This window comes from Lepisosteus oculatus, chromosome 1, assembly GCF_040954835.1.
Source record: "Lepisosteus oculatus isolate fLepOcu1 chromosome 1, fLepOcu1.hap2, whole genome shotgun sequence".
NCBI lineage: Eukaryota > Metazoa > Chordata > Actinopteri > Semionotiformes > Lepisosteidae > Lepisosteus > Lepisosteus oculatus.
In genome coordinates, this window is record NC_090696.1 from 45,324,242 (window position 1) to 45,526,245 (window position 202,004).

Below are 202,004 nucleotides of genomic sequence, written 5' to 3' on the forward strand. Positions count from 1 at the left end.
TGCTTGGATGTTGAGAATGAAACTTTCATATGGAGTTTTAACAAAAGCCTTCGGAAAAAATAAATCTCTTCACATGTTCTGTTTGTATTAATTACGGCTGATACTTATGCAGTCAAACTTAAGTAGATTTCTCTTCTATGAGATCAGAGGAAATCAATGCATATGGCAAAAACCCATATACGATCAGAAAGAACAAGCAGACACCATACACACAGGTCCCCCAAGTTGGAAAGGAATCAGTTTGAGGGAGTAGTGCTAACCACCAAGCTCACAGTGGTGTCCAAAGCACCATATCCATACCAAGTTTGGAAATACTTTACCAAATATTTTTTACCCAGCAGTTTGCAATACTAGAAGTGTATGAACAAGAGAACTATATGGTGGCCATTCTGATTTATGTAGGAAGCCTGTTTCTCTATATTTATTAATTGTATAGAATCTACAATGATAGCTTTCATGTTTGAAGTTAATTGTCCTATTTTTCACAGGATCGACTTGCATTATGAAATGTGATTCACCAAACAAGAGATGACATGTTGTACCGTAAGTATATAGGGTATTACTACAACCTTTGAGGGGCAATTCTGAAGTGCAGTATGCATATCATGGAAACTGCCAAGTGTCGAGAGAATTGGTGGGGCAGTGCCTAAGACAGTGACAGACTGCATTTTTTAATAAAATGGCATTCGTTTTGTCATTTAACTTTCTGCAAGAACCGCACATTGCCATATGTTAACTATTGTCATTAGAGTTGTCCTTACCATGTTTAGAACAACATGGTCAAGCAATTTTTGCCCAGGATTGACATTGAGTAAGAGGCCACATGGCAAGTAGCAGTTGATGGCCCAATGGGGGTGGGATAATTATGTCAATACTTGTGAGGTGAAAATCACAAGAAGCTTTAGCTATTTGTGACATATTTAAATCATGGTAGATGAAGTAATAAGTGTGGCAGATGTTAATGGTATGATCATTATTTGATGAAGAGAAAATGTTTGTGAACCCCGAAGTTGTCCATTATTCTCTTATATTTTTAAGATTAAATGTAATTAGATCCTGAAAGTTCTTTGTGACAACCACTGGCACACACATCACTCTCCCCAAGAAGGATGTCACCTTTGTGTTTTGCACTTTAACGTAAAATCATTTAATCTTTCAACTTTTGGACTGCCTCCGTGATCCTAGCTTTTACTTGATGTTTTGCTGTCGCACAGTCTTCCTCCTCCTTCCAGGTTTCTCTTCACTTGGTTCTACTCAACATCTATAGATCTTCCTATTTGGAACTCTCTTCATCCTTTGTCTTCATTTGACACCAAGCACTATGCATGACTAAAATAGTCATTTGATCTTCTCATTGATTATCCAATCTCCATCTTCACTAATCACCAGGCACATGACTAAATCTGTTTTCCCAATTCTTAATCTTCACTAATTCACTAACAATCAGCCACTAGAATATTCAATTAGACTGTATCCATGAGGCTCAATCTCAGTCTTAACTAAAATCACTTCAACAACCAGGCACTAGATTATCCAGATTAAATGTTGACTGAATACAATGTTGACTAAATTCACTTTCACTCAATTCTTTGTGCAACACTTTCACCCCAACCCTTCACTCAATCTTCACCAAGTACCTGATCTTCACTTATAACCAATTACTCTTCTCATCACTACCTATAAAGCTGTCCCTGGCCAGACAAACCTCCATGTAGCCCACACTTGCAGCCTTGACACAGCAGCAGTCTGCTTAAGACTCTCTCTCTCTTCTCATAGACCACCAGTCTGTCAATTTATGAAAACCCAGGGAGTCCTCGGTACTCAACCTGTGCTAGCTAGACTACTCTCTCTCAGGAATAGGGAGATGGCATATTTCTACCTTGCCAAGCAATGCCCTACTCCAGGTGCCAAAGACTCCAGTCAGTTTTAATTAAGCAGGCTAGCTCTGTTCCCTAGCAACCAACTTCAATCCCATTGTGCCTGACAAACAAGCTATTATGCCTTAATATTCCAGTACCTTTGGTGCCAATTGAGCAAGAAACATACTGTAACGCAACGGGGGCTCAGGCGGGTGCCCTTGCCACATTAGGTCGGCCCCCCACCGTCGGGGGCTCGAACCCGTGACTCCCGCGTCACTCAGCAGGGAGCCAAAGAGAGATCTCTCCACAGCCCAGTAGCTGTAGTCCTGCTACCACAGGGAAGGGTGGTGACATCACCTGCTCTGGTACGCCGGCTCTTACACAGTGCCTGTCGGCCATAAGCATTACACCCTCCCCCGCTTAAATCACTGCCCCCAGTGAAGGGCTATCCCACACCACTCTGACACCAATGTAACGCAACAGGGGCTCAGACGGGCACCCTTGCTACATTAGGTCAGCCCCACACCGTCAGGGGCTCGAACCTAGGACTCCCATGTCACTCAACAGGGACCCAGCCCGGTGAGCCTAATAGAGATCTCTCCACAGTCCAGTAGCTGTAGTCCTGCTCACAGGGAAGGGCGGTGACGTCACCTGCTCTGGTACGCCGGCTCTTACACAGTGCCTGTCGGCCGTAAGCGTTACAATACCTTCCTCATCTTCAGGCTTTTTGGGATAGCATTACACTGCCACCTTCACATTCATTAATCTTTTGTGTAGTCAATCCTCTTCCTAATTACTATGCAGCACCCATCTGTCCTACACCTACAACAGTCCAACCTATATTTTCTCAAGCATCCCTTGTTCACTGAGAACTGCAGGTCTGTAAGCCAGCTCAATTCATTACTTATGAGACCCCATAATTTCTCACTTCTCACTTGATTGAAACCTAGACACAGACTGAAATCCTTTTCCTCCTAGCTGCTCTTACAATTCTACACTGTGCCCATCCTATCAGTTGCTTCACCTCCTATGAAATCCCAGGTGTGCCTTGTTTTTAAAGTTTTGTTTACATCAACAGGTGACTTCCCCTCAAAGCCACCTCTCACTACCTTAGAATTATTATATAAAAGATTAAAATAACCTAATTGCATGTATAATACAAAAATATAACATATATTTGGATTGTTTGACAAAATACATCCCTTTTCTAAATGCTTCATCCAATTCAGGTTTATGGGAGTGCCAGATGAGAAAAAGTGTACATAAAGAACATATTTCAATGGGTTAAAAATAATAAAATAGCTTGATCAGTCACTTAATTTGGATAAATTCAAAAAAGGAAAGTGGATCGATCATCTTCTTCTCTTTTGAATGTTATATTTTAAAATAAGGAGATGTTATGGGTGGCACAGTGGCATAGTGACGCAGTGTTGGATTCCTGGGTTTAATTCCAAACCCGCGAGTGTCACCGAGGATGTTTCGGTTAAACCCCCTTCCTCCACAAAAAAAACTCCACCCTGAATTGAAAGATCGGATAGAACTGGGGTGAATGGAGAAATAGTCCTAAAACACGTAACAAAAATAAAAAAGAAAGGTTGCTGTGAGATACGTTTAAATCTTGTTTTGGACTCCTTTTGAAATCTAATCGATTTAATGAATATAGACCCTTCCGAGCCACCATAGTTAATGACCGTTCAAGCCCGCCCTCTGCCCTGATTGACAAGCAAGTTGCTGAATGAGGTGAGTGCAGAGGAGCACTGGGGTTGTTTTTACATCAAGGTATCAAGTTTGGTTGGAAAGTAGTTTCCGTCGTTACTAAGCAGCAAAACTGAACTAGTGTTACAGCCTGCGGCAGTTGATAAGGTGTTTACAGCGAAAGAAAATATACTGGTATATGTCTGAATATCGAACAATGAAAGATATGCCAGATGTGACTTTGCATTGCTTTTATTTGAAATGTTACACTCACTGTTTCACAAACGGTATCATGCTTGTTTTATGAGATGTGCATAGATAAATTGCATTTAAACAATGCAAGGCACAGTATATTAGTTTACTTTTTTTATTTGTATAAATAACTTTGCTTATACTGTATTCTGTTCAATGTGTAATTGTGTACGTACTGTATCTGCGGCTAAAGTAAATTATTTGTTGTCTGTTTATAGCACTTCTATATAAGTAGTACACCTACCAATTAGATAGTAATTATGATGCAACAGGTTTGCCCGAGGTTGTATTTTTCTTTTGCATAGCTCTAGGGCATAAGAAACAAATCCTACCTTTTATTACAGGACAAAGATTTTGAGTAACCATTAATTAGTTGCTTAAATGACTTCAGTGTTTTTTTTTTTACAGAAATCTGAGACGGGACCCAACAATAGAAAGGAGAATTCTGAAGTGTCGAGTTTTAATTGGCATCCTTTCTTGTGATGTCAAACTGCTGTGCATAAGGACATGGCTTCTTCAAGGTAGGTGGAATTATTGGTTGATGAGGCAGTCAACATTTTTTAAATAACTGGGCCATATAATTATAAGAACATAAAAAAGCTTGAAAGAGAATGGAAGCCATTTAGTCCATAGACCTGACTTTGTTTCTAGTATCTAATTGAGCTGAATGTGTCATCCAGCTGATTCTTGAAAGAAGAAAGAGTATTAGCGTATTCCAGACATCCACAATCCTTTGTGTAAAAAGTACCTCCATTCTAAGTTTTAAAATCATTTCCCTTTAGTTTCTTTTAATGTCATCTAGTTCCACTGGCCGTATTGATAGATTTGTCTCTGCGTTTCAGGATTTTAAATGAATAAGTTAACCCTGTGGACTTCTTCAAATTCAGTGTAACTCGTGAAAATCCCCTCAATTATTAGGAGAACATGCAAACTCATTAACGTTAAGGACAAATATATCCAAAAGCATCAAACAGTTATATATTAAAGGGGGTTTACTTTTACAGCAGAGCACATCCTTAAGGTGTTAAAATCAGTTATAAGATACGAAAGCTAGTAAAGACTACCTACAGTGTTAGGGTACAATATTAAATAGGTGGATGCTACACATCGGTGGTGGAGGGGAGTCCCCATTACCTTCAAAGTGTTTTGAGTGGTGTGTCCTGATTATATAAAAGCGCAATATAAGTGTAAGGAATCTTTATTGTTTGCAGCTAGTGTTTTATTTTGATATCACTGAATTGGTATCCCAATTCTCTTTCAGTGATCTACGTGAGAAAATTAGAAAGAAGCGGAAGGCACTTCAAGAATCTTTGACAAGAGTTAAAGATGACATTGATAAACAGGTAAAATGATGATTGACTGAAGTACTGTAACTGATAATTATATGAAAATATACAGAGGGGGTAGCCGTTCAATTTGAAAAAAGGCAGAATGATAACTGGACTTACATGGCTCATACTAGGCATGTTTACTGACTGATGCACTGATTTCAAACTTCCCCAAGAGGTCTCTGTATTTATTCCTGGAGTCAGATGCTTTCTGACATTAAACAGTTTTGCTTTTAATTTCCCATAGCTTATGAATCACATAAAGGAACAATAATGTTCATTATGGCACTTCTGAATTTTTTTCTCTTAGCAGTTACTGTGAAAGATAATATTTTCCCTGTTACTGCTGTGGGCATTGAATAAGCCCCTCAACTCCACCCATCATTTCCAAAAATTAGCATTTGTTCTACAAATGCAAGATGTATCTTCTTATAAATTTAGAAAAGAAATCTAACTGTAAATGTATATTAATCCAGTCTTTTTGGTGAAAAGTAAAACGAAAATGTGTTCAGGACTGGCTCAGTAGACTGATAGCAGGTCAGATAACTTTTATCAAGGCAGCTCTGTGCAAGACTCAACAGGCCCTGGAAATGAGGTTTGTAGCCAAAGGAGGGAGGAACCTACTCCTCAGAGCTCCTTTTCACCATTAAATGCTGTGTTGTTTTGCTTGCCAGGCTTTGGTCACCACAGAAATGGAAATCAGTAAGGAAACTGAACAGGCTACTGTAGAGGTTGGTGTCTGTTCAGCCTTTCAGTTTGGTATGCTGTCTCTATAGATTTCATAAGGCACATGGATTGTACCTGTCCTTTAAACTATCTTATACTTTTTTTGCTTGTCTCTTCCGGATAAAATAACAACGCTAAACAGCACTACGGTATCTTAGTATTAACTGAATTCATTTGACTTTAGTCTAATAGGTAATTTCAAAGTAAAAAAAAAAGCATTAATATGAATGATCCCCTTGTTTCTTCAATGCAAGTGTGAGCTTGTTCTCTATGGTTTTACCTGAGCAAGTACAGGGTTACCTATTGTTCATGGCAATTAATCATCTGTTTTGATTTTAGGGAAAACTGTAAAATAGTGTAAAGAAATCCACAAGTCTGTCAAAACTTCTGATGGACATCTGAAAGCTATTCGTATGAACTGTCTTAAAAAAATATAACACATTGATTGATGATTTCCCCAGGATTTAATGTGTGCACTGCATGATACCAACCTTAAATAATTTGTCTTTTTGACAAAATTCTCTGTGGTTTGGGCTTTATTTTCAGGAAGATTGAAACTTATCAACATTCTTTTTAAAGATTCTTTTTATATTCTAACTCAGGAAATCGTTGACAATGAGGAAACACAAGTGGAAAATTTAAAAAGAACTTTGAAGGCGCAGAGACAGAGGAGAAAAAAGCCTGTAAGTGTTTTTAATTAAATAGATCACACAGTGTATAGAATTTCAAATGTGTGATACAGATGTGTTCAGTAAAGAAATACTTTTATTCTAGTTTCCATGTAAGTTATTGTAGATATTCAAGTATTTACTGACTTTCCTTTCTTTAAGAAATTTGTATTACATTTTTTTAAAATGGCACAAATATATTCACACTTTTTTGCAATTTGAAGCTCTCTTTTTTTTCTAAACGGGATTTTTCATTTCCTGGTGTCACTCTGAATTCAGCATTTGCACCTCTAATTTCTTAAACAGCTTCGAGTGTACTTGAGCATTCCGTTTAATGTTTACAATCATTATAATACAAAGGGATTTTGAAACACTATTTTTGAATGCTTTTTTCATACTCCCTTGAAGATAATATTCAATCCACACCCTATTTAGTGATAGTAAATCTAAAAATTAAGTCTTCTGACTTTTATCTTAGTTACAGGAGGATACGGCTGACATAATCTCTGAGGAGCCAGTGAGAGACCCAAGTGTTGTGGTTCATGGTCAGAGAAGTAAGTGTTTACTTAAGGTTTTCACATCAGATTTGGGGGGGGGGGGGTTGTTTTGTATAGTGTTTTCATCATATTTATTTCAGCTTCCCATCAAACAGAATAACATTGTCTTCAGTGCAGCACTTTGGTTTCTCCATCCTTCCATCTTTCCTTTCATTTTCTAACTGCTTCTTCCAATACAGGGTTGCAGGGGAGTGGGAGCCTATCACAGCAAGCAACAGACGCAAGACATGGTAGTATTTTTCTATACTTCTATACAGAAGACTATGAATGGAGTATAAATGGCGTTAACATTGAGAAGTCTTAATTCTCTTGCAGAATTTTTAATAGATGACAGACCTGGGAAAGTGTATAACATTTTATAAATAAAATGAACTCTTAATTTGAAACATTTTAATCTTATAACTCCTTGTAAGGTACAGCAAAACACTTACTAATAACCAATAAGTTTCTTATGAGACAAAATGTAATATACACAGTATCATTTTTAAAAGATGTAGTACCTCAAACATTTTTTGAAAGTTATAAAATATAACATTGAGCCATTACAAGTCTGAATTCTTACAAGGTTTTTTATTTACATTTTTCTAAGATCTGTCTCCCCATCCTGTGTCTACACCAAGTACCAGTTACGCAGAATTCTCAATGAGAGAACGCATGAGAGAGAAACTGAAAGCTGCCAGGGTAATAAAACCATTACTGATTACTCACCCTCTAAAGGAAACATTTTGAGAAGAAAAAATAATGTGAAGTGTAAAAAATATATTTTTAACTGTCTTTGCTTAATGTGTCAGAAGTCACTGAAAAGACACTAGTTTACAGACACTGAATTTATGATATTGTGATTATCTGTGTAGAATATTTATACAGAAGAAACTTACATCAGCTACAATGTAAAACAGTTTTTCTTTCCATAATAAATTGCTGTGCGCAAAAACAGAAAGGAAGAAAAAATATTAATCTTTATTTTTAGAAAAATAAAATCCTGTATTTCATATGTTTATAACATATGAAATACGTTATAAATTATATGTTTCATATAACATAGGTTATGTTTTTCATTAGTCCAAAGCAGAAAGCATTCTGCAGCAGGAAGACACTTCTGAGCCTACAGGTCGCCTGAGGAGCCTGAGAGACAGAGAGACAGTCACTAGATTTGACAAACAGGTGAATTATTGTGATACAAGTTATGAGTAATGAGCAAATCTGGTCTAACCTTAACCATATGGAATCCTATTCAATTTTCTCTCCAAATGAAAATGAAATGAAATGCAGAATACATGATCCTTCTATACAGTATATGATCTTCCTCAGTAAAATAAGTACAGTAGATATGTTTTTGTGCTAAGTTGAAAGTTGATAGGTTCTACACTTCTGTTTTTTTCTTATTCAAATAAGCTATTACAGTCCTGTTTCTTTCCCAAGGAATATAAAAATACATTTGGGGCCTGATGAATTCTACTGTTACACAGGCATGCTTTATATAAATTAATGCAGAGGCATTTCATTATGCAGTAAACATCTTTGTTTGTGCTCTTGTTTTTTTTTTATTTGAAATCTGGAAATTGCTAATATACAGTTAGATGACCACGAATTCAAGATAAACGGAGCTGATGCATCTCCTGCTGGTTCAAAAGTAAAGTTTCGAGATGTTGTGAAAAGAGTCAAGCAGAGGTCTCAGGTAACAGTATTCTTTCTTTTAGTTTTGTTTTAACATCTCTTTACAATTCAGCTGTTCCTTTCGATGCAATTCCCGAAATGAGTATGTATATACTGTATGTGTTATTCATGTTCTTATATTATTTGCCAGATATAGTATGTTACTGTAATGGTTTTGAAACGACATACCCAATATAAAGATTTCAAAGCGAAAAACCTGCCAGTGACAGTTTAAGGTTTAATAATAGTATAGGTATTTTAAGAGGATGTTTTTTCATTCTTTGCAGAGTAGAAAATCCTCCTATAAGAACTACATGAAAACCCAGTTCATTTGGTTTTGCTAATAGTCTTAAATTTCTGTTAGTGAATCCAAAGCATTTCTTAATTTATATATATCTATTATTCTTATTAATGTCAACTACAGAATGCATCTAAAAATGGAACCCAACATGTTTTTTCTCAAACTTTTTTATTAAGTACCTTAGCTTGATTGTAGAAAGTTGCTTTTTTAATTTTAGTGCTGTCAGGTGATAAGTAATTATAACATTGCAAAATAAAATAATTTAAGAGGAGGAGAGGATAATCCAAAAATGTCAAATAAAGTCACTTGAAATTACCAAATTCTACAATACACTGGATTTACAGTGCATCTACTATCTGGTATCACAACAAATACTGTAACTTTTATGTGCACAGTAACATACTGTAGATGAAAAAAGTGGCCTTATGAGGTTTTTTTTAATATGGTTTTATGTTATGCAAGAAAATCCATTTCCTTCCATCCTGAACCACAGTTACACATGACAAAAAGCTCCATTCATTTTGTGTCCCCCCGGGTTCACTATGCTTATGTATGCTTCACATGCTTATGTTTGCAAACTTCCGCAAACTGCACTTTTATATCGGGTGGTTACTGTAGTCAGCCAATTTTAACAGACTACATCGGAATTAAATTCAAGTCAGCAGAACTAACCAAAAATAATGCCCAAGCATGAACAGCATTCTCTTTCCATCATGTCATCTTCATTTTCCTGTCTCTCCTGCACAGGTGGAGACTGGTTTCCCTACAGCAGAGGAAGCCTACAACTTTTTCACCGTCACCTTTGATCCTGAACCCCAGGAAGCCCAAGAGAAGGGTGAAAAGAGGAGACAAGCCGTGGGTGAAAGAGGTGGGGAAGAACAGGTGGTGGAGGAGGAGGAGGAAGACGAGACTGGGCTAAGCAGGGACCTGCAGGGGGAAGAGGAGGCTGAGGAGAAGGTGATGAAGATGCATTGTGTAGCTGCTTGAGCTGACTTTCTCCGTTTTATAAAACTGAAAAGCATTACAAAGAGCATATAAACAAGTCAAGTTTTCCACACTATATACTATAATATAGTTTTCAGAGGATTCATTAGATTTTATCAAAGGTGTGTATATACAAACTATTCATTCCTGCAGACTTTGACGATAAAAATTATAAATCAGCTGCTTAAAAGTTGGTTTTGTTGATGTTAAAATGAATTGTATTGCATTTATGTGTTTTCATAAGTGGTTTAGGGCTCTTGCCACACAGGGCCTAAGGATACAGACACTGGTGGGAAGTAAAGAGTGGGTAATGAGCTAGTGATGTGTGAAAATGGGAAAAAACATTTGAGACCCCCTCGATCTGTACCAGTTCTAACAACAGACCTCACTGAAAAATAATAAAACAGAAATATTACTTGCTGCTTAATCTGATATTCCAAGCCAGAATACTTTATAGTGTTTACCTGAATTTTAATTTCCAGGCAATGTTGTCAATTTTTCTATGAGGTGTTCCAAAGTATATTCAGTGGAAGACTAGAAATATCAATTTATCAGTATTCAGGATATCTGTACAATAATACAGTTTACAGTTATAAACTAATTTGATTGTGACACAAGTGTCCTTTCATTCCTGCCTAATTAGTTATGCATGAACTGCTAAGTAGTGATTTATTGGTAATAAGCTACTTGGAACACAGAAGTGACAGAGTGAAGGAGTGTGGGCTGCAGGTGTTTAATGAAAATGCCTTCAGATGAAGGTGCCGTAAGCCAACAGACTTTTCATTGTAAAACCTTACTTAAAAAAACGTTCTCATTGATTACTAACAAATTTAATAACAAAAGATGAAGGAGCAATACATTGAAATTAAAGTGAGCAATATCCTTATAGATGCAATAGAAAGTTTAACAAGTTTTAAGAGGGGCTTCTTTGGGGTACGTCACCAGTATGTGTAACAGCTGAGTGAAACAGACTCATGAAACAGGTACAAACCTTGGCCTGACACAGAAATTTGTCTTTAACTTTCATGGGTGTGTAATTAGATCATGGTGAGCTGCCAGTCACAAAGCAGATGATTTAACCATGGTAGTAGTAGTCCTTTATTATTAACTGCTTACACCAACACTCTTTTCTGCAGGAAGAAGATGCACCCCTTGTAAGAGAACAGGAAGAAGACCTATTCATAATTGATCAAACAGCATTAGATTTCCTGGAAGTGAAGGCTGCACAGTATGAGAGCTATAACAGCCGCCTTCAGAAGGAGAGTAAGCTGCTTTTCACACCAAGCCTTCTTTCAGGTATTTCAGACACTATTTTGTAGATCTTCATTGGCTGTTGGAATCTACTGTTGTAACAGAACGAATAAGGTTCTTGATCCCGAGATGAAGTAAAACAAATGAGTTTATTGCATGCAAGGAACAATAAAGCCGAAGTCTTGTTTCCCGCAAGAAACAACAAAACCGAAGTATTGTTCCCCGTACTGGTACAAACTTTTGGGTTATATAGTGTTTTCTTCTCAGTTTCTGACGTCACTCGGTCTGATGGTAAAGAGGGGGGTTCATGGTATTTGGCCAGTTTACGATGTTCTGGACAAATGGTCAGTTTAAGATTACACCCAGGGGGGTTCCTAGCTTGCATCTGCAGTCCTTATCAGTTAACCCCCTTTCCTGCCATAAACCCCTGCTTGTGACTTGGAAGTCTAAACCCCCTACAGAAAAGATTAAATTCAAACCCCCGTCTTCACATCTTTCTTCATTCCCCCCTTATAAAATATGGCATACGTCAGTGTAGCCTATTTTTATACATACAATGTCAGGGCAGATCTTTCCTTTCTTGGCGAACAGGTATGTATTGCCATGACATTGTACGTTCCACGGTTATGGGAAGATGTGATACATGTTTTTGTGCACGTGATGATTACAATTATACATATAAACAATACTATTCCTACAAATAAACACTGTAAAAAGGTTCCATCCCAGGCCCCAAACAAAGACTTTACCCAAGACCCAATTCCCCAATTTTCAGTATAATAGTCCTGATATTTCTGTCCCTCATTGTAAATGTGTTGGACCAGATCTGAGATGTGCTCAGAATTATCAGGAATATATGTGCAGCATTCAGTGCCAATTACTGCACAAGTTCCTCCTTGGGCCGCCAGTACATAATCTAAAGCTAGTCGGTTCTGCATGGCCACTGTTCTGAGGGCTACCATCTCATCATTAACATGAGGCTGTTAAATTCTACCTCATCTAGTCTGAAGGCTGTCATCTAGTCTGAAGGCCCAGGTTCTCCAGCCCAGGTGGGACGGACCCTACCAGATCCTGTTGACAACCAAGTCTACGGTTCGAGTGGAAGGAAAAGATCGCTGGATCCACGCGTCACACTGCCGACGAGCCTCATCCCCAGTTACAGACTCAGAATGAAATAATTTCTGTTAACATTACCCATTAACAGCCTTCAGACTAGATGAGGTAGAATTTGCTAATTCCTCTAAAGTCGAGGCCATTTGAATTAACTCTCGACTCAGAAAGTTCATGCCGGCTTGTGGAAATATACCTAAATAATATTCCTAATCAGCCAGTTTTTCTTTGTGGTCTGTGGTTAGGTCCGAAGGGGCTGTGGGTTTGAACACGGATATGAGGAACCACATATCCTAAATAACATGAGCCAGACCACTGGGCTGGCAACCATGGGTATGCTCGTTTTCCACAAATTAAGTATGTTCCGTTTGGCGCTCCCCATGCCTCTGAAAATAAGAAGCTTATACCGAATTGTGGGGTGTGTCGATCCCATCCTGGAATTTGGAAGGTAGAGGTGGATATATTTGCAGCGATGGTAAGGTTGCAATGACTCCATCCAACCAAGTGCAGACCATTAGTGTGCTGAAGACATATGTTTCCCTCACGTACCTTATTTAGAGTCAGGTATGGTGGTGTATGGCTTCTGTTATATTTAGGAGCATAAGAGCCTGTGAAACTCGTGGGCTCTAAGCCTCGCTCCTGTAGATATTGTAATGTTGTGCAAGTTAAAGTCGTGTTATGGCAACCCCCATAGTTTGTCATATTAAAATCTCCTAAATTATCCCTCCAAATGATCATGCCTATGACTTCCTTGAGACGCCAAGGAATGGCCCCCATAGGAAGTCCTCCCTGTACATATTTGGGTAATGCGGCACGCACCCAGCAGGCACTTTGGTTGGTTTTCTTAGCTGTCAGATAGGAGAGGCCTAAAAAGGAATTAATTCCATGTTCTCCTTTGTGGGAGAGATGATCATTAATCCCTGCGGAACATAGTCCTACAGCAACAATTATCGTTATTAACAGAAATGATTTCATTCTGAGTCTGTAACTGGGGATGAGGCTCGTCGGCAGTGTGACGCGTGGATCCAGCGATCTTTTCCTTCCACTCGAACCGCAGACTCGGTTGTCAACAGGATCTGGTAGGGTCCGTCCCACCTGGGCTGGAGAACCTGGGCTGGAGAAATTTCCTGATCCACACCCACTCTCCTGGGATGAGGTTGTGCCCTCCTTCAGGTGGTGGTCCCTACGCCTCCAGGACCTGCTCGCGGGCTCCTTGGGTGGCCTCTGTCAGCAACTTGCAATAATACAAAGGAATGGTTGATCCATCTGAGCAAACCCCAGTCTCAGCACCTGTAAGAGAGCTTGTTTCAAATTATTACAGGCGGCTTTTGCTGCGGGAACCAAGGCAATCTTGTCCTTGTACTGCACTCCCCCCTTAAGCAGATCTGTTAAGAGTTGTGCTCACCCCGTAAAAACATCGCACCCAGGCCCTGTTAAAATTTCACAATGCTAGACACAAAAGGGCCTTATCATAACTGCTTCTATTAGACACTCTAAAGCTGAAGCAACTCAGACTTGTGGGTTCCTCGTCAGGGGAAGCACTCAGAATACCATCAACATACTGAGTGATCACAGTCAGTTGAAGCCACGTGATACCCTGTTCTGGATAGTCATTCTTTGTAATGCATAATATTCCACCCCAGTAGATCTGGAATAAAACCACCCATTAAAATCTGGTACTCAACTTGCTGTCCCAATACTCCTGTGGCCTCCTGCCGTCTTCCCATATACATTAATCTATAGCACACTGTTGAACAGAGGAGTGAAACAAGCATGACAGTAGTGCTCCAGTATCCCCTAACAGAGAAACAAACACTCCATTAACAGTACATTTTTAACCACTGGACTGGGACAGACTTAGGGAGGCTACAAGGGATTTACAGGATCTAATCGTTAGGTAAGCAGATCTTCTCACAAGACGTTATTCTTCCCAGTCTCGATTCTAAACCTACAGCGTTTCAGCACGTCTGGTTTCGAGACATTCGAATAAAACCAAATTGTTTCCACTATTGCAACTAATTGTATAAAAATACAAAAACTGTTTAACTACTTTTACGTCCACCTGTACTGTACTTTTGAAACTGTACGTTTCAGACGCTCTTATATTTTCCAATCTCCTTAAGTTGATTTTCGTCAAGTCTCTTTAGTTACGTCTCTAGCCAGTCCCGCTGGCTAAACACACTCACACCGTCATTTAGTATACCAAAACTCACAGTTACATACATACATGCCGGCACACAAATTCATAAAACACACATACACATCGAGAATATATTTTTCTCTTCATACTACAATGTGCTGTATTCTTGTTTTACTTCTACATTAATCCTTTTATTTCCTGAAGCGCGCTCCAGGTTCACTGCATTTCTAATTTCGGGTGTGGTGCTTTAACCCACCGGTCAATATCTTCCGTTTTTGCATTTGATCTTATGGGGGAATCAGGGAAGGTAGGTGCGAGTGTGGACCCCCTCGACGGGGTGCTAGACACTTAGAGTGACGCTGTCATCAACAGCGCCAGCCCCCGCTACATCAGGCCCTCTCCCACTTAGGGTGAGAGTACAGGTCTGCGGGCACCCTCTGTTTAAGGGAGTTCCTGTTCCGTCTCTATCACACTCGTACCAGGTGTCATCCCACTCAGACCCCCCGTCTCCATATGGTCACTGGGAATTGATCCCAATTATTTTCATTTCCTGCCTGTCTGTTCCCCTATGGGAGAGCAGGATATAACACATTAACTAGTGCAGTGCAACCAGGAACTAATTCTTCTTTTAGTTTCTGATTCTCCTGCACTGCCTCTTTTCGCTTTTGTTTGTACTCTTTCGTAGCGAGTAAAGTATCTTTTCTTCCGGGTTTTTGTTTTCCCCGTAAACACACTTTTAAGTCACATCCCAATTTCTTTTTTTTTCTCATGTATCTGCCACCACTGGTGCCGGCCATAAACCAGGGTGGGAGCTACATGCTTGTGCTTTTGCCAATCAATACTCATATGTTTTCTTTACAGGCGTCTTCGCCCCAAATTCCCTCTGACAAACTCAGCTTTTCCCATATTTTTCTCCTTCTTTTCCATCAACTTACACTTTTCCGATATATAAACGGACCCTTCCACCACTTTCTCAAACCATCAGTTAGCACACATGTTCGGTCTCTTTTACTTTTGTCATGTGTGAGGTAACAGCTCATACAGTAAGGGGATGCTTTCACTTGAAAAACCTGTGCATTCCTGCACTCATTCAGCCAAGGGCGTCGTTACCTCCAGATCTAAATGCCTCTCCGAGACTTTAGAGAGGACTTACACCGCACTGTTCACAGGTAAGGAATGAGACCTCGAAAACCCCCTTTCTTGATCAGTAATTCACCATCCCCAGAATGCCAGAAACGCTGCTTTTGCCCCGGGGTGGACTTATGCACTGAGCTCAATCAGGGCGATTCTCGGGTCTCAACGTCCTTTAAATCCTGCTTCTTAATGCTTTGCTCTTTTATTATGAGGTGTGTTTATGTTAGTGTCGTGCGTGTTTATATGTATTTCACGAACAAGGAAAACACCAAAAACATACATACATATACATCTCTTCTACTCCTGTTTCCTTTAAAACAAAAAAACCACGCCACGCCAATCCGTGCATGATCAAGGCGTAGCTAATCTCAGGACCCCGGGCGCAATTAAGGCCCACACCAATCCTGGATTATACGTGCATTTAATGTACCACTCAGCTCCAAAACCCCAGGCGCAATTAAGGCCCACACCGATCCCGAGCCACAGAACTCCGGGCGCAATTAAGGCCCAAACCAGTTCTGACCTTCAGAACTCCGGGCGCAATTAAGGCCACACCAGTCCTGAACTACGTGCATTTAATGCACCACTTGCTCTAGAACCCCGGGCGCAATTAAGGCCCACACCGATCCTGAGCCTCAGAACTCCGGGCGCAATTAAGGCCCAAACCAGTTCTGACCTTCAGAACTCCGGGCGCAATTAAGGCCCACACCAGTCCTGAACTTCGCGGTAAGGGTCCAAAACCCGTTCAAAAACTCCACGCGCAATTAAGGCATACACCAGCTTCGAACGCCTGTACACAATACCGCGGACCCCCTGCCAGACCAAATTCTGGGCTTACAGCAAACAACCCATTACATACACCGGTGTCTTCCCCGGGCCAGAGGAATTCGGGACTCCTGTTTCAGGAGAGTGCACTATGTTACTGTAAACATCTACCATACAGCAGACAAAGTGTATCATCTTTGCCTAGATTTATTATTATTGATTACAGGTACTCTCCAACCTATGTGTAAGGGTTAAGTTCTACACAACTTTGTTTGCTATCCAAAGGTAGATACTTTATTGATCCCGTGAGGGAAATTGCAGTGCAACACCAGCTTAACACAGTCAACACAGCACAGTGTAATGAAATGCTACAATAATACAATACATACAAAACAATGCATACAATACAATCAGTACAGTCTGTGAGAAGTGCACTAAGAAGAGTTACTCACAGTCCAGAATATACAAAGAACAAACCAGAACAGTACACAAAAACTTGTATTGCACAATATAAACATAAATGCAGCAAAGAGTTTACTGTTTAGTCCAAAAACAGCTCAATGTTAATGTTGCCCCTGCCCAGACACAAAGTGGATGCGTTGTGCAGTCTTATGGCAGAAGGCAAGAATGACCTCCTGTAGCGCTCCCTGTAACACTGTGGTTGGATCAGCCTATTGCTGAACATGCTCTTCATTTTCACAAGCATGTCATAGAGGGGATGGGAGATGTTGTCCATGATGGCCTCTAGTTTGGACACCATTCTCCTCCCAGCCACTACCTCCAGGGGATCCAGGTCAGACCCAATGACAGATGAGCTTGTTCAGCCTGTTAGCATCCCCTACTCTAATCCCAGGGCCCCAGCATACCACCGCGTAAAAAATCGTGCTCGCCACAACTAACTGATAGAACATATGTACTGTAGCATCCTACTACATGCATTAAAGGACCTGAGCCTCCTCAAGAAGTAAAGTTGGCTCTGTCCCTTCTTGTAGATGGCCTCGTTGATGTGCACTCCCAGGTACTTGTATGAGTCCTCACCACTCCCATGGATGTAGACATGAGTAGGTTGGACCCTTTTCCTCCTGAAATCTATCACCAGCTCCTTCGTCTTTGCCACATTCAATTGCAGGTAGTTCTCCCCACAACACTCCACAAAACTGCTGACCAGTCCTCTATACTCTTCCTCCTGCCCACCCTTGATACATCCCACAATTCCAGAGTCATCTGAGAACTTCTGCAGGTGGCACGACTTTGAATTGAATTTGAAGTCCAAAGTAATAATTGCTCACACTTATATAGCGCTTTTCTGGACACTCCACTCAGTGCTTTACAGGTAATGGGGACTCCCCTCCACCACCACCAATGTCAGCATCCACCTGGATGATGCGACAGCAGCCATAGTGCACAAGTACGCTCACCACACATCAGCTATCAGTGGGGAGGAGAGCAGAGTAATGAATCCAATTCATAAATGGGGATTATTAGGAGGCCATAATTGGTAAAGGCCAATGGGAAATTTGGCCAGGACACCAGAGTTACACCCCTACTCTTTTCGAGAAACGCCCTGGGATTTTTAATGACCATAGAGAGTCAGGACCTCGGTTTTACGTCTCATCTGAAGGACGGCACTATACTGGGGCATTAGGACCCACATGGACTGCAGGGTGAGCACTAACCTGCTGGCCCCACTAACACCTCTTCTAGCAGCGACCTTAGATTTTCCCAGGAGGTCTCCCATCCAGGTACTGACCAGGCTCATATCTGCTTAGTTGCAGTGGGTTGCCAGTTGTGAGCTGCAGAGTGATATGGCTGGTGGCTACAGAGGGTGAAGGGAAACGGAGAAAGAACTGTCTCCTGAGGAGCCCCTGTGTTACCCACTACCTGTTCAGACACACAGTTCTGAAGTCTCACAGATAGTCTGTCTGTCAGATAGTGATCCATGAGATCATGGAGGCACCGGCTTGCATCTCCTCCAGCTTCCTCCCTAGCAGTAAGGGCTGGATAGTATTGAAGGCACTGGAGAAATAGAAAAAATGTAATCCTCACAGTGTTGCCAGTGTGAGTAGGCCCTTTGCAGCATGTAGATGATTGCATCTTCCGCAACAACACTGTGCTGGTAGGCGAACTGTAGGGTGTCCAGTGATGAACTGGCCAGGGATCTCAGGTGGGACAAGACCAGCCTCTCCAGTGTCTTCATGACGTGAGAAGTCAGCGGAACTGGTCTATAGTCATTGAGGACGGAGGGGCACCCTTTCTTTGGAACCGGGACCAGGCATGATGTCTTCCAGAGCACAGGGACTCTCTCCAAGTGCAGGCTCAGGTTGAACAGTTGCTGGAGCACTCTGCTCAGCTGATCAGCACAAGCCCACAAAACTCTGGGACAGACATTATTTGGTCCTGTGGCCTTACTTATGCAAGTTGGAACACACTTTTATATGGAACATTCAATAATGATAATGATTAAGTAGTATTCCTGTACTGTAAAAACACCAAATTACGTTGCACAAGTATTATAACACACTATACAGTACTTTAAAGATAAAACTGTAATGTATGCAAAGAGCATTGCAAGAATTATGTAACGCAGAACTACAGATGCAGCAGAAATTATTTCAGGCTATACATAGAAGATACACAATGAGGAAGCACACAGCTTTTATGTGAAGTCAAAGTTATGCTTGTTGTCTGGCTTAGCTGTTAAAGTTGTGGAATTTAAATAAAGAATTCTATGTGTATTTAGATATTTATATAATATATACAGTGCCTTGCGAAAGTATTCGGCCCCCTTGAACTTTTCAACCTTTTGCCACATTTCAGGCTTCAAACATAAAGATATAAATTTTTTATTTTATGTGAAGAATCACCAACAAGTGGGACACAATTGTGAAGTGGAACAAAATCTATTGGATTTTTGAAACTTTTTTAACTAATAAAAAAATGAAAAGTGGGGCGTGCAAAATTATTCGGCCCCTTTACTTTCAGTGCAGCAAACTCACTCCAGAAGTTCAGCGAGGATCTCTGAATGATCCAATGTTGTCCTAAATGACTGATGGTGATAAATAGAATCCACCTGTGTGTAATCAAGTCTCTGTATAAATGCACCTGCTTTGTGATAGTCTCAAGGTTCTGTTGAAAGCGCAGAGAGCATCATGAAGACCAAGGAACACACCAGGCAGGTCCGTAATACTGTTGTGGAGAAGTTTAAAGCCGGATTTGGATACAAAAAGATTTCCCAAGCTTCAAACATCCCAAGGAGCACTGTGCAAGCGATCATCTTGAAATGGAAGGAGTATCAGACCACTGCAAATATACCAAGACCTGGCCGTCCCTCTAAACTTTCAGCTCAGACAAGGAGAAGACTGATCAGAGATGCAGCCAAGAGGCCCATGATCACTCTGGATGAACTGCAGAGAACTACAGCTGAGGTGGGAGAGTCTGTCCATAGGACAACAATCAGTCTTACACTGCACAAATCTGGCCTTTATGGAAGAGTGGCAAGAAGAAAGCCATTTCTCAAAGATATCCATAAAAAGTCTCATCTAAAGTTTGCCACAAGCCACCTGGGAGACACCCCAAACATGTGGAAGAAGGTGCTCTGGTCAGATGAAACCAAAATCGAACTTTTTGGCCACAATGCAAAACGATATGTTTGGCGTAAAAGCAACACAGCTCATCACCCTCAACACACCATCCCCACTGTCAAACATGGTGGTGGCAGCATCATGGTTTGGGCCTGCTTTTCTTCAGCAGGGACAGGGAAGATGGTTAAAATTGAGGGGAAGATGGGTGCAGCCAAATACAGGACCATTCTGGATGAAAACCTGTTGGAGTCTGCAAAAGACCTGAAACTGGGACGGAGATTTATCTTCCAACAAGACAATGATCCCAAACATACAGCAAAATCTACAAAGGAATGGTTCACAAATAAACGTATCCAGGTGTTTGAATGGCCAAGTCAAAGTCCAGACCAGAATCCAATCGAGAATCTGTGGAAAGAGCTGAAAACTGCTGTTCACAAACGCTCTCCATCCAACCTCACTGAGCTCGAGCTGTTTTTCAAGGAAGAATGGGCAAGAATTTCAGTCTCTCGATGTGCAAAACTGATAGAGGCATACCCCAAGCGACTTGCAGCTGTAATCGCAGCAAAAGGTGGCTCTACAAAGTATTAACGCAAGGGGGCCGAATAATTTTGCACGCCCCACTTTTCATTTTTTTATTAGTTAAAAAAGTTTCAAAAATCCAATAGATTTCGTTCCACTTCACAATTGTGTCCCACTTGTTGGTGATTCTTCACATAAAATAAAAAATGTATATCTTTATGTTTGAAGCCTGAAATGTTGCAAAAGGTTGAAAAGTTCAAGGGGGCCGAATACTTTCGCAAGGCACTGTAAATATATATTAAGTTAGGTCGGAGTACAATAACATTGTTAATTTTTATCTAATTGAGTGTGTAATTCTATCTTTTATTTAAAAATTCAAAACATTTCAATTTAGTGCAGGGTTAAATTTGTGTAAACATATTCTAAGTCATCATTAATAAATTTGTTTGATGTTTCTGGAATTTGAATTTGACCATTTGTCGAAAAACAGTAATAAGGTGGCCAAGAGTGGGGATTCAATTATCTGACAACTGGTAATTGATCATTTGAATATCTTCATCAGTGCCAGCCTCTACCAAGATGTCTGAGAACATGAAGCCTCGCTATCTGGAGGACGAAGGGCTGTATGTGGGAGAGAGACCTCAGGTTTCCGTGACCAACGAGAACATCCTGGAGAACAGAATATTGCAGCAGGAGGAGGTATCTTTGTTTTTTTTTTTCCATTTGCCACTTACTGCCTAGGGTTAAAGGAATATTACAACACTAAGATTCACATTCACATAAGACAACATTTTGACATATGTATTGTGATATACAGTATTAATACTATAATTAAATTAGAAATGGAGACGAGAATTGCACATAACTGACTGTGCAGAGCTAACTCGATCAATTATTTTCTTATACATTTCTTTACCTTTGCTTCTCTGAGCTGTGCCACATACTGTTTCATCATGCTTAATTACTAATGTTATTGGGCAGTGCGGTGGTTCTGGGGCTAAGGATCTGCTCCTGTGGCTGGAAGGTTGCCGGTTCGTATCCTGCAGCTGGCAGAGGAATTCTACTCCATTGGGCCCCTGAGCAAGGCCCTTAACCCCAGCTGCTCCAGGGGCGCCATATAAATGTCTGACCCTGTGCTCTGACCCCAAGCTTCTTTCCCTGTCTGTGTGTCTCATGGAGAGCAAGTTGGGGTATGCGAAAAGACAAATTGTATTTGGCCAATAAAGTGAACTTATCTATCTTATCCTTTGCTAAAAAAATCTGGCATTTTCTTCTTGCTACTGTCTGAAATTAATCTTTGTTTCTGAAACATGTTTTCAGTGTTTATTTTTTATCATATGGCATCTCAAAAATGTGACTTTACCATGCTCACAGAATGCTACTAATGAAGACATTTAAACTGTTTAACTTGTGTAATGACTAAGGGTGTAACTGTTTGGATGATATTTCCTCAAGTCACTGAATCATAAGAATTTTTTTTTGTTTCCTTCTTAATACCTGAGCTCACCAATCTTAATGGATAGAAAGTGCTTTTTAGTGTTAGTATTTTTATAACACTAATAGGCAGAACTCGAATAAATTTGTTTTCTTAAATTTTATTAGGTCTCGTTTTGAATCTCCCTCGATTATATTTTGATTCTGTGTTAATCACATAAACATAAAGTGTTAAAAACAGTACTGAGCTTTAGGACTGAGAATAAACCAATAGTGCACAAAGAAATCCAAAATCCGGGCTTTGTTGGGTATGAAACGGTGAACGTGTTGAGAGAGTTCTGTCATAAGACTTACAAAGTTTTTTTATCCAGTGATTTATTTTTAGATTCAAGGTTTTATCCTTTCAGGGTAAAAAGTGGTTTGGAGATGATGGGAGAATAATAGCTTTGCCAAACCCCATCAAGGAATCCTCCACAAGGCCTCCAGTATTTTCTCTAGAAGAAGATCTAGATCCAGCTCTTGAAACACTGTACAGGAAGGTATGGCTTTTTAATATATTTGCTATGGGGATCCTCCAGTTGCAACAACCTTTACTGTCTGCGATTTCACTGTGGCCTTTTCTGATTTTGAAGTAGCAGAGGAGGTTGACTTGGAGAACTTTTTATTGTTTACTAGCATGGCTACTTAAGGGAATGTTATGGTTGCGGTAGATCATTTGACCAATCAATAGCCTTTAATCATTGAAATCATTAAAAAGTGATTGAGTATTTAAAAAAAATACTATGCAAAAAAAATGGTTTGCAAAAAATGGAACTGCAGTTCATTTATAGTGTACGGTATGTAGACCTAAAATGAGAAATGCATTAAACCTGGCCTTATTATTAAATATCTTCATAAGAGAAAAAACATTCACAAAATGTATTCCATTACGTTACCATGACATAAAACCAAATGTATTTTGATGGTAAGTAGAGGGCTAGATTAAAAACATTAACTGGCTGCATTTTTGTTTTTTGCTTTAGAGCTAAATTGGTTCTTTATGTTCTGACAGTGAATCTGGAAGAACTAAATTCTACGAAGAAACAATTAGAGTTTGGTTAATATTGGGCTTGCTGCTATATCTAGTTATAACAGGTTATATTTCTGTGTGAAGTTATAACAGTTATAATATTTTAGGTAATCGGACCTACTCTGTGAATTTTACTTAAACTGAATTCTAGTTTACAGCCGTGTGTGAATTTGTTCCTTCTGTGTTTGAAATGGGTACATCAATTATAACTTGCGTACTCTTTTTATTGGTGAAATGTATTTTCATAGTAGAGTCTTTTAATCTTCAGTATATTTCTTTTTTTTAAGACATTCTTTTTGTAACCAACAGAGCTTGATTTTGCTGCATACACATGTGCAGAAATAAAACAAGGGACTGATGTTAATTTAAATTTATTTTGTTTACTTTCAAGATTGAAAGGTTTCATTTTAAACAAAGTTTGATGAGCATCTTGGAGAAACATAGCCAAACGTTTCTGCCATTTTTTTTAAAGTTAGACAATGCTGTTGCTTTAATTTTGATTAAATTCTGAAATGTCAAAATAAAGAGACTTAAGAAGGCTAAACCTAATTATATATTTTTTAATTTTCCCAGCAAAGAATGATTGTTTTGCATTTAAATGGCATAATTTGTCTGTTAAAATCTGTTTTTCAGTCCTCAGACATTTATTTTGCTGTAATCCATTTTTATATTTGGATGAAATCTTGTTATTAAGAGTAAAAAAAAAACTATAAGTATTTTATGTGTTTTCTAACATACTATTTGATCAAATACAGTTTACTCACAATCATTACCTAGAAATTGGAATTCTGCTTTTTAAATGTCTCCTTTTTCTCCTGCAGAATAAGTGCGAAGTAGAGTGAAAGATTTCCTTCAACTGAAAGATTGATTGTCGTTGTAGTAATTCCAGACTTTGGTGTGTTTACCTTAAAGCCAGCAAAGTCCAAGTACACGAGCCGGTACATCCCAGGGGCAGGAGATCCTCAAGGGGACTTTCAGCTGGATATTGACGTCTCTGGCTTAATTTTCACTCACCATCCCCTCTTCAGCCGAGAGCATGTGCTGGCTGCCAGATTGGCCCAAATGTATGACCAGCACTTGACATGGCAGCAGAAGAATCTGACTGGCCTTCTCACTGACAAGGTCTGTGTTCTTCTTACATAGACATGTTAAACCTTTATCTCTCAGCAAGTTGGTCTTGCTTCTCGGGGTCTTTTCTGTTTGTTTTAATAATGGTTAGAATAGTTCACGCAGATTCATTTCGCTATAGAGCTTTAAGCTGTGTGTTTTAATAATACAATGGTATTTAATCAAGATTGTTAATCATGCCCATTATGATGAAAGAGCAGTGATTGTGAAGATTATGATGCATGCAGTCTTCTCACAGATGGTCAACATGTGGAGATCATTCCTTTGAAATTCTAATGAGTTGCAGAATATTTTGATTATCTTTTTGTATAACATTTGGTATTTAATATTTCTGTTATGGAATTATTTCAGTAGATTAATTTGTTATTTATGGCGTTTCAGAAAGCCGAAATATCTATTAATCACTTTATGAAATTAGCTGTTCAAGTAGAACTCTTTTGAAATGTGTACAGTGGAGCAAGGAGATTTGTAAAGGTAAGTGGAACAGTGGAGAACATGTTCCTGTTGACAGCCACAGTACACATCATGGGGCAAGTCGTGAGCTCTGTATGATGACTACTGATGTCTATGTGGGCTTGCTTGCTTGGAAGGGCGTGGAATGCAGTGTCATCAAAGTATAGTTTTTGCCTATGGGAATGTGTTTCCCCCGATCCCCAGTTCTGTGCATACCAAAATCCTTCATTCTATGATGTTGTTTTCACAAACCATTATAAGTAATGTTATGACATGTTGAATTCATGTAATTTATTTTTATTCTTTAGCTACGAGCTTTGAGGAATGCTGTACGCAATATCGCAGAACAACACAGGGGACAAGACCTTGATCCTGTTACACAGCACAGGATACTAGAGTATAAAAGCGAGATCAGGTGAATCTTTTAGACCTTGGCATTGATTAATTATTTTTAGCTGTATTTTAAGTATAAAGTGATATTTTCAAGTCCTTGAAAACCATTAGTTTTTAGTGTTGTTTGACTATATACAAACTGTCGACATTATGTCATATCTCTTAAAGCTTCCATTCTTGAAGGTTTTGAATGAAAATAGTTCTTACATTTTTTCATTAATTTATCATCAGTTATTAATATATGATGTAATGAAAGTATTCATTTTTAAGAAAAGGGCCAAATAAGGTATTTTTCCTCATATATCATTTTATTTAGATTTATTTTTGTTTTACAGGCACACTCGCAAATTGCGTGACATGGAGCAAGAAAAGGACCGATCCTTATTGAAAAACATTGTGAAGGTCTGGAAGGAAATAAAATCCCTGAGAGAGTTTCAGAAATTCACTAATACACCACTCAAGCTCTACCTCAGAAGGTATGTTATAAAAGTATCAATATCAATACTGTGTTTCTATTCACACCACAGATCTCTGTCCAATATGGATTTGGGTCCTTCTGACATCACCAGGTTCCAATTGAAAGTGACTCTGTAGTGTTCAAGTATTGCATATGCTTCTTTTTTGGTGTTTACATTGTAGCTTAGCATTCTCAAATTTGTTGATGGAAAATGTGTAATTATCAGCAATACAATGTTTAATGGGTGATATTTCAAACTCTTGCACATTAGAGCTATATAATTTTCAAAATAGTGTGCTGACTTATAATGTGACTTTAAATGCTTGAATGAATGGCTACTTTATATCATGACTCTTTTAAAACATTCATAGTATTTTGTCTGTCTGTGGTGGTGATGGTGGTCGTGGTATCTCAGACCTTTCTAAAATGTAAGAGGACTAAAAACTGTGCTATTGATATTGGTTTGACTGCAAAGCCTTTAAATGCACTTAAACGATTTGTATTTGAGGGAGGAAGTGGACCGGGTGGCAGATGAGCAATCTTATGAATCTGAAATTCAGGCAGAGATCTGTGAGCTCAAGGATGAGTTTGAGGAGGAATATCTGAAGAAGCTCTCTGAATATAAAACAAAATATGAGGAGTGGAAAGCCTGGAAAAAGAAGCAAGTAGGTTATCATTATAAAGAGAAAATGCTTTTAATTTTTTTTGAATGACTTTAATTTTCTAAATTAACACATTTGGTATTATATTGTCTTAATTTGGGAATTAATAGCCTCATATTGTGGACATTATTTGTTATTGTAGCACATTCTGGGTGGAGGGTGCATGTTCTTCCTGTTTTTCCTGGAAGAATCCTGTTTTTGGATACTGTAGTTTCCTCTCCTCTTCCAAAGATGCACTGGCATCTCTGAATTGTGCTTTCTTCTTTGTGTCCTGCAATGGACTAGTGACCACTCCTTCTTGTTGCTCTGCCTTGTACTCTGTGCTTTTAGGATAGGCGCCAGATAATGACTCTTAATAAGCAACTTTATGGTAAAGCATGTTTATTTTAGACATTTGTATAGATATTATGAGTTATATAAATGCGCTGTTGTCTCCAATTTGATTTCATGATAATTGCTTTTGAAGGTCTCAATGTGATTACATAAAAATGCCATTGCTTTTTAAAAATGTGTGAGTTCATTGATTATCATTAATCATTTTGTTGTCAAGAAAATGCTAACATTAGCTTGTCTTCAACTACAGTCTAAAGCTGAATGCATGTCAAACAGATTGAGGACCAAAAATGCACAATATGGGACTGAGAGAACCACATTTATCTTCATGCTTTATTCTGCTTGTCCAAAAGGCGAGAAAGAAAAAGAAGAAAAAACAGCAGCTACAAGATGAAGGGGAAGATGAGGGTCCTGGGCAGAGTGACATAGAGATGGGGGAAGAGCCACTAAAACCAACGCTTCCTGAGCCACTTGATGAAGAGGCACTGGAGCAGCAGGTCCGGGAGAAAGCAGCCAACATCCGCAGGAAACCAGGGGAGTCTGTCCTCCTCCCTGAGCTGAGCAATACTGGCAGTGTCACACCCAATGAGCAGTGCCCAAGGTGACCACTCGTATTTCAGACTACTGCTCAGCAGAGAGACAGTCAAAAGCTTTTGTATTCTTGTGGGTTAATAAACATGGAAGCCTGAAAATTGTTTCACTTTATTAATTTCACAAGTACCAGTTGTGGTTAATGAAGTCAAGAGGTTATCTGGGAACTGTACTAAACAGCTGACAATGAATTGGCAGAACATGGATAGTGGTGGTGCATTACATCTGGATGAGGTTATGTTTTAGCTTGATCTGAATTTTGTGTATAACTGGTGTTCTTTGTCAAAGCTTTTTATGAACCTCTTGTTTGTCAGTTGCATGTTTTCTTTGGATATTGCAGGCTAGTACTTCATCTATAACGTCTGTGTATTTTGAAACTGGTTGTGTTCACATGGAAACCTTTTTTTACTTTCTAGGGGAGAAGTATCAAGAAGGGAAGATGTCCTTAAACGTTCTGTATTTGCAAAAGTTCTTTACAACAATAAGGAAGTTTCTAGGACTGCAAGCCGTGCATTAAACTCTGATTTCAGAGTTCACTTTGGGCAGATCTTTAATTTGAAAATAGTCAATTGGCCAGAAAGTGTCAAGCTGCAGGTAGGTAACAGCTTTGATATTATTAAAGTTCCAAACTTCACAGGCATGGAATAACGAAAAAAGTAAACAACTGAATCAGACTATGGAGGGAATAGTATTAGTTTAAGAGCTTTGATTGAAACTTGTTTATTTGAACTCAAAATTAATGTTTTAATTTTGTGTTATTAAAGTAATAAACACATAAAAACTAATTCTTATTTGAAACTAAAGCATGGTGTAATTAACATATAAATATCAAAAAGCACATCAAAATTCACTTAGGTTAATTTTAGGCACCAGTTACACTGAAGCATACAATCTGATTAAGTTCGGTGTTCTTTAATTTCAACTATTACACATAGCATTGATTAGTGACCTAACATATACATAACATTAAGAAGTAAGAAGGGTTACAAATGAAAGGAGGCCTAAATAAGGATATTATTTTCAACAACGTGTCTATGTAGCTTGTTCCATTCTCCCACACGTCTCTAAATAAGTACCTCCTATTCTCGAATTTAAATGCATGTCCTTGTTTTATTTGAATGGGGCTACATATAATGTTATGGATATATTTTTAACTTGCAAAGGAACAGATAAAGGTGTATCCCGTGCTGAAAGGAGAAGAAAAGAGACACAATGTTTTAGCTGTGGAGCCTCCACACTTGAAGAAGGCTCCACAGCCAAAATGTTGTCTCTTTTCTTTTCTTTTCAGCATGGAATAAGCCTTTACCTGTTCCTTTCAGCCTATGCATTCTGACGCAGCTACCTACTGGAACTATTTTTAACTTGTTTCATCCAAAAAACTAAATGAAAACTTTATTTGTAGTTGTTGATCTTTGCCTGTCTAATTGTTTTATTTACTTTTAATACACATTAGAACAAATTTACCTGCAGTGAATTAAAGGGTCTATCTAATGTCTTGGATAAAAAAAGTACTCATGGATAAAACTGTTAAAATGCAAAGAGATTTTCTTTAAAGCTTTTCTTAATCCATTTTTATATGTATACAGTACATAAAAACATAGAAATGACTAGCATGTCATTTGAAAAGCCATTTTCACGGTGGCATAAATAAAATGTCCTTTTTTGCTTGTTTGCTTGTTGACAGCCAATACAACAATCTTTTTGAGATTCACATATGGGTATAATGTATGGTTACATTCAGTTTTTCTTTCCTGTATTATTTATTGTGTGCCTTTTGTTTAAACTCTGTAGAGGAGATTTCGAAAAGCCCAAATATTATATATTTTCTCTTGATTTGTTTTAAACACAGGTTATTTTGTAATTCCAGAAACATTGAAGAGAAACATATACAGATATAAAGAGAGTTTATAAACTCAAACAAAGATGCAGAAAGAGCAGTCTAAAACGAGATCTCAGAGTCTGCGCCCCAGCATTGAGGAAGAATAGCAGTGTTTCCTAAGACAGTGTGGAGAGACAGAAAGATGGTTCAGATACTTCTGAGAAAGCATGGAGAGACAGAATAGACACTAGAACAAAGACAGATGAATATGGCAGCAACAGACAGCAAAGGATGGACACTGCAATTTGATCGATGTGCAGTGGTTCTAAAATTCAATACTTAAGGTTGGCTATAACAAATGTAAATCACTATATTAATCAATTCGTACAGGTATTGCTTGCATTGTTTGAAAACATACAGTAATAATATCTATATGTGTTTAGTCAAAGGGATTTTTGGTAAAACTTTCTATTTTAAATAGAATGAACTGTTTTAACCTTTTTCAGATTTTTGAGACAGTGGGATCCTCCCATACCTTGCTAGCAGAAGTGTTTGTTCCTGTCCCAGAGACAACAGTTCTCACAGGGAGTGCCCCCTCTGAAGAACTGGAGTTCAGCAGTAACCAGCGTGTTATGTTTGACCATGAGGGGGTAGGCAGTGGTAAGTTTTAATCATTCTCTCAGATTAAACCACAGAAAACTGGAATTCTTATTATCATAAGGAAGCAAATTTATCTGAATAAATAAAAAAAAATGTACATTGTCATGACAAAATAAAACGCTTTGTATTACCAAATGTTTTTACAAAGACATATTTGTGAATAAATATTGACTAAAGGAGTTATAATACCACAAAAGTGTAATTACATAGCTATATATGCTTGGTCTGGATTGAAATTATCATAGTTCTGGATTATGCTTTTAATATGTCACAGTATAATATTGCATAAATAAATTCAATGGTACTACATTATACACCATATGTTTATCAAGAACAAAAAATAGGTATGTTTCTCCTAATTTTAAGAATATCCATAATTCTCTTGTATTCCAGATGTGCCCTTTTCATTTGAGGCTGATGGCAGTAACAAGCTGATCTTGTTGACCTCTGGTAGATTGTCCTGCAGTGTTTCTTGGGCTGTGGGAGAGAACAGTGTTCCTCTGGTCCCCCCTGTAGCCCAGCAGACTGGGGGAGTACACAGGTATCTATGTGCTAGCTGACAAAGTATGATATATATGAGAATCAGTCAATAAATAGAGGGAATGTTGTTGTTTCTAACAGTGCATGTGTACAGTAACCAGTAACAAGTAGTTCTTGTCAACTGCTTCCATATGACCCTTTAAACAGTAACAGATACAGCATGCTACGCACTGTGGAGAACAATATTGAAGTTAGGTCTATTACAGTGTTGAGAGGTTCTCACAGCCATTGTTATTCTGCATCATGACCAGAGCTAGGGTTAGTGTGCAGTGCATTGTGGAGTGTGGTTCGCCCACTGACCTTACAGTCTGGAATTTGCACTGTGCCAATTTCACTTTTGGTCCAAAGAAGGTTAGAACCTTAATGATGACAAAAAGGGTCTTAGGGATTAGTCAATTGAATTTTATTAGGGGGCCATCATTATCGTTGTACAGCTCATTGCAAACTTATGAATGTGCCAGAGGACTATATTGAAAACTGAAAGTCTTCTGAACCCCTGAAGTGAATTTGTGAATAATTCACCAGTGCACTTCACTAACCGCCGTATATTTTTTTCAGTCAATTACTGTTATTTACATTAGAAGACTAGAAAGCACATATTTGTGTAGCCTTAATATAGACAATAATGGTAAGTGTAATTGAAGTGATGGTGGGACCAGACAGTGTAAAACATTACAGAACTACGTGTACATACCAAATATGAAGTACTATTTGAAAATTGTTTGACAGATGTTGTACTTAATTAAGCTGTTTTAGCAGATTAAATGAAATTCAGTAATCTTCATAAACTGATTCTTTATTCTTGCCCCGAAATTGAACTGCACTGAGAGAAAAAAGACATTTGTAGAATAAAGTGTACTTTATCCTTTAAAGTATCCTTTTCCTTTAACATGAATGCATTACAAAAGACAATGTTTATGACAAAATGCATTGGGTTCAAATGGTGTTTTTTCTCTTTGAAGTGCACTGAAGCAGCTTGATGCTATTGCATGTATTGGAGCCTCTGGATTAAGTGACATGAAGAAGCTGGCAAAATGGGCAGCTGAGTCCCGTCTGGATCCAAATGACCCCAGTAATGCTGCACTTATGCAGCTTCTAACTGTAAGAGATTAAGATTTATCCTGTTATCTACCCATGTACCTGCAGTGTCAGTGAAATGAAGTTAAAGGCATGCTATCTGTCTGCTGCCAGACCTTCATAAACTCTCAGGGTCAAGTATTACATGGGAAAAAAAGTATAAATTTTTGTAGAGATTTAAAAAATATATAAATAATCTGTTAGAAAAAGTGTATTTGATTTGTTGTAATGTAGAAGTGGTTTTGGAAGATATTTTATTAAGAAAAATAGTGTTGGTCACGCGTAAATATAATTCCTGCAAATTATTTTGTTTCAGCTTTCTGGAAATGTTGAGCAAGTGAAATTTACAAACAAAAAATATTGTTCTAAAACTCACAGACAACAGAACATTTTAAGAGATTTTGCAAGGTAGTTCTAAACACTAATTTTAAATGTAATTATTCTAACTCTTCAATTTCTTTAGTTACGTTTCTGTAGGTATTTTCATTAAGCAGCTCCTTGACATGACTTATCAAACCATACAGATTAATCAGTAAGAATGTTATTCTTTCTTTCAGTATCATAGTTGTATTGTAATCTCACTACTGTTGTTGCATCCCTACTATTGTCACAGTGGTAAAATTGTGTGATTGTGTGGGATTAGATTGCCAGCAGTGGGGAGGTCCACGTGCCAGACTTCTTCCGACTGGAGCAGCTGCAGGAGGATTTTAACTTCATCTCTGAAGAGGAGTTTCAGAGATCCAAGAGGTTCAGGCTTTTGATGCTGAGGAACCAGGAAGTGACAGAGTTTCGTAACTATAAGAAAGTACCTGCATTGGACAGGGAGATCACGGATAAGGTGTTCCAGGTTAGATTTGTTTCAGCTATTTTTGTTTTTATTTTCTATATAGCACCTAAATAATAATAATAATAATTGCTTACACTTATATAGCGCTTTTCTGGACACTCCACTCAAAGCGCTTTACAGGTAATGGGGACTCCCCTCCACCACCACCAATGTGCAGCATCCACCTGGATGATGCGACGGCAGCCATAGTGCGCCAGAACGCTCAACACACATTAGCTATCAGTGGGGAGGAGAGCAGAGTAATGAATCCAATTCATAGATGGGGATTATTAGGAGGCCATGATTGGTAAGGGCCAATGGGAAATTTGGCCAGGAAGCCGGGGTTACACCCCTACTCTTTTCGAGAAACACCCTGGGATTTTTAATGACAACAGAGTCAGGACCTCGGTTTTACGTCTCATCCGAAGGATGGCGCCTGTTTTACAGTATAGTGTCCCCGTCACTATACTGGGGCATTAGGACCCACATGGACCGCAGGGTGAGCGCCCCCTGCTGGCCCCACTAACACCTCTTCCAGCAGCAACCTTAGATTTTCCCAGGAGGTCTCCCATCCAGGTACTGACCAGGCTCCCACCTGCTTAGCTTCAGTAGGTTGCCAGTTGTGAGTTGCAGGGTGATATGGCTGCTAGCTTCAACCTCTTATATATTATATTGTGAGAATATATTAATATTGTGAGATATTATTTGTTAAAATGCCAAAAGCTTCAGTTCAATAATGTATTGTTAGTCCCGTTGGACATGTCGATAAGTCCCCGAATATAATAATAGTGGGCACTTCTTTTTTTAAATATAGCTCTAACATTTTAACTACATGCTTCAACCTAAGAGTAAAGTGTTAAAAATTAAAATTGCAGTTGAAAATATTTTCTTATGAAGAGGCTGAAAAGTCTTTAAGCGAAAAAAATAGAAACGTCAGTATCCTAAGTGAAGATTCTTAGTACCATTTGTGTAGAATTTCTATGATAGAAAACTTTTTGCTTTCCATTCAGGAATATGAAAAAAGACTGCGTGAGGGAGAGGTCATTGATATGAAGGATCATTTGGATGCTCACAGAGCACTGGTTGCCAAATATCTGCAAAAGGTGAGAGAAGTGCATCCTATTAAGTTTTTAAGACGGTGATTTGTACTGTTATTTCTGGGTTACAAAACACTTGTTTCTGTTACACAATTCATGTAAAATATCTAACTTATTAATATGTCTGCACTTATCATCTGTATTTTAAATCTGTGTACCACTATAATAATCCTATTATTTGCCATTTGATAAAAGAACTGTGAGGGGAAAAATGCACACAGTTTGCTTTTTAACTTATTTTGTATGTTTAATCATTCAATAATGACAGTAGTTTTCCCCTGGTTGACAAACGAATTTGCAGGTGCCAGTTTTCTGTAAGTGTCAGTGGTAATTCATATTGTTTTCCTTCCTAGGTCAGAGAGGCTGTGATGAATAGGTTTCTGATAGCAAAGCATCATTTTATCTTGTCCGACCTGGTTGTAGAAGAGGAGGTCCCAAGTATTGGGTAAAAAGAAGGATTCAAATACTTCTACTTGTATACTTGTTTGCCATTTTGCACCCAGGCCATCCCGATTGGTTCTGCATTTTCGTGGTGTATCATTTTAGTGCCCGTTATGTTTGGTATAGCAGAATATGAAAGTATTGTGAATTGAAATACATTTTTTATTTCTGATTGAATCTTAATCTTTTCAACTTCATTAGAAATTTAGTTTCAGCTAATACACCTGACATCTTTTGAAAGTTGTTGACTGTGTTTGCAATGTCTTATTTTACCACAGGAATTAGGTAGAGTATTTTATTTTAAGTTTTTAACATAATAGGATCCCTTTTGCACAGTGCATTTGCTTTTTCCAAGATGTCATGGAAGTCCCTTTCCAGTATAAGTGAAATGTATACAGGTATGCATAATTTTCTTGACCCAGATCTTTCGTGGACAATTGGAATCTAAGAGTAAAACATATACAAAAAGACATACAGTAACATTTAAGTTGAGTCTAAGTCCACACAAGTCAAATACTGAATCTACATATATATAGTTATACATATAAATATATAGTTTTGGAAATAATTATGGAAAAGTCTATATATAATTTTAACTGTACTATAAAATGATTTTGTGTAAAAATAAAATTACAGTACCAAAATATTACAGTGTCATTGGTTATCAGGTAACAGGTAAAATGTCAAACATATATATAGTGCCTTGCAAAAGCATTCAGCCTCTACCAACAATATCACAGTTTGAATAATTACAAGTCATGGATAGGATCCTTTTCAAAGTTCTGACAAGTTTGTTGCGGATAGGTGAAGAACTGCAGTCATCATGCCTCACCATAAATTTTCCATTGAATTCAAGTAAGGACTTGACTGGGCCAGTCAAGGACATTCACTCTCTTCTTGACAGACAGCCTTAGTGTGGCTTTAGCCTTATAAATCTGGTCATTGCCATGCTGAAATTACCCCGGTTTAGAATACTGGGTATCTCTTGTATGTTTTCCTATGAATTCATCTGCGCTTTGCACTCTCCATTTTCCCTCCATCCTAACAATCTTCACAGTCCCTGCTTATAAGAAACATTCCTGTGTACATGATGATGCCAACACTATGCTAGACAGGTGAGATGGACTGACTGGATAATGTGCTGTGTTGGGCTTGTGTCAGACATAATGCCTTTGCATTTACACCAAAATGTTAATTTTTGTTTTGCAACATATCTGCTGTACATCTCAAAAGAGATTGAAGACGAGTCCTGTTCAGTAAAGGCATCTTTCATGTCAGTTATCATCAGAAGCCACCTTTGTATAGGGACCAGGGACCAGGATATTATCAAAATACAGTGTCAACCCTAATCTAAGCTTGCCTGGGATCATATTCAATTTAAGGCTTCTTTAACCTTGTTTCAAAAGGTCTTTTTTGTCTTCATGGTTGATTTGTCATTTCATTATGTGCGTTTCTTGAAATTCAAAATCTGTCTTATGATGGAAACTTAATGAGATAGGTTTATTTACTGTGAATTCAAGTTTAACCAATTTGATTATACACAGACAGAGATTATTATACTTTTTCCTGTGAACAATCAAACTATTCTTTTGTATATGAACTGATTGGCCATAGCCAATAGAATGATCTAATTTTCTTTAAAAGTCCAATTTATATACTATTAGCTTGTTTTATCTTTATCAGTCCTGTTTGTTATGATTACAAGCTCAGAATGTGATAAAATGTGGAAACTTTGCAAGGGGTGAAATACTTTTGCATGGCACTGTAGGTATGCTCAACGGCAATGTTATCATCGCATTTTTTAAAACTCAGCAATACTGTCATATTTATACTTTTTCAGGTTTTGAGGCAGGGTTGCACATCCTGAAGGGTTACCTGATAACTAGTGACCTTATCTACACGTCTTCCTTTGTGTCCATGACTAGATTACAGTTTTGTGAAGTGTATGTTGGCATTTCAAGTAGAAAGCCAAAAAGTATCGAACAAACACAACTACTCAAACCATATATACTGTATACAGTTAACATAATATGTTTATATTCCTAAATTAATATCGTTTATGACCTTCAGACACGTTATGCTCCTCTTCTTTTTATGTTCAGCTACTAAAATTTCCCTTTAGTTGTAAAATTCCATATTAATGTTTAGTATTAAGCAGATTTAAACATGCACAGTAAAGAGATTTTAAATGAAGAAATAATTTCACTAACAACCAATGCACCATGGGTGCCGCCTGTCAGTTATTTTGGCCAGCTAATCACATACCGCGGTATACCGCGCTAAACTGCAGATAATTCCGTGCAGTACAGGGTTTTACCGTGCATTTAAATGGCTGCATCTGCATGGTGAGAGACTATGCACAAGTACACATATTGAAGCGAATGCCACAGACGCTGAATGTAATATAGGAAACAACGCAACTTATTTAAAGCTTTGATTACAGACTGAAAATTCATTTTATATTACTTTAATTGATGTCTCTTCAAATACATAGTGAATCAGGATGTAGAATTTTATTTTCGCCATTTAAATTTTCTCTTTATTTGCAAATGCTACAAAACCATTTATAAATGGTATTTCCATATGAAAGAAAAGATGGATGTTGCTGTCTTTTGTTGAATAGAAGTCAAATACATGCTGTTTCTCTTTTCAGTCAGCATGTGCATATATACAAAAACATTTTTTTACAAAGAATCCAGGTTTCATTTAAAATGTTTTATTCTACAGAGTGCTTTGTATTTGATGTGCTGTCTCATTTATGTCCATTCTCTTTTATTTTCCATTTTCTTGGTTTGCTTTGCCTTATGTTTTAGTGCTGAGGGATCTGGGTATGTTATGATTGTTTTTTTTCCCCGCAGTACATTTATATTTATTTCAGTGTGTTTGTCTTGTGTGTAGTTAGTGCTTCACTAATTTAGCTTTAATGGTTTGAATGTATTCTTGTGTTTGTCTTTATATAAGCTTCTTGGGAACATTAGATTGTTTTGTTTTTTTAATATTATCTTATTTGAAAATTATGTTTTGCATAAGTACAGTATAAGCAGAATAAGGTCTTTTTCCACACTCATAGAAAGGACATGCATCTTTAACAGGAAACAAATATGTAAATTCTGAGTTTGTCTGAAGTATGAGTATTTGATAGTAGTACACTATGTAAAATAGGGTTTGGTTTAGTTTTTAATTTATGTTTGGTTTCTTGTTAGGGTTTTGGGCATCAATCTTTTCAAATTAACAGAACCCAAGCGTCCTCTTAAGCCCAGGAGAAAGGAGAGAAAGAAGGTGACAGCGCAGAACTTGTCAGATGGTGATATCAAACTTCTTGTGAATGTTGTTAGAGCCTATGATATTCCAATACGGAAACCCCAGACAAGGTAGGTGCCAAAAGAAGAAAAAAAACATTATTTAATTATGTTCAGTACAGCCATCAAGTTATTTTATTCAAATTTGAAAAAGTAAGTAATACTGAGAAGAATCTTTTTTCTTAATCTCATGAGTCAGTTAAGAAAATAAAATATTTGCAATGACATTTACAGACAACAAGCTATTGTTGCCCACAGATAAACAAAACAGTGGAAGAAAGAAAAGTAGTCTCAATAAAATGTTAAAATGAAATAAATTGCACCACCATTTTAACATGCTCATTATTGAATGGAATTGGAATTCAGTTTTAATGTACATCATCATACCTCTCTACAGTTATTTCTCTTGCTTTTGCCTTCATTATAAACTGTGCTGACACCTTCATAATGTTTGCTTTGTTTTTTTAGTAAATCCGTAGCATCAAAATCTGCTCGGTCTTTAACAGAATCGTTTACTGGGAATCCATCACAGAGTCCTGTACAGAATAATGACTGGCCACTAAACCAGGTAAACTGTACAGTAAGCTGTAAAGTGTTCTTATGAGAGAGTTAGCATCAGCTGGAGGAAAAATACACCTCTTTCCTGATTCTTAAAGCTCATAGACATGTGACTAGGATTACAGTTTGAGGATGCTCAGCCAATTGTATACCATAACTTCCCACCACAGTTAGTTCATGACAGCCCCGGCTCTCCCATGAACTACAGGGCGCCGCTCTAGTTTTGCTTGTTGGATCACAAGAAATCCCCTAGTACTCTTAATTTCTGTAGATGAGTTTTATTGGAGTTCCTTGATTTACAGCTTTAGGTTTCAGACTTAGATCCAGATAAATAAGATAATAATTTTTAAACATGATTTGGAAAGGACCATAATTATAGGTTGTTGTTATTATTTCATTACATACAGTTGTATGCCAACGTTTGGGCACCCCTGGCCAAATGACATGTTTTGTTGATTTTCTAAGTGAAAAGAAGTTGACACAACCTCTGCAGCGAGCACAATTAAACTTGACATATTTCTGTAAATGTTGATGCACAGCTATCATTTATTTGCTAAATTTAACAGATTGAAAAAAATAAAACAGTAAGTGTGGCATGTGCAAAAGTTTGGGCACTCTATCAGTCAGTACTTGGTGACACCCGCTTTGGCAGAAATCACAGCTTCCAAATGTTTCTTGTATCCAGCTAACAGTCTTTCTGTTCTTGCTTTAGGAATTTTTTCCCACTCTTCCTTGCAGAACGGTTCTAGTTCAGAAATATTCCTACGTCATCTTGCATGCAGTGCGTGTTTGAGATCTACCCACAGATTTTCAATAATATTCATTTTGGGTCTGTGAAGGCCATTCCAAAACCTTCATCTTTCATTTCTTAAAGTACTTCATGGTTGATTTTGAGGTATTTTTTGAAACATTGTCTTGTTGTTATATCCAACCTCTTTTCAGCTTCAGTTTCTTCACTGACTGTGGGACATTAGCTTCCAGGATGACACTTAGTAGAATCCATTCTTCCCTCTACCCACACAATATTTCCTGTGCCACTGGCTGCCACACAACCCCAAAGCATAATAGATCCACCACCATTTTTAACAGTTGGCAAGGTGTTCTTTTCTTCAAATGCTTCTCCTTTTTTCTCCAAACGTACCCTTGGTGATTATAGCCAAATAATTCAATTTTTACTTCATCAGACCACAGCACTTGGTTCCAAAATGCCTCTGGCTTATGTAAGTGTTGTGTTGCATACTTCAGATGTTACCTTTTGTGATGAGATCGCAGGTAAGGTTTCTTTCGGATGACTCTTCCATGTAGATCATGTTTGTGCAAGCAAAACTGCACTGACCAGTGCAACACTATGCCTGTGCCAGCTAAACCTTCCTGCAGGTCCTTTGCAGTGATATGGGGGTTTTGTTTTGCATTCCTGACCAGTCTACAAGCAGTTCTACAGTTAGAGATTTTTCTTGGTTTTCCAGATCTTGTCTTGACTTCAACAGTTCCCCTTAATTTCCATTTCTTAATGACATTTCGGACAGTGGAAATTGCAAGCAGGAAGCGTTTAGATATCTTTTTATAGCCTTCCCCTGTTTTGTAAGAGTCAGTTATCTTTATTTTCTGATCCTTAGTCATCTGCTTAGAGGAGACCATGGTTCTTGAGTGTAAGCACAACACCCTGAGAGGTTCGAAGAGTCAGAGAACTTATGAAGCTCTGGAATTGTCATCACCTAACTTAGATTAAGGCCTAACGAGTCAATTTAGTTCTGAGACCTTACAAAAAATTACGTTAGTGGATCAACTGGAAGGGTGCCCAAACTTTTGCACATGCCACATTTACTGTTTTATTTTTTTCAATCTGTTAAATTTATCAAGTAAATAGTAACTGAGCATTAATATTTGCAGAAACATGTCAAGTTTAATTTTGTTCGCTGCAGAGGTTGTGTTAACTTCTTTTCACTTAGAAAATCAACAAAACATGTAATTTGGTCAGGGGTACTCAAACTTTTGCACAAAACTGTACATACATCAGACTTGATTTTTTCCCGTTTCTTTATCATAATGATTAACGATGATTTTCTTTGAGTGATGGTTTTGGAACACAGCAAAAATCAATAACAATAACCTTTTTTAAAAAAAATATTATTTTCTACCAGGTTTTGATTCGTCCGTTTGTAGAAGTTACATTTCAGCGCACTGTGCGACAAACGACAGCAGCAGATGGGCCTAACCCAAACTGGAATGAGGAACTAGAACTACCCTTCAGGTAACTACGGCAGCAGACTAAGATCACAGCCATCCTCGGCATTAGCAACCCGTGCCTTTTTTTTGGCTATTCTGATGTTAAAACGTCCGAAACCTAACTTTCATTTTTCACTCTCTCAGTTACATTTGTTGTTCATTAAAAAGAAACCTTTATGTGGACCAGGTGATTTTTATTGTAGTTTTGACTGATGTTCCAGAACAAGACTGTTTCCAAACTGCAAGTAGTGTAAAACTGGCTAGCTTTTGCTATACTTCTATACTTCTATAAATGCTTCTACACCTGAAGAAGTCTCTACGGCCGAAATGTGTTTTCTTTCTTCTATTTTCAGCATGGAATAAACCTATTACTTGTTCCTACATCCTTCTGTACTTCTGTTTGTCTCTTTCAGAGCCCCCAATGGGGATTACAGTACAACTAGCTTGCAGTCAATAAAGGATGATATCTTCATCAACGTCTTCGACGAAATCCTATATGATGTGGTACAGGTGGGTGGTAAAACTATGCTTGACAAATGTTGACAATATTTTCTGTTTTATTTGACTGAATATGTCAGTGCAGGTGCCGTTGACCATCAGCATCTTGATGTAATTTTTACAGGATGACCGAGAAAGAGGAAGTGAAATTCATACTCGGATTGAGAGGCACTGGCTGGGATCTGTCAGGATTCCTTTCACCACCATTTATTTACAGTCGCGGGTAAACATTGAACATAATACACCTAATTTAAGATGTATATTCTAAATACATATACTGTGCAATGAAACAATTGGTAATCTATTAAACTCTAAGTCCCTTGATATAATGATAACAAAAGCAAATTGGAATTTGCAGCTGTAATTTGTTCATAAACTGCAGATGTGATGCAACATTGCACCTCTATTGCACTTTCATGTTGGTTGTAGGTATTTTAACTTTGCAGTCTACTGAACAAGGAAGTAATAATTGACGATTAAGTAGCATTCTTTAAAGACATTGCACAGCAGGCATTGATTACACAGATGATTATATTGTAAGTTCTTGTTCATAGAGTAACAACATTCAACATCAGTGCACCCACCATTTTTTTTTAATTGATGAATGTTTCAATCATTACAATTGGTCTGGAAAATTTAATGTGTGTTGGGCTCAAAATGTAATTTTGTCTAAATCATTCATCTGAATTGCAACATTTTTTCATTCTTTTAGGAACAAAAAATTTAAAAGTGCTGTAGAAAACAGAGCATGAACTGTTGACGATCAGCATCTAGGTTCTAAATTGGCACTTTAAGTGTAAATTCAGTTTGAACTTTTGTATTTTGTGTATTTTGTATTTTTTCTGTAGATCGATGGTACTTTTAAGATTAATACACCACCAGTGCTGCTGGGTTACAGCAAGGAGCACAGTCTGGCTAGTGAGGGAGGTTATGATGCAGTGAGGTGTCTGAGTGAGGGCTCTTACATTACGCTCTTCATAACCATTGAGCCCCAGCTGGTGCCTGGAGAAACACAGAGAGAAAAGGTACATTCTGGTTGTCTGTTTGACTTCCCTACTACACTGTGTGGTCACAAGGCAATTCCTGTCCCTAGATGGGATAGGTTCTTCCATTTATTGTTGTGAAATGGCTCTCAATTTCTAAGCTGAACTTACTGTTTGCTTATTTGATTGTCTTTCATGACTTTTGCAATTACTAATTATTACATTTCTGAAACCTGGAGGATTCCAGCTACTGAAAACTAGTGTCCTAGGCTTTTTACCCTTTGTGATGCCTTTGTGTTTACCAGTCTTTGAATGCTTGCTACAGAAGTTGCATTCTACATACATTTTTCTTGAAAGTTTCTTGGTGCATTTTGGACATAGTCTGGTTTTTATTCTGTTTTATTACTAACCTGCATTTACAGTATACAATAAAGTATTTTTTCTTTTTACATATGCCAGTCTTAATTTCAAATTTTAAAGTGTCCAGCTCTTAACATTTTGCTGATTTCATAGATGCATTTTTCTTTCATTTTTAGAGTTTTTGTTCAGTTTGCTTTGTTTTTCTTTAATTTTTGCTGCTATTCTTTAGATGAAGGAGATGAAGGTAAAGTTTCAAGATATTTATGTCGTTTTTAGGAAACAGTTCCTCTTTTTGTACAAACATGTTCTTCTGTGTTGTGCAGTACACACCTGTGTAGTTTAACACATCTTCTAGCTAGTGTTATATAATGTTTAATTTGTGTTCATTTAATTTTGATGCAGTGCAATTTGAAGCCTTAATTAAACATTCAGTTGAAAGTGTGATTTTAGAGGTTTTAAATGTTTCTATTGTTTTAAACATGAAGTTGTCCTGGTGTTTGTTTTATCCCTGACTGTTGAAATTCAATCAGTTTGATACCCAGGAAGAAGAGAAGCTTCTGCAGGCAGCAAACACCTTCGAGAAAGAAGCTGCTGCCAAGTTCCCCAGCCGTCAGTGCCTCACTACTGTTATTGATATCAACGGAAAGACAGTCTTTATTACGAGATACATCAAGCCACTCAACCCTCCTCAGGAGCTGCTAGACGCCTTTCCCAATAGCCTGCAGGAGACATCTGTAAGTGTTTGGATATTCTTGTTTGGGCTTTAGGAGTCAGATTTCTATTTGTTTGTGGAGATAACACTTTTTAGTGTAATTAAAATACCATTATGAGATCATAAAGCTTACATTTCATAAGCAAATGTATTGCAGAGGTCAGAAATGTAAAGTAACTCCACCATCCTCCTCCTGTGAGAAACACACAAGGAGACTTGGACATTTGGACAGTTTCCAGTATTTTTTCTCTGAAGGGCTCTGTGCTACTGTAACAGCTATTGCTTGATGGCTTTTGTTACTTTCATATTACAATTAGGGTTTTTTAGGTTCTATTGATATTAATGTATAACAAAATCAGACTAATGTGTATAAATGGTAATCTCAGTTGGTCACATCTGTTGTATGCAGTATCACCAAAATCCGATTATACTGTTTTGGGCTCGATTATTTGATATTATGATTTTAAATGGTCTGTCCACAGTTTTTTTTCTAGAAATACAACCTGCCAATGTTGTATTTAATTAATATGGTACATGGCCAAATAATCTAAGAATCTCTTTCGATTTTTTTTTAAGAGATTGCTTTATTATCTCTCTTGTACATCTTCCTGTAGGAATTGGTGGCTCACTATGTGTCCCTCATCCCCTTCTTGCCTGACAGCGTTTCCTTTGCTGGCATCTGTGACCTGTGGAGCACCTGCGATGTGAGTAGCTGAACTAAGTGTTCTAATACTTACATGTATAAGAGAAACATAATCATCTTTCAGCATGAATTCAGCTGCAGGAGAGGTTTTTTTACCTTCCATGATCTGTGAACACACCCATCTTTGTGTGGGCATTTTCATTTTTAATGCACATTTTAATTGCAGGAAGTGTTCTATTGTTTTTACTTCTTTATCAAAACAATGACAGAACCAATAAACAAGTTCACTGACATGGATTCCAACTCTTTTTGAACACCACCATTTTAACATTCCTTTGAATTCTTTTTGTTTCAAAACGTTTTTGGTTTTAATAATAATAATAATAATTATTGCTTACACTTATATAGCGCTTTTCTGGACACTCCACTCAAAGCGCTTTACAGGTAATGGGAACTCCTCTCCACCAACACCAATGTGCAGTATCCACCTGGCAGCCATAGTGCGCCAGTACGCTCACCACACATCAGCTATCAGTGGGGAGGAGAGCAGAGTAATGTAGCCAATTCATAGAGGGGGATTATTAGGAGGCCATGATTGGTAAGGGCCAATGGGAAATTTGGCCAGGACTCCGGGGTTACACCCCTACTCTTTTCGAGAAACACCCTGGGATTTTTAATGACCACAGAGAGTCAGGACCTCGGTTTTACGTCTCAACCGAATGACTGCACCTGTTTTACAGTAAAGTGTCCCCGTCACTATACTGGGGCATTAGGACCCACATGGACCACAGGGTAAGCGCCCCCTGCTGGCCCCACTAACACCTCTTCCAGCAGCAACCTTAGTTTTGTGGGTTCTCAAAGTGCAGTTTTCATTATTAACATGGATTTTACCATTTCAAAATCTATCCACCACTTCATAATTTAGTAATTTCTCCCAGAAGAAATGTGTCAGATGTGTGAATGAAAATAGCGATATCATGTGGATTCTTGAGCTGATGGATGAATACATGTACAGTGTGCATAATTTTAATTTTTTTTGTTGTTGTAGCAATTCCTAGACCTTTTGGCAGGAGATGAAGAAGAGCATGCAGTCTTGCTGTGCAATTATTTTCTGGCAATGGGCAAGAAATCTTGGCTTATCATTGGAACTGCTATTCCTGAGGTAAAACAGCTGTTAGATTACTATAGGTTTTCAACATTTACAAGAAGTGCCACTTTTTGCTGGGTGGAATTTGAGTTTTTAGTTTTACTAAAATTCTAAAATATACTATCTGAGCATTGATATTAAATGCTGATATTAAATTAATTTTAGACAACATTACTCAAGTGCACACTTACGTTTATATTTTACAAAAGATTTATTTTACAAAAGTTTCTTTTTTATGAAGGTAGTAGACTATATCTTAATTACTGAATGTCTGACACCAAATTAATGGGTCATCTTACAGTCCTTTTTTGTATTTTTTAAGATCTTTGTACATTATGACCAATGACCCTTGTTTTCATAAAGCTTTGAGTATACAGTATACAGCAGGTGCTAAAAAATTCTGTAACTATCATATTGTACATATTGTTTTGAGAAAGTACGTGCACTGTTTGTGTCATCTTTTGTTTTGTGTGCTTGTCTTATTTCTATATAGGGGACGACTGCTTATGTACTGACTTATGAACAAAGTCGATATGTTATTTGGAACCCTAGCAAAGGCCAATATTATGGTCAATTTGATACCTTCTGCCCACTGCAAAGTGTGGGGTGCCTTGTGAATGCTGACAATGTGAGTGTATATACAGGATTCTTCAGACTTGATTATTTATGAACAGTGATTCAGTTTTTAACTACATTTTTACTTTATAGGTTTAATTTGAATAATTGGAAGTCTTTTACCACTTGATTAGTTTTTTACACATTTTTAAAAGTTTTTTTAAACTTGAAAAAATTCAAAGAGTTTCTAATTTAGGAAACCTCGAATTTAAGTGAGTTTTATTTATGTCTAAAATTTCTTTTAATTTAAATGTACTGGGGCCAACACATTGAGCCTCAACCTCAGTTGAGCTCTATGATCTAGTTGTCACAGGTTTTAGCCTGACTCATGGTAAGAGCTGACAGATAAGATTTCGCAAGAGTCAGCACTCCTGTGGCCGAGCACTACTAAGGATAAAGTGGGATTAGCCGAGCAGGGCGATTTTGGCTCTGGACAACATAGCAACACCTGCAGCGTTTAATAAGTGACCCATTTCACGAAAACTTTAAAGCAGGCGGTTATAGAATGTAATTCACAAACAGAAAAAGTAAAACATTGCTAATTATTCAATTTGGAATCTGTCAAAATACTTTGTTTTTAAGGTGTGGTTTAATATTCAACAATATGATGCTCCCATGAGAATAAGTTTTGACATCACTAAATCCAAATTGTGGAGGCCATTCTTTTCAAGAAGCTTTTCACATCCAGGCCTGTCCAGCATTCAGGTGAGGCATGCTGCCTGTTATATACTGTATATATATAAATAACTATATCCTTACCCTAGAATAAAATCAATGCACTTTTCAGTTAAGATAATCAAATTATGCAATTTATACCTGAACAAGGGTAGAATTCTAATTTTATTAACTTGCTTTAGGGATTTTCAATACTTTGATGTGAAGAAAACTATTCTGTATACAGTAGAGGGTGACATAGCATCATGAGTAAGTAATTGGACTCCCACAAGTGACAGGTTGTGTGTTGTAGTCCCTGCTGTACATACTGTCATTGTACATTTGATGGAGGTTCTTTATACCAGTTGTTCCAGTTGTATAAGTGAGGACCAGCATTGCTGGGAGGTAATCCCTATGATGGACTGGTATGTCTTCCAGAGGGGAGTCATGTGCTCTCTAGTCAACTTCACACTACAGAAATTAGGATGAACTCTGAGCTGCTGCTTGTCTAGTATGGAGTTTTCCTTTTTACTCTGTATTCAGAATTCAACATGTATACATCATTTTACAATTATTTTCTTCACACTGAGCACTGAAATTGGGCAAATGTTTTATATGTTTTTAGATGAGGGTCTAACTGACAAATGGCAGCTTAGAATCCCTGGGAAGTCCATCCATTTTCAATTATTCCTTCATTCATAAAGGGGTCAGTATGCGCTGGCAGCAATAGGATTAGTAAAAAATGACCAACCAGTCAGATTTTCAGTTAAACTAAACATAGTACAGTGGCTATATTTTACATAAAAATGCAAACCTATACAGTATATTCCTTAAAACAACTCTTTAAATTTGTGCTTTTAGATTTACTAGACAGATAGTAGGCACACTATCTACAGTATGTTTTTTAACTTTACTGCTTTCTTTGAATAGCCTGAGGAACTTGTATATCACAAGGCAGACAAAGCTGCTGCAGCAGAACTGCAAGACAGGTAAGCCCTGCATAACAAAAATCTTTTTTTTTTATCAAGCATTTTTGACAAAAAAACTCACTTAAGCTGCCCTTTACAGGATTGAGAAGATTCTGAGAGAAAAGATAATGGAGTGGCGTCCACGACAGCCGACTCGTTGGAACAGGTATTGCACCTCCACACTGAGGCACTTCCTGCCCAAACTGGAGCTGAGTGGAGGTAAAGATGTGGGTGACGAGCACAGGATGGAACTGCAGAGCCTGTTGGGAGACTATAGGGTGAGTCAAGCCCCATCTTTAGAAAGTTGTATGGTTTTCAATAAAAAATACAGAGCGCTACAGCACTTCCCTTCATCTTAGTCTGAACTACATTAGCTGACTGACCAGAAATTTCCAAGTAGTGGTGCTCATCTGGTTAAGTTCTCTGTATTTGGTGCAATAGAGAGCTGTTGAAATTCTGGGGCAGAAGGCTGTGGAGAGATGTGCTGCTCCCCCATTCAGCCCAAACTCTTCCAGCCTGTCTAATGAAGTATAGCCTTGATGGACTCTCATTATTCCAACAATTACAGTACAATAATTCAAATAACTGCAATTCAGCATGCAGCATTTTGTTCTAATAAAACCTGTCCTTGCCTAAATGTCAGGATTTAAAAATAACTTCACATACATACAAATTGAATTATTTTCACATAAAGCTAAAACTTTTCTTGTTTTGTTTTAGATATCTGGATTTCCAGTGCACATGCCCTTCTCTGAAATAAGACCCATAATTGAAGCTGTATATAGTACTGGAGTTCATAACATTGAAGTATCAAATGTGGAATTTGCTTTGGCTGTTTATGTCCATCCGTATCCAAACAACGTCCTCTCGGTGTGGGTGTATGTTGCTTCTCTTATCCGGACCAGATAGTTTTCTAAAGATTCCACTCTGTACTAATTCATGGGATTTAATGAGAAATTAATGCACTTTTTATCCAAAGACTGTTGTATGCATTTTTTGAATGATGTGAAAAACATGTTTAAAGTCAAATTTTAGATTTAAGATTTAAAATGATGGGAGGAATTATATCCGATTAATATTCTGAAATTACAGCATTCTTTTAAAGCTGTCCTAAAGCATATACTGTACAGTACATACATTCCTATGAAATAATAATCAGTATTAATTCCACAAAATAAACCTTTTCTTTTGATGTGCTGAATACAATGGTGGACCAAAGTAAGACCATACCTTTTTTTTTTTTACATCAATGTGAATGAAGGTGTACTGTAGCTGAGGGCAATGATACTGTAAATGGTCAGCAGCAACTCGGCCCACACCTGATAAGCCAGGATCATTTTGAAAGTGCTGACAATTGCATCTTGAAAGATGACAGCCTAGCCTGTCATTCAGTTCAGTGTTTTCTTTCACATTAGGAGAAGGTATTTTCTTTTATTTTGCCCGATTGTCCATTCGATAAAGTATTGTCAAGAAAAGATTAATGTATTTGGTGACATTCCTAATTGTTGATGTGTACTTGAGCCTTGATAGTGGCTTAGACACAGTATAACTGACAGTTCCTGGCTACAGCTGAATTTCTATCCTCACGTTTAAAAATGATAGGAGTATTTTGCTCCAACACTAATTTCTAATTTTTGAAACTGCTTTTTCTAAAAACATCATATTAAGGAAATTAAAATGTTGTATTGATTTTCTTCAGATTTTATTTTCAAGTATTTTAAGATCAGTAGAAAAATCCATCACTACTTTTTTTTACAATATAGAAAAGTGTGAATATAAGCTGCACATTTACAAAGCTTTCATTCATTTTAAGATATTAAGATGAATTCATTTTTATTAACATTTTCTGTTTATTTTATATTATGGAGTACTTTAAAAAGTATTAATATTGTGATCATGTGATTCATGTGTTACAGTATGTTTTATTTTTGTGTAATTTCAAACAGTTAAATTGAGTTAGAAAAACATTTTTTGATCAACTCAGTAATTTTGTAATCATGTTATCTGGACACGTTCAATTTAAGTAAATTTATCTGCATTAAATATGTGGTTCACTGTGCTCAGACGTTCTGTATAGTATGCTTAAGGTCTGATAGAACATATTTGAGTGCATTAATGTCCGATTTCAGTTCAGTAGCAACACTTGCTTAAAAGTGCTATTGTATTTAAAAGCCACTAGGCCTATACATGCAAAATTCTTAAGCCGTCATCAAAAATTATTCAATGCAGCACCTTTGAGGGCACAATGCACTGGAAGTACATGAAAACATTTCAGTCCACCTCCAAAAAAAGTTATGGATTATCACTTTCAATAATTTAAAGACTTGCCTCAAAACATAGTCCAAGAATAAAATCCTTGGGTGAAATTTTCAGTACGATGATAGCCAAGAAGTCTGTTACACTAGTTTCTGTATACGTAACTACTTGAAAATGGTTACTATTCTTTTCACTTTCATATAACCTACATAAAATAGCTTTTAGCATGACAGTATACTGCTTGAATGTAAACATCAAAATAACTCTGAAATAATTTTTAGAAAATATCTTTTATAAATGATTTTGTATAAATGAAACATCAACCTGTAATACTATTGTCACTTTCATGTTTAAAGTCCTTGGATATATTGGTCTTAAATTTCAATGGGTTGTAGAAAAATCTAAACTATCATCTTATGTAAGAAGTTCAAGTAGGTAGCTGTATCAAACAGGTTTCTTCAGTGCTGAAAAGAAAAAGAGGCACAAAGTTTTGTCTGTGGAGCCTTCTTCAGGTGTCAGGTGTTCCTGGACTTCCTCACATCTGGAAACGAGTCATCTTTCAAAAGTCAACACAGAAGACAGTACACAGAGATCCTTAACCAAGCCTCAGTTTTACTCATTTCTGGATTAAATTACACTCAACAGAAATCATCATGCAAAATATTTCAAAGGATTCCAACAAATGTGTGCTAATTATTTTGAATTGTGAAATACTGGGCTCCTACCACACAAATGAAATTCAAATTAGAGTTTCAGTACTTTTTTTAAAGCATACAGTCCTCAAGTTAGATAAGAAACTAATTTACCCATCACTTTATATGTCAATTCTGCAATACCAGTTCTGGGCTTTGGGAATCAGCCACTAAAGCTTTGAATAATTACATGGATTACTTTAAAGCTTTATTTAAAATTTTACTTTAGTGGACAAACTGTTCAGGCTTTATAATTCTTCTGAGCTCAATTTGTAGAATTTAGACTTTCATTCAAACATGACTTTTTCACCAATATAAATCGGCTTTTCTGAAAGATTAAAAAAAAACAAAATCCATGTGCTGCAACTGAAAAAACCTCCCTATAAAATTGTAAGCAACAACAAAGAAGCAACAGTGAAATCTACATTTTTCCAAATGAACTTCAACTGCTGTAGTTTCTGGAAATTAAAAATGTTTAATTATAACAATTGAACAGAATAATTCTTATTTAAAAAAAACTGTTTTGGAAAAGAAATACTACCCAGATTCATCAACAATCCAACTCAAATTTCTCTTGGTAAAGTGATTTTTCTTTATTGAATAAATATTCAGATAAATCAAATTTTGTCTGATGAACCTTTATTACCAGGCAATGTACATGTGCAAAAATGTATTCCCTCCTTATAGCAGGTCTTGCATTAGGATACTATCTGAGAATAATGGAGAAGTTCTCATTTTTCCTAAATAAATGCTACTGTAAGGAATGTGAAAATGTAAAATATAAGAATAATATTTCTAATACACAAGATGTGACTAGGTAGAGAATGTATAAACGTTTATTTCTAGTTGCCAGATATGATTTAAATAAATTTATGTGCCCTTTACTTTGGTAATGAACGGATAAGACATCTAGTTATTAGTCATCTACTGTACTTTAATAGATGTCAATAACCAACTGCTATACTTTTCAAACCAAGACAGTAAATGTAAGTATCCTAAACGGTTTCAGATTTAACAGTTCATTTAAGCAGAAACACATACCATTATTATAAAATGTATTTCCTCAAAGTCACAAAGCTTTGACTTTCCCAACCAATTGGGAATCACCTGTTTTTTGGGGTTTTTTTGAAAGAGAACTTTAAAACTTTTAGTGGCTATGAATCACATACTGCATGAGAACTGTAAATAGTACCCCATGCAGTAAGGGATACCTCCATCACTTGACATCACTGCAAGCATGAGGGTGCCCAGCCAGTCACAGGTGTCACTTTTATCAAAGTGACTATGAGTGTCCTGGCTGACTTAAATTGACCATATGCTGTCAGCATCATGGTTTGAGGAGCTGTGGTAACAGCTAATGATATGCCTTAGGCACAAAACATCAACATCCTATGGCCCCTGGCAGCAAAGGTTCATTTCTAACCCAAAGGGATAAATGAGGATATACCTTGTGAGAACAAAGACATCTATCATGCCCTTTACATGTGAGCTGAAATAAACATAAGACCTCAAGTAACTAATCATTTTTCTAAATATATTTTTCAAAACAGAGCTGGAAAGGCTCTACTTTGAAGTGATTTGAGGATAACCCTTTTCATGTATCAATATAAAACAATTACGGTAAAAGAAGGTACAATGATTTGTATTCCTAATGTAAAGTGCAGGTAGGGAAGCAGGCTCAGCTACACAAAGCATACAGTTAGGAAGGGCAAGAGTGAGTTCACTCTCCAGAACGACAGCATGCCCTGAAACCACACTGCAGATTCTGACATCCACTTGCAGTATCAGCGTGGGGACCTGGGAAAGACACAAAAGGTAGATCATGATTTTAATACAATCATGCAGTTCCCTTCTCTACAAATCCTGAAGTAATGTTTGTTTTAAAAAAATCCCCATCTGGCTTGCATAATCACCAGTCACTTTCTTCAGGTATAAGATAATTATATATATATATCTAATTTACCCAACATCAATGGATATATTAACCACTTTTAGCATTTTAACTTCAATATTATATTGCTTGAACATCTATAATGTTCCATACAAGAACATTATGAAAAACACTGAATATCGGTTTTGATAAATCAAACATTAGGAACAGTATAATAAGGGCAATGGAATTTTTCCCCATGCAATTAAGAGCCTTATTAGAGATACCATCATGATTCAGACTACAAAATAGTATGAACACACTATAGTTTATGAACAGAGTACTAAAGTTATTTGGTACTTATGTGTAATACAAAATAAACTTGATGTAATCTTAAAATATTTCATAACAATACTGTCTATGCAAGGATAGAAAATAATATGCAGCCCTTCCCCAATGCCTATAAAATTCAAGTACTCAGTACAGACTAATTTGTTTATTCAACTTTAAAGCATTGTTGCTTTTGCCATCTTACAATATTATGAAACAAATTATTCTGTCACAATTTTGAGGGCATTTTAAGAAAGTGTAAATACAAACTATTGAATTACCATGATATCCAAGCACACCAAGTCTAGTAAATAACCTGCAAACAGTTCCAACAGTTTCATTTTCCAAAAATAACACGTAACTCAGAACAAATATATCGTGATAATAAATAACCCTGACCCATAGTGTTAACCTTAGTTGTGAGAAAAAAAAAATTGTGAACCCTTTGGAATTCAGCTAAGTCATAAAAAATAATGAGTCTTATCTAACAAACAACACTTTACATTTTCATATCTTTATTGAACAAATAAATAAACAAATCAGGTAACTGATGGAAAAAGTATGTGAACCTCTTGGACAATGACATCTAGAAAAGAGGGTAATTGGAGTTCGGTATTCCAATCATTGAGTCAGGTGTTCACAAACGTTTTCTCACAACTGTGTCTGTATATGGGATTATCATCTCACTCTTGCCTATTACTACTTACCTTAAATCTTCAGGGTTACAGGTCTTCAAATGGGTTCTTAAATAAGGCACTTAGGTTTATATTGTAGAAATAAACTTGTACAAAGGAATGAGTGAGGTTAGCAGAAGGACAAATTAAACATTTAAAGCTTTCTTTTTATCTAGTATTAAAATAGCATAAATCATTACACCGTTATGAAATTAAAGATTATTAACAATATTTCAGTTTTCATTAATGCAAGTAATTCACATTCACATCTGTAGTTAGAAAAAAGGAATGCTAAAGTAATGAGTTTTGACTTGCACAATCTATTTAGTTTACTAAATTATATTACAGTCCACAGATGAAGTATACAACACCAATATCATCCAACTGCTTTAGCAAAGTACTACATATTTCTCTGTGCTTAGCACTGGTATATGAATGATACTATGAGGGGCTTCACATGAAACCTTGAAAAATATTTTTGTTAAATATGTTAATGTTAATATTGTATCCCCAAAATTAAGTGCTTCCATGTTGTTACAAGGCTGTAAAACAAGTGCTCTTTCAAAAGATTTAAAAACTATTTAGATGTTACTTAATGAAAATAATCCCAAACATTAATGCGAACCTACATTAATGTGAACATTAATGCGAAAAATGAGCTGAAACAAAATGCTTGCTCCAAATCAACAATCATACACTATCTAGCGGCTGTTCTAGAAACTAGAAGTATCAAAGTGATGGTCGCTTGACTCCATCATGTGGTTTAGCATTAGAACAGTTTAGAGTGCTACATGTCAATCGACGCAATTCAATGGGCGTTTACCCCCCTTTTTTTGCACATTTTGGAGTGAACGTGCCCAAGGCCTACGAACACCAAACTCTGGCCCTGAATGCAACCATATTAAAACAAAAGCCTCTGAACCTGCTTTGCAAAGTAAAGATAAAAATTGCTCTAACTGGCTGCTTACCGTTAATGTTGTCACAATAGTAAAAATGCTCATCATTCAGAGAGGGGCAGGCTGACACGAGATCTTGTAGTCCCACCTCAGTGATGAAGAGGCAACCAGAGAGGTTAAGATGCTCAAGCCGAGGGAGGCCTCCACGCAGAGAGAGCACTCTGAAAAAGCCAGAGACCACTGTGTTTATACAGCTAATCGTTAACCTTCATTTGATGAATCTCTATAATATTTGACATTTGTCCTGAAGATGTAAAATGCAATGATGCTCCATTTACAGATAGAGAGGAGCTGTAGAAAACAGCTTTTGAATTGCTTTCAAAAGCTACATGACTCCCACGTGGGAGACTCTTAATGCACCACACTCCCGAGTGTTTCTAGTGGCTGATCAGAACAGCTGGCCTTACACTGGCAATGCTCTGTACTGTCAGCTCTACTCAGCTTTCTTGAAAGACATTTTCAGAGCTGCTGAGGTTTTGTCTTTCCTTAAACTGTGAGATTTACAGGCCCAAAGTCTAAGCCAAAGATTTGCCACCCTCTCATTCCTCAGGGAGAGGAAGAGGACCCCACATGTTCTTGGCAGCTGCAATAGCCCCTAATAAATAACACTGCTGGGAATGTTCAAATTACAAAAAATTGAAATATGACTGAACTGTGTTTCAAATTATAAAGATAACTGCTTTACAGAATCCCCGACCTGTGACTAACTTGAGCAAATTCTAATAAATATAACTGAAAAATGAAGACAATAAAACTGGAGCTCACTGTTTTTATTTCATGTGGTTATAATGTCTTAACCCTACATTATAAGATAAGATCACTTTTTTGGCCATATACAGTTTCTTGCATTATGAAATATTCCTTAAAATAAGTGCATAACTAATCCCTGATTTTATACTCTGGATTAACTCCTACTCCTGATCAGCAAAGAGATTATAACTTCATAGAATGTAAATAAAAACAGAGCACAGAAAATTAAACAGAATGAGAAAACTGAAAATGAGAAAGAAAGGCAGAAAATTCCACCAATAATTTTAAAAGGATCCTTTTCACAGAATAATTTGTTGACTAACTTTTAGTAAACATCAGGGAAAGGCCCCCCAACAGCTTTAAACATCACATGATAACATTCATTTTATTCCGAACACTACAAATAATAGAAAAAGTGGATAGTTTTTTTTTTTGTTGCCAACAGAATTGCCTTTTAACATTTTCAATAACCATTTATCCAATTTGCTGTTGCCCAGAGCCTGTCCCAGGGAGTACTGGGCACAAGGCCCAACACCAGAATCCAATGATTTATCCATAATTCAGTGATTCAAACATAAATTAAAATTTGTCCTTAAAGTGCAAAACTGTAGTAGCGAAGGATCTACTAAATTTGCAATGTGTCGCACAAACATTTTGCTGGCAATGTTAAGTACCATATTACCCTCAATGTCAAAAGATTAGCAAAATGCTTATTTTAGTTTCTGCCTTTATATAATCGGATGATAACATTCTAAAAGGCATTTCGACTTTAAACTGAGCTAGAAATATGGACCATAACTATAAATTATACCGTAACTATAAACTCCATAAACTATAGTGAAATCTTTGACAGCCTTCCAACTGAAAAAATGGGTAAGAAATGAGAAAAAGGGTAACATTTTGCACCGGGATCTTGACAAAGAGTTCCCAGCAGCACCGTTACATGCTGTATTCTGTTGTTCTTGTACTGGTGAAATCCAGAAAAAAAAATCATAAACTCACTGCAGGGGCACATCACTTAGGAATCCCAAAGGATTAAACAAATAGCAGCTGTAAGGTCTCATGTCTCTGACAGCCAAAAAAACAAGCAACAGTGACACTGCTTAAAGGCAGTGCAGAAAGTAAGTGAAACATTTGAATTAGTAGGGGCTGTTAATGCTGCCAACATACCATTAAAGAATATAGACTATGTAAAACCATGTTAATAATTAGAGAAAAACATGGCAGATGGTGGTATTTTTACATTGTGCAAAGAAAAGATGCACAAAATACACAGAGATAATTGCAATAGGTCTTCAGTCTATTAAATTGACACTGGAGGAATCTGATGCAGTTATAGACAAGATAATGGATACCCATAAAAATATGTTCACCATATATTATTCATACGTGGTTTCTGGAAAAATATAGATGTTAGATTTTCTCTATGTAGCTCAACTCTAATCTGTATGGTAGAACTATGAATTATAGTTTTGACTTCAGCCACACTACATAGAATGCAGTTTACCTTTCTTGCAAATCCCCATCTTTAGCTAGAGATGTCTGATGCAAACATTTCTTCAAAGTTTATAATCTGGTGTCAGCGCACAAATAGTGTCTGGCACTGTCCTGTACAAAAACTATGATACCAGGAGCTGACAATGATTCAGTGGCAATGGTGTAGCGTCACAGCATTCTGAATCAGCGATTACTAGGTTGTATAAGTGGTTTCATGCAGTTACCTACTTTACCAAAATGGGACACTACAAGTGCACTAGGCACAGTCTTTGCTTAAGATAAATTATCTTTAAGAACAGATTAAGAGGAACAACTGGTATCTGTGACTGAGGATACAGCTTCTCACATGGTGTGAATGGCAGAAATAAAACTTCTTCCAAAGTATATTCTAAGATCGACAATCTCATAAATTCATTAAAGGGCATAACATTACAAGGACTTTCAGATGCAAAGTACAAAATGCAAGCTATACTACTGTTCAGCTGAAGACAAAGTGTTTTAAAGAGCCAGTTGTCTGCTTTATTAAATCCATTTGCATCTTGTGATCAAGACAACCACAACCCTTTCATTTTTATTCAGCACTACTAAAAGTTACTTAGATCTGAAATGGACTATTTCTCAATATAGGTCCCTATTATAAGAAACTTTACTGGCATAGGCACTTTACCTAAAATAAGCAAAATGAAAGTTACTTGAAGGTAAAGAATTTCCCTTTTCATAAATGTCACATTTCAAAAGATAGAGTTTGTAGTAGAAGCACTGTTAAAATACTCATCACTTACTTTTATTCCCAACATTTTAAAGATTGAAAGTATAGGTTAATGAGTGTGGCTCATCTAGCTCATTTAGGTTTAAGATCTCTAGTTTTCATGTACATCTAGGAAAACAAATTTGCATGTAATTTAAAAAGATTGAGATGAAATATTTAAATCCTCACACAACCATTTGCTTTTTCATATTCTACCGTTTCCTTGCTTGTTCACCTGTTTCAACAGAGTTCACACTTTACCTTAAGCCAAGGTCTGTGACCTGATAGCATCCTGACAGACTGAGAAATCTCAGTCTTCGACAAGCCTCAAGCTGATCAGTCCTTTTTTCACTCCCAGAGCAAATCAAGTCCTTATCCTCCGTCTGTCTAGTCCTTAACAGTGCAGAGGGTTCTGGGAATGTCCCAGTAGTCCTTAGAGCTATTTCATTGCAGCAGAAGGAGTGACCGCAATGAGCCTCAGAAGAAGAGGAAGTATACTGCTGCCAATAGGCACTAGTCCTTAAGCCATACTTGCTTCTTCTGCAGCAACAAGAGATGTTTGATGGCTGACTCTCCACAAAACCAAGTCCATCACTGCTTTTTTGCTTCCATTCTGCTGCATCTTCAATATCAACCAAATCCACAGGATCTAACACCCAGACATGGGACGGAGTGCTTGCTTGTTCTCCAGTTTTTCTCTTGAAAATTAGAGCTTGACGACCACAGGACTGGAGACTACAGTCATCGCTGCCCCGCACACTAACCAACTGTTGTTCCTGTAAAGTCTTTATACACTTGTTTTGACAATTTTTGTGAAGTCTTTCTTTCTCCTTTAGTGAAGTAAGGTCTCCAAGAGCCAGAGAGAGCTTCTTCAAAGTCATGTCAGTAATCTTCTCACAGCCAGAAAGGTCAAGATGTTCAAGTGTCTGGCAGCTCCCAAGAAATGACCAGCTACAGACACAAAAGGGTAAAGGAAGAAAGATGTTGGATAAAGCCCTAATGTGTTGAAAATATCAATAATAGCAATGGATTAAAATTTCACTTTTCATTAGTTATGAAATATAAGTTTAAGAATAAGTAAAAGGTTTATTACATGCTGAAAAGAGTAGGAAAAACATGTTTCAGCTGTGAAGCCTTCTTTGGTTGTCAACGGGTGTATAAACCTTTATTTGTTCCTTTGCAGCCTACGCATACTGACACAGCTACCTACTTGAACTAATTAAAATTCTCAATCAAATATAAAGACATTTATGCTCAAACCTTTCTGAAACAGATCTCAAAAACAAAACAAAATTATTGGTCTCCAAATCAAATTTTATTACCTTTTCTAATTTTGTAAAAAAAAAACTATCAAAAAGCAAAAGATGCAACTGTTGTGCAAACCAGGAGTAAAAAAAGATGATACACAATAATTAGGATCTGTGGGATAATCCCCAGGGTTTTGTGATTACCTTTCAAAAAACAAACAGGATTACCTGTCAAAAGCTGAGTCAGTGATGTCCGTCTGGGTGAGATCCAAGTGTGTTAAGTTGGGACACAGACTGAGCATTTGTCTTACCTGTGAAAGTATGATGGAGAAAAAATAGATTTCAATATTTAATTGCGATGGAAATGACATCCATCAAAATAATTTCTTATTTCATACCATTTTGCTGGAGACAGTCGAACTGTAAGCCAAAACGAGAGACTTCACAGATGGTCCGACAACTGGAAGCAGATGCTGAACCATTCCATACAGTAAGCTCTTCTCTTTCTGCATTACATTAACAGCTGGGGAGTTTTCCCAACCTTCCTCTACAAAAGAATCAGATCACAATTTAGCAGGAGAAAAAGTTAAACATTCTGAACCAACATCCCCTAATTATTTCAGGAATACACCACAACATACAATAAGAAATTACTACCAACCAGATTCATCGATATCTGCATCTTCATCCCATTCCTGGTATGCTTTATTTTCATCTTCCCTGCTCTTTCTCCACTCATCATCTGGCTCCTGATCCAGGTCTCCTGGAGGTCCTCTGTTAAAATTACCTGAGCAGGGGAAAAGGTTTTAGGATAGGTCAGAACAAACACATTACACACTCTTATAAGACTCAACTATATTAAGCCCTGTATTTGGAAAGAATCATTAGAATGTCAGAATTCCAGAAGCATTGGCACCATTTGAAACAATGATGTTCACCAATTGATAATATTAATGAATATACAATAACTGCAGACATAGGTATGGGTCTCCATTCCCAAATGAGCAATTATAATTGTATGAACTCTGATAAAACAGAGATCAGAACAATTTAAAAAGGCTTTAGGCTTTTTGAGTGGAGTTTAGTTCAATATAAACAATATTAATGTTACAGATGTATGGCATTAATACCTTGCATATAGCAATACAGAATAGTATTTTCATAAGCCCACAGACAACAGTTTCATTTACGAAAAGTAATATACACTGATGCTCCATTAATCCCATAAAAACATTACATAACATCTGGTACAACATTAAGAACTCCTGTTTGCTGCTTTAAATTTTTACATCTACATAATTACACTGAGATCACTGGAACTTTCTATACAAAGTTCTAAAAAAGGCAACAAAGGTACTAAAGGCATGACATCAAAACTTCATTTTCACACCCTTCAGTTGTCTGCAACATCAAACTATTCTGACTAATCTAAATGCAAATGCTCAACTTTATGGGTAAAATTGTTAATTAAACCCGAGCTTGCGTGTTAAAGCATGATTAGCAAAATGTAATCCGAGAACTAGCTATTCCTCACCTCTAGCCCAGTCCACTGGATACAGGTGTTTCCAGAGTGATCCAGTTTTAACCACCTGTGACCAAGATGAGCAGACTCGACTGCAGCGGCACAGATCCTCCGGACTGAGATGCCTGAAGACCTTCAAAAGGACCTCAGGTGGAAGGTGGGAAATACTGATTGAACTTGTATTCTTTTCAAAACCTGTAAGTAAAATATAAAGAAAAAAAGACACTACTTTATATTGCCTATTTTCCCAGTAAATGAAATCACACAAAGAAACATGCATGGATGTTTACAAACACTTTTAGTAAGTCATGGTTGCTTCCAAAGTTATTTACCCAATACCCATTTATAAGAGATATACAAGGTGTGACAGCCTAAATATCTGATATTTTACAAATCTGTTGCATCATAATGCCACAGCACAAATTACTTGTGAATGTAATGGATTACATTTTAAAACCAAGCAAGTACACTATGCGATTTATTTTAATACTTATGACTGTATACTCTTATCTTAACATTGACTATTTCAACACTTACTTCTAGTCTATAAACTAGTTTTCTCAGTTCATGTTCCTTTAGATTAGTGGAAAAATCACTTATGTATTATGTATATTTAATTTGACAAAAAACTGCTTTTAAAATGTATTAGCAGCCAGAAATCGTGCATCTTTGCATATCTTCTTTTTCTATTCTTCATTGCCACGTTCCAAATTTCATTTTTATTCATTTTCAAATTTAAATTAGGTTACATGACTCATTCCTAATGCCATGGATGTTACAATTAATAGTGAAAGTGAAATTTAATTGAAGTGTGTTCAGAAATTCATGATGCAAATTCTTATCATTCCAGATCTTAATGTGATGAGATAAAAATACACAGAAAAAGACTGCAATGGTATTTATATGTTGATCTGGAACCTTATTAAGTGAAGACTTCATACTATCCCCATCAGTCATACTGACATCTGAGAAAATTATGTTCTCATTGCTCTTTTACCAAGGTTCACATCTCTAGCAAACTAAAGTACAACATCATTTTTATAATATCCTTTAATCCCGGACCTTGTAAGTAACTGATGTAAAACTTCTTCACTCTGTAGATAAATACGATAAACCCTGTCTGGACAGGAACTCCCAAGAGCACGGACTGGCAATCCACTAGGTCAAATTTGTCTGTGAATGACTGGCATACTGTATAGTAACATTCAATATAAAGTAGTACTATTGCACTACTGATGTATTGTGAAACACCAGAATATACCTGTGTGATTTATGTTTTTGTGGTAAAAACAGCAGTAAGAGGAAGTGAGATTAAAAAAAAAAAGTCATAATTTGCAAACAGAGCCTCCGATGTCAAAAAAATAAAGTGTATTAAGTGCATGGGTAGAACATATTTTGCAACATACAGTTAACTGTCATTAGAACTTCCAACTTCCCTTCAAATTTTAGGAATGCTATTAAAAACTTAACAGAATGAGAAATGATGCACATACCAGTCCTGATTGCTGAGAAGTTTAAAAATATAGATCATTTGAACACAATGTTACTAAATACCAGTTTAGTCACAGTGGTCCAAAACTGCTCTAAATTACTCACCCTCATCCACCTTTTCATGCACAGAGTATTTGAAGGCTTTATGCAGTTCTGCCTGGTTCCATAGGCTCAGCCCCTTCAAAACCTCCATTGTATCCCAGCACCTTTGTGAGTAATGCTGTGCTATCACCTTTTTCCTAATGTCCTTCAGTTCCTCATAGGTGAAGTACTCCATTAGCATCGGCTGGAACACCTTGAATGTGCATTTTAAAGCATTATATCACAAGTTGCCACGAAGCTTTACATCTTTATTACAGGATTATTAATAGTTCTATAAACCTTCTGGGTTATTTATTAATGTTGTACTGTTATCCTGTAGGTTATATACTCTTCAGCAGAATTAAATTTTGAGGTCTTAAAAAAGTAATTTTAATGACTAAAAGTAATGAGATTGTAAGCCAAGTACACAAAACGTTATTATTTTCCTTCTTCTGTAATGGCAATCAAACCATAGCACTGAAAATGGCAGCTTTGACAGTGGAACATATCTGCAGAGACATAATAATTTAAGGGAAAAAAAGCACTGTATATTGGCACCTACCTCCTCCTCTTCTTTCATATGAGGAAGGAAATCCTGTGTAAAAGCCTCCAGTCTTTCTTTCAGCTGTTGTGCATAGTTCAGCTGTTCATATTCATTCTAAACCCAAAATAAGATGCACACTGTAAGCTTTCAATCTAAAAAATATGTATTCTAAATGTTCACAGTATTAACAGAAGTGTAGTAAAATAAATGTTAAATGCCACTATCAGCAAACTTGCTACACCAAGTCCTTGGACAAATAATTTCTTATTATTAACATTTACACTTGTCCAACACAACATTCAAGAGCCTAGTACATCTAATAAAAGGTTATCCAATTTAAAATTGTAATTGTCACCTAAACTCTGTCATGGTACTTATATATTACATAATGATAGACAAACACTTCAGTACCACCTGGAGCAAGGAGTAAAGTATTTTTAATGGACCACTTATAAAATGTTCCTCTTGTGCCCGACTGTAAACCTTCTGGATACCGTCCATACACACAAAGCAATGCAGATTTCCTCATTCTTTCTCGGCAGAAGTCTTACCAACTTTCCTGTTGGCAAATTCTAGAGGAACACAACAGATGGTGCAACAGTAGACTTCTCTACTTCTCTAGACTTTCAGTATTAGGTGTGGTATGAAATGCAGACTCATGCTGAGGAACCAGAACTCATCGCCTAGATGGTCATTAAATCACATCACTTTAGACCACCTATACTTTTCCTTAATCCCACTGTGTTAAGAACAGGATTCAGAAACTGCAGTGTGAGATGCTGCTACTTAAGGTATTTTCTAAATATTCCAATATATCATATGTAGAATGTAACAGTATGACGTTACTACAGATTTCCTAAGCAGTGGTAAACAGAATTCATAAATTTGCTTCCATTACATTTTCTTCTTAATCATGATCCAACACATATCTTTCCCTTGACATATGGTGAGTTTTCTCGTAACCTAATATTGTACTGTAAATATTTTCACTTTTCCCAGAATGGGAACCAAACAAAGGACTCCACTTCCATTTAGAAGAAATCAACAAAAACTGAATTAAAAAAAAAAACTTACAAAAGCTAAAAAGAACATTTTATTAAAATTTCCCAGGTATATTTCACCCTGTACTATGCCTTATACATGTTTTTGCTAATGGGTTTATGATGACATTTTTGGTGGACTGATGAAATATTTTACAGTAAAACCTTTCATCTTACAGTTTTTTGGAATGGAGACAAGACCTAGGAAATTTAAGAAGTGGCTGTTCTTTTACTTTACTCTAACAAATACAGCTCTTGTTATTAACCATTTTTTTCTATCTTGGACCTTTAAAACAGCACATCTAAGATATGACTGAACAATACCACGTAATCTTAACCACTGTCAAACATTTACACAGTCCCATTACCAGTAAGAAATTAAACTTAACTCCATATAAAACCATTTCATAGCCGAAATTGTTAAAACAGCTATATCAAACAGGTCAGGTGATAAAGTAGCAGAGGGCAGATTATAAGTGTTGAAACCCAGCCCAGGGCACACACTCCTACAGTAAAACATCCACTTAATAAAACTACACATTAGCTGGGAACTCATGCAACCATGTATGGCCAGCAGCCATATCACCCTGCAACTCACAACTGGTAGTCCACTGAAGCTAAGCAGGTGTGAGCCTGGTCAGTACCTAGATGGGAGACGACCTGGAAAAAACTAAGGTTGCTGCTGGAAGCTGTGTTAGTGGGGCCAGCAGGGGGCGCTCACCCTGCGGTCTGTGTGGGTCCTAATGCCCCAGTATAGTGATGGGGACACTATACTGTAAACAGGTGCCGTCCTTCGGATGAGATATAAAAACCAAGGTCCTGACTCTCTATGGTCATTAAAAATCCCAGGGTGTTTCTCGAAAAGAGTAGGAAAATCCTGGCCAAATTTCCCATTGGCCCTTACCAATCATGGCCTCCTTATAATCCCCATCTATGAATTGGCTTCATTAGTCTGCTCTCCTCCCCACTAATATCTGATGTGTGGTGAGCGTTCTGGTGCACTATGGCTGCCGTCGCATCATCCAGGTGGGGCTGCACATTGGTGGTAGTGGAGGGGAGTCTCCATTACCTGTAAAGTGCTTTGAGTGGAGTGTCCAGAAAAACGCTATATAAGTGTAATCAATTATTATTATTAATGTTTCTCGAGATTCATAAGTATGGAATGGACACGATCTTAAGAGAGGAACCAGGGGAAATTGATACCAGGGACAACAAGGTATCATTTTCATATATTTTTTTAGATTAGAGCAACACTAAAACTTCTTGTAGGATTAATTTAAAATATAAGAAAGGAATTCAAATCACACTACATAGACACCAAAAATCGAATTTAGAAAGTGCTAGGTTCCATAGGCAGTTATTGAAAAGTATATTGAAACATATACAGTAAATACATGTGTTGCCCAGTGCAAACTATCCTCACTTCTAAAAGAGGCACAGTAAACTGGAGAGATCACATTCCACTATAAATACAAAGAATACTTTGTCTTAATGGAGTGATTAAATGCACTGAAACATCTCTTTGCATTCACTTTATAAATTATTTCTCCGATAATTTTCCTGTTTTTTTAGTAAATTTAGGGCCTATCAACATAATCTCACTTTTTTAGATTTTTATGTAATCCTAACTGAACTGCTTTACCAATATATTTTTCTAATCTTACAGTAGAGACTATTTGAAGATTATTATTTTGCTAATAGAATGATAGTGTTACTTAAAGACGTTGTTTATGGCATTGTTTAGGCAAGTTGAATTCTTTCATATATACACTATGGTTCTCTAATATCTGATTCCATTAAACGTGTATGGTGTATTTTGTTACATAACCTTTTATAACAAAGTCAAATCGCATTTGTATATATTCTACATATTATAATAATGACAGTTTTTTAATAAATATTAAAAAGATCTTACATTTCTTGTAATGACCTGATTGTTGTTATTAACATTTACTACAATAATGTAAATGGTGGTTTTTATTAACAATGACCATATTTAATGAAATCATGTATGTAAAAGCATTATTTTATACATTTATATAGCAAAGAAATCATGCCTTTTGTATAGATATACATGTATAAAATTGTCTCTTCCTGTTTATAAACCAAAAAATAAAAAAGCACCACTGAGAAAAGCACTCTGAGATAATGTTCTTGTTACTGCGAAGAGTAACGTATACTATTCCACAGTTCTAGACTAATGTTTAAGTACTCATGTTCCTTGTTCACGGAGAAGGAGTGGAAAAACACACAAACGCACTATCACTTTGCCTCATCTACTGCCTAAGCCAACATGGGGTTTAGTACAACTCTTTGTAAATATTGATCTCAAATTACAGAAACAATTATTTACCTTAACATTTCTGAGCCCCTTCTCAAAGAGACAGAGCATCTCTGATAGCTTGTTGTCTGAATGCACATTATAGACAGTTTGGCTCCGCTGCTGGAGTAATCCAATGATGTATTCATTCTCAATTTGCTCATGCATTTTAAATTCCTTGAAGGTAGCACATAGTGACTGGAGAAAAGAGCGGAAGTCGTTGTTGTTGGAGAAGTTGGTCTTCGACAGCTGAAAAAGAACAGTGAAAGGGATTATTAGCCCTAATATGTATAAATAATGAAATGCACACCCAATCCTAATTGCTAAATACCCGCCAAGAGGAAAGCTGTATTGCATGTCACAAGATAATCTAAGGGTTTAACATTCTGGGCTGCTAAAATGTTAGTTCTTAAAGAGCTTATTTACATATAAAGCAAAATGTTTAATACTTTTACAGTATAAACCATGGTTTAGTACTGCAGCCACAGCACCGATCCCCTCTGCCCTCATTTATGGCCAAGACCCCAGGGTATTTAAACTTCTCCACTTGGGGCAGCTGTTAGCCCCCTCACCTGGAGAGAGCAAGTCAAGCCCTCCCAGGAGAAAACCCATGACCTCAAATTTGTGGAGTTGCTGTCCCACTTTCCAGCGTGTACTGGAGATCACAGTCAGATGAGGCAAAGAGGACAACATCAGCAAACAGCAGAAAAGGTTTATCATTCAAGATCTGCTGATATTCCAAGAACCAACAAAAAAAACAAAACAAGAGGACACAATGTACATTACATTTGTTTCCTAGAGTAGCCCAGATCGCAGGAAAGATGTGTAGTTTCCATAACAATCTGACCTTGTAGTCTCAAATTCAAGTGTGAAAAGGGGTGGAAGGTGTGGTTTGCTAAACAGTAGTGGAAACAGACAACTTGTCTTAGGCTTTCTGTACTGTGGTATAATGCCCACGTCACAGAAGTCAGACCACAAACAGCTTTACCCAGGATATCGCATTTTAATGAATCACCGATTTCATTATTAGGGTCAAATGCGAACGGTATTTTAATGAAACAATCTCGGTGAAGTACTTTGCTCAAGGATACAACAGTAGCGTCTCACTGTGAGTTTTAACACACTACACACACCCCTCCCCCGAGTCCAAAGACCTAACGACTTAATGGTAGCACTTAATGCATTAAATACATTAAGTAGAAAAATAATAGAAACACTTTCAAATGACTACAAATAATGTTAAAAACAGCTTATGAAAGTGTGAGGTGCGTACTCCACTAAAAACTAGCACAAAATGTTTTCACAATAATACTTCCCTCCGTTTGGACAGCTTTTAACAATAATGTTACAAAGTATACAGTTGTATATGAATAACCTTACTCGGTGCTTGCGGTCTTTCTGCACCCAAGTTTTAACAACGAGGCAAATTGAAAAATGTTAAATTTGAGGAGTTAACACACAGCTGTTAAGACATATTACACCTCAGGTCCTCTGATCAAGAGGCCAGTTACACAGTATAAAAAAAAACTTTTGTTCATAAACATTAAGAAACAAAAACAGTGTTTAATTTTGTTGCAATGGTATAGGTTCAAAACAAACCCCAGAATTTCCTAATGCGTAGCAGAGAAGTGAACAAACACTCCCTTGTCTGAGGTAGCTTCGCCTGTCACGTATGTCTTTTTTAAAACCACCAGCAGAGCTACAGAAAGAAAAGGCGATCTCACCTTGTCGCAATACAAACCCACCAGCTGCTTCATCCGCCAGTGTGGGCCTGTAAAGACATCTACCTCTTCTGGGAAAGGAGACATTTTCACTCCATGGAAACAGCGGAACCAGAGAACTGCGCTTTGAGTCCAGCGGACCTTAGACAGGTGAGGCAGCGCGGGAAGGAACCATGCTGGTTCCCCTCTCACGTGATGAGGGTGAGACTGAGCCTACGTGACCTGCTGTGCGTACTGGAGAAAGAGCGACTGCCAGCGTGCTAATTTATGGTCAACACTAACGGTGACTCATTCGGCGAGTACGTAAAACAGTACTCAAGCAGAATGCTGACATTCCACTGCTATAAGCCTAGATGCTAATCAGCGCCAACCAGTGCTGGTAATGATTTGTTCATAGTCATAAATTACAAGTGATTAGAACTTACGCTTTGTAACAAAATCAAACAGAAACCTGACTGCTGCCAATTGTAAATATATATTAATTTTGTTATGTGTTTTTATGTAATTAATTTGTTTGAAAGCTATTTTGGGAAATAGGATTACTATTTAGGATAGAGATAGGATAACTAAGCAAATAAGCATTATTGCAGGGATTATATACGTTTGCACAAAAATCTAACATTTGTATATAAAGTTGCAGTACAGTACTTTTGTTTCCATACCTCACATCCTATTTCAGTTCGAAATGTGTTCCTGGACTCCTGAGAACAGAAGGCACCACTTTTCAAAAAGTGGGATGTGGGAGTCTGGATCAAGGAACTTTGATGTGGTTTAATTTTTAGCTTTTTATCTAACTGAAGGCATTTTGTTCCAATATTGAGGGCAATGTTCCTTTTTTACAAATTTGCTCCCATTTGGCATTCCACAAAGCTCTGGTCTTGGTCCACTTCTTTTTAATGTGTAACCAGTGGATTGAACTTTTCATAGGTGTGGCATCAGCAAATTATTAGTGCATTTATAACATCAAAGCTGGATTTCTGCAGCTCTTTACTCTTTGCTCAACTCTTTGTTGGTTCCCCCAACACTCTTCTCAAAAAGTTGCAGTGGGTCCAAAACTCTGCAGCTAGACTACGAACTCACACCAGACCCTGGCATCATATCACTCCTACACTTAAATCTCTACATTGGTTGCCTTTTAAGTCATGTATGCAATACAAGATCTTGTTACTTTTAAGGTTTTTTAAAATCTTGCTCCATCGTTCCACACCATCATGAGCTCTTTTATGTCATCATTCTATCTGTATGAACCTGGATGTTCTCGTTTGTGTTCTGGTGTTTTTTTATTTTACATTTTGTTGTACTTTTTTGTCTTTTTCTTTATCACTATGTACCATATCCTTGGCTTTGGAAAGGTGCTTTATAAATAAAATGATTATTATTAAGGATGGTAACCAACTTTATGCTCACAGGACACCTCATATTAATCCCACACTATCTGTCTCGTCACACTGCTTATAAAAACATTTTACATCTGAACTCTGACAAGACCAAACATTAACTGCTTGTCTCTCCTTATTAACTCAATACATTTGACTACTCATCATCCTAGATGGAGTCCAACTCATTGATTCAACTACTTCAGATGAGACATAAAACCGAGGTCCTGACTCTCTATGGTCATTAAAAATCCCAGGGTGTTTCTCAAAAAGAGTAGGGGTGCAACCTGGATTCGGCATCCTGGCCAAATTTCCCATTGGCCCTGACCAATTATGGCCTCCTAATAATCCCCATTTATGAATTGGATTCATTACTCTGCTCTCCTCCCCACTGATAGCTGATGTGTGGTGAGCGTACTTGTGCACTATGGCTGCTGTCGCATCATCCAGGTGGATGCTGCACATTGGTGGTGGTGGAGGGGAGTCCCCATTACCTGTAAAACACTTTGAGTGCAGTGTCCAGAAAAGCGCTATATAAGTGTAAGCAATTATTATTATTACTCGGGTGGCTAATCTTCTGTTCATTTTTGACACAAGTCTTACAATTCAAAGTGAAAGTTATAATAATGTTTTTTTATTTTATTTTCATGACTTAACCGGCTTGAGTATTGTATTACAGTGCTTGGTTGTCTATCCAAACATGGCCTTCACTATGTTCAGACCTCAGATGGGTAGATTTCATCCAAAACTAAAACGCATCAACATACTGTAGTGTATATCACCCATTTTAGCTTATTTGCACTTGAACTGCTGTAAATTAAAAATACTTTAAAAAATAGCTCACCTTTAAGGGCTTGAATTGTTTGTCTCCTGACTACATCGGTGAGCTGTCAATTCCCTAGATACCTAAATCGTTTTTGCACAATTTGCACTCTGGTCTTCATTCAGTTTCCAAAACAAGGCTCTGAACACTGGGTGACCAGTGTTTGTTTTGTTTTTCTTTCTTGCATCACTTTCATCCTCTTCCTTCAATGACTGAGCTACCTAAAAGCAAATTATGGATGAATGGACTGAATGGACTGAAAATACCTCCCCTCATTCTCCTGAACTGCAAAGAATAACGATAATTTGCATTCCGTATTTTTATTTATTTGTGCGTAAAGAGGGCAGCTTGCATATCTCTACATTAAATGATGGTCAGCTTACCCACAGGAAATCAGGCTACTTACAGTATGTCAACAAATCAATGAAAAAAATGTTTGAGTGTGAATGGAGATACTTGCGATTTATATTTTGGCAAACAATGAGGAAGGTTAGGCAAATTCATGTGCTTCTCTTGCCTTCAACCTATTAATGTTTTAGCAAGACACTGATACACAGTTGGAGGTGCAGCATCAGTTGGAGGAAAGGCGCATTACTCATGGTAAATGCATGTAGTCTTGGAGGTCACAGGGGCATTCTGTTCCTAACATAGCCTTGACCAAATGAGTCCTAGTCATCTGAGCCCATCCAATCAGTAGGCCAAAGAAAAATCGATGTGTTTATTTATGGATATCTGTTTCTAATGCCAGTCAGTGTCCACAGCGCCATTACTGACTACTGTTCTTAAAAATCATGCAACACTCAAATCCAGAGGACAAAAAAAATTGTTGATCCAATGTAATTTAACAAGAACAATTTAAGGTATCAAGAGATCTAGCAAAATGTGGCTGGAGTCCTTGAAGATGAAGGCTGGGATCTTTGAGATGAGTGTTACACTTCAAAATGTTACAGACAGGGTCTGCAGTCTGTGTCAGATCTTGTAGTAGACCCTATGCAATGCAGTAAGAGCTGGAGGAAAAAGGCGGCGTGGTATGGGAAAACACACAGGGGTTTAATGGTGCACAAAATAACAGTGACAGTCCATGAGACAGTGAGCAGGGGAGACAAAGGGTGGCGTCCAAATCTGAGCAGGTCTGAAGGAGGGTCAGGGCACATTCCAAGAGTCCATTGACCATAGATCCATCCTGAGACCTGATGAGGTTAAAATCCCAAGGAATGAGGAAAACACGAACACAGGAAACAGGAACACAGGAAAACACGATGACCATCATGGACATCCTGGGATAACGGGGCAAGGTCCTCCAGACCCCAGGCTCAGAACACAGGAGGTGTTGGGGATGAGGTCTTTGCCCTCAGGAGACGGACGTGCTAGGTAGGCTAGGTAGGCCTCGTGACATCCGTACCCTAAAGTTGAGCCCTGAGCTGTGAAGGAGCTCAGAATAAATAGGGGGAGACACAACAAGGCACACCTGGAACATGTATAAATGATCACAGAGATCTTTTGACAGGAGTAAAATGGAGCACCATCTAGGGGAGGGATGTCAACCGTAACAGAACAATTCACACTAATATACAGATGGAAATGCAAAGGAACACGTAATAGGTTTATTCCATGCTGAAAAAAAGAAGAAAGAGAACACAATGTTTCGGCCATGGAGCCTTCTTCAGGTGTGTGAGAGACAGGGCAGTAGGCAAAGGTAATGTAGCAGGAGAACAAAGGTTGGGAGGGAGGAGGAGTGAGAGGCGGGAGCAGGGGACAGAAAGAGAGGCCAATCAAGAGGTGTGAAGTCAGAATGGGTGCAGAGAGGTGTGAGATGAAACTTCCAATGAATGGAGAAAATTTAAAAGAACAGTAGTTTGTTGTTAAGGGAAGTGAGAATGTGTGATCCTAGCTGCAGAATAATTTTAGTTTCGGTAGTCTTTCTCATGTATGAGTTCGGAAAACCATCTTTGAGAACACAGATGGAGAGATTAGAGTGGTAGTGGCCGTCAGAGGTGAAATGAGAAACAATTTGCTTGGAGAGATCTTTAATCTTCACAGCCCTGACGTGTTCTCTGAAGCGGTCTCCGAGTCTCCTTCCTGTTCCTCCAATGTAGATGGCTGGGCATTTACTGCAAGAGATACAGTAAATAAGGTTGCATGTGTAAGAATTTCATCACATCATCCACTAGAGGTCATCTGAAAGCAATGTATTAGTGATCTTAATACTATCATTACATGTTGAGTTGTTGTTACAGGTTGAGTCTAATCTATGTGAATTGTTTTAGGACACTAAAAGAATTAATGGATTGAGGTGAAAATAGCACCTATGGTCCTAATTATGATCCTCATTTCTTTTTGATGAAAATTGGATGTAAATGAACTGGAGTAAAAGAAGAATTTAAAATCTCATTTGAATTGTTAAATTGAATCCTAAATAGACCAGAGTCTCATGGAATGCAGATGTACTGTATGCTATGGCTTAAAGATATTAGTCCTATGAGGAGGGCACTGAGCTAAATTCCCCAGAAAGATACGTTTGTTTACAGCCAAATGTGGCAGTTTTTGTGTCTGTTTTCAGGAGACTTCTGAAAAAAATCCACCTATTGAAAAGACATGGCACATATGATGAGGGAGGTGGCAATAGTTTGTGGTCTTGGAACAACACACTCTTGTGGCCTTTTAGTAAAAAGTGTGAGTATTTTTTGGGGATAAAAAAATGGACTAAGAATTCCAGAACTCCATTCTGGTTAAAGACAGGAGACAAGAAACACCTTCCTAAAGTAAAAAAATATTGAACTTTTTGATGACAGATGTGTTTTTTTAGAAGGAAGCCTTAGAATAATGTCCCCATACCTAAGGAGAGCCTTTGAAACTAGACAGAGAAAGTCTATAAGATAAGAGTCTGGAATAAGAAATGGCTTCAGATGGCACCTTTGTGTTTTCACTGTGAATATTATGCATCTGACTGCTTTCATGAAGGAGAAAGATGAGGTCCAAGATGAGGGAACCAGTCTAGAGCTTTTACAAGGAAGTCTGAGGAAGAGAAAAGAAACTACAACAAGCAATTAATTGGAAGAAAGTCCATCAGGAGTACACCATATGGGCTAATTAGCTGGAGGAGAAGAGTGAAGCCTTGCAAGCTGAGAAGCAGCAGAGAAACAAGATGGCTATCTGTATGACTGTAAGAAACAACCACTATTACAGTGTACTGTACATGTCACAATTGTAGTCCCTCCCCCTTAAGGGCGTTCTGGCTTTTTCACATTTGAGTTGATTTTGCGCACCTGCTCCCGGTTCCCGCCTCCCTACTTAAGCTAGACGCTCACTCTGTTCCAGTACCAGCCGAGTCCAGGACCTGGAGCGCCTGGTCCCATGCCCCCTTTTTCCCCGCGACTCTCTGCTGGATCCCGCTCCGGTTTTTAACTCCGTTTGTCTTCTTCTTCGTCTGGACATTTGCCTTGTCAAGGATTTCCCTATGGACACTTTTTGGACTGTGTTGCCTTGGACTCACCCCCCAGAACACCAGTGCACCATGGACACGCCCCCTGTTTTCCTTCCAGCCCCCTTTGCATGCTTTTTCCCCCGTGTTTTCCTCACTGTTCCCCGGATTGTGTTGTTCGCATAGGGTCCTGAAAGAAAGCTTTCGTTACAGTACACACATTACAAAACAAATCTGGATGAAACATGTTAAGATTTTGCTACAAACTGAGAAAGAAGTGCTTTTAAAGACTCCTAAGTGGCCAGAATACGTAACACCAATGGAGCTGCAGAGTGAGGGGGCTGTTGATGTTGACTAATGCTAGAAGAAAGGGTGGCTGCAAGACCGGGAAATACAATGGGCCCATGACCCACCCTCCCTATTTTTGCTATCATTCTGTGGAAGAAGTGGCTGTTTCTAAAGTCGGGCGAGGGTCTCCCACCTGAAATGGCTTCTCTGAAATGAACCACATTCTGCAAAAAACTTTCTAAAAGGTCACTTGACTACCCAAGGCTTTATCTTGAAGGATTCTGCCCCGAACCAATTATTAATGTCCTACATGGTGTTTTGCCATATCCATTCAGCACCCATAATAATTGCTTAGGTTTGCCCATACATGTTGTGCAAGGAAGCTTTAACTTTAATGTTATTCAGTTGTTTTCTAAAATTTAAAAAGCCCATCAGGATTTTATTTTTTGGTATCATACAAAGGTTCCTTATACATGATGTGTAGTTGTGTAGTTGTGTTTTAATCTCTATATGCTCTAAATATAAGCTGTATTTCCAGTCTTGTCTAATGTGCAATCCCCAAGTTGGTATATTAATGTTATATTGAAGTTTTCAAATAGATGGCTGCTAAGGAACAGATAAAGGTTCATTCCATGCTGAAAGGCAAAGAAAAGAAAGGAGTTTCACAATTGTGAAATAGCTGTGGAGCCTTCTTGGGATGTGAGGGAGGAAGGGATAGTAGTAAAATAAATAAGGCATAGGAGAACAAAAGAGTGTGTAAGAAGGGGGTGGGGAGCAATGAGGAAATTGGCAGGTGATATTGAACATCTTAACTCAGGGAGAACAGAAGGAGAGGTGTAGAAAGCTGAAATCTGCAAATGAATAGAGAGGATTAAGGAGGACGTGAGGAGCTGTCATTGAGCAAAGGAGGAAAGTGTAATCCTGGTTTGATTCCTGATATTTTTCTGCAATAGGAGTTCCGAGACCCGACCGTGAGGATGCAGACAGAGAGATCAGAGAGATCATGGCCATTAGAGGTGGAATGGGGAACTGTTGATTTAAGGACATCTTTGATTTTCACAGCTCTGGAATGTTCCCTGTCTGTCAGTCTTCCTCCTGTCTCACCATTGTAAATGGCTGGGAAGTTTCTGCATGAGATGCAGAAAATGAGGATGCTGGAAATACATGGTGTCATCTGTCTGACATGAACTGTCCAGAGAGATGTTGAAGGTGTCAGGAAAAAGAGTGCTCTGAAGAATTGCAAAAAAAAGGAGAGAGTTTGTAGTACATGTGGGGTACAGGAGCTACTGTATGTGAATCAGTAATAGACTGATATAGACAAAAGGTCATAGACAAAAGGTGAGAATTCTGGATTGTTAAAGGAAAGATTTATCTCCCAAAACAGAAGAGTAGTGGAAGATATGTTAACCGTAAATATAAGGGGTGGGTTAAAGTTGTTAGATTGTGTACTGACCACTGTTCAAGCATAATATCTTTCTTGAAAATTCATTATATCTCCACTTCTGGTTATACATTTAAACTTCATTATATCACATCTTCTCTGTTTATTCAAAGTTCCTGTTATTACACCCTGTCCCCAGGTATGTCACAATATACTGCATAGTTCAAGATCCAATAAATTACTTCAGCATAACAGAGAAAAACTAAGCCTAGATCAAAGTCATCTTCACACTTAAGTGAACTTACAGAAAAGAATGATGCCAGAATTGTAGAAGTGTTTTTGGTACAGCAGGTTTCAAATTTAGTCATGGTTATTTTTATTTCCCTTTGTCCTTCCCAACATGTTTCTTCCTCATGGAAACTTTTCACTTCAGGTTTTCAGTTTCTAGTGAGAGCAGTTATGAATACTACAGTTCTGAATATTTTCTCACGTACATGGTTGCATGGGAGCCAGAGCCTATCCCAGCAAGTCACAGGAGCACAGCTGGATACTGTACATCCTGAATGAGGTGATAGTCCAACGCAGACACATTCACGCCATGACCAATTTTCCCAGCAGTCAGTTAACCTGCAAGGTTGGACTGTGGGAGGAAACCCAGGCAAACACAAGGAGAATATATAAACGCCATGCAGACAGGACTCAAGGTAGGGAATTGAACCTGGGGCCTCAGTACTGTGAGGCAGCAATGCTAAACACTGTGTCACCATTCTGACCCAGTTATGAATATTCTTTATATTAAATGGGGTGGTTTTATCCTATACTTTAACTGGAGGGGCATAAGTTCCCTCAAGCCTTGTCAAACAACTCTGTGTGTTTACGAAAGTTATTATTCAGTCAGCTGTCAAAGGGAATGCTTATCACCTAAAGTCATGCACTCTTTTACAGAGCATATTGAGTATATTACTGCTTTTTATCACTGGGAATTGTTTTATTTTAATGAAAATATCAAAATGGTCACAGAGGAGGGGGATATAATATTGCAGCTTCATGATGTGCAGGCAATTTCTGCATTATGCAAAAACTATGGCTATGCATAAATGTAGCTGACTCAAAAAAAAGAAAGACAGAATAACAGGATGTTTTTTAAACTTCAAACGTGTATATTTTCAATCCGGCTTTTGAGTTCCCGAGTAGTCGCATGATTCCAAATTATGCTTATACCGATTCCCTAAAATCATATTCCTGCGATTCAGCAAAAACATTACAATTTCAGCCAAAACCATACCTTAACTCTTAAGTTGATGTAAACCTACTGCTCTAATTTTAAACCCTAAACTTAGTTTTACAATACTAGGAGAATGCCAGTTACCATGGCCACAGAATGTTTTACAGCACAATAGAATCAATAAATTGGCACGGCTAGCTCTGTTGGGAGAGCATGAGACTCCTAATCTCAGGGTAGTGGGTTTGTGTCCCATGTCAGGGTGCTAGGTCCTCCATGTTGGAGGCTGGGCACAAGGCTAACAACCCCTAAAAAAATAGTGTTACGGAAACAGCAACATCAATATTAAATAAATTGTACCATATGACTAGTACATTGGCATTTGTATATTTAACTGATTCCATAGCTTAATTGATCTAATTAGGTTAATTAGGGGTTCAGTTTTGTGGCAAAAAATAACCCTTTGTAAGCCTTCCTTCTTATAAAAAAGCCTTTTAGCCAACAGAAATTTCTTCTATCTATGTCATTTTTTAAATTCCTTTCATCCAAGGTATATTTCCTTCCTCTCTCAACACACTGGTTACTGCTTAATCATCTTCTCAATCGTGCTGGAATAGATTGGACAAGAGGTCTATATTTATTCCCAGGATTGGCAGAATATAGTCTTTCTCCCAAACATTTCTAGAAGGTTCTAGAAACAGCAGTTTATCTTTGACTAACATTTCTAGAAAATTGAAAAATTGAAATTTTTGAAAATAAATATATATGTGACCTGCTGAATCAGCCATCCTTGTCCAGTTTGCTCCAGAAAATTCAAGCACAAGAGCGTTATTTGATTTTGTTTTTGAGTGTTTTCTTGTATGGCTGTCTACAGTATGTGCCATATATGTGTTAATGCATCAATTTCTATCACAGGACTCATCATATGTAATGGTTGCTGTTTATTTATTATGCGATGGCTTTTGGTCACTGTGGATTGGGTGCTCAGAGGAGTTGTTGCCATAGAGTATAGAGGGTGTGAGTGTCTTTAATCAGTCTGCTGTTAACATTATTATCCATGGTTCCCAAGGACATAGTAAATCCATTGTATTAACTGTCCGTCTTTTAGGCATTGTGGGTCTGCATTCTTGTTTGTGCTATAAAAATCAGGCCTTTCAATATGTGCTTGAGATAGTAGTCTGAATGAAGAGTTAGGCAGAAAATGCTTGATGGATGTTATGCCAACTGTCTCTACCTTATCAGCATTAAGAAAATTCCACCTCACCACAGTTGAATATAGGCTATGAATATAGGACTGAAAACACTAACAGTTCAGTGTTGCATTCAATGAGATCTTCAACACTGAAATGTTACGTCTGGGCAAGTCAGAGCTTGCAGCCGTGGCTCTCAGCCGTAACCAGATCCATTCTCAAGCAGAGTCAAACACCTCCCGGTGGCATGAGAACACGATTGCAGAGGCTATCTGTGCCAAATACTTCCACTTAACAGGTCAGCGCCAGATACTTAAGCCCTGTCCTGTTAGTCAGACGCCCTGTCATTGAGCTTCTTCCGCATGTGTAGAAACTCATTGCATGTACCAGACTGCCAGTTACTGATCTTGCAATTCGTCTGAACCCATCTTAAACCTCTATTCTGATTCTGAGCCAAACCTAATGATTGGTTGGATCCCTGTCTCCCTGCTGTTACACGGCCACAGATGGCATCGTTAGTAACCTAACTGTATTGCCTGATTGTGCTCTGCAGCTTTCTTGTTCTGTTTTCCTTCTGTCTATGTCTGCCTAGCTCTGCCTGTCTGCCAGGGGCATTCTCCTCCTCACCTGTCTGCTTACCTCCACCAGGACCTAGCGAGTGGATTCCTTAGCCTGTCTGTAGACAGGTATTCTCCAAGTCAGGATCACGTTGTAACACCGAACAATGTCATTAACAAAGAACATTCTTGCTTAGTACAGTACATTAATTAAATATCCACTCCTTTATGATTTTTAAAAACATTTCTATTATCTTCACTTCATTAGTTTTGTAAAGATTGAATATTAGTATTAATTTATTTTAATTGTTTAAATGAAAAAGAAAACAAAATCGACTGTAGCGATAGGGAAGAAAGGTATTTTCTGCGCTTTGCAGCCAAGTGAAGATTTGTGTTCACTGGAGACAACATTTACTGTACACTTTTTAGGGAAATGCTTTTTCTTATTTTATCCTGTTTTTAAAATGATCTGCTTATGTCACAGAGAAAAAAATGCATGCACCTTACAGAAGTGAAAACATTTTTCTATTTTTTTTAACATTTTCCTTAATACGGATAACATGTAAATGATCCATGATTATTGTAATGAAGCGTTCTTTCAGGACCCTACGCGGATAACACATCCTCCGGGGAGGATAGAGGATAGAGGAAAACGGGGAAAAGGGCATGCAGGGGACTGGAAAGAAAATAGGGGGGCGTGTCCATGATGGACTGGTGTTCTGGGGAGGTGTGGCCGAGGCAAACAGTTCAAAGGAGTGCGAGGCAAATCCATGAGTGGCAATAGTCCAAGACCGGGTGAACCATCCTGACAAAGATGAACAAAGTTAAAAGCCGGAGCAGGATCCGGCAGAGGGATGGGGAAATAAAAGGGGGGTCACGGGACCAGATGCTGCTTAATCCCGTACTCAGAAGGTCAGGACGCTGTGATTAAGCCTGTGCCGTCGAGTCACTCCTGGACTCGCGGATAGACGCGCTTCAGGGGGTCCATCTTCCAAAGCTGAGCCCAGATTGACAGGAACACCTGGCTTTTGTAGGACGGGGGCAGGAACCAGAGGCAGGTGCAGGGAATCAAAATAAAACTAGGAAGGGCTGGAGCGTCCTTAAGAGGATGGGTTTAAGAGCGTGACAATTCTAGGGAAATATAAGTTTTGACCTTAAGTATCAGATATCCCTTTAGCTGCTTTTCATGCATTTTGTCTTATACCGTTCAGTCAGTTTTGTGAAATATGTTCATGAAAAGACTAGTCATTGTGCACTCCATTGCCAGATGTAGTTCTCAAGCAAATTTATTCATGGATTGTCCCAAAATTACTGGAACTGAGGTACAGCCAAAAAACACAAAGGAAGAAACACGAGAAGGACAACACTCATTCTAAAGGTAAAACTATTTTTACTAACATTAAAAATATGACAAAATATCCGAAGCTTTACTATGGCATCTGCGCTTTGTCAGAGTCTCCCCCCCCTTATTTATTTAATAAAATAAGGTTTGGGTTTTAGTAGGATAAAGACTGATGGTGATGTGGTTATGGATAGGGCCAAAATAGGGATGTGGTTAGGAATACGTTTCGTAGAATCATATAAAATGACAGAATTCGGATGTTGGTGAAAGATGAGCCATTTATTTTGCATGCATACGGGAGAGCAGCTTGCAGAAGCTAGTCTCTCCGAAAGACGTTGCTCAGCGCTTTCTATACACAGTGACAAACAAGCTTCCCACCTTTGACACAGATTACCAAATTCCTAAAATGAATCCTCTGTTCTCATGCAAGCTCGGGTAGAGAAAAACAGCTCCTTATCAGGATTTTTGTTATTGCTTACATTCGCAGAACAGGACATTCGACTGCCCTTTTACTGCCTTTAAGAGCTGCATTTTCCACTGACCTATAGATGCCCCCCTGATATGCTTCCACATACCAGGGTTATAAACAGTTAGGAAGATAAAAGATAAGCAGTTTGTTAGCTTGTATAAAATTCATAACATTTGAATGTTGAATGTGGTGAAAGTTGACCCCCTACCCACTATATGCAATCAAGGGGTAGCACATCAGCAGATTACATGTGGGTGTTTGGGTGGTTTGTCACTGTCTGTGATGTGGAACCCCTCTGGGCTCCTATGATGCACCGGTGGACCCCTTTCAGAGAAGCCAGTTAAGTCCCAAAAAACAGTTAAATCACTCAATGGTATTTTTTGCCCTGTAATTTCTTTTCATATCCTGCAGAATAGCTCTTTGATCTTCAATGAACTCATCAGGAGGCCATGAAATGGTTAACTCCTCTTAGTTCTCTTCTTTACAAAAATATAAGCTTGGTTTTGAGTCACTGGAACCCCAACCCCACACAACTGGGCTCTTCCATTCACAGCCAGTCTTCCCTTCACTGGAAGATACACATTCTCTGTCTTTACCACTGGCAAATAGTTCCCAACTGCTTTACACTGTGTAAACAGCACTAATCTTCAACTGTAGAGAAGGTCTGGAGAATTGAAGTTACATGTAGTCCAGGAGTTCATATTAAAAAATGCTAAACTCACCCTGTATCCATTTTTCTTTACTAAATCTGATCCATGATAAAAACCTTTTTTAAACTCCTCAAACCAGTGTTAGGACTTCCAGCTGGTTGTTGATGTTAAAGCACAAACTTCTCAGATGCTTACTACTGTAAACACCCTCACTGAATTGAAGGAGCTTAGATACAAATCAAAGCTTATCCACCTGATTGCAGATAAACTGACTGCTGCTCCTGAAGATTCTTCAATAATCCAGAGTGCCAGTCGAGTGAGCCCCTTTCCTGCCTGTGAAATTCCATGATCAGTCAGTCAAGGTAGGTGAGCCCAACTTACTCTCCAGCAGGAGGAAGCCGAAACCAAGCCTCACCTTGCACCATCACATTAGAGTTAAAGTTAAACCTAGGATTAGGATTAAATATTGGTCTAAAACTGTGGTAATTTGTAATGTTAAAGTTATATTATGGGTATTACTTATTATTGGAAGTAGAAGTAGGTATGGTTGGGTTAAATTGAGGTTTTAATGAATGTACAAATTAGTTATATATACACGTATACTGTACCCACATGGATAATACAGGGACTGCCTGTACTGATCCTAGTCTTAACAGTAATGCCCTGTACCATTAACATCTGTGGTGATGAAATGCCTGGAGAAGCTGGTGTTGTCACACATCAACTCCTCCATCACAGAGTCCCTGGACCCCTTGCAGTTCGCCTACCAGAACAACAGATCAGTGAATGATGCTGTCTCCCTGGCTCTGCATACAGCCTTGGAACACCTGGACACTAAGAACTCGTATATGAAAATGCTGTTTGTGGACTACAGTTCAGCATTCAATTCCATCATACCTAGTCAACTGGTGACAAAGCTCAGGGGATTAGGTCTGTGCAACTCTGTCTGCAACTGGCTGCTGGACTTTCTTATCGAGAGACCACAGGTGGTGCGGATAGGCAATGAAACATCAACACCACTCACCCTGAGCACTGGAACCCCACAAGGCTGCTGTCTGAGTCCAAGGTTGTACTCCTTGTTCACTCACGACTGCACAGCAAGACACAGCAACAACCGCATCATTAAGTTTGCAGATGACACCACTATAATATGACTGATCAGTGATGATGACGAGTCCACTTACAGGGATGAAGTCGTACAGCTGCTTAGGTGGTGTCATAGCAATAACCTGTACTTGAACGTAAAGAAAACGAAAGAGCTAATAGTGGACTTTCGGAGACACAGGCCACACACTCACAGCCCACTCAGTATTGATGGATCGGATGTGGAAACAGTCACCAGCTTTAGGTTTTTGGGAATTCACATCTCTAAAGATCTAACCTGGACTGTGAACACTGACTCTATCTTGAAGAATGGTCAGCAGCGCCTTTATTTCTTGAGGTGCCTCAAGAGATGAGGGATGCCAATACATGTGTTGGTGAACTTCTACCACTGCACCATCGAGAGCATCCTCACCAACGGGATCACCGTGCGGTATGGCAACACCTCTTCGCGAGAAAGAAAGGAACTGCAGAGTATGGTCAATATGGCCCAGGAGATCATCGGCTGCGGTCTCACCGAGATTAAACAGCTCTATGAGGACCGCTGCCGTGGTAGAATTCTGACCATCACAGAGGACAGTCACCACCCCCGGCATGAGCTCTTCACACCACTGCCCTCAGGCAAGAGATATAAGAGCATACCATTTGCCAGATTAAACCTTTAATCGTATTCAGGAAACACAACACCCCACCACTGAATCAACAACACATCCATCCAGTTGGTTCTGTTGTTCCACACTCAGCCCTTCCCCCTGCAAAAAATAAAGGAACATTTCCTTTTGTACACATTTCTCACTCTGCATGCCCATGTACCTCAACCTTAATCGCTTGTACCTTAAGCACTTTGAGAAGCCACCTTTAAAGGCGCTATATAAAATAAAATTTATAATAATAATAATAATAATAATAATAATAATAATAATTATTATTATTATTATTATTATTATTATTATTATTATTATCAACCACCCCTGGTTGCATCTCAGACAAATATCAAGTTCCAAACATCTACAATATCTGTTACAACTACAGAATCAGAATACAAAACTTCTTTACTTGAACCGGTACTTTTTTGCATAGCTATCCAGAGTGTACACCCTACTTCACACCTAACATCTCAAGAAACAGGCTCTACCAACAAACAACATAACCGCCGTACTGCACCTGACATAACATATAATATGTACACGTGCTCAGTTAACTCTTCCACCCTTTGAAATTATTGACATCAATGTTGCCATTAATCACATACCACTTAAACACCTTTTCATTGGATCCTGTACCTGCACTCTGTGACATACAGTACATAGATACTACAGAGCCTTTTTCCTATTCACCATATGAGCTTTCAGTTTCCCCAGGTGCTGCAAACCTTCTTGTCTTTGGTGGAAAACATAGCTCTAACACGAGATTATTACATTTGTCCCATGCAACCACTTATCGATTTCTAGGGTCAATATGAGGGTTACTGTAAAATATATCCTTTATAATAATCCTCACTGGCTCGCTCCCCTCTGAACGCTGTCTCAGACTTCTTTTGTTTAATTCTGAGTAAGCTGATTCGGAACCTCCTGTGACATTCGTATAAGATAACAGTAATAAGAATTATTTCTTCCCACAAATGGAATTAATTTTTCATGGCACATGTGGCCAATGACAACCAGACTTCCTTGCCTCCAACCATCAACCTAGTTTCCAATTTCCTCTTCTAATACAGCTTTAAAAGCTTCAAAAGCAGGGTCTTTTCTCTCTCGTCACTGTAACTCCTGCAGGAGTGAGGAGATTGGAGTCAGGAGTATCGTAAAACACTAAAAATGACATTTGAGAAACTAAGACATGACATTTGAAAGCTCTGGAATTTAAAATAATGTACATGCATATGTATATGTATACAGTATGTCTATGTATATGTACACGTATATGTATATGGACATCTGAGCAAGTATGTGTACTATATAGGTCAACCTTCGAAGCAAGGTTTGTAATACAGTATGCTCCTTGTCTGTAACTTGATCAGGTCCCAAGACAGAAGTACTGTTGCCATAGAAAAAAGAGTTCAGTCTCTGCCAAGTGACAGATCACAAACCATACAATTGTTTTGCAGCTCAGAACATGTCACAAAAAACAAGGCCTAAACCTTTTGAAGGAACTTCTATTGAAATCTTATAGCAAACATGAAGAGGGGTGGGGAATACGTTTTCTGCTGAATTTCAATGGGCCTTAGAAGAAGAAAGTACAGTAGGTGTGAAATGCAGCAACACCATTCCCCATCTTGTAAAAAACATTGCTGTAAACTGGAAGTCTGCATAATCCTATAAGGCATCCCATTCAGTGGAAAACTGTAGTCCCCTGTTACCTAATTAACTTTAATTTTATTTTTGCTCCCGACCTTAGAGAAAGACTGTAACCTCCCAGGGAACATTTAGCAACAAATTAAGCTTTCATAGTATACCTCTTGTACTAGGGAATGCTGTCACATCAAGATCATTAGCCTGCTACATACAAGTAGTCTAAAAAAGCTTTTGCTTCACTTGAATTCAGGACAGTTCTGCATGTACTTAAACTCTACTGTTCAGCAGGTGAAGGCAATATCTGAAGACTTTTGTTTTGAAAAACATGTCAAACATTTCACTTTTTGTTGAATGGTTTTGCTTTTTTCAAGTCTCAGTACAGCATTTTGTGACATGGTAAGTCGAGTGGTTAGCACATCAGTTTATCTGTCTGAGTTTATTAATCTGTTCTGCTGTAAAAGATCAAAACAGCTTTTTTTGTCTAAATTGGTGCTCATTTAATAATAGTTATTATTGTATCACAAGGTAACAAATGTTTTTATATTTCAGACTTTCGACTCTGTAGTTTAATTTAAGTCTGTCACTCGAATGCAGCTAAATGAAAAGTTTATTCAGATGCATAGTTTATTTTAACAAACTTTCATTGTTTACCATGAAAAACTCATCAGGATTTAGCCAGTGGCTAACAATTTCTCAGGAACATAGCCTTTTTTTCAAGGTTATCTTATCATGTTTGTTAAGATAGGGTTTGGAATTGAATTCATGATAAAATATATAACTGAACCATGTTCTACCCTTTTTTACAAGTCAGTATTTAAGCTCACTGTATGTAAAATGATCTGTTTTCTGTTATTATGAGTTAGAAAGGATTTCTGTACATTTCAGTAAGCATAGGGAAAATCATAATTGAAACTTAGTTAAGAATATATTGGCAAAACTGAAACATTTTATATATAAATGGTACATACTGTAGATGTGTGGTCATTTGAAAAGCAGGGATTCCCTGCTGGAGTGAATGTGTAGATGTTTATTTAAAATGTTTTATCCAAAGCCAGATACAGTACATATGTAAATATAATTTTGAGTTCTGACTTTAAATGCACACCATTTTCAGTAATGGGAATATTTAGCCTGTTCGGCCAATTTCATGAGTTCTAACATGACATGTTGTAATGGAGCAGCTGTCTCTGGGAAGTCAGCTGGAAATCCCCAATCTAGCAAGTCTTGTAGGTCGCAATTTCACAGCAAAAACATGGAACATGGTGTCTTTTAAAAATAAATATTTCAGAGATTATGTACGACTAAAATCTAAGTACTCTTCAGCAATCAAAGACTAGTTTTCTCATTGAACAGATTAATGACAGGTGTAAACAGTGAACCTATAAGACTAACTGTACTGGGGCTAAATTGGAGACCCCTGCTCTAGGAAGGAAATAAGTACAAACATTCACATGTGGTTGCAATAGAAGTATACTGTATAATGCAGTTAGTTTCCATTAGATTTAACTATAAACAGGTAGAGGATCCAGGAAAAGATCGCGATGAGATCAGACTAGCTGTATTATATACAGTAGTCTAGTCTCATGGTGAGACCTAACCTTTTGGTTAGGTTTTTTCAAATGTTGGCACCAAGGTGAGCCAGTGAGGAAGTTCAGCACTTACGCATTGACTCTGGGTTAGTAAGATGAAGTATACCATATGGTAATGTACATGGCACTTCCCACCATTAGGGAAACAGTGGGCTCTCATTTTGCACATTTCTTTTTCTTTTAGCCTGCCAGTGTAGAATATGACCATTTCAATATGCCTTGAATTGAAATTCCAGGTCAGTCTACATTGGATTTCCATAGTTAAAATAAATTTCTTGAAATGTAGTTACCAAAGTTGTATATATTATTTTAAATGAGATCTTACAACTACGTAGAAATTTAAAAATTTTAACATTAGATTGGTTGAGTTTAAAAAGAAAGCAGGGGATTCCCAGTTCTGGTCCTTGAAAACCCTTGTTCCATCCAAGCCCTGGTTAATGGAATCAAATCCACTATAGATCTAATAAATAATATGCTTAATTTACAGTATGTTCTTTGATTGTTTTGAGCTTGTAAACCTTTTCCTTTTCCTTTTCAACAATTAAATATTTGTAAGTACTTTAATATTTAAGTCTCCAGTTATACTTATATAAGTTATATAAGGAGAGTTATACTTTCAATTAAAGATTCAAGTAAATAATTTATAGCTGGGCAGGAATAAAACCAGGACCTGTGAGGGTCCTGAGAACAGGGAATTTGGAATTCTTGCTTGGACTTGAATGGTGAAATCTGTGTTTAGAGGCCTAAAACATCACCAAATACAGAACATAAACAGCAAATACAAAATACAGTTGTAAAACTGTTTTTCCATGGTGCACAAAATGCTTGTGCTTCTAAGTTTGTACTTTCTTCACTTTCAATTGTTTTCTCTAAGAATGATGCATTTTATTCTTGTAAATATCTTAACCGTATTGTTTATATTGTTTTTTCCTGACATGTGTTACTGTGGGGTAAGTGCTGCTAAAAAGCAACTCCTTGGTCCCTTCTTCCTCATCCCATTTCCCTTTTTCCTCCCCATCATATGTTTCCTTTTCTGTTGAGCTCCTCTTTCCATAATTGTCTCAATCTGTCCTTGTCATTTCTTCTCCCCTGTTAACTTAGAAATCTGCTTCACACCCTCTCACTCTGCACAGCTTTAATTTGTTTCAAAGTCAGATATTAAAACTATGGAATGTCTATGAATATCTATATTTGCCATTGTTTTTTATTGAGACTGGCTGACACTGAAGAATTGCAGAGCAGTTGTTTAATCTCACTTCCTTTTTGACTTATGTGTCAGATAGGAGCTAGATGCCCTGAACAATTTCAGGTACAGCTGATCTAATCTTCTTATTGCCTTTGGGAAGGTCGGATGGTGGCAGCAGGACTCAAGGAAATCAGCTCTGAATGTTGCTAAATAAGCTGCTGGGGAAAATATCTACAGTACATTTCAATACTAGACTATACATGCGGTTTTCTGATAGTTGCCATAACATTAAAAAATGTCAAAACCTTTCATTGGTAAGTTTGAACTTTTTTATCTTTAAAATAATTTATAACAAAATGTTTTTTTTCATTGTGCATTCATAATGGTACATTTGTTAACTACTTTATATGCATCATTTGCTAGTTATACAGTATGTTCGAATAATTCATAGTTAAAGCTGTAATATTTTGGCTTAAGGCTATCTCTGTTACAGTACCATTTTATTGTTTGGGTTTACATTCTGAATTTGTTTTGTTTTTTTCTAGGTGTTGTGATTCTGCTGTTTCTCTTTTCTGGGAAGTCTAGAACTGACAAGGGGACAACCCAGAACATAAAAGAAATAATTATTGGAAGATGTTACAGTTATGTGAAAATTGTTCATCCAAGTTCTAGGTAAAGCGATTCAGTAGTAAGAAACACAAATAAATTCAAGTAATTCAAGTAGGACACTGTTGTTAATATAATCAGATTAGCTTCAGTATAAATAAAAACAAGAAAACTAAACAGAATAAGAGCCTGAGACCATACTGTATCTTTTCTTAGAATTAGTGGTTCACATGTGCAAGGCATTTACCACAGAAATGATTTTCCACGCCTTTGCAAGACAGACACCAAGAAGTTGCCGTTACAAAAATAAGAAACACCTCATTCATAACTCCTGATCCTGGTTGATGATTTAATTTTGGAATTGAGTTGTTAGTTCAAACTAAAAAAATAAATAATGAGAAAGCTCAAAACTGTATTTTTAAACTGTGTTTTTTAAAAAAATACTGTAAACACTGATAGTTTAGTTCATATAAAAATAAAGCTAAAGAGGTCTCCTTTCATGAAGAAATGGCACTGAAAATGTACTGAAAATATTAGACTACTTTCTTACTCCACATACAGTAGATCCAGTCAGTAATATAAAAAAAAAAAACAATTCTATGCTTAATTAAAAGAGCAACTTATAATAATGGCCAATACTTTCTAAATAAAACAGAGGAATATTTCCATTTGCAAAGCAAAAATGTGTGGTTGATCCATTTCTGAAAGCAACGAGTAAGTAAGAACCTAATGAAGGTCATAAAAGAGAGAAGGTCACTCATCCCATTTGACTTCTTTTGGTAGTTATTAACTAATTGATCCAAGGTTCTCATGAAGCCGTGTCTTGAAAGGAGCCAAGTTATTAGCTTCTGCGACAGTGGGGAGTGGGAGGCGCTGCGGCGTGCACCAGTAAAAAGTCAAAGCCCTGGATGAGGGGACAGAAGCACCGGTGTGAGGTTAGCAGGGACCAAACATAACACAAAAAGGGGTGTACTACTGTGCCTCGCGACCTCCAAGCTGAGCTAATCCTATTTAACGGGGTCCAGCCTGGGAAAAAAAAGAACCACTAGTACAGCGGTGACCAGACTGGACTTATCCTATTTAGTGGGATCCAGTCTGGTAGAGCAGGGCACGTATGGCAAAAACAAAACAAAAACTCAGTGCATGAAAAATGTGTGCCTGCCCCAGTGAAAACATGTGATAGGACAGGGGAAAAAGAACGCCTTACATGGGTGCAATCCCCTCTGGGACTGTCAGAGTAAAAACTCCCCCTGCCAGGGGTGTCCAGTGTGCCTTTATAGGACCTGCCCAGCTGTGGCTCATCATCCAGAAGCCGAGACAGCTGGGACTACAAAGGCGAGGCTCCGCCCTTCTACCAGGGCTCCGCCTCCACACTGGGTATGCCCCCACATAATGCCACACTTCAAAAAAATTGTTCCATTTCCAATGTCTCCTGTTTTTAGTTTTAAATTCAGTTCACTTGTGTCCTCTGGTTCATGTTTCACTGTTCATTCTGAAGAAATGCCCTGGACTGCCCTCGTTTTTGTCCGTTTCTTTGAGGTTTTATATTTATCTCATATCCTCTCGTAGTTGTCTTTATTTAAGACTGAAAAGGTTCAGTTCCTCCAGCCTGTCAGTATAGGACATTCCTTTAAGCCCTAGAGTATGTCTGGATACTCTTTTCAGAACTGAATCAAGGGCAGCAATATCTGTTCTGTAATGTGATGACCAAACTTGAATACAATATTCCAAACAAGGCCTTACTGTGGCTAGGGCGGAGCAGTGGTTCTGTGGCTAAGGCTCTGTGGCTGTGGCTAGAAGGTTGCTGGTTCGTAACCCATGGCTGGCAGGGGAATCCTACTTCATTGGGCCCCTGAGCCTGAACCACTACAGGGGTGTTGTATAAATGCACTCTCACCCCAAGCTTCTCTCCCTGTGTGTGTCAAATGGAGAGCAAGTTGGGGTATGTGAAAAAGACAAAATCCAAATACAAGCAATTGTATATGGCCAATAAAGTGATCTTGTTTCATTATGCATCCCTACATTTTCTTTGCCTTTAAAATGTTTCCACAATTAATCTCCTGATTACATACTGTAGAAGGTAAGGCCCCCCATGACTCACACCAAAGGTATGTATTGTGCTAGGCATTCATGCGTGAGTCCTGTGAAACTGGCTTATAATGCTTAAGCACATACCATATACAGCATATTGAGAGAGATAAACCTTTATTCTAATTGTACAGTATGAAACTCTAGATGCTATTTTGTGTGTTATTTACAAATAGGTACAACTGTGAAGAAATATGGAGAGATTTTCAGGATGCTGTTCTAAATAAAGGTCCTTGCAATGTCCACGTAGAGGACTATGACAAATTGTTCCAAACAGCAAAGCAGACTTTGCCCTGCAATAAGGTATGTGTAACAACCTCATTGTGTAATCTAAAAGTGATTGTCTAGAAAAAAGAGTAGGCATTTTTTCTGAGTTGTTACTAAAAAAGAAGATTAAAAGTTCTCCACAGTATGAATGTGCACACATTTTTTTCTCTGAAATTGATTAAGAAATTAAATCATATAATACATTTTGAAGGTAAGTTCTAATATAATGGGTTGTTAGAGTACATACTGGGATAGAACTAGGACATAATAATGTTAAAAAAAAACTTGTATAAACTCTGAGCTATTTTGTGCAATGAAATATGTCCGATTTAATAATTTCTGATTTAAGGGACTGAGAACTGTGAATTAAATTAATTATATTATGAAAGAAAAGAAGCAATAAACATTGTCTCTAATTTTTGTAAACTAAGCGCAAAACGGTGCTCTTTTTTTTCTTACACTAAATTCATACAAAAAAGTTTGTAGTTGTAAGAATGTAAAGAGGAGGCTTGTTTGGTAGTTAGTTGCTAATTATTTCATTTTTTCCCATCAGTTTTAAATGCACTTTCACATAGCCTGGATCTTTCTACAGACACACTAAGCTATAAGGTTTTGTCTCCCATGTGCAAAGCAAAGCAGTAACCAAAGTATCTTTTTGTTTCAGCTTTTTCAAATTCAGAATAAAAAAATCATTAACACAGTTCTTACTCTTAAATAATTTGCAGCGCACAATTTGGCAAAGACAACATAGTTTGTTACACTTGTGTTAAATGTTTAGTCTGTAGTACTGAGCATAAAATCTGAGCGTTAAATCTCCACATATCATCTGACAGCAAAAGTTAGAGGCTAATAAAAATGAGGAGTTTGGCTACACAGCAGAGCATTGTTACTGTGAATGATCCTATGGGACTTCTTTTCAGTCAGGAAGTTTGAAACTAGTTTGGTACACATTACTTGTTTTGAAATAAAGTGTCCTTTGTCCTTCTACGTTTCTGTTTTCTTTTCCTTATGTCATTGCATGAACATTGCATCACTAGATCATAATTAACACTTTCAGCGATGTTAAAAATATTCTTCCAAGTGACTTTTTAAATATCATTTCTAATGTCAGCATCACTTCTATTTTCTTAGTAATTGAATTACTAATAAAATAAATGTCCTTAATCTTTTAAGTTAAGAAAGAGCCATGTTAGATATGTCTTTTGACAGTTATTGTCATCTTGTCTTTTTTAATGGAGCTGCTGTTCTGGAGCCAGACTCATGAGTTTGTTCACAGCCTCTCTGCTGTTACTCACCTTTTTATAACTTTGGAAGACACCCTCATTGGTTACATGTTTAATGACTTGACTTGGTGTGGACAAACAAACCACACAGGTATGTTTCAGTTATCCAAGATAATGATATTTTTAAAAGCTCAAAGATAACAGTATTAGCAGATACAACTTTCATGTATTTATAATCAACGCTTTATAATAAGGTCTTATCTAACGTGTTAGTTAGTTTACACATAACATACAATATATGAATAAAAAATAACACAACATGTTTTAGATGTAATGGATTATAAAAAAGAGTGAACATAGCAGGTTTCATAGCTCTACAGAATAAGCATATAGTTAAGAACCTGGTACACTGTATTATGTTTAGATACTGTCTGAATTGTTGTCATAGTGTAATTTCTTAAATGGATAACACTATCTATTTAAACGATTGATCAAATCTATTTTCAGGGTTTGACTTTAACTCCTGTCCAGAGTGGTCAACCTGTGAACACCACCCCGTGTCTTCATTATGGAAAAAAGCCTCCGAATATGTAAGTTTGTATAGAATTAGATTAATGCATAATATATATTAGATACACATCTAAATCTAGATAAACAGAATCTATTTAGCATAAATTTGCCACAATACTGCTGTTCACAAGTACTAAAACAGATAAATAATTCAACAGTCACATGTTTCTCAGCTTTGCTGACTTTCAGCAGGTGTTTATACTGCATGTGTTTCAAAAACAAGAAAGCTTTGCCAATTCATTGTAAGTTGACAAGCCAAAACCAACTGACTATTGATTAATTATTGCTAGTTTGTACATGATTGTTTTCCTCAAATATTAGATGGAATTGAATATCTTTCAAAGGCTTCTTTCTTACCTTCTTATAAGAAAGAGTAAATCTGTTTAAAATACAGCATTTGACCATTTGCTAGGCCAACTGCCCACTGAAACATGAGTAGCAAAAGTGTTTTTTTTTTGTTCCAACAGCATGAATAGCATGTAAAATGACTATGGCAAACTACGGTATTAGTATTTCACAAGGAAAAGAATAGTTGTGCGTGAAATAATGTTGTGTAATGAAAATTCAACTGGCCCCGTAAGCAGAAAGAAAAGTTCTGCAGACTGTGTTCTTGGCAATTATGTAAAGAGACATTGTTCTCATGCAGCACTTCACTTCTTTCCTTAGAAACAGCTACTTTTTTCCTTGGCTCCAATGCTGTATTTATTTGTTCTTGAATCAATCTTTTAAGCTCCCAAATGTCTCACAGCAAAAGCGTGAGATCACTTTTAACTCCCACTGTACGAAGGAAAATTGTTGACTTACATACCATTCATAAACAGAAAGACAGTCAGAACATACTTTTATTCATAAGTCAACCTTATGAATATTTAAGCTCCTGTTCAAAACTGTGATCTTTGAATATACGCTAATTTCTTTGCAAAAGAACCTCTGGCACAAACCCATACTTCAAGGAAATAAGGTGTAAGTGCTTTAATTCCTTAAAAATCTGCAAACCATTGTTATTTTTATGCTATCAAAGTTACAAACTGGGATTTGTTAATAAATCCTTCAAACATTTTATAAAAAAACACTATATGAAAGTAGTAGTAATATTAAACAATAACAACTTTGTCCTATTTCAATGGAGCAGCTAATAAAGACTAAATATATGAAGATTTATTGAATTTAAGTTTGAAAAACCCTTTTATTAGAAACTAAAGCTCATGTTTAATCCTTGTTAATTAGTTTGCTTATTCATCATGTGGCAACATCACTGTGATGCTGAATGGATCCATAGAAAAGGCCTTCAATAAAGAAAGGTAAAAAAGAAATGACCTTATACATTGTCCAGTGAAAGAATCTTCTCATTGTACAAACCGAGAGATTAGATCCTGAAGTATCTGTTCTTCAAGCCAAGTTTATTGTATAGGTGGGGAGTAGGGCGATAATAGTTCAGACAGGTACTGGGGTGCCAAGCCATGCAGAGCCTTATAAGTGAGCATGAGGATTTTAAAGTCTACATGGAATTTGACCAGAAGCCAGTGCAAGGACTCCAGGACAGGAGTAATGTGAACACTTGCACTAGACCTGGTCAGGATTCTGGCTGCTGAATTTTGGACATACTGCAGTTTGTTCAAAGTAGATATAGATACCCCAGTGAGTAGAGCATTACAGTAGTCAATTCGAGAGAACACAAATGTGTTGATCAGCTTTTCAGCCACAGTTAGTGATAGTCTAGCGATATTTCTGAGGCGAAAAAAAGATGTTTTGAAAGCATGCCAGAATCGAGTATATCCCCAAGGTTTTTCAATTTTGATTGAAGCTCAAGTACAGAACCATCTACAGATGGGGTTACAGGACTGGCTTTACAAAGTTGATGGGGGGTGCCAATAAGCATGACTTCAGTCTTGTCGCAGTTAAGATGAAGGAAATTTTGAGTCATCCAAATTTTTATGTCAGCGATGCAATTAGAATAGAGACAGCCACATCAGTGTCAGGTTTGGTATGGGTGTATATTTGCGTATCGTCAGTGTAAAAATGAAAGTTGAGGCCATGTGATCTTAAAAGCTGACCAAGTGGAAACATGTAAATGCTGAAGAGTAAGGTGCCCAGTATTGAACTCTGAGGAACACCAGACTTAACAAGACCAATTTCAGACCTGTACCTATTAAGAGAGACAAAGTGACAGCAATCAGTGAGGTAAGATTTGAACCATTTGAGAGCAGTGTCAAAAAGTCCAAACACAGTCTCAAGATGAGAAAGTAAGATGTTATGGTCAACAGTGTCAAACGCAGCACTGAGAAGGATCAAGAAGGATGAGTATAGAAAGACAGAAGCCGGTTTGGAGGGGTTCGAAAAGGTTGTTTGATACGACAGCATGTTCTGTTCTAGCAAGAAAGGGTAAATTGGAGATGGGGCGAAAATTGTTAAGATTGTCGAGAGCCATGTTAGGCTTTTTTGGCATGGGGGTAATGGCAGCAGTTTTGAGGACTGCTGGTACAATGCCAGTGCTCATGGATTCATGTATAATATTGAGGACAATGGGACAGAGAGAAGAGAAACAGGACTGAAATAAAGTGGTGGGAATGGGATCTAAAATAGATGTGGTGGGTTTCATGCGTGTAACTAGTTTATTGAGGGATGCTGAGTCAAGAAGAGAGAAGCTGGAGAGAAGGGAACCAGAGAAGTTGGATGAGGAGGGAGGAGGTATGGAAATGATATGCGTAGTGGAGAGAATGTGATGCCGGATGTTGTCAATCTTAGAATTAAAGAAATCTAAGAATGTGTTGCAAAGTTTAGAAGAGGCAGGTAATGTGGTGGGGCAGTTTGGCTTGAGCAATCTGTTGATGGTGGAGAAAAGATGTCTGGGGTTGTTTTGGTGATTTTCAATGATGTGAGAGAAGTAGGTGGATCTAGCAGACTTAGACACTTAAAACATTCCTTCCTTATCAGGAGTTTAGTACAAAAGATGGGAGTTGAGTACAGGGAGGGAGAAGCATCTGTGCTTAAGCAAGCATGAAGGTTAGAGTTTAACATGTGAATTTAGCAGGAGTTCACAGCTCCTACCACTATATGGGTACAGAGTAACATGCAGATCTTGCTAGCAGACTCCATCATCATATTGTACATATATTTTGACTTTGGGTTTTTCAATATTAGTCCATACAGTAATATTGTACATACCATAATACTGTAATCTTGCTAGACCTACTGTACTTTATCCTCAAGAAATTAATTAGTGCCACCCTTGTTGTTTGAACAGCTCTTGTTTAAATAAGGCCAGGTTTTAACTGTGGGTATCCAGCCCTTGCAAGTAAGAGGAAGCTAGTAGTTGCTCCAAGGATCTCATCCAGCTTTTTCTGAAAGAAGTTAAAGAAGCCAGTGTAACAGTTTGAAAACATGCCCCCAGATGCCTTTTCTAGACACCCACAACACTTTGTGAAAATGTGCCTCTTGTTCTCAATTTTATTTGTGCTTTCTGATAGTTTCCACAGTTTATTGCTGAGTTTTTTTCGTAGGTAGCTTCTACAAGCGCATTCTGTCCCACCTTATACTAGCAGTTTAAGACCTTGCTGTCTGTATGTGACACTTTGTAATTGTCTACTTAAAATTATTTTGTCAAAAATAACAAAACCTAAACAAAATTTAAGTGTTTTGAAATTTATCTTAATATTTTATCATCTTTTTGCAGCTTTCATGGTGTTTTCTAATTTGCCTATATAAGTATCATACATAAAGGGGTATGAGTACTCCTTTAATGACCATTTAAACATTCACTCCTTTATAACCATTAATAATTTATATAAATCTATTAAAATACTGCACATGCATTAACTGCAATACCTACTGCTTTGAATTTAATTCTCTTTTCCTCTTGACTCTCTCAGTATCTATATTCTTGACACAATATATTCTCCTTCTCTACAAATAACCAATAAGAGAAGCACCTTCCACTTCTACTTTAATCACACGTCTTCTATAGTATTCTTTTGCTATTGTAATTTCCTCTTTGTTGTCTTTCCTGCCAACGCTATCTGCCTGTTTCAACTCATGCAGATTTCTGCAGCTCATCTTTTTTCATGTTACAGTACACATTTATTCCAATCCCTCAGCTGGCTCCCTGTTGTATTTCAAATTTGTAACTCTAAGCGATTATTTTATTACTATAGACCAGTAAAATTAGAGAACCAAAGGAAATATCAGTATTAGATAGATAGATATATACTTTTTTGATCCCGTGAGGGAAATTGCAGTGCAACAGCAGCTTAACACAGACAACACAGCCACAGTGTAACAAATTATACAATAATAATAATAATAATAAAAATAATAATACAATACATACAATACAATCAGTACAGTGAGGGGTACTAAAAGAGGTACTCACAGTCCGGACACACAAAGAACAAACTAGAACAGAACAGAACACAGAAAAATCGTATCACAGATATTAATATAAATATAGATGTAAATATAGATATAGATATAAATATAGATATAAATGTATTGCACAGGTCCCTGGCATATATTGCACAAAAGGTAACCTAATTGCTTCATGTTAACATTACTTTTAAAAGAATGAGAAGAGGTTCCACCAACAAGGTGGAAACCAAAGAAATGTGATGTTCAGAAGGGGGATATAATATAACATTTCAGTATGGAGTTATTTACATGTAATTATTCCATTTTTGTACATTATTACTTTTAACAATACCTGTTGAGCCCCTGCTGAATTCATTTAATCTGACTGATGGTTTAGGTACTTTTATTTCCTTTAAAATAATTACATATACACAATGAGTACTTCATATTGTTACAACTTTAGGTGACTGAGAAGTGTCTCTGTGACACTGGGAAGAGTTAAACACTTCTATCTTCAAAGCAGAGAGGATGTTTGCTGAGTTCTGGGGGTCTCCTGAGTGAGCAGAAACAATAGTAAAGTTTATCTTGGTATGCCTAGGCCAGTTGTGGATTAATGGTTTCAGAGGAGCAGGGCAGAAAGACACAGTATACAGTAAGTTTACCTTAAGGAGAAAGAGAGAAAAAGGAGGAGAGACAGGAGGAAGAAGCAAGGAGAAGCGAGGAGAAGAGAGAGGAGTCCGGAGGAGTTGGGGCTTGAAGCGTGCTCTAGGCGAGAGCTCTTACTTCATGATCATCCAAACAATACCTGACTGGAACTAAGTATTTAAACCTTGTTAGAGAGAGCCTGCTACTCTGTGGTTTTAGGGAACTTGGGTTTCCTGGTACCTTAGAAATTAGACATGTCTTTCCTGATTAGGGTGAATTTTACGGACAGGGATATAGGCTCCCATTTATTTTGTGGCATCCAGGGTGCAGAGAGAGAGAGATTTAACTGCAGGTTACTTTTTATTTAGTTAGAAGGCAGCTCTTCTCTTGCGTGGCCTCTCTAGGCAAATTAAGAGTTTAGTGCTGGGGTTTTCTGGGTGACCAGAATTTCAGGCTTCTGAAACGCCTAGTCTATAAATATTGTTTATAATGTAACAATATAACAATGTTTTGTTGTTTGTTGTGTCATTGTTTTAAAATATCTGTCCAGCCCTATTTGTAACAATATAATGTAACTTGGTGTGTTATATGTTTTGTGTCTTAATGTAGTTTATTGTAATATTTGTTTTAGCCAGGATTATTACTCCTCTCAACAAAGCTGTGGCAGAGAAAAAATAATTCATGTGGCTGTAATTGTACCAGCTGCTCAGGTATAAAAATCACTTACAAGTCGGGGGCTATAGTATGAATAATTATTTCACTGATTGACTAAACCGCTCGGTCAATTCCTGATTTTCACCAGTTTCGTAACCCCCCATTTGTAACAATATTTTATTACGTTTCTTGTTGTTGATTATATTTCTTGTTGTTTAAAGTATGTTTGGAAGTGTTGAGATCAACAGCCTGGATCCAAGGAAAATCAACCATGTCAACATTAAGGTGATTGACGACTTGGAGGGACCATTCAGGTATGTATAATGGGTAAAGTACTAGCATGCAACACTTTCAGCAGAGCTTTTTATACATTCCCATGATATCTAAAAGGAAACTGTGCTACCATTAAAACCTTTAATGGTATAAAACTTTTTAATGTATAACCAAAAACCAGTAATGCAATGGTGGATTGAAGCTTATGGTTAAATATAATCAATCTGTTCAAAGTATACTAAAATGTATGTATATTTTCAGAATCATAAAATATAGCAGTTTCTGGTTTCTAATGTGATTTTAGATATCATCAGGAAACTATTTGATTTATGTTACTTTTGTATAGGTCATTGTTAAACTGGCTCCAGTAGGTGTTTGCATGGCTGCTGTACAAATACACATTGGAACTACTGCATATTCATTTTAAAAAAATGTCTTACAGAAGTATTCACCCCTTTCCAATGATGTCCTGCCTACCTGGATTACAAATAATGAAAAAAAAAACATTTTTAAAGTGACTGTAAACATGAATGCTCGTACTGAACACTTTTGTGATGTAAAGAAGTTCAATGTATTTGATCCATCCATTCTCCCCTCAGTCTCAACCAGCTCCCCAGTCCTAATGAGAAGCAGCCACAACATAATGCTGCCATGGCCATGCTTGACAGTAGGAATGGTCATGAGGGGCTGATGTTCTGTGTTGGCTTTGTACCAGAGGCTTGTATAGAGATACCAGGATATGGTTGACCAGTCCTGGTATCTGGTATCCTGTTACTTTAATGTACAGTTTCCCCTATCTAAGTCACTGATTACAGCATCTCAAATAAAGTTCTCCTTGCCCAGTTACTCAGTTTGTAGGGACAGCTTGATCTATGCAGTGTCCGTGTGGTGTGCTGTATTGCACTTTGTGATGATTGGGTTCACCATGTCCAAAGGAATATTCATTGTCTTGACTTTTTCTACCCTTCTCATGACCTCTGCCTTTCTACACCTTCATCCTGCAGCTGTTTTGAAAGTCCCTTAGTCTTCATGGTTGAAACCATGGAAGATAACAGAGACACATCACAGGTGTATTTATTCTGAAATCAGGCAAACCACTGATATTGTACATAGTCAGTTAATTGTATGACTTGTCAAAGTAATTTTGTGTCCCTGAACTAATTTAGGTAGCAAAAGAAGTGGAAAAATATGCAATCAACCTATTTTATGGTTTGGATTGTTCTTTGCAGTTTTTCCTGACTTTTATTTTGTTTCACTGCCCATAAAATAAAGTTCAAGCAATCAAGTTTTTAACACCCGTCCATTTATTTTCTAACTGCTTTTTCCAATTCAAGTTCAAGCCCAAGCCTATCTGCACATGGCAGGGTACACCACTCAATCAAATGCAGACAGACACAAACACCAAAGCCAATTTTTCCAGAAGCCAATTAATCTACCAGTATGTCTTTAGACCATGAAGGGAAACCAGAACACCCTACGGAAATCCACTCAAACATGGGGAGAACATATAAACTCTCCACAGATAGCACCCCAGGTCTGGATTTGAACCCAGGACCCCCCTGCTGTGAGTTGGGAACACTAACCACTGCACCATTGTGGATTAACATATTCACTTTAAAAAATGTATGCATCATTAGTAAATAAACAATAGAGAAGCAAAATGATTGGAAAGGAGTGAATATGTTTGAAAGGCACTATATATGACATTGATAGGCAGCATGCTATACAGTATGTAGACATATGTATTTTTTTCTTTTCAAGAGAGCCCTGTACTAGTGGTTCTATTCTGGATTTAATAAAGATCTTACAGAACAGAGGGTTTCAATGGACTTGTACTGAAAATGAAATGTAAGTTATTATTTTTAAATCAGTTTCATTTAATGTAAGATGAAACCTGACTATATGCCAGTGCACTGGCTGAGCAGAGGTGACAAAAGTAAAATTGTGGCTGATAAACACAAAAAATGATTTATATAAGAATATAATAAAGGTTATCACCAAGAGGAAGCTATTTGACTCATCTAGATCATTTGCCTGCCTGTCACCAAAGATCTATAATAGGAGTTTGTAGAAAGAAGACAATAACATGGCTGAGTAGCTTCTTCTGGACTCCCAACCCTTAGTGTTAGACAGTTGCCCTTTCCTGTAGTTTCCACTTGTGCACTTGTGCTCTCTGGTTCTTACTTTGCTCTTAACTTTATAGACACCTATTGGGTTAACTTTGTCAGTCCTTTTGAAGATACTGAATACATTAATCAGGTCCTCTCAGAGTCTTCTCCCTCACAATTCTCTTTTCTCGCACACATTTTAAATAAACACCTTATCCTTGTTCATAGCTAACTGCTATGAGCTCAGTTTCAGATATTGTTCTGACACTTGCACTTGTGCAAATTAGAAGTAATTTGCCAAATGTATTTTGTTTCTAAATCTTCTAGATTTTCTTTTGCTGCTTTTATAGTGTTTGCTAATCCTCCAATTTTCATATCATCTCCAAACTTGATTGTCTTACTACATACTGCACACCAATATAAAGGTCACTGATCAAGATCAAGTTCTAATAGAGGTTCTTCCAGTGTACTCCACTAATTCTATCACCACCATTTCAGCATTTAACCCTTTACAATTTGAGAATGTATGAAGAACATCAGCTGAAAATTCTTATTAAAATCTAAATAAGCAATATAATGTAAATGTTTTGTATGTTCAAAGAACTCCCAACACTATATTGACTACCTAATCCCACTGTAACATAGATGATCCTTTTAATTAGTTATAATTGTGGTTTCAATAACCTTACATGTAATAGAAATGATTTTTGGTCCACTGGTCTGTGATTGTATAGTATATATATAGTGATATACATATACAGTATCTTAATGTTGAGTTTAACAGTGTGTACCATCATAACACAGGCTTTTACTTTTAAGTTGATTATAAAATGAGATATTTCAAAATATTTAATTTGCATAAAAAAGCCTTTGACTTTGTTTTTGTTTCAACAGGTCATTTATGCACATACAGTGTGTTAAAAATCCAAGCATACCATTATGCAGGATCTGCAAACCCACCCAGCTTTAAAAGGATACATAGAAATAATATTTGTTTATCAAAATAATGTATTAATTCTAACATAGATATACTGTATTTGTTTTGGTTATGATGATGTTAGTTTCCATCTAACTGTTATGTTATGATACATTATGATATCTATGATTATTATTTAACCAGGTAAATGATGATTGTTATGTGCTGTAACTTACAGTTATTTTAAGTTTTCAAATCAACCATCTCTTCACTAATATTGTTTCAAATATATGGGGAATTTTCAGACAAAGACAGTAAATAATTACAGTGTATCATGATGAATCGGAAAATAAATAACTTTGTATTATTTATGAGTCTACAAGTAAAAGTAACTCATTCTGTTTCATTTTGAGACATCAGATTTGTTTTGTTTTGCCCTTTCTCTCAGGACTGTTTGAACTATCATGAAGACTGCCCTTGGCTCACTGTGTCCCTACCAAGGGCTAAAATTGCTAAAAGAGTGGGATAAAATTGTGAAGTCCAGGTGTGCAAAGTTGACAGAGACTTATTCACGAAGACTTACTTCTGTAATTAATGCAAAAGGTGCTTCCACAAATATTAGTTGGGGGGGGTGCACACTTATGCAACAAGGGTGTTGTAGGTTTTTTCATTTCATTATTTTTCCTAATTATTATCTGTTTGTATTTCTCTTGAATTTTGTTGGTTGCAAGGTCACATTAAAGAAGGAAAACTGTCTGACACGATTTATCTTGATTTCTGGTTTTACATCACAAAACCCTGCAATTTCAATAATGGTGTGTAGACTTTTTATATCCACTGTAGGTTTAAAAAAATGTAAAAAGTTTAGAATAATAATGTTCAGAAGAATAAAGCAATAGAATTGTTCAATTGTGTACCTGCAGTCTGAAGCTGTTGAGATGAGTGTAGAGGTCTCTTTCTAAACCTCAGCCTTGATCAAAATGGATCTTAAATGGAGCTGCAAAACATGCATACAGTATATATTAACTCATACATGGTGACAAATGTAGTATTGGCCCAGTCATCTGCATGGATGTCCATTTACCAGTATCTGTACTGGATATCAAGAGCAGAAAATCCTGTGACTTCTCCCAAGGTGTCCAGGCATTCCTTAATCTTGAGGAGTGGGTATACAGTATGTCATCCGACGTCAGTTTGTTCAACTGGTGGTAATCTAATGATCATCTGACCTCTTTATTTTTCAAAGCACAATAAATTCAAGTAAGTAGCTGCATCAGCATGTGTAGGCTGCAAAGGAACAGGTAAAAAACAGGCTGAAAGGAAGAGAAAAGAGACAACATTTTGGCTGCGGAGCCTTCTTCAGGTGTGTTGACCCACACGACATGCCCACTTGATGTCTCTGGCTAGTGAATGTAGTTTCTGTGCTTTCAAAGCATGGTGCATCTTTTTTGGTGTGGCATGAATTGAGTATCTACAGTGTCAATAATGTTTCCAGTGGTGGAGAAATGTCTGGCAGAGACATTCCAATGAGTAGCTTGCTCCAGACAGCTTTTATAAACTCAAATGTGCTCAAATCATAGAGTTTTGGGTGTTTTTCTTTGTTTTTCATACAGTATATAGTATATATAGAACAGTAAAAAAAATTGCCCTTTTGTGCTAGCATTTTGGGCCAGACAATGTCTACTTCCTAGTTGATTCTGTAAATTATTTTAAGAGTAAATGGGGAGGTATAGTCAAGCAATAAACAAGAAAGCAAGAAGATTTAAAGATTACAAATAAGTTTTACAGTATGCCATACAAGGGATGTTCTTCTCTATTTCAGATTTATTTAAATATGCCTGTAAAAGAGGATTCTGAAATATGCTAAATATTTTTGATTGCCTTTCACCACGAACTACTGACTGTTATTTCTGCTCGTCAAAAGAGATATTTTCCTTTTCTCATGCCTTCACTAGCTTACTAGTTTAGTATGGGCCTGTGTTTGGAGCTGTGTACTAACCATTGGATCATCACTAGTTACACTGTTTTCATCACTCATCACTTTTTTAGTTCATCCATCCATTTTTGATAAGATCACTTAATTGGCCGTATACAATTCCTTGTATTTTGGAATTTGTCATTTTCTACCTGCCTCTTCCAGTTCATGATTGTGGGGAGCAGGATCCCATCCTGGCAAGCAATAGACGCAAGGTAGGGTACACCATGGGTGGGACACCAGTCCATCACAGGGCACACACAGACACAGACTACAACACACTCACTGGATGTATATGCTTGACTGGGGAACAAGTGGTGCAAAGTTACCATCTGTGGGACTACAGTATGACTGAATGTCAGAGTCAGAATCCCCCCTAAAAGGAATTTTCCCAGAAGTCAATTAATTTACCAGTATGCTGTTAGACTGTATGAGGAAACCAAAGCAACCAGATAAAACCCACATAAAAACAGGAAGAACATACAAACTCCACACAGACAGTAATCCAGGGCCCCAGCACTGCAAAGCACCCATGCTAACCACTGCCCCATCATGCCCCCCTGTGCTGCTTTCAGTTTGAAGCAATTCACCCCACAATTTTAGAGGAAAACAAATCAAAAGTGTAAGTTGGAAATAGTGTATTGTATATGTATAATGTACATGGAAATAAAATTTAACGCAGATGATAAAATATCAACATAACACAACCACTAGGAACAGACATTAAGTCTGTTAGATAAACCGAGTTTTAATTGTTTTAACCGCTGCCTGACTTTATTCTCAATGTAACTTCTACTTTGACCTAATTTTAAAATGTTTTTGTGTAGCATAACATTCAGCTTTCTTTTTTACATTTTTGCTTTAGTATCCCGCATTGTAGTGGGTTCTGATTAATTAATAAATAATAAAATAACTAATACAAAAATAAGAACGTATTGTACGAAGAATGAGAGGTAATGTTAAATTTAATGTCAAATTTAAGATCCTTCTAACAAGATGAGATTTAAAGCATATTCAGAACCACTCAGGCAGTTTCAAGTATTTCTGTAATGCCGAAAACATGTTCTGAATTACAAAAGTATTTTTTTTTTCATTTTGGAATTATGGCAATGAACTGCGAAAAGCTGTACTAATTTGATAGTAAATTCCAATGTGTAAAATATTGCAGTAAGCAACCCCATGCACTGTAAAGAATTCCTCTCGCAACGAAGACTGTCAGCAGATTGTGGCGCTACTTTCTCTTTCATCTTTGACATTCAACTTTTTTATAGGCGTATCAGGTTCCCCTTGTTTTAAACGGTAGATAAGCCAGATTTTTACTTTGCTTACTTCATTGCCCCCATAGAGGTCTGTGATTGCAACGCTGTGAATGGGAACAGCTGAAAGGGGTATGGCGATGGAACGACAGGGTTGCTGTGCTATCCTAAACACAAAACGCGTTACAGTAATAATCTGTGTATTAATTCTTTTAACACTGGCCATTGCTGGTTTCGCCGTGTTAATTAGGACTACAGAAACTGGAGGAAGCCTTAAATATGTCTTTATTACAAGATGTAAAGAATATTTGGAAACGCATGACGAAGTTAGAGTGTAAGTAGTTTCACTTTATGAAAAATATATTTATTTATACAGTATATTCTGTGTTGTATGCAAAGTTCATAAGAATGCTTAACATTTCGAAGCGCGTTGAATTTAAATATATGACTAATAGATCATTTTTTTTAAATTAGTTCCAGCTTCATTCTGATTTTAATGTCTTATTAGCTTTGTTCTTAATATTTGTGTTTGTGGCGTCTTGGTTTAGTTAGGGGGCATATTTATTTGACTCTTTTACTGCTCTGTTTAGGATACTCCACACGTGCATTGTTCTGTCTATCCATTATCCATATAAAACAACTGGGCTCGGAAATCCCTCTTCGTTTCCAAGACAGTTTTGTAGTGTAATACTTAAGTACTGGATAAAGATTCAAATTCAAATTATACTTTGCTGAACAGATACAGTCTAGCCCTTTAAGATTTTGGAAACAGCTTAAACTTCAATAGTGATCCTACAAAATGTTATTATTAGTTTGATTTCATGCTTCTTCCGTTTAATGTCTTATGACGAATCAGTATAATTTTTTTTAAAACAAACACATCCCTATTTTACGATATGATGGTGAAAAAAAACGTAACAATTTATTTACCTAGATTTACAAATACCTTTCTGTGTGGTAATGAATGAAGAGTATTATTTATGTTTTAAAACTCATTTTATGAAAAATAAATTTATTGTTTGAGTACTATGGTTCATTAATTTGAATCACAACAATACGTTTAACACATTACAGTGCTTGTAGTAAGTAAAAAAAGTACTAATATACAGTTTGTATAAATGTGTTCTCTAAAACCTATGTTACATGTGTTTTTTGTAAAGAAAATCATTTTTAACTTATTTTATTGAAACACTTATGTTGCATATCTCCTATTCTCTTTAAGGGGTATTGACTGCAATGAAGTTTGGGATGCATTCCAGAGTTCATTTGTAGCCAAAGACCCATGTAAGATCTCAGTAGAGGCTTATGATGGTCTCATGAACACAGCAAAACAAAAGGTACCCTGCAATGAGGTAAGAATGCATTTAGTTGATTTTGTTAAAAAATGTCATCATTTAATACGCTTCTCAGTATTTGAAAAAATAAACCTCTTTAGTCTTAACAAGTACGGTAGAAACATTTTCAGCAGTTCACTTAATGTAGAACTTGAAGTGGTTTCTAAGGTACAGTATTTACCTTTCAGTCTTCTGTTGTCAAGTATTTAGGTGCTCAATTAACATACAAGTATTACATACATACAATTAACATGATATGGCCAGCAGCCATATCACCCTGCATCTCACAACTGGCAGCCCTCTGAAGCTAATCAGGTATGAGCCTGGTCAGTACCTGGATGGGAGACCTCCTGGGAAAATCTAAGGTTGCTGTTGGAAGTGGTGTTAGTGGGGCCAGCAGGGGGCCCTCACCCTGCAGTCCATGTGGGTCCTAATACCCCAGTATAGTGACGGGGACACTATAATTTATAATAATAATTGCTTACACTTATATAGCGCTTTTCTGGACACTCCACTCAAAGCACTTTACAGTTAATGGGGACTCCCCTCCACCACCACCAATGTGCAGCATCCACCTGGATGATGCGACGGCAGCCATAGTGCGCCAGAACGCTCACCACACACCACACTATACTGTAAACAGGTGCTGTCCTTCGGATGAGATGTAAAAACCAAGGTACTGACTCTCTGTGGTCATTAAAATTCCCAGGGTGTTTCTCAAAAAGAATAGGGGTGTAACCCTGGTGTCCTGGCCACGTTTCCCATTGGCCCTTACCAATTATGGCCTCCTAATAATCCCCAACTATGAATTGGCGTCATCACTCTGCTCTCCTCCCCACTAATAGCTGATGTGTGGTGAGCGTTCTGGCGCACTATGGCTGCCGTCGCATCATCCAGGTGGATACTGCACATTGGTGGTGGGAGGGGAGTCCCCATTACCTGTAAAAGCGTTTTGAGTGGAGTGTCCACAAAAGTGCTCTATAAGTGTAAGCAATTATTATTAATTATTATACACACCTAATCATTCACCCATGAATCGCAGTTGTGGAACTTGATGATTGCTGGGCCCATTACAATTTTTTTTTGTGGTTACTCTCCCCCACCTCCCCTGACATAACAACTTAGCAACACCATAATAAAATAAAGTAGCTTTCTCATTCATTTGAAATTCCCCCTCTAAGACAAAGTTGTTTTACACTCCGGATAGTCCTAGAGTCCTGTGATGTGGTATTTCTCTTTACCTTTCCAATTGTTAACCTTTCAGTAAGATTTCTTCTGTTGGGCCCATACTGTAAATGTAACCTGACTCCAGGTAAGTGCCAGAGATCACTGGTGTGGTGAATTGCTCATCATTTCATCATTGCTTTCCCAATCTCCACGCGAGAATTGCGCAAATGTTGGTAGCAAACATTGAGCTTGAGTTTACATTGGCTTTGTGAATGTCCTCTTTGTCAGTTGTGTCCCTGAAAAAGATCTCTATTTTAGTCATTCTGGTTGTCATCTCAGATGTATCTCTCTTTCATACTTCTTTGGCACAGTTAATGTAGTATGACTTTAGGTATTGTGGTGATGACCTGGGCTCGTTCTTAAAATTATCACTCACTTTGTTTTTGTTCTTCCTGTATTTTTCCCATAAAATTGTGTTTTCTACTTAGCATATTTAAATACCACAATCAATACATTTTCCTACATTTGCAACATTTTGCATGGTTGCACAATGCTAGTCTTGTGAGTTAAATAAGTTTGATAAGGAAGTTTTAAATACATTTTTACATTAACACAACAATCCCAGATATAAGCCTGACCTTAGCCAGATTGTATTAAAAAAACAATGCTTCAAGCAAATGACAAGACCATGACTAGAAGGTGCCAGTTAGGGAAGGAGACATTCAGTGTTAGTGGTATAAATACAAGTGAGCTAAATTCAGAGCACTAGGATGAGGGTGGTGCAGTGGTTAGCAGTGGTAACTTGCAGTGCTGGGGCCTTGGGTTCAATTCCAGACCTAGGGTTCTGTCTGTTTGGAGTTTGTATGTTCTTCCCATGTTCATGTGTGTTTCCTTCAGGTGCTCTAGTTTCTTACCAAGGTTCAAAAACATGCTGCTAGGTTAATTGACCACACCAAGATTTGCCCTGGCGTGAATAAGTGCTTGTTTCTATCTTTCCTGTGACGGACTGTCATCCTATACAGAGTGTAACCTGCCATGCACCTGTTGCTCGCCTAAATGGAATGAATTCTAGCTGCACTGCATACCTGACTTGGATGAAGGTTACAAAATAGGTGGATGGATGAAGTGATAATAGAATAATTCTTCTTAAACGTACAGTAATTAATTCAATATGTCATAGTATAAGTTAAAAGTGGGCCCATGTTTAGATGAGGGGTGGCGCACTTGTGGGCCTTAGTGCAGTTACCCAGTCAATACCACCGAAAGCTGTGCTAATCCATTCAAGTTTAGTGAGACTGGGAAGTAGCCACAGCTTAGCAGTTGCTTTTTTGGCCATAAGGAGAAACAATGTTTTTTTTATCAATTGCAACAGATCCTTTAATTTCTCAGATGGGTTATAAAATCTTGGTTACAAAATGATTGGTGATATTGCAAAACTACGAATTCTGAATTAAATACAAAACTTGCAATGTATGAACAAATAAGTACTGGTTGTACAGCAGACATTTAATTGTAGAAATGCTCCAGTGTGATCTGCATGCAGAGTTAACAAGTTTGTTGGCAAAACTGTCAAAGTCAAAGACGAGAACAATATTTCTGTTGGATTAAATGTGATGTATTCATTCACAAGCCAGCTCACTCTGCAACTCACAACTGGCAACCCACTAAAGCTAACCAGGTGTGAGCCTGGTCAGTACCTGCATGGGAGACCTCCTGGGAAAAACTAAGGTTGCTGCTGGAAGAGGTGTTAGTGGGGCCTGCAGGGGGCGCTCACCCTGCGGTCCATGTGGGTCCTGATGCCCCAATATAGTGATGGGGACACTAACGCTCACCACACACCACACTATACTGTCAACAGGTGCCGTCCTTCGGATGAGACATAAAACTGAGGTCCTGACTCTCTGTGGTCATTAAAAGTCCCAGGGCGTTTCTTGAAAAGAATAGGGGTGTAACCCCAGTGTCCTGGCCAAAAGTCCCATTGCCCCTTACCAATCATGGCCTCCTAAGAATCCCCATGTATGAATTGGAGTTCTGGCGCACTATGGCTGCCGTCGCATCATCCAGGTGGATGCTGCACATTGGTGGTGGTGGAAGGGAGTCCCCATTACCTGCATAGCGCTTTTAGTAGAGTGTCCAGAAAAGCGCTATATAAGTGTAAGCAATTATAATAATTATTATTATTACTCTGTTCTCCTCCCCACTGATAGCTGATGTGTGGTGAGCCAGTCTGTCTCTAATAAAAATAGATAAAGAGAACCCAATAAAAGAAATAACACACAAAAGGATATACTTTTTCATTTATTTATTGATCAAAATGAACAAACATTAAATGTCTTTGTCGGAAAAAGTATGTGAACCTATGCTTTCAGTAACGGTGTGACCCCCTTGAGCAGCAATGACTTCAACCAAACGTTTATGGTAACTGTTGATCAGTCCTGCACATTGTTTTGGAGGAATTTTGGCCTTACAGAACTGTCACGGATGTCGGAAGGGACCCATATGCATAGTGGCGGAACGGGGGGTTAGCCCAGGCTCATCAGTTCAGGAGTCGTATAGAACCAATGCCCTCAGGCAGTGGATGTGGGGGGACCTGGATGCTAGGCGGGTCTCAGGACATCCGAACGTCAATGCTGAGCGCATGAGAGTAAGTGACCCGGAAATATATAGCCCCAGAGAGAGAGACACCGGAGAGCAAAGCACAGGAAACAAGGGACAGGACAGAGTAGGAACGCCCTCTGGCTGCAGAGGGCGTGACAGCACCCCCCCTTCATGGGCGGCTCCTGACGCCCATACAAATTAGTGAGCTGCACAGCACTGGGGGGAGGAAAAACAGCCCCAAACCATGATACTGCCACCACCGTGTTTCACGGTTGGTATGAGGTTTTTATGTTGGAATGCAGTGTTTGGTTTTTCTCATTTAAGACAAAAAGTTATATTTTCGATTCATTCGTCCACAGAACATTCTTCCAGTAGTCTTCTGGCTCATCCAGGTGGTCTTTAGCAAACTTTAAATGAGCAGCAATGTTCTTCTTGGAGAGTAGTGGCTTCTTCCTTGCTATCCTCCCATGCACACTATTCTTGTTCAGTGTTTGCCTGATGCTGGACTCATGAACACTGACATTGCAAGAGAGTCCTGCAGTTCCTTAGATGTTACCCTGGGGTTCTTTTTGATCTCCCAGAATATTTTACACCTTGCTCTTGGAGTGATCTCCTGGAGAGAGTAACAATGGTGTTGAATTTTCTCCATTTGTACACTATATGCCTGACAGTGGATTGGTGAAGACCCAAAGTCTTTAGAAATCGTTTTGTAACCTTTTCCAGTCTGACGAGCATCGACAGCTCTTTTATGAGGTCCTAAGAAATCTCCTTTGACCGAGACATGGCATACGTTCACAAACCTGTGTAGTGAAGACTCAGGTTTATGTTTTTTAAATAGGGTAGGGCCACCCAAACACACACCTGATTGTCATCCCATTGATTGACACTCCTGATTAAAATGATCCCCTTAACTGAACTGATAATCCTAGAGGTTCATATACTTTTTCTGACAAAGACATTTAATTTTGGATAATTGTGATCAATAAATGAATGAAAAAGTACATCCTTTTGTGTGTTATTCTTTTTATTGTGTTCCTTCATTTATTTTTATGACTTAGATGATGATCTGATCACATTTAAGGTCAAATTTACGCAGAAATTCAGAAAATTCTAAAGGGTTTACAAACTTTCTAGCACCGTAAATGATTTGCTCATGTGAGAAAGCTCTAATATTTGGCCACAAGTTATTACATTAATTTACCTTTTAAAGATCACATATACTATATGCTTAAATAACCTTTCTACAAAAAGAAATGTTATTACTCTATAGTACACAAAAACAGATTTCTGAATGGACCTGTTCATTCACGGTGGCAGTTTAGGCAGAAAGTCTGAATTGTTGCTTCTTAAAAATCTCATTAGGAAGAAGACTAATGCTGTGTTTACTAAGCTCATAAAACATCAAAGACTTACTTTTGTCTTTTAATTTTCAGGGACTTTGCAGGGATATTGAAGTTATTGTATTAAAACGTGGTGAGAATTTGAAGGGAAACAATTTGTTTTTATTTGTTATTTAATCTAAATGTATACAATAGATGCTTGCAGTGTTCAAGACCATCTTGAACATGGAAAATGTGTGGGTTTCTGTGACCACAGGCCATTGGGACATTCTTGGAATTTCTGTATTTGTTTTCCAGATGGTGTTCTGGAGCAAAACCAAGCAGATGGCTCACAAGTTCACACAAGCTAAAAAATGCTTTATGACTCTTGAAGACACCTTACTTGGGTTTATTATGGATGGACTGACTTGGTGTGGCAGTCAAGATGGCAATGGTATAACTTGAAAGCGAAGTTATAATTTAAATCAAAATATTGTCTGCAATCAGTTTTACAGTATTGTATGATGTTATGGACAAAATTAAGAAATGGGTAGTAGGAAAATTACAAAGTGAAGAGCCTTATGATCAGTAGGAATACTAATTAAAAATTTCCCCCCAGACCTTTAGGAGTTAGTTAATTGTTAACGTCTACACAGTGTTCACTGTAAAAGAAATGTCTAAAGATTATTCATCACTGAACAAAGTAGAACATCCCTGGAGGGGTGTGAAGTTGTGAGTGGTACTGTATAGAAGGGGTTAGAACAGGGAGCAGCGTCAGTGTGATTAAAGAAACACGGTTTCTTTAATAATTACCTCATACTTACCTCACCTTGTGTTTGCCACATCCTGTCCTCTTTCTGTCATATCTACTTTTTCCTGTCTCCCGTCACACCTTTAAAAAATCTCCTGAGAAAATCTGAAGTTGTCTTAACTATGTTTTTCGGCATAGTTTTAAATTCCACTAGATCTTATGTTTACAGTACATGTACACTCCAAAAGCATCTGGAATATCAATTTTGTATGGAGATTATGGTCTGTTACTCCCTGTACATCTTGGGTATTCAACAAAATGTGTTGCAATTCTAATACATTGGTGATTAGCTCAGCTGGGAAGTAACCAGCTAATGTTACAATACATCTATCCTTTTATAGAACTTGATTGTACCTGTGAACTTGATTCATTTTGTATATCATTCTTATATATATATTTTATTTTCTGAAAAAAGCAGAATGAAGCAAAAGAACAGTACAACACAATTTATTTTAGGATACACTGCTTGAAAAATACAAAATGCTTGTATTCGGAAAAAATAGATTTAAATTGTCTCTGTTCACGAACATTTTTAGCTAATTAAAACCAAACTTGGTAATTATCAGGCAGGGGTAAATACAATTAAAATATGCTAAAGTGATATGTCTCTTTAACCAAAGAGTGATGTTTGACTACTACATTATTTTAAAAAAATTGTTTTAAATGGATTAGATTGTAAGTTTGTATGTTTGCAGGTATACTGTGCACAGTACAATTCTTTGTTGAATTGATTTAAGCACAACTTGTGGAGAACCCTGCTGCTTCTGAAAACGTAGTAATGAATTACCGTACATTATTAGCTCTAATTACAACAATTATTATTAATAATGTGTGATATAATTTACTGTAAGAACAGTTATATATTGAGTCTTTGCTTCTCTCTGATAGTTATTTTAAATTGAAACATAGCAGCCTTTTATAATAAAAAAGGCATTTCTTCCCTGTTACACGTTTTTGAAACAGGTATCCATTTATATAGTGTATACCTGTATATGTAACCAATATCTTACACGTACAGCAGAATTTTTTGATTGGACCAGTGATAGTGTGGGGAGCTGTGTGTGTTGGCAGAATGTAAAGGTTAATTTCATGCTGAAAATTAGAAAGGAGAAACAAAATTTTGGCTGTTGAACCTTCTTCAGGTGTGCACTATTTTAAAGGTACATGTAGTGTAGTTAATGTTGTTACACATTAGTTCAATACTGCATTTTTTCTAAGGCTGTTATTAGTGTCCTTGGCTCGAGGCAAACTACTTATTTTTATTAGTAGATTCTTCTTTCAAGTCTTTTCAACTTGAAGGGTAAACAACACTTGATTTGACCTACAAATGACAATCAGACATCAGCGATTGCTATGAAAACAAAAATTCATATACATTCATCTTTACAGCTTCCATTCATTTTATAGAAGCAAAAAAGCAATCAGGGATTAATTCCATGTTGAAACATAAAAAAAGAAACAAAATTTCAGCAGTAGATTCTTCTTCATCCTTTTTAGAGTGTTATTACATTGTTTTTGCTCTATCACAGCTTGCACATTAATACAGGTTTCCACTCAACTCTTTAAACTGTTGATACCTAACGGGATTTGCTACTAATATCATGATTGTATTTCATAATATTTCATATGAAATTAGTGAAGATAGAAATAATTCTTATGCATTATCTTATTTCAACAACTATCCTCCACCATCCATAATATTATGACCACATTGTTTTCCTGTAGCGTTTCCTAATAGTCAGCCTGTTTTGAAGATGCTTACAGTTACTTTTTAAAATTCGAATGTGTTGTAGATACATACACTTCTGGTTGTCCAAACTGGAATACATGTGAACAAAATCCTGTCAGATCATTTTGGAGCAGAGCTTCAGCACACGTAAGTACAAATAGATATTCCACAAACAACAAATGTGTAGAAAACACATTGTCTTGCATTTTATGGTTTATATTCTGTAAGTGAAGTATTTACATGAGTTATGAGTTAAAAAAATCAATATAAAGAAAAAGAAATGAAAAAGATATTAGTGGCTTGTAATGTGTGTTAGTGCAGAGTTTAAAGGGATTTCTTTATATTTACTTTTTAAATGTACTTTGGAATGTTGGGAAATTTGGCAGGAATGTTTTAAATATGGTGGGTCTTTGACTGTGTGCAGTGTTTAAAGACCAAACTGTAAGGAGTTCAGTAGCCAAGATCTGTGTCAGCACAGATCTGTTTTGATTAGGACCCCTGTGGTCCTAATTATTGTGCTGCTGCTCTGTTGCTGTATACAATTCCTATACTGTATATAATAGAAATCAATGGTAAAATAAGTATTGTAACAGTTTTTTATGTATACACGTACTGTAGCCATACTGCCACAATTACAAAAATACAATTCTGCACTCAGAAACACCCATGGGTGTTTTATGTTTATATGCAGGTTATTACTGGTGTATGAAATATTCCAGTCCCTTGCAATTTATGTCATTTTCTATTTTTAAATTGTAGTGTCTGAAAAAACACCCAAAGCTGAGCTTAATAAAACTGCTTTAAATTAATTTGGTTACCGACTTTTTATAAGATGTGTTGATGCAATTGAAGTTCCCAAGCACAAAGTTTCATTACCCCAAAATTTGCCACAATAAGAAGCACTCTGTCAATGACAAAAATGTTCACTTTCTGTTTAATGATGCTGGTAAATACTGTATATGCATGTATGTGTAGTAAATACCACCATGAAAACAAATCATTCACACCATTTTGTAATCAATCCCCCTGTGCAAATTAGCTACTGTATGCTGCTGATTTATAGGTGCATATACTCCTGAGTGTGGAAATTCAAGAATCGAAGAAACGCAGAGGTTTTAACATTTTATAATATCGCAATACAGTTAACCATGGTTTAAGGGGAAGTTGAAAAGTCTAGAAACAGGCACTATGATGTTGTGATGCAATGGTAGGAAGTTTCCATACTTCACCACTGCACACCAGGGAAGTATCTAACACAATTTTAATACGACTCTGTGAATCTCTGTTTTAGTTGTTCAATTAAGTGTATTAATTGAAGTTGTCAACTAAGGATTTCGTAAGTGTCATATTTTAGATGTATAACATTCTGGTATTTAAGCCGATACACTTGCTTCTTTCAAAAAAGGGCATGGATTCTTGATTATTAGCTTCAGAATGGTCTGGAAGGGAGGAACAGCATCCATATTTTTATGCTACTTTGCAAAGTAGTGAAATAGTGAAGTAGTAAAATGTGTATATTCTTCTATTTTGCAGTTTGCAGAGTCGGCATGTGGCAATGTCACAGCAATGCTGAACGGCTCTATCGATAAACCTTTTAGTGCAAAAAGGTACGTAGACACTTGATAATTATTTTTTATTCAATTCAACTTTATTGTCATTAAACTTACACAGGTGCATAGTATAATGAAAAGTGTTTCTCATTAGTCACTCAGGTGCAGTATATAAATAGGACAGAAGATAAGACAATAGACACACATTATATTAAATATAATATTATATTAATAACACATTAGCAATAACCGTATAATAACAACATAAATAGCATGTAATCAAGTAATCAAAACTGTGCAAAATTCCACAAACAGAGAAAATATAACAGCACAAAAACAGTGCAAGGTAATTCTTGGAACAGTGCAAAAATAGTATGGTTAAAAATTGTATGGTTAATTAATAAATATTAAATATTATTACAACCGGTACAGTTTTACTGGGCTATCGAGGGGACGGTACAATTTCAGCTTACATGTGTGTGTAGTGGTGTAGGAGTACAGTCATTGTGGGTACAGGAAGATGTTAGGAGAGATCATAATATGATGGGAGAGAGTGGGGGCGTCACGAACTTGACAGCTCTGGGGAAGAAGCTATTTTGGAGTCTAGTTGTGTGCGACTGGAGTGACCGGAACCTTCTGCCAGATGGTAGGGGAACAAACAAGTTATGACTGGGTGAGTGTGGTCAGACATACTTTTGGTGGCTTTTTTCAGACTCCTGGTGTTGTATATTTCCTGGATGGATGGTAAGGCACTGCCGATGATGTGTTGGGCAGTTTTGACCACCCGCTGTAGTGCCTTATGGTCAGATGCGGTGCAGTTGCTGTACCAGACTGTGATGCAGCTGGTCAGTATGCTCTCCACCATATATCTGTAGAATTTGGAAAGGATCTGTGGATGTAGGTGTATTTTCTTCAGCCTTCTCAGGAAGTACAACCGCTGTTGTGCCTTCTTGATGAGACTGGAGGTGTTCAGTGTCCATGTAAGGTCCTGAGAGATGTGAACACCTAGGAATTTGAAGTTATGCCCTGGTACCACCAGTCAAACTTTGGGCCCCAACATGGAATCCCACATTTGAAACTTTTAACTTTCATATAGAGAGTTAAACGCTGCATGTTTTAGAGAAATAGTTATTTATTTTTTATCCTTACTATGATTCATTTGTACTGATACCACTAATATTGAAAGTTTGTCCCACACATGGAACTTTTTAATTATTTTCTTGTCATTTAGTCGATGATTAAACAATCTGATTAATGTCAGAGCTAGATCTGGGGTTGGGCGCTTATATATAAAATGTTATTTAAACTTAATCAACCAATGTATGATTGACATGACTTCAAAGGTCTGTCTGAAGTATATTGCTGGTGATATTTAAATATACTAATTACAAAATAAAGCTTTATGGGGAAAAAGGAAGAACAAAAAAGGAAAGAGGTGGCAGATTTAAAAAAATTAACCATGTGTCATGATCACATTACGTTACCTATGCAACAGAAGTGTAAAAGTGGTATTCTCGAACGAAAAACCAAAGAGAGCCATTTGAGACAGCAATCAAACTGACTAAAATATACTTTTTTGGACTGCAACTGACAGTGTCAGAGCATGACCCCTATGTTAACTCTGGCTGAGCGCTTGCTCAGACACTCCGTGCAGACTTCCTGTAGAGGAAGGTTCCTGCGGAGGATACGGTGAGACACAGACTCATGAGGAGGAATTCACCTCACCTCGGTGGTCATCTCCAGCCACTAAATACAGTAGCAGTGAAATGGAGTCGGGTGATGTTTATTTAACTGATAAGACATTTTACTAAAAAATATTATTGATGGACATGTAAAGTCATGTGTAATATCAGAAGGCACTTGTAGGCCTTCCACCAGAGACATTAGCCAAGACAATTGTTTTTCTGTCCAGAGGATGAATTTCAAATGTGTTAGAAGGTAGCTTTATATTATTATGGCGTGCTATTGTGTTGCTAGGAGAAGGGACCTTTAATTTATTTTTTGCAATGTGGCCCATGATGGACTATCACTGCAACTGTTAGCTATTATTAATGTGGTGTGAAGTTACAGTAGGTACTGTATCTTCCAGCCACTACATACAGTAGCAGCAAAATGGAGTCAGGTGATGTTTATTTAACTGATAAGACATTTTACTAAAAAATATTATTACAGTAGAAGTTACAGTAGGTACTGTGATGCCAGGGGAAAAGTAGAAACCCACACAAACCATTGAAGCTGGCAGGGTGGCTGTGTGTGGTTAGAGTGGCCTCTGCTGGTAAGAAGCAGAAAAATAGGAGTTAAGTAAAAGTACTGCCTGCTTGTGAACTGGATCTGATAAGATTGTGAGCTTACTTCTACGGTAGCACTGTGACAATCTCAGTGTCACAGGTTTGTACACCAGAAAATTTACAGAAGGCAGCCTCTACAGCACTTCAAAGAGCATTCAAACGACAGAGACAAACAACCTATAGATGAACTAATTTTAACTTATTTCACCTGAACTTCATTTAGTCAGTGGCTGTTTTTTTTTAATCAAAAAGACAACTCTAGTTGCTTCTGTAGTTCACTGAGAGAGTGTTTTTCCAACACTGTGATGCCTGTGTTGGAAATAAGGAATCTGTAGCAATTTAAATTGTTTGACAAATATAGGAACTTGGTTTTTGCTTGTTTTTGACACCTTCTTGCCCCTGATCTTTACATATCCCTTTGATACATTATCTCCTTCTTTGTGAAACTAGGTGTTTCCCCATTACTAACGTGAAAGACTGTTCTTTTTATTTGTAATACAAGGTTTTCTCTTTTGTTAGAGCTTTACACTGCTTCTCAACATTAAATATTGATTTATGTATGGACTCTTTGGTATTTAAAAAGTACACATTTCTGTTTGTGCTGGAATGTTTTTTATGGAATTGAAACTTTGGTACAAAATGATCTGCCTAGAAAAACAATAAACAGGTTTAGGATCAAGTTGAATAAGTTTTTTTGAGCATATACATAATTTCATATACATATACATAAGGGACAAGAACATTCAAGAATTAGATACTTTGTGAAAGTTTGGAAAACTGAGAGATGTTTTGTTTGATATATATAATTTCTGTAATGATGGTGATTAGGAACAGCTGTGTGAGATTGACTTGTCATCATTATCCCTCCAAAACTTCTATTGAAATCTACAGTAAGAGGAGCAAGACTCTGTCCCTTTTATTTCATAGTGTATTATATTTTTATATAACTGAGCATGTATTTTAATATTTTATAATGGTAATGATTTATAATACTTGTTGCAAATACCTTTATGTTAAACAATTACATGCAGGAATAAATAAAGGAATTAGAACTATACCATTTCTAGTATGTATTTTGCCTAAAAATATTCTTCTTGGTAATTAGATCACGGGGCAACTGTACAAAATATTAAACCTTTTGTATTTTAAATTTCAATTTTCTCAATAGTGGTTCCATTGATTGTATTCATAGTATTATTCGGTTTATCAGTCCTTTATGTCTGTTTTTTTGTATGTGTTTTTTTCCAACAGTATATTTGGCAGCGTCGAAATCAAGAAGTTTAACCCAATGAAAATTAATTACGTGAATGTTGTACTGATTGGCAGGGAAAATTACCCGTAAGTAGTATAAACCTCTGTGTTTTGAATAGGTTCTTCATGAAAGAGTCAAGGTAAAATGGAAAATATTTGGAGTAAAATCTAGAGTATTATTTAAAGTAGGCATTCAGAATATTACTGCTAAATGGATTACTGTAGAGAATAATAATTGTTGAGAAAGTATGTATACTATTATACTTAGTATAATCAAATAATTACATTTCTTTTTAGTAATGTTGATTTCTGAAGAAAACAGCATGGTTCTACAGTATTGCAAAGTAATACTGCACATTACAGTATGTCTTACATGAAACAATGTGTTATACAAAGATTTAGAGGACAGGTTACTTAATTGAACTTCATCTTGAAATATAGGTTTTCTTATTTGTTTTTTTTCTGAAGGATGTCCTGTAAGAATGATTCTTTACAAGAATTAGAAAAGACTTTGATCCCTAAATTCAAATATACCTGTACAACAGTTCTGTTGTAAGTACTCGTTACTTTGTTATATCATTTAATTTGAACATCTTACAATACAAATGGCCCATTTGATTCTTTCAAGAAATTCTAACAATTTTTCTCATCTATCAGGTCAACAATCCTGAAGTGTTTGGAAGATCCCCAGAAACCATGTGGTCCTTGCTGGGATTAAAACATTTGCAGTCAAAAATGTGAATATTCAGAGACTCATCTGGTAAAGTCTTTTAAGTGGCCTTACAACCCACAGATGGGTGGTTCAAATCTAGACTGCGCCAGAAGTGCCAGTTTCATTTCAGCTAGTTGGAAACCTGCGAATGTGAATGTTGCGAATAAAAAGCAACTTATTTTCATCTGCTGTGCTTACACACAACCCATTTCAAGCAGTTCTTCTCACAAGACAATTTTATACACGATTTCTGTACATGATAAGTGGGCTCTTGGATGGAATTTTGTCAGCATAAAACAAAGTCAGAAATACTGACCTTGTAGGACTAGGGCTTCTCTTTCTCTTACTTTACGATTTACATTTGCTTATATTGTTTATTCCCCTGTACAATTCTGACTTTACATTACATTTTAAGTTACATTTAAGCCAATTCAATTATAAAAAGTATTAAATCATTTATCATAAAGTATGACGTATATACTGTATATAACATCAGTATTGATTTCTTAATACTGTACATATCAAGGGTTATAATTAATGATTTTATCACAACTGTTTTCTTAGAGGGTTTTTTAGACTGGTATAGATTTTTTTTAATATATATTTGACATAAAAATGGACAAATGGTAGAATTATTTTTCCACTCTTTTTATACTGTTCTTTGCCCTTTGTGCACTAAAAGAACATTTAGTATACGTTAGGGCATCTCTGGAGAATAACCAGAAGTATTAGTGATCCCATTTTATAAATTTTGAATGACTGTTGCACACAAACAGTGGAATTTGATTGCAATATCCACAGGTTTCCTTGCAGTTATGAATTCAAGAAATAACTTCCTTCTTCATGATTTACAGATAACTGATTTCAAACAACATGACATTTTTTGCCTGTTTGATTTTGGGGTAAATGGTCTTTGCTCATTTATATTTTTTGAAGTAGAAGTGGAGGACAAAGCTGGTATTTTTGACAAATAAATGATCAAAAGACAAATGATCTGTCATGTATACATACTGTACATACATGGGGTGGTGTGGTGGTCTGTGGCTAAGGATCTGCACCTGTGGCTGGAAGATTGCTGGTTCATATCCTGCGGCTGGCAAAGGAATCTGACTCCGTTGGACCCCTGAGCAAGGCACTTAACCCCAACTTCTCCAGGGGCGCCATATAAATGGCTAACTCTCGCTATGACCCCAAGCTTCTTTCCCTGTTTATGTGTCACGAATTCCTAATACAAAATGTGTGTGTGGCCAATAAAGCGATCTTATCTTATCTTATACAGGTGGGTTTCCTATTAGTAATCTTTAGATTTGAAAGAACATCTCTTTGTTATCATAGTGATCACATTTGTTGGTCTTGAAAAATGGTAATGCTGTTTGCCAAGAATAAAATGCAGGACTGCTGATCTCATTTGCACAACATGTAAGTGAAGGACTGCTGTATGTAAAACAAAGAGCAGCATCATACAAGTACCATCCCTGTCATACTGTACATCATTCCAGGGAATGTTGAATTTATCTAAACCTGTTCTTAGTTACTGCTCTGATCATTGTAATCTTTACTTCAGTTTTAGTTGTGAGAAATGTTTTTTTTCCCCAGCTTTGTTTCTTATACTGTGCATAATAAATGCAAAATGTGGGGAGGGATTTTTTAAAATGGGCTGCAACAAATGTAGTTTTTTCACTTGTGAAACTGTACATCTTAAGCAAGCAAGGGACTTACTGTAAACCAGTTTATGGTTATTAGTATTTCTTTTAAAACAACATATAATAATAATAATGGCCTATAATTATTAATATTTTTACAGTACACTAGGATAAATAGAAAAAATAAAAAGGAAGTGTTCCAAATATTCATCGCTGTCATGGGAATGTCTAACATCAGGATTGAATGGTGAACAAAGTAGAGAATTTTTCTCAAGGGTTTAAGTCAGGGGTGTCCAAGCCTGGTCATGTGCCCATTACTTTTCTAGCTTTAAAACACTTGAGGAAGACGGGAGAAGTTGTTGAAGTGGTCCTGTTAAGCCCATAACCAGCTTGTTAAGAGCTGATTTGGAATGAAAACCCACAGAAACACCAGTGTACAACCATTATTATACTGTACACTCCTGCTTTTAATGGGAATCTATTAGTAAACCTTATTTTTTCATCTATAAAATATGACAAGGCTATGTTTCCATGTGGTTAAAAGCTTGTGTTGCTTTGCTAATGCCACCAACCCTGTACTTAAAGTGCATTCACTCTTAAACAAAACTGTCATTGCTTCTCCAGGTTAGCATGTGGCTCCTGGTTGCTTTTGTCACTATGGAAAAGCAGCGTGACACTAGGTGTCCTGAAAGAGTACTTTTTCTGAGTACTGTGTGCAATTTACCAGAGAAAGGAAATGGAAAGCATATCCAAAAATAAGAGAATGATGATTTTTTCAGACTCGGGATATGGCAACACAGGTTTAGCTTCACCCTAGTTCAACTAATCTTGGTTTTTAGAATATTTGTTCACATTTAAATGTTAAGTAACTATTATTGCTAAATACTTATATAATTGTTTGTTGCATAAAGCTAAATATAATTTGACAATTCATCAGTTTTGTTCTGCTTTTAATTTAATAATGAGCGGTAAAATAATTATAAATAATAAACACAATTTGACCATTTTCTTTTAGTTTTTATGTTTTCCAGCCTATGTAGTCTCATCACTATCAGCTTTTCGGAACTCAAGCTAGTAATGACAGGACTCAGTAGAGTGTTCACTCAAAGTTTCATTCCATAAATTCAGATTAGTGTTCTTGCTTGACCTTACAGTAATTTGCCACTTGGTGGCTCTAAGGCACCCCTAGGGATATGGAATTAAAGGTGAGCTGAACAAGATTACAACAGCTGCCCACAGACAGCTGGAACCTTGGAAATCACTGCTGCATAGAACATATTTTACATTTTTTCACAAAGGACTCTTTGTGACCAACTTCATGGTGATAGTATTTTAAGTAGGAGACATAAATTAGTATCTAAATTGTCCTTAAACACTGGAATACAATTTTTATGTTAGATGGGGTTCAGTAAGACTTCCTGGTCACCCCATAATATTGATTATCTTTGCACATATAAATTGTTAACTTCTATGTATGATTGTATCAGTTGCATGCATGCATTATGAAAGTGAAATATGACAAAATTGTATAGATAAAATCGCAAGACTGAGTTGATGGTGTGAAGATTGTAAAGGTCTGGGGCCTGTGGATGCACACTCATCATCTGTGTGTACTCTGAAATGTTTTGTCTTTGCGGTGGATGGTCAATGGCATTAGTGACCCCAAAAGCTAGGAATTAACATTTTGAGACCCGTGTGCCTTCCTATATCCAGTGTGTCAGTGGGATCAAGAAGGCCAGTGGTCTGAGTTTCAAGCCCATTCTCAATGAAGGTCTGGATCCAGATTTGCCCTTTCCAGCAGTCCGCTTGTTTGACTTTCTGAATCTACATCTTTTTCTGTTCACTGTACAATAAAGCACTTTAAAGAGGTGGAAACACAGAACAGGACTACTGAATGGTAGCTTTAAGGTTAGTTTAAGTTTGGGACTTTTTCTGGTTTTGGGAGACTCATCACTTTAGATTTGCGCCACAGGTTTGGTACACCTTTCTTTGCAGATGACCCTGGCAAAGAATTGAGCCTGCCAGTGCATGGTCAAAAGTTTTTAAATAACTTTAGGAAGAAAAATAAGAAAGAAGGAAAAATTCAGTGCCTGGCTTGATCTTCTTTGTCTTTGAGACAAATTTAACTTAACTAACACATGACTGAAATATCCAGAAAGCCCTTCTCTCAGTCCTTAAATGTTTCTTTACACCATTCTCCATTTCTCTGAAAAGAGAGAAGTTCAGATTTCTAGTGGTCTATTCCCATTTTGAGTTGACTACAGAAGTATATAAATATAATTGGGATCAAGGGATGTGCCATTACTGTGTCACCAGTGTCTTCATAATGTTGGAGAAGACACACACACTCTGCTTCAAGGCATCAAGTGTATGGGAGAGGAACGGAACACTGGCCACTGTCCTCTCTTGATGGGTTTGGTGGCTACTCCGAAGCTTCTTTGCAGAAATAATCAAATATTTGGGGTGTGACAAATTGGTGTTGCTGCAACCCTTTGTTTCAGATAGAGAGATACTTTATTGATCCCGTGAGGGAAACTGTGGAATTTCAATGAATTTCAATTGCTCTTTCTTCTCATGTTTGCATTCCAAAGATTCCACTCCTTCCAGTTTGATATGGTGATGATGGTGATGATTGGCCAGTGTTAATAAAGGTTCATCTGTGTGGACTGTGTGGGAAATAAGACAATACTTGATATGCTGTTGGAAGTCTGTTACAGTATGTTCAACTGACCTTCTAAAGGCGAGGTGTATAGTCACACCTCAAAATTGTAGAGTGGAAGGTTCCAGCTTATTTGGACTGTTGAATGAGAGTGAGGTTATTCTGTGAGGCCTAATTTGTACAGTTGAGAGCTATCAGCACAGTAGGCTCATTGTAACCCCTTACTCTGTTACTGACTATGAAGCTGGTTATTGGCAATCTAGTAAAGACTGCTTGGTGTGATAGGACTGGGAAAGGTTGGGGATAAATAGATTAAAGTTTTGTGGCTTGTAAATGTCTTCAGCATATTTGTTGGTAAAGAGGTGGTCTACTGTACATCTGCCATGGACATACAGTTCTCTGTTTAGCTTGGCCATGATTTGAGTAAGCAGCTTGATATACTACAATGAAATCGACAATCTTACAACCCCCAGCTACGCTGGATGGGATGTGTGTAGGGGCCCTGTAGTTAAAGGTTTTTCCGCCAGCTGTTTTTTTATTTATATGTTGAATTAGAAAAAGACATGTGTTCTGTGATCTAAGTGGGCGACTTCGATTGTATACATTAATCAGCTCCATTAAATAGACAGGTGCCTGACCTCTGAGAGCTGTATAAGTAAGTAAAAGAATTTTGAAGTCTGCTCTGTACCTAACAGGAAGCCAATGGAGAGAGCTACAGTAAGTATAGGTGTTATGTGGTCGTACCTTCTACTCCTGGTAACAATTCTAGCTGCCGTGTTTTGAATTTGCTGTGAGGTGTTGAAGGTGCGATAGGTGCTCCCTGATAGTAGAGCATTACAGTAACCTAATCTGCTGTATACAAAAGCATGTATTAGATTCTCCGTGTCTTGAGTGGAAAGAAAATACCTAAGTTTTACAATGTTTCTTACCTGTAGAAAGCACGCCTTCGATACTGCATTAACAAAAGAGTTAAATAAGTTATGTGCCGAATCTCTGAGACAAAATTTTAAAGCCCTCAGAGTCCTATCCGCACTGTTGCCTCCAAACAACACAATCTCAGTTTTATCAGAGTTGAGTGACAAAAGGTTTTCACAGATCCAAGACTTTACTTCATTAATGCAATTAACTAAAGTGACAATTGACAAGTTGTCGTTAGGTGTAAATGAAATATATATTTGAGTGCCATCAGCATAGGAATGAAAGTCAATATTATGCTTTTGTATTATCCTTCCTAGTGGCAACATGTACAGCGAGAACAGTACTGGTCCGAGCACTGATCCCTGAGGTACCCCAAATTTGACTGGTGATAGTGACGAAGCAGTACAAATATTAGATGTTTGAACATAGTGAAAACGGTTAGTTATATAGGAGGTTATTAAGGGCAGTTCCACATAGGCCAACCTCAGACTCAAGCCTGTGTAACAAAATACAACGGTCAACTGTGTCAAAAGCAGCACTAAGATCTAGGACCACAAGCACTGTTGCATTCCCTGCATCAGTTGCTAACAGAATATCATTTGCAACACTTGGTAATGCAGTTTCTGTTGAATTTATGCAACATGAAAAGTGGAGGGGAGGTACAGTGGCGCACCCCTACAGTGGAGGGGAGGTACAGTGGAGGGGTGGGTTAGTATTGCTGCCTAACAGCACTGGGCTCCTGGGTTCAATCCCATAGCTGGTATGCTGTCTGCATGGGGTGTGTATCTTCTTGCTGCGTTTGTGTGGGTTTTATCTACAGTCCAAAAACATTCTGGTAGGTTAATTGGCATCTGTTAAAAATTGGCTCTAAGTGCGTTTGTGTCTGCACATCTGCCCTGCGATGGACTGGTATACTGTACCACTGCCTATATAATAAAATAGGGCAACAAGGGGTGGACAACTGTGTTTGATGATAGTATTTTTAAAAAAGGGCCTTTTGGTACTGTATATATGTTGTAATGAAAGTAACTGGGAGATTTTCTAATTTAGCTGTAAAACATCATATCAGTACGATAAGTGATTTTGTATTTGAATTGTATTTGTATCAGCTGTTTTGCTGTAGCATCGTATTAGGATTTTTCTGTTTATCTGGATTACAGGTAGGAGTGTTATGTAATGTCCAGCTGCTAAAGATATTTTGTAAAGTATTATCTCCAATTCCGTCAGTAATAACCATTTTTAATATTATTTGCTAGCTTTAAGTAAATCTTGTGTTCCTCTATGTGTAATAACTTCAGGTTGGTATTTCGTAAGAGATTTTAATGATCTTTTTATGTCTGAGTCATTCAGTTTTGAAGTACTGTGTCTAATTCATATACTTTGGGAAGAAACATTAACATTTCAGTTTATTAGTAATATTTTTGCAGGTGGTTATAGGTTTGTGAATTTAATAATCTCATGAATATGTAACTAAAGGCTTAGCATTTTAGCCTTGCTATAAAACAGTGTGAGTTTACATATTGTAGTGTGTGGGAGTTTCATCTTTTATCAGTGCTAGATATGAAAAACCTAATTTAATTGTCTACCTTTTTTCTTTGGTAATGGGCTCCAAAAGTCTGAACGTAAACTGAAGTTAGGATAAACAGAAACTAGACTCAGTTTTCACATGCTATGCTTTCACATGCTTTCACATTAATATGTTTTTTAAAATGTTAATGAATCCTTCATACAGAAAAAAACGGAAGTAACCTTTATACAGTACATGCCTTTTGAGGTTAAACAAAGAAAATGAAAATCATTGCTCACCATTCTAATATAAAAATATAAAACTATGTCAGATATTCTATACTCATATGCTAATACTGTATATGAGTATATACTGTATATACAGTACTCTGTCAAAATATGTACTGTATTTTGTGGCTCTGTACGTATTCTGTGATTTTGAATAAAATTCTTCTGAACAAACTAGCCATTCAAAGTAGTTTGGATAAGTTAGCATTTCACCGAAACCCTGGGTTTCAATACTGTCTTATGTGGATAAGCAGCAACCATAAAAAATGACTAAGTGACATTATTGTTTAAAGGGTGAACTAAATGCCAGATATTTTCATTTCTGAGTATAACTGAGGATTCAACTAATGAAAATAAATGCAGTTTCTATCCTGTAGTAGAAAGGTGGGGGATTTCTAAATTATAAACTCATGACTCATTTAATTTTAACTTAAGCACTGTAATATGATAGGCATGTGATAATGATACCATTAAAACAATACATGTATTAAAATGTGTGGTAAAAGATCAATAATACAGTATTTTTAAAAATTGTAAATGAGTGACAAAAGACATTTGTATGTGGTTGGTATTTTATTGGACTTTAAAAAATAATTTGGAGAGTTGATACACATAGTGGGTGTGATGAAGACGCTGACAACCTGACTGAGTGGGTGAAAGGCCTGCTTACATAACAACAAAAACTGATTTTGCAAACACTGGTTTATCAAAACTGAACTACGATCTTTGCATACAAAGTAGTTTATTGTGGAGGAAATTAAATAATTTTGCTAATACATTTCAATACAAGGATTTAATCCTTAAAGACATGTTAAAGTTTTAGACAGGTGGCATTAAATCTTTTCCTATTGTACTTTTGTTTTAACCAGTTTTCTAGTGCAACATTTTGAAATGTGCCTTTGATTATAATCTACTAGACAAGATTGGAAGATAAGAATTTAAATTGATTTAAATTGAAAACAAGACAATGTTCTATAAAACCTGCATTTATATTGAACATCCTGTATACATTCAAAGATTTAGTTACAATTGATTTACAAAAGCTGTACATTACAAAATAAAAGTAAACAGATTGTAGGTTGTGTTTGTTGTCAAGGTGTGGAGGGAGATGATAGAAAGGAAAGGATTTTCCTGAACAGGGATTCTTTTTCATTTAGTCATGACGCTGTCATGTAAGAGAGATTTTTTTTTCTCCTTGAAGTGGGAGCGGTTGTGAGGATTTCCCAGGAGGTAGTATAAAACGCCTTGCTAACATGAATCTGAGCCATAATATCCGTCAAGCATTCATACTGACAGCATTGGACACATGTACAGTATCTGGGCATTATCTAGGAGTCATGGTGAGTTTACAATGAAAACGTTCTACTTTCAGGCTCTAGTGATCTAATGGTTAAATCTGCAGTGTATAAAGTAACCTTAATGTGTTTAAAATGTATTGAAGACTAAAATACTTATTTTGCTTAACATTTTCATATACATTACTATTTGTACTATAATGCAGCAGGTACAGAAAGATAAAAATACATTTGTTTTTTTTTTTCTTTTCAGTTCACAAATGTAGTTTTTGATTTTCAGAACAGTAAAGCCAATAAAATCTCAAGACTATGCACATGCCATGGCAAGTAATCAAGTGTTTTTTGTCGTGTTATAATTACTGTCATTACATTGTAGGGGCAATTTCTGTTAATTTTTAATTGAAATGTGTATTGCACACATGAAAGGAAGTAAAAGAAATTCTGAAAGATTTGATTGACAATAAATAATATTTAAAGGTATCAACTTCATGACTGGCAAAACTAAAGATATATTTTACATCCTTCATTTGCATGAGGAACAAACTCATAATTCTCTATATAACTTATTCTATACCCTCTTATAAAAAGAGTGCTAATACTGCATATACTGTATATACCTTGAAGTATTTATAATATTCTACATACAGTATAAATTAACAGATGAAAGAAGGACAGTTACATTTCTTTGGTGTAGATTCTCAAACTATTTTGCTCTAGAGCAGAACCTGCTCCTAATTTGACGAAAATCAATACAGTATTTCTAAATGAAGAAATCAAACTAGAGACTACAAAAAAGTAAGCACAATTTTACGTTTTTTGGTGGTCATGATTTCAAGAGCGAGAAATTAAAAACTTAGAATTAGAATGATTATTGCACAAGAAGCAAAACTGTTGGGTGACTAATCAGCAGCAGACTAATCAGCAGCAGTAGTGAATAATGTGTTCCTGAAAAGGACAGATTCAGCTGAAGTACAGACAATTTCAGGATTGTAAAAGTGGTGGCCAGAAAAGTTTTGGATGAGAATACAAAATAGTTTTAAGTAAAGGCACATTGTTTTATCCGTTGGATTTTTTTTTCCAGCCTCTCGGCAAAGACAATGCAGTTAGACCCTGTATTATGTGTACATTTCAAAGTCTCATACACTTCACCCACCCACTCCAGCCCACAGCATTAATCTACAGGTTGCTGCACTCTGTGGGTGGTTATCATTCAGGAAAGCTGCTTACTAATAATATTCTGAGGGGAGCATTGCTACAAAATCCCCTCTATGTTTACTGACATTAGGGGAATGTGTTTTTGAGTCAAAAACTGCAACACAAAGGATATACAGAAGAACATGTGATGCTTTTCATGATTTTACTGTGCAGTATGGATAGGTGCAGACATTCAGTTTTTGAAGGATGCCCTGCTGTAAGTTAAAAATTATGAACCGTTGTGATAAACAGATATAGCCTTTATTTAATTAATTCTGAGGTTTATATGTCCAATAAACATATGCTACTATATAAGAATACCAACCATAAATATTCAACATTGTAGATGTTTAAGATATCTAAAGTATTCTTATATAATGGTGTATCTATTCTACTACAGATACACTGTATATTCTGTACGTTTATAATAGTGGCCAAACCGGGGCTGCTCAGAAGCAAAGCAATAACTGACAAGAAAAAATGGTCAATCACAGGATAGTTCTAAAATATATATTTTTTTTAAATAAATTAATCATATTGCACAGGTGGTGCTGTGGTTAGTGTTGCTGCCTCCTAGTACTGGGGCCATTCATTTCTAGAGGTGCTATCTGTGTGGAGTTTGTATGTTTTGTCTGTGTTCATATGTGTTTCCTTTGAGTGTTCCAGTTTCCTCCTACTGTCCAAAATATTATGGGTAGATTAATTGGCTTCTGAGCAAACTGGCCATAAGTGTGAGTATGTGCCTGTCTGCCCTGCAATGGACTGGCATCCTGTCCAGGGTGTACCCTGCCTTGTGCCCATTGCTTACCAGGACAGGATCCAGCCCTCAATAATTGAAATGCAGTTAGAAAATGGATGGATCGTTAACAGGTAATGTGTCAGATTTAGTTCGAAAGAGAGTCCCAGTTTTCAAGAAATAAGAATACATCCATAACTGACATATTTGCACATCACAAAACCAGCAACATACTGTATTTCTTAGGGCAACAATCACATTATACTTCAAAATAACATTTTACTCCTTCTCATCTGACTGCACTCAATCACATCATCTTGCAGATGATAAAGTAGTTTAAATAAGTGGCTTATCAATGAAACCACTGAGCAATGTACTGCTTATAAGAAAAAAACATTAAGTTACCTAACAACATCTCAATGGATTTACTGGATGTTTTCCCTTTTTCCTGTGTAGTAATTCCTGTATAATGTCTACAATACTGCAACAAAGTTCAATAAAATGATCCATTTGTTCTCAAAAACAAACCTAACGAGCTGTAAATAAAAATGGTGACCCCCAAGTCTGCAGTATATGCAGTATGCAGACTACATACTGTACATTATCTTTGGCATACTAGATTAAAAATTAATCTGTTGTACAGCAAGGAAATGTCATGCAGACCATGGAAGCAATACATATTACGCTTGAACAGGGCATTTACAGTAAGCCTTTCAAATTACTGGCACTAAGTCTTAATACTGATTAAACCTTTCCAAATTTGACAGTTGTGGGTCCGTCTCACTGTGTAGGTGAGCTCGTATGTGCTTTACTTTGCTCCATGACAACCTATGATTAAGAGGGAATCCTAGAAGACAACGTGGGCGGGCTTTCTTAATACTGATACTGTCAAAGATTTTGAGAGGAAGTGCATTTCTTATGAAAGGGGTTTCCCTTTTAAGTGGGCTCACTTTTATTTAAATAAGCCATGACGTTAAGAAAAACCATTTTTTTCTCCTGAGCTGCCTGCCAATACTAGAATCTGGCAGTCACAATTTTGCAAGATATTGAATAATGGAGACTTCTGTTTATAAAATGGTGAGTTGTTATACTTAGTTTGATGTTTTAATATTTGCATATTGTTAAAAAATATTGGTCAGGCAGTTGCAGTATTTGAAAAATATTTGAATAAATTAAGCAAGGGATATTTTCTGTATTAGCTGACGTTTCAATATTTAGTAGAAACTGTTTGGTTTAAATCATGGAGCTTAAAAAATAAAATGGTGAAATTGCTTTTTGTTTTAAAAATGTGAAATGCTTTTAGATGGTCACAGACCTTTATATGTTGTTCAACATGCAAAATCATCAATACCAAAACAAAACAACATTAATCAATTATTATTTTATATTTTATTTTTAATATTTTAATATTACAATATTAATATTTAATATGTAATAACTAATAACTTGCATTGTCAGGGCAGTAATGCTTTTGATTAAAAGGCCTCATTCACAAGAGGATACCATCCCTAAAAACGTGTTTGCTAACCCTCGGTAAGGTACTGTCGCAATCACGAAGCACAGCAACTCGCCTTGCTAAGTCCAAAATCGTTATCTGATGGTAAAGTGGGTCTAAGTGAACTTTAGGAGTTTGGGGTTGAGAATTTGTTGTGTCAAAACTGTTGTGCGGAATTTGGTTCTGCAAACAATAAATGTGGCTTGTCAAGAAAAGATCAAACTGATCAATTCAGGTTGCTTGAGTCTTGTATTACCACTTTTAAGTGTTAAGACAGGTTTTAACAATGTTGCAACAACTAAATGAATTGGTTGCATTATGTACAATTCTAATGAGCGCAGATACACTGGAGAAAGACAGGAATATTTAGTGCAGCAATCGCAATTACAGCTGCAGCAGTTGCTATGTCTGTTTTTGTCCTCTCACCTTCTCTTTCAATGTCTTGAGCTAAGCTCTGCTGCTTAGGGCAATTTAAACAAGGGCAAAGATATAAATATATAAAATGTACAAATATCAAAGCACATTTATTATGGGAAACCATGAAAACCGTTAAATGTGTTCCTCGATACAAATAAAACCCAAAAAACAATTCTAGTTGGGATTAAAGCACATTAAAATTCTTACATTTACTAAAACATAAGTAGAAGTATCTGTTTAAAAGCTCTACACACACAGAAATTGACACGTCAAGTTTCTTTATTTAATAATTGTACATTTGTCATGATTTCTTGATATGTTGCTAATGAAATATGTTGCATTGATTTTACACATTGGACTTATGTTCAATTTATGGTCATTCTGTGACCACAAAAGCAAACATTACTGCGTGTTCCTTATTAATAAACCCATTCATATCATCCACATATGGTACAGTATATATAACAGAGCATTTAATTTTCACTAACCTGATTAAGGTTTAATGTTACAAATATTGCTCAAACTTTATCACAGAAGAAAAGGGTGTAAGGGGAATTCACCTGTATATCCGAAACCGTGGTGTTTTAAAAAGAACACCACAATTCTGACTCCCAGTATGGGACCATTTATATTAATGGTGGGTGTTTCTGACAAAGAAACATATCCTGTAGTCTGCCGTTAACTCAGGTAAGCCGTGAAATAAAGTGGGTGATTTGACCTATAAGTATCTCCCACCAAACCGAAGACCTCTTTCATTTAGCGTATGATTTGTTTATTACAATGGCTTGCTCATCATTTTCTACGCCCTCCATATCTGGCATTTCATGAAACCCGTGTAGCCGTAGACAGTGGTCTACATTTTGAGTGGATTTTCTCTGCTGCTTACTGTATATTTCTGCTGATAGCTGACATTCACTTCAGTGAAATCACAGGATACACCTTGTCATGAAAGCTGTATCAAGATGTAGGAGAATGAAAATAATGTAGCAAATTATAGAAATGAATGTGGTTTTAGGCTCTAGTAAAAGTCATATCAAAAGTGTTTCCTCATCATCTCTCTGACCTCTTTGACGCAGACGTACAAAGAAAGAATCTTACTATGGTTAGTTTTTTTTCTGAGGACCTAATTTTCATCTCAACACACATTTCACATGTGTTACTTTCCAGCCAAAGTGACGGTAATGTCTGTTTTACAGCTGGAAACTGCGCAGAGTGTGAGACCTCAGCAGCTGATGACAAAAGAGAATACTCAAATGGAATATTACGAAGATTTTCAAAGGTAATATATAATTTCAGTTTCTCTCTTTTTTCTTGTTGTTATGAATATTACAGCATTTTTGTTTGTTTCAAAGGTAATTGTACTGTAGCTTATTGTAAGTAAAGTAATTGTAGTTTGTATTGCAGGAAAGTGTAATGAATTAGAAACCTTATGGATTCTAGAATTATAAAAAAGTAAGTAAACACAGCACATAAAGCAGAAAACTACAGAACTGCCTTCAACATCACTAATACCTGTGAGTCTGTGTTACTAAAAGCTGATATAGTAAAGAAAAATGAGGTGCACCATTTACATAAAATATATTGGATAAAATTCATGACTATTTATATTAGGTATATAAATACCATATCTGCCACATCCATGAAAAATCCAGCAATCACAATTTTGTAGATCATGCTGAAATTGTACTAGTGGAGACTGTGATGTGCTCTCTAGAAATCATACTGTAGTTGTACTAGTGGGGAATGTGATCTGCTCTCTACAAAGCATACTGTAGTTGTACAAGTGGAGAATGTGATTTGCTCTCTACACATCATACTGTTGTTGTACAAGTGGGGAATGTGATTTGCTCTCTACACATCATACTGCAGTTGTACAAATGGAGAATGTGATCTGCTCTCTACAGATCATTCTACAATAGTACTATTGGAGACTGTGATCTGTGCTCTGCAGATAATTATGCAATTGTCTTAGTGGAGACTGTGATGACCAGTTCAAAACATTACTTTTCTATTTTATTAACTATTTATTTACTGACTTCAGTGTATGCTTTGGATTGTTGCTCTGCCAGTAATATGTGACCAAGCTTCAGGTTCTTGACATACTGTAATATACCAGGTTTTTGGTAAATATCTTGAAAAGATTTGAAAAGCAGCTCTCAGTTAACAAATAACAAAAGACCCGACAATGTATCTCAATGGTCTTCAAATGTTTTCCCTACATCTGAGTTAGCTTCCCATGCTTTTTTACATCCTGCTCATGATATGAAAGTTACCATGTCAGTAGCCTTGGGTAGTTTGACACATCAAGAAATATATCTTATGGATTTTTTGTAGCTGTCAGTTGTGGAAGTTGTGTGAGATTTTGGGAAAAGTCAGAGAATTCTTCAAAGAAATGTGCTGCAGTTTCTGATACTAAATGCCATGAAGGTTCAAGAAGCATCTATAAATTTTCAAATGACCACAGATTACTGTACATTTACAGTATTGTCAACATATTTACATGTATCAACAAATTTTAATGTTGCACATTATATGGTACATCTGAAACATACTGTATGTCAGGGAACCGATAGGTAGAATAGGAGGATTCTTATGCATTACCGTGAATCCTGCAGAATGTGGAGTAGCACAGGGACAATCCATAACACGTAATCCAGGGGCTTGGTCGATTGGAGAATCAATGAGTCCGGTAAACAGGGAAATCAGAGAAAACACAATCCAAAGAGCGTGGTTGAAAAGGGCAGGAGAAGATTAGAAACAGGAAGATCAGTCAAAAAGGTTGAAATGCACAGAAGAGAATACTACGGGAGGCTTCTCAATAGTGAGCATGGGTTGGTGTGTGAGGGAACTTTAAATACTGAAGGGAAAGGGATGTGGTTGGATAACTGGTCCAGGAGTAAGAATTTGTGGAATCTGGTGCATGTGGGAATGTGATGGGTTCCGTTTAGGAATGAGATTGTGAAACAGTGGGCTTGGGAATGTAACGGGGTTTGTGAGGGAGAGTGCGGGGCGTGACACTGTAGCAGTAAATACACAACCCAGGTGAGTACATGGAAACTAATGTTGCTCGAATAGTCATTCTGTACCAATATAGTGACAAAACACACAGTGTGTAAGCATCTAGGCCACAAAACAGTTTCCAAGGAACTGTTGTATTCCACATGAGGACAAATCATTCAACCGTGGAAAGCCAGAATACACAACACAATTGGTATTTCTGTATTCCTGTATCAGCAGAAGACAATTTTCAGGCATCCAAAGTCCAAAAGAAAACAACCCACATAAACAGAGCTCTAATTGACAATTAAGGTTCAAGTGTAATTCAAAGCAATGAAAACAATGGCAGAGTTTCAAAGAGGAATCTTATTGACATAAGAGAACATTGCATAAGGGAAGCAGTAGCGGACACAAGAAAGTTATTTAAAAAGACTTTTATTTTGGGAAACTTCTAAATTCTCAAATCACAGTCAGTTGTAATTCTTTTGACTTTCAAAACAGAAGTTTTTTTGTCCTTAATTACTTGCATATTGCAATGAAACATGGTGGTATTGCTATTGATATGTGGAGTAGTGATTGGATTGCTTGATGTTCAGATGTTTGCAAAGGAAAAATGAATTTAGCTGAACAGATGTCACCACAAAACAGAAGTTTTTTTTATGGAAAATGGAGGCTCAGCAACATACTGCCTATACAACACAGAGGTGGACTGATGACCAAGACATCACCTGTCTTTCATGCTGTAGCTGGTTGTATGAATTAATTGCTTGAATACATATTGGGATAAGCTCAAAAGTTACAGCTTTGAATGATTTTCAGCTGAGTATTATATTATGCTTCAGTGATACTAATTTTGGAATACATGCATTTTTTCATCACACTATAAATGGCCTATGTCTATTTACTGTAGTTCTGACTGGGCTTATTTTGACCAGAATTGTTATGTCTATCATTATCATATTCATACATCTTTTCTAACTTTATCAGTATTGAATGTGCACATTTTCTTTGCTGTATCAAACTTCTAATTAAATTATATGAAGTGTATGAATAAAGTTGGAAGCAACTGTAGATACAGTATGACGTTGCCGATAATTCATAACCCTTGCAACAGTGCCATTGTTGAAATAAACATGTCATTAACTTAATCAGCGTTTCAGCCTGATCTTGGCAGATGAAATTCCAGATGTTATCGAACATCTGCTCCATCTCTGCTGAAGTTTGGTGCTGCTTTGAAACCTGTCCTGTCCTAGAGATGCTAAGTTTTAAATCTTAATTTAATCAGTCCATCATATCAGGTTCCAGTGCTTGTGTTGGTGTGCTCATTGACTTCCAGCTTGGATGCATTTCGGAGAAAGATACAGTCATTGAATAGGCTCACAATTCTGGAATCCTATTTTACATAGAACAGTATTATCACTAATACTGTGACTTTCAAGAAGTATTTATGCTGCTCAGTACTTTGGAAGGGGATTAGAAAGAATTTGAGATAAAATAGTCCTGGAACACATGGCCATCTCTTAAGTGGCAAATCATGTAATGTGTGGCTTCAGGTTTTACCGGTGTAAGAACAATGTCCAGTCAGTATGCACACTGAACGATCTTGCAACAAAAAATTAAACAAAAATGAGACCCTGTTTTTAGGTGTCCTAGGATCTACTGTATTTCCTCATAGCCCTGATGTAGGCTTAGCAATGCAGTGAGAAAGCATTTTAATAAGAGTTGTTTGCTGCTTTTGCAGTTTATACATTACAAAATACAATTATTAAATTGTATGTCCAATTAACACAAGCAGTATCCTTAAAGTTTAGAAGCACCACGTACAGAAGCTAAAGAGAGGAAATTGCTCTACAGTCTTTTTCACTCTTATCCACAGACTCACTAATGTCTATTCTTTTATTTAAATATATTTGGTTCTTTGAGCAATTACTTCTTCCTTCTATTATTTTTGCAAATGTATTGCAATTTTGCTTGAAACAACATATCTAGTGTAGCTGAAAACAATAGTGATGGCTGTTCTGCCAATTTTAACTCTCGTCTTCAGAAATGTGCAAAATGCAAATAATGAAGAATCTGTCTCAAAGTGATGAAAACCAGTTTTCCTATTTAAACCAGAAACGTTACACAACTGAGAGAAATGTTTAATTTCAAAATATCTGCCTGATAAATTATGTTTAAGTGCATACATTCTTTATAATTATAATAATTAGAAGTTCTGAATTGTTTGTTTAGGGAAACAAATACACTTAAAATGCAAATATTTTAAACTGATATGAAAAACAAACACACAAGGTGTACAGCTTTCCTCATAAAAGTCTCACTTTGTATCAATCAGTTGTATTATAAAAGAGTAGACAATTATGTACTCAGAGACGCAGAGGTACAGTATAAGTGAATCTAAGTCTTTAGGTAAGGAAAAATTAACAATACTTTTCACTGCTCCAGCAACTGTACTTGGCGTTCCCAAATAGTACTAAAGTATATGTATACATCTTAAACATATTCTTGGAGAGGTTTTGAGAAATTCAAGCCAGGTTCATGAGTCACACACTGCTTGCTGACTCACTACAAAGGTGCATCACGGAGCTTACATAACTAGGTGTGTCCGTTGTGTAAGTTTGTATTTGCCAGGTATATGAATAAACGTGTGTCCAAACCCATTGGTTTATGTTTTAGATTTCAAACATTAGTTAAATTATTCAAATAAAAAAGTGTCTTTAAAGTGGACAGATCACAGTAAACATCTGATTAACAACCAGATTATTCTCATGAATATGAAAATAATAAAATAATTCTGTTTTAAGTTCAGTTAACTGTAAATGCAAAGAAGTAAAACATTGTCTTCTCTACAAACAAGAAAACAGAATGCATGAAAAGGATTTAGCAGATTATTTCAGAAAACTTCAGATATTGTGATAGAACTTTGGTATGCTACATTTTTAAATAAACTCAGAATTAAATTGGCTCTCTTCTTTGATATTGTTTGTCTGAAGATCTGACTTACAAAAGAAAACCTAGTAAGAAGTAAAACAGATACCTAGCACTATAAATAATAAAATAAAAAAATTATTGGAGTACGGAGCTCATATTAAACCCACTCCCATTGTTTGCTTGAAAGTATGATCAGAGAATCAATTATTAATTTATGATTAATCAAAATATATTTTGTAGTAATTCAATCAAGTGCCTTTTTCATTGAAGCGAGAGCTGTTACATAAGCCAAGGATGATATCAAGGTAAAATATAACCCTATTTAATATAATATTTATATTTGTGTATTTTATTGTTGTAGATGTGATAGTGTGGAACTCAACAGTGACATAAGGTTACTCGTTGCTGAAAATAAAGGGTATCACAATAGAATGGAAACTACTTTGCAGAACATCCCTTTCAGAGCAGATGAACTTCACCCTGAACTGAAGGTAGGCATGAAGTGGTGCAAGTTTTTTTCAGTTCAGAAGTCATGCTCTCGTAAGTTTGAAAAAGAGGTGCACTTCCTTGATTCCTGCAGTACTGGAATTTACAGCTTGGAAATGAGAAAATCACATCTGTTCAATAAAAACTACAAAGTCATTGCTTCTTTTTAATCAGCTAATAATAACAACACATTCATAATTTCAGTGTTGATTGTAAAGTTTTTTTTTTCAGGAAGAAATTAAATGAGAAGTTTTTAGGACTTAATATTGTTTATAATAAGCCTCCAGGAGATAATCTTGTTTATACGTAAAGTGTAAATGGCTATTTTCTCTCACAACAGCTCCATTCATTTTGTGCAATTTAATTTTTATCTTCTTTTTGTCCATTTTGTTCCTTTTAATGATACTCCTTTCAATGGTAATAGCCATTTTTAATCCTGATGCTAACAGCTAAAAACTAACAAAATTTATTTTGGTATCCTCTATCATGATTGTGATTAGAATTAATAAGGGAGACTGTACAGGTCACTGCTACTTTCAGTTATGAAAATACATTCTTACAGCTTTTTACTATAAAAACTGTATGTGTTTTATATACATTACACATGTTTTGTGACATATATTTTAATGTCATTCTTATCTCTAGGCAAGTATCCTATTTACACAATAGCACTGGATTTCCATGTTCCTGTATACTGTACATAGTTTGATTAATCATCCACTGGTGTACAGAATGTGTAAACTTTCTATTCAGATTTTTGTTCCGTTTCAGCTAACTTCCTTATTGAGTTTTCCAGTAATAAAAGCCAGCAGTGGTTTCCAGTGTGCGTCTCACACAGCAGTAATAATTTGAAGCTGTGCAGTTGTGACATTTTGGGCTGCCCCTTGTTATGAAAAGGAGCAATATAAGAATAAGCAAGACCAATGAGCATGATTCTCCAGAGTGGACTGTCAAACAGTGCTGTGAAGTGTTCTTTATTTTCCCCAAGGATCCTGCTGCTCTTTTAAAGGATTGTGAAGAGACAAGATCCTCCTGCAGAATGACAGAAACATCGCTATGTGACGCAGCTAAGGTAAGATTTTGTTAATATTATTAAATCATTTATAACAATGAGCATCCCAAAATCAGTCATTCAAATATAGGCACTAGGTTTCAAACATGTGGGGCACCACTTCTAATCAGAGGGACTTGGGTAGAGTTTGGTTGATTTTGTTCACAGCGAACCTTGTGTAGGCCTAAAGATGTAACCATACATTCTTGAAAAATACACAACATACAGTATATTGAAGGGTGAGTTGTTCTGTAAATTATTGTCCCCTTTCTAGAAAATCTGTACAGTTGTGGAGGGTGTTTGACATCTGATACATCAATCTTAGGAACCAGAATTTAAGCAACAGCTCACATGTAATCATTAATGCTGTTGTTGCTGTATACAGACAATCAGAACATACAGGCTGTGCATCAAAAGTCGGTCAAAGACAAAAGTAAGTTAAGCTAGGAAAAATAAAAGATCTCTAAGTCTAATATGGGAATTTCTAAATTGATAAAGTGATTAGCTACAGTTACATGTTGATGTCTCTTTGTGACTATGAAGTAAGATCTGATTGGATGAAATTGTAATAATCGAAACTATGCACTTTTCTAGTACCTTGAAGATTGGATTGGGCTCCATCTAGCGGCAAATTTAGTACATTAACCTCATCTTGTGTTGGTGTGTATTCAAACAGTACAGTATGTGGCTCATACTGTCATTGTCAGGGAAAAGGCCTACATGAAAACGTACAATACACACATAAAATTAGCTGGATCTAGATGTTTCAGTGCACACCACTTAAAAAACAGCAGTCCATTAGTGGCAACATTGTTTAGTAATAGGTTTAAATCAAATGAAGATGATTTTCCCCAAAATAGCTTAAACCACCAAATTGGTGGTAACATTTGTTAACAAAAAATGGATAATTGGAACCTTTGTAAATTGTTTTGAATAAAAACAAAGCCAAGTAGCATGGATTGAATGCTGCTTTTCTAATTTCTTAGGGATTGTTCTTGTTTCAGGTCACGAAATTAAAGGAATGTCTGATAGGAAATTCACCAGAAGAGTTAAAGCAACAATTGAGGATTCTGCAGAAACAAAGACAAGAGGTTAATTAATACTATTCATATTTCCTTTACACAAGCAGTGTTTTGTGGATATTCTTTTATGGGATGGGAAACAGCTTTGTTTTATTAATCTAAAGGAAGTTACAATGATAACTTCTTGAGATTCCTAGGATAGCAAAATGCAGACACTAACATTTTATTACATAGCGCCAGCCATGTAATTTCAGTAGGCTGTTAATTCAGGCTGAGCCTGGTCAATACTGGGATGGAAGACCTCAAAGGCAACGGGTCTTAGTCCTTTTCCCAGGGCACTGCTTTGTCTTTTTGTGCTCCAGCAGCTACATTCTTAATTGCAATAATTTAATTCAAAAAGTTATTTCAGCTCTTAAAACATTTTCTGGAGTTTGTACTTAATATCAACCCTGTGCCAGTTCATGAGCTTCAGAACTCCCCTCACATTGTGGGAGGCACCGTCCTTTGGATGAGATGTTTAACCAGATTTCTGACCATTTTTATTGCTAAAGGTCCCATGGCACTGTCTGTAAGAGTAGGGATGGTCACCCTAGTGACCTGACTGAATTCCTCTCTGGGTTTGTATAATGTGGCCTACTTTAAATTCCTGCTTTCTGCACCCTTCAGGTGGTTGCTGCACTTAATGGTGAAATGGTCCTATATTTTAATCACTTGGGATTCCTTAAGGATTTATTTGTTGCTATAAAACTAGAAAGAATTGTTCATGGATGACATAGAAATACTACTCTCAGACATATGAACTTTTGTGCCTTTTCCATTTCTTAGCTCCTCGATGTGAACAAGAAATGGGATGAGCAATACAAACTCATGAAACAACACTACAGCCTGAAGGTAACACAGTTCTGATTTCACACATATTTTAAATAATATCAATCATATTTAATGTTAATTTAATTAAATCTTGAGAAGGAAAATATGAAAGTACAGTAGGATTTTGTTTTAGTTTTTGTATATTCCTACTTTGGACGTTTTGTACACCTTTTTAAAATAAAACTAAATTACACCATGAAAAACAATCTATAATAATCAAATTCTGTTGTAAATATTGAATATGCAGATAATGGAAATGAAAGAGAGATTGACTGTTTGTGATAAATTTATCACTGAAGTCAACGCAGAACAGGATAAAAAGCAGAAAGACTTTGATAAGAAGCTGGTCCTGGCCAAAGAAAAAATTGAAAAAGAACAGGTGTGTTTTATTTTCTTACTAAGCTGAAGTAACTAAACAGGGCATGGAAAAATTTAAAACGTATTTCACATTTAATATACATTGAATATGGTCAGAGTATATATATATAAATATTTAATATTTGTAAGTTACATATTTCAAGTACAATATTCAATTACTTTACAGTATGTTTACATTAAAAAGGTACAGATCTAGCGGTTTAGTGATTTTCAAAAAATGGGTTGTGAACATGAAAAAGTAATCTTTTTAGTAATTTAATTGTTAATGTTAATCAAATGTCTTGTGCTTTTAAAGATATATAAAGTATTATCCCTGATTTGATGGAAGGGAAAATGGGCATTGTGATTAAGATCTAAAGTCATGAGTCACTAGTACAGTACATGATTTTTTACTTTCTGAAAGTTGAACTAAAAAGTTTCTTTTTCGGTAATTGCAGGAAAAAAACACTAAACTCAGTGCTGAACTATGTGAAATTAAACAGCAAAGCCTAAATTTAAAGGAACAGAATGCCACTCTGACTAAACGAAAGGATCACCAGGAATGTGAGATTCAGAGACTTAACAAGGTATGGGAGCTGAGTTTACAGAACTGAATATGGTACAGTATTACTCACACAACTGCTGATCGAATATTAAGTTCCTCAATTTCACAAAGAATTCTCTGTGTGCATTTACCAGCATATGGTGTATTGAGAACGTATGTGGTTGAATAATGTAAAACATCAAAAAACAAACAAAACATCTTCATGGCAACTGGTTGTCAAGCTCGTTTTTGACAAATTGTTCTTCCTGTCATTAGTTTCAGTTAATTTACTTGAATTCTAAAAATGCATCACATGAGGCTCATGAACAGACAAGGCTTCCCATACTTAAGATCTACTGTGTATTTAATTAATTTAGTTTTGAAAACGTATAGCTAAGAAAAAGTGCTATATGAGACATGGAAAGTGTTTAGTCTGTTATCACAAGAATGCTCGTAATGAGGTCTTACAACTGTTAAACTTGTACTAAACATTCTTTTTTTAAAATGTATTGCTCCTTTAACATATCCCCTGTAATTTTAAAGCAAACAAAAGCCAATGGAGTGCAAAGCAAGGTATGTTTAGGAAGAACACAACATTTCCTTAGTATCGCTATTCTTATGCTTTTCATTGAGACATGTTCTGCAAACCTCTTTGTCTTACAAGTAGATTAGACATAAGCTGTCTTGTACAAATCTAGTCAGTTTTGCATGTGCTTTGAATTTGGCGGCCTGTAAGCACTGGTCATCTCTTTATTTAAACTGTGTTAACTTGCTAAATGCATTTGTATATTAACCAGTGCCTACAGTATTTCTATCATATCAATTAATCAAATCCCATGAGCTTCAAACCATTGCCTGAGCTCAAATACCGTACATCGTAATCTTTCAGGATGATGATAATACTGTATGTTTCAGGCTTAGTCCTTAAAGTACATTTGTTATTTATGTTAATTATGCTGACATTTTACCATAATACCCTGAAGAAATTAAAGAAAACTGATCTTTGAGTTCTGTGTGAAATGTATTTAGCTCTAGTTACGTTATCTGGGAAAAAGTAATCTGTTCAGTTGTTAGTTTTTTTTAAAACCTATAAAATCTCAAAATGTGGGGTTTTATACTCTAAAAAACAAACGGCTATGCACTGTATAACCAAGTAGATATTTAATTATGCCCATATTCGTTGACCCTGAAGTATAACCTGGGAGATTTTTGGGAAACACATGAGGACTTTAGCAGGATGCCGTTGTTAAAAAGATTTGCTATTGCCTAACTAGCCGTGAGTCAGATATAGCATTAAATGTTTTAACATTATACTCACATTTTAAGGTCATTGTAATCTTACCTGATACTTTTCTATTTATGGTAGAGTGGCATAGATCCGTCCGGGGGTGGGGGGGGGTGTTGTATGTATTATTTTATCCTGGCATGACAGAGGGCAATTCAACATATTTAGTCTTTTTTTGGAGGGTTCTCTCACACCCACTAATACTCTTGAGTTACATGTAGTTGTGAAAGAGATGAAGGGGAAGGCCCAGTGAATGAGTGAATTTTGTCTGAATGTAGTGGGAGATCCCAGCAAAAGAGCGACTAGGCTGGAGCACCTGACAAAATACTGTTACTGGAGGCCTGTCACAAAGAGAGTGGAGGGAATAAAAAATAAAGCTGCTCTTGAAACATCAGGTGTACATCTGTTTGCACTCCCATCACCAGCCTACTCGCCATAATACTGATTTTTTTATTGTTTTTCTAAGGTTTTGCCTGATTCACTGATTACATAATTAAACAGATGTGATCTTTGAGGTACAAGTGTTCCCAATTTTCAGCCTATTTTTGGTTCAGAGATTACTTCTGAGCCTGCATGGCAGATTTGTGTTATTTTGATGTAGTGACTCACAGCAACAGGACAGGGCGTTAGACTATAACTAAATTTAATCAGTGGGGTCTCCCAAATCCTAAACATAAGCTTCACCCATAAGAGCATCACCTTTGTGAATTAAAGGTCACAGTGTACTATGCAAAGTAAATACAGCCTGTTAGTATTTGATAAGAGGATAATACACCTTTTAGAAAAGCTTATTTATTATTTGTCCATTAGGCATCATTTTATTGTTTTTCCACCCGACCTTTACATAGTTTGAAAGACGACTTCATTAATCTGCAGCTGGTTTTTAGTCTTCCACTTTCATTACTCCACTAATAAGAGCTTTAGTCCCTTATGTATTTATGCCAGACTACTATGGTTGACTTACCCGGGAAAGGTTGTTTTTTGGGCAAGGGAGAGGGCTGTAAAATAAAACAAGAGATAAGACATCCCTAAACATTTTTATTTGTCTGAAGTACAGCACAAATATAAACACCCCCTAAGAAATTTATAACAAATCAGTTAACCACAAATGTTTCCTGAAGAAGTGCACGGTTATTGTAGTTGGTTAAAATAGCATTAAAAAACAGCGCAGATAACCTCTAGTATAGAAGCACACACATCAACTTCAAGATGTGAAATTTTCCAGACAGCTGATTACACACTACCTTTCTATAATGTTAAATATTTTCTTTTAGCATTTCAAAACACTTTTCAAAGAAGTGTGTAGGTTTATCTGCTGAACAGTAGAGGAAGTGGTTTGACAGAGGTATACATTTCTAGACGTAAACAGGAAGTGCTTTTAAATTCTTGAACTATTTGTTTTTGTGAAAAGCATTTTGGTCTTATCTAATACTTTTTATAGCTGTAGTTGAAATGAGTGCAGCTGTGGCTGTTACAAACATTAGGTGTCATGCATTTGAATGGAGCCAAGATGGTCTCAGTTAAAGATACTGTATACTGTTACATCCAAAAGAAAGAAAGGTTTGACCGTGTCAGTTTTTAAGGCGTTGGAGGAGACTGACTCTGATCTTATCCCTGTAACTTTATCACTATTTTAAAAATCTTGGCCTGGGTGGTTTTTGGCTCACATACTGACATGAGTCTGGAGAAGATAAAGATTAATGCTAGGCCATTTGCAGGATTAAACTGTGTGAAAGTTGATCTTAAATACTTAATTACATTAATTGTTACAAGCCTTCTTGGTGTTCATATGAATCTCTTTCACTACAATTGTTTATAACTTCATCGTCTTCTTTAGAACTGTGAGAACAAAAAATAATGTTTTCACAAACCTAAAGAAAGAATAAGTTAGCCATAACTGGAAATACAAAGTCAAACAATGTGTATAAAGCTGAAGCAAATGAATTACTGAAAGAAAACTAAAAAAAGCAATTGTTTTCTATGTGGTTCTCTTATCTCCTGCTCTCAGTAGAGAAATTCAGATTTAAAATACATTGGATAGGTTCTCCAAAAGAGTGTCCAAAACAGACACTCATATTCAAACATTTCAATTTCAAAGTTTCTTCCAGGAAATGTCAAGAGTTAATCGCTGCAGAATTACAAGAGGAAGATACTATTTACTATGCATGCCAGATATGTACCTCCTGTATTAATCAGAGAGTAACCTGAAGAATCAGATGGAAAGCCTTAAGTAGACTAGGAAAAAAAATGGTATTTTTTTGTCATCGTTTCATTTTGATGAAAATAGTGAAGAATGCAGTCGATGTCTAGTCTTTGGCTAGGATTGTTTGATTTTATGTGTTGGTTTTAACAGTTAGCCAGTGCAGTGTATTACCGTGTCAATGTGGCAATAGCCTTTGAAATAACCCTGTATCTAATGCAGGATTGGGTATTTTGGGCCATGGAGTACTGTTGTCTGCAGGTTTTCTGAGTCTCCTTAAACCACCGGCACCTGAAGAGCTGGGAGAAGTTTTTAAATTGTTCTCATTAAGCCAATAATAAGTGAAGTGGATTTAGAATGTTAAGAGAGGAGTTAGAATGAAAACCTCTAAAACACAACCAGCCCTCCAGGACTGGGATTACCCATTGCTGGTCTTTAGTGAATGCCTTCAGAAGGGTCCTATTGTGTGGAACTATATTGTGGTTTTATGTTTAGGATTAGTATCCACAAAAATAATTCAGAGCTAAAATGAGACCCCTAAACAGACTTTTAGATTTAGATCTTAGATTTAAGGCCTCTATTACAGATTTATTTATTTGATGATTGTTTGCAGGAATAATTGAATACAGAACAAAATGTAAGAATTCCAGCATTATTATTGTGGTTATATGCTTGTTTTAGCAAGATTGTAATGATATTATGAACCCTGTGAGAATGTTGTTGAATGTGTGCATATTGTGTTGTATTTTCCTTTACAAAATTCACAAATCCTAAAAAAAAATTTTTTCCATGTTTAAACATTTCTCTAAGCTTTCATTTTGCACTATAATTCCTAAATTGTGTATGTGCAAATAGTAGACAGTACCTTCCAGCCATTTACATTTTTTGAATAAATTCCAATAATGGGATTCACTGAAGCAAGTAACAGGAACACTAATAACATATATATATCAATGCAGATCCTCTTGGAAGGTCTTGGAAATCCAGCAAGAAACATCTTTGGAGAGGAAACTGCAACACAAATTGAAGTCCTAAGGCATCAGGTAAACATGAAAAACTGAAAGGTACATTAACAAAAACTAAAAAGATATATTAATGGTAATGAGAAATTTTGATAAAATTAACCCACCACAAAACATATTTTTGGAATAAATAGTACACAAAGAATTCATCTTTGCTGAATGGGGAATAACAATAACATATTCTTATTGAATTTTAAGTAGCTTTTGGGGTGTGAAGGGTACATAAAGGACAAGCTTATAAATGTTGTATGTGTAGTATAGTGGAGTTTGAGACAGATTGGTGGTTAGACTTTAAATACACCAAATATTTTCTTTAAACAAAATCTGGTTGTTTAGACAAGTAAAGAGGTGAAATGCAGTGTGTTGCAGAGAAGTATAATTTACTTTATAATTCTGTAAACAATATCGGCTGATTCTGTTGAAAGTCCTTTTTTTCTAACGAATGCATATATGAGCCATTGCTATAAAAACAAGAGATCAACAATGTACCCCTCTTAATGTTTAAAAAGGCTCAGATTTATGAGAATGACTTCAAGGAGGAAAGACGTGACAGAGAAAGGCTAAAAGAGAGAAATGAAGAACTGGAGAAGAGGTGTAAGAAACTGCAGTCTGAACTACAGATACTTAAATCACAGGTGCCTTTTTCACTTTTACTTCAGTCCTTAAAAAAATGTCTTTAGTGGTTATTTTTTAGTTCCTAATCCTGAATTTCTTGCACTATATACAAACTGTGAACTTTGTCTTTTTTCTTTGACATTCAGTTTTATGTGAGGTCACCACCTGGAATGAAATCATTGAACAGCTATGCTGTATATCGTCCAAATAGTGTGATATGAAGTCATTATGCCAAAGACCCAAATATCCCTTAACTTTATTTTTATTGTACTTTCTTACGTCCCTGGTTCTTCATTTTGCTTCTATCTGTGTGTTTCAGCTTAAGATTCGACTCCTTTTTCAAAAAGGACGTTTTGTTTACATCATGCAAACAATCTTTACATGTACACATTTGGATAAAAACACAAAGGATTTTTATTTATCTCTGAAGTGTTTTTGTCACCTTTTTTGACACCAGGTTTTCAAGTGAATTGTTTTTCTTCATTTTTAGTACAGCCAAACTTAAAATAGTCAATGGAGGTTGATATGATGTGTTCTTAGTCAATACATTGTTTCACAAGGCTGAAGATGGCCTTTATGATAAAATCCAGTGTTTTCATTCTATAGAATCTTTTTGAGCCATTGAAGTTTAAGTATGAATACAATTAAATTAATTACATAACTTATTAATACATTTATTAGTACATTCATCTATTAAGTAAATAAAACTAAATTCATATAATTTTCCATAGCGGGGCATATTTCAGTTTACTTTCAGGCATACAAGTGTCTGTATAACAAATATATTACATACAGTATATACAGTATGTGGTATAAAAGAACCACATTGTATGTAATAGATTGCCAACATTCGAATCGGCACTGACTGATAATAGAATATCACAACAAAAAACTAAACAGAAAGATCTAAAGCTCCCCATTTTTTGAAACATGGGAAAACGGGGAAGAATAATAGATACATCTTAGAGTCAAATTTGGACTTTAAAGTATCTCATAAACTACGTGCCTGGCTAGGCAAGACAGTGCTGTTTTTCCCTCCTGAAGTTGTATGGTGTTTTCATATGGTTTTGCTATGTCTGAAAACAACAAATATGACAGGCTCTTTTGGATTTGTGTGAGGAACTGGGTATTGTTAGGTCTACTTTCGCAGTCTTTAAGTGAAAGAAGCTGTCCACTGAATTTTGTTGAATACTTGTCATGCTGAGCAGAATAAGAACAAATTACATTTATAAAAATAAAATTTATATTCAGTTGGATACATTTTAATTTTTATTATGTATGTGTTTGTGAAAAGCATTCATATACTTACAGTATGCAGATATACTGTAAGTCCATTTTGTGTTTTTCTACTGAAAGTCAAAGTTAGCATTCTACAACACAGCTGAAAGCCAGTTGTAAACATTTGTCTTTAATCTTTAATTAGTGGAGTACAGAAAGTGTCTGCAATAGCTTGATTTTCTTTTCTATCCAAACTTTCTCTGTTTAGATTTCCCTGCCAGAACATGGCCTGTTTTTTTTTCCTTAACCACATCTGAATCATATTTACTGAATATCTTCTGACTGCATTTGAAGGGAAAAGATGTTTGGTCTTTGGTCATTATGTGATACAGCCACCATGACTGAAAGTGAACAAAAACTGTTTGTCTCTAAATTCATATATGACATGGATCTTAGAACCTGGCAGTGGGATTTCAAATTCAAGATGTAGTGTGAAGTAAAAACACAATGCTGTTTCCGTAGTCACATCTTGTGTGGGATTTTATCACAGGTCATGAGTCTTTTTGTTCATCAGAGTTTCAGAATTATCATAAGAAAGTGTTTTTAACAAAATGTTACTGTGAATAGATACTGAAGTTCAGGATTCTCAGGAAAGAAAGCTTGCATATTGCTAATGGATAAGATAAATATATAATTATTTGTAAAGCATGTTAAAACAGAACAAAAGTAATAAACAATCATTTTTTGACAGAGGATGCTCGGCCAAACAGAGAAGAAGTCAACAGGGAAAAACACAGCCCAACAGGTATTGCAACAAATGTTGTTTTTTAAGAGAACTTTAGGAGGAGATTAAATTCCTCATCCGGCCTACAGTACGTCTGCTTCTCTATGGATACCACAGCTTCCTGGAGTCCCCATGATGTCTGTTCTTCTCTTCCAGCTTTTAGAGATGTTGTCACCTCTCCCACAAAACATCAGAACGTATCTCTTGCTCCCCCCTTTCTTCCTCTTCCCCCCCATTCTGCTCCCAAGACACTGTTACACTGTTATTCCTATGAGCCTCTTATTTTTATTTCAACCCTTTGCTTTCATTAATCAGTCCATTCCCTGACAGTGTATGGTTTGTACTGCTGGTTTGTACACTACTTCTGTACCAGGCTACCAAGCCAGCCTCAGTGTTGATATTCCATCTGGGTTGGTGAACCGTCTTCTACCACCCCTGCAATCATAACGTCAAACCCTATCAATCCCTGGGTCAATGCCCTGTATATATCCTAAATTGTACACCACAAGCTCTATCACTGAATAATTCTGCATCAGTGTTATTATGGTGTTTCCTTAATCTCTTTTTTAGGGTATTGTCTGCTTCTTCCTCTCAGGCTGGCTGTAGTTCCCTCCCAGGCAAATTACACCAAATAAACTTTTAGTACATTAAAGACTTTCAATACCTCTTGTCTCTATGTCACATTAAGTAGCATTTGGCTGAACCGCTGAAATGTCATTTTAATCTCCTTTAGCATTACTGTATATACATGTTTACAATTCCATTTTTTCATAGTGGTATCATATATTTAAAGCATTATTTAGAAAAGATAAATGAAGAGCATCAAGAATGCTTTCTGATCTCAAGGTATTATCTGTATATTATCATACAGTTTAAAGGAACTTAATTATTTTAGTCTACAATGAAGAAGTTTGATAGGAGATGTGATATAAGTAAATAAATCCCTAAGGGGTATATACTGTATAGGGTCAATGCAAAGACTTCTATTTCATACTCATTAGTGAAACAAGGATATAGGGTCACAATTGATAACTATAAGAGATTCCATTTAGAACAGAAAAGGAATACTTCTTTACACAAAGAGGTATTAGGCTTTGGACCAGGCTTACCAAACATGTGGTTGAGGCCCAAAATCTGGTCTCATTAAGGACAAGGCTGCATGAAATTTAGATTCATTTTGCTGCAGAGCTACAAAATTAGAAAGATGGGTCAAATGGTCTCCTTTTATGTACAACCTTTCATATGTTCTTACTATTCCCCTTACAATGAATGATTTTAAAACCAGCAAAGCAAGCTGTGTTATCATTAGTGATCACCTAGAGGAATAGATGTAGTTTATATTTAGGAAACAGTTCATTAGGAACAAAATAAACACTTTCTTTCAGGCTTTTAACCAGCACTTCCATTAACATTTGAAAAAATACGGTTTTAATCTTTTAAAAATGAGGCTGAGACTTCACTATTCATGACAAGATTGAAAGTTTCTCATACTTTTAATCAACAAGAAGATGTATATATACTGTATGGCTTTTCAGTTTTTTACTCATCAATTTCCTCTCTCAAAAACATTCATCCTAAATCTGGTTTGAAATACTATAATAATATCTGATAATGTTAGTAGAAATGCTTTATAAGGAAATCTGCAAAACTATCTCTTATCTTCAAAACTAATATTTACATCACCAGATTTAAATACATGCAATAAGTACAACACAAAGGTCTACAGTAACTTGTGTCATTTCAGTGGTTTATGAATCTATTAAGAAGAGATTGTTCAGTTTTAGTACAAAGCTTAAATGTGCAATTACGTAGTTACAGTATGATACCAAATTTGCAGTATATCCAAGTACTGCAGATTCTGAATTTTTTATCCTTAAATAGGGTAATTTGCCTGATGTCAGCTGTTTTTGTAAATGGCGTTTATATTAAAATCTTAGGAAAATGCAAATGGAGTAAGTGTGCTTCTTTAAACATAAACGACTTCTTTTTTTTTCTCTTCAAAGGTGAAACAGTTTCCACTATCAACAGCCAAACAATGGTATCCTCCACCCTACTGCTGTTCCCATTGGGCTGCTTTTCCCCCACATGGAACTGTCTGTGCATTGCCTCACTGTTCAAATCCCAGCAACCTATGTCATCTCCAAGATAGGCATGGGGACCGTCAGCAACACCCAGTGAGTAGAGCTGTTTTAAAAACGCCTTCTAATTGTTTCAGTATGGTTTCAGACATGATAAATCAAAAAGCAGAGCTGCAGTACATGGATCTTTATAGCAGCTAATTATAACTGTCTTTCTCTCGCTCTGTAATCTTTGTTACATATCTACATAACTTTGATGTGAATTTGTGTGTTTTGCACAGAGAGAAATTACAATTAATTATTCTTAAAATAGCATTTAAAAGCATGGTGTGTATTCACTTTATTACTGTGCATTTGCTGCAATGTTTTAAGCTGCAGTGTTAATCAAGGATGGTGTTGGAATGTAATTTCTTCTCCATCAGAACATTATTTGCTCCTGTGGAAATGTTATGTTCTGTCAGAATCCTTCTGGAGGAGAAGGTACTTTGCTTTGTGTTTGAAAATAGCTTTTATCTCTGCACAAGATCAAGTGTGTAAACTGCAGTAACCACTAATTGGTTCTCAGGCTTTTCTTTTCAGCAAAACAGCTGAATAAATCTTATATGTTGCTTCAGTACAATACCCCATGCCATGTAGAAAAGAGCTCAATACAGTCCACAATCAGCAGGATTCAACATATCAACGAAAGCATCACAACAGATGTTGAAAGGAAGACAAAACAAGCAATCAGAAAGTAATCAGAGTGAGCTTACAAGATAATGAACAACATTTCCTTTAAAACGTTTTGAGTAATTCACTCCGATATTGCCATTTTAGCAGTATTGGTGGTGAATTTTGTTTTAATGCAAATCAGATGCTTGTTTTCACACACTTGCCAACCTGCTTCGCAGCTGACATTTCTCATTTCTCAGGCATTTCCCTAGTATTATTTTTATTTTCTGGGCTTCTGTTTAGTATGATAGTTCTTTAATTGATTATTTAAAACATTTAATGTACTGTGCATTCATATGGGTACCATTGTTGATTTCTCCTTTAAGATTCTATAAAAGGAGAAAAAAACTTAACATTTTCACATTTGTGGCCAAATACATGTAACGCTTTTGTCTGAAGTTCTTTTTCTCTTCATTGAGCATTACATACTGTATTGTGAACTCAGTGTGACATTGTGTTTTCATGTTGCTGTAATATATGAACTGTCTTGTCTGTTGCAGCCAAACTATCAGTGGTATGTTTCCGCTTCTGACCAGCTTCCTCCAGATGTTCCCCAGCCACGCAACCTACCCAACAAGGAGGCCAATGGTAAGACAAAAACCCACTACCTTCTTCATTTACATTCTTGTTGCAAGATGTACCACAAGTTTTGTTTGGCTAAAAAGCTTTGTAGAACCATTTATAATTCAAATCTAAACTGTGTTTAATTTATGTTTATTTCTGGCATAATTTGGAGTCATCCAGAATTGATTATGCTTAGTTGTTTAAGACTGAGTTCATGGTTACTGTATAATGCAATTCAACTAAAACACAAACATGACAGGATTTCGTGATTTAAGTCGTTTTCATCTACACTGAGGTTTTGGTAAAGATATTGAAGTGTGCATGCATGTTGATCATTGGATCATACCTTGTATGTTTTTTACCTGTCAATCCAAAACGTTTAGAACTGCTTATATGAATGTGCTTAATGCTGCTGTTGCATCACTCAAACCAGCTCTTAAGAACATTAGAAATACTTTCTTGTGTCACACACAAAAACAGCCATATGTAGATTCATGTTTATTGATTTTGCCATAATAAAGCAAATGTTACGTTTATGTTTTGACAGGTACAGAAAGGAAGTGAAAAATAGCAACAAGCATCTATTTAATAATTTTGGGGGGCTGAATGTAATATTTTTGTTGTTGAATTTAAATGAATTACACACAACTATATTTTTATAGTAATAAAATATTTTGTATATTATTTTGTCTTTTATTTTGTCTGCAATTTCTGTATTCTAAAATACTGTAATGCACAAGCTAAATGCTTGAACCCAGTAATACTATTGGAAAAAGTATGTTGTGGAAGACAGGCAACTTAATATTCTAAAGAGACTAGTAACATTTCAAATACAGTGAAATTAGTAAAAAGAGGTTCTTGAAAAAGGTGAAGAGGTTCTTCAAATTAAGCTATACTATATTTCTTTGGCTCTATTTTTATTTTAACCTAATATACTGTAAGGGTTTACCTTATTTGTTCTCCATATTTTTTAGTATAGTTTGTTTGGGGAGGGGGGTGAATATTTTTCTCTTTGCTATTGATAGTGCAGACTGCATGGCTATGAATAGCTATAGGTTTCTTTTGTTTAGAGCACATTTCTTTTGCCTGTGCATAAGCTGTACTTCCAACTCACACTCCCAAGTCTCCCTCCTGCAATAGAACTAAAGTGAACCAAACAAATCATTTAGTTTCAGCTTTTGAAATGATTTTTTTAGTTTTGAACTTTGAAAATTTGAAATTTCATTTCACTTTCAAACAGTGAATCAAGTCCAGAACTAGACTAAAAGCCATAATATTGTCCCATTTATTATTGTCAAAGGCATTCAATGACCGTGAATGCTGGTTTAAATTCTGAAATGCCACGGGCCTAATGGGGGAGTTCCCATTAGATGCAATTCCAAAGAGAAGTGTATTTATGCTGTCTCTTAGATGCTCTACTTAAAAGTGTTTACTCTGAACCCTTCTGAATGCAATGGGATTGGGTACAAATGACATAGATAAATACACTGATGGAGCTCATAGGGTTAGATGGAAATAGCGATAACTTAAGTGGTACTAAAGGGATGACTTTGAAGTTTCCTGTGGATTGACTCCTGCCATCACCTTTAACCTCTAGGTAATCTTTCGAAAAAGGAATCAGCCCACAGATACTCAACAGCTCTCTTTGATTTATAAACGTTCAGTGTTTTTCATCTGGTTTATCTTGCCCACACTCACCCCCTGCTGATCAATCCCATAGATAAGTCTGTCCTAAACCCATCCTCAAAAGCACTGATACCAACAACCTGTATCCTCCAAAATGTTTATTTCATACCAATAGCTGCATGGCAGTTTTCTTGTCAAGAGTGGAGTGAAAACCATTCGCATTACCATGATGAGCATATTCCTTACAAAACACTCTTAAAGCCTACATTGGAGGTTGGTTGTCAAATGATTCACATCCTTTCCTTGGGAGACATACTGAACTACTAAAGTTTCTCACAGAACGTTAAGAAGATAAATGATAGAAGTGTAAGTGCAGCATTCAATGGGATAAGAATATTGTGGAGCCCTTGTGTGACATGGTTAGGTTTTTCATAAGTGTATCATTGGTAAACACTTTTTACATAGATTAAAAAATACTGTACAAAACTGAAGTACATGTCCTGAAATCTTAAGAGAGAATTAAGAGAAGCCTGCTTACTGTATATGGAGATATCTGGATGAACACAAGCCATTTTTACTGACTCTGTACTATGCTATTATTTTCTATCTGAAAATGAAAATATGGATCATATTTATTACACAATCTAGAAATCTTTGCTATTGTTTGGTCCACAGTAAAATCTGCAAACACTTCACAGTAGTGAAATGGGTTTAAATTCTGCAAGTGTGGGTACAAGAGCCAGGGTGACAGCAAAATAGACAAGTTTAAAGTTCCATGGGCCTGCAGGAGTCCACAAACAAGATGATAGCAAAAGAAGCAAACCTGGGCATATTCTTACTTCTGATCCTACTCCTGGAAAGGCTCTTCCCTTCTTCTCAAACCTTCTCTACTCTTGTTGACTGCACCCCTTGCAGCCAACTTCATCTTCTTACCTAGATAATCTTTTTCTGCCCTCTCTAATTTGACCATCTTAACATTGTCTCCAGTGCCCAGACCAAGACATCATTTCAGGTACTCTGTGGGACTGCGAGCTGGAGTGGACTTCATATTCACATTTGCCTTCCATCTTACTCTGGACTTCATTCTCTTGATTTTTCCAGAACTGCAACTGCCTACATCTCTTCATCCTACTCTCCTCGACCTGGATAGGGTGGTATCATTGGACTTCTGCAATCTGTGCCTTGGCAATTCTCTTAATGTGCCTCTCACTCCTTTATCAGATACCTCTTTTAGTTGATGTAACTTCCCTTACTCAGCTGATTATCATTGTTGTCTAATGTCTACCTGGCTGTCTCAATAATTTTCTCCTTTTCCCCTTCTGTCTACTCTACTATCCCTGGTGATTTCAGCATTGATTCTTCTCACCACTTGAATGAACGTATTTCTCTCTGTACTCCTTCAGCTACTGCATTACATCTCCTATTGCTTATTAAAATGGGCACCAGCTTTATCTGGTCTACCCTTTCTATCACCCTTGTTGACTGTTTCAGTGACTACTTTTGCTTTTGCTCTTTCACTCCCATTTCTTTCTCTTCCACTAACTTCCACTACAGCCTTTCTTTGGAATCTCTCCATCCCCTCCTAGCATTGTGCCCTCCAAAATCACCTTCAATCTATTGACTTTCTCTAAACTTATGGGCTCTATCATCTCTGCTTTCTTTTCAGTACTTGCGGCATCTCAGGATTCTCTGCATCCATTTGTCCTATTACTTGAACCCCACCAGTATGGCTGTTGCCTAAGCTCTGTGCTGTCTATGAAACTTTGATCTGGGAACCTCTGGCACCACCTGGTTGTCCTCCTACCTTGACAATTGCACTTATCAGATCGTCTGGCTCGATCAGTGTTATACTGTTCTCTCTTTATACCTGGTCCATAGGTTCTCTTCATGCAACTTTCAATAAAAATATTGGCAGATAATGCTCAAGATCTGATGATGTGCTTCTCTCTTCCTTCTTGTAATACACTTTTCTCCACAGTATTAATGCCCATCTCTTCCTGGAGGCACTCCCATTCTATCAAACTAAACCTCTCTCAGGTCTGACCTTCTTTCCTCTCGATCCTTCTCGTCTCATCACCCTCTACCCCTTCTCCTCTTTCTAGAGCCTTATTGTTATTCTTCAACCCTTTCTCTCCTACTCCTATCACATTTCTGCTCTAGCCACTCCTGTTGCTTCTTCCTAAGCGATATCTACCGGATCCTACCCTTGTTTTACTCAACCTGTAGTTCAGACACTGGCGTTCACCTGTCTGGACAAATGCAACTAATTGTTTTGCTTTTCTTTTAATTTCCATTTTTATATTATTGTATGTGTATATTATTCTATATCTTATATGTGTATTGTTTTAAATAATATTGTAAGTTTCCATGGATAAGGACATTAAGCAAAATAATAAGTTGAAACTACTTGTTATCCCTTTTTTGTTAAGCTGGGATACCAACCCAAGTTATTGTACAGGGTACAAATCATTAGTGATATTCCATTTGTGTGGTGTTGATTGGGCACAGGAGATGAAGTGCTTCAGATTTGTTGAATGTCACACATGGTGAAAAAAGAAAAAAAAGAAGGGACCCAAGATGCCCAGCCTGTCAATATAATGCTTTCATTCCAAGCCAAGTTCTCTTTAGTGATGAATCAAGGTTTTGTGTTGACCATGTTGATGGTCATCTGTGAGTGTGGTTTAGATGGGAAGGAATATAATAATAATAATAATAATAATAATAATAATAATAATAATAATAATAATAATCATAATCATAATAAACTTTATTTTATATAGCACCTTTAAAGGTGGGTTCTCAAAGTGCTTTACAGAATGACAACAACAACAAATAAAAAGAATACACAAACTAAAACACAATTACAATATATAGATGAGACCGTGGATAGTGGTACTAGAAAAGCAGAGGTGTGAAGAATGGGACCAGTTAAGTAAAGGCTTTTCTAAAGAAGAGGGTTTTGAGTCTGGATTTGAAGGAGTTAAGAGAACGTGACTCTCTGATATCCTTGGGGAGAGAGTTCCAGAGCTTGGGGGCATAACAGGAGAAGGCGATGTCACCCATACAATGTATATGGGCTTGGGGGACAGTAAGGATAGCAGAATTAGAAGAGTGAAGGTTGCGAGGTGGGGAGTAGGGTGATAATAGTTCAGACAGGTACTGAGGTGCCAAGACATCAGAGCCTTATAGGTGAGCATAAGGATTTTAAAGTCTACATGGAATTTGACCAGAAGCCAGTGCAAGGACTCCAGGATAGGAGTAATGTGATCATTTGCACTAGACCTGGTCAGGATTCTGGCTGCTGAATTTTGGACATACTGCAGTTTGTTCAAAGTAGATTTAGATACCCCAGTAAGTAGAGCATTACAGTAGTCAATTCGAGAGAACACAAATGTGTTGATCAGCTTTTCAGCCACAGTTAGTGATAGCATAGGGCATAGTCTAGCGAAATTTCTGAGGTGAAAAAAATAAGTTTTGACAGTATGCTGCACAAGTGGGTCAAATGTTAAGCCAGAATTGAATATAACCCCAAGGTTTTTCCATTTAGACTGAAGCTCAAGTACAGAACCATCTACAGATGGGGTTACAGGACTGGCTTTACGAAGTTGATGGGGGGTGCCAATAAGCATGACTTCAGTCTTGTCGCAGTTAAGATGAAGGAAGTTTTGAGTCATCCAAATTTTTTATGTCAGAGATGCAATTAGATAGAATAGAGACAGCCACATCAATGTCCGGTTTGGTATTGATGTACAGTATATTTGAGTATCGTCAGCGTAGAAATGAAAGCTGAGGCCATGTGATCTTAAAAGCTGACCAAGCGGAAACATGTAAATGTTGAAGAGCAAGGGGCCCAGTATTGAGCCCTGAGGATATGCGCTATTTGTTGTATATAACATGCCAATAATTAGGGAGATCCAAGTGATATGGTCTGGGCAGGAGTCTAACTGTCGTAAAATGCCACTTGTAGTGATTGATGGCAACCTGACTACAGAGCACTAAATTGATCAAGCACTGGGACCTCCCTTGCTACCCTTTCTGTAGACTCTGCTTACAGCATTTCAGCAGATTAATGTACTTTCTCATGCTGCTCATATACAGTAAGAACAGCTTTCATAGGAGATGAAATTGTGACAGGTTTGCAGCAGATGCTCTACTCACCAGTGCATCCAATAAGCAGGGAAGACATCTAAGAATCAGAAACTATTAAACAGGCATATGAGTGTCTAGGCTCTAAGAGAGGAATTGGAGCCAAATCCCACACGTCAGCATCTGAAACCTGTTAAGCAGAAGTACAGTTTCCAGCAGGTGATCATACATACCCTACTAAACCCTCACCTTAACACACTTCACTTTGGATTTCAAAGACAAAATCTGATAAAGGGGTGTCTTGTCTGCGAAAGGGACACTACCGGACAACCTAATACAAGGCCACCCATTAAATGTCCATTAAAGGATATATATTAAAGGATTATACAAAATTTTAAACCAAAAACTATCACCGTACTAATCCAGCACTTGGACCAAAGCATAATTCTAGCCAATAAATGACTGTATCAAAAGTATTTGTAGAAGAAGGTGTTGCTAGTGGCTGAAGATGAAACTAACCAATTAAGCTACACAAGAGGACAGCAAACAACCTGCAGATTTACAATGTGAAATCTGCTATGTCTAATTTGGTGACTACATGGAAGGCTGTTAGTATTCTGATACTGGCAAATGGATGGAAAAAATGCTTTTCGACCACGATCCTGATTTAGAGTTCAAAGTGTTTGAAGTCACTGATTATCACAAAACTACAAAGAAGGCAGGCGAGGATTACGCAACCAAAGATGGCATGGCTAGATTCAGTAAGCATATACTGTATATAGTCTATATAATCTTTTGCATTTACAGTACAAGTGTGTTTTCTGGACTTGAAGTACCTCATTCATAATTTAACAGACAGCTGACAGTAAGAGATACACCTTCCCCACTATTAGTCCAGTAAGCCAAGGGCATAATCACTATATGATAATAACTTTGTGAATTTGTTACAGTTAAACATGATATATTTCAGCACATATAGAAATCCTGCTGCGAGATAATTCTTTTTTCCAGCCATGAGAGACTTTCTGTTGTGTGCTGATGTGATGGCAGGTTGAACGTGTTTTTTAGGAAGAGCTACGATTTAATTGATTGAATCTGTATTATTTACACAAGATCTTGTACTACGTGGTTTCCGCTTAATACAGCTAACTTCCCTTCCTCTTAAATGGCTACAAACCATACCTTCAGTCGACTACAATTTTAAGGATCAATTGTTTTGGTGCACATATTCATAAACTCCTACAGTATGTGTTCTGTGACTTTTTAAACCACAGGGCGTTGCCTTTAGGTATTTGCCTAAAAGAATGTTAAAAGGAACATTTAACTTCCCTTAATACAAAATTAGAATTTAGCAGATGTTTCATGCACACAGAGTACAAAGAAAACTAAACTATGATGCAAAGCCCACTCTAGAACTAGGTTGTTAACTTTAAGTTAATTAATTTTAGTTTTGCCATTGTTTACCAATTGGCATAGCATTGTATGTATTGATTCCTAAGATTTACTGTTCAGCTCCAAATTTGAAAAGCAGTTATTCAAAGACAGAACTAGTCCATTTGATGTAACCTTTCAATGATTTGTGTTTGTTGTTTCACACTGAATTATCTGTTGGCATGACAAGAACCTTGACCACAAAAATGTAATTTCATTCATTCATAAGCTAGCCGAGAAGGCTGACAGCAATGTCTCACACAAGTCAACTGAACAAATCGGGCACTGGCACATGATTAATGACAGCTGAATGCTTAGACCTGTATTGCTTCAGACCAGATGCATAGGAATCCTTAAATCAAACTTTGCACATTTTAGTTCCGTGATCAAGACTATTTACAGCATGTGTTCAGGAATACAGAATGCCTAAAAGCTTCATTTGAAACTGTAGTCTTCAATGAATATTAAGTGAATTAATGAATACAGTTGTCATTGACAGTATTGTTACAAATTCATTATATTTTTCTTCAGCTTCCTGGTTGGATTTACATGGTTGCCGACAATCACATTGCCCATCGTTCTTCTGCCAGCACTAACTTTGTACGTTTATTACAGGTAAAAGAGCCACTGGTGCAATCTACAGTACTTGTTCACTAAGAGCGTGTGATTATAGTCAGATCCACCTTGACTTGTTTAAAAATATCATTTCACACTAAAACTAAACCTGGCTTTAATTTTTGAGACATTTACAGGTAGTTTTCAAAACCCTGGTAGGAGAAACATCTGAATACTGAAAGTTGTTTTGCATGAATTCATGAATATAATTTTCCAAATATAAATACCAAGAATCATGTTATTTGGTTATAATATTAATCATTAAAAAACATTAAGCTACGTTAAAGAAGGAATCCCTGACATACAGTAAGTCACCTCATAAAAAATAAATTAAAAAATCACTAAATAATATATATCAATTTCAGTACTATGGTATAAGGATGATATTATTTAGTAACACAATTTTATAACTCAGTAGATTTTCTTGTAATCTGAAAATTAACGTTGATGTCTGGGGAAATACAGGCATGTTGCTATATACCTGTAGATCCATCTGATTGCAGATTTTTTTTTTCCTGAGGCCAAGGAAATGTATCAAAAAACAAAATATACAGGAATGTCTCAATCAAGTCCAGGTAGGTCTTCCTTACTCCATAATCAAGGGCATCCATTCACCAATCCAATTTCTAACCACTTCATACAAGGATGAGGAAAACCGAAGCCTGTCTTGGCAAGCAATGGGCACAAGACAGGATACACCCTTAACAGGCTGCCAGCTCATCACACGGCAGACACAAACACACACACACACTCACACCAGGACCATTTTTTTCAGAAATCAATTTACTTGCCAGCAGTCCTATGGACTCTGGGAGGACACTGAAGCACCCAGAGGAAAAATGAGCTGGAACATTAGATCCAGCTGAGGTGCCATTTAGTATTCATTTATGAGTAATACTAAATGTCCCTCGGTTACATTCTACTTGCAGATAATAAACCTTGTTGGCCAAAACCAAATGAGGAACAAAGCCTTTAGTTAAACCTTTGCTGTTTTGTCAAGACTATGATATGCCGTGTTACAGGAGGACATTTGTAAGATAAGGGGTTCTCTGGTACCAAAATGTGCCACCTGGTTTATTATTGTCCTTGAGTGTATGAGATAAGTATCAGTTATTCTGTTTTCTCATCATGCCTTTGGAATATAACTACTATAAAACCAGTCCCTAACTAGAGTATAATATAATAATATTTGTGCTCCATTAGGGACTGAATGTCATATCTATAAAACAACATTGTATATGGGTGCAAATAAAAAATCAAATACTGATTTAAGGTGTTTGATATACTAGTTCTGGTGTAGAACTGGATGCATTTTATGAGGACAAAAAATCACCAAGCAATTTTCTTGTCAGTGTTTTCTCTTCTTAGCTGCTATAAAATGTTCCATGTGTGTATACTGTACATTTTCATAAGTTGGGCATATAAAATATTGATTTTAGCACTTAAAACATAGCAATGAGGCCATTCTACAAAAGTAACATCCAATAAATAAAAAATGTACTGAATTTTGGAGTGATGGTGCGTTAGTGTTCCACATATTTGCCTATATGACAAAGTGGTCTTCTATATAGTATGTTCAATTCATCATTAGTTTAATCAACTTCTCATGCCTGCATAGATCATAAAAATAGAAAGAAGCTAATTAGTTTTATTTAGCCATTTAACATTAGTTGTGCCATATTAATCTGACACCAGCATTAAGACTTTAGAATACTGTTGGTATTTTATGACAATATTTCTGTTGTTTCTGGTTTTAAAATTACTTTGCAATAATTGCTGTGTGAAATAAAACAGCATGTTAATTTTCACCTCAAAAACAAGAATACATTACCCTTTTCACTGAGGTAGAAGAACACAGACACAAACAGTTTAGATCCAGATTGCAATAAAACATTCCTCATATTTCGTCACATAAATGAAAACAGGTCATAAAACGTAATTTGCCTAATGATGTTCATTCACCCACTCACACACTGTTGTGGATGCAGGATTAATAGTCAAATCAAAAATATCTTAATGCAGTATTTATCTGAGAACATTATTATTATTTCCATCCTGCTCCAGCAGTATAAATGTGTCAATGGCCTATTCTAATACAGTTTGCATCCCAATAAGAATTAAAAAGGCACTCCTCTCAGGGGCATACCAAAGAAGCACCCATATATCACCCTGTCTGAAACAGGCTTCAGGTGACCTTTCTTCTTTCATGATGAGCTGAAAATCTGTTGCAGGTGTTCAAGCTCTACAGACACTTTCATTAATGAACATTGTCTGCTGGTTAGATGATAAGAGGGTTACATGAGTGTGGATGTGTTTTCTGTTTCATGGTGCAAGAATAACTCTCCTTGCTATTTAGCAGTAGCAGTGTTTTACTACTGCTGCTACTACTCTAAGAATAAGAATAAACACCCGTGAGAGACAGAAAAATAAATGTCACAATCGTGACTTCAAGAATAAGAATAAGAATAAGCATTCTTGACGATAAAAAAGAGATAATCTCTTTGTTTCACTTATTGATTGTATAGAACATTTTTTCATTGCATACGTTTATTCTTACTCATCACTCTTGACTGGATATCGAAACAAAACAGTGGCCTCTAAAGTATTAAGATAATTCCATGAATACCATACAGTATAATAGAAACTAAGGATTTGTGTATCTTGTTTGGAGGTGAGGCAAATCATGATGAAAGATTCTATAACACAGTCAGGGTGCAGATCTAAGCCTCCAGAATTTCAGTTCACACACCGCCTCTATGCTTGAAGACATGGCCTAGTTAGCAGAGGAATAGACACAGGCTTTATACAGCTTTCATCATATTCTTCCCCCAGTTAAATAAAATTCAGACTTGGGATGCACATCACTGGCTCAATGACCCTGCCAGAATTTCTTCAGTCTCAGGATAGGAAGGACATAAATTGCAGTGAGTTTGTACCGTAACTCAACTCGACAAAGACAGGGGTTCAATCTGTGCTGGTGCCAGTTGTAGTTCAGTTGCTTTTACATATGTCAAGGACTCAATGTGTGTTCCTCTGGACACCAGCAAATAAGCAGAACCAGACTAGTAAGTGAGGCTATGGATAAGTGCTTTTCACATTCATCTCTGTACACCAAATTAATACATACTCTTTGACAGATATAACAAGATCACAAAAAAAACTGTTAAGATTTAATGAGGTTTAATGTTTTACTGAAGATTACACAATAACGATTTCTAAAATCCTCAACTGCCATAAATAATTTGCTATGAAATTATTAATTTAATGTGTGCCATATGTATTAGTTACATATGCTATGATCATGATAATATATTAATCATCATGGTATATCATGATATGATGATTCACGAGCAGCACAGTGGCACATTGGTTAGCATTACTGCTTCTTAGCTTTGGAGATAAGGGTTCAATTATGGATCTGGAGTGGTATCTGTGTGGAGTTTGTATGTTCTCCTCGTGTTCACATAGATTTCATACAGGTTGCTACTGGGAAAACGTGCTTCTGGGAAAATTTGCCCTGAGTGTGTGTGTGTGTGCATGTCTTGGTCTACAAGTGTCTGGGGATAGACAGGTGTACCCCTCTTTGTACCCACTGTTTACAGGATAAGCTCTGGCTCCCCTCCAACACCAATATCTACAATCCTATGTAACAAATTCCTAAATTGAATACAGTTAATTCATGAAGTTATTATCAGGACAATGAAACAAAATCATTTTTCATAGCCGGTGTAATGACATTTTATTACATTGAAATGTAATGACATAGGTACAATTATTCATTATGTTAACTAACATTTTTCAACATTTGTCAGAAGATTTAGCTCCAAGGCAAGTAACATTGTTCGGACATATTCAACATCCGGTATATTGACGACATGAGGGCATTGTTCCCTTGATAAATTCCTAATACATACACAGTATATTAGGAATACAATCACTAGATCAATGATTTAGATTCTTGTACAGTTAGTAAACTTATTAGGTTTGCAGATGATACCAAAATAGGAGGTCTAGTAAACCCCAGACATGCAAAGTAAAAAAAACTAGTGAAAGACATGCAGGTAGCAAAAGCAGATAATATACTCTTGACATAACATTAAAAACACCGAGCTCTAAGCAGCAATCTACAGGAAAAAAGTCTAGTCTTTTACTAAGCAATGCATGGAAGAAGTATTTGAAGACAGATTGTTCGAATATATATAAACTTAGCATTACTACAATGAGCTCACAAATTCATTTTCAGGAATTATTATACAGGCATGACATAGGTAATTCAGTTAGCTGATTACAATTTTAATGAACAGTGTAGATTAACAGGTGGACTAATGTGAAAGTCAAAGGCTAGTAGTGTGTCTGGTCACTGACAATGGAAGTTGTGTATCTACAACACATGGTTTGCACCAGGTTACAGAAGCTGTCTTCTAGTATTCTGTCCCATTCCACCCACCATTCCTGGGTGGGCAAGCATACTGTAGCGTTTGCAGGTTCGCCCCACGGAGTGACCGAGGCACCACCAGCTGCCACCGTACCTCGCCACTGGAGGGGAACCCGCCACCCCCGGCGCAGCACCCCGTCCTTTACCTCCAAGGCCTCCCACAGGGCACAGAGGGCCTTGACGGACTTTGGGTGCGGGGCGAGCTCTCCAGCGGAGCACCGGCCCCACGTCAGGATCAGCTGCCTGACGCTGCGCCAGGTCTGGCAGGCCCACCCCCAGCGGCCCCTCCCGGGCCGTGGCCGCGGTGCTCAGCTCCGCCACGGTGCGGACAGCCTCCTCACGCTGCTCCCGCCGGGCGCAGTGGTGGCAGTCCGCGGCCTCGCAGGGGCGCCACGAGAGAGCGTCGGCATTGAGATGGCGAGACCCCACACGGTGCACGACAGTGAAGTCGTACTCCTGCAGGATCTCTACCCATCGCGCCATCTGCCCCTACGGCTCCTTAAAGTGGAGCAGCCAGGTGAGGGACGCATGGTCGGTCCTCAGCCGGAACCTGGTCCCGAACAGGTACGGCCTGAAGTGGTGGACCGCCGCCATCACCGCCAGCAGCTCGCAACGGGTCACGCAGTAGTTCCGTTCAGCCCTAGTCAAAGCCCGACTATAGTAGGCCACTACGCGCTCCCCATCCGGCCCCTCCTGCGCCAACACCGCACCCACCCCCGAGTTACTCACGTCGGTATCGAGAACATACGGCAACCGCGGGTCGGGGTAGGCCAGCACGGGGGCCCCCACCAGAGCTTCACGCAACCGGCCGAAGGCAGTCTCACAGCCCGAGTCCCAGTCGAAAAGGCGGCCCTTGTCGGTGGGGCAGTGCACCGGGGCAGCGATGCTGGCAAAGTCCCGGACGAACCTCCGGTAGTACGAGGCCAACCCCAGAAAGCTGCGGAGCTCCGCGACGGTGCGTGGAGTCAGCCAGCCCCTCACTGCGGCGACCTTACCTGGGTCCGTAGCCACCCCTCGCGGTCCAACAACATGTACCTGGTCCTGATCGAGGCCCTCGCAGCTCCGCTTGTCTGGCCCCCTGGCTGATTCGGGGGCAGGATCCAGCACGCTCGCTCCCCAGCTCACAGGCCTGGTCTGCCCCGGCGACTGCCGCCGCCACCGTCGCCACCACTGCCTCTTTTTCTCCCGGCTCCGGCAAGCCCGTGTCCCTCAGCCTTCGCCGGGCCTGCCCTCTACCAGGTGAAGTCGCTCCCCCTGCCACACCAACTCCTGCCGGCTCAAGTCCAAACTGGCCCCCACTCGCTACAGTACGTCCAGCCCCAGAATGAGTCCTCCTGGATGGATGCGAGGTAGCAGGGGTGGCGCACCGTCGCTGCACCTAGACGGAAGGCAAGCAGCTGTTTCTCCCGGACTGCAGCGAGCTGTCCTGTCATGGTCCTTAGCCGCAGGCTGGAGGCCTCCCATCCTGGGGGGTTGGTGCCCTCGGTGTTGGGGAGGACGCCCGGCCGGAGTAGGGTTACCGATGAACCGGTGTCGAGTAGGGCCAGGCAGGGTTGGTCCTCGATTTTGCAGTGGAGGTACAGGCCCCGGCTACAGCCGACTCGCCCCACGGTGGCGTGAGGGGCGCTGGTCTTAACAGCGCTCTCCAGAGCGGGGGTTGAGGTGTTCGAGGGGCGGCCTTCCCCACACTGAGTCGCCCCGTTCCTGTTTCCCGACACCGATCGAGGAGTGCGTGGTTCGGGTGCCAGGCAGAACCGGGCTCTGTGTCCCCTCTTCCCGCAGCGGTTGCAAATCAGCGTGCGGGGCTGTTCCGCGGGGGTCGCTGCATGGGCTGGCTCCTCTTCCCCCTCGCTGGATTCCTCCGTCGCCGCCTCGGTCAGCCGGCAGGGCGCACTGCGTCTGCTGGCGCTTCCAGCCACCCCGAACATGGCCTCAGCCAGTGTAGCAAGGGCCAAGGCTCCAGCGATGTTGGTGCGGCCAGCTGCACGTGGCGCCGCAGCTCCTCAGGTGATTGGGCCTTGAGAAAGGCCTGGAGAGCCATCTCCCGCTGCGCCTCCCGGGGGAAAGTTGGGTATCCTCGGCGGGCGAGGAACGTGACATCCGCGGCAACCGGGCCCAGTCGCTCTCCTGGTCGGCGCCGCCGCAGGGCCAGCCTCTCCCGCATCAAGTCCGGCGCCTCCTCCACACCGAAGCGCAGCTGGAGAGCTGCTGCCAGCGCCGTGTATTCGCCTCTGTCTTCCTCCGGAACATCCAGGAGCACCTGGCAGGCCGCTCCTTCTAGCGCCGCCGCCAGGTGGCCGGCCATCTCCGCCTGGCTCCAGCCATTCGTCCGGGCCGCGAGCTGGAACTGCGCCTCGTAGATTTCCCAAGGCGCTTCCCCATTGTAGCGACCTGGTCGCACCCGCGCCGATGGGTGTGGGAATCGCTGATCGGCTCCGACAGGGAGAGTATCCTCTATTTGGGGTGCCCGCTGACCAGGAGTAGTGGCCAGTCGCCCCAATTCTACTGGCGGGACCACTATTGAATAGCCCTGGTAAGGGCTGTGGCCACCTGTCGCACCCAGGAGTTGCTCAGGCTCCTTATGTGCGCTGCCGATGGGTTCTGTTTCTTTCAGCGTCAGCCGGCGCTTAATAGAATCTGGTAGTGTCTGCCACGAGTTGTCCATTCTGCCCGCTTCTGACACCAATGTAGCATTTGCAGGTTCTTTTCAGAACGAAGAATGAGTGGAGATGTGATTAACAAACAAGCATTAACTTTATTCGTTAACAACCACACAAAACCAAACACAGGATATACACGCATATGAGGAGACTGACGGAACACGTACACATCGTTAGGGTGGTAATTAACTAACAACACACTATATTTTTACAAGACTACACAGGGCACTCGAACTACTAGGACATTATTTGTCCTAGTAATAAGGGGCGGAGCGGTGGCTCTGTGGCTAAGGCTCTGCGCCTGTGACTGGAAGGTTGCCAGTTCAAATCCTGCAGCCGGCAGAGGAATCCTAATCCATTGGGCCCCTGAGCAAGGCCCTTAACCCTGACTGCTCCAGGGGTGCTGTGCAATGGCTGACCCTGTGCTCTGACCCCAAGCTTCTCTCCCTGTCTGTGTCTCCATGGAGAAAAGCTGGTGTATGCAAAAAGATGAATTCCTAATGCAAGAAATTGTATAGGGCTAATAAAGAAACATTATTATTATTTCCACAGGTAGGGTCAGCCGCTGGTCATCGTGCTGACCCTCAGACTCTCCCCGGCTACCACTCCCAGCATGCCCAGCGGTACTACAAGCGCCTAAGGGCGCTTCCTCCTCACCACCAGGCGAGGGCGTTATAATACACTGTACCTGTTCACTGGTCTCTGAGCTCTATATGCCATAAGTCATGGCAGCTCACCCCAGAAATTCAATGTATTACCTGGTTTAATCCTAGGAATGTTCTACCTTGACAAGCTAAAAGAACTGAAACGTTTTAGTCTTCATCAGAGCTACTAAGGCGTCTGATTCAAGTATCCAAAATATTCAAAAGCATTGACAACATCAGCTACCCAGTGGATTTCACCAACAGTAAAACATGGACCAGAGGACACAACAGACACTGCAGGAAAGTGGATTTTAGAACCATGACAAGAAAGCAGTTTTTTTTTTAGGTATAGAGTTGTGGAAGTCTGGAAAAACATAACTAGTGATGTTGTTGAAACTGATACCATGGCTTCTACCAAGAACTGATCCTTAAATCACATAGGAACAAGCAACCAGACAGACTGTATAGGATGTAGAGCCTCTTCTCATTTTTATTATACCATTTTTCAGTTTTTATAAATGCTTAATGAGCTCAAAATCAGTCACCTTAATTAAAAAATAAATAAAACAAAATATACTAGGCTGGTTAATTATTAATTAACCCATAATTTCAGATTATTTCTTCAATGTGTTTCATATATGGTATTTTGTCACGAAAAGCAATATAATCAGATTCATTTAATGTGGCAACCGTGGAAAACAAATTCACACAACTAAAGCAAATTATTCGTTTATTTTAAAAAAAATACCCTCAGCTGTTCCGCATCCGACACAAGCGGTGTACTGAGGAAGCAGCAAGGAACAACGCATTCACTTACACGGATACATTTCGTCCTTATTTTTGGTATAAGACGGAAACAAAAGTTAATGCGCAAACACGCATTGCTGGCATCTTTTGGTCACGGTGTCTTTTTATGCACCGCTAGATGGGGCCGTTGTATTAACGCATCACATTTCCTAGCATTAACTGAAAATAAACTGTAAAAGCCTAAAGCTAGCCATAATGTGCAACTTATATCTAAAATTAAATTTAAAGAATATAAATAAGAGCTATTAGATTGAATGCTAAACCTCTTTAAATGTATGTTATAAAAATATTGAAAAAATGTACGAGGTTACAACATTTACGTTAGTTACATAAGGATTCCCCGCACATTTTATCAATTCTCATAATCAGTACATATGTTGCTTTGGCAATTAAATACATTAAACGTCCCCCTTCGTGTTCGAAACTATCTACCTGACAACATTTTTGGATAATAAGACGTAGTGGTAATTGTTAGTACGTCTGATTTCTTTATTGAAAGTTTGGTCTTACCAAGTTCTAAACTGAGTCGCAATAACCCATTGTCACCGGCGGGTTTTTGTCAGTGACTCTTATCTTGGATAAATGTTTACCTTGGGTTAGAGTCTCCGAACAGACCAAAGCTGTGCCGTCTGGTCAGAGCGTTCACACTTAAATGCGGAATATCTTAGGGTCACATAAACACATCAGATGTAAAAGAACACTGTAAAGCACAAGAGCAAATAACCAGTGGATCATTTAAATGACTGTGTGCTTTCTAAAGATAAAGCCTTTTATTTCTCAGATGTGATTATAATAATGCGTTTTTAATATGATAATAGGCTGCTAAGGCAGAATAGAAGATTATTAGGCAGACTGCATTCCTACCAATTCTAACCTGTGACTTTATACAACAAGGCACTGAAGTACCGCAACGAGGTATTCGCCAATTATTTTGTGAGGCAAAAGAGAGATACACGAAGACAAACAAGAATCTAAAGACTTTACAAAAGAGCAATAAACATTTACTGATAATAAGCATAAGTAAATAGGTGGGGTACGCGTTTTTCTCAGATTCAATACAGCGTGCTTTCCATATGCAGTTCCTTATATTCAGTTAACCATCTGTGCCGTTTTAAATGGATACAAAGTTTGTGATGTACTGTACTATAGTGTAGGGTCTTACAGGTGTTGGGTACAAAGTTACGTAAAATAACAAAGTTTTAAAACGGTATCACTTCATTTACGACAGACTAATTAAAAACAGTAATGTAAAACGTTCATTTTTTCCGTTTGTTAGTACCCCCAACACTTTTACTGGGGCATTCAAGACATGGATTTCCTTGGACAACGTTGTTTTTCATTCATAAAGTGATGTCAGTTGAAGACTGTTTCTCTGATAGGCCTTGTCTTTAATCAGCGTGAACTCTGGTTGGTTTTTTGTTTATTGGGATGTGTGTCTGGGACTAGTGGGCAGGGTTTAGGATTACTATTGGGAGAGTGAAGAGCGAGAGATTGCTCCAGTTTGCTGCTCAATTCAATCGGAGTCTCAATAGCATTAACACTGCAGGGGAGGAACTCTCTGCCAAATTCAGGATACTAAACAGACTCGGGACACGCTAAATCCGCCAGATCCCTGACTAGCATCACAGCCCTAAACCGATTCCCTTTACCAGAATCGACTCGAGGAATCCGTGAGACAGGAAAAGGACAACTTTATTTCGTTTTAATTCCGGAGAGGCATTAATCTGAGTTCATATATACATAATTTTTCTTATTCCAATTTCAGTTTTTCGCTTTTTCCACGGTGACAGGTTTTTGTTTTAGAAGATTTTAATTAACTTACATATCCTGAACAATCATTAAGGTAAGATCTATATGTTCCCACTGAAGTCTTTTGTATGTAGTCTAGAAATAAAACTTAAACTCATTGTCTTTTGCAACATAATATTTCCACTCCAAGGCAGGTTTTTTACAAGGTTAAAAGAAATGAAGAATATAATGTATGGTATTATATGCTGTGGATCATATGAATGATTTGTTATACGAAAATATCGCCATTTCTATAGTTTTGAAATGTGTGTGTAAGTGATCAACAAATGTTTGTTGAACTAGGAATTGCTGAAAACTGTTGAGTTGAAAAGACTGAGTAAAAAACAAAAGGGGACTTCTAGAATAAAGACCCTATGCCTTTGAAATGGTTGCCAGTGAAATGGTAAGAGGGTTTGTGGCTTACAACTCTAGGAAGTTCAGGATTTCAAACACATTTCAGTCAAGCTGGAGCTAGCATGAGTTATTAATTTACTTTCTAGTTGGCTTTGTTTCAGATTCCAGAATTGGATGATATTTAAAGAACCAACTTTAAAGACGTTTAAAAATATATGCGGTAATACAGTCAATCAACTTTGAAATTAAACATTTCACACCGCAGAGCTCTTGTAAGGGTAACAGTGCCACTTGGGCTAAGCACCTAATAGTTCAGTTTTCTGGGAGCCATCAAAGTTCTTCTTTGCGCTCGGATGTGAAGTTCTATTTAATTGAACCTGTTTGAATAGAGTACAGAGATGACTACTATTAACTTACGGTATATTTTGGTTTCTTGAGGCCAAAAGGATTTTTTTTTCAGAACGCACCTGCGTTTCTTAAACCACCATCCCGCATCAGATCTCGGAATTCTGTTGGGAACGATAAGGCTGTTGGTCCATCTTACAATTTTTGTTTAAGATTCATTAGTATCGTCATCTGTTGGTGTTGTAATTATGAATTTATTTTTAGTGACTACAAAGTGTTTAATTATTGTTTTGAGAACGTTTTTTTTGTAACTGGGAAATTATGGTATTTTTAAAACACGGAAAGGCTTGTGCAAAAATGAAGGATTACTTTATTGTTAGAAGTGGAGGCTTAATGTATTACGTATGTGATACATAACACTTGCTTCTGAAATTAAACAGATACTATTTGCTTTCACTTGTTAATTATATTTGCGTCACCGTTTGTGAATAATGTATTTTGTTTATAAAACGTAGAAAGCAAAATAAAACAGTTGTGAGTTATTTACGTTGTCAATTTGCAGAAATCCAGCAAATTACAATAAAGCGAAGACCGATTTTGTTTACTCAAAATATTTTCTACCACTTGAATTTGTTTTAATACTGTGATTTATATTATTGACGGTTCTCACCCATAGCTAGTTTTGCTTTATGAGAAATTAAAAATAAAATAAAAGGGAAACAGTCTATAGCACACCGTAACTAAACTGTAATTTGCATATGAAAACAACCTAAAAGAATTTCTCCAGTGTTGTTAATATACCATCACGTATTCTGAAATCCTCACTTGACTGATGATCCCCAGTTGGAATATTCCCATTATCGCACAATTTAGTGTTGATAGCTGAAATGTAAATTTTTAATATATGTTATAGGCACGCATGCCAATTAGACAAATATATCTCCTCAATCATCTTCCAATGAGGAGCCAGATAGTTTGAGCTGGAGTAATCCGGACATGTAGTTTTTGTATGTGTGTGTGTTTTGGCGTATCAGGGGGTGAAACGCACTGAAGAAAAAATCGAGATGTATAATACCACTAATGTTAGCCTCTTCTTCAACACTGAAATAAGCATTTTAATCAGCATCTGGATGGCGGATGCGTCCTTTCGAATAGTTTGTTATAGTAGTGCTCTGCTGTCTTGCTGGTATGAACGAAACTGACCATTTTTAAATTGGTACATTTCAAACTGCAATCGTGACATTCTTTGATTATGTTATCCTTAGTTATATTTTCATGTATAAATATTAGTATCAAACGATTTTTTTTATTTTAGTTGAAAACTATCAGATAAAAAAACATATGACAAGTAAGGTCGTTTTCAACTTTGAACACTTCCATTGAATTAAGATTAAATTATTTATATTCCAATGTGTCAGTATCACAGTATGAACTGGGAATATAAAATATTTTGATCTAAGAATTTTTAAATGAAACCTGTTGCACTGATTAACACACAAAAGCCCAGCAGTTATTTAAGAACGCAGTGGTGTTCATAACCTGTCCCTTTATGGTTTGTAAAACATGGTACAACCGCTTTAGTATTTACAGGCTTCAGCATGAGTTAAAGCTCTGCTTATATGTGTTCCTTTTCCATTTGTACTCAAAAACTGGAAAAATTAATTAAGACTTCAACACGTTAACACAATAGGCCTTCGAAATCAAATTTAAAGCCTTCCTTTTTAAAACATAACATTTTGTGCTCCGTTTGCTCTGCACAGTAATGTAAGTAAAATTTAAACATGTTTACTTGTTTTATAATATATATAGTATTTTTGTTCCGTCTTGCCCACTACTAAATCTGATGTTAATAAAATCCATGTGTGGTTCTATTGGTGGAGGTTTACAGTGAAGGACAGAGAGTCAAGGCCAAGACTGCCATTCAATCTCTTCTGTTTCAGTAGTTACTTTAATGGGTTTTCTGCTGTTAGAATATGTGGATTCGTGTCACAGTGAAATTGCTTTGATAAGTCTTACCTCTTTGTTATTTATAACACGAAGCAGAAGCCACACCTGTTATGGCTGTTTTACCATCTTAATTGGAGATTGCTAGTCTGGAACAACAAACTGGATTAAATGACAGAGAAGGCGCTTACAGAGGGCATTTCTGTTATCTCGCAGTTACTGTACAGTGCATGTTTCAAGATCCATTTGTCTTCAAGTACCAGCATTTCTTAACCTAAAGAAACCTTTTGTCTTAGTTTTATTGCACAATTCAGTATGCGGTAAAAAAAGAAATCCAGAAATATAATGGTGCTCGGGGGAAAGGAATAATAATCTTAATTTTCTTACTTCTTAGTGCAAAGAAAGCAATTTATCAACATTATGAACAATCAACATTACCTATATTTTCAGTGTACGTTTGAATAAATGTTATTAAGTAAATCATCATTAGCTAAGTGGTGACTCTTGCAATTCACTACCCTGAATAGGAAAGGAAGGGTTCAGTAGGAAAATATGAAGCTCTGATGCTGTTGCATCTTAAAACAGGCATAATTTTTATCAGTTTGTGAAACAAAATAATTTGCAGTCGACTGATCAGTTGGGTAGTAACTGTTTTAATGTAATGTGCTTCTTGTAAGCGAAACTATAGGAAGGACATGATTTCCAGTAAAACCTCTCTTGTAGTAGCAATATTTTTGTATCTTCAAAACTGCAACAGCTTTGATTAATCTGTGGGTGTAGGCTTTCAATGGCAGAAACTGCTTTAAGTTTTGAACAGAGTTACTTTTAAACCAGGGCTAAAAAATGAATAAATATATAAATAAAACGCAACAAAACAAAGCTGACATGACTGTGGCTGGCCCTGCCTTAAAATTATCCTACCCCAAATTACAATCATGCATTCTCTCTCCTCTATAATTAAACATTAGACTTTATTTGTTCCAGATGGAAAGTCAGAACCCCACAGTTTTATTTTTGTAAATCCATTTCAGGGCCTGGAGAAAGAACACGGTCACCACCTGCAGTTGCTCCATGGACCTTTGTAATAAAACATCAGATCTGAACCACATTCACCTCTTCCAGAAACACCCATATATTATTCCAGGATCTTGTGCAAAGCGTCTTCATTACAGACAGAAAAAAACACCCCCTTACTCCTCACCCTCCTTAAATGGTGCATCAACACCTTTCAATATGAAATTTAATATGTTTTCTTATTCATTAGGACCGTCAAATGATTTTATGTAATTTATTTTCCACCATTGTGCCTTTTGGGGAGATATTAAATAATTTTTAAATATAAAGTATTTTATAAAGGACCAAATTAGTAACCTTGTGACTTCTAGCTTAGATGTAACTAATTTAATTACACAACTGTTAAGAAAAAAATGCATTCTCAATAATGAAAACAAGTGTCAATAGCAGAGTACTGATATGTAAATATAACTAAAGAAGGAACTTTCTTTTTTTCTGTAATGTTTGTTCGCTCACTGATTGAATGGTCACACCAAGGTCACTTTATATGACACACTTTGGGTAAGGAAGAGCAAGCATTTTACATCTAGAATGACGAGTGCATATCTTTATTTTTGTAAACCACTTAAAACAATGAAAAATGATATGACATAGTTTGATCCTTTATGGAAACGCAAATGTTTCACCTCTGAAATGACATGCACATACTGTAGTTACATTTTAGAAATTGTTTTAAATTACCCCGCGATTACCTCTCAGGTGTATATGAACCTGTTAATCCCACTTTTTCGGATCAGAATAGATATCTTATCATCTTCCCCAATAATTCAAAGAATGGGTTGTGTATGATTCCTGTGTTTATAGAGACTGGACTTGGTCTAGGGTTTTAATTTCTTAATAACAGTGAGATATGTGATCAGGATAAGGTTGATTTACACTTTCAACTAATGATGATGATAATTAATTAAATAAGTGCTCAATTGTACCTCATTTCTCTTACTAATTACAGTATGTGAAATGTGCAAAATAAGGGTGAACATCTGTCTGATAGAAATCTGAAGATGTTTTCTCTTTAGTATGCAATAGTTCACACAAAAATCTATTAAATCACTTTTCAAATCCTGACACTGTAAATTGTGAATTTATTTTCTGTTGTTCTAAATTTATGTTCCTAAGCTACTTTCTCTCATGTTTTTACTTATTTGGAATTATGTACTTATAAAGCAAGGTTTTGTTTGTTTTAATTCAGATTAAACACTCAAGGTTTTTAAAGGTATTTTGTTTTATTTTATCATGAAAGAGTTCAGAAATACAAGTTTAAATATTATTTTATCTAGGTACATTTTAAGTTTTTGTACCATTGAGGGTTAAAACAGAAATTAACGTTCTATTTTAAAGATATTACACTGTAGAGCATAATCCTGGAATCAAACGGCATACATTCAGATAGCTGAGAGGCAGACAGTGAGGAACTAGTCTGCATTTTATGGGAGTTCATTAAAAGGACAGGCTTTCACTTGCAGTAAATGGTACTAAAGTATCTGGATAATCGGCTATCATTATTCTGATTAAATCACTGGGGATTTACTTCCCATCAGCTGCGATCAATGTGGCAAAATCAATAAACACAGAGTTTCATTACACAGAATCCCATTTTGTATGTCTTATGATCTTAAAATGTCTGCTGACTAAGAGTGGATGACAGTGATTTATTTTGTATAATGTATAATGGGTATTTTATGCATTTGCTCAAGAATTGTTCTTACTTCTCTTCAGCTACAAAAACAAAATCCTTTGAAAAAATTCACTGCGTTCCGAACCTTTGATCTCTTGTGTATGCTTGTTGTTAGTTTTCACTTCAATAAGCCACTCCTAATTGGTACAGATTGTTATATCACAGAGCACAATTAAACAGAAAACAAGGTTTTTGGACTAAAGACACTTGAGTGTATTAGTTGGATGGACTGTTGTCATTTGTGACAACAAACCTAATTATCTTTCAGTTCACTGTTTCTCAAATATAATGTGTTTATTCTAGAATGGGGAGTTTTCCAGCATCTGTCGTCTTATTGCTGGCACTCACACTCAGTGCAAGGACCCAGAAGTTTCCCACTAGGGATGAAGAACTCTTCCAGATGCAGATTCGAGACAAATCGCTTTTTCATGACTCATCTGTGATCCCAGATGGAGCTGAGATCAGTGGTTACCTGTTCCGTGACACACCCAAAAGGTACATTCCTTTCCAGATATAATAGTCTTTATAAATGTTCCTTTCCAAAGCATAAAATTAGATATTTGTTTTTTTGTGGTGTGTTTCAGTTCTCACTGAAATTCTGATTAGGCAAGGCTTACCCTTCACCTTAACTCAAGGCTTTTGAAAGTATGTAGATATGCAGGTGTCTCAGACCATTCTTAGCTTATGTAGAAAGAATACTGTGGATGGATGTTGTTGCTGTTTGTGGTAAATAGTGAGTATAAAAAAACCTGCAGGTCACAGTTCTAGATGGCTTTGTTATTATTTATGATTTAGTATTTTTCAGGTAGGTACTGAAAATGAAATATGGTGCTATCATTATAATGTTTTAAAGCCATAAAACATTTTTGTAACACATTGGTATACAGTTACAAATAATAATACAGTTCATTTTTTGTTCAATGTTCTCTAGCACAAAATGCTTGACTTTTTTGTCTTTTAGCTCATACTATGGTGCATATGTAGAATTAAGAACATAAATATCAAATGAATAAATACACTCTATCATAATATGATCATTTATAGGACTGCATGAAGCAACTGTGGTGTTTGATTTTCTGTATATTAGATTCAGAACATTTGAATGCCTGTGTTTGTTACTGTAATGGCATTTGTGCATTTTTCTAAGAACTATAGATGTATCAAGTATTGCTTGATTGCACTGTTTTTAATTTCAAGTTGTTGAAGAATGATTAGTTGGCTCATCTTTAATGAGACCAGTACAGTACTTTCAATGGAACATCAGCCTAGCAGATTTGCTTCTCAGGTGCTCAGGTGTTTTTGCTGTACCTTATGTATTTACCTGTTTTTCTGCACTTTATGTATTTTAGGTATTATTTTGTCGTGGAAGAAGACAATACCCCATTGTCAGTAACAGTGACACCATGTGATGCTCCTCTTGAATGGAAACTAAGCCTCCAAGAACTTCCTGAAGAGTCCAGCAGTGATGGCTCAGGTATCACAAAGGATGCCGCAGTCTTTAAGTCTTTTCTCTTACACGTTTCATAGGCCATTGTTTGACAGTGGCCTTAAATGTGTTACTCTCTCCGTGGTTACCCTTGTAGATGTTAAACATAAAACTATCCTGCTGAGTTGAATATTAATATTTCGGAATGGCAAGAAGTATTTGATCATTTAGTCAAATACTTTATTAGATGTCTAAACTGGCACGCTAACTAAAAGTGCGACATTCAAAACTGCAGTGAGTAATTGCCAGTCATTACTGAAATCACTGTTTTTTGTTTGCAAAACTGAAACATAGAAACAAAGACAGATATATTGCCTAGGCTTAAAAGAACTAAATGTGTTCTAAAACACTGAAATTGAATTTTACCAACTAAGGCATAAGTCTTGTGTGTTATTTTATTATTGATCTCTCAAAACATCAAAAGATCAGTGTTGTTCCTGCCAACATTATAACATGTTCTGTTTGATCTCTAATAGTATCACAAACTAAACCACAACTTTCATTTCTATAAAACGTACTGTATACTGTATGTCTGTCTGTCAAAGACAATGATCTAAGAACTATAACAATACCACTGAAACAGGAACAATAAAATTTTATATTGCATTTTATAAAACCTAAATGAATACATTGGAAACTATTGTGGGTATGATTTTTTTCATAATTGTTTTAACATGATCATCTCATCTGTGCACTACTTCCAAAGAATGTGTTATAGCCCTGTGCCTCCTCTTGTGTTCCACTCTTCAGAGGGAAAACATTTCCGGCATTCTCAGCATCTGGACAATATCGGAAATAAAACAAATCAGTGGACTTGCATGTGAAAATCCAATTATGGTTCAAAATGTGTCTCAAAACCTCTTTAATAGTTAATGTCATCAAGGATGTCTTTACTAATGGACATGTCTATGCTGATTGACCATTGCCACTGATATTAAACAGTGATGCAGTAGAATATAGTATAACATTATTAGTGTATTTTGAAGAAGCTGGCAACTTCTGATCAACAGGAACAATTCTGTGACTTGCATCCATGTAGTCTGTTCAGCAAGCCAGAGATGACTATATGATGCTCTGGCTGAGAAATACTTAGTTTAGATCCCAAGAGAAAGAAAAAAAATCCTTCTTGTCCATGTAATACACTTTATAAAATATACAGTAACGAAAAGATGTTCTTTTACCAAATCCTATTCATGTCTGCTTTACTATTCCTATTGTCAGTATACACTCTCATCTTATGTACATCTATTCCATTCTGGCAGATTTCTTCATTATGGTGTACTGCAGTCAGATTAGTCTAATAAGCTGTCAACTCTACTAGTTAGTCTGAAAACATAATATTATGTTTTCTATGAACAGTGAAAAAAGTCTTTGACTAACTGCCTTCTGTGAAGGCAACAAGGGGGCTGCTTATGTATTCATTGCCCAGGAAAGAAAAAAAAGAAAAACTGAGTAACAGTTTCAAATGTTAAAGACTGTTTTGTCTCAAAACAGTCTTAGTGCCTTGTAAATTACCTATTGTGTCAAGAGGTCAGTTAACATTTCTATGACTTCATTAGAATCAACAGTTTGAGATGACGTCTACAGTTTGAGACAGATTTAATTCCAGTGGAAATTATTAACATCATATCGTGCTACTGTAAACGTCCAGTAAATGAAAAAAAACCCAAAATACCATTGTATTTACTTGAAAGAAAGAAATAGAAGAAATGCAGTAATATTGACCTACATTTAAGGTTTTGAAGTGTAATTTGTATTTACAGTTAAAGTTAAGGTTAAATGTGTTTGTATCCATTATGTTTATATTTTTACTGAGTGTCTACATCTGACTTTAAACCATTTACATAACTGAAACCAAGAAAACAAATTTCTTGTTCTTTTTGCAGGTGCACCAGAACCACTGGACCAACAAAAGCAACAGATTATCAGTGAAGAAGGCACTGAGCTTTTCTCATATAAAGGCAATGATGTTGAGTCTTATGTAGCTTCCAGTTCCCCTTCCGGCTTGTATCAGTTAGAGCTCATCTCAACAGAGAAGGACACAAATTTTAAAGTTTATGCCACCACGACTCCGGAATCAGACCAGCCTTATCCTGAGCTGCCCTATGACCCACGAGTGGACGTCACCTCCCTGGGGCGCACCACTGTCACCTTGGCATGGAAACCTACGCCTACTGGCTCTCTAATGAGGCAGCCTATCCAGTACTGTGTGGTTATTAATAAAGAGCACAACTTTAAGAGTCTGTGTGCTGTGGAGGCCAAAAGTAATGCTGATGATGCATTTATGATGGCGCCCAAACCTGGACTGGACTTCAGCCCTTTTGATTTCTCTCACTTTGGGTTTGCATCTGAGAATGACTCTGGCAAGGATCGGTCGTTAGTGGTAAAATCGGTGGCTACGAAGATGTCTCGTTCGTACTTGGCTAAGCAGAAAGTGGATCTCCAGAAGGTTTGCATAGGGAATAAGAATATCTTCACTGTGTCTGACCTGAAGCCAGACACCCAGTACTATTTTGATGTGTTTGCAGTGAGCACTGTTACAAACATGAGTACAGCGTATGTTGGTACTTTTGCCAAAACTAAAGAAGAGGCCAAGCAGAAGACAGTGGAACTGAAAGACGGGAAAGTCACTGATGTGTTCATCAAGAGAAAGGGGAGCAAGTTCTTGAGGTTTGCGCCAGTGTCGTCACATCAGAAGGTCATGTTTTATGTTCATTCATGCTTGGATGCCATACAAATCCAGGTTAGGAGAGATGGCAAACTTCTGCTTTCTCAGAACGTGGAGGGTGTAAGGCAGTTCCAGCTTAGGGGGAAAGCCAAGGCTAAGTACCTCATTCGACTGAGAGGCAGCAGGAAAGGTGCATCAATGCTGAAAATACTAGCCACCACGAGGCCCAACAAACAGCCATTTCCATCTCTCCCGGAGGATACCCGCATTAAAGCCTTTGACAAACTGCGCACATGCACCTCTGCAACTGTAGCATGGCTGGGCACACAGGAAAGGAATAAGTTCTGCATTTACAAAAAAGAAGTGCATGACAATTACAATGAAGAGCAGAGGAAAAGAGAGCAGAATCAGTGCATGGGCCCAGAGACCAGGAAGAAGTCTGAAAAAGTCCTCTGCAAATACTTTCATAGTCAGAATCTACAGAAAGCTGTCACTACAGAAACGATAAAGGGCCTTGAGCCTGGAAAATCCTACCTACTGGATGTTTATGTTGTGGGGCACGGAGGGCATTCTGTCAAGTATCAGAGCAAACTGGTGAAAACAAGGAAGTTTTGTTAATGACTATTTAAAAAAAAAGTTTATTTAACTCAAAATGATATTCTACTAAAGAGTGTATACAGACTGACTACTTACACAGCTGAGAAGCTGTGACAGTATTTGAACTGTTTAGAAAGATATCCGCTTGTATATTTGTGTTTACATTATTCAGTGTTCGTTTGGACAACCTGTGCGTGGTGCTTCCAGACAGCATATGGAATTTGCGTTAAGATTGGGCCCATGTCTGAGTATCCCAAGAGGAACAAAGATTCAAGGCAGGAGATTTCTCACCGACTTGGTTTCTTCATTACTGCATGAATTGCATTAAGTCATACAGTAGAACTAAGCACTGCAGAGACAACTTGTATAAAGCTGACTGCCTTGTTATGCATTCAGTACATATAACCGTAGAGGAAAATTAAATTATTTTATACATTTCTGCCTTTGTTATTATAATAATTTTAAAAATACTGTAAATCTATTAAAGTCATTGACATTCAGATGTAATCTCAGTGTTTCTTGGACTGCATTCTCGCCAGTTTCCTCTGCTATTGTAATTGTTTTTTTTCCCTTTGTGTGATCGAGGTTAATGTTTTATTATGTCTTTGATGTAAAAAAAGTCTTACAGGTATTCATGTACATGATAACTAAATATATAAAAATTGCACATCATGCAATATTTTTGGTAAATGTATGAAGCCCAGAAATATGTATCTGTTCTCTCCAGAAGTGTACAGTTGATCTACAGTATCTATGCTTAATACGTGCAGCTTCCCTTTCAAGGTACAGTGACTTACAGCATCCCTGCTATGTATATTCTGATGGAATAATGCTCAGTCGGTGTGAGTCAGGTGCAGTTCCAGTGGATACAAAATATTAGGTCGCACAGTGGAGGTGATGCTGTTATTTTACTTGTAGTTTTTTCATGTTTTTTGTATTTGCACATGGAACAATCTAGCCATATTTATACATTTAAAGTATTTGAGAAAAAATGTATGTTTTGAGTATTCCAAAGTTTTAGTTCTTGGTTCTGTGGTCCCTGTGCTTTGTTAATGCATTAATTGGAAAGTCCTACTTAATTTTTGAAAGGCGCTACAAATTACTGCATCCTAAATGCCACTCAAGCGAAGCAGGTAAGCTTTGTCCAAATCAGGATGAGAAAAATTCATTTCACACAGGATCACGTCACACAGGATACACAGATTGCTTTACATCTTATGCTTTAGGTTTAGAGAAAGTGCAGAACATAGTTTTTGAAATGAATTGTTCACCAGTGTATTAAATGCTTCACTCTGTGCTAGCATTATAAACATTTGTTGCTTGGAAGTAATGTTTAAATACATATAATTTACTATAGACCTGCTTTGGTTATTACAGGCTGCTTAGGCTCAATCAAATTATCACTTGCAGACCATGGACAGGACCACATGGTTTGCATTATCTTCAAATAACTTGCAGATTAATAGGGAACACTACATTAAGCTCAAATAAATAAAAGACGTCTGGAGGGGCTAATAAAATGTTTCACACAATATATATTTATATGAAAAAGGACTGCATTTAAATTACAGGATTTTTGCCCCTAAGTGTATATTTTATGTAATAGGGTGAGGAAGACCATTCGTTTAGAGTACAGACCTTTTCATTTTGAGGTTCAGTGTATGACAACATAAACAAACATACAGGGGAACTCAGGGTGTCAAATTCCCCTGCTCTTTATAAAAAAAAAATGTGACTTAAACATTCATCAAAGCAGTCCTAGTTATATATATATTACATATTTGTTCTAGAAGGAATACCCTTCAGGGCTATGGTGTATTTTAAAATCAAGCAGTCATTATAAATTAATGGAAAGTATATGAACTTTGAAAGTATATGTGTAAACATTCGTGCCTGTTAAATGTCTCCTCTGCTGAAGTGTGCGGTCTTTAACATTCAGCTAAAATTTGGTGACAAGGATTCATACAATGTTAGCCAATAATCACATCCCTCCACATATTATTAGGTACTGTGAATGGACTGTTAATAGTAATATATAAATATAAATGTTCTCTAGGTGAAAACCTGTTCACCTCTTTATTTCTTTCCAACCCAAATAAAGTCACAATTAATGTGCAACCTTGTACAGGTCAAACGGGTATCTTCTGATATTTTTCTTATGCACAAATTGATATACACAGATATGCAAATATTTTTTCCTACATTAGAATTGATGGGCAGTAAGGGGAAGGAAATTGGTGATGTATGGTGTTTAAAAGCATTTTAAACGTCTTTATGAAAGCAGAAATTCAGAGAATCATTTTTCCAAGGAAATGACCTAATCAAAAGTTTTATTCATATTTGGCTTTATTAAGTTGATAAATGAATGCTATAATTGTATTGTTTTGTACAGGTTGAACTTGGTGGAAAACTGCCTGAGTTTCTCCACTCAGCTATTAGCTACAGTGAGTAAAAGTGCTGCATTTCATACATGTTTCCACTGCTGTCTAGAACGGAAGATAATGCACAAGGAACAAGTTCACAGTAAACAAGATTATCCGCATTATAAGCTTAACCTTATTGAACCTCATTTGACACATCTCTTTCCTTCCTTCTGAAAGCTGTGCTTGCAGGAATGACTATGCAGACACAGATAAAAAAGGATGATAGAAGTGGGCTGTGTACTTCACAATGATTCAACTTTTTCCAGGAGCCAGGACTTCCTGAAAAAGCAAAATGAAGCAGCAGTGATCAGCAGGTGTGAAGAATCAGGCTTGTTTTCGGAAACGTGTATTCAAAATTTTGCATGTGAAATACAAAAAATTATTTGGAAGTCAAATAACTTGTTTGAGTGTTTAGTCTGAAAGGCAGCATGTGGACTTTAGACTTATATGCAAATTGTCTATGATACAGAATGTTTTTAAATTCAAAGAATAATTGTCTGTTCTGTGGATAGTTGCACAGTGAAATAACACATATAGTGCTGCTATTTCTCATTAGTATTGTTGAAGCCAGTAAGGTTAAGATTCATTTCACAGCTATGGCTTCAGTGTTGTAAAGTTCAATGAAAACAAAGGTTTATCCTCAAGATAAACCACAACACAAATTATCTAATTCTTTTGGAGGTGTGTCCATTTTTTATTTGTAATAATATAATACATTATATTTACAATTGCTTTCCAAAACGTTTCCATACAGTGAAGTAACTAAGTAAAACCAATGTTACAACAATAACAATGTTATATCAATAACAATGCTACAAATGTATTATTAAATACATATACATAAAGTTGTAAATTGTAGCAGGTGCTCTGACATCTAATTGAACATACATGATTTTGATAAAGTCATTTTTGTAATGACATTACCAAAAATTACCAGTCATTTTGTTTTTGCAGATTTGTAATTGATCAACAGGTGGCTTACTGTGATATTCAATGGCTCTTTCTTTTGATACTCGATACATATTAAAAACTTTTGCAAAAAATTTAAATCTTTAAGCACATTTTAAACATGTCTAGAGCCACAATGTCTCCAATGGATTTTGGCAATGAGTTCTATGATCGGGTTGTTTAACAGTGAAATGATATACAGTATATCACCCAAAGGTCTAGTCTTAAAATCAAGAAGACCTGAATCAAGAAATCTCAGATTCAGAGCTGGACTAAACTCATGCATATTCCTTCATGTATCTTGGAGCTAGACAATTCAGAATCTTTAACACCCCATAAATGCACACAAAGTGAATTTAATAATGTGCTCTGTCAATATAGGTCATGGTCAACAACATAAGTAATGCAAGAAAATTTGAATTTGCAAACTGATTTTAAATTTTCTGTTAATCCTGAAATCCTTTTATGATTGATATTTCTTACATGTATCTTCAGAATATTTCACAAGTTATGATCATCAAAATAAGCTATAGTAATTTTCACTTCATGTGAAATTTCCTGGTAAGTGTCATAGGAATGCAATATCTATCCCAAAAGCTGTGACAACAACCTGAAGGTGATGCCAGTCTATCAAAGGGTATACAGGGATAATTTAGAGACTATTAATCTATCCAGTACGTCTTTAGAAGGTAGAAGGAAACTAGAGCACCTGGAGAACATGGGTAGAACATGTGACATTTAGAAAAGTGCCCCCGTCTGGAACCGGAGCCAGGATGCAAGAGCTGTGAGCCAGCAGCATTTACTTTATTGTGTGAAGCACATTTTTGTGATTACGTTTTTGACTCATTTTGCAAGCAAAACAGCAAAATAGTGGAAAGTCCTAAATATGGCAGCGCACATGAAAAATGTGAAAAGGAACCGAATCAAATACGTTTAAAGATGAGAAAAATCATGTGATCAAGCTGCCACACTTCTTGCACTAGCCAGGATTCTAGCTGAACCTCTGGTTATACAGATGAAAAAATTCCACTAATGAATGCAACCAAGTGCAATCCAGCAGTATTTCAGTCTCCACCCAAATAGATGTTCTGACTGCAATTAGTCCTGCAAGCAATACATGAAAATAAAAACTTGGCTGAAGCACGAATTGATTGTTCAGCAGCAGAGTCATAACATTCACATTTGAAGGCACTATAGTTATAATACTTCCATACTTTTGTTCTTACATCCATTCTATGTTGAGATTTACAGTGGATTAGCTAAGGTATATATTTTTAGATCAAGACAAATTATTGTTGCACACTGCATTCTAATAAGATATACCACCCATATCATCAACTCACCTGCAGTATTTTCCTGTCCCATCTACGTGTACAGTAATTGAGAGGGGATTCATTTTAGGGAAGAGAAGAATGTCATATAAAGAATAAACTAGAACCCTTGTTTTTGAAACAAGAGGAGATTTAGGGAGCAAAAAAAGCCACAGATCTAATCTAATGTTAGCAGTTTATTTAACAATTCACCAAGATTTTGAACATTTCCTGGAGACCATGGCAGAGTGCTAAAGGCTTTAGAACCTAAGAGAAAATTATGCTAAATCCATGAAAGCATAAGAAATGACCTGTTAAGAATCTAGTTTGCAACTTCTTGTTTGCCATGATTGGGCCCATTTGAAGTGAGACAGTATTATACAGTACTTGGGAGAAGATAATGAAGGGTCCTGGAGTCTATGTCCTCCATTGGGTAACATTCTACCACTGCTTCTGGATCCAATTGTGTTCAAAACACCCTCAACTGAAAAGACCACAGTAACATTTCCAATTCAGAACAGCCAGACCGCCCAAAGCTTTAAAGTGCTACATTGTCCTCAACCAAACTTGTGGTCTTTTTCCCTTCCTGAGGAAACTAGTTAAAATTGAATTAATTTGTGATAGATATTTTGGTAGGAGTTAAATGGGGATAATAAAAAACATAACAGAATACTATTATACATGTTGAAGTATCCTCATTTTTACAATTATGAATTGTACTTTAATATAAAATCTAAACTTGCATTATAATGGAAATTATACCACATGATTCAAACAGAGTGAGCATCACTGCCCAGGTTTGCATGCAACCATTTGGACTATTACTGTATGTACGGTATGGATGGATAAACAAATAGCTAAAACCAAGCATTGAAGAACAGCAAGTTCAATAGAATTGAATTTCTGTTTCTCATGATCATGTTCCTTCTCCACTACTATCAAGTATATGATGTAACAGGAGGATTATCCACAAAATGAAGTACAATTAGAGAGAAAAAGAAGATTCAACTCTGATGTCTTTAAAGCAGCAGGTGCAATCCATATAGACACAAAGGTGAATTCTGAGATGAGTCCTTTAAGTGTTGTGTTGTATAGATTTGATTGGATGATTTTCATCTTTGCCAAGCAAATCAGGAAGCAACAGTATTCAAGGGTTTTATGCACTGGGGTGAAGCATCTTCTGCACTGTACTGTGAGAGTGAACTAAACTGGGAAGTACTGGAGTGAATCTCAACCATGCCAAGACGGTGCATCTAATGTTTGCATGGTCTGAACAATGCATGGTTGATTACTATAGTGAACATGTTCAAAAATGGAACATGCTCTCTATGCTCTAGAATCACATGTAAGGATGGATATCTCCTTTGCTGTCACAGGTTTGGCATTGTGTTGCCTGGAAAATAAACATCAGCTTACGTTTTCTGGTTGGCAGATGACAGAACAGCTGCCATCCTCTCCTTGAACTGCAAAAAGGCGAAACTGGACGGTCCCAAGAGTGGACCTGGCAACTTTAATATCAGTGAAGAGATCAGTTTTCAGATAGGCCCCGAGGCAACTCACAATAAAATCTCTCACTGTGTGTCAGAAAAGCCCTTGCAAAGCAAGGAGCTGCTTCCTGTTTTCCTGTTTGCATGGGGGGGAGGCAGGTCCACTGCTGTCAAGTTCTGCTTCTCAGGGGCATAATGAGAAGTATGAGATGTAGCTGTGAAAATTATACCCTGCTGGTGTGTAGCTTAATTTTAAATGAATATGGGCACTGATTCTGAGATCCTGTTAACTACGCAGCCATCTCGGCAGGGATCTGCAAGAAATCCCTGTGAAGCAAAGATTTTATCAATTGAAAAAACATCCAGTGAGTAGGCAGTGAACTGCCTTGTGATTTTTATTCTGATGCTGAAAATTGAAAATGCATTGATGCATCCCGAAGGAATTATAGCCCTTATTAGATCCTTGTCCTATTCTTGTCAGTGACTTGGTCAAGGCAACCACATCTAAAGTTGTAGACTTACAATATTATATATGCTGTAGGTGAAAGAAGATAAGTCACTAATTAAAGTGTAATTAATATATTTCTTCAAATTTGTTGTCAAATATTACCTGTTTTAGATTCACATTTGTATATACTTTAGTATATAACTTAATTTGCATCTTACATATACCAATGGTCCAAATAACAAGAAATGCTCTATATCCATGCATATAAAAATACCCTCTCTCAAATAATATTAAATAATACCCCTTCACTTCCCCACACTGGAGGAAAGGTTAGACGAAGAATACCACCTTTTCCAATAATAATGTCATTACGGTGTTTCCCAATACCTGTCGAGTCTGCTCTAGCTGCTGTATATTGCATATAAGGCACACATATGTGTAATTATAAATAAAGAATGACTTGCTAGTGTATTATATTTAATGAAAAAATGTTGGTTTCATCAATGCCCTAGACTGACAGTCGTAAGTTGTGAACATATTGCCCTGGAATATTTATTTGATAATGATGGATTATCAGATGCTGAATAAGCCCTTAATTCTTGTGAACTTAATTTATTTGAATTTATCATTTACAAGAAAATGCTTGTAAGTGCTTTTTAACTGTATACACAGCATTTTCTCTTCCACTCCAGTGCATAGCTGAACGAGGTGAGCAGCGCTATAAAATGCATCTTAAATCACAGTACCAATAAGTCTCTCTTTAATAGCTGCAAACAGCAAACTTTGGTATATATGATCTGGACAGAAGCAATAACTGTACCGGCAAATAATTGCTTTTCTAATAAAAAATGCATTAAAAACACAAGAAGGAATTCCTATATTTGAGGTTAAATAGGACACTCCTATCTAAAAGCAGCTGCATCACATAAGTAATACTACCAAGCACCAAAGAAGCAATTACGAGACTTGAACGTAATTTTGACCTATTTAACTCCTGTTTGTATCTTTTCCCCATTCAAAATAAAAATAAAAGATGGTATATTTTCAAAAACTAAAGGTTTCAACTGTCTGAAATTAAGGTGCTTACGGCAGTAGTTTCTAATTTGTGAGCAATCCATTCACTGCAACACAACCTGCAATATCTTGGTAATATTTTTTGTACTTTTTATAGAAATATTTTTAGTACTTTCAGACATATCCTGTCACTAGTAATAATCAACAGGTATGGGAAAAAGTCATATAACCATTTCTAATAATACCCTTGTCTTGAAATAATCCAGTCTTTAAATAATATCTCCATCTTAAATAATACATCATTCAAAATAGTAATATAATCTAGAGGAAGCAGTGCAAAAGTAATAACCTAGAATTTTTATTAGTTACTATGATGTACAAAAATATTAAACTCCTCAAAAGACAATGCAACAGAAGACATGTTATTATAGGCTTTACCCATTTATACCTCTGTTCCTGTTAGCAGTCAATGATACATACTGTATAAGGTCAGCATCTCATTCAAAGAGGGAAGGGCACCTGAAACCGCCTGACTCCCCTCCTACTTTCTGGCCTACTACTTTTCTTCTGTGGTAGTGGGAACATGACAAAGCACAGCCGCACACACAGACAGGAGTAAATGCACAGCACCAGAGCATTTAGTTGACAATGGAAAAGCAGCAACAATTGGTAGTTTTACTATTTACAACCGTTTCAGTCCCAGAAAGTCCATTTGAAGACAAGGTGTTATTATGTGCTGGAGGCAGAGGCCCATGCCTGTGTTCCTGTTTCCTCAGTAGGTTCCAAATCTTCAGCCAATAGCTGGACTGCATCTCTCCCTTTAACTAGAATATGCTGCTTCCTCTTTTCCTAGTTGCATTTTCTAACCTGACTACCTCAGTCGGTAGAGCATGAGACTCTTAATCTCAGGGTTGTGGGTTTGAGCCCCACGCTGGGTGGTGCCTCTCTCCTTATTATTTTTGTTGGGCAGAGTGGTGGCTCTGTTGATAAGGATCTGTGCCTGTGGCTGGAAGGTTGCTGGTTCAAATCCTGCAGCTAGCAGAGAAATCCTACTCCATTGGGCCCCTGAGCAAGGCCCTTAACTCCAACTGCTCAAGGGGCACTGTACAATGGCTAACTCTGTGCTCTGACCCCAGGCTTCTCTCTGTGTGTCTCATGGAGAGCGAGCTGGGGTATGTGCAAAGACTAATTACTAATGCAAGAAATTGTATAGGACTAATAAAGTTATGTTATGTTGTATAGATGTTACTTTATTATTGTGTGTGCTTAAGTATAAAAATGCAGTCAAAAAAGATGCCTTAGCTAAGGAATGTCCCTACCCTTGTTCTTTTTATGAACCTACAACCCCAAATATAATTTTATTTCTGTGCGACAACAACATTTCTGTGTTGCTTTTGAAAAGGATTATCAACAATTATTTAAACATAAGTTCTGAAATTTAAAGTGCAAGAGTATGCTGTTTTAAATACTTCAGGTTAGATACTATACACTGTATCTAGAGCAATTTACAGATTGTAAGATATTGACACGCATTAAAAATACGTAATGGAACCAATAATATTTGTGTGCTTTTAATGTCAGTACAAACAATGTTGAAATGTAGAATGCTGTTTAGTATGAATAACTGTGTTGAATGATTTGTAACAAATGTTTTGGGAATGTAAGCTTAAATAATTTGTGTTTTATTTGCATTTTAACTGATCAACATTTTTTTTCTTTAGAGATTAATTTGGTTTACTTATACACATAAGCGTCTCAACCACCATTCTAACACAGCCTCTGTTGTTCAATTCAGTTTGCATATTTAAATTTTAGCAACATGAATATGGACTGATTTCAGTACATAGTTTATGTTCATACACTATATGCAGTACATATGTATGAACCTTTTATTCAGACCAGTCTAACTGTGGTGAAAGATAAAGTGCTGTTTACATTCTAATGTATCATTAGTCTCTAAGAGGTAGATGAAAAATATTAGCAGTCATGTACAAGGCAAAGAGGGCAGAAAGCAATTGTGGAGTCATTAACAAAACTGTCAACAAGTTAATGTTGGTTGTGAGACCGAACAGCGGAACTAATTAAAAACAAGCAAAAAAAATGAATAACATTGAGATGGCAGCAACCTGATGTGACAAGAAATGGAGATAAGAAACATTGAAGAATCTTAAAACATGGCCCAAATTTGGGTTTGAAGTAAGTGAATCTGGAAGAATGTGTAAACAGATTATGTTTTTAGAAGCACAGAATATGCTATTAAATGAAAATGAGCCCTCAATGTATGAGGATGTTTACACCTTTCCTCAAGCCAGAAACATATTTATTTATTATATACATTATATACATATTTATTATATACAGTATCTGTGTGAACTAAAATGGCAATGTTTTGGACATAATTAATGGGAGCCACATAGGGGAAATCGGTGATTAGCTAACGCCGTAGGAGTGGCATATGGAATTTAAAAAAAATTAAATAAAGTTAAACACAGAGCTAAAACCAGATGATATTTATTATTAAAAAGATGTGTGAAGAGCTTTACACGCGGGTAGTAAAAACATAAACTGTAAAATATCAATTGGAAAATGCTGAAATAAAAGAGGCTACTTGAGAAAAAGATTATGTTCACACATCACTTACATCTTCCAGCCAATATGGGAAGAAAATACAATATGCCAACAAAATGTTCGGCTATATAAAAGTGTCAACAGAGCAGAATTCAAATCAAGGATGCTGTATAAAAATTGTTAAAAATGCACTAGTTATGACTCATTTGGAATACTTTGTAGATTTGTAGTCAGCACATAACAAAGATATCACTGCTCTATAATCAATCCAGAGAAGAGCAGCCACATGCACAAAAAACGTTCTTTACTGACAGGCTTAAAGAACTGAATCTTCTTAGTCTTGAACATAGTCTTGAAGTCATTGACAAAGTCCAATCTAGAAGACTTGCTCAAAATGGGCAGTGAAATATGAACCAGAGGACACAAGTGGAAGTGCAATTAAAAGTGAGAACAGGAGGCACTTCTTTACCCAAAGGGTTTTGGGAGTATGGAACAGGATACCCGGCCATATTGTGGAAGCCAATACTCATTTCAATCAAGAACTATCTGCATGAGATCCTTGGATCAATTAACTAGATAGGTCAAATGGCCCTCCCTCATTTGTAACCCTTCATATGTTCTTATATTCTTACATTCTCTTCCCATTTATCCAGGTGATCACCCACTATCGGTATACACTATAGTGTATATGTGAATTTATGCTTTTTTAACTTGTAATATTTGGTCTGCTTTTTTATCACATAATATGGAAAAAAATACTCTTCAGGGAGCAGTCCTACATAAAATTATAAATCAGGTCATACTGAAATACATAATGGAACAGAAAAGACACAATAAATACCTCCCTGTTTGACCTAGTTTTTAACAATTTAGTTTTATTTTCTTTTACTCATTCTTACCTGTTTGCAAAACAAAAAGTGACATCAACTCCTCAATTTCTATAGTGTTTGGTGTGCCTTTCATCACCACTCTGTGCTTCGGCAGCCCAATCTGCCAGGAGACTGGATTTACTGATGGCATTAATAACATTAGAATGATAGGCATTAGGCGTAAAAACATTAGAAAAGCAATCCAAGCATGCAATGCACTATACTATACTTCATCTTCTGAACTTGCATCTTCATCCGTCCTGTCGTTGTCCTCTTTCTGTGAGCTGTGCCATTTTGCTTTTTATATGATTATTGTACTTTGCAGAAACAGCTCTGGAGCAGAATTTAAATTAATTTTCTAGGCATACACATATAGAAAGAACCATTTAATAATATGGCTGATGGATTTTTTCTACATATTTATATATTTAATGATTAATTTGAATCACGTAGTAATGACACATCCCCAGGTGATAATGCTGCCATTAGCTATTATTAACTTTTCTAAACTTTTATGCAAATAAGCCTACATTTGTGTTTTTCAAACAGCCAATCATTTTACTGAAGCAATTTTCTTTGAGATACGATAGAAGTACTCAACCCAGGATTTGGGTTTACAGCCTTCCTGCTCTGAGTCCTAAGCCTTAAAAAACTCCTCCACACCAGTGCTGGCTAACAAAATCGACATCTGAATTATAGATGTTTTGGCTGAAGCATTCGAACAACATGATGCGGGGAATCTGTCAATGGATTTCCTCAATGCTATTACTCTAAGCCATTTACTTCCCGAGCAATTGGTTCTCCAAAGAACATCAATATGTACATCAGGGGCACAACATTTTTTTAGTACACTATATATTTATAATATATATATACTTAAATGATTAACACAAACCCTAGCAGTAATAGATTAACATTAACAGAAATAGTATATTATTGCATTTAAGTTAGTTACCAATAGCATGACCACACTTTACATTACTTCTTAAGGCTATGTGCACAATCTTAAGGAAATGACCTATGTAAAAATAAAAACAAGATGAAAATGTTATCTTTTTTCTTTCATTGACTCCACACCCAGAAAATCTAGTAATCATTTAAAACAAAATATGGTAGAACTTTTGCAAAATAGATCAAAGCTGGTACTTCAGGTGAATTACAGAAGTCTAAGGACCCATTACACATCTGTTATTTGGTTTCAAAAAGCCCCAATAATAAAGCTAGAATTTGAGGTGCCTGTCTGTCTGGAAAGATCCATGGGCATGACTTTGAACTGTAAGACATAACTTGGAAAACCGGTGTGCTTTCAACTTCTGCACTCCAGACTTTCCTTGTTTTGCTACAAAAACGAATTCTGAGATGTTTGTGTAATCAAATTCTGGCATGGAGTACCTCAAGATATCACAGGACTAATCAGTTTATTCAGCCTTGAATTGTCTCCCTATTTTTCTGTTTAAAAGCATGTAATTGTACAAATGAATAAACCATTGTATTTACATTCTAGCATATCACAAATCTATGCATTTCGATATTTGAAAATTAGCTTCTAATGAAAATGTTCCTAATGTTATGAATTAGTTTTACATAGCAGATAAGGGTTTCAAAGAGCATCACTTTCATTTTTCATATTAGTGCTGTTACAGTATATTTCATGTTTTATGTTTTACTACTGTGTAGCAGATAAAAGTAAGATACTTCAAATCATACTTTGATTGCAAGAATGTTGATTTTCTTTCTTGTAAACCAATTAAGACTGAGATGATATAAATTATAAAGAAGCTTAAAAATGGGAAAACGTTACAAACGCGATACAATGTTTTGTAATGCACTATACTAAGCATTTAAAGTTAATATGTGCATTTAATATAGTGCTGCCAACATCAATTTGTCATTTGCAGTAAGTGACGTGAATGTGAATAGTAGCTTTTCTTTCTTTAAACATTCAGTTATTAAAACATACTAAAACATTAACATTCCATCAGAGATTTAATCAAGCTGATGACTTGGGGGGGTGGGGGGCATTTGGTCTTTTGGATTTTAGCTGTTCCGTGGGAATATTATTATAGGAAATATAAAACATATAAAAACTACCAAATCTATTACTGGTAGGTAAAAATGCTGAATAATGGTTATATAATGATAGAAAACTGATTCACAATTAAGGATAGTGTAAGAAACCATTGCAGGTATGTCTTGACATACAAAATGGTCAACTGACATTCCTCTTCCTGACTTAATAGTGTATGCTACTTGTTCAAGATTACCAAGTTCCCAGACTTCAAACTTTGGACATGGTGTTTACTAACATTGTGTCTGGGCTCGATTCCTAGTTCAGGAGTGGGTGGATGTGATGGTGAGGAGAAGCTATCAAGAGAAGATTTTGAACAGGGTGGGGGACAGGGGATTGGGGTTCTAAGGTGAGATCAAAAGTTGAAGGGAGGCCTTCCTGGATATGGCCAAAAAATGAGATGATTCCACCTATTTTCTCTTTCTGATTAAAAGCCGAAAGCCAATAGAAATATCTGGAATGCCTGGTATTCCTACAAAGTTGTTGCCTTAGTATTGCTCATTACTGGTACAGGATTTACACAATTACAAGGACAAATTCTTCATCTAAGTACTAGCAGAAAACATGTCTATTTAACACTGAATTAACTTTTTTGCTATCTTTTCTTTATACTGTGTTCTAAATTTCTTTGTATTTATCCCATATTGCATTTGATTTTGATTTATCAGGACTAATTAAATAAAACAAACAGATAGTCTATTTTCTCCTTACCCACCAGTTAAAATAACTACAGACACAGACAGATGGAACTGTTGCAAACCTAGTTCTAGGACACTTTTTAAGAATACCAGCGTAATGTTATTAATGGCTAAGATAATGCAAATGATAAACTCATATACCATAAACCTAGAAAGACTGATACACTTACAGCTCAGAATGTCAAAAATCATTATACAGTTATTGTTTCCATTCAGTTAATATTTGGAACCACCATTCTGACAACAATGAAAATATATTTCTAAAAACATCACTTTCATCACATGTGAAATAGCAGGTCAGAAAGATTTGGAGCACAGAATTTTAAAAGATAAAATTCTTCTCTAAATAAAAGAAGGCAGCCATACCTTATAGCCACACCACATATAGCTATACGTGGATAGGTATTTTGCTTTAGTATTTTAAAATGAGCTTTGTATCTGGGTGAAAAACAAAAACAGAAACAAAGGCATGCACTTACTGTATGTTTAAGTATCAGTGGCACAGGACAAACCCTTCCCATGTTTCTAAAGTTCGGTAAAACACTGGTTTCAACACCCAAGATGCATGAGACTCAAGGGGAAAATTAGAGCTGAGTTGGACTCCAAAGCGTCCTGCTGCGCTCGGAGGTTGACAGTGCTCCCATTAAACATGAGAGAAGACAACTGGAAGTCTGGAGCTGATGCTTAGACGCGCAAAGCACATTAAATCTCTCCACGGATGAAACAATTATCGAACTTCCAGGCACCAGTGTCATTCAAAGAACCTCACCAGAAGGAAAGGGGGCAAAGTGATTTTATTCTCATTACTGGATGTTTTTTAAACTGTCCAAATCTGAAGTCAGCAACTGTTGATCAATTGAGCTCACTGCTTTGACCTCCATACCAATACAAGGTGAGTGAGGACATGCATTCATTCCCAATCCTATTCTATTTGAAGGATTCAAAAAGCTCTTTTGCAGTTCTGCCAATAACCTTTTGGTTTTTTACAAACGCTGAACTCCTCAGTGCTCAGCAAGAGAGTTAGCGTTGATGACTGTGTTGTACTTTCACAGGGGTGTTTCAGCCACCATTTATTTTTTCATCCCCACAGTTCTTTAAAATCATCAATTAAAATGCAGACATTGTGGTAGCACAGGCGAGCAGTCAAGCTTATTTTCTTTCAATTCTGCAAGAACACAGCATGAGCTGTGAGACAGAATGTTAATTCTGATCTGATTGCTAGATCACACTCACCCAGCTGGCTATAGGAGTGGCTGTTGTATATCTGACCTACTGTAAGACATCCAGGTTGATTTGGAATCCCACTTTAACTCTGGGAGAACTCCACCATGTATGTTTCACTGTAACAAATCTCATTTGATGAAACTGTTATGGTGATGTCACTCCCCAAGACTCTTAAGACCTTTTAAACTTCCTGTGTTTTTCTGAAGTAGTGTGGTGAAGTGGGTGTGGAGCTTATATGGGTTGTGTGAATCAAGGATGGATGCATAGACGAGACTGTGTTTCAAATCCAGGAGGCGAGTATAAGATAAGACTCCAAGTACTCTCGAGGGCCTAAAGACTGCCTGGGGAAAGGATATAGTCTTGATGCTATGAGGCTCAGTCACATGGGTGTTCCTGAGATGGAAGTTCAAATGCAGGATCTGACTGGTCTCAGCTGGTTAATGACAGTGCCCAGGTCTGAAGCAGTGACCTGTGGCTCTGGGTTTCACCTGCTTTTCTGGGGTCTTTTTCTAATTAGGCCAGTACAAGAGCCAACAAGAATATTCTGGGGGCACTTGGGACATAATTTAAAAATAAAACTCAGAAATGTCTTACATTTTATAACTTGAATAATGGCAAAATAATTCATTTTTGTTGGTGGCATGGCGGTGCAGTGGTTATCTTTGCTGCTTCAATTCAGGACCTGGGGAGATTTTCCGAGTGATGTTTGTTCTCTCCATGTTTACCTAGGTTTCCTCTGAGTGCTCCAGTTTCCTGCCACAGCCCATACACATATACTGGTAGGTTAATTGGCTTCTGGGAAAATTGGCCCTGGTATGTGTGTGCCCTGCAATGGACCAGCATCCCATCCAGGGTGTATCCAGCCAATTAAGCCAATTGCTTTCTGAGGTAGGCTCCGGCTTCCCTGTGGCCCTGTACTACAGTAGATAAAGTGGTTAGAAGATAAACGGAAGTGTTTTGTTGAAGCCTTTTAAACTAACAACCAAGAAGTTGTGAATGTAAATGATCAGTTAGTATTTATGTTGGTCATGTTTTGATTGGCTAATAATATCAGTAGTGCAATATGGGCAAAGCAAGATGTGTGTGTATGTATGGTTGTGTGTCTTGGATGATTGTTTTCTTTTAATGAGTATTTAATGTTCAGTGTTGTTTTTTGTAGTTTTCTATGGTCATGACAAAGACAACTTTCCACCCTTTTGGGTGGACGATACAGTTATATCTTATCTTATTCCAGTGGTTGCCCCCCTTGTTTGTGTCATCTGTAATACTACTTTTCAAAATCACACTAATATGCCTCTTTATGCTTTATGAATTTGTTATGCTTCTTTATATATATTTAAATTAACATAAATGTGCAGAGCATATATTTTAAAAACTGGATAGAGAACAATATTGATAATCCTTCCTCTAATCCCTGCTTCGTATATTATCAGATTATCAGGCAAAGTACCCACCCACCTCAGTGGTACAGCATTTCCCGTAAAAAAGGAAATGCAACATTAACAGATATTAGAATAGATATTAGAATATGTACACACTTGAATAGAATGAAAATTACTGAAAACCCTATTTTCTGAGTTAAAGTTACAATTATTTTCCTTAAGTAAAGTTTTCAGTGTTTTACCTGTATACTGTACTATAAGCCATAATTGCCTCAATCATTTCTGTACTAATTGAAAATAAATAATTTATAAAGATGTTAACACATCTTTTAAACTAATATGGGAGCCATTTATAAAATACAGGCAAAAAAAACTTGCGAGCATTCACAAGTGGAATGTGTGGTAGTGAAGCTTCCGTTCCAAAGAGACACACATGGGTGTAGTCTGTCAGTTTGCTTATGTTAATAAAATAACTTGTAACTGTCTGCAATTTTGCATGGTTTATTAGTGCTGTAATCTCCAGACATGGCTTGAGAACGCCTTTAGACTTTCCATTAGGGAATAGGTTGACAACGAAAACATAATTTATTTAGGCTCCAAGTGACCTTCGAGTTGCAGGAAATGGCTCAGTGTTTCTCTAGCCTCGAGTAGGTTTAGAGCAAGGGTCGTTGAGACAAAAGACCCTTCATATGTGGTAATCCAACTTCCTTTAGCATATTTTACTTTCCTTTGATGTTTCTAAATTGAACATTATTATCCATGCATCTGTCATAATTCTATCTATTTTGACACATTAATATTTTCCTTCACTCTCTTGTTCTGTGACATATTACAGTGGAAGTAATGATTTTGGTCTCAGAAACATGACCTTTGTATTTATTCACATTTTTATTTAGTTGTAACTATTAAAATTCTTTCAGTTCTTTTTCACTGGAGTTATTTTAATCATCCAAATATCATTTAGTTATAGTCTCACAATATCCTAAACCTAATTCCTGAAAATTAAGGTGCCACCTATGTTTTTTTCTTTAAAAAGGAAATCAGCACAAAAAAGTCACACAAATCTTTTTAGTACCGGTGTGCTAATTTAAAACTGGTCAGTACTAGAATGGGAGACCACTAAGTGAAATATTGTTGCTGCTGCAAGTGGTCTGGAGGCATTTTTGTGCAGTAGATTTTTTAATCCAATGTTTCAATATGGTGACAAGGGACTGAGCTGTAGGAGGTGCTGTCCTTTGGATGAGAGATGAGACTTTAAACTGAGGTCTTGACCACTTGATTACCAAAATTCCCTTGAAAACTACTCCCAAGAGCAGGGTTGTTAACTTTGATGGCCAATTTACACTGTGGGCTCACACAGTCTGACCTACCAACTTTGACATAATTGCTGTATGTAATCTTCTTTGTAGCTAGGGGCACCAAATGGCCATCATGTGTCATCTCAGGTGAGTGCTACAATTCAGAGGTACACTAAGCAGGTAGGTCCTTTTTCAGTCCATAAAGGCCCAGGGGGAATGGGGGGCAAGGGCCACAATTTTTCTTGACCATCCAACACTGGAGGTGGAGGTGATGTGGTCAGCATCACGCTCCGGCCAGCCTATTATTACCCCTGGAAGGATTAACCCCCGGTACTCATTTGGAAAGCAGGACCTGGGAGCTATCTGGAAGGAATTAGAGCAAGCTACATCGCTTAGCCCTACCTACAGTAGGATTGATCCCAGGACTTTCCAGTCAGGAGCTAGACACCCTTGCCGTCTGAGCTACTACAGCTCCTGAGGTACACTAGATGACGTAATTCTCCTAGTAAAGTGCTTTGTGATTATCATTTATTAATTTTATTTGAGTTTCATTTGTTTCCATTTATACACAGGGCATTTTAATGGAGTGAAGCACTTTGCTCAAGGATACAACAGTAATGTCCCACCTGGGATTTGAATCCAGAACCTTCTGGTTATGAATCCAGAGCTCCAGCTATTTTTATATAGACGTTTAGTTTTATTCTTAAATATTATTTTTAAATTAAAGAGATTTAAGCTTTAGGCAGCAAAAAAAAAACAAGAACTGATTTGTAAAAGAGGAAGAATTGTGAAACACATATTAGACAGAGATAAATAAGCATGGACAATAAAAAATATAATGATTTATTGTTTTAATATAAAATCTAAAACCTTATAATATTTTTTACAGATAACCACAAAATATCCACTGATCACACAAAATAGTACTTCTATTCATCTAATCTTTATATTCTAATTTAATACCTGAAGTGTGCAGACTGAAAACATACAAAAAATAGTTGCAAATTGAGATATGAAAATAAAAAAATAATGTTAACCAGAGACAATCATAAACAGACATCTTGACAGTTTTTTTAATAACTGGAAATAAATGAACCTATCAAACAGGTAGTTCTATGGTAATTTATATATTTTTTTAATCAAAGATTAGACCACATTTTGCAAAAAGACTTGACTGTGGTAAATTAAAGCGCTAGATGTTATATCCCACCTTAAATGTTTGGGACGTCACAAATTTATTGTCTTGCAAATTAAGCAAAAAGTAGCCTGAAATGAATTTGACTATTTTTGGAAAAATAGAGAAAGTGTGATACAATAGAAAGAGAGAGATCGAACTTGTCTTGAGTCTCTCTCAAATTGTGTATCAACAAAGATATTTGTTCTTCATGCTTTGAAGTGTTAAGTAGCAATGACTTTTGAGAGACATTTATACTGGACTGCCCTTTGCATACATTCCAGAAAAGGTTCCTTCCTCAGGCTAAATTAGAAAAGTGGAACTTCATGTGTCAAGCTTGGTAAGAGCATTGGGTCATGGCCCTGAACATTTTAGTAAGGAAAGATCTTTACTTTATTCCAGAGCAGAAGGACACAGAGGCTTCTTGACATGGCAAGGGTGCTGCTGTAAAATAAAGACGCAAAGTATAATCTAGCAATTTGCTACGTAAACTGGCATGTCACCGGTTCTCATTTTGTAAAAGAAGCTATTGCATGCTGTTGATATTTAAAGCAGTGTGTATACTATATATAGTACAATATACATTGTATAAATGCTGTACTGCACTGTACTTAAAATGGCATGCCACACATATTTAGCTATATGCTTTATTTTCTGAAATACAATTATGTAGAGCTGGCATGAAGACAGGGTGGTTAGTGCTGTGCCTTGCAACTCTTTGTGGGTTTTGTTTCTGGAGTGTGTACCTTCTGTATAGAGTTTGCCTGTTCCCCTTGTGTTCGTGAACATTTTGCCCCATTGCTCTGGTTTCATCTCTCCTTTCAAATACATGCTGGCCAGGTTGACTGGCATCTCTAAATTGTGTGTGTCCTGCAATAGATAGGTGCCCTATTCATAATGTAGACCTGTCATGTCTTCTATGTTTCTGTGATGTTTCTGCTTCCAGGTGGCAAAAATAAGCGGCTTTCTAATGAAGTCTAAATGAATGAATGATCAATTAATAATTAATTGAAAAAAATACTGGTTACATAAAAATACACCACAACTAAAAGCTTGTTGTGACATAGTCATAAATGCCTGTCATTATCTTTTAAATCATTAATACATTTTAATCCAAAACTAAATCTATTTTTACAACTTTTCCCTTTTTCTAGACAATTTTATTTTCTAAAACAAAGAAAAACGAAACAAGCCAGAAAAGGGCAACGTATAAAGCAAGCAGCATTGCCCTCATTTGTCAAAGGTTTTTGCCTGAGGCTGACGAGATGGTATTAATCGTGAAAAAAGACAACTGTAATTGTCCAGGAAAGTCAAAAAATGTTTCAGATTTTTTCTAAATGTTGTGTAGTTCCTAATCAACAGTACAACATGTGGTTTGTGTTCAGGTCATGTCTGTGTGATTTGTTCCGGATAGGTTCCCAGTAGCTGTCCAGTCCACGTCAGCTCAGCATTAAGGAAACAAGAATCCGAAACAGAGCAATTACAGATCTGCAGACTGCAATCTGACCTGCGTGTGCAGCCATATGAGTTAGTTTTGGATCATGTTTTTTTAACAGGATAAAACTTACCATTTTCATAGCAAGACATCCTATACTCAAATGATATACAGCAAAAGATTCAGTTTAAAGAACTTAGTCTCTTTTAAAGTCTTAATTTTCTAAACATATACAGTACATATATAATTATATATTACCCCAAATAAATATATATGTATATTGTGCAAAAGAGATAAATTTACGTTTATTTCTTATTTCTTTGGGGAAAATATTCTGCTTCACAATGTGATTTTTCAGACTAGGCCAATCAATTTTAATTGCCCCCCTAAAGCTTCAATATTTAATATTTGAAGATGTGATTTCCTCTTAGCTACTCTCAAGTCTTAAAGTTAGTCGCCATTAAGTTACAGTATTATATCAGTTGGCTTTCAAGAAGTGGTAATGGGCAGAACAGTGCACAACACATATAAAAAGAGCTGGGTGGCCTTCGCCTATACCAGGACATTTTCAGTCTTACAGTGTGAAGACATTGAAGTCTAATAGAAGGACTTGAATAAAACATTGTAAGAAAAGAACTTGTCTCCCTTCTTCCATCATTACTGTCAAAACACACCGTACATAAAACACCAAGGCCAAAATGTTTTTCACAAAAGAGGAATTAGAATATATAAAATATAGGATATAAAAAATATATAACAAAGGAATAGATATATAAAAATAAATAATATAAGAATAATATATTATATTTTCTAAAAAATATTATATAATTATAGATTATTTCTAAAATAAAAATAAGAATTATTATATATTGCACATATTTTTTCTCAGTTGCATTTCAATGAACAAAAAGTATAAGTAGTATAACTTTCACCGATAAACAGATGTACAGATATAGGCCTATCTTTAATAGAGTCCTAATTTAACAGGAAATATTCCAATTTAAATATGGAACTATTTGGAAATATTAAAGTACAACATATGGGCAATTTTTCTCCTTCAAGGCTTTATATGATACCTGATCATAAGGAATAATTTGGTTTCATTTACTGAGATGTATTGATTGCATTGGGCTTTGTACATTGGCCTGGCGCAGTTAAGTTATATCAAAAGGGACTATCCCTATTAGATTTATAATATTTGATGTTATTATCTTAATCCTTATTTTGAACTTCTGCTTTGCTTCACAATTATGCTGTTGGGTGCAATTGAAAGAATGGATATTTCATTTAAGACAGATGTTTCTACAGAAGGACTGTTTGCCCTTAAGTGTTAATTAAAAAAAATGAATTTAATACTTCTGATTCCAATAATTGGTATGGGGCATTAAACAAAACTAAAAAAGCAAAAACTGTATGATAATGTTTGTTACGTTACATTGCCACAGTGAAAATGGGGATTTACAGTCTTATTCTATTCTATTGTATTGGAGAGTATGAGATTAATACAAATAATAAGCATAATATAATATATGTTTTAATTTTGGGTAATCCCATGCATACATCTGATATATAACAAAAAAATGACTTTGTGCTTAACCCAGTGGTTTCAAACTATTTAATTCATTTAACAACACACATTTAATTCATGTGAAGTTCACGGTGTATAACATATTCAGTGTAATATACACTCCATATCAGATTTCATTATTAGTATACAAAAGAAGATACAAAATTTTGGAAATGGAGTTCTGTGTTTTAAAAGTCTAAGTTTACTAATTAAGCAGTAAGAACAAACTGGAATGCTGACTCTCCTTTACAAAAAGACAGATTACACTAGTCCATCTATCTATTTTCTAACCATTTTATCCAATATAGAGTTGTGGGGCAACAGATCACACTAGTCTTTCTTCTTCAATTGTGCAGTAACAGTAAAGTATCTAGACTTTGCATGGCCTGTCTTACCATTACAATCATGTTACCTAACTGCATTATTTTGGTTTTGTATAGTAGTGGATTAGCATTAGAAAAAACATGGGACCATAATATACAGTACATGCAGTAAATGAAAAGCTGTAATAGATTGTTCATTCCATATAACATATAATAACTACTATATAACACTTATAATAATACTACAAGAGTTCATATACAATGTGCACAAGTATTTATCTGACAGATGTCTTTATCCAGGTTGACTTAAAAAGGAACTGCAACACTATTTTTATATTTTGGGGTTAGAAAGAATGGGCATTGATCAGTGCAACCACAATGAAAGTAAAATATATACAATGATGTGTAAAACCTTCAATTTACATGACAAAATAGACTAAATTTCCAGGTGTGTGCATCTCCATATTCTGCGATTCAGAACAAGGCAACAAAACTTCTGGTGAGGTGAAGTGGCCTTATTACATTGTAAACAAGCAGTCTTAGAATAAATCTCTTAATCCATTAATCCATTAGACTCCATTGCTCTCAGCTTCGAGACAGTTTAGCCAACAAATAATATTCACTTTTAAAATCTGCACAATGTACTTATTCGTTTGTAAAACGCATTACATTTGTCATCACAGTGACTAGTAGGCAGGAAGGGCTGCTTCGTGTCACAATTCGCGTGAACTCTCACCTGTGGCAAGACCAGTGGTTGCAACAAAAAGGGGACCATACACTTCTTTCGGAACTGCCATGGGGTAGCCATAAGTCGATATCGACTCGACGACACTCAACCAACCACACTGCATTTACAAAAGTTTATGACTTTGTGCTTAAATTGGTATTTGTAAAAAATTGTGATACTGTCAATTAATTTATTTTGTTACTGATGATATGTTAACAACTCATCTGGGAAATTGGGACTGCAGTTCCCATTTAAAGCATGTATGAGATTTACATATGATGAAAAAGACAGGTGGCATGGTGGTACATTGGTTAGCATTGTTGTCTAACAGCGTGGGGGCCCTGGGTTCAAATGCGGTGGTGTTTATTTCTGCTTGGAATTTGTAGCTTTAATTTTATTACAGTATGCAGTCTGTGTTGATACCAGGCATGAATGAAAGCAGCCTGTCTCTTCATTGGCTTCCTGTCAGGTACAGGGCGGACTTCAAAATCCTTCTACTTACTTACAAGGCTTTCAGAGGTCAGACACCTGTCTATCTAATGGAACTTATTAATGTATACCATCCAAGTTGCCTGCTTAGATCACAGAATGCAGGTCTTCTTCATATTCCACGTTTTAATTAAAAAAAAACAGTTGGCTGTAAAGCCTTTAGTTACGGGGCCCCTAGATTATAGAACAGTCTCCCACCCCATATTTGGGATGCCGAGTCAATCTCAGTGTTCAAATCCAGACTGAAGACCTATTATTTCAGCCATGCCTACTCACACCTTACATTATAGCCTGCTGCAACCATGGCTGCTGGTGCTGCTGTACATGCCATTGTGTTTCTCTATTGGCCCACCACGTAGATACATCTGTTCTGACCAAACTATTCTATCCTCCTCCCCACATGTCCGAATGGTGCCTGGGCTGAGTACCATCTGAGTTGGATGTGCATCACTGCCATGAATCCAAGAGGGACATCGTGGATATACTATCGTTTAGGAGGATTTTGCTGGTCTACAGAGATCTGCATGGAGTACTGACATACAGAAGACATGATGGATGGATGGATTAATACCCTCGTTCATTTATTTCCTTTTTTAAAAATTAAATTAAAAAAAGAGGTGGGGCAGCCAGTTAACTCTGGACCCCTAGAGTTTTTTTTCTCCTTACTAAGGAGTTTTTGGCTCCTCTCCTCTGTTGTCTTCTGCTCTTCTGTTCTGTATTCACAAAATGTATGGTTACTTGCATTGTTAAGCGCCTTGGGGCATCCATTTTGTATAAGGCGCTAATAACAATATAACAATAAATTGAATTAAATTGTTAGCAAGTATTCAAGTTTACAGTATGACCCACCTGAGAAAATATTCTGTAGTCCTGTGGTTCAAAGTTCCTGGACGATCTCTCAGTCTCTTTAAAGCAACAGCTCCCTGTTTTGGAGAAGGTGTTAAATTGGTCCA

The 202,004-nt window shown here is 37.0% G+C and overlaps 6 protein-coding genes and 1 long non-coding RNA gene across 16 annotated transcripts; 6 read left to right on the plus strand and 1 right to left on the minus strand.

Annotated features, from left to right (window-relative positions):
- Positions 1–3,631: 3,631 nt before the first annotated feature.
- On the plus strand, positions 3,632–48,228 carry cc2d2a (coiled-coil and C2 domain containing 2A). Of its 5 annotated transcripts, none has more exons than XM_069190398.1 (40): positions 3,632–3,722; positions 4,215–4,327; positions 5,068–5,149; positions 5,809–5,865; positions 6,463–6,543; positions 7,007–7,082; positions 7,265–7,315; positions 7,675–7,766; positions 8,148–8,249; positions 8,662–8,763; positions 9,790–9,999; positions 11,163–11,322; positions 21,089–21,225; positions 22,368–22,499; positions 23,942–24,151; positions 24,919–25,025; positions 25,339–25,479; positions 25,969–26,125; positions 26,809–27,056; positions 27,463–27,640; positions 29,372–29,525; positions 29,919–30,066; positions 31,028–31,166; positions 31,786–31,989; positions 32,979–33,071; positions 33,419–33,510; positions 36,710–36,877; positions 37,274–37,373; positions 39,505–39,614; positions 40,003–40,099; positions 40,212–40,310; positions 40,936–41,112; positions 41,961–42,164; positions 42,757–42,846; positions 43,834–43,947; positions 44,426–44,560; positions 45,130–45,252; positions 46,132–46,190; positions 46,270–46,447; positions 46,890–48,228. In XM_069190398.1, exons 2-40 carry the CDS (start codon positions 4,314–4,316, stop codon positions 47,076–47,078), a joined length of 5,010 nt encoding a protein of 1,669 aa, XP_069046499.1. In that variant the 5' UTR covers positions 3,632–3,722; positions 4,215–4,313; the 3' UTR covers positions 47,079–48,228. The 5 variants fall into 5 exon arrangements, with proteins under 5 accessions (XP_069046499.1, XP_015200510.2, XP_069046503.1 ...); XM_015345024.2 differs by having other exon boundaries at positions 3,640–3,749; XM_069190402.1 differs by lacking the exon at positions 5,809–5,865 and having other exon boundaries at positions 3,640–3,749.
- Positions 48,229–49,017: 789 nt separating this feature from the next.
- Positions 49,018–66,127, minus strand: fbxl5 (F-box and leucine-rich repeat protein 5). 2 transcript variants are annotated; one of them, XM_006629588.3, is made up of 11 exons: positions 65,912–66,126; positions 64,221–64,436; positions 60,846–60,941; positions 60,308–60,497; positions 58,724–58,906; positions 57,851–57,976; positions 57,588–57,736; positions 57,418–57,500; positions 56,204–56,893; positions 52,960–53,108; positions 49,018–50,914 (listed from the first exon to the last, which is right to left on the minus strand). In XM_006629588.3, exons 1-11 carry the CDS (start codon positions 65,993–65,995, stop codon positions 50,838–50,840), a joined length of 2,043 nt encoding a protein of 680 aa, XP_006629651.1. In that variant the 5' UTR covers positions 65,996–66,126; the 3' UTR covers positions 49,018–50,837. The 2 variants fall into 2 exon arrangements, with proteins under 2 accessions (XP_006629651.1, XP_069046537.1); XM_069190436.1 differs by lacking the exon at positions 56,204–56,893 and having other exon boundaries at positions 65,912–66,127.
- A 7,558-nt stretch (positions 66,128–73,685) lies between these two features.
- On the plus strand, positions 73,686–80,589 carry LOC138241277 (uncharacterized). Its single transcript, XR_011190493.1, has 3 exons — positions 73,686–73,901; positions 78,891–78,989; positions 79,366–80,589. It is a non-coding gene; the product is annotated as an uncharacterized lncRNA (long non-coding RNA).
- A 133-nt stretch (positions 80,590–80,722) lies between these two features.
- LOC102690185 (ADP-ribosyl cyclase/cyclic ADP-ribose hydrolase 1-like) lies at positions 80,723–99,249 on the plus strand. 3 transcript variants are annotated; one of them, XM_015344773.2, is made up of 10 exons: positions 80,723–82,415; positions 84,888–85,108; positions 85,340–85,466; positions 87,665–87,791; positions 88,994–89,129; positions 89,486–89,568; positions 90,776–90,849; positions 95,413–95,505; positions 97,226–97,312; positions 98,467–99,249. In XM_015344773.2, the coding sequence occupies exons 2-10, from the start codon at positions 85,090–85,092 to the stop codon at positions 98,540–98,542; spliced, it is 822 nt and encodes a 273-aa protein (XP_015200259.1). In that variant the 5' UTR covers positions 80,723–82,415; positions 84,888–85,089; the 3' UTR covers positions 98,543–99,249. The 3 variants fall into 3 exon arrangements, with proteins under 3 accessions (XP_015200259.1, XP_006629721.1, XP_015200261.1); XM_006629658.3 differs by having other exon boundaries at positions 84,955–85,108; XM_015344775.2 differs by lacking the exons at positions 80,723–82,415; positions 97,226–97,312 and having other exon boundaries at positions 84,199–85,108.
- A 2,457-nt stretch (positions 99,250–101,706) lies between these two features.
- Positions 101,707–118,135, plus strand: LOC102689984 (ADP-ribosyl cyclase/cyclic ADP-ribose hydrolase 1-like). 3 transcript variants are annotated; one of them, XM_015345048.2, is made up of 8 exons: positions 101,712–102,053; positions 102,942–103,071; positions 108,456–108,591; positions 110,742–110,824; positions 112,211–112,284; positions 115,767–115,853; positions 116,235–116,318; positions 116,424–118,135. In XM_015345048.2, the coding sequence occupies exons 1-8, from the start codon at positions 101,833–101,835 to the stop codon at positions 116,482–116,484; spliced, it is 876 nt and encodes a 291-aa protein (XP_015200534.1). In that variant the 5' UTR covers positions 101,712–101,832; the 3' UTR covers positions 116,485–118,135. The 3 variants fall into 3 exon arrangements, with proteins under 3 accessions (XP_015200535.1, XP_015200534.1, XP_015200536.1); XM_015345050.2 differs by having other exon boundaries at positions 101,718–101,851; XM_015345049.2 differs by lacking the exon at positions 116,235–116,318 and having other exon boundaries at positions 101,707–102,053.
- Positions 118,136–129,759: 11,624 nt separating this feature from the next.
- Positions 129,760–150,048, plus strand: LOC107077094 (TNFAIP3-interacting protein 3-like). Its single transcript, XM_015344787.2, has 13 exons — positions 129,760–129,908; positions 134,919–135,048; positions 136,032–136,115; positions 137,099–137,185; positions 137,942–138,007; positions 138,234–138,365; positions 138,802–138,930; positions 143,332–143,415; positions 143,904–144,029; positions 145,979–146,032; positions 148,015–148,185; positions 149,301–149,388; positions 149,912–150,048. Exons 1-13 carry the CDS (start codon positions 129,781–129,783, stop codon positions 149,926–149,928), a joined length of 1,296 nt encoding a protein of 431 aa, XP_015200273.2. The 5' UTR covers positions 129,760–129,780; the 3' UTR covers positions 149,929–150,048.
- Positions 150,049–167,144: 17,096 nt separating this feature from the next.
- On the plus strand, positions 167,145–179,662 carry ndnf (neuron-derived neurotrophic factor). Its single transcript, XM_006629656.3, has 4 exons — positions 167,145–167,511; positions 173,152–173,343; positions 174,198–174,322; positions 176,221–179,662. Exons 2-4 carry the CDS (start codon positions 173,153–173,155, stop codon positions 177,618–177,620), a joined length of 1,716 nt encoding a protein of 571 aa, XP_006629719.1. The 5' UTR covers positions 167,145–167,511; position 173,152; the 3' UTR covers positions 177,621–179,662.
- Positions 179,663–202,004: the final 22,342 nt, after the last annotated feature.

Coding starts and splice junctions, on each gene's coding strand:
- LOC107077094 (XM_015344787.2), top strand. CDS start 129,781: ATGTGTTACTTTCCAGCCAAAGTGACGGTAATGTCTGTTTTACAGCTG. Junction 135,049..136,031: donor AACTTCACCCTGAACTGAAG/GTAGGCATGAAG, acceptor ATTTTCCCCAAG/GATCCTGCTGCTCTTTTAAA. Junction 146,033..148,014: donor GGAAAAACACAGCCCAACAG/GTATTGCAACAA, acceptor TTCTCTTCAAAG/GTGAAACAGTTTCCACTATC.
- fbxl5 (XM_006629588.3), bottom strand. CDS start 65,995: ATGTCTCCTTTCCCAGAAGAGGTAGATGTCTTTACAGGCCCACACTGG. Junction 64,437..65,911: donor TGGGTTTGTATTGCGACAAG/GTGAGATCGCCT, acceptor GTTCTTTTTCAG/CTGTCGAAGACCAACTTCTC. Junction 57,501..57,587: donor CGACTGTCTCCAGCAAAATG/GTATGAAATAAG, acceptor ATACTTTCACAG/GTAAGACAAATGCTCAGTCT.
- cc2d2a (XM_069190398.1), top strand. Junction 10,000..11,162: donor AAGAGGAGGCTGAGGAGAAG/GTGATGAAGATG, acceptor TCTTTTCTGCAG/GAAGAAGATGCACCCCTTGT. Junction 27,641..29,371: donor CAGAAAGTGTCAAGCTGCAG/GTAGGTAACAGC, acceptor AACCTTTTTCAG/ATTTTTGAGACAGTGGGATC.
- LOC102690185 (XM_015344773.2), top strand. Junction 87,792..88,993: donor AGACTTTGCCCTGCAATAAG/GTATGTGTAACA, acceptor TTTTTAATGGAG/CTGCTGTTCTGGAGCCAGAC. Junction 90,850..95,412: donor AAGGCCTTCAATAAAGAAAG/GTAAAAAAGAAA, acceptor TGTTGTTTAAAG/TATGTTTGGAAGTGTTGAGA.
- LOC102689984 (XM_015345048.2), top strand. CDS start 101,833: ATGGGAACAGCTGAAAGGGGTATGGCGATGGAACGACAGGGTTGCTGT. Junction 108,592..110,741: donor TGGCAGTCAAGATGGCAATG/GTATAACTTGAA, acceptor AATGTGTTGTAG/ATACATACACTTCTGGTTGT. Junction 115,854..116,234: donor ATTGGCAGGGAAAATTACCC/GTAAGTAGTATA, acceptor TTTTTTCTGAAG/GATGTCCTGTAAGAATGATT.
- ndnf (XM_006629656.3), top strand. CDS start 173,153: ATGGGGAGTTTTCCAGCATCTGTCGTCTTATTGCTGGCACTCACACTC. Junction 173,344..174,197: donor TTCCGTGACACACCCAAAAG/GTACATTCCTTT, acceptor TATGTATTTTAG/GTATTATTTTGTCGTGGAAG. Junction 174,323..176,220: donor GTCCAGCAGTGATGGCTCAG/GTATCACAAAGG, acceptor TTCTTTTTGCAG/GTGCACCAGAACCACTGGAC.